Genomic DNA, 253,710 nt, shown 5'->3' on the forward strand with positions numbered 1-253,710 from the left:
TATGTAGAAGTTATTGAGCCCCTCTGAGTTAGGGAGGAGTAAAGGGGGCAGCATATATAAAACACTGGTACATAATAGGTACCTGATCAACATGAATTTCTCTCTCTTGCTCCTATTAGTGGTTTTCAACTTTGGCTGCACATTGCAATCACTTGAGGAGCTTTAAAAATATACTTGTCTGAGCTTTTCCTCCAGAGATTTGTATTTAATTGGTCCAGGGTGTGGCCTGGCCATGGGCATGGGGATTTTTAAAAGCTCCCCTGGAGAAATCAAAAGTACAGCCAAGGTTGAAAACCATTTGTCTTAATTGAATCATCCAGTATCACATAGGGAGTTAATGGGTGATGTGGTAATAGTGTTCTTAATCCCATTGGGCCAAGTTATCAGAACTGGGAATTCTGGGAACTGCAGACACTCCTCCCATCTGCCATTAAGAGAAAGGGCACAGAAATTGTGAGCTCCCTCAGCCGAGTGTTTTCCAGATGAAGCAAAGGCCAGACTAGTGGTTTTATCTTGAAGAAGGATACCGTTTGGGGAAAACCAATTCTTTAGAGAACTATATAAATTAAAAAGCCTGTGGGCGTAGTTCTCCAACTAAATGCATGCTCTGGAACCAAGATAATAATCAGTCCTGCTGTCTTAATGGAGGACTGAGATTCTGGATCCAGGATTGTTGTCACCTGGTTTAGGGCAAGTTGCTTAAACTGGCCGAGCTTCAATTTCCCAGTCTGTTAGGCACATACACCATTTAAAGGAGAACCATCTGAAAGCTTGCCTTTCTCAGGTAAAAGAATAAAGCCATATCCACCAGACCTGTAATTTCACATGTATTTTACATTTAGGGAAGTTCATGGACCACATTACATTTTTCTTTATTAGATACGTCCTAAATCCCCTTCAAATTTATAAAATTATTTTGTTGCAAAATACTGTTTAGGGATTATGGTATATGGGTGGGCTCTTCTGGGAGGCTGCTGAAGGGAGAGAGACTTCTGAGAGGCAGGGTATCTGAACAGGAGATAATGGTGCCCAGTCTCTGGATAGAGAGTCATTTCAAAGTTCTTGGATCTAGATAGCCCAGTCAGCTATCTAAAAAATCTCCTCAGGAGAAATAATCAAGCCAAAGAATTACAATTCAAACTATGCCTCTGGAATTAATGCCTTTAAAACGATCTTCAAAGTCCAGTATAGAAAAGCCACATGTCATTATCATGTTCAAAGCCACACAGCACTATGGACGAGTGGAGCAGGCTGGGAAGGTGGAACCTGTGCACTCAAATCCCACCTCTTCCAGCAGCTCATTGTGTGATCCCAGCCCAGTAGAGTTGCTTCACCTCTCAGTGCCCTTGCCTGTAAAATGCAGATAACAGCGCTAACCTCACAGCGCTGGTATGAGGAATAGCTAATAAAATGTGATAGTGACACGCCCAATTTAAATGCAAACGGCTGCAAAACAACAAAAAGCATATTTAAAGATTTCTACTGTTGGGAGATTAAGTGGGAGGGTGGAGGAAGAGGAGAGACAATAGGCCTTTGAGAGGAGGTTCTTTAAGTTTCTCTGCAGTGTACACTACAGTTAATCAATGAAAATCTATTACTCTATGTGCCGGATGCTGTGCGAGACCGGGAATTACAGAGTAGTCTTGGCTGTCACGCTATTTGTAGTCAGCCATTCCAGGAAAGACATGTAAAAACCATTTGAAAATATTCTAAAACACAATTCTCTCTTTCTATGATATTTACCAAACACTGTCTGTCTGTCTGCATGTATGAGATAGTGCTAGGAGCTTTGGGAAATGCAAAGGCTTATAAGACACATCACGAACCTTGAAGAGTTGAATTCTCACCTTAAAGAGGAGACATATGGAAAGGGGGAATTGTCCAAGGCAGTGTAAGCACCAATGCCAAGTGAACAGTCAACTTCTTTCATTTGTGTTTCTTTTCCACTTGAGTGGCTCCCTTCTCCACTCCCTCCTTCCCCTCTAAGGATCTCTTTCACACCCCTCTCCCTGATTTCTAGGTCTCTCTCAAGACTAGTGTAAACCAACTAACATATTTGCAACACTATAAATAGCCAGGACCTAGAAAGTACATGCCCTGTCTAAAGTATTCAAATTCATTTTTATATGGTTATTTACATGCAATAAATTGCTCAGTTTCTAAATGTCCAGTTAAATGAGTTTTTGACAAATGTATGCACCCTTATTAATTCAGAGAAGTTTTCTATTCCCCAGGAAGTTTTCTCCAATTCCCTTCCCTCAATTACTCCTCATCCAGAGGCAATTGCTCTTCTGATTTTATCACTGTAGCTTAGTTTTGCCTGTGGATCTTCAATATAAATGGAATGATACTGTATGTACTCTTTTGTGTCTAGCTTCTTGATGCAACATAAAGTTTTTAAGATTCATCCATTTTGTTGTATGTATCAGTAGTGTGTTTCTCTTTACTGCTGAGAAAATTACAGTATATTTGGATGAATATACTGTAATTTGTTTATCCATTCAATTGTTGAGGGACATTTGGTTTGTTACCAGGTTTTTGGCATAATGATAAAGTTGTTATAAACATTCTTGTACAAGTCTTTTTGTGGACATATGTGGTTTCTTACCCCCACATTTTTTGAGCTATAATTGACATAATATTATGTAAGTTTAAGCTGTACAACGTGATAATTTGATACATATATATTTTTAAATGATTACCACAGTCAGGTTAGTTAATACTTCCATCACCTCACATAATTACCAATTCATTTTTGTGGTGAGAACATTTAAGATCTACTCTCTTAACAACTTTCAAGTATATAATACAGTGTTGTTCGCTATGACACCCATGCTGTGCATTAGCGCCCAGAACTTTGTCATCTTACAGCTGACAGTTTATACCCTTTGGCCAACAGCTCCCCATTTCCCAGTCCCTGGTAACCACTCTTCTACTCTGTTTCTATAAATTTGGCTTTTAAAAATCCCATATATAAATGACATCGTACAGTGTTTGTTTTTCTCTGTCTGACTTTCGTATCTCACTTAGCATAATGCCTCAAGATTCACTTACGTTGTCACAAATGACAGAATTTCCTTCTTTCTCATAGCCAAATAATATACCATAGTGTGTGTGTGTGTATCTTCCTTATCCAGTCATCCATCATCCTGTCTAAGAAATCTTTGCCTACCCCTAGATGTTCTCTATGTTCAACCTTGAAGTACTTTTGGTGGTTTGTATGACATAGGGTCTTCTAGCATCAATTTTTGGAAAGATTATCATCTTTGAATTATATCAGTGCATTTGTCAAAAAACAATTGACCATATATACGAGGGGTGTTAAAAATAATGTATACACATAACTTGTATTCATCTTTTGTTATCAGTATATATTGATTTTAAAACAGTTTTTTCCTTTCTTAAAATGTGTATACTTTTTTTTTGGCAACTTCTGTGTATGTGTGGGTCTATTTCTGGATCGTATTGTGTTCCATTGATCTATTTGTCAATGCTTACATCAACATTACTCTATCTTAATTATTATAAGTTAAAAGTAAGTCTTTATATTCATTATCTATTCTGCATATCAAATCATCCCAAAATTTAGCAATGTAAAACAATAAACACTTCTTGTTTCCACACTGCTTTTGAAAGTTGGAAATCTAAGAGCTACTAAGCTGGGTGGTTATTTCTCAGGATCTCTCATGAGGTTGCAGTCAAGCTATTGGTCAGGGTTGCAGTCATCTGAAGGCTGGACTGGGGCTGGAGAGTCTACTCCCAAGTTCACCAAGGTAACTGTTGACAGAGACCTGACTATTTGTCACGGGCTTCAGTTTCTCACCATGTGGTCCTCTCCTTAGGACTGTTCATGATGGAGTGACTGGGTTTCCTCAGAACAAGTGATGAGAGAGAGAGAGAGAGAGAGAGAATGTCTTTTATAGCTTAATCTTAGATTAGACTTCCGTCATATTCTTTTGGCCACATAGACTAACCCTGATACCACGTGGAAAGGGACTACACAAGAAACTAATACTAGGAAGTGGGGTTAAATGGGGCCATCTTGTAGGCTGGTTACAATCTTAAAATCACAATCTTGAAATCATGTGGTATAAGTTCATCTTACTTGGTTTTCTTTTTCAAGATAGTTTCGGCTACTTGCGTTTGCATATAAATTTTAGAATAAGCTTGTTGATTTCCGAAAGTAACTTGCTGGGTTTTTCACTGGGATGGCATTGAATCTATAATCAGTTTGGGGAGTGTTAACATTTTATCAATTTTGAGACTTCCGGTATGTGAACACAGTATTTTTCTTTATTTATTTAGATCTTCTTTAATTTCAGCAATATTTTTTTTTTCATTTTCAATGTAGAGCAACTGTACATCTTTCATTCATTTATTTCTAAGTATTTTATGTTTTCTGATGCTATCTTAGTGGTATTTTAAAAACATCATTTCCTAATGTTTGTTGTTAGTAAACAGAAACAAAATTGATTTTTTTATATTGACCTTATATCTTAACCCTCAGTGATCTTATTTAGAAATAGGGTCATTGCAGATGTAATTAGTTAAGATGAGGTCATACTGGAGTAAGATGGACTCCTAATCCAATATGACTGGTGCCCTTATAAGAAGATGCCATGTGAAGACACAAAGACACACAGGGAGAACGGCACACGATGACAAAGGGAGAGATTGGAGTAATTCAGCTGCTCTGCTCTTTTCCTCCTGCCTTCTCTCCCAACTTTTGCTAAAATAATAGTAATAATAACAACAACAACGATTCAATAAGTATGTATCGAGGCCCTACAAGGTGACAGGCACTGCTCTAGAGGCTGGAGCTATGGTAACATCTGTAATGCCTTTTTTTCTCTTAGAGATCATGCAAAGTTTTGGCTGCTTTTCTTAGTGCACCTCCTAAATTGTTAATAAATTTCAAGGGACTGTTTCCTATTTCTATCATATTTCTACCCTCTTTTTAAAACTCTAAAAAATCTCTACCTCCACTTTTATTTAGTCCAGGTTTAAACTTTCACACATAAAATGGCACTTTTAATTTCATAGCTGTATTTCATCAGATGGGAATTACAGCATGTTAGGAATTATGGAAATAAGATTTATTATAACTCACATTTTTTTTTCTCAAACATGAGGTGCTATGATTTTGTGCATGCTTTGATTAGTATTCATAGAAACTAGCTGTGAATGTTTTGTAAAATAGACATTATTATTTATTTCCCTCATTATCTTCCTTGCTAGCTACTAATTAAAGGTCAGAGGGTCGCTTGCTCCCAGATTTAGCCTATAGGACAGAAATATCACTGCCTGATGAAGCAGTAGTGAAGACAGTGAAGCAACAGTGAAGACACTGGACAGGGTTGGGGATGGGAAGTGCAGGGATAGCTTGAGATGAGCGGATGTGGGTGGTCTACTTTTCCTGCTGTTTCTCTTGAATAGCTTGAGTTCCCTCTGAAATCACAGAGAAATATTTGAGCAGAAGGACAAGATACCCAACCTGAAAACTGAACTTACTGAAGAAATATTGAAAAGTGAAATTATTAAGAAGGAATAGACTTTCTATAGACTGAAAGTTTGTGTCCCCCCAAAATTCATATGTTGAGATCTAATCCCTAATGTGATAGTATTTGGAGGTGCAGCCTTTGGGAGGTGACTAGGTCATAAGGACAGAGTCCTCATCAGTGGGATTAGTCCCCTTATAAAAGAGACCACAGAGAGCTCCCCTGCCCCTTCTGCCTTGTGAAGACACAGTGAAAAGATGGTCATCTGTGAACCCGGAAGTAGGTCCTACCAGACACTGAATTGGCCAGCTCCTTGCTCTGGGACTTTCTAGTCTCCTAAACTATGAGAAACAAATGTATGCCGTTATATAAGCTTCCCAGTCTGTGGTATTTTGTTCTAGCAGCCTAACTGACTAAGACAGAAGTCTTTGGAACAGTTCTGGGGCACATTCAGAACTCTACCTGAGACACTAGGCCAAATCACCTGGGAAGAAATAAGAACTATTTCTAGAATTATGTTCAATGAAAGCTCTTGTCAAAAGTTTTATCAACACGTGGTTGAATCAGTAATTTCATAATGACTACTTTCAATAGGTCAAGACAGCTCCAAGTTAAAATATTCTGCAAACTACATCTAACGACTAATGATTGCTTTAAAAAAAGGAAGGAAGGAAGAATAGAAGTGAGGAAAGGAGGAGGGAGGGAGGGAAGGAAGAAAAGATATGTAAAATTTCTATACTTCAATACTTAAAGTACAGCTGCAAAGCAAACATTGTTTATCCCTGTAGCTAACAGGAGATCTCCCCCTCCATGGTTTCTGATAAACAAAAGCATTACTGAGGCTACATATTCTGGAACATATTTGGGTAACAGCAACTTTCCTTGAGACACAAATAATTTATTCTAGAATAAAGATAGAGTCAGAATTGTAATATTTTCCAGTCACTTTGCTAAGCAGAGTTAATCACTCAGCCACACTTCTGTCAAAGCAAGGATGCAAAGGAAGAGGAGATTTAGACCCAGTATTGTCCCTAAAGTGTCTAAGGCCTGAGTAAGGCAGAGAGATTCACACTTGGGGAGACCTGAACTTGAAAGCAGAACCTAGGAATGCCTAGATCTGCTCCTTTGCATGTCTCCTGCCCCCCAGGCTCACTGGGGTAAGTCACTCAACCTGGCTGAGGCTTTCTTTCCTCCCTCATAAAAGGAAGATTATAATTCCTGCCCATGAGGGTCATATGTGCCTAACACAAAGTAGGAACCTGCTCTGTATTCATTTCCTTACCCTGTCCTTACTGTCACATCCACTGCTCATCATTTCCATTTGGGAATGAGTGAACCCCTTCCTTCAACTGAGAGTGTCACGTCCAGTGCAACACAGGCAGTGAGAATGAGAAGGGGCGGTGAAGGGTTAAGAAAGGAACAGAAATCAAGAAAGTTTTGAAACAGGGGCCGAGGGTCTCACAGCCTCAAATTACTGAGAGCCCCGAACTGGGCCACCTTGTGGCTTTTATTGATGCACATACAATGAAGTAGCATTGTTTTTTCTAGGGTCTGTGAGTCTCATACACCACACCAGAAAACTGTTCAAACCAATCACCCTTGCCTGCTGAAAGTCCTGTGATGTATTAGTAATTGTTATTTGTACCTCCCCAGGGGACAAAACCTTTATGCTGAAACTTGCTGAGATGGAGAACTGATGTTATTACATCTAGCATCACTTCCCAAGCAGGTTGTGGGAAGGAGTACAGCCACATAGGTAGACGCTCTCCTTAGACGGGGGAAGGTGGGGACTGTGCCTACTTCTATCGAGCCCGTGAGTTCTTCTGGCGGTCCCCAAGTGACTGTGCCCATCTTAGGTCGTTCCTCTCTTGAGGAATCTTGCTCGTCATTGACTAACCAGCCATATTTTGGGGCCAAATAGAGAGACATGAGGTGCAAGCACAAAGGTGAAGCAAAGTCCCTGAAAGGATCCGTCTCAAAGACTCTTCATTCTTTAGGGGCAGGTACGAGGGGATAGACGGGCAGGCAGCTGCATGACAACATCAGAGCAGATGTGGGCATGGACAGCAGGGAATAGATCATGGATTTAGGGGTCACAGAGGAAGGTAATCCCGCTTGACCACTTATTGTGTGACCTTGGGCAAAAGACTCAGCTTATCCAAGCTCAGTTTTAGCTATAATGTGATAATAATAAAGTACCTGTCTTAGGCTTTGCAAGGCTTAAATGAAGTAATACATTTAAAATTCTTGGCACATATATGCCATAAAGAGTGCATGGCATTATGTACTTGGCACACAGTAAATGCTCAAAAATGTGGGCCATTATGATGATTTAGTCATAAAAAATGAATTCTCAGGATAAAAATCATCTCCATCTATTACATATAGGGTCACAGTGTCATTTTTAAATACGCTGTGTCAACCAGTAAACACTTTATTTGTATCAATTGGCAGGTATCCCCAGGGAATAACCAATCAGCGCTGTCACTCTGACCTCGTATGGGAATTCCCTCACTGCTGTTAGAACTGGGGTAGGAGGTGAGGAGAAAGGATGAATGGAGCAAGCGAGACTTTCTGCCTACAACAGGGAAATGCAATACTAGACTAAGAAAATTACTAGCCATGCTTTGTCATTCTCTCATTCATTTATTGAATATGTATTGAGTAGCTACAAGCATTTTTTTGAGATTCTGGGTGGAGCATAGAACAGACATGGATTAGTCCCCATTGAGTTTATAATCTAGTTGGACAGACAGGTAATAAAAAAGAAGGGACCCCAGTTAACCTATAATTACCAATTGTGATGTGCTATGATGAAAAAGAATGGTTTGTTCTGGGAGAAACCTAGGAGTGGGCAAATTTAGTTCAGGGGCAAGGAAGACCTCTCTGAGGAAGTGTCCTTTTAGCCTGAAGGAAGAGAATGAGTTGGGCAGGGGGCAACTGGACCAGCCGTTTCCTGCCCTACAGCCTGCGTGTTGCCCCCACCTTGACCTTTCCTCAGCCTTCATTAGGCACTGGGTTTGGTGCTAGGAACACAGAAAAAGAAGCCATAATTTCTTCTCTGGGTGGTTGGATGGGCAGACAGGTCTGCAGGTATTGACAGTAGAGTTTGGAATGTGACCATAGAGGAGTGGCAGCAGAGGGACCACTAATTATTTGCTACCAAAAGAAAGCTTGACATAGCCTTCTTGGATGTGACAAGAAAGCATTTGGAGGGACTCAGTTCACAAAGCACATGAGCAACACTGAATGCCCTACTGTGCGCTGCAGGTGCTAAGGGGTGTGATGCTGAGCAAGACAGATGTGATTGCGGCACATCTTGAAACTTAGAGCTAAAGTCAGGATTTCTCAAAACATCCCCTCGACACTGACTCACCTGGTGTGATTGTTAATGCGGGTTTCCAGCACCACCCGCAACCTGCTCTACAATCTCTTGAGGAAAAGACCCCAGAATCTGCATTTCAAATATGCCTCCAGATGATTCTTCTCTTCACTACAATTTGAGAAGTGCCAGTGGAGAGCTCTTTAGTAAACTGAACTCCTACTAGGTGGGCAATGTGAACGTTTTTTGTTTTATTCACCAAAGCAAAACATTGATCTTAATTCTATTGATGCTTTCGGGTAAAGATTGGTTTTGCAGTGACCATGATATAGATCCAATAAGGAGGACTTGAGATTTTTATATTTATCAAAAGGGAGACTGATCCACTTGAAACCCTCCATTCACCTGAGTAAACAGGGACTCATAGATGCTAAAAGACTTTCCCAAGGTCACACATTGGTGGCAAGAAAGTAGCCGCCCTAACCCTGTGCTGGGCTCTTCCTACTGTTCACACACACACACCCCCCCTTCCTGGGCAACCCTGCAAAAGGCACTGGGGTGGGAGCATTTGGTCTTGGCTATCGGAAGGCTGATAGAGCTATCTATGCCTGGAGATTTTGCTCCTCTGTTTGTGAGTCAATTCTCTCAGCTCTTAGGGAAAGACATTTGTATTTCCCCTATTAGGTGGGACACAGTCTCTATTTCTAGGATGCCAGCACAAGTTCCAAGAGATAATGAGACAGGAAAGCACAGAATACCCCCAGGCCAGGGCCCCTGCCCAGCTGTCTCCTAGGCTGGGCTGACCCTCTCAAGGGTGCTGGATCCTTTGAAGCCAAACTGATTTTTAAAACTGGACTTCCTGAAGTGAGGAATAATTATTTTCATATGTGATCCTGGAAAGACGTAGGTAGTAACAACATGCACAAGTGCAGGTTGAAAAACAAAATTTTCTGGCTGCCAAAAAAATTCTTTCAGGATCCTCTCATATTTTCCATGCATTACCACAGCAAAAGAATTTAAGGCAAAGTAAGTTAACCAAGACAGAAGAAATAACACTTAAAATTTGCTAAAATACAACATGAATCCCAAATTTGTTAACATGTAATAGCTCTAAGAGCACTATGCTTCCCTTTTAGGTTCCTGGGAATTGCATTATGATCTTGGAAATTAAAGGGGTGCGTGTGTGTGTACACATATAATGTTTTACTGAGCTCAAAGATAAATATTTAATGACAGTGCCTGCACAAATGATATGGATATCTATGATTATATGATTAATTTAGAATTGTAAGACAATTCAAGCCAAATGATTCTCTCAAATGTGATTTGCCTCAACTGGCTTCCTACATTGATCAAATAAACCCAATCACTGTCAGTTCTCCTTTGTATTCTGTGATGTATGGGCAGATCCAGAAGTTATCTGATCTACATGTATCCTAACAGGATATTAACTTTTCTCCAGATGGAAAAGTTATTCCTTGCTTTATTGTTAGTTACTCTCATCGGATTTGGTCCTTTTGGTTCTGTCCCACCCACCTTATTGGGTATCTGTATTTATAGACAACAGGAAATAAAGTTTATTTTTCTATAGTTTCCCCTGTAGTGAAGAACTCTAACTGAAACTCTTCTTCTATTCTAATAACTGTATAAGACACCATACACACACACACACACACACACACACACACACACACACACAGTCTCTAATTCTTATGTCACTCCTTATTTTGCAAAGAAAACACATGCATGCACACAAGTTCAAGATACTTCAGGGAGTCTATGGTCCATTGCTATAGGTTTTGTTTTCCAAGATTAAGTCACAGAGATTTTCAGCCAACCTAACATAAGTATTGTGTTATGGGAGTTGCAAATAGAAATGCCCAATGAGTGAGTCAGGTAACAAAAAGGAGTGGGCTGGCCCAGGGTGAGAAAGCAGTGACTAGTGGGAATACAGGGTCTGAAAGGAAGGCTATCTAATAGAACTTTCTGTGGTGATGAAAATGCTCTATACCTGTCCAATATGGTAAATACTAGCTACATGTAGCTATTGAACACTTGAAATGTGGCTACTATAACTGAGAAACTAAACTTTCACTTTAGTTTTAAGTTAAAGAGTCAAATGTGTTGGCGGCTGTCCCATGGAACAGCACAGGAGGGAGTCCCTGCTCGCTGCTCACTCCTGCCGGTTGTTTCCATGCAGGAGAGCAGACTCAGAGGTGCCTGGCCTTCTGATTTTCCTAGAGAAAGTGAAAATCCTCTTCAGATTTTTGTGTTTTGTTTTTTGTTTTTTTCCGCAGTTAGCATAAACAGGTGCTAATGTAGGTCTTTCGTAAAAGCAAAGTGGCGTACTGTGAACTTTTGGAAAGCAGTGCATAGCTGTACCTCTTCCTTCACTCTTACCAGGAGAACATTTTCACAATTTACGTTCACCAGCCATTTACAACTTGGGTCTTATCCTCCTAGCCCATGAGTTTGGAACAACCACCGCCTCATGTTTCCTTAGATTCTGACGTCTCTCTCTTGAGAATTCTTCTTTGACTTCACCTCAGAAACACACTGCCATTCACAAGAAGAGTAGAGTCACTTACTCCTATTGCAACTGGTCCCTCTTACACTCCCTGTAGAATCATCGGTATAAAGTTCCCCTCATATTTTTAGAACGTTAAAAATTGTCATTTTTGGCCTGTGGTGTACATTCTCAGAAAATGCTGCAGTTGGTTCTATTCTATAGACCACAGTTTTTCAAACTTTTTTTTTGAACAGAATACATAGTAAGAGGTATAGTTTACATTGCAACTTAGTGTACACATTCTGTAGACATGTATATGTAGTAAAGTTTCACAGAACACTGTCTATCCTTATTCTGCGTCATGTATTCTGACGTTTTCTATTCTCCTTCACCTTTTTATTTTTCTATTTCTTTCAATACTGATATCAGAGTCCATGGAGGAGTCCCAATGCCGAGTTTGAAACCATTGCTGTAGAGACTCCAGCTCATGTCTAGAACGCAGAAATATTCATTGACTGATCTAAATGCTTTTACTCATTCCTTCTGAGGCCTCAGCCTCCTTCTGTCTCCCCAATAGGCACACCCCATTAGCAGGAGTAAATCAGAGACTGGCACAAGTGGAATTATGCTCTAATACTCCGGGGGTCTTTGTAGTCTCCACTTAAACAACCTCATTAAACTCAGATTTTTCTTCATGGGAAGTGATTTATATTAAAAAAAAAAAAAAAATAGAAAAGAAGATCAAAAGACTATTTTCCCTGCACAGTATATGACTTCCTGCAATTCATCAAAATTCTTTTCATGGGTAAAGGTCACCTTTCATTTTGTACGGCATCTGTGTGTGTTTTGTTGAAAAGGGTGTGGCTCCCAGAACATAAATCAGGCCTCGCATGTTGAAAAAAACTCATGAAAAGTTACCAGAGGGAGGTGATGGGAGTCATGTGGTAAAAAGAGACACAAATGCTCTCAGACTCCCCAAAAGGATGACCACAGCCCACCTGACTTGGCCTAAAAAGGGGAAAGATGCAAATAAAATACCTGAGCAGGAGTATAGAACCTGTATTTACTATGAGTTGTAATACTTTTTATAAAGGACTTTGGGGGGGGGTGGAGCACTTGGGTCTAGTGTAAACAGACAAAATTGGTGTCAGTCCCATCAACATTGAACTGACTCATCAGACACAGTTTAAAGCAAGAAACTCATACCCCAGTTGTTTCAAATGTAGTGGTCAACAGCTGGGATACAGGACCTGATTGCCTGGATTTGAATCCCGACCCTCCTGCTTACCAGAGGTGTGACTTTGTGCAAATGACTCACCTCTTTATGCCACCATCTCCTCAACTACAAAATATGAAGAATCGTAGAACCATCCACATAAGATTGTCTAGGGGATTGAATTAATTAATATTTGGAAAACTGAGCACTAATGTCTTATATGTGGTAAGTACAATATCACTACGTGTTAAATAAATGGTCTAAGATTAAAACATACCAACTCTCTGTCCTCTAACTTGAGGGCAGCAGAAATAGAAATAAATTTTAAAAAAAGATTGAAGAAGTGCTATAACTTGCTGCCTTGTTTGCTTTTCTATGCACAGATTTGACACCCAAGGTGACAAAGCTTAACTGCCATCCTCTATGAAAAATAACAAGCCATTTAGAAGGAGGAGGAGGAGGAGAAAGAAACGAGATCTTCGTCCCTAAGCCAAGGTGGAAAAGTGAACCGTGTGAAAAACATAAAGCAGAGCTGTTCGTGAGACCACCCAGTGTCATCCGAGGAAGAAAGAACCGAGTAAGCTAAAAGCCAAACCCTGGGAATATCAACATACCAAACACACTTTGGGGAGGACAATTAGCAGCCACATGAGCAAAATTGGTTTAAAAAAAAAAATTTGTCTGGAGAAAACTTATAGAAATGAATGATTATTTGTGCAACAGTCAACCAAAAGAGGTAAAACTAAAATCCATGAGAGGGGAGCCATCTAAGTGTAGTCACAGTTAATGGTCTAGGAAGGTGTAAAATACATCTCATTGTGAGGTATGCTCTTTTAAAAAATAAAAATAGGAACGAAAGTGGGAATCTGATTATTGAAAAATACCCTGCAATGCTCTGTTCTTGGTTTCCTAGAAATGGAATATGGAAGCATTATGTGGGTATACATGAATACATATGTATGTGGTGTGCATTTACCCACAAAATGCTTCTATATTCATATATATAAAGGAAATGTCTCCCTTTTCTAATTTCTTTATGAAGTGACATTAAGAGGTGAAAAAGTCACCTGAAAGCAACTGGCTATAGGCATTAACCTAAACGATAATCTGCATCCTAGCAAACATAGAAATTATGTACAAATTTGGGTATAGAACCTATTCTCCTTAAGGTAACTGGTTTGAATACTTGCAAAAATGGCCTGACACGGCAATGGAGGCCTCTAAGCTTGGGCATGAACATCATGGGTCATAAGGAGCCACTTTGATGTCAATAGCAGCTTTGTGTAAAAGGAACATGGAAAACACAGCCTCTGACCATATGGGAGCCCCTGCATTTCTAGGCTGCATTCTGCCATGGTCCCATGTGTGCAGCTCCCACCGACCATGGCGAGCAGTACGAGTCTTGGATTGATGGCCACAGATGGCCTCGACCTGTAAGGCTCTGCTCTGTACTCAGCATCAGTTATGGAAAGAAAGGAAGTTTACTTTTAGGCCCACTACTGGCTATGCTTTTTATCTTTCTTCCTCTCCTACCTTTCCTCCTGAATCCCAGATCTATCTCTCCCTCCCTTCCTCCCTCCCTCCCTCCCTCCCTCCCTCCCTCCTTCCTTCCTTCCTTCCTTCCTTCCTTCCTTCCTTCCTTCCTTCCTTCCTTCCTTCCTCTTTTCTGTGAACATCTCTTCTCATTTTTGCAGTCTCTCTCTCTCTCTCTCTCTCTCTCTCTCTCATTCCCCTCTTTCTCCGCATCTTAGGCCTGTTCGCGTACTTGCATCTCTACTTCTCCAGTCTCTATTTCTCTTCTTATTCAGGCGCCTTCCTCAGATGCTGCTCACTTTCTTCCAAATGTAGTTTCTGCAAAGCATCAGAATCACAAACACTGGTGAAAACAAACAGGTCCAGCCAACAATTTCATTGGTGCTGAGCATTCTGGGGGAAAATGGGCTCCTAGACATTGATGGGTGACTATTTCGGAGGAGGAGGGGACACTCAGTAGTTGAGCTTGAAGTCTCTTTCACAGCCACTTTTAATCCTGTGATTCTTTGGAAGTGTGAAGAGAATTCTCTGGCTTTCTGTCTTTCCTTCACTACACATGGGTGCTGCCCACCTTCCTTAGCTCGGGGGCCCTCTGTCTTCAAAGCCACTTGAATCTTGCTCAGCTGCATCACCCTGACATTCTGTTTCTTCACATGTCCTTTGCTGACACGCCTTTGAGGACCTTCGGGATTCTACTGGGCCCACTCAGATAGTCCAGGATATTCTTCTCATCTCAAGATTCTTAAATTAATCACATGTGCAAGGTTCCTTTGGCCACATAAAGTAACATATTCACAGGTTCTGGGGATTAGGATGTGGCCATCTTTGGGGGACCATTTTGCTGCCTCATGAAAATCTTTCAATTTCTTTTAAAACCAGAAAAAAAGGACTTTTTGGTAGAAAAAATGGTTTCATATAAAATATTACTGTATTTGTCTTTAGACCAACAGAGCAAGATATTTTTAATATTATGGAAGAAGGGGGCCCCAAAGTTTAAAAAAAACAAATGGTTAGGTCCCAGTGAAGAACACAGGCACATTCTCACAATGTAGTGAAAGCAGTATCTAAGATAAGGGGGGTTGCAGTGGAGAGTACACACCTCGGATCACAAGGGCCATTAATAATTCATCTTTGCCAAGTGTTTATCAAGGAAATAATGGGCTGATGGAAAAAGAAACTGATTAGCATCCTCTAGGAGCACAAAGTGGTGAGAGTAAGGGATTTGTTATTAGACAGAACTAGGATTCACATTCAGGCTCTTTCACTCACTATGTGAGTGACCTCATAAGTTACATAACTTTCACAAGCATCAGTTTCCTAATATAGGATAATACCACCTATTTTATAGTAGGATTAATATGAATAAGTGTGATAAGGCATACAATGTATTCATCACAGTGCCAGGTACACAGTGGGCACTTAATAAACACCTGCTATTCTTGTTACTGTTTTTATTACTTTTATTATTACCATTATAATGATTAAATAATAGTTATTATAGTTTTTAATCCATATAACTCAAAATCACATAATCTGCCTCCAATAATTTTTAATTTGAAAAACCAAATATCAGTGGAGATAAGAACTTAGAGGGTCCACATTTAGAAGTTGGATCACTTGTTCCCTAGCAATAATCTGGCCCCAAAAAAGTAAACTGTGCCGGGCAGACTGGATGCTAGCTTTCCTCACTCCTTGGTGTGCAGTGCCCGAATAAAATAATTTTATCAAATCAATGGGCATTCTTGTGCAGAAAACAAGAAAGAAGCAGAGTCGTCCTTCTTTCAAGACACTAGTTCCAGAGTCTAGAGCTATGCTGTCCAATGTGGCAGCCACTACCCATATGTGATTACTTAAATTTAAATTAATTTAAATTAAAATTAAAAATCCAGGTCCTCAGTCACACCGCCTACATTTCAGATACTAAAGAGCCACATGTGAGTAGTGGTTACCATATGGAACAAGGCAGATGTAGAATTTTTTCATCATCACAGAAAGTAGTATTGGACAGTGCTGATCTAGTATAGAGTATTAGTTGCCTTAAATAGCCTATGTAAATAAATCCAATTATTATTTAATCTGATCTAACTTAAAACCATACAACTATGCAACCTGGTGGATGACAGGTCTTAGAAACCCCAAGATTTATCTCTTTTTTCATTGCCATTAGATGCTTTAATTTTTTATAACACATCTTCTACAGCATTCATAAATATCCATATTATGTTTGTGTAAATTCTGTGGTTATGCTTCTATAACAATATCCCCTCCACCCTCATCCCAACCGCCCCAGGCAATTTAAGGGAAAACAGAAAAAAAAAAACAAGAACAGTAAGCAGATATGACAAACTAACTGGTTAATTATTTAAATTTTCATTAGTCTTAGCATTGAAACATTTTTATTGCAACTCACAGGAGAAAGTATATTTTACATTGTAACTCAGGGCAAGCAGACACAAACACAATTGAAACAAAGTTTTCACAGAGTAATACTAACCCTTACCACAGGCGATGTATTCTGTTTCTATGTCCTGCTCTTCCTCTTCTTTTTCTTCCTCCTCCTTCTCCTCTTCCTTCTTTAGTGCTGGTTATCTACTACACTGATTTCATGGCTCCCAAAGGGGTCGTGATCTGGAGTTAGAAAGACATGGATTTAGACCAGGGTTGTAAATTCAAATGCTTAAAGTTGGTGGGCAAGTAACACAAATGGATGGCAAGGGCTGTGTGGGGCTACAGGAAATGGAGAGCACACGGCCCCTTGAAAACGTACAGTGGCTACTCAGCTCCAGCCAATCGTTTCCATGTAGGAACGTAGGTCTCTGTTGCTAGAACTTGTGATCGTTCAAGAGAAGGCAAATATCCAGATATTTTTGTGAAGCTTCCCAGTTTAGAAGTATGGCAGCTAATTCTTAAAATTTGAAACACTTGTCAGCCAAACAAAATAAATCTCTCATGTGATATTGTTCTGATTAAAGATGAATTTTCTAGTTCCAGGAGGAGAACTGGAAGCAGGTACTTCTTCAGTAAATGAGATTCCAAGCTCCCCAGAATGGACATAGCACACTCCTTCTGTCTTCTCATGACCTGATGGGGAAACAAGGAGGGAGCCTCAGCTGACGCAGGGGTTGAAAGCGATCATTTCTCTTGGAATGAGGCCATGTTTGGTGTCCACGGATTTCGAAGAAGGGCACAGGGGTTCAGTCATTCTAATAGCACAAGGTCCTCAAGAAACTGAGTTTAACCTTGTCCAATCAGGAGAGAGAGAGAGAGAGAGAGAGAGAGAGAGAGAGAGAGAGAGAGAGAGAGAGAGAAGCTCCGTCAGCAGGTTTCATTCAAGACTGTCCCTCAGTAATGGTCATTGGGGTCGCTCTCCATTTGAGGGTCAGCTCAGTTAGTTTTTACTCTTACCTAGACTGGCCAGGTATCCAGAGTCTGGACTGCCAAAGTACAAATATAATAGTTAATAAATCATCTATAGCTAAAACATACTTAAATTTCAAACAGAAATCCTGCTGCGGTATGAGTCAGCCTGCTTTGTATCCAATGCTTATGGGCTTTAATCTATTAGTAAAATTGCCAATATTCAAACATTTTTTAAATAAACTTTTTATTTTGGAATGATTATAGATTTATAGAGAAGTTGCAAAGATTTTATAAACTATTTCTGTGTATTTCCACCCCGCTTCCCATCATGTTAACATGTTACACGGTCATGGTACACTTGGCAAACTAAGAAATTAATATTAAATTAATACATTACTATTAACCGAACAACTTCATTTGGATTTCATCAGGTTTTTTTTTACTAATGTCCTTTTTCTGTTCCAGGATGCAATCCAGCATACTGCATTGCATTCAGTTCAACTTTTTTGACCTGTGTAAACCCAACACTCTAGGAATCAGTCTAGTAACCAAAGAAGTAAAGTCTTATTACAATGTAGCCATTAGATCCTAGGGAGGAGATTGTCTTGAGAACCCATCATCAACATGTATCTGTTGTGAAACTCATAGACACAGTCAATGGTTTGGTGGTTGCCAGAGGGTTAGGGGGTGGGGGGTGGAGGGTGGGAGATGAGGGTAAGGGGGATCAAATATATGGTGATGGAAGGAGAACTGACTCTGGGTGATGAACACACAATGGGATTTATAGATGATGTAATACAGAATTGTACACCTGAAATCTATGTAATTTTACTAACAATTGTCACCCCAATAAATTTAATAAAATAAAATAAAAAAATAGGCGAACAAAACATGTATCTGTTGCCAGTTTGAGATACGAATTTCATCTAGAACCTAGAGGCAGCCATTGACTTCCGAGTCTCTGTTTATTGGTTTAGCACGGTGACCGTCATGAAGTGGGTGCCAATGAACACGCGCTGAATATCTACTGCTTGTCAACAAACAAGAACTAAGTGCTTGGAAACCCACACAGGGACAGAATAACGACTTCCTGTCCAGAAATTGCTCTCTGATTAATTTCATTGTCCATCTAGAACTAATGTGACCTTGAAATATCAATGTTTGTATTCGTTCACTGGGGCAGCCATAACAAAGTATCACGGACTGGGTTGCTTAAAGAACAGAATTTTATTTCCTTACAGTTCTGGAAGCCAGAAGACTGAGACCAAGGTGTCGGCAGGATCCATTTCATCTGAGGCTTCTCTCCATGGATTGTGGATGCTCTCTGTACATGTCTGCATCCACATTTCCTCTTCTTATGAGGATACCAGTCACGGTGGATTAGGGACCACCCTAATCACCTCATTGTCACTTAATTACCTCTTTAAAGATCCTGTCTCCAAATATAGTCACATTCTGAAATACTGGGTCTTAGGACTTCAACATATAAATTTTGGGAGGACAGAACTTGGCCCACACAATATTAAGTACAGGAATTAGAGTAAAGGTCAATGGAAGAATGGTCCTGAATCCCAATGTCACGCATCCTCAGAGACCAGGTCTGTGCTCTTTCCTGACTATTCTGAATGCTTGACTTCACGACTACACGTTAGTTACTATCAGATAGTGTTCCCTCATTTTATGATGCACTCCCCTCAACTAACCTGGATCTCTAAAGTGCCTCCAACCAGCTGAAAAGCCTCTAGAAGTTACTCTCTCTGTCTCTATGTATTTGTTTGACTGACTGGATACCCTTCCTGACCACCTGCAATGCAGGGGAGTGAGCATTAGCAGCAGCGTTGCTGGTAAGGCCTGAAAGCAGTGCATAAAGCCCTTCATCACTGAGATTCTGTGCTTCTAAGAATGTGGGTGGGTCCAAAGCACATTTTTCTAACTTGTATGGGTGCACATGCACTAGGGAGCATTATAATTTTAAAAGAAACTTACCTACAAGGCTGCAATCTGTATTTGGAGACTTTTAAAAATGAAAACAGTCACAGTTTGCAGATGTTGCCTGACAGGCAGGCGATTGGGGGAAAAAAATTAAATAATGAATGGGCCAAGTGCACCAGGGGCAGGAGTCTGAAGTATAAGCCTCCAGAGTAGACACTTTGATAAAGAAAGGCTGCAGGGGAAAAGCAATTCATGGGAGGAGGCCAGGAAAAAATGAGCCCAGAAAAAGTTTCTGGGGGACAGGAGGAATCAGGGAGCCTACAGGATGGGAGAACGGTGACCAGTGTGCTCGCCAGACTGTCATTAGCCCCAAATTATCAGGCACCTGAAACAACAAGGTCAAGAATGTGACCTGAATGATACATGAAATATTTGTTTAGGAAACCACATGGTGGGATAAAGTCTCAAAGAGTTAAATCCGGGTGCTTACCTTTTCTGATTTCAGAATTAAACAACAAAAGTTCAAGCAAAGCCTATGAGGCTGGGAACATTTTTTTTTTTTTTTTTTTTTTTTTTTTTTATGAATATGCTGAAGAAAACTGATAGGAGACTGAGAGTGGGGAGTGGGCAGGGCCCTGACAAATCTTCTGGTGTGGGGACCAGCAGAGGGCAGGAAGAATGCAGGGGACAGGCGGGGCCTCAGTCCTTTCCCGAATGGCCAGCAGCCCCACCCCCTAAGGCATCCGGATTCCAGGCCTCCAGGCATGGAGGACAAAGGGCCCTTCCCCCCTTGTCAGCCTTCCTGTTCCCGGGGATTTTGTAGTCAGGCCCTTTGATCAAACTAAGGACATTATGTCTGCAGACAACTGCTTTAAATATTAAGATTTCAGGGCTGGCTGTCAGGTCCCCTGGTGTTCCCAGTGAAAGGGATTATGCCTGGTCTCCTTAGGATTTCTGCCCCAACACCCCGTGAAGTCACCAGTTCTCTAACGGGGCTTTCTAATGCTGTCCCAACCCTTAAAAAGAGTTGTTAGGAGATGGGGGTGGTGGATGCATTCTCAACCTAAGTCCTCCATCTTTACTGTTTCTGGTGGTAGTTGCTTAAATGTTCTTTACAAATTCCCACAACAGAATGAGAATCCACCGATGGAGGGCCAAAGTAAATCTCAGACAAAGACATACTTTAAGTCCTGGCCTGGGAGCCAGGGCTCCAGGGATTCTAGACCTGGTTTTCCAGCTTAGGTGCTGAATCAGTTTCTGTCATTCAGCCTCGCTGGTTCTGAGTTTTCTCTTTTTTAAAAAAAATTAGAAATATGAATTTGGCAAGCTCTGAAGCTAGATTTACAAATCTGTGATTCTTTCACTGTTACTCGAGAAAGAATGTTGCCCTTACAATGACGTAAGTACTATGTATTTCATTGACTTCAAAAAATAGGTACATAGCAAGCAAAAAAATGCACAACCCCCTTCAAAAACTAGTTTAGATGGTAGCACTTTCTCTATAACTCACCAATTTAACAGGGAGTTGGTGTCTAACAACAAGGAAGATTGTAATGCCTCTGGATAACTCTGTTCTGATGTTACTTAGAGAAAATAGAATGACAACTCTGTTCCAGAAGGGTCCATTTCTCTTGCGCTTGGTCCGTGGAACACTTCTCTTTCTAGTCAAGGGGAATTCCCTTCCTCACATGAGTAGCAAGAAAAGTAAGGGGGTGTAAGAGAAGAGAAATAGATCCTCTTGAGACCTACCGAGAGTTGTTCAAGATTTGCCATAAAACTGTATTTATTTAACAAAGCAACAAATTAGAATCTATATCTGGAAGCACCTTTGTTAAGTAATGATTGAATTAACCGCATCTGGAAAAGTGCTGAGAATGTTAGAAATGTCTTATTATTATTATTGGTGACACATTTCTATATCTTATATTAGCTGAACTCAATAAAATTATACTAGGCCTACACATCAGACCTCAAATAGTTCAGGAGTTCACATTCAGTGTCTTTTGTTTAGGATTATACGGAAGTAGTTTCTGGATGTCAGAATCCCAGGGTTTATCTAATTTTTTCCCTGATCTTTGCTTTTAGATTAAAAAAAAAAAAAAAATGCTGCGGGACCTTGCCAATCTCTCAGAGCTTCTATTGCCATAATATTCGGGATGAACTAGGGAGATGTTTCGGGGTTTCTAAGGAGAGCCCTGTGTCTGACTCTGTCCCTATACCAGGTTGTTATTTTGATCTTTTGGTCTCATCCAGAATCAAGATTTCATCCATTCTCATGGGCCATCACTTTATGAGGCTAATACTTCATAAATCTCCGCTTCCAGATTCCATCTCTTTCTTGAGCCCATCTTATTGTACTAATCAAGAAAACTTGGATGTTCTTCAGGTATGTAAGACTTAATTCATGATGTTCCTTCCAAAAAGTTGCCTTCCTGACATCCCTTATTCTATTGCCAGCAACACTGTTCTCTTGGCCACCGACTTAAACTTCAGCATCCTCTCTAGTCATCTTTGTTAACCGTAGTTTAGTCATCACATCTTAGCAGTTCTTCCCTCACAGTGCCTTTCTGGCCAACTAACTTCCATCACCCTGGTCTGAATCCTTATCCCCTGATCTTTTGGCTGCCACATTCTGCCCAATCACCATGCAAGTTCATTCAAATGTATTCATTCATTCAGCAAATATCTGCTGGGAGCCTTCTCTGTTCTCTTCAAAAGCCCTCTGTAGCACATTGATTGACATCTAGGGAATAAGATGTAAACTCCGGAACCTGACATTCAGCCCCGCTACCACCCCACCTAAACTTGACCTCCATTCACACCTCATATGCACCACCTCTTTTCCAGAGAAAAAGTTCCACTCCATTTTTTTCTGAAAATACTTACAGGAACCTCCCTTCTTTGGACTCCCTACCTGGAAGTTCTTTCTTCTTTCCTCACTTAACTATAAACAATTCTCCTGTGGCAGCTATTCCTTTCACTCAGTTCCTATAACTTTATGGTTTACTCTGTTTCCTTCACAATTGGCACTTGCAAAATTGTATTGCTCTCTATCTCTATATTTCCTATGTTCTGTCTCCTCAACTGGACTATGAGCCCCTCAAGAGAGATACAGTGTCTGAATGCATCTCCCTGACCCATCAGTCTAATGAAATCAGTTGCAAGAAGGAAGGACAATGAACAATGATGGAATCCATACAATATACCACAGACCCTTTATATATTGGGGTTTCCTTTTAACATTTCATTTGATGTTCTATACCAGGGTGCAGCCCATCTGTTTTTATAAACAAAGTGTTATTAGCACAGAGACACACCTTTTCATTTAAATATTGTCCATGGCTGCTTTTGTGTTACAATGGCAGAGTTGAGTTGTGACAGACACAGCGTGGTCAGCAAAAACTAAAATATTTATTATTTGTCTCTTTAAGAAAAAGTTTGCTGACTCCTGGTCTAAACAACCAGAGGAGGTAAGATCTGTTATTACATGTTTCTATAGCTGAGGAAACAGAAGTTCAGAGAGTTTGAGTAAATTGCTTAAGGTCACACAGCTAATAAGGGACCCAGCAGAAACTTGAAGCCAGGTCTATGTGATTCCAGGACCCATAGGCTTTTCATTTGACGGCAGGATATAGTCAATGATTGCTAATGTGTAATGGTAGTGAGGATATCATCTATGTAATACCCCTTGGCTTTTCTTCAGACTTTCGTAGGAAGTAATCCAGTGGCTGAAATTAACTGGGATTTTTCAGGCATACATCACATCCCTCCGACCTACTGCATTGACATTATTGTATAAGACATTTTCTGCAATTTTCCACCATAGCAGTTATCTCACGCTACTGTAATTACCTCCAGAAAGACATGATGACTTGCGGCCAGGGGCTGTGTCTTGTGCCCTGCAACATGGTCCAGGCAAAAAATAAACCCTCAACATATGTACGTTGCAGGATATCCGTTGCAGGCATGACTGTTATTTTGAGAGAGAGAGGAGGTATTTGCACAACTAGCAGATTTCAGCAGAAGTTGGTATAGGAACCCTCCCACTAAGGGGTCAGAGACCACCGTGGTTTCATTCCCTGTGCCATCACTTACTGGCTTTACCACCATGGACAAGATGCCTAATCTGTATAAACTTTTGTACTATTATCTGTAAAATGGAAATCATACAGTTATTTTGATGAGATCAAATAAGACAAGTAAAGCACTTACATCAATTCTTGGCACAGAGAAAGCAATCAACAAACACAAGTTGTTATATTAATATTGGCTAAAGTCTTTGCCTCGGTGCTCAGAAACTTGATTTCATTTTGAACAGTCCTAAAATTACACAAAGTGGGAAAGGCAACAAAAACAAACAACACGCAGGCACGGAAAGAAGGAGACAAGAGAAGGATGACAAAGAAAGCAACTAAGTCCCTCTTCTCTTTATCTCTGCAAAAGGTTTCCAGAAGATACTGTTTTTACCGATAAATGAAGATACTTGTGTTCTCAGGAATATGCCCTGCCCTACAGAGGAAAATGAGGGGAAGGAAATTTGATCGGAACAATAGTTTCAGAAGACAAGCCCCAAATATTAATACAGAGAGGGGATCAAAGAGTTTGTAAAACAGCCCACAGTCATATTAATTATTGCACATAATGGCCAGCAATGCCAAAATGGACCCCTCTCTGAGGTTTGCATCATTACCTGAAAGTAATTCAACTGCTGCCAAGATCCCACATCATGTGAATCAGTTCTACCTGGAGTAACTATTAGGGTTAGAATCATGCCCCATGAGAAGTCTTGACTTCATGAATGTGATTGAGAGCTTATTGAAGGAGGCAGGATTTGTCTCAGCCTTCACGGGAGAGAAGGAATGGCTGTGCTGCTGATGGTGCCATCAATCGCTGGGTTACAAGCTCGGGTCCTTTCTGCTGAGTTTCAGAAATCCAATACAGAATGAGTCCCTTCTGGATTCTTGGACTATTTTAGAACAGCTTTCATTACGACGTGATTCCCATTGATTTCCTGTTCCTTTTATGCTTTAAGTTCAACTAGAAGTCTGAACTATATCTAAATGCTTTTTAAAAAACAAAAAGGAAAAGGGGGATGGTGGTGGAGACAACGTCTCAGACTCTGAATGTCTTTTCCCTATAGATTTGTTTTTCCTTTAGAATATCAAATTATCCCCTTTGCACACACTTTACTCTTTAGTAATTTGGTTTTATATCTTCATTAAATGATTTCAAATGACATAAAAAAATAAAACAGAGGTCCACGTTTTATCTAGTTTTGTAAAATTTAATTCTTGGAGCTGGAAAATCCATTTGTTCTCTAAAATGAATCATGCATATCTTGGAGCAGGCTACCAGCCAGAGGAAGTGAGATTTGCCAATATGGTGGCTACTCTGCTGACATGATATATGACTTCACAATGGGCCTCTGAGAACCCTGAAAAGACCCACGAAGTCTGATACCTGCCTTTCTACACCCTCTTCTTAGGACATGGGTCACTTGGGTTCCTGCAATAAGTCACTCTTCTTGTATCATGAGATACTTCCCTAAGCATCCCAGATTGGACCCAGTATTAGTGCCTCAGCCAAAGGCAACCAGAAGTAGGTTAAATACCAGGAAGACTTGTGGTCTATGAAGACATTTTGGCTTGAAACCTCTTGCCAGTAGGGGTGTTCCACATTGGACGGTGACCAACCCAGCCAGAGTCTCTCTTGAGGTCTTATGATGTTGGGAGTGGGGGGAGGAAACCTAAAGCGCAATAAAAGGGACAGGCTAGGATCCATGGCATGAGCAGGGGCAGCCCTGTCATAGAGTAACTGAAACAAATAGGAGCCAATTTAAAGAATGCAAAAGTCACTGAAATCCAGAGCAGTGGCTGTCACATACATATATACAAACACATATACATGTACATATACATGTAATTCTTGTTTGAAGTATACTTCAAACTGCCTCCCTGCTCCCTAAGGATTTTTCTAGTAGGCTGTGTGTGCGTGCGTGCGTGCGTGTGTTTGGTGGTGGTGGTGGTGGTGGTGGTGGTGGAGATAGGGGGTGCAGTTCACAGACTAAGAATATGAAGTGATTTCTATGTGCCTGACACTTGTTCTGGTTGCTTTCCATTGGACAAAAACAAGTTCAGAGAACTTGAGTGAATTTCTTGTCTTTAATTTCTGATCAGCTTGGTTAGTCTCTTAGTATAATTCTGAAGAAATCATGCCAAACTGGCAGAAAGTTTGAGGGAGTTTGAACCAGGCAGAAAAGGTCCTGTGCATAAATCTCAATAGTGAAAGATATGAAGGGTGGCCCAGAGCAGCAGGTCGCTGACACCTGGAGTAAGATGGGATTAAGGCAGGGATTGTGTCCCTTCAAAATTCATATATTGAAGCTCTAACCCTCAGTATTTCAGAATGTGACTATACGAGGTGTGATCAAAAAATTAGGTAAATGCAATAGAAAAAAAATTTATTGCAGTAAAAGACACATTGCCATTAATCCCTCTCAACACACACTCTCTTGCTTCTAACACATTTTTCCCATCGTTTTTGCCACTTTCTGAAGCAGTTCTGGAAGTCCTCTTTCATGAGTGTCTTTAGTTGCACTGTTATGGCTGCCTCCATGTCCTGAATCGATTCAAAACATTTACTTTTCATGGTCATTTTGACTTTAGGGAAGAGCCAGAAGTTGCATGGTATCAGATCCGGTAAATAAAGTGGGTGAGGACACACTGTAATGTTTTTGTCTGACAGAAATTGCCATACCAAGAAGCAATGTGTGACACAGAGCATTGTCATGATAGAGGATGAAACCATTTACCCATTTCATGTTAATGCATTGTTCATGATCTGTAATTTACAGCACACTTTAAAACACACCTTCTCTCAACTGTAGCTCACACTTGACTGACTGCACAGAACAAGTTGAAACTTGCCACACACCGTTACTAAGCTTCTACGCACTGCTTCCTGTATTGAAGACCCCTTCCTTTCTGTTGGATGGCACTTGGCAGCAGCAGTCACTGTATGTTTTGATCACACCTCGTATTTGTAGATAGGGTCTTTTAAAGAGGTGACTAAGTTAAAATGAGGCCATTAGGGTGGGCCCTACTAATCCAATCTGATTGGTATCTTTATAAAAAGATGAAATTTGACACACAAAGAGACATCAGGGGTGTGCACCTAGAAAAGACCATGTGAGGACACTGCGAGAAGGCCACTAGGTACAAGCCAAGGAGAGAGAGGCCTCAGAAGAAACCATACCTGCTGGCGCCTTGATCTCAGACTTCCAGCCTTTAGAACTGTGAGAAATAAATTTCTATGGTTTAAGCCATCAGCCTGTGGTATCCTGTTATGACAACCCTACCAGCCTAATACAGGTGGCATGCAGAAGGACTTACTCCGTGAGGAGTCAGGAGTGTCTGCGATCCATCTGTAGTGAACTGGTGTCATTTCTGTCCATTTAAGAGCATGCTGGGAAGGGGAAGACATCTGCATTTGACTGCCTACTGTGTGCAGGCAGAGATAGATCTGCTCTATATGCTCATATTTAATCTTCAGAAGCTGGTGAAGTGGTTTACTCTCCTTTTGCAGAAGAGGAAGTTGAGGCTTAGCCAGTAAAGAATCATGCCTGGGTTTACCAGAGAGGGTCAGGCGTGTCAGGCTTCCAGGCAGACACCAGGTCGCCGCCTAGGATCACTCTGACAGGGGGGAAGTTCTGGGTCAAAGACAGATTCCAGAGGGGCTGCTGTTGAGACCTGTTCAATATCACTGACAGCCAAAAATGCCAAGGGCTGGCTAGTGTGGTAAAGCAAAGTGGCTCAGTCCACAAACTTTGGGTTATGCTCATGGCCCTGCCACCTACTCGCTGTTAGATCCTGGGCAAATCACTTTCTCTTAGTAGCCTCATTTCTTTACCTGAGAGAGAGAGAGAGAGAGAGAGAGAGAGAGAGAGAGAGAGAGAGATTTTAAAGAATTGGCTTGGCAAGTTCAAAATCCGATAGGCAGGCTGACGATTGAGGAATAGTTACAGTTTGGGTCCACAGGCAGTCTAATATAGAGCGACGTTGCAGATGAAGTCCAAAGGTGGTCTGCTGGAGAACCCTTCTTGCTGGGAGGAGGTCTGCTTTTAGTCTACTCAGACCCTCAACTGATTGATGAGGCCCACTCACATTATGGAGTGCAATCTGCTTCACTCAAAGTCTACCAATTTAAATGTAAATTTCAGCCCAAAACATCCAGAAACATCCAGAATAACGTTTGACCAAATATCCAGGTACCTAGCCAAGCTGACACACAAAAATTAACCATCATGCAGTGCTTGGCACTTAGTAAGTGCTCAGTAAATGCTCACTATGCTTACTTTTTATCATTCTTATTAATATGAAAAAAAGAACATCTTTTCTCTTATTGACTCAATTGTTGTCATGCTCAACTGCCATGTTCAGGGTTAAAGGAAGAAAAAAAATGCATGGTCTAAAGAGAAACAGAACTGGCCAAACTGTTGTGAAACCAAACCCTTTCTTTCTCAGAAAGTAAAGAGGAAAAAGTTTTGGCACATCTGGATAAATAATAGCTGTATTATACTTTCTCTGGATAAAAAGATTATCAATATTATAATTATAGGATCTGTTTGAAAGGAATATAACTACCTTTTTATTATTACAATATAGTTGAAATATAATATTATGTTAGTTTCAGGTGTGCAGCATAGTGAATTGACATTTATATACCTTACAATGTGATCAAAACGATGTCTAGTAACTATCTGTCACTGTATGAAGTTATTACAATATTATTGACTGTATTCCCTATGCTTTACATTATATCCCTGGACCTTATTTATTTTATAACTTAAAGTTTCTACCTCCTTTTCTATTACAAATGGGTCTGCTTTTTCTCAGATGACTAAGTTGTAGTCAGACCTTCACCTCAAACCTCTGCTCTAACTGGGCTAGTTTGGGCAAAAACTTCTCATTCACAGCTGTCAATTACTCCCACAGCAATTAAACATTTATAGAATTTCAGAGTTAGAACAAACACAAAACAGAGTTAGAACAAACATAAAGGAGATATTGAAGGGCCATAACAATAGGTAAAAGATAGGGCCAAGTAGGCAGGACTCTGAGTCCCAACTTTTTTCAAAGAAATAACTCATTGTCTTCTCTAAATATTTGTCTTCCACTTAAGATTTCAATCATGTGTAGAAAGAGTTTTATAGTTGAAACAAACCAAAACACTGATTTGGCCCAACGCTCCATATGATGCGAGTATATCCCTGTCAAGTGTTCAGTTAGTCTATGCCAAATGGAGACCTCCATATTTTATTAAACAGTTTAATGCACTGCATCTTTAGAGAGCAGAAATTGCTTAGTAATCTGCTGAAGTCAAACCAATCAATATCACTATTTGGGCTTTCAATGAAAAACCAAAGGACAAAATTCTATTCTCTCTTACAAAGCTTCAGTTTATGTCCTACATTTTGTGTTACAGAAAGGAAGTTGGACACTGAATTGAATAAACTTTGATATTCACACCCCACAAGGATGACCAGTACCCAATAATGACAGGAAAACTTTTCCTCACTCTTCCTGCCAATGTCCAGGCAGGGTTCACTGTCTTCCAAAGGCATTCTAACGCCTTCAAAAGCAATTCTTAAGGTAATAGTTCTTAATCATTGACCTTACTTCTATGGTAACAAGGAGTGCAAGCACAAATGGCCTGTGGGGCCAGGTAGAAAACAATCCACATCACAAAGTTATGTGCATTTGACATGCATGTTAGTGTTATTGATAAAAGAGGGTGTTGGGTCTGAGGAGACATAGAGAAGGTACGACCTGTCTAAAGAGCATATCCTGAGGGACAGCTGATTGTGATATGAGTGTTGCGAAGTCTTTCAATTTAGATTTGAAAATCTGGAAATCTAGATTTTCTTTCATGAGAAATTTTCTGATATTAAAGTGGAAAAAAAAGAAAAGAATGAAGAATCCAATAGCATATATCACTGGACTGTACCATATACCACTATTTGACAAACTTTGGGCAAACTTTTACCCAGGAGAGTCTGTGTTTGCAACTTTTCTGCCATTGTTGTATAAAGTTGATCCCATTTTATCAATAGGGCAGGGTTGTGGGGGGATCAACAGAGCGAGAGGTGGGAGGAATCAGATTATCTCCTGTTATTTTAGGTTGAATAGTATTAAAGTTCAGCTTTTGTTGGTCAAAAAGGGTCAAATATCTGCAGTTTCAAAAAGTTCAGCCTAGTAGAGCTGTTAATAAATACAGCAACTGCACATAGTCCTGTGATCAAGTTAGAAAATTCTTGATATTTAGTGGATGAAGATCAAGAGTATTAGAGAAGGTAGTCTAACTGTTGTTACCAATAGACTCTAAACTATCAAATAGCTTAAACACAGTAAAAGTTTATGCCTCCCTCACTTACATAACCCAAGCAGTTTTGCGTTGTCAGCGGCTGTCCAAGACCAAGCCTGGAGGAGACGTTCTGCCATCTTCATAAGTCAACATTCAACGTCACACTCCATGTGTCAATAGCCAGCTGCAGCAGCAGAAGAAAGTATATGGGAGGTTTCTATGGGCCAGATCTGACAGTGATCCACATCATTTTTGCTCACATTCTACTGCAAGGGAAGCTGGAAATTGTATTCTCATTGTTTGTCAAGAAAGAAGAGAAAATGGATTAGTGATCAGCTGGCAATACCTGACACATAAAGAAAGGCTCAAAATAAGTTTGTTGTTGGGATAAAACTTAGGAGATTAGGCACACCAACCTTTAGGAGATGGCTCTGGCTCTGATGCCTCAGAATTCAAGCAAAGATTTGGGAAAGACAGTTTTCCAGGGAACTCATGGAATTCCAGATTGGGAAAAATCTTTTAAGTCATTTTGTAAATCAACTGCAATGATGGTTGGTAGAAAGAACAGGGACTCTCCTACTAACTAGCTCTGTAACATTTGGCAAGTTTTAACTTGTGTGAAACTTACCACATAGCCCCCAAAATAAGACCTATCCCGAACATAAGGCCAACTTAAGATCGTCAGCCAGACGGACACATTTAGTACATTATGACAGTGTTCCAGAAGAAGATGACATGACTGTATTTGAATAAATGTAGATTGTTGTACATGAAAAAATAAGACATCCCCTGAAAATATGCCTTAATGTGTCTTTTGGAGCAAAAATTAATATAAGACCCAGTCTTATTTTGGGGGAAACACAGTAAATTCCCTTTCTATCAAGTGGAGATAAAAGTATATAAGTTTTAGTTTTGGTCTAAGAATGTGGGACAATTTATACATGTAATAATAATGCAATGTGACATACATGGATGAAACACAGTCATTATGAAATCCAGCCAAATGGTTGTCCAGGCTCTGTTCAGCCATCTCCATGGGCAGGGACCTCAATGCTTCCGTAGTAGTCTTTTCTATTTCTTTGCAGAGTAGACAGCCAGGAATGTTCCTTGTCTTAAGCAAAAATCTGTTTTCACCATGAGTCCTACTTCTGTCTACTAAAACCACACAGAATGAGGTAAATCATTCTTCTGCATGCCAGCTTTTCAGACATTTGAAAATAACACTCCTACTTTAAGACTGCTCTTCCAGTTTCTTGGACTTTGAATTTCTCACCATTCTTGTTGCTCTCATCTGCTTTATGTCTTGTAAAATGTGATTCACAGATAGGAATACTACACTTCAAATAAGATCTGACTAGCATAGAATACACTAGTAACTTCCTTTCTTCTGTTTAAGAAATGTATTTGTCAGGGTTAGGGTATTAGTTATGCTGCTGTAACAAAAAGACTTCAAAACATAATTGTTCAAAAAAGAGAGAAATTGGTTTTTCTCTCATGTAACAGTCTAAAGATAGGCAAGTGGTTCAGGGCAGTTGTGTAGTTTGTGCTGAGATTTCTTTTACTTTAAAGCTCTTTCTGTCCCCTAGGATGTTGCCTGCATCTGTATGATTACAGCTGGCTTAGCAATGCCACATCCAAGTTCCAGTCTACAGAGAAGTAGATGGAGAGGAAGTGGAGGGTGAGCAATGTTTTTATATGGAAGTGCACACAAATTGTGCTCATCACTTCCGTTCCATTCCATTTGTGAGAATTTAGTCACATGGTCACCAGGTCTGAGGAAGACTGGGAAATGTAAATTCTACTTTGCGGGTGTGGGGAAGAGAGGGGTACACTATACTTCGCTAAAACTGGAAATGGGTTCTATTACTAGGAACAAGGGAAAATGGACTCAGAAAGAAAACTAAGAGTCACTTCCATGAGAAACTATGAAAAACTGAAAGTCTCAACACTTAAAAGGAATTAGGAATAACTAGTAAGAATAAGTACAAATTGCAAGAGGAAATGGGGGAAAATAATAAATAGGATATCTATAGTTTGGCTATGTGGCAAGCTAAATGGCTAAATAAATTGAATTATTGTCATTGCATGGAAAATGAATGACTAAACTTGGTAGATATTTTAACCAGAAAGTTAAGTTAAAAGTTTTAAGTCCTATATAGTACAGTTATGAAACAATCTAGTAGAAATCATCTTTCCTAGAAATAAAAAGTGAGAAACCAATATGAAATGAGAAAAAATATTTTTTCCCATTCTCTGCGGAAGAGTGAGCTCAACTGAACTAAACAGGACTTTCCAAACTCCATTTTCAGTTATCCTTCCCTCAGTAGAATGGGCAATTTAATCTGGAAATTCCCAAAATGTCAATAAATGAAAAGGCAAACAAATTGGGGAAAACAAACATTTTCATTTTGGAGTGGGGTGGGAATAATTACTGTAAAATATGCTAATGTCTAGCTTGGTTTCTGGTGGTTTCTTGAGGTTTCAAGATTTCATTTTCATGATTCATTGGCCACAAATCACTGAAAATACCAAGCAGTAAAATATGCTTCAGGCTAAATGCATAAATCCCCCTTCAGCTTTTAGTAGGACTCAAATATTGACATTTAGAAGGAGGGATTTTTTTCCCATATGGTAATGACAATCAAGCCCCAAAGTCACAGTTGAAAAATACAACTCCAAGTGTATACCCTATCGAACATTAGTCAAATGGCAGCAGCATCTCATAAAAAAAAAAGGATACTATGCTCATTAATTTAATTGCTTTTATAGATGAGAAACAAATTCTAAAGTGACTACATTTTATGTTCTCCATTATGAAATCCAGCCAAACGGTTGTCCAGGCTCTGTTCAGCCATCTCCATGGGCAGGGACCTCAATGCTTCCGTAGTAGTCTTTTCTATTTCTTTGCAGAGTAGACAGCCAGGAATGTTCCTTGTCTTAAGCAAAAATCTGTTTTCACCATGAGTCCTACTTTTGTCTACTAAAACCACACAGAATGAGGTAAATCATTCTTCTGCATGCCAGCTTTTCAGACATTTGAAAATAACACTCCTACTTTAAGACTGCTCTTCCAGTTTCTTGGACTTTGAATTTCTCACCATTCTTGTTGCTCTCATCTGCTTTATGTCTTGTAAAATGTGATTCACAGATAGGAATACTACACTTCAAATAAGATCTGACTAGCATAGAATACACTAGTAACTTCCTTTCTTCTGTTTAAGAAATGTATTTGTCAGGGTTAGGGTATTAGTTATGCTGCTGTAACAAAAAGACTTCAAAACATAATTGTTCAAAAAAGAGAGAAATTGGTTTTTCTCTCATGTAACAGTCTAAAGATAGGCAAGTGGTTCAGGGCAGTTGTGTAGTTTGTGCTGAGATTTCTTTTACTTTAAAGCTCTTTCTGTCCCCTAGGATGTTGCCTGCATCTGTATGATTACAGCTGGCTTAGCAATGCCACATCCAAGTTCCAGTCTACAGAGAAGTAGATGGAGAGGAAGTGGAGGGTGAGCAATGTTTTTATATGGAAGTGCACACAAATTGTGCTCATCACTTCCGTTCCATTCCATTTGTGAGAATTTAGTCACATGGTCACCAGGTCTGAGGAAGACTGGGAAATGTAAATTCTACTTATGGTGTGGGGAAGAGAGGGTACACTATACTCGCTAAAACTGGAAATGGGTTCTATTACTAGGAACAAGGGAAAATGGACTCAGAAAGAAAACTAAGAGTCACTTCCATGAGAAACTATGAAAAACTGAAAGTCTCAACACTTAAAAGGAATTAGGAATAACTAGTAAGAATAAGTACAAATTGCAAGAGGAAATGGGGGAAAATAATAAATAGGATATCTATAGTTTGGCTATGTGGCAAGCTAAATGGCTAAATAAATTGAATTATTGTCATTGCATGGAAAATGAATGACTAAACTTGGTAGATATTTTAACCAGAAAGTTAAGTTAAAAGTTTTAAGTCCTATATAGTACAGTTATGAAACAATCTAGTAGAAATCATCTTTCCTAGAAATAAAAAGTGAGAAACCAATATGAAATGAGAAAAAATATTTTTTCCCATTCTCTGCGGAAGAGTGAGCTCAACTGAACTAAACAGGACTTTCCAAACTCCATTTTCAGTTATCCTTCCCTCAGTAGAATGGGCAATTTAATCTGGAAATTCCCAAAATGTCAATAAATGAAAAGGCAAACAAATTGGGGAAAACAAACATTTTCATTTTGGAGTGGGGTGGGAATAATTACTGTAAAATATGCTAATGTCTAGCTTGGTTTCTGGTGGTTTCTTGAGGTTTCAAGATTTCATTTTCATGATTCATTGGCCACAAATCACTGAAAATACCAAGCAGTAAAATATGCTTCAGGCTAAATGCATAAATCCCCCTTCAGCTTTTAGTAGGACTCAAATATTGACATTTAGAAGGAGGGATTTTTTTTCCCATATGGTAATGACAATCAAGCCCCAAAGTCACAGTTGAAAAATACAACTCCAAGTGTATACCCTATCGAACATTAGTCAAATAGGCAGCAGCAGCATCTCATAAAAAAAAAAAGGATACTATGCTCATTAATTTAATTGCTTTTATAGATGAGAAACAAATTCTAAAGTGACTACATTTTATGTTCTCCATTATGAAATTATAGTTGACAGTACAATAGCAAGAAGTACCGTAGTATCTGAGAACATATAGAGGGCTAGGCTGGGAGACAAAGCTACCAAAGTTTCCCTGGGTAGACTTCCTATTAGAGTCACTTTCAGAAAAGAATAGAGGTTATCAAATCTGAACTCATTCACTGGAATGGGAAAGTCCCCATTCTTTAGCAAGAGCACAAGAGAAATATTTCAGAATTTTAAAATTAATTTTAAGGCAATTGCTCAAGGAGGGTTTAGTTTACTTCTCTCAGCATCTGTTCTGTGGGATTGCTTTCTTTCTTTTTTTTCCCTGCCAGAGGTAATTCTCAATAACCTCCTTCTAGAACTAGCTTTGAAGTCCTCTGCACACCTGTGTAGATTATAAAGAAGGTAAGCAGAGCTTCCACACCCAAACTCTAAATTCACAATGCAACATGACAGTTAAGACATGCCCTCTAGCATCCTCTTTAAAAGGTAAACCCAAGCTTGATATAATCTCCTGAAATGGTTAACCCTTGCCCGGATTTAGCACTTATTCCCTGTATTGGAGAGAGAGAAAAGACTGTACTTAGATAAATTATAACTCTTTCTTCAGAACTTACTTGATCTGGGTAGACCAGATTTTATGATCCATCCTCTCAGAACATTATAGAGACTTTATGACTGTCCCTTATTCTTTGCTCAGTGACAAAATGTGTCCTCCTGATAGGCTTTTCCACCGTTTTGGCTTCTTGGATTTTGAATTCACCTGTTAGTGACACTAGTGGAGAATAAAGAAAGGAGAATTTCTTACATTACCTGAGTCACATCCTTCATCCTGTTCTCTTTCACCTTTGGTACCCTTTTTCCCCCTTATCCTGAGTGAAAGCACTGGGGACTGGCCATGTCTCTGGATGTAAGTGATAGGATGGAATTGAAGGATCAGAGGAAGGTGCAAGAGCCTGGGCCTGGAAACGCCACGACAAAGTGCGCGCGTTAGGGGTTGGGTTGGGTTGGGGGAATTCTGTCACTGGCCAGGAGTTAAGAGTCTGAGCAGCAAAGGGTCAAAGAGCTGGTCGTGCTGGCTACGCATGATAGACAAGGGAAAACAGCAAGGAGACTGTGATTCAGAGCCAGACGTTTGCCCTAGGCAAAAAGCTTCCTTCCATCTTTCAACTGGGATGGGACCGAACCCTGGGCCCAGCCAGCCTAGGTCTTGAAGGTGTCAGTAGGGAAGTGGCTGCACCTGGCTCAAGGGGGTGTGTAGGTGGAAACTACAGACAGGCACCTGGGTTTTGGCTACAGATCTGGTTCTGATCCAACGCCACTTCCTGACCCCATCCATGAACAACGAGCTCTCTGGCTTTTTCCTGGGAGTCAAAGGAGCACTCTCTCCAGCACTCTCTGGCCTTTTCCTTGTGATTTTGGCTTAGCCATAGTTCCTGGACTGGTCCTAATGTCACCCTCTGTGTCTAAGATCAATCCTATTCCTGTTCTTGATAGGGCTGATAATGACCCTAGTGAAAGTCTTTCCTCTCTGGGTCCTAGACCTAGCCTATTTTCAAACTCTAGTTAAGATGAAGCACTAGGCAGTAGGTACTATCTTATTACCAAGGATCCTATATTTAAAACAATTATCTTCCTCCCAGTTCATCCTGATTCTGGCCTTTATGCATAGGGAGCAATAATATGAAGGAGATTTGGCCAGGATCCCAAATCTCAGAATCCTCAATCAGCTCATATCATAACAAAAGATCCCTAGGGGACAACTTTCTCTTTTTCTCCCTGCCCTTCTCTGGCCTCCTCTTTGGTGAGTTGTGAGCCTGTTGACCCTCAAATGGAGGAAGCCTGAGAGGCTGCTGTAAGCTGCCTTCCTTCTGACCTCCAGCACCACACACACCCCCCCCATACCCTCCCTGCCTCCAGCCTGTCTTACTGCAATGGCTTCATGACACGGACTCAAACAAGAGACAGTAAAGACAGAACCAAGATTATTCCACATAACATTTTTGCTTACAAATTGTATTTCCTCCTACCATTGTGTATTCTACTCCCTAGAGTGCACAGAATCTATTCTCTATCATGTCCATTTCAGAGTTTCCCATCTTTGTGAGTGGAATTTCTCTTCCCAGGGAAAAACACACACACACACACACACACACACACACACACACACACACACACACCCTATGCATACAATTTCAGGGTGTTCATGGAGCCCTGAGGCCCCTCCATGAACCCTGGATGAAGACCTTGACCCTTGAGTTAGTCTGTGCGTTCTGATCTTCATAAATTGTCTTTTCGATACTTTCTCCACACCATTTCTTTCATTTTTCATTCAAAACAATTTTCCATCAAGTTCTCTGGGCTGTTGGCAGCTCTTCTTTCTAATCTCTCTGTGCAATCATACATTGTCATCATGAACATCATTCTCATCAATGTCACTCCAGCCTGGCTCCATCTTACACCCTAGGCCTTTTCTAGCTGACATGTTGTTAGTAAGGGAAATCCAAATTTTGTTGACTTGAAGTTTAAAGGAGCCCTCTTTAAGAACCAGCATATTAAATATCTTACCATTGGAGATTTTTGAAATATATATTTATATTTAATATCATATCATATCATACATATCAAATATATGAGGGCATGATCAAAAGATACAGTGAATGTTTAAATTAAAAAAATTATTACAGTAAAAGACACATTGCCATTAATCCCCCTCAAAATACTCCCCCTCGCTTCTAACACACTTACCCCATCATTCTTGACACTTTCTGAAGCAGTTCTGGAAGTCCTCTGTCATGAGTGACTTTACTTTATCCTCCATCATGACATGCTTTGTGTCACACATTGCTTCTGGTACAGAAATTTCTGTCAAATAAAACATTATGGTGTGTCCTCATCTACCTTGTTCACTGGATCTGGCACAATGCTACTTCTGGCTCTTCCCCAAAGTCAAAATGATTCAGGACATGAAGGCAGCCATGACAGCTCACATAAAAACACTCACAAAAGAGGACTTCCAGAACTGCTTAGAAAGTGGCAAGAATGACAGGATAAGTGTATTTGAAGCGAGGGGTAGTATTTTGAGGGGGATTAATGGCAGTGTGTCTTTTACTGTAACAATTTTTAAAATTTAAACATTCACTGTATTTTTTATCACACCACATATAATAAAATAGTATATTTTATAATAAATAAGAATAAAATATATAGCTGAATACACTATTATATATGTCATAATATATAATAAAATTATATCATGTATAATATATATGTATTTCTAAACACTGAGGTCCCTACCATTCCTTGACAGGGCCTATGCAAGTGAGGGGCCCACAGTGTCTGCTGCCTTAGCTCCATGCTGAGTCCGTCTCTGTGTATCACCCTGTAGTGGGTGGGCAATCCTAAACAGGCCCAGCAGGAGGATGCCCTGCTCAGCTTCAGCGTCTGGTTGGAGGGTTGGGGGACATTTTTGTTACATGCAGCTCAGGGCTCCTGCAGCTTCATGTTCTCAGAAATCCTGCACCTTACTGCCAAGAGCAACAGCAACAGCTTATTATGATTAATTACCTTTTTAATTAATGCCTCACCAGTTAATTAAGAAGGATCCCTTGGAGTAAAACCCCAACTAAATATTCTTTCTTTTATTAATCCTCTCTGCCTGATATCAGAGAAAAAGATGAGACAAGGAGTGTGTGTGTGTTGGTTTTTCTTTTCCAAAGAGGTCGTAAACAGAATATCAGAACAGCTGAACAGGTTCTAATTTCTTCCCATAAAATTTTCTCATTCTCTGGACTGTTTGGTGTCCTTTCTCTGGGATTCATTTTCATTATTTAACTCACTTTAATCCAGCAACATTTACTGAGCAGTTACTAGGTACTGGGCATTGTTGTAGGTGCTCTGGAGATTCAAAGGGGGTAACTGAGGCGCCTGCCCTCCAGGGAACCCCAGTCTCAGAGAGGCAGCAAGGTCCACCAGGGTGAAAAGATAATTAGCACAAGCAAAGTTAGGGCAGAATAATAAAGAAATGACTGTCAATGGAGTTTGAAACTGACTCTGATGACGGTTCCCCAGGAAGAATCCCAAAACTAGTTTGAGTAGTCACGGTACCATCATGGACCAAGCATGGTGCTAGATTCTTTACATACATTATCTCTAATTCTCACAATTTACAGTAGAGGACAACGAGGAAATGAGGCCCTTGTCCGCGATCCCTCACTCTGGTTGAATCCCCTTGCTATGTCTCCATGCCAGCACTGGGTTGGTTGCCTGTCATTACACTCAGCTCCCTCATAATAATTGTTCAATGCCTTCTGCACTGTGGGTTCCTTCAGAAGGGATTGTGTGTCTGTTCTGTTTACCACTGTATCTCCAGCACTTAGCACAGATCAGCATACAGTAGGAATTCAATAAATACTTGATCAGTGAATTGACAGAATGAGGGGAGGAAGGAGGAAGGGTTAAAGGAAGAGAGCGAAAAGGAGAGGAAGGATGGAAGAAGGGAAAGATGATGGAAACAATGAAGGAATGGGGTGGGTGGGGCTATGAGGAAAGGCTCTGTAAAGGGGGACAGGTGAGTCGAGCTCTGTCCAGACAGAGTTGAGCTAGCATATAGGATCTGGCCCCTGTAGTTGAGTTCATCTTTATAGTTTACATTTTCTTTCTGCTCTAGACAGTTGGAAAGAGGTTAGAATTTTTACCTTCGGTTGCTTAGTAAATTCTCTTTTGATGGATTTTTACAGGGGCTAGGGATTTGCCTTCTCCTGGACCAAGATGGCTTGGAGGTCAGAGTGAGCACAGAGGTTAGAAAAACTGGTGGCAGATATTATGATCCTTTCCCCTACCACCGCTACCAACCACCTCCTCCTCTGTGGCTGGAGGGAGAGAGGGACAGGCTAGCCGGAAAGACTGATTCAGTCAACTCCTGAGATCTTCTCTGAAGGGATAAACTTATTTCACTCTACTGTGAAGAAAAAAAAAAAAGAAAAAAAGAAAAAAAATATATATATATACACACATACATATATATATACACATACATATATATACATATATATGTGTGTGTGTGTGTGTGTGTATATATATATATATATATATATATATATATATATATATATATAATTATATTTAAAATCTATTAATTCTCCCTCATTGTAGGTCTTAAGGTTTGACATGCTCTCAGTCTCATTCTCTTTACCAGTGAAAAGTCTTAGGCCAAATTCAGAGGCCATCTTGGAGGATGCTTATGTGGGTCCCTCCCAGGAAGTTACCTGAGGAGTCAGGCTGATGAAGCTCCCTGATGTGCCAGGAGGCCACACATAATGCTTGTTAATCACTTTATTCACGGTGAGACTCTAAAGATATTCATGTGGATGACATACTTAATGCTGATACAATCTTGAATGATTTGGTGAGAACATTTTTAAAGACACGGTAAGGCTTTTTAGACATAAATATAGCCAGTTTCTTATAGCACCTAAATGGCTAACTACTACCTTGATGATGCTAAAACAGAAGAGGTTCCAAAGATTCCCAAATTAAAACATCCAAGTGAACATTTAATTGGTGTTAAAGGGAAAACAACCAGTTAACACCCTGATGCTGACAGTTGGAAATTTTGGTGATGTAGCTTCCCTGTTCCCGGGCACCCAGGTCACTATCTACAGAAGATACATGACTCAGAGCCTGCCCAGCCAAATCCTGATTCATGACACTCTTCCCCCTCCAACTCCATGCCCCTGTCCCCAAAAGAAAACAAAACAAAACAGAATTTCCCTGAGCCACCCAACCCTAACTACTCCACATGCCACTAGATCACTTAACATTTTGGTGCATCTCTTCCTTCTCCACATGTTATTCAATCAAGTTGGATCATGTATATTGGGTACCTTGAAAGCCAGAGGAGTGGCCATTCTTGACACCCATATTCACAGCATTTTTCTTAAAGACACTTTCTAACTTGGCATTTGAGGACATTGGGAATAGCTCAAGTTCCATGAGACCAACTCAGATTTGTCTACCCCTCTCTCCCTTTTCAACCTAGAGTGATTTCTATTTTTGCTCATTTTCAGTGGCGACCTGTTTAATGGGAGCCTAATGACTGTGTCGTATCATCAAGAGTCATAGCAGACAGACTCCATTCAGAAAGAAATGGCACAAAGAAACCCTGTTTAACACCAACATGCAAGTGCAGGAGGGTACTCCCTGACCCTCTCTCCCCTCCCCCTGGTCTTGTTAAACTGTTTACTCACATCTCCATCTGATTCCCACATTCCCTACTTTGCCCCAGCTCCTTAACTACATTAAAATGAGGTTTACATTTACCAAGAGGTTATAAAATGATCAACTTTTCATTTTTATTTTGGGGATTTGTTTGGCATGGGATCACCTCAAATCTTGTTTTTCCACAAACACCTGGTGGAACTACTCATTAATCATCCCACTGAGGCAAGAACAATGTGAGGAAGATGTACTGAGATCCAGCAGATAATCAAATGGCTGGATTACATTTAATTCTGCCTGGAATTCTTCTCATACAGCACTTAAGAGGCTGATTCTGGCTTCAAGGCATGCCATAAAACAGGTCATTTAAACAAATTGTAAAAAACACTAAGATATTACACACCATTTGTGTGACATGATATGAGTAGTAAAATGTTGATCAAATTTCAGGCAGACTAGGGCCATGATTTTCAGCAAAATCAAACATTACCACGCTTGGTCTGCTACGGAAGAGCTGCAGTCACCATCGCTGCTGTCTCTGATAGTGAGCCAGTTGGCCTCACCTGTAAAATGCTGCTTGGTGACCCTAAAGACCCACTCTTGTAAAATGGCAGCTAATTGTCAGTTGCCTTCTTTGTGGTTCCCAGTACTGCCTCACTTCGCTTAAAGTCGAGTCACCTAGCCAGAGTAATTGAGTGGGGTGTAGCCAAGCCAATGAACGCTCTGCACCACCCACACTGCCACCACCCAGCCCAGCCCTGCCCCAGCCCTGCCCCAAGGCTGGCTTGGCCCCAGCCCCACCTAATCAAGCTACTGATCATTTTTTAGGGAGGGACCTAACTCTTGCCAAGTTATCCTTGTTAGGACCTGTCACTCCCTGGGACTAAGTTGGCCACTACTGCTGGGGCTTGTCTCTTGGGGCTATAAAGGTACAATTAATTGCAACAGCTGCGGCTTAATTTGTCCCTAAGCACCTTGCTGATCTTGATGGTAATGACAACAATGGGAAAAATAATATCAATATATCTGAAATGTTCAAGGATATTTCCCCAAGGTTGAGCTGGGTGTGGTTTTGAATCACGCCGGGATCACGTGAAAACCATGCTGGTTAATTTTTAAACATTAACAGTGATAGGTGCATAGTGAATTCTTTCTCAAGAATTGTGTTTCTGAGCATGTATTTACTTAATCTTTTTAAAATTAAGTTTATAATTTTTCAACTCATAACATTAAATACAAGTTACTGGCTTTCAACTTCACATAATACATTAAAGTGTTTCTAAGAGTTGTATGCATTTCTGAGGTTTTATTTAATGGATCAAATAATGTGTATTGCTGAATGTTTGTCCACTTATTGCGAAATTTAAAAGTTTGAAGATGCATTAAAGTAGCTGATCCATATGTAAAAACTTTAAGAAACCCAGAAAAATTTCTACTAAAGCATGAGAGGAGAGATCAAATGGTATCTGACTGAAATGCAAGTCTGCAAAATGGAAGGAAGAGCACTTTGAAGAAAGAATGGAATAACTGGAAATAAATAACAAGAGCAAAACTGAGAGGATTCTGACTAATTAGAAACATGAAATACTAATATGCCCAAGCTGTATTCAGTGAGAAAGAATATAGCCTAAGAAAAGTCTCTTATAAACGGGAACAGGAATTTGGAGAAAAACAGCAAACATACCAAATGAGAACATTAAATTTTAACATGATGGAAATGTTTCACTCAATTCAATGTATGCCAGAGACTTGCCAGATGCTCACCAAACCCATTATTCTCTTCTTCCTGGACACACAGCTAGACCACAATTCCCAGACTTCCTTGCAAGAAGCTTTTACCATGTGAGTTCTGGTTAATGGAATGTGGGTGAAAAGCGATGTCTACCACCCCAAGTCTTGGCCCATAAAGCTTCCCATGCAATCCTTCATGTTCTTTCTAGCTTCTCTCATCAGCTAGTCAAATGCTTAGGATTCAGTGGAGGACGTCAGGACTCAAGGGCATGGTGGAGCTGCTAGATGAAAGAAACCAACCCCTGCCAACCCATGTTAGACTGCAATGTAAACAAAAAATAAACTTCTATTGGATTAAGCCACTTAGCTATGGGGCTTGTTAGATGAGCCCAGCCAACACACACTGAAGACTCATCTCTTCAGATTGCTGAGTATGAGACACAACGAAAGCAAAGTTGGGAGACTGTATGTACCAGAGCACAACTGTTCCCATCACGAGGGTGAGATTACTTCACCCTTTGTATTTAGCCAGGGACAATTTTAGGTTGTTCTTGCAAAGGTTTGATTATTGGACCGTTCAACATCTTGGACTGGTGAAGAAAAAGATTCTTCTGGATGTTTGGCATAAATTAAACAAACAAACAAACAAACAAACAAATTGAATGAATGAATGAATGAATGAATGAATGGCTTTTTAAAAAATGACAGTTAAGTATACTAGATACAGTTTACAGTGTTTTAAAAATCAAAAGAAAACTTTTTGCCTAATAACATGGAAGATGGAAACACTAAATTTTATTATAGACCAGCTTCTCTCAAATCGCTATAACTCTCTCCGTGAGAATTCTCAAGATTTGAACCATATATGCATCCTGGAAATGTTCACATGTGTGCCCAACATAACAGGCATTCAAATGAATGAGTCATTGAGCCACAGAGAAGTAACAGAAATTACCTTTACTGGGACTATTAGTTTTCTTCTCCGCACCAACCCCCATCCACCCCATTTTCTTTCCAAAGAGAACCCAGGTTTGGTTCATGCATCTACACTTTCCCACACAGCAATATACTTGGGGGGGGGGGGGGAAGCTGACCCCTCCCAACGGCAGGGGTGGTCTGTTTGAGCTAAGCGTAATCTAATTGGTTCAGCAGTGGGCATATGCCAATGAGATGTCAAAAGTTGTCTGTTGGGAAGATTCTGGGAAACGATTTCTTACTCCTTAGAAAGAACTACAAGAAAACACAAGAAAGAAAAAAAAGTCACAAGGAAAAGCAGATACAGAGGAGAAATCAGAGATTAAGTGTATATATTCTTGTGACTGACTGAATTTGAATCAATCAGTTACTAATTACATAACATTCTACAAATTACCTAGTTTTTCAGTGCTTCAGTTTTCTCAACTGCAAAAGGAGTTATGAGAACCAAAAAATGAGTTAATGTATGGAAAACACTGGCACATAGCCAGCCCTATATAAATGTTACTTATTATTATTTTGTTCTGGATGTTGTTTGCTTAAAACTGCTGGCACCATTTTAGGGTTAAACAAACTCCAAGGACGCAAAGAGAATTTGAAGTAAGTTTCTTTAAAATTTGTTGAAGTGGACAAATAGTAAGAATCTGGGTCCTCAGTGACATGGCTGAACTCTGCAATCAATCAACCCTGTACTTTGCTGGGCATCCTGTTATATGGGGTAATAAACTCCTTTATTGTTCAAGTCTCCTTGTTCAGACTAGGTTTGCTGGTATTTTGCATCCAAAGTTTATCCAACTTGAACATCAACTAGTACAGGGCTTTTGGAACATTGTGAAATCATGGAATCTCTTTTTAAAAAATGTAATAATATGAGTCATAAAAATTAATCTTCCTAATTAAAAAATGAAAGCATTTTAGGCAAAGTTTAAAGTCCTTTCTGATTAAGTGCCCTCGCCCTTTTCCCCTCTCCAGAGGTAACTATAGTTATGTCTTTTGTATGTGTTCTTTCCTTATTTTTTCTTATTTACTTATATAGACTGTATCCAAAGAAAATATGTGGAGTCGTTTTTTTGTGTGTGTTAACATAAGTGGTTTTAGCGGTTTTATACTGTTGTACACATTTTTCTGCAAGGGTGCTTTTTCAGTCATTATATAGGTTGACCTCATTCTGTGTAACTGTTATAAAATATTTCAAAGTGTCAATATTCCACTGTTTATTCAGCCAATCACCAGTTGATGGGCTTTCAGTTTCTTTTCAATTTTGTTTTCATTTATGTTTTGTAACCATAGACAAAGCTACAACATATGTTTGCAAACCTGTCTGCTTGTCAGAGCAACATCATCAGGTGCCTATATGCTCATAATGCCGTATTATTTTTAGCGAACTCTTAGTTTTGTCACTATAAAAGACTCTCTTTAATCCTTCAATTCTTTTTTGTCTGACATTGTCCTTTTCACCTTGAGTATATTTTTTCTGATATTGCTATCATCTCTTTTTTTGTTAGCATTTGCTTAGTAAGTGTTCCCCATCCCTGTATTTCCAACTTTTCTGTGTGATTTTGCTTTAAGATATTTCTTGTAAAAACCATAGCTGGATTTTCCAAAATCTAATCTGACTGTCCTCGATTTTCAGTGCAGTTGTGTATTTTCTTTTTTAATATATGTTCTACCAATTATATGGGCTTGGTATGAGAGGGAGAGAGGCAGCAGGTTCTCAACTCACCATCTTGTAATGAGAAGGTTTTGTTGTTGCTGTTTTTTTTTCTGCGTGATCTCTAGGGTAAAACACTCTCCTGGTTTCTCTTCTACTGCATCAACCACTCATTCCCAGTTTCCTTTGCTGGTTTCTCCTCATCTTCTCATGCTTTTCACATGAGATGCCCCAGAAATGAGAGTATGGCTACCTGCAAAAACCATTTTGATGAAGGAAACATCAAAGTTCTTCTAGATTCTCATGAGAAAGATTATGTGAAAGGCTGCAGTGAACAGGAGTTAGAGAGCTGAAGGTTCAGAGGGGTAAGGAGAAGCACACCCCAACACACAGATTGTAGAATTGAGACGGCACTGAAAACATCCTTTTCCAATGTGAGAGTTTTTTCCAGGCCTGGGAACATGGTCCATTCAGTAATAATAATGATAACCATTTGTAGGGTGTGAGGGTGGAGAGGGTTATTACTTTCCAGGCAAAACTAGAAGTTTTGTCAACCATACAATCCTTACATGTTTAAATTTTTCTGTAACCTTTATCAAGTGTTAAAGTTATAACAATATGTGTGCATTAAAATTGTGCTAGAATACATTTTACCCTTTCGTGTAGGAAGAATTCCAAAGTAAATGGATTATTAAAAAAACTATTAGGATAGTAACATGGGGATGACAGCCTTGTTGATTTTAAGATTTTTTTTGCGGGGGGGGTGACAAAGATTATATTTGAGAGTGAGCAAAGTAAACCCTTCATTTCATTGACAATTAATGAAGCGAAACTTTTGATTTCACTTATTGGAATTTCATTCAGACAAATGAAATATATTTACCAAAAGATGACAAATTTCAACCATTGCTTTCCTTATACTTTGGTACACTTAGTAACAAATGTGCTACTAAAGAGTGAATGTAAGAGTGCCATTTGACAATACACACACAAAAAAACCAGAACCTGAGTTCAGAAATAACATCATCTCACAAATTTAAGCCATGAAAAGAATTCAGCAACTTCACAACACTCTCAGGGCCTAACTTCCATTTGAAAAACTTTTCCAAGCACCCACAACTTTTACCAAACAGTTAGGAAACTCTTACCGATTATACTTATTTTCAGACTATCTTTAGCAGGGTCCTTGTGTTTCATACAGTGACCATCGAGGCCACCTGGGGAGATTAGGGATGGGAGGAGAGCAAGTATGGCCTTGACCACGCCCTCACTTCAACACAAAAAATATCACTTTTTATCTGTTGTATGTAAAGTTTCACATAAAACAATGATTCTGCTACCAAAACAAGAGATATCTGGTCTACCATTTCCAATTTGTAATCCTAAATTCCTTACAGGCATAGAAAGTGAGTTCTCTTTCAAACATCTTCAGGAAAGGTAATTTTTTTCAGGTTCCAGAGATGCCCATTTCTTGGTGGGAAACTCTTCAGTGTTTCCAGCCCAGTCCCTTTATGCTCAGTTTTTGATGGTCATCCATCTTTTCATAATTATCCACTAGTAATTGAAGATAATTATTCAGCTACTCCTCACCCTTCCCTGCCTCAGGCCAAATCAATCCTACTTCTTTTAATCCTTTTGTACAGATCTGACTTCCCACCATTTAAAATAATCTCTGTAGGGTTTTTTTTTTTTCTCTCTTTGAAACATTTCCAAATTTCTCATGTCCCTCTCCAATTACTGAAGTAAGAACTACATACCCTGAAACTAAGCACAGTAGAAAGGAAAAGCCATTCTCTACTAGCTCCTTCAGCTTTTAATTTGGTTCTTCTTTCACCCTTCAAGACCACTTTCTTTCATCCTTTAAGATGACCTTCTTCCACCCTTCAAGATCATATGGATTAAAGACGGTAACAAATTTTTTGACACTCTTCCCATCAAGGTATGATAATTTCCCCTCTGCTTAGATCTGGGCTGGCCTGTGACTAGTCAGTGATCCACACAGAATGGCAGAAGCAATACTATGCCAGGTTGGGATGTAACCTTTAACATGACTGGCAACTTCCACCTTCACCTCTGGAATGCTTGCTCTGGCCGAAGCCAGACACCATGCAAACAAACCAGGCTACCCTGAGATTGCCATGTTGCAAGGAAGCCCGAGCTGTCATGTGAAAAACACATGAACAGTGATGTCCCATTATCATGCCTAGCCCTTCTAGCCGTTTCAGCCTGTCATCGTGAGAGACAATAATGTATTGTGTTAAGCCACTAACTTTGAAAAGTTTCAGGTATTTTATGCAAACAAGATGACCAGAATGATGGGGGTTTTTCCCTTTAATGATTGGCTCTCCTGTCCCTTTTCTAGGGACCTTCCTGGATGCTGACACTAAGGGCCTCACAACCAAAGGGGATATCCTAAGGGTTCCAACATGAATTAGCCCTACATTATCTATCAACAAGAAGTAATGATTTCCCCTGCTTGCTCTCCAGTTTCCTTGTTTTATGACTTCTAAAAATCTTTTATCATAAGTACCCAAACTGACTGTCCCCAACAGCGAGAATTTCTCTAAAAATCTAAAAAAGATGTCTACTGCCATCTTTCCTTAAAACGGTGTTTCTGTTGTCTAGTTCATAGCTTGCTTTCCAAAGCTGCTCAATTTCTGTGATGTTATGGGTGAAGTTATAAGGTTTAGCACATTCCGAAGTAAAACAATAGGCTTGTATTATTTGGTTTTGGCAGGCATTTTTAATTCTATGAGGTAGAATAGATCTATAAGTTAGAAGCTTTCCTGGGTCTCAAAGGAAATCATAGCTGGGAAATGATGTTGCCAGTTTAAAACCCAGGTGTTTTAGTTAATTCTCATAGCGTAAAAGATAGCACCAACAAAAGCAGGACATTTGGGAAACTTCTCTGAACTAAGCTCATTTAAAACATATACTTGTATAGAATCATTCATTTTTGCACGGAGCTTCCAATCCTATATGACTCGAATGGGAGATGAAGTCATCATTACACACTGGTAAGAGGTGTTTTTGTTTTATCCCAAGAAAAGCAAATAATATAAAACAAATTTATGTTTTCAAAGTTCCCCTCAATATACATTATCTGAGAGTACGGTTTGGAGGTGATGTATCATAAAATGACAATAAAAAGTTCAAAAACCCAATACTTAACTCCCCCCACAGTCTTAGAACCAGACAATTTGGGGGATTAGTTGCTGAGATGAAATAAAACAGAAGACCCACAGGCTAATTGATACTCTTGTTGCCTCACACAAGTTGTCTGAGTCTGCCTGCCTGAATAAAGTAACAAAATGCAGAAAGAAAGAAAACCAGCACATAGCATTCATGCTCAGCTACAGTTGGCAGCATTAAAAATATCTACTGCAAGTACTTTTTTTAGTTTCTCATTTGCCTTATAATTTATTTATTAACTTATAGAAGTGTTACTTTTTTTCATTTGGTCAAATATATGGATCTTTTCTTTTAGGGTTTCCATCTTTACTACCATTTAGACAGTCAGTCACCAAACACAGAGTAACCTCTCTGCCTCCATCTGTCCAAGTTGCTATAATAAAATATCATAAACTGAAGAAGTTATAAACAACAGAAATGTATTTCTCATAGACGGGAAAGTCCAAGAGCAGATTTGCTATCTGTTAGAATCTAGTCCATAGATGATGCTTTCTCCCCGTGTCCTCACATGGTGGCAGGGGTGAGGGAGCTCTCTGGAGCCACCTTTATAAGGGCACTAACCCCAATCATGAGGGCTCCACCCTATGACCTAATCACTTCCCAAAGGCCCCACCTCCAAATACCATCACATTGGGAATTAAAATTTCAATGTGTGAATATTTGGGATGTGGTGGGGAAAGAGACATAAACATTCTGCCTGTGACACCCTCCACAAAGTACCTGTGGCCACAGTCCCCCTTCTTGGAGAAAGTCCATCTACAGCGTGAATGAACGGGGCCTAGTCTTCTGAGCTGACATTATCTGGGGGCAGCAAACCCCCAGTGAGGGCCACCTTAAGATCTCAGTTATTTATAATATATGCAAGTCCAATCATTATGTCTTACACCTTAAACTATACAGAGCTGTATGTCAATTATATCTTAATAAACTGGTTTTAAAAATACCTTGTTTATTTTATTAGCCAGGGCAGATGCAACTCTCTTTTATTTTGATTGTTTTTGGCAGAGAGGCCCTCCCTGGCCTCATTTTTTCACATCTGTCGGCTTCTCACTAAAGTTACCTGTCTGGCCCCTGCAGGCATGCACTTGTGGAGCCAGTGTCCGTATAGCCTCCTCCCCAGAAAAAAAGAGGACCTAGTTAGGAGAAGCTGAGGAGAGCCTTTGACCTGGCTTGGGTAACTATGGCCCTACTTGGTAACTATGGCCCTACGGTTGGGGTCTGTTTTGAGAAGAAAGTGGGTAGAGGGGAAAAAAGCTGGGTGGACCAGCTATAGCCCCTTCCGTGACTCAGCTACCTTCTGACTGGGTCTCTATGGCTCCTGCTGACTGACTGACTCTCCAAGTATGTCACGAGTGCCCGCTCAATAAGACAGCGGACTGGGAAAGGGAGCTGCTTTATTCCAGACAGGCAGAGATGGATATAACTCCATAAGCTACCCTGTTTCCCCGAAAATAAGACCTAGCCAGACAATCAGTTCTAATGCGTCTTTTGGAGCAAAAATTAATCTAAGACCTGGTATTATATTTTTATATTATATTATATTATATTATATTATATTATACCCAGTCTTATATTATAGTAAAATAAGACTGGGTCCTATATTAATTTTTTGCTCCAAAAGAGCCAATTGTCCGGCTAGGTCTTATTTTTGGGAAAACACGGTATTAAGCAACCTAGAGAATGACTGTCCCTCGGTCCACTGCCCTCTCCAGTCCAATCTGCAGTAGCCAAGGGGACACGGCCTCGGAGTGCAGGCATGGCTGCATGGGTACCTGTCTCAGCTTTAACAATAGAATTTTACTTGGCAATATTTGCCTATTCTGGTGTAACTTATGTGACTTTAGTATTTAACAACTGCCATTGAGCTAGTATTCTTCTGCAGTTCTGTAGTGTCAGCATACCTTTTGTTGTTGAAGACGTGAATGAAGTGTGCATGTGTACTGACTGTTGAATTTATTTCTGGGCCTTTTTTGTAAATACAACAGTCTTGCCTAACCTCTCACAAATACTGTATTAATTTCACATATAGATAGTAGATGATGTACCAACCAGAAACACTAGAGTTCCTACACAAAAACTATCTCATTAGAACTTTTGTATAGAAAGAATCGTTTACAACCTTGGGCTCATAGAATACCAAACTGAAGTTTTTGTTCAGTCTGACATAGACAAGCGTTTTCACTTGTTGCTAATAAAATTAATGAAGAGGCCTTGTGCAAATATGATATGTTCTTTAAGCATATCTTTTTATATCTGTGCAGAACATTTCATTTTGACTTATATGAAAATTGCAATTCACATAATTTATATTAACTTTTTAAATGGACAGACTTTTTTACTTCCACAGTCAATTTTGGCGACACTAGAGTGAAAAGTTTCAATACTCAAAAAAAAAAAAAAAAATTTGCTTAAAAGCAAATATCAGTTAGCTCATTTAACTAAGAATATACTAATATGTTAGGTTTTCAAAAGTATAAAGAAAGCATATTTGGAAAAACTAGAGCCTTGCTCTAACCTGCTCCTCCATCTGTCCTGGGGAAACGTAGCAGAACACAGAAGACAGAATTCCCACCAAACACGGTATCAGATCAAATGTTTCAAAAGAAGAAACAGTAAAGCCCTTTTAAGTTTCTATTTTGGAATTTTTCTTTTTTGACACTTTCCAATTTTGTATTCTAAATGCCCAAAGTTTTGTACTTCTCCCTGATAAAGAAGTTTTTGGAAAATCATCTCTCAATATCACCCCCTGCCCTCAAAAAAAAGAAAAAAACACAAACAAACCAAACACCCCTGTGTTATAGTCTCAGTACTTCTCGGAAACCTAACTTTATAAGGTGTTTCACAAGGAAGAGCTCAGAAGGGGCTGTGGGTGCTGGAGGCAGCCTCTGGCTTCCGTTAAGTGAGCCGTGTAACACACAGGTACCTGCCCGGCAGGTTCAGTGCAGAACTCAGCTGCCGAACACTACACAGATCAATTCTCACACATTTCATCTAATTCTCTCCATAATTTCTGAGGTGATGTTGTTCTCATTTTTTAGGTTACAAGTACATAGAACTGTAAAATGATTACACATTAGCACAAATTGTAACTTACGCTATTAGGACAAGACATGAAAGCCTGGATGATTATCATAAGATTGCAGTGTAAGCACAGCAATCAACTCAACTCAGAAAGATAGAGAGACCTTAACTCTGCAGCAAAGCACAATGAAACACCCACCCAACCCTAAACAAGGCCATGGCATAAACATCTGGCAGATCCAGTACCAAAAGCAACATGGTGAGAATGGCTATTCAAAGAGTTCCTAAGAATTTTATCTTTTAAAACCCAAACATTTGTAGAAGGAAGTATACCTTTTATTTTTATGTGGCAGATCACTTTCATTAATTAAAAATCTGGACAAAATAATTTACTCCCGCGTCTCCCACCTTGGTCTCATTACTAAGAGTGAGAACTCATCAGTCATCTCTTCCCAGACATCTATTATAAAGACATCTACTAATACAAAGCCCACAGGCTAGCCAGCGCCGTGCCTTAGTGAAGCAAGGAGTTCATTCAGTGTGACAGTGTTATTTTCACAACTAGTTTGAAAACTACAAGACTTGGGAAAGAAATATAACTAGGAGGGGGTTCTAAGAGCTACAAAAAGTGGTAGAAATTGGTTATACCCTAAGAGAACATGGAGCCAAAAACTTTCGGCCTCTGAAAGCATCTCTTAAGCTCTCAGAGAAGCAGGGCCAGGGAGCTACACAGACTCTGAATTTGACAGAGGAAGAATTTCTATCCAGAAGAGGGCTGCTGGGACCTCTAACAAGCGCTGCAGTAAAATCTAGCCTGCCTGGACTCCGTGTCTGTCCATTAGTCAGAAGCTAGAATTACAGTCAGTTCTCCACTGTCTATTCTGGGGAAGAATTCTGCCAAGCCCAATTCTTCTTCTTCTTCTTTTATTTTTTAGTGCACTCACTTTTTTCATTGTGGAAATAATCCACATTAATATTAAAAAGTTAAGAAAACAATAATAGAGCGAAAAATAAAAGAAATCACCTATAGTCCCACTCATCAGATAACTACTGTTAACACTCTGGTATATTTCCTTCCAATCTTTCTTTTATGTGTATAAAGTTTTGTTTGGTATCCGTTTTGTTTCTTTCATCCATTGCTGTGTTTGGCCAAAACATTCACTTGGCATGCTTATTTTTTTCCTTGAAATCATATCCCAAGTGTCTCCCGTGTGGGTCTGCAAGCTTCCTAAAGGTTGTTTTCCATGGCTGCATGGATTCCTAATCTCAGAGTGGCTCCTCCTGCAACTCCTGCCTTCCCAGGCTGGTTCATCCAGAGTCAGCTGGTCTGTGCTTAGAAAAGGCAGGCTCATTTTATCATAAAACAGCCTTGGCTGGTAAAGGAAATCTGCTGTCTCCCAAATTCATAATGCATTTCATTACCTTTGGATTATCAGTGTGGAATTACTCACATCACTGCCCTTAATTATCCACCTCACTGCCTTCTTCATTAGCATGGAGGGTGGAACTGAGGCTGGACTGCTCTCTCCTCAGAGCCTCCATCACTTCTGATTAGTGAGTTGCTTAGAAAATGGCCTCAGCTCAAGCAGGCCACTGCCAGTTAGTGTTCCGTAGAGGCAAAGCAAGTCATTTATATTCTCTCTCTGGGTCAGCAAGAAGGCATGGGTTAGTGGGGTGGGGGCTGGGAGCAGTGAGGAACAGCCAGGCCTAAATGGCTGCACCAACCCTCCTGGCCTCTCCTCCCCTCTCCCCCCTTCTGCCCTGCCCCCAGAGCTCTCTCTCTCTCTCTTTATCCAGCTTCCCCTCCCCAGAAGAAAATCATTTGGTTGTGCAAGCTTGTGTGTGAGACAATAGCAACCTACAATCCTGTAATACTTGTCATTCCTCCACCTCCCTGGCCCTCCCGCTCCTGAGGATGGTCCCTAACAAAAAGCCCCAATTTGAACCCCAAGGCCAGAGCTAATTCACAGCAGGGGTCTGAATCAATTTAAACAGCAAACCAACAACCACAAACCTACCACACTCAATTTACTAACCTCTAAGTCAAATAGAAACACTAGTTTTCTTCGTCTTCTTTTTCTTTTCTTTTCTTTTTAAATAGGAGCCAAGTAAACTAGTACTATCTCCAATGTATATACAGTATTTTTAAAGGCTTGAAGCAGGATATAAACACAACCTCCAAAGTAAAACAGAACCATAACAATCCTCCACCATTATTTAGCAGCAGCCCCTGTCAAAAGCTCTTTATTTAGAAATGACACACCTTTGCAAACCACTTAAAAGGAATTCCTGGTAGATAGGCATTTTTGTTTTCTTAAACACTAGCCTTTAAACCTATTGCTGAGTGCTGCTTTTTAAAAGGCTGGCACTATCATAACCTACTCGTTTGCTTGCCTTCCATGCTCAGAAATATGTATGTGAAGTCTGCTGTCCCAGGGCTGGGGCTGTCTGTCGCTCACCAGCTGGGACAGTCAGAGGCTGTTTCCTCCCCAGTCCCAAGGCGAACAGAGGCTCCTTGTCTGGAAGGAGCCAGCCAGGAAGTGCCTGCTGCTCTAGTGTAAACGTGGACGTTCACTTAAGAAGTCAGGCTGTCTAGAGAATGAACTCTGATCACACAGGATGGAGCAATTAGGGCTGGGGGCTGCGACAGTGACAAATAGGAAATTGTAGGTAATATCTGAGCTGTAGCCTGCTTCTGGGACTATTATTTGCCCAAAGTTTCAACAGGATTGTTTCAGGGGGACTGAAAGAAGTGACTGGTTTTTATGACAGAATGTTCGATCCTCAGGAAAAATTCTCACACCTTTTCTGAGTCACCCTTTACTAATAGGAACTGCTGAAAAACTTCTCTGTGTCATTTCATAGACTACACTGCCTTCGATGCCACTGGTAAATATATTTTCCAATAGTCTAACTTACATGTTTACATACTGTGTTTTCTTTTCCTTTTTTTAATTAAACGATATTTTAGAGGCGTTTAAGATTCATAGGAAAATTGAAGGGGGAAGAGATTTCCCATACACCTCCTGTCCCCACACACCTCCTGTCCCCACACATGCACAGCCCCCCCCCCCCGCCCATTATCAGCTTCCCCACCAGAGGAGTATATTTGTCACAATTGATGAACCTACACTGACACATCATAATCACCCAAAGTCCACAGTTTACATTAGGGTTCACTCTTGGTGTTGTACATTCTGTAGTTTTGACAAATATATGATGACATGTATCCAACACTATGGTAACATACAGAGTATTTTCACTACCCTAAAAATCCTTTGTGTTCTGCCTATTTGTTCTTCCTTCTCACCCTGGCAATCATTGATCTTTTCACTGTCTTCACAGTTGTGCCTTTTCCAGAATGTCATATAGTTGGAATCATGCAGTATGTAGCCTTTTCAGATTGGTTTCTTCATTAAGTAAAATTCATTTTAGTTTCTTCTGTGTCTTTTCATGGCTTGATAGCTCATTTCTTTTTAGTGCTGAATAGTATTCCAGTGTCTGGATGCACCAAGTTTATCCATTCACCTACTGGAGGTCATCTTGGTTGCTTCCAAATTTTGGCAATTATGAATAAAGCTGCTATAAACATCCAGAGCAGGCTTTTGTGTACATGTAGGTTTCCCACTCTTTTGGGTAAATACCAAGTAGCGCAATTGCTGGATCATATAGTAAGAGTATGCTTAATTTTATAAGAAACTTATCCCTTTTTTTTTAGCAAATATTTATTAAGTATAAATTATGTGCTAGGCATTATGTTGAGTTGGAAATGGAAATGCCTTGGAGAGTACAGTGAACATAAGCACTGGTCCTGGCAAAGTGTGCTCTCTCTCTCTCTCTCTCTCTCTCTCTCTCTCACACACACACACACACACACACAAGTCCTATCACTTTATCCAGCATTTGCTAGGGCAGGCAAGCAGCCCAGTACTTTACATGCATTATATTTTTGAATCCTCATGACAACCATATGTGGTGGAAATTGTTCTTCCCATTTTCTAGATGAGGAAATTCGGTTCAAAGAAGTTATGTAATCTGACCAAGATCATTCAACTCACAAACGACAAAGTTAGGATGCAAAACAAAGTCTGAGTGTTTCCAAAGTCTGTACTTTTAGCCACTGGTGATACAGCCTGCTCACTAAACACAGGGATGACCCCACTGGTCCCAGATCAGGCGTCTGGCAATTTCACACCCACCCACAAGGTACCTTTTGAAAAAGTGAGCACCTGAGAACAATGGGAAAAGCCAAAGGTAGTGCTACAAAGCCTCTTCAGAAAAACCGTATTTTCATGCCAAATCCTAGAAGGCTCAAACTGGAAGACACCTTAAAATGTCTCTATTTTGAACAAATTTAGATTCCTCATCAGAGGGATGGTTATAAATTGTGTAACATTTAATGGGACATAGTAGAAAAATGAACCAGAGTCACAGGAATGAAAATGGATTGACTTCAAAATATGAGATTAAATTTTTAAAAAGCAAATTGAAGAAGGGTAAGAATAGTCATATCATCCATTTCAAGTATGAAAATAAGCAACATGATGTGAGACATTGTTTGTGGGCAGGTGTAGTTATAGTGCAAGAAATATACATGGGAATGGTAAACCCCATTGAGAGGTAATGATCATTTCTAGGGATGAAGAGAGGAGAATGGGGTTAGGGAGAGGATTTCGAAGAGCCTTCAAAGGTAGCTCAAAAACATAGAAAGAAGCAAATATGGCAAAGTAATAGGCGATATTGGAGGGAGTGGTAGGTACGCACATAATTATTCTGTTATCCTATATGAATTTCTGTTTAAAATATCTTAGTTTTTAAAACTATCTATTCCATCTGTCTTATTTTATAGTTAAAGAAACAGAGGTCCAGGAAAGTAAAATAACTGGCCCCAACTCCCACGGCTGATGAGAGAGACAATATTAAAACACAGGTTTCCAGTGTTGGAGGTTGTTTCGGTTCTGCCTTTCCATACCTAGTAGACCGCCTGGGGCTCTTGCGCAAACTCGACAATTTCAGAATTGTGAAGCTGCAGTGTACCGAATGGACTGGGCTACCCTCTTCTCCATGATTTATGTTTCTGGGCTCCCACTTGTCAATCCCCATAACCTAAGAACCACAGACGTTTTAATAATTGGAGACCTTGAAACTGGAAGTTCAGGAGACCAAAAAGCCACTAGCCAAATGGGTAGAATGATCACGAACCACAATTCTAACAAGTTTGGTTAGCAGCTTCCCCACATCATCTAAACATCATTAGGAGACTCAAATTAGAACACAGGACAGAAGGAGGGAGGACAAACGGCTCCTGGAGACAGGATGGTTGACAGTAACAGCAGAGAAAGAAAACATTTTAAATAGCAAAGAAAAGCATGATAAGTTCTGACTGTTCCGTGTAACTGTTGATCAGCTCATTCAAAATAAGTTAAATGTAAAATGTTTGGGGGCAGTTGTTCTCAAACCTGGACCACAGGGTTAGTTAGTATCAAAGATATTTTTCAAAATATCCCGTCTGGGACCTACCCTACCAAATTCCATTCAACTGCTGTGGGTGTGGGCCCAGGTACTGGCATTTCTAGAAAGCTCCTCAAATGATTCTTGAGTGCTGCCAAAGCTGAGAACCATCATTTTGGGGTGTTAAACAGTAAAATTCAGCTACTGAAAACCACGTATTTTTGCAGAGCTCTTTACTCCCCAATAGAATCTGATATGAAGGTGGTTTTGTGTGTGTGTGTGTGTGTGTGTGTGACTCAACTTGGCCTCTTCAGGCTAGACTCCAATAACTCTGGTCCAGGACTCACTCCTGGGCCCCTCCCATCTGGAAGTAAAGATCAGACAATGTATACTCTTTCTTACTCATTTAATTTAGCCAATGAGCATAACTTTTAACCCCAAGTTATCTCCCGTAGCAGCATTGTTAGACATTAAGAATGGCTAATTTAAGAACTGTGACATGGGATGTGCAGAATGGACTGGTCAACCATCATGTCCATGACACAGGGGTCTGGGCTCCCCATTTCAGTCCCTGGGATATAAGATCTACGTACATTTCAAAATCTGGAGGCCTGAACCTGAAGTTAACAGGCATGAGACTCACTAGCCAAATGGATAAGACAATCAAAAGCTGTAGAACTTCTGCAACTGTGGCCATGAATTCCGTACAATGTTTTTCTGAGCTTTCATTATAATAATGAAAGTTATCATTTATTGAGCCCCTCCTCTGTGTGATGGTGCTAAACTGTTAAGATTATACCCATTTTACAGATGGAAAAACTGAAGTCATCTTATTTGCCCCAAATCATTTAGTTAATAAATACTTGAGTTAGTTAGGATTTTAACATGTGCCTATCTGATTCACGGGGCCTATATGTTACCACTTATGTAGCAGCGACTCTCATTCATTTGCACACATATGCATACACACACGTCTATCTTTCTTTTTAATTACCTCTTCCAGTTCATTTGCATTTAATAAAAAAATATCAGAAAGCACGAAATTCATTAAAATGGGAACAATAAAATAGGGGTAACTTACATTAAAGGAAAATAAAATGTCTCTGATAAAACTGTAGAATTAATTTCTGCAAAACAAGTCAAATTTCCCCGGTGATTCCAGAGATACGTACTTATAAAATGTTTTGACCTCAAGAAAAAAACATATAGTTCAAAGCTGAAATGCCCTTCATCCCTGAGAAGTGTTGTTCTCTGTCAGCCAGCAAGAGACTATGCTCTGCCAGGAAGAGGACAAAGTCTGAAGTATCCTTACCATCCTAGAGCCCACCCCCCGCACTTATGCCCATGTCCTGCAGGGGACTGACCACTAAATACATTTCTTCCCCTAAAGTGATTATTTCTGGCTCTTGCTAGTTTAATATGGAATAGAAGAGTAGATCTGTCAAAGAGGGAGGACGTTTATGATGCTTTCAGTTCTCTAGGCCATTGGGGTCAATGCCAGCCCTCATCTCCTGCCAGGGTGGTGTCGTGATATCCTTCTGGGACACGCAGATCGTTCTGACAAGTGTCAGGAGCTCATCTGCAGAGAAGCTCTAATACAAACCACTTCCAGGACCTCAGGAGTTGTGAACGCGGGGACTCCTCCCACAGCAAGTGTATCAGACTCTTCTGTTCTGTTGGAACCCTTATAAGGTGTGCCTTTGTACCGTGGGAACTTTCCCTACCAAATAAAATAGGAAACCTCCAGACATGCTTTTATTTACCTAACATGAACGATTAAGAAACACTTCCTCACACAAATAAAGGATCTTAATTAGTACTATAATGTTACCTGAATAAAGCCCCCTTCTGATAAGCAAAATTTTAAGTCTTCAGTAAGTTATAAAGCTGTATTTTTAAAAAATGTTCCCTGTACTTTTGCCCTGACCTTCCACCAGCCATGGAGGCATATTGTGCCTGTCTGATCATAAGTTGTCGTGCGGGAGACCCTGCTCGCTGCGCCATTTGTCGTGCGGGGCGGCCTGCAGGGTCTCTGGTCCCGCTCCCCGCATAAGAACGCAGGATACGGTGAGGCCAACAAGGAACACCCACGGAGCCATAGATAGGGGAGCCATACCACCACGGTCTCACTGGAGGCTGGGCCCACCGGACGCCAACCTGCTGTCCGCTTTTCCGCCAACCGACCGACCGACCACTCTTCTCCACTCTCTCCTCTGTTCCTCTCTCTTGGCTCTTCTCGGCTCTCCTCTTCCGCTCTCCTCGGCTCTCCTCTTCCGTTCTCTTCGGCTCTGCTCTGCTCTGCTCAGCTCCTTGGCAATCCTCGGCAATCCTTTGTAGCCGCAGCAGTTATACCAGCGGCCAATCGGCTAACCGGACACAGCCAACGGCCAATCAGCCACAGCTGACGGCCATTCACCACCAAGCCAGCACCCTTCCACGTGAGGCCGAGAACCTGTAAACTACTTTCTGGGGCTCTGTCCCCACATAAGTACAGAGAGCAGATAGAATGTACCAAGGGCTATAGAGATCTAGAACACAACAGGTACTTCATGAGTGCTTTGTGATAGATTTATTGGTTGGTGATTTGAAATACATGCTCTGCTTTCCTTGATCCATCATCTATGTTGAGCTTATGGCAGTTAGTCTCCCACCATGGTGCCCGTCCCCCAGACACCCACTGTCTCTCTCTCCTCAATTACTGTTATCTTGCCAAGATGAGTCTGTTCTATACTGGATTAGGTAATGAAGCAGTTAAAGAAGAAAAAAAAAAAGTCTTACACAAAAACGCAAAAGCAACAATAACAAAAGACTCCAGGAAAAAGCAAGCCTTTAATAAAACAGTCTGTTAATACTTGAAAAAAATATGTAGGGTCTAACTCTACTCCCTCCCACCCCCAAATCACCACAGCTTACAACAACAGTCACTTAGAAGGACCACAAAATTACTGACGTTGAACCGTCCTGGCCTCTGGCTTCATATACCCCTGTTTCCTATAAACAACATCCTCTTTGAACCAGGGAGGTACCAGTGTGGGGTTACTTCTGAGTCATTCGAGTGGGGAAAGTGCCCCCAGTTGAGCCCTGTGGTGACCACAGGAGAATTACTGTTTCCTCTACACTGAGGTTCTGATGAAGCCTCAGGAAACGTCACCGAAACCGTTGCCAGATACCTTGAATGGCATGGCTTCTGATAACTCTGACGTGGCCAAGCTTGTTAAGAAAAAAACTACTTTTAAAAAAATCTCTTACAATTGGGTTTGTAATTATACCTCATTAAATAAAACTGGAGAAAAAAAGATAGTTACAGAACCTGAAAAAACAGCAGGCGCCGATTCAAACTTGTGCATAATTGATTTCAGCACTGGGCATTATTCATATCACCAATTCATAAAACAATAAAATATATAGGATGATGAGGTGGTGGTTAATATAATGAACGTGATGCAGTTTAAATCATCATAAATTATAATGCAGCATATTGAGAGACGGTCATACTGTCACTAAAAGTATAGTGACAAATAGAAATAATAAAAATGGACATGACTACAGAGATTGTAGAATTGAAAGGATTTCCTTTTGTCATCACGGTGAAACTGCACCAGCTGTGACTCCAATTCTCAATTCTAACCTTGACCTCTCAGACCTAGGATTTCAGTTGGAGCAGCGGAACCCAACTTGGTTCCTACCTACCAGAATAAACTTTTGTAACATGAGTTACCTGAGTCTACACATTCATTTAAAAAATTTTGAATGTCATGAAAATCACTAAAGTAAGAAAACGGGGGGGAAGATTTAATGCAGCTTTATTTTAAATTTTTTCGGAAAACATAGAGTAATAGAACAATGGTTGGTAAACATGGCCTGAAAGCCAAATCTGGCCTGCCTCGTGGTTTTATACAACACACTAGCTACAAATGGTTTTTACATTTTTAAATGGTAGGGGGAAAAGATGAAAAGCAGAATAATATTTCATAATATATGAAATTTTAATTTCAGTGTCAATAAATAAAGTTTTTTTGGACCCCAGCTATGCCCATTCATTTATGCATTGTCTATAAATGCTTTTGCACTGTAATGCAGGGTAGAGTTGGTTCCACAGAGGACTGTATGGCCCACCAAGCATAAAATATTTACTATTTGGCCCTTTACAGAAAAGTTTCTGGAAGAAAGATTGAAAGGAAGGAAGGAAGGAAGGAAGGAAGGAAGGAAGGAAGGAAGGAAGGAAGGAAAGAAGGAAGGAAGAAAGGCCTAAGTTCCACTTTCCCAAAGCAACATTTTGTTTTCCTTTTTTTTTCCGTTTCATTTCCATTGATGGAGAATTTTAATTTGTGGTTTTTTAAAATCATACTTTTCTCTCAAAAGAACATAACCGAATCACTGTAGAAATGGACAGTGGCACAAAAGAACAAAGGAAAAGGTAAATATCTCTAATAAATAATCTCAATATCCAGAGAAAACAAATGCTAATATTTCAGTATGTATTCTTTTAATCTTTTTAACATGTATTTTTCCAGTTTTCACAAAATTGGGCTCATGATATTTTACATTTTCCGTTCTTTCACTTAAAATTAAATTATGAATATTTCCTACAAAGTTTTCAATATTAAAATCAACTAAAATGAAATATTCCCCCCTTCCCTTGAATAATGCCTTATGGGCTATTCTACTACAACATAGAAAATGGTCTTCTTTTTTTCTAGAATAAAAGGGAAAAAAGCTGAAGCCAATTTCAGTGAGTTTAGAAGAGCAGTCTTGTAGTTCTTCCAAGTTACTCAGAATCTTTATGTTCTGCGTCATATTTCCTTGAAGAAATAAGACATTTTTCTTTAATAAGCAAACCATTAAAAATATAGATTGTCCTTTTCTAGGCTTTTGCTCACAAGAGAATGAGAAGCTTTCCAACTGGGGTTTTATTGATTTGTATGTTGTGAAGTATAATATTCCTGCATGTCTATAGCATCTTCCCTGTATCTATGCACAAATACTAATACGAAACATAAGTATACTAGCAGACTTATGCCAATTCCTTCTGTGAGAGTGATTGTTGAAAAGCATTACTAATTGCTAGAAGGGTCATGTTATTTTACTACCAAAGTATATATATTGGAAATAAAAACTGTTTTGAAACCACACCTAGCAACAGGTTACAGTAATGCATAACTATTACATTTAAGCCAAGTTATTTCCTTAGGTTTAAGTAGCAAAGAATCAACATAAAAAGATTAAAGGATTGTGAGAGGGAAATATTTTCTGCCTTGTGCTAGCTTTCCTTGCTATCGCAAGTGGAGATTTCCAAAACTGTTGTTGGAAAATAAACTATGTTGAAAAGGAATGGTTTCAATTCCGCATATGGTCCTTATTCTATGCAGAAACCAGAGTGGCCTTTGTTTTACATTACAGCTTCTATTATCCAGATGGAATTGAGGGACATTGAATCAATCTGAGAAACCAAAGTTTTTACTGTAAGTTATGCATATCAAGGGATAGGTCCTCGTTGTGGATAACCAGAGTATGGAGTTGAATTCATTTTGGTTCCCTTAACTGTGCAAAGGGCATAAAGTAAGTTTACTGCAGTGGACAAACTAGTGATTACCTACAATCCATAAACCTTGGTTCACTGAACCCCCAAAACCTTTAGGCTGTTTACTGCAATCATGGTGATTTATATACACCCAAAGAAAGAAGGAAAGCAAAAAAATAGTAGGGAACTGAAGGAAAGGAAGGAAGGAGAGAAAAAGGAAAAGGAAAGAAGGAAGGAAAGGAGGGAAAGAGGAAGGGAGGGAGGGAGGAAAGAAGAAGGAAAGGGAAGGGGGGTAGGAGAAAGGAAGGGAGGGATGGAGGGAGGGAAGAAGAAGGAAAGGGAAGGGGGGTAGGAGAAAGGAAGGGAGGGAGGTAAAAACAAGGGAAGGGAGGGAGGCAGGGAAGAAGGAAGGAAGGAAGGAAGGAAAGAAGGAAGGAAGGAAAGAAGGAAGGAAGGAAGGAAGGAAGGAAAGAAGGAAAGAAGGAAGGAAGGAAGGAAGGAAGGAAGGAAGGAAGGAAGGAAGGAAAGAAGGAAGGAAGGAAAAGAAAGAGAGAAGGGAATAAAGAAAGCTGACTTATAACATCTTTCATCAACATCTTTGTGTGTTACCAATGGAACCCTTGCAGCTGAGGAATTCTTTGATGATTTACAGCCAAGAAGAACTTCGAACCCCTGTCAATAAAATATATGCATGTTTTCAACTGCCTTGGGCTCTCAGTCTTTGCTGCCAGATGTAGTGATGAAGTTAAGGAGCTAATTCTTTCCGTGAGGAGGAATAGGGTAAGGAAACAATGTCCTGAAATGCAGTAAGAATCACCACAGAACTCTGAGGTTGAACTATGCCAACTGGTCAGATCGCTCATCTACAAAAGTAGGCTAATGAAAATGCCACCCCAGCAAGGTGGGAGACCCAAGGGCTATCAAAGAATTTGGCACACAATAGGCTGCAACAAATGGTTGCTGACATTTAATTGAGGATGTTCAGTAAAACTGTGGCTACCTGAAAACAAAGGATGTCTTTTAGAACACACGTATGGAAGAGCTAGTATTTTATAAGCCAGAGCACAAATTACCCCTCAGAGAGGCTCAGGTAGCTTCTCTTAACTCCAGATAGTTTATATGGTCTTTTAAAATGGATTAGACACATCATAGTGTAAATGCATTCTCAAATAAGCTTCTAAGCCATACTTCTGGAAGAAAGAAGCATCTCCCTCCCATTTGATTTAGCACCTGCATTATTACCCAGTCTTGTGAAATACAGCCAGCAAAAGGCAAACTGGGCAGTTATAAAAATTATTTCCTAATAATAATTCATTGCTAAGTTCAAGCTAAATGTGGTTGGCTCAGTGGTGGGCTGGACAGGGGCCAGGCTGTAGAGAATGGAAGCAAAACACTGTGTGGGGAGCTGGCATACTTCAGCCTGAAACTGGATCGCTGGGTTTTCGAGGTGAAAACTAAGCCTTGGGCATGACAGGGCAGCAGAAGAGGAAGCCAAACTCTGCTCCTCTCCTTCATCTCCCACCCCCAATCCATGGTCCTCCATGAACTAGTGAATGGGGGAAAGAAATCACAACCATGGCAAACTCCTTTTCTCCTAGAAATTATGTGAAAGATACTTTTTGGTTTTAATTGTTGATAGGTAAGTTTTGGTCATCTAACCCTAACCAGAAAGTTCTTAAGAGGATTCAGGTATGGCTTACACTGAAAAGGAATGGCAAGGTCAGGATCCTGGCAAGCTAGGTGGGTGGTGCCATAACTGCTTCCAGTCTCAGTAAACCAATAATAATCATCCCTATCTTTATGAGTGTTTAAACACGTTCCTCTTTAATCATCACATCAATTCTATTAAGTACTTTTCTTAATCCCATTTTACAGATGCAACAATTGAGACACAGAAATTAGTGAACCCAAAGTGAAACAGCTGGTCCCATAGTAACAGTACCTCTGATTTTCTGGGCACATAACCTTTTAGAATAAAGATATGATTTGCCAGCCTCCCTTGCAGCTAGGTACAGGCATAGACTAATGTCTCGTCAATGGGCTATGAGGGGAAATGATGCAGTATGGGTAACTTCCTGGACTTGCCTTTAAGTTTCCCCCACTTTCTCCTCTTCTACCATGTTGCTGCTTGAAGTGTTGGTGAGTAGTGAGACATCTTGGGCCTCACAGTTGAAGGCATCATCCTGTGGAGGGTGTAACAAGACTAAAGGAGTCTGGTTCCTGACAGCCTCGTAGAGTAGAGCAGCTATATCCTTCCTGGGCCACCTACCTCAGACTGTTAAGAAAGAAAAAAAATAGCCTTCTCCCTTGTTGAAACCTCTGTTATTTGGGATTTCTGTTATATATAGCCAAACTATCCCCTAACTTATTTCACAGGTGAGCTGAAATTTGAGCCCAGTTCTGCCTAATTCTAAAGCAATGCTCTTCTCTACCACATAGTTAGAGTTCTAGGTACTATGATCAGAATAACGGTATGAAACAGTATGAATGTTGTTTTTGTAAATTAAATTTTTATTACTTAGGAATTTAAGATTTTTCAAAAATTTGTTTTAAATTATAGTTGACATAGAATATTATATTAGTTTCAAACAAAACTGTATGAAATAGAACTGTATGAATTCTTAATAGAGGTATCTGTAATTCTTTTTTCAAAACATAAGACCACTCTTTGACACTTGATTGAAAGGATAATGGTTTCCCAATTAAAGGACTCTCTCAGTATGAAGCTTCTATAAGATAAAGTTTGCATGGCATTCCCAAGTATCAATAGGGCTGATAGTTTCCCTGAGCTGTTCACATGCATGGTTTCCATTAAGTGAGATATCCTAAAGAACCTCTTTCTTATTTTTCTGATACAGCTGAAAGCTAGCAGGTGAAGCCTAGAGAAAACTACATAGATGTACTTGACGTTAGCTTTCAGTGTTTGCCCACTTTCTGCACCTTTCCATCCCTTACAGAGTTGATTTCTCCCCTAGTACTGGTTCCTGGGGCCTTTCCACCTGGCTCACTCTCTATCAAAATAGGACAGGATCTGATATCTGGAATCCATCACTGTCTGCAACATCACAGCCTCCCTTTTCCTGTCTGTTTCTTTTCTAGCTCAAAAGTACCATTCTGTTCCTAGGAGGTGCCAAGGGCAGAATTTTCATCCCCTCCTGAGGCATGCAGTCAAGTGCAGGCTCTCCCACAAAACTAGCAATGGAAACTAGCTGTGTAACCACAGCAAAGTCCCTAATCTCTAGGAGAAATAATAACAAATCCAGCAGGGCTACTGGTTGAATTATGCAAGATGATAACATGATAGCATGCGAATGAACAATGCCCAATAAATGAGCATCCTCTGAACTTAATTGGCTCTCCCCTTCCTTCCTTCCCTTTTTCTTCTGAGCACAATAAAATACAGTCCCCACAGTCCAAGCCATAATTCCTCTTTATTCCACTATTTTTCAACAACTTAAACAGTTTTTAGATGATGCCTTATATTCTATAATTGTATCTTATATTTTAAGTATCCCAGCACATTAGTAATTCATAGGCCTGAAAGGAGAGGGGAAGGTAGTGGTTACAGGAAGGCAGACAGGACTGTAACTGTAGCTCTGCTACAGGCCGTCTGAGAAGAACTGGAGAGGAACTGAGCCACCGTACCTCATGGCCCGCATCAGGGCTGCCAGGGAATAAATGTCCCCATCTGTCTCTCCTCCTGCCTCTGATCTTACCAGGTGCTTCCCATTGGCTCACCCCAACCAGAAGCTGGAGGGCAAGAGGTGCCCATGGAAGTACCCACACAGTTTGCCTCCCAGGGCCAGAACAAGCTGAAAAAGAATGGAGAGCGGGTCTAGGCAAACCAAAGGCACCCAGCACCATCATCTAGGGTGCATATCACACATTTGCACACCTGGTGGGATCCAGCAGAGCCCCCATAATCAAAAGCATTAATATTTCTATAGTCAACTATATGACAATGGACACTGTGTGAAATAGAGAGAAAACAGTTCCTTATCAGGTCAGGTACTGTTGCCAAATAAAGATGAGCTCCCAAAATCCATCAGAAGTGTAGGTAAGGAACTGAGACCTGAACTGGGGAAAGAGCGGCTTTATGGAAAGTGCTGCTTCCCACGTCACTCCCTCCCCCTTGCACTCCCATGGGCAGGGTCCCCTCAGCTTTGTGTGTTCTCTCTGTCTCTCTCTGTTTTGCCAAGAACCATACTCACTGTGCTGGTGGCCAAGCCTAGAACTGAGAATGCTCCTTGGAACATAAGTCCCAGCAGAGAGGGGAGACAGAGGTGAGTCACACTTGAACTACTGGCTCTCATGGGACACAGGAGGCCAGAGTTTCTAAATTTGAAGGTTTGTCCCTTCAGAGGAATGCTACAGTGCTTTCTGCTTTGTGTGGCTACCTTGTATGGCTACGACAGTAGGCACTCAATACATATTTGCTGAAGAAGTAGATGAATTAAGTAATAAGTTGTGTCTTTTTCCTACATTGATCACCATCCCTCCTTGTGACCACAGCTAAAAAATAAGTAGCATAGTTTAGATTTTGGACTATAAAAACACATACAACTCAGATATCCTTAAATCCTCTAGTCTTTAATTCCCCCAAAATAATCTGAATTGCCATCTTGCTGGGAGTTCCAGATTCTCTTCCCCATGCCCCACCCTTGCCCACTTATTTCTGAGAATCCTTGGGAGTCCATATTCCACAAGGCTGTCCTGGTTGACATGTGTCCCTTTGATCGGATACTTCTCTCTCTCTTTCCTGATATCATTATCTCAAGAAGAAGCATGGCGTTTGGAGCTCAGACTTTGGCATCAGACAGCCTGGTTTTGAATTCTGGCTCTACTGTGTACTGGCAGTCAAGTATTTTATATCCCCATGCCTCAGTCTCCTCGTCTGTAAAATGGGGCTATCACATCAAAGAATCATTGGAGGATTAAATGACTTAACTTATGGAAGGCACTTACAAGGGCGCCTGGCAGATGGTGAACAAATGCTAGCCCTCATTATTAATTGGTATCTAGGGCTGCCAAATAGTCCCACAAAATAGCCTCTCCCCAAATCAATCTGCCCCAAAGACAGATTGCAGGCTCCATCCTACAGGCATCTGAGGTGCTCAATCTTCCAAATGGCCATTTTCCAGGTTGAAAGAAGTCAAGATCTAGTTTCCATCAGGCACCCCACTATACCCTGAGAATGAGAAAACAGTTCAAGAGGCCTACTGATTTTAGTGAATAATTAACATTTGGAGAATTATAAAAGAACAAAAGAAGAAATTGACCATCTAGCAGCACCACTCTGCTCCCTGTATGGATCAAAGACATGGTCCTTGACCCAGGTAAAAGCCCAGCAATGATTAACAAATCGCAACTCAAATCCATGGGTTTTCATCCTGTGACTTATTTATTTAACCAATGATTGCCCTTTTTCTGAGCAACTGGAAGACCATTAAAATAGCATTTGTTGATTGTGATAAAGTTTACCAACATTTGTTCTATTCTTCCCAAGTCTAATTTGCATAAATTTTAGTTTTTTATTAATAGCTTTCAGAAAAGAACGCCCTTCTTGACAGGCAACCTACTATTGCAAGCAGATATGTCAATGGGTATAATCCTTCATCATATCAATAATGAACTTGCTTTTGGCACTTTACAGTGTACATTGTGTATACCGCTCTGTCTTCACCCACCTGCAAAGAGCTGAGCATTGTACCATTACTATGGCCTAGCACACCAAAATAAAAACATTTGCTGAGTTGACAGAAAAAATAAACTTTTCTGACTAAGACAAAGATGTTGTAGAAAATTACCTGGGTTTTTATTTTTGTTTTTTTTTTTTGTTTTTTTTACAATTGTCTTGGATATTTCGTATGGAAGAACAAGCTTGGATGGAGAATCATTTGTCAAAATGCATCTGGTTTCATCCCGTTTGATTCAGAGAAGACAATATGAGATTAAATTAACACATATCCTCCACTAGCTAATGTTTTATCCTCTCAAGTGACAAGTCATTGCTAGCATTATTTATTCCTCCAAAATCTTCAAACTTCATTGTCATTTTCTCGAGGGACAGAAAAACTTTCTAACCCTGGAGCAGTCAATTGTGTGACACACATTCCAGTGGGAAGCCAGATCTAAAATAAAATCTAAGATGAAGGTGTCACATGGAGACACTTAAATCAGGCCTGACTCCTCACTCCACTGCCAGGTGTGAGGATCTCAGCACCTGTGTCTCCAAGAAATTTCAACAGCAAGAGGTTCTACCTGGAGACTCCCCAGTCACCAATGATTTCACATTTAGTCAATTTCCCTTTGCTCTCAAAACCATATCTCCTTTCTGTACTTTTTTCTTATTTTACTCAAATCAGGAAGTATTTACTTTACACCAAAACTTCCCCTCATTTCACTCATGAAAAGGATGGGGTCGTAAGGAGAAACTGAGAGTAGGGAGGGGGAAAGTTGGGGTGTGATAGTAGGGGATCTCACCTGTCCCCTGGAAGAACAGCTGCTGTTTCCATCATTTATTTACAATTTTACCTCTAGGAAGTCTCTATCTATAAATATTTCCTCTTTAACCTCCCCAAGCCCAAGATCTCTGAATAATTTCTTTCTCTCTTTCGCACTCTCTTCTTTGCTTTTAATGAATTTGTTACTTATAAAACAGAATGAATCAAAGATAGTTTCTAAAATGACCTTAAAAAAACAAAATCAATAGGTGTCAAAAAGTCAAATTGGCGGATCTTCCAAGCAGACCTGAGATGAAAGTGTAGTTTCCTTTCTCTTACTAAGATTAGGAACTGAGGTATCAAAGGGTGACAGAGGTGATGTTCCCTCTGAAAGCATCTCAGCTCTTCTGTAGACCACCTTGTCTTCAAATGCAAATTTAAACGGTCTTCATTAGGAAGTATTAGTTCCCTTTTTAACCTCAATGCATCAATGCCATTTGTTACAAGCCACTACTATAATTGGACCCTGGGCTGACAATACACAATAAAGTAGGCTGTTGTTTCATGGGTGTGGTCATGAGGGTATCCACCCCCTGAAATTCCCACTGGTCAGGTACTTTCCTTGAATGAAGACACAGTTTTTCTTTTAATATGCAAAAATATAGGTCAGAGAGCTTCATCTGCTGCTTATCCTTTAGTTCCCCTTCAGTTCCTTTTAATTAATTAAAGGATAATTAATTTTAATTAATTAAAGGATTCAATTCCCATGGCCCCAGTCAAGCCTCATCATCCCTGACTATTGCAGTAGACATCTAACTGATCTGCTAACTCTCAGATGTCACTTTTTAAAGTTAGAGTTTTTGTTCAAAATCAAAGATGTGATCTATTTCGCTGGAGGTGAAGAATGTAAAGAAAGGGCAAAAAGCTGAACCCTAACTCCCTTGACCCCAGACAATTCTTCTCCAGAGAAACAGAACAAAAATGTGTTTGCAGGATGAGGTCCACATTCCATACCTTTGCAGTCAAGGCCTTCAATCTGCCTCCTACCTTTGCAGCCTTCCCCCCACCCCTTGCGCCATACATTCAGCTTATAGAAAAGCATTTAACCTAAATTACTGTGCTCCCGTTTGTTCATGTGGTTTCCTTGACTTACAATTTCTTTCCCTACATTCTAACACTTGAGTCAATCTTCCAGCCTCAAAATCCAACTGATTCTTCAAGACCCGGTCAAAATGCCAATTCTTTTATAAGCCTTCCAAAGCCCCCTTTTCTGACCTCTCTCCATCATCCACTGATGAATCTATTTTTCTAGACATCCAATAAAAAATGATGGATTAAACCAGTGATTCTCAATAGGATGATCTCCTTCCCATCTCCCAGCAAGGGACACTTGCCAATGAGTAGAAACATTTTTGGTTGCCACAACTGGGGGTGGGAGCGACTGGCATAGCTATTGGCAACTACTGGGCAGAGGCCAGGGATGCTGCTAAACATCCTAAAATGCACAGGGCAGCTCCTTCCCTTCAACAAAGAATCATCTGGCCCCAAATGTCAAAAATGCCAAATGCCAAAGAATCATCTGGCCCCAAATGTCAAAAATGCCCCTCTAAGCCTCACTAACTTGACAAAGTATTTTAAAAGATCAAAAAATAGAAAAAGACCAAACAATAGGAAAAGATACAAAAGTGGTCCAGCGATGTCCAAATGTTTGCATATGGAGAACAGACGGTAAAGCTGATGGCTGCCTTAAAGAAACCATTTAACCTAAGTCACTTTGCTCCTCGTTTGCACATGTAGTTTCTTTGACCTAGAATTTTATTCCCTACATTCTAATACTCCAGCTAATCGTTCAACAATCAAAATCCAATTGATTCTTCAAGACCCGGTCAAAATGCCAGTTCCTTTATAAGCCTTCCAAAGCCTCCTTTTTCTCCCCCACTCCATCATCCACCAATGAATCTATTTTTCTAAAAAAGATGAAGAATGTGAAGAAAGTGAAAAAGTGGGGAAAAACTGAACCCCAGAGAATTCTTCTCCAGAGAAATAGAACTTTCAATAAAAAAGACTTAGAAATGGGCATTTATAAGTCCCCCAATTTGGGTCCTATCTAGTCACCTTTTGGTATAGCCCACAAATCAACAAATCCTGTGCAGACACACAGAGCTTTCATCAGCTTTTTCGTACCTCGCTCTTAACTATGAATAATCAGACATTGTGGAAAATTACCGCAAAAGACAGAGACCAAAAGCCAACCAAACAAACAAACAAATAAAAAATGAGCTCAGAAGAAACCGAGATAATGTGGGTAGAGGGAGCAAAAGACAACTTGAAAAGCACTCTAAGAAGACTACAGGAGATTTGAACGGCACTACCCACCAATTTGAACTTATGAACATTTATGGAACACTACATCAAACAACTACAGAAAACACATGCGAAAAAAAGTTCAGATTGGGGAGTTGGTGGGGAGACCAGGCAGCTGAGGGTTGAAGAGGTAATAAATTGATGGAGGTGTGGAAAACCAAAGTAGTTAATAGAAAGTTTTATTGAGTTGTTTGCTACATGGTACACAAGGCAAGCTCTTTTCTCCTTCTCCTCATTAAATTTTCAGTATAATCTGCATTACTTTATATTTCATTTTGGAGATAGGAAAATGTATTGACAAAATATGTGGTTGGCTAGGGGTGAAACCAAGAAGTCAACCGTACTTGGGCTGTGGTTCTCAGTCCCACCCAGGATCTTTATGGCAGGGGAGCCAGCTTCAGCTCAGCCTAAACCATCCTCCAAAAAGAGAGCCCGGTGAGCCACCTCAACCTGACTCCCAGACAGAGAGAAGGCCAGACTGCTACGATCGTGAAGACCCTCAGATCTACCACACCAGCAGAGGGGAGCTATAAAATGATCCCGGCTTTGGTGTGACTACCTTTCAAAGTCACCCACAAGTGCCATTGTATGAGAAATGCTAGTGTATGTGATTTTATGTGCACTTTCTCCAAGAAACTCCCTTGTAAAATCCCAGACGGCTGATAGATGGTGTTTAAGCCGGCCTAGAGAGAGGCACCTAAGTCTTGAGAAATTGGATTCTGCCCTGGAAGGTGAAAGGAGATCCACTGTAGAAATGAATTCTACTCCCTAGTCCCAGCCTCATCTGCTGCTGCAGGTTTCCCTGGAGTCTGGAGTCCTTTCGTGGGACTGACTCTCCAACCAGGACTGGCCAAAGCTCTGGACACCTGGGGAGAGTATCAGGCGAAGGAATGCAGAGGAGGCCTCCAGATGTGGGCTGACTATGCAGCTGAAATGCTGCAGACTTGGCCGACTTCAGGGGTGGAGAAGAACAACTTAGTGGAAAATTTGCGAGGTCCTGGTATTAGGAACTATATGAGGTCTCGAAGCCACAAAACCTCTCTGTGGTAGAATGCCTGCTGACCCTCAAATAGCATACAGTGGTGTGGTGAGCTGCTGGGATCTATATGGCAAGTTTCTGACCACACATCCACAGAAAGTCCAAACACCCCACTGTGACAGACTCAAAAGACTCTGTAGCTACTCCAACCTGTGTAAAAACAATTTTGAAAATTAGGCCTAAGGGAGTGTTTATAGCAAAGTAGCAAAAGAACCTTAGACTTCACCAGGGGACAGGGAAGCTCCCAGATTCTCCCCTAATATGAAGTTAATTCAGGAGGAAGAAGTGAGGGATGGTGGAAAGGGCTGCTTTCAGGGGACACAGCTGAGCAATACAGTTTGGAGGCACCTTCATGAGTTTGAGGACTGGAAGTGTTGAGGTATGATTCTGAGACTTGGAGGAGAGCCCTCTGTGGACCGCCCCCCTACCTGCCTCTCTAATGTCAGTGCGTCATCCCTGGCCATCTTTCTGCATTAAGCACACCTGCTTATTCCCATCCCAGGATCTTTATATTCTCTTGTCCCTCCTCAAAGTCATGGTTAACCTTCCCTCTCCTGCTCCTAGGTGGACTCTTCTTGGGATTCTACTACCTTACTCAGCCCAGTGTTCAGATTCCAGAAAGGTCACGGTCCTTCCTGTGTGAGCACCTCCCCATTGCAGCCTGGCCAGGCTGGAACCCTCTACATCTGGGTAAAGCTATATCTTGTGTCTTGTTTTTGCTTCCCATACTTCTTACTGAGAAAAGTCTGGAAGATAAGTCAAAGGAAGCAATTATTTGCGCAGTAGAAGATATAAAATACAGGAAAGATGACCGTTTCCTTAGCAGCAGAATAAGCTCCTAGGAAAGACCCACTTTGGTTGAGTCAAGGCTTTGGTAAGCCAGTGGAGAGGCTGAGCCTCCAGGGACTGTGGGTCAGTGGGCTCCATCATTGGCAAAGCTAAAGAGCTAAATTACACTACAAAAACCAAGAGGAGATCCAAGGGCTGTCTGAGGAAGGGGTTAAGAGGAACGTAGGACTCAGGAATCCTAAAGAATCAATATATAAATACTTGAAGTATGTGGCTTTTGGGGGTGGGGGGGACACATTATAGACAAATGAAAAAGAACGGACAAATGAAATGCACCAAACGCTGTCGGAAGCCAAGCTAACAGTATTCACTCACCCTCTGTATCAGTTTGCTCGAGCTGCCATAACATACGCAGACTACATGGCTGATGCACCAGAAATTCATTGTCTTAACATTCTAGAGGCTAGAAGTACAAGATAAAGGTGACATCTTGGTCAATGTCTTCTGAGATCTCCCTCCCTAGCTTGTCGATGGCCATCTTCTCCCTTCATCATTACATGGTCTTTTCTCTGTGTATGTCTATATTCTAAGCTTCTCTTACAGGGTAACAGTTGTATTGAATTAGGGCCTACCCGAATGACCTCATTTAACCTTAATTCCCTCTTTAAAGACCCTCTCTCCAAATATAGTCACATTTTCAACATATGAATTTTAGGGTGACACAATTCAGCCCACAACACCATTTATGCAGAGCAACTTCTTTCTGCCTATGTCATTGGAAAAAGCAGTTATTATTCTCCAGATCATAACACTGCATTTGTTCCTTTTCTTCTATACTTTCCAGAGATTTTGCCCCATAAAATCTCCTTTCCTAAAACAAAAGCCTAAATTTCCTATGACCACTCAGGACCATCTTTTCAGAAACAGATCTGAGAAATACATGCCTCCAATACATGCCCTGGGCTGTTTCATTTTGCTTTGAGTTGATTTAATCCTCTAGAAAAAGCCAAGAAACCTGAAACTTGTCCATCTTGGGAAACAAACGCTGCCTTTCCTGTCTTTCTCCAGGCAGTCTAATCCATTGTGACACTCTTTCAGCCCTTGCCACACCCCTAATGTTAGCCTGTCAGCAAGAGTTTGGGACTTCATCCGAGAACACCCTGGAAGAGTTAGTACACACACCATGGTTCCAGCACACTGCTTAAGAGGGATGAAAACAAGATAGCAATTCTCAGGGTCAAGGGGAGTAGCCCTAGGAAGGAGCAAGCACGGGTGAAACAATTTTTGATCTAAGCCCACTTGGGAGTCCAGAATTGAGAACACAGAGCTATGCCTATGCAGGAAAGGTTTGCCTAATGCTTCCTAGAAATATCACCTGAGTTGTAAGGATGTCACTCTTTCCACCTTATCTCCACCAGTCTCCTTACAATAAACCTATATTCTAACCAACAGTAGTTATCATTCCCCAGACTCATAGTGGTTTCTTGATTCTTTGTCTCACTAAAATCCTTCCCTCTGCCTGAGATAGTCTCCTTGTCCCAACCTCAACCTATTAAAAGTCTATCCATTCATGAAGATCAAGTTCCAGTGTTTCAAGAGGTCTTTATTCATCATCACAGATGGAAACATTCTTCCGCTCCTCTGAACGCTTGAAGCATTTCATTGATTCCTCCTTCCCCTTAAAAATTTGCCTAACAATGGAAGAGGTCACCTGCTGTCAGGGAAAGACACAGCTTTGGTATGATGGTGATGATGATAAATATTTGTTGAGTTTTTACGGTGTGTCAAGCACATGCTAAGTGCATTTTTCACTTAATCTTCGCAACCCTGAAAAGTGGTTATTTTTCTTGGTCCCATCTTGCAGAGCAGGAAGCAGCAGCTCATGGGCATTTGTCACACAGCAAGCGCCAGTGGAAATCAGGATTCAAACACAGATTTGCCGACTCCAGAGCCCATGCTCTCAGCGACTATAGCCCTAGATCCTGAGATAAATTATCACACCTAGTAGCTTTGCGACTTTGCACAACTCAGTCTCTCTGAACCTCAGTTTCCTCATCTGGAATAATAATCATAGCTTGCAGGGGTTATCACGAGGACTAAATGAGATCACATGTCTAAGGTGTCTTGCACAGTGTCAGCTCTCTGCAAAGGGTAGTGTCTTGGTAATGTGCAGTGCATATAACTGGTGAGCTCCCCTTCTAGAATGTAAGCTTCTCTAGGGTAGGAAATGAGTCTTATTTACCCAGTGTTTTCCTCAGCCTCTGGCAGAGTGATTGATGCATGATATTTATCAATGGAATACGAGTATGTCGTTTGTTTTCTTCCCTTACAAACTTTAAAAAACAGAGTCTACCTGGACCAGATTATAGACCGTCCCATGCAGCATTGAAGCATAGGCCACAAATGTCTTTTCTATCCCCAAAGTTCTAATCTAGAAACCATGCACGGGGAATTTTCTCTCTTCCAATCACTTCCTAAATCCCAAGAGAATCTCTGGCAATAGCTTCAGTATTTTGTATGGCTCAGAGCTAGAAAGTCGAGAGTGACCAACCACCTTGGTTTGCCTGGGTTTGTCTCAGTTTTAGCACTGAAAATCCTGCATCCCAGGAAAGCCCTCAGTCCTAGGCAAACTGGGACAGTTGGTCACACTAGAGTCAAATAAGATTCATCATCGTCATCATCATCATAATGATGGTGGTTTATTGCACACCTACCACATATCATGCACAATGCAAGTGCTTTATGGGTGCATTCTCACCAAATCTTGTCTGTAAGGCTAGAAGTTAATGGTTCTGCAGAAGCAGATGTAATAGTTCACAGCACAAACCTTAAAGAAATTCTTAGGACAAGATTAAGCTTCAGATAGAATCAAAATAATTTTCTATTTAGGGTTTTCTCCAAGTGGGGTTCCTCTCACATGTGGCTTTTGGAGGGGCACAGGTGTTCGTATTTGCTTTCCTCTGAAGTAGCAGAGGGAGGAGCCAAGTTTCCTGTTTATTGCATTTAATCTCACACACTCCACTACAAGCTCTCTTTCACACATCTTGGAAGTGCAAGCTTTGCGTTATAGCAATGGAACATAAAAATGACCGGGCGAGCTCAAACTATACTAACCAATCTTAATAATCAATGGATAAAGTACATTGGTTTTGTGATATTTAATATTTTTGTCAAAATATTAAAAATCTTACTGTCAACTATAAATGTATAGGGAAATGAAAAGTAGTAAAAATTAATATTTGTGTAGTAGATGATAATTTAAAACAGAGACATTGAGAATCAAAGTGTTTTAGTTCTTTGTCAAAAACTTATCAAGAGTAGTGTGAACAGTGCTTGTCTTCTGGTCATATAATTTATAACAGGAGCAAGCGTTTATTTTTATGCCTTGGCTAATTGTCAGACTCTTTCTAAGTTTAAATCGGTTTCCAACATTTTCTTCTTTGCATTTTTAGTGTTGTAAAGATACCTGAAAATTCCTTTAGTGGGAAGTTTTTTGCCAGTATCACTTCCTCTGGGTATTTTCATCCATCTTTTTCATCACAACCACTTTCTTCATTTACGTCAGTAAATTCACCTTAACTAATTTTCTCTGGCTGGATATCTAGAACCTCTCACATTCAACTATTCTACTTAAGTTCAATTACAATTCACTTCCAGCTTTTCAGCGTGTTCCTTTTTGTTTCCTTGCTTCACTTTCATTTTTGTTGGCCAATTCCTCCTTTCGCTTATCCATTTTTGTAAAATGTCACATGAGTTTATCACTGGGAAACAAGGAAGCAGCACAACTACAGGCGTTGCTGTCTGTATCTGAACTTAATAGCAGATGCTCAGTGACCAGTCACCAACAGACTCTGGAAGACGTGATGTGACCGTTTATGATCGTATTGCACCTGTCATTTATGTAGGGACTTGTCCACGGAAGCACTAGCAACCAAGCTTGTAATTTGCTGTATTTATACAATTGCTCACAGTTAATATATCATGTAACTGAAGTTTAAGCTGCGTTATTGAGATCTGGTGCTGTTTAACTAAAATGTGGTAAACTGAAATTTGTGCATATTAGAACCAGGCGCAATACAGACGGGCAACACTTACTTTACTTTCACCTAGACCCCTTTACTGTTAAGTTTCTCTTGAAAAAGAATCTATCTTCTGTCCCTATGGATCATTTCGCCTCTCTTAAAATTGTGGAATGCAAATGTGGATGGAGGACCAATATTTAAATTCTATTTAGGCCACCAAACAACTAGATAATGGATTATTTTCAGTCTTTGAAATGGAAATGTCAGGTAGCATTTGTTGAATGCTTCTACGGGCCAAAAACAGTTAGGTACTTTAACAAAATTTTCAGCAATCATCAGAACAAATATATGGGGGAGGCAACATTATGCTCAGTTTACAGATAAGAGAACTACCTCTAAAAGACGAAGTCATTTTACCGATGTTGCAGATCAAGTGGCGGTGCCAATTTACACACGGGTTTGTCTAAATTTAAGTCTTTGCTTCTGCTCTTCACTGTGCTGCCTTCTACGGCATTTTTAAGTTATTACTCCCTCTATGTCCCCTATGAAAGGGGCTTCTGTAATTCCATACTTGAATGCTCTTGTGATCCCTGAAATTGTCGCAGCAGCATGGAAATGCATCGCTCTGTGGATACATCCCAGAGGTTTGGTAATCAAATCTCTTTTGACTTACACATTTTGAAAGGCGAGAAAACCTCTATAGCGATCCCCAATTATATCTTAAAGTTTTACTGAAGCTCAGAAGGAACCTGTTCTAATATTTCCAAATTCTCAGAAATGACAATAAAAAGCTGTGTCTCAGCTTTTCTTTTTGGTCATGGCCTTGAGTGAAGAGCAGGTTCCCCTGATCTGCCTGGGAAGACCAGGTTTCAGCCCTGGAGGCCCAAATTCAGAACCTTTCTAAACATGGACTCAAATGAGAAGTCGCCAGGAAACGGGTTAGAGGAGATAGAGTCCAGACACCTCCTCAGCCTCTGGTTCCCAAACTTGGCTGCACGTTGGAACTACCTGATCATCTTTTAAAACTCCTGATGCCTGGGCCCGTCCCCAGACGTTCTGATTTCATTGGCCTGGAGGAAGCCTGTGTGAAGCCTGGGTATTACGATTTTTAAGATCTTCCCAAGTGAGCCTAATATACAGCAAAGTTTGAGAACCACCAACCTAAGCAACCTAATGAGAAACATTTGCCACAGACATTAATGGTATTAATTATAAGTACTCGGAGTGTACTTTTTACTGGATGAAGTTACATGAATCATTTAAACAAATATAAAAGATGTTTTAAAATTAAAGGCCAAAGGCTGAAAAATAAAATGGCATGCAATTTAGGTAAAAGCAAATGAGACAATGGTGTATATGTGCACCCACGTGTATATGTAATGTGTGTGTGGGGGGTACACACATACACGTGCGCAAAGTGATAAGAGTTCTGAGATTGAGTCAATAGTAATGGGACTTCGCCTTATCTGTAAAAGAATATATTGATGTGTTATTTTATAAATAAGAATAAAGTTAGGGAGCGGCTAGATGGCTCAGTTGGTTAGTACGCGAACTCTTAACAACAAGGTTGCCGGTTCCATTCCCGCATGGGATGGTGGGCTGCACTCCCTGCAACTTGACTGAAAACAGTGACTGGACTTGGAAGCTGAGCTGTGCCCTCCACAACTAGATTGAAGGACAATGACTTGATTTGGAGCTGATGGGTCCTGGAAAAACACACTGTTCCCCAATATTCCCCAATAAAATAAAATAAATAAAAAAGTTCAATGCAATCCCTATTAAAATCTCAGAAGGATTTAAATAAATAAAGGTAGTTTTTAATTTATTGTTTTGGAGGTTTGGGTTTTTTTTTTGTTTGTTTATTTGTTTTTGTTTGTTTATTTCTGAAAGGTGTTTTTATTCCTTTGAGCTCTGAGCTCTGGGTGGAGAAAGGATGCAGCACTCAGAGTGGGCAGAGTCCTCAGACAGTTGAAAACAACGTAGGAAAAAGGAAATAAACACAGAGTAATTAAATTTTATCCCAGACTTTGGCATTGGCACAAAAAAGAAGTCATTCTTTTTCCCAAAAGAAAGGGCACTGTTTGTATCTCTAGAGACTGTCTTGTTCTGTATCATTTCCCATCTGTTTCGTGGAAGAGATTTCTCCCGCCCCCCCCCCCAACCATTGTGGAGATTTTGTTTTAATTGAAGCACTATCTAAGCGACCAAATAAAGGGCAGGAAAAGCTCCTGAGGTTGCAGACGTGAGTAACAATATGGCAAAAGGGGTTTAATGTATATAGATGTAAGATCATAAATTATAGGGAAATTATAAAAAATGTTTGCCAGCCCTGGATGGCCAGCCCTGGGGAGTTAGTTCTCGTTAGTGCACTTTGAGGATACTGCAAACTACAGCACTCAAGATGGCCCAAAAGAGCATAGGGAAAATAATAGTAATAAATGTCACTTATTGCGTGGGCATAATATTGTAGTTACTATTCTAAGCAACTTGCTTCGATTATCTCAATTTTTAAATTTATAAAACAATACATTATCAGCCTAATTTTACAGACAAAGATGAGATTAAGTAACTCACCCAAAGTCACATGTATAGAAAGAGGCAGAGGGGTTCCACCTCAAGGCACTCAGCCACTGCTCTACACTGCCTCTCAGCAGTAAGCGCAGTGGTTCCTGTCATGCGGGAGACCCTGCTCGCTGCGCCATTTGTCGTGCAGGGCGGCCTGCGGGGTCTCTGCTCCCGCTCCCCATACAAGAACACAGGATATGGTGAGGCCAAAAAGGAACACCCACGGAGCCATAGGTAGGGGAGTCATACCACTATATTCTCTCTGGTGGCACTATACTCTCACTGGAGGCTGGATCCACACTGTCCGCAAACCGCCATCCACGCTTGCCAGCCCAGCCGCCATCTTCTTGCTAGTCCCCATCTTTTTCTCTCCTTCTGCTAGCATAGCCACAGCAGTTATATTAGTGGCCAATGGCTCATTGGTTACAGCTGACGGCCAACTAGCCACAGCTGATGGCCATGCAATCACAATTGATGGCCATTTACTACCTGAGCCAGCACCTGTCTATGTGAGGCTGAGAGCCTGGAAACTACTTTCTGGGGCTCTGCCCCCACAGTTCCCAAAGTGGGTACTGTGGAGTACCCAGCAGGTGGCCAGCAGTAATGGCAGAAAACAAGTCTACAGTCAGACTTTCACAGCAAAACTCGTTTCTTTACTAACAACATGTCTGTAATATGTTGATATGAATTAAGAATCTGAAAAAGATAGCAATCACATGATTTGACTTTAGAGTTGTATTTTCACAGATCATATTGTGGAATATAATGTTTGAGGAGACTGAAGTTTCCTTATGGAGAAAATGAAATGGACCTTATAGGGAGGGGTAATGATGGGGGGATCTGGTGATGATAGACCTATACTTGCCCCTAAAGAGACTCAGCTTGAGGGACGCCCAAGGTTAATTACGGGCAGTGTGAGGGACTGGAAGACAGCACAGAAATGGGGACTTAGGGAGACGGCAAAACTAGAAAGATCAAAGTACCAGCTGTGGTCAACCTCAAGGAAAGCTCCCAGTGGTCAGTAGGTGGGGTATAACTTGACACAAGAAATGAAATAAGGACAAAGGCAGAGTCAAGTTTCTAGAACCAGAACAAAGATTGGGGTATGGGCATCAGACACAAGTCAGAAGACTTTGATCAGAGCTGTTTCTTGCAGCTTCAGCCAGGACTCGGGTCCCAACTACAAGAATACAGGTTATTTCTCAGATCTTCCCTTACCAGAGTTCACATCGACTATTGCAGAGAAAATGCAGAGAACCAGCTAGGAGCACGCTGAAACCATGTAAAATGTGAAGATGTGACCCCATCTGGCTTCTCTCCAGCCTGTCCCTGAAGAGCACTCCATCTTCACTGGCTCCAGGTTCTCCTTACCCCAGACTCCAGCGTTCTGCATCTTCTGAAAGGTAGGTGCACAGCACCCATGCCTCATCATTTTTCCTACATGTCAGCACATATTTGTTCTCACCATTGGAAGTCAAGGCTGAAAAAATCTGATTCAGTTACACCTGGCTTACTGGCACTATTTACTGGCGTGCACAGCAGATCTGAATTACGATAAGTATCTCAAAAACGTCAATTTGGTGTTTTGAAGTGTGGTGGGGATAAGGGGTAAGTGCTGCATTGTGTTTTGGAGAAGAGGGTAGAACTTTTATGTATGATTTTCCGATGAGGAATAATTAAATTCACAGTTTGATTCCAGAGGAAAGACGGATAAAAATTGTGCAAACACATTTGAAAGAGCCCGAGCCTTTATCTTTTCCAGGAGCACCTCAGTTAGGGTTTTGGAAAGGAACAAAATATTTCCATGTGGGCCGTCTCTCTTCTGCCATACACTCTTCCTCTTTCCTCTCTTCCTCCTTCCCCTTCAGTTTGTACCACTCGAGGAGGGGGGGATCTTAAGCTAAAACAGCACTCTTTTACCACGTAGAAACTAGGAAAAAAGTCCTTGTAAAAAAGGTTTTACATGAACATATGCATATCCAGCCCTCTCTTCAACAAGGGCTCTAACTTCTGATAAAGGCAGAGCTCATGGGCTAGGCTGCGTAAGGAGGTTTACAAACCCTGACAGTCACCAGTCGTGTTTCATATCATGATGACACCATTGGTTGCCCTGATGTTGAGTCAGCAGTGTGCACACCACATTAAGGTCAGGTCTATCTTTGCAAAGTGAAAGTGCTGAATTATATTGAAACTAGAAAAAAAAACAAAAAACTAAACCACTCTTGCCCCAAGTCTCTAAGTGGTAGCTCTGAAGGTTTTGTTTTTATCTGGAATTACAGTAAACTCATTTCGGAATAGTTGAGGAATGTGGTATTCTGAGTCATTTATTCTTCCACTTCATGGCCAGTTACCATATTTACTATCAGGCACTTCCTTCATTCCCTGGCTTTGCGTGGCCTGGGCTAGATCTACTACTGGCTCCATCCACTTGCAAGGCCAGACATGCCTCATTTTCTGGTTGGGGCAAGAGGTCAAGTGGCCTCAGATGCACCATGGTTTAGAGACTTAATTCAGTTGTGAAATCAACCAGATTCAATTGGTGTGTGCCCTGGGTGCCTTGGAGCCCCTTGGAGGGCTGCCACTCAGCCTGTATTGGGGGAAGAGGGTCAGGCAGTTCTATGTTCAGATTTGGCCTTGGCCTTGGCAGCACTGGCTGCAATGCTCTGGGCCACAGTCTCGTGTCCTGGCTGACTCCCAATGGCTACATTCACTGATGCCAGTTGGTGCTAACAGAGGTCTAGACTTGGCCTGAGTATACCCTTTTCTTTGACTACAATGCTTTGGGCCACCCCGCCTCCTTCCCCAGCCAGGCCTCTGCAGATAGTATAGAACCCCAGGTCCCTCCCGGTTCCCGGAGGAGCTCCACATCTTGTCTCCTCTCCCAACCAAACCCTCCACGCCAGGGTATGATTTTCCATCCGCATGCCCATACCTGCTCCTATACATTGCATGCCCTCCACGGATGTCTAATTTTCAAAGAATGAAAAACAGTTATGACTTAAATATACAGAGTCTAATAATCTTCAGGATTGTTTCAAAGGCACTTTGGGATCTTAGTGAGCCTTCAACACTGCTTCCCGAGTGCCAGGGCGTTTGAAGATGATGAGTCAGGAGAATGATCTAAATCAGGGGTGTCCAAATTGCGGCCCACAAGCCAACTGCAGCCCGCGATTCATTGTTAGTTGGCCCGTAGCAAACTCCAAAAATATATTTAGTTTACTTAAATAAACCAGGTGAGGCAATACGTACTTCACCTCGAGTGAGTGGCCTGGCTGTTTGTGTGTTTTACTGCATATGGGCCTTGGTGAAAACCGTTGAAGAAAGTTTGGACACCCCTGATCTAAATGGTACTGATCCTAAGACATCCCTGAAAATGGGGTGACTTTAAGCAAATTGCTTAACTGCTCGAAGCCTCAGTTTTCTTATCTGAAGAGAATCATTTTACCTAACTCACGAGGTTTCTGTGAGGATGATGCCTATAAGATGACTTGATTAATTAAAATTTCCTAATATCAGCTTGACATTTCCCTTTCTCTAAGAGCAGGGATTTGGGCTTATTTAGTTTACATCTTGAAGAGGGAAGAAAGTTACCTAATCGCCATTCCACTATAGTGTTCTGTTCACTGTCTGGCTCTCCCAATAGACTAGGAGCTTCTTGAGGCCAGGTATTGTGTCAGGTTCCCCCGTACCTGTGCCAGTACCAGCCCAGTGTGTGCTGCATGAATGCTGAATACATTACTCCCATCAGCTACCTCATTCTTCTAGCCAACCCTGGGGATCATGTCTGTAACACTCCTGGGTATCTCTGAGGGAGGAATTATGCCAACCTGGCATGAGCTGCAGTGAGTGGGGAGAAGTATTCCCCTCGCCTACTCCCTTCTGCCAATAACATTAAGACAGGGTGAGGACATCAAGCAAATGCGGTCAAGGAGTAAAACTCAGGACCTTTCTGATGCCTCCTGTTGCTGCTCCCCATAATTGCACTGTGAACTGGGTCAACAAGGCCTAGGCCAAACAAAAGGGTCAGCTGAGTGGCAAAGGAACCCCTTTCATCCAGCAGCCCAAACCCCTACCTCTTGACCTTCCCTCATTAAGGCACTGTGTCTCCAGGAAGCACAGGTACGTGCAATACCACTTTCTAAAAGACAACCGGTTAATAATGAGGTCTACATTCTGTCTTTCATTGGTTTGCTCATTCATTCATTCTATACTAATTGAACACCTACTATGTCCCAGTGACCACACTAGATGTCGTAGAGGCAAACTCCAAGCCTCAAAGAACTCTGGGACTCCTGAGGGAAACACAAGGAAATAGACAATCATGACACCATGTGATGACAGCTAGAACAGAGAAGAGCACGGGGCTCTAGAGAACATGGGAGTCTATGAGCAGGACTGTGTTGAATGTGGAGTGGAGGGTGAAGCTCGAGAGGGCTTTGGGCCGAGTAGAATTTAACTTGAAAGATGAGTAGACATTAAATAGGTAAATCAAGTATTCAGTAGGACACAGGGACAAGGACAACAGCGTGTACAAGAAAGAATGGAGGGTCAGGAAGTGGCAAATGGGATCTGGTAAGGGTGAACCCAGAGGATGATGTCAAGATGTGAGTTCCAAACTTGAAGGGACAGGGAAAGGAATATTCATTGGTGGAGACTCAGGGTACCGGAAAGACAGATGGGAGGTGATGTGAAGCCTTTGTCCATCGCTGCCTTTGCAGACAAGGATGCTGAGGTCTGCAGATGGGAAGTCATTAAGGTTGTGACTGGCATAGCTGGACCTCGAGCTGGTCCTTTTGTCCTATAAGAATGAGAAGAAATCAGCTTCTCAAAGTCGTATAGAGGTCCAGGCCCCCCTTTGTTGGAATCCATGTTCTCCACAATTGATCAACGATAGTGAGGATGGCCAGTGTCCCCTGCTAGAGATGGTGGTGAAAGTTCAGAAAGACCCTTAATAAAAGAACTAGAGGACTCCCCAAATGCCCTCACAAAGCTTTCCAGGAGGTCCTTTGTAGGCTGTAAAAGCTCAAAGCCCAGAAATGGTCTCTCTTGCGTGGTGTCCTTGAGTTTATGAATGGAAAGTACACAGTTTGCATCATTTTTCTTTGAGATTCATTCTTTTCTACTATTGCTTTTACTACCCAAATAGATATTCCTGTTGATGTTATGCACCTTAAAGAGGTAGAAATCTAAATAGCATTCACAATTTGTAGAATTTTTCCTGCTCCTTTTTCTTTCTTTTTCAAGAAGTTGTACCCATTTTTCTAATTACAATGAATCAGGTACAAGACAAGTAAATCATTCTGGATTCAATTTTTAAAAAATGTGTAAAAGTTGTGGTTGAATAAAAAGTAATTTTAAGTGAAAATACATCTCACAGAATACAGAGTGCGTCTCTCTGAGGCGTTGCTTCTCTTTTCTCATATGAACAAATAATATGTAAAAAATAGCAAAATAGATCATAAAGATATCTGCATCATCCATTGCAATTTCTTTCTAAAGTACTTTTTCTTCTTTAAAATTAGGACTTTAGAAGACTTAATATCCTTGGTTCAACGAACCGTGAGTATTAACATATATTTATTAATTCATTTGTTCATCCATGTAAGATCAGCTTCACAATTTGTGAGGCCCAGTGCAAAATAAAAATGTGGGGCCCCTTGTTCAAAGTTATTAAGAATTTCCAAGAGGGTGACAGCAAATCATTAAACCAAGCATTAAACTTGCCTTCCTGAGAGTGAGGTCCAGTGCAGCTATCCAGGTTTCAGATCCATGAATTCCAGCCTGCATCCACCAAATTATGGGCTAGGGCCAGGAATAAAATTGTGAGCCAGACAGAAGTGGTCTGTCCCTTCCATCGGGAGCTTACAGGAAGAAGGAGTAAAGGGAATAATCATATGAACTCTGATGAGGACTAAGATAAGGGAAGTGCTGGGTCATCTAGGAACGCCCTCATCGCAGGTCAAGGAAGAACTCCCTAAGGAAACGACACGTAAGCTGAGGATAACTAACAAATCTTCGGCCATCCAAGAATAGAAGACCAAAAGAAGAGTATAAAGAAGAGACTGGAGAAAAGACTAGACAGCGTGACATGCTTGAGGAACCACAAGGCCTGTAGCATGGCTGTGACAAAAAGAACATGATGGATTGTGCTGAGGGCATGATGGAGAGGCAGATGAGGACCAGCTCTGACGAAAGGTTAGATTTTATCCTGAAGGCAGTGAAAAGCTCCTAATGGATTTCTCAGGCTACTCTTAGCTGCACAGTGGGCCAGGAAAGGAAAGGAATCAATGGTGTTGTCAGTGGAAGAAGTCCAGGCTATCCTTCCTGGTTCCTGATGACAGGGAAGGGGAGAACAGGAAGTTAGCCTGCCAAGTTGCATTGACAGGAAGTCCTGGTTTGACAAGTCCTTCAGCCTTTGCTGTGAGCCATGATCTTACCACTTTATAGCTGGTGCTTCTCCGCAGTCTGATCAGCAGGTCGGAAGAGTAGGAGAGGGAGATACTTCCTCTTCTATCACCAGAGCCCTGTCAGTGGAGAATGTGTTCCAGGCGTCCTGGTTTGTCCCTTAGCAACAGTGCTCATGTACTTGGTAGGTTGGTAATCAGTGTTCTCCATGAAGGCTTCCCAGACCTATTTGGCACCCATTGTGCCGATTGGCAGATGGGCATTTATTGGTTTGCCTTCCCTACCAGCCTATGAGCTGCTTGAGAGCAAAACATATGTCTTTCTCATCTTTGTATTCTAGTTCCTCACAAGGTAGGCAATAAATGCATTGATATATTAAATTAAATTACACTATAGTTATACCTAAGGTATACTATGCATTCAGTCATTTTGGGGAGATTGAACCTGAAAACTATTAAAAACCTATAATTTTTTTTATAAAGTAAAAGCCTTTTGGGTTCTGAGCTATTGGCTTTAAAATATACCTTTGAGACTTGATATTTTTCTAATTTGAAGGCTGTCCAGAAATGACCAGAGCATGTCAATTTGATTATTAGCTCCTTGGCAGACAGGACTATGTGTTCCCAACTTTGATCTCCCACAGGGCATGGAGCATAGTACGTGTCTCATTATCACACACACACACACACACACACGTACACACAACAACCCATGTATATATTTTTTGCACCACTAAAGGGTTTAACAGGTACAGATTCAAGTAGTTTGCTTTGTTTAATGTACAACAAAAGTATACACAGAACAACAAACCATAGTATACATGATATATATCATAATTATATGTGACTGTGTAGTTATTCTACATTAAAAATCATGAAGGTGGATGACAATATCAATTACTTAGTAGAAGCATTTTTTCATGTGATGTTTAATAGAAAAATATATAAGGAGGGAAATGGGATGAAATGCTACACATCTTCAAACTTTAAAAAGATGTGTGAAATAACTTAGATAAAATGCTATAACTGTGAAATCTATTCAGAGAGGAAATGTTCAAGAATAAGTGATTTTCAAGAAGTACAATTTTATGATCTGACATGAGGGAAATAGGACAAATGGAAGAATTGCCCTATTCGGGAGTGTTATTAATGAGCCAATGGGAGGGTGGTTGGTTGGTGAACCACTTGTGATTAGGGAGCCGGCTGGAAAAAAAGGGGTGGAGTTTCTGAGGAACCAGACAGAGCTAGGATTTTCTCAGCTGTGTTTGCAGTTTCACTTAGGTTCTGTTCAAAGTCATCTCTCACACTTAATAAACAGATGCAATTTTTCTTATAACTCTTTAGTGTCCAGAATACAATCCCCCACCTTGTCACCGACCAGCTTCTCCAGTCTAGGGAATTCTTTCTACTACTTTTCCTTTGTCTCTGGGATCCACAGTCTGCCATCACCAGACTCCACTGAGCTCCCTGACAACCTGATAACTTGCCCCTGACTCTGTATTCCTATAGCCTCCCAAGGACCAGCCTAATGTGCCCCTCGAACCCCTGCCCGCCACTGGAAGACAAACACCACCATTCCTTTAAGCTGGAAGAGACCTTAGACGTCATCTGATGCAAGAGGCTGGGAGACTTGAGGTGACTTCCATGACATCACAGAGCTGTTTGAGTCACAAAGCCAGCATCAGAACCTTACTCTCCCATCTCCTAACACCACCTCTGCAACTTCTCTATGTCTAATCCAAGGAATAGCAGATACAACGGGCTTCCCGAAGAGAGTTTTCACGTATTAGTAACTGAACTCTAGACCACTCTGAAAAGGAACTTTTAAATCCACCTGGTGCATTTATTTCCCTTGTAAAAATAATTTTAATTTTTCCTTGTCTTGATTGCTCTTTATCTATGCATGCATATGATTTTTATGTTGGTCTCATCGTGCGTGTGCTTCTCATACTACTTTTGTTTCATTTAAACAGTCATGTAAACAAACACTTTTCCACCTTTCTAAAGCAGTGCTGTCCAATAGAACTTTTTGTGCTAATAAAAATGTTCGATATTTGCATTTTGACAGCAGGCATGAGCCACACGTGGCTCTTGAAAACTTAAAGTGGGACTACTGTAACTGAGGAACTGAATAATTTTACTTAATTTTTATTCATGCAAATGAAAATTCAAACAGACACTGTGGCTCATGACTCCAGTATTGGCCAACACAATTCTGAAGAGTCATCCATCACACGTGTTTCTTACAGTGGATTTATAGTATTTCATTGTATTCATATCTTGGCTGATTTTATTGTTTCTTTATCCTTGGACATTCAAAATGCTTTTCATTTTTGCTATTATAGTAAATACAGCCTTGTGTACAATCATATATACACTGCCGTAAAACTTGGTACTCATATGGCATTTTTCTTCTTTTGATTTATTTGTTCAGTTTAACCTTCTGCAAATGAAATTACAACTGGGTAGTGTTATGCCTGAGATATTCCCCCAAACCCCCAAAGAGCCCCCATTGTCTCACTTATCTTCCCACTGTATAACCTTGGGAGCAAGAACTCTTTCAAGAATCCAGAACTTTCGTTCCTAAATCCTCTGGTAGGGCTTCATTCTCATCCCTTTTCCCTGCTCTTCATCACCCCCCACTCATGCTTTAAGGCTCCTTTCCCCCAGGCCAGCTTTCTCCTTTTTTATTATCCTTAGCAGCAAAGACACAGGTCATTTTGATGTAAGAGATTTGTTGCTAATCCAGACAAAATAGAAAATGCAGGAATGTTCTAAAAGTTCAGAGTCTGGGACAGGTCCCACAGTCCCAGTCCCAATTCCCTGTTCCTGGCTGGGGATGGAGAGGGGCTGCCAATGCAGTGTTTGAAACCAGAGGAGTCTGGTGACATTAGTTTCCCTGAGCAACCATGACTCACTGTGGTACTTGCCAGATTTTCCCAGACCCCAGCCTCACATGCCACAGTCATCTCCACAGAGAGGATAGTCCAGAAATGTTGCAGAGATAATATAAACTCACCTCCATCAATTAGAAAAGACAAACAGGTCACTCTCCAGAACACTTTGATGGTAAAAGCTGCAAACCTTGAACAATCCCTCCCAGATTCTCAGATTGGACAATGTCAACACTAACGGGACATAATATGGAATCCCAGGCACTAGGAGGAAAACACCTCAGGTAATGTTTCACCAGAAAAGGAAGGAGAGAAAAAAATAAGAAAATTCATCACTAGGTCATCTTCAGATAATTCAGGTAAATAGATACTTTTGAAAGTGTGAATAAGTACAGACATGATAAACAGAACATTAGGCAGACCGAGAACACTTTACAACTATCCCTAGAAACTAGGACCGCTTGCTACAGTATTGGTTCATACGTGGGCCAGTCAGAGCAAAGGTCAGGATTATTTCCTGATTTCAGGATTCTCATGCGTGTCTCCTCAGATAAGTACATGTGGGGAACCAGACTGAGTTAGCCCACGAAAGACAGCAGACCTCACACAATGAGAGCCCTGAAACCAAAGCTAAAGTCTGTACACCTCTAGAATTTTCAGTTGCATTATGTCCTTTTTTCTGTGACTGGAGTGTACAGCCCTGTGGCATCCCTATTGTGAAACCCCTAAGTGGGGAGCTGTCCCAAAGAAACAAGTCTTGCAGAGTTGAGCATTTGGAAGAAATTCCCTCTTTCATAATCTGTGGAAATTGAGCATTAATTAAGAACTAACAATATACTGGAAACAGGAAGGGAGGGTATTGAGTTGTAGTCTTCCACTTGATCAAGTCATTTGAACTTTGCTGGGTGTCAACTTCCTTATTTATAAAATAAGGATGTTGGAAAAGGTAAGTGGTCTTCAAACTTAATTTTGACTGAACAAGTAATTTTAAACATCATTTGACAACATGAATGAAGGGACACTCATTTGGGGGATACAACATGTAACAATTGGTATAAGGAATCCCTGCGGAGACCACAGATAAATGTAGAGGGTTCTGGTTAAACTAGGGTGGGAGCTGGAGCCCACTGACTCAGGTGCCCTATATCTCCCCAAGGTAGTCCTGGCAACACGCCCTGGGAAGTCCTGGTAACACAGTCTGAGACCTTCTGGACTAGAAGCACCCCAAATTTCCTACTAGCTTGGACATTAGGAATATTGAAGTGCTGGAGATAGAGGTCCACTCTTCCAACTGTTCTCAGTCTTCCAGCCTATGCACCCTCCACTCCCATTTAACTTGTTTATTTATTTATTTAAAAACAAATTTTTTTTTAAAGTGTAGTTTTCCAGGAACCATCAGCTCCAAGTCAAGTAGTTGTTTCAATCTAGTTGTGGAGGGCGCAGCTCACAGTGGCCCATATGGGAATCGAACTGGCAACCTTGTTGTTAAGAGGACCGTGCTCTAACCAACTGAGCTAACCGGCCGCCCCTCATTTAACTTTTAAGCTATATTAATACATACTTCAAAAAAGAACGTTAAAGAATAGTTAATTCCAAAAGCATTAATTTGCCTTAGATGTCAGAACATGTCAAGTCAAATACTTGTCTCCAAAAGAATATTTTCAAAGTTAAGTATAGCTCCTGGTACCGAAAAATTTGTGTTCCTAAGTTCTGATACACGGTGTCTTAGTACATTTGGGCTGCTATAACAAACTATTATAGGCTGAATGACTTTGAGAAATTTATTTCTCACCGCCCTGGAGGCTAGGAAGGCCAAGATTCAGTCAGGTGAGGGCAAGCTTCCTAGCCCATAGCTCACGAGAAGGAGCTGTCTTCTCCCTGTGTTTTCACATTGGGGAAGGAGCAAGGGAGTTCTCTGGGGCCTCTTTTATAAGGACACTAGTCCCATTCATGAGGGCTCCACCATCATGACCTACTCACCTTCTAAAGGTCCCACCTCCAAATACCATCAACTTGGGTGTTAGGATTTCAACATACGAATTTGGAAACTTTCAGACCAGAGCAACAGCAAGGATCACACATCATTTGGGGATCTATGAGGTAACGGGTCCTGATCTCATCAACGTACTCTACAATGTCATCAACAATCCAAGTGTTTTCCACTCTGCTCCACATTTTTAGTAGGAGGCAATTTTTCATCCTTGAATGAGTTGCCTTCTCATTGCAAGATGGCTAGTGCTCCTCTGGGCTCCATCTTTACATTCCAGGGAGGAAGATAAAAGAACAAAGGGCCAAAAAAAGGAAAAAGCTCCTTTAGAAAGGCTCTGCCTTTTAGATTGGCAATGGCACCCTCCAGGAATTTCCACCTACTCAGTATCCAAAACCCAAATTGTCATGTGTCACCTATCACTGAAAGATGGTTGGGGAGAAGAATGGTAGAAGGGGAAGGGTCACTGAACCAACAAAGACAGCCATGGAGCTGATGTACTTGTAGGCGAAAGAGGAGACTTCAGCCTCTAGGAAGGCTCTGCCTCCATCAGAGGAGCTGGAGAATGGGGAAGGGGAAAGCTGGAAAGACAGGAAACAGTTCCTCTGTAAATCATGGGGCGCATCTCCTGTGGTTCCAGGTTGATCTTTGTGGGGGCAGAGACAGATGGGGGAACCTTACTGCTCACTCCTGACATCTCCTTCATGGGGAGGCACACTCTTTGGTATAGTTTCAGCCTTCCTCTAGGAGACAGAACAAGCCTGTCTCAGTCCAGTTGATCAGCTGATTCCTTTGTCCCACAGATTTTATAGAGGCAGGCTGCATGTTGATTGCCTAAGCTTGTTAGCATTGCCTGAGGTTGGGTGTGAAGCCTGCCGAACTTAAGGGTCCAGTATTAGGAAGCCCACTGCTGCCCACACCTAAGCCAAATCCTAACACAGACTTTATCAGTAATAATGATGATGTTTTCAATTTTGTGTGCCCTACTCCTTTATTTTATCTCTGAGCTGATGCTGAACTCAGGTAGTGAAGAGAGGTGTTACTTAGTGGATCTCCTCCCTGCGTGTCTAACCAGTGCCTAGAAAAAAGTGAGCGCTTAATACCTTGTCAAATGAAAAAATGCTGGATCATTCCTCCAGGATTGATTATGTAAATTTTGTTCCCAGATATGACGATCAAAGCAGATAGCAGGCTTGTAAAATCTTTGACAAGTAACAAGAGTGTAGAATTATACTAGTATTCAGGTTACTAATGAGACACCCAGCACTGTGCCTAGAATTTTTTATCGAATAAATGAATGTTCATAGTTAAATACATTCCAGCTCAGATAACGTCACAGTATAAAGGAGAGAGACAGCAGCTAGGAAACTTGTCCTCTCGTGGCTTCCAGTTTATGGTTAAGCAGGAGAATAATTACCAAAAGAGCATAAAAGCATGCCTATTAGAATATTCCTTGGTAGCAGAACCCGCTTCTCATGTTAGTATTAAAGGCAGAGCTGACCCCTGTGTAGTTGACAAACGATAATGTCAAGCTTTTGCTTTATGTCATGTTAGATTTGAGGCTCTAGTTTGTTTTGGGAAATGTTTGAATGTACCAGGGTGCCAAAAAAATGTATACACATTTTAAGTGACGTTATCTTAAAATGTGTATACATTTTTTGGCACCCTCTGTATAATAATAAGCAACATTTGAATGGAGTTCTTCTGAGATGATTTTTTAAATGATATGATTGAATATTATTGGATGCAAAAATATAAAATTCTGGTATTCACACAAATTATGGAAAAACAGTTAATATATGACATTAGCAGAAATTATTATTTGAACCATTTCCCATGTCTATTCTCCCCCACTCCCCCTCCCTGTGTGCATGGCTGGGCAAACAGCTGCCCAGAAGTAAGGCTACATTTTCTAGCATTCCCTGAAGCCAGGTGTGATTTTGTGACTACCGTGTTTCCCCGAAAATAAGACCAGGTTTTATATTAATTTTTGCTCCAAAAGACGCATTAGGGTTTATGTTCAGGGGATGTCATCCTGAAAAATCATGCTAGGGCTTATTTTCCAGTTAGGTCTTATTTTCGGGGAAGCTTCAAACCAAAGGCATGAAATAGAACTGGTGTGTGAATTCTTACTTCCTAGAATGCAGATGTGATGACTGGTGCTCCAGCAGCCACATTGAGACATAGGTGACTTCAGATATAGAAGCCACACATTGACAGAGCAACACAATCATAGAAGCCTGAGTCCCTAACACCTGGAATGTCATACCAGCTCTGAGCTAACTTTCTCCTGGCCCCTTAAATACAGGGAAATGGATAAACTAATTCACTATCAGTTTTAGTTTTTCTGTTACTTGCATCTGATTCTAATGAGTATATAGGCACGTCTGTATAGTAAGATTTCTTCACAACAGGCTCCAGAGTCATACAAATCGAATGCTGGTTGTATTTAATTAACAGTTATAAAACTGGGTAAGCACCCCAATCTCTCCACATCTCAGGTACCTTATTTATAAAATCGGGAGAATAACTGTATATACTTCTTGTAATTCAACACAAGAATGTAAATTAAGCACTTGGTAGAGCACAAGTAAATGCTAAATAAATGTTAGCTATTAGAACTGACATTAATGACGATGAATAATAGTAACTATTGTAATTGGCCAAAGTGAATGCACTTTCAACCCTATCATTGAACATTTTATGGGGATCTTTCTGATGTATGATCATTTTTAAAAGCACTGAGTGATTTTTAATATTTGTCCTAAGATCTTAAACTTAATCTATGGGTCAGTTAAAATCCTGACAGAAAACAGCTACCATTTCTGCAACAATAACACAGTTGAGATTCCTTTTATAATATGTAATGGATTGTAAGAAGAGCCGGAAATAGGTAGAGGTTTGAATGATACCTGGTGGTCCTAATTGCTAAAGCCCATGTAACTCTGTTACTGATTCTCTTAGAAATTGCGTTTGAATCACTTGAGTAGGACATCTGCTTGCTTGGTTATTGGGAAATCGTTGAATTTAAAAACAAAAGTTTTAGTGAAAATCCCCATAATAGACTATCATCATTGATTTTCAGATTGATAAGGGCAGGAAATTAAGGTGGTTAGCAAAAGGAAGCATTGTGCCACTGCAGGAGGAAAATCTGTAACTGACAAGTGATATGCCATTGTGTCAGCTTCAAGATCTACTGGGTTTTCTCTGTAAACGACAGAGGCAACTCCAAAAACAACAGTGCTTGACCACACTCAGAGCCAGTTGAAAATATCATTAACCTAGAACAACTAAGAGAAACAAAGATACCAGTGGAAAGGTATAGATTCAGGAATCAAGTTTACAGTTACATGCAGAATATTTAAAATGTATAAAAAGAAAGCTCAATAATTTGTAATTATTCCTATTCATAGTATTTTTAGTAATAATAAATCGACTAGGCAATATTGTGAAAGTATCCACAAGGAAGAAATCCCAGACAAAATTGGGTTAAATTTCAAGCTCAACCCTAGTTCCTAGAAAATGCATTTCAGTCTTTAGGCACTCAATCCAGGATGGGGAAATACACAATTTCAAATCAATGATAGTGGTTGCCTGCAGCTCTGCATAAAGAAGAATAAGTTGCAATGGCTTCTCCTGACTCTGTAGGGAAGAATGCTATAATTGATTAGCAAAGTCTTAACAAGAACAGGACAGAAATGGTTAGTCTGTATGCTGACTATATTTTTGGGCTCCCAGTCCAGTACTGTGCTTCTCGTCCTACCAGAAACAGGATCTACCTTCTTCCTCTGGGCCTGAGTTCTTGTCTTAGAAAGCTGCCCAGTCATACCAGTCTCTCTAGAATGGATAGACAGAGTAGTCATTGTTTGCCAGTCATATAAATCAACTCAAACTAGCTGAAGCAGAAATAATAGGATGTATTGGCTCATTTAACTATAAAGTCCAGGGGTACACCTGGTGTCCATCACAAGATTCAGAAGCTTCTTCATGTTGTCAGAGATCTGTTGCTCTCTTCCTTTCTTCCTCTTTTAGACGGGCTTTCTATAGAGAAGGGAAGATGGCCACCAGCAATACCAGACTCATGTCCCCTCACCCCATCAACCACAGTGGAAGGCACACATGTTTTCTGATGGCCCTTGAAACAGAATCTGAGGCAGGATTCTGATTGTCGCTGATTCAGTGACTTGGACATACTGAAACTACTAAAGCCAGCACGGCTGTTTCAATGTCTACCCAGGTGGCTATTAATAGGAAAAGGGCTCCATGAGAGGGGATTCCTAAGTACAGGTGGTTTCTTAGGAAAAAATACCTATGGACATTGAGGATCTGGAAATTACCTTAAAACCACTCATGGTCACAGATCCCAAGGCAGTCTTTACGTAGCAAAGTACATACATCCCAGAGCTGGGCCATTTTGAAAACTCTTCAAGTGATTCCTGTTAATCAGTCAGGTTTAAAAATGCTTGTTTAAGGTGCAGAGGGAGCTCTCATTTTATAGAGAGGTTTCATAGGAAGATTTTATTCTCCTTTCAGCAAAGAAAATCTTGTTTCAGTGTGTGTGTGTGTGTGTGTCTGTGTGTGTGTGTGAGAGAGAGAGAGAGAGAGAGAGAGAGAGAGAGAGAGAGAGAGAGAGAGAGAGAGAGAGACTTCTACTTTAAGGACCAAGATCCAGGACAAAACATGAACCGGAGAAGTAAACCTTTACACTACTTTTGTGGAGGGGACTTTTGCCAATCTGAAAGAAAGGCTGAGGGAATGAGTATGTTACTGACAGCCTTTCAGGGATGAGAAGTGAAAAGGAAAAAAGAAAAATAAAATCAAAGAACAGGGTCAGCCGAGTTCTCTGATAAAATATATCCTCCACCTTACTTCAGATCAGGAGTTTGAAGGACTGCAGCCTGGGTGTAAAGATAAACTTGAAGTAAATCAGGTCTCACACAGACTGCAGTCCAGTTTTATATCATTTAGGAGGCTCAAAATTTTCACTTAATGCATATTTGGATTAAGGTGATGCCAGATTTTTAATACACTCATGTGATGCAGAAACAACGAAAACTTGTCTTATGATAAAGATAACATCATCCTAGGCCTCAAATTATTTCCTCAAGTTTTAAAAATAAGACGTTTAGGACACAATCTACAGTAACTATGTACATGAAAGTGACAAAACACCAGGAGTAAGAACCAACAGAAGTAACAGAAAACAGAAATAAACCCAGAGATACTCCAGATTTGAATAAATACAGCATACACTATAAAACAACTATTCTTACAAGGAAATAAAAGATAAGCTTTAAAATTGATCTATAAACTTTAAAAGTGACAGTGTAGATTTGAAAAAGAATCAAATAGAAATTATAGGCTCGAAAATACAGTGACCAAAATTAAGAACTGAGGGTCTTAACTCAGGTCAGATTTAACAGCAGATTAGACAAAACAGCAAAGAATTAGTGAACCACAAGATACGTAAGAAGAAAATGTCCTGAATGCAGCACAGAGAAACAAAAGGTTGAGAAAAGAAGATAAGACACATAGGGTATAGTGAAAAGTTCTAATACATATTCAATTGTACTAAAAAAAAGATGACAAATAAGTCCTGAACTTACGTAAGAACTTTTTAAAAAGGGGGGTATATCATAGTGAAACTGGAAATATTTTAAATAGAAGATGAAAATTCCCAGAGCTCGTAATAGTCACAAGTCTTCAAAGAAAAAAAGGCCCATCAATCACAATTTAAAAAAAAAAATCTATATATTCCTAAATGTTACCTCATGTTAAGCAGCCACACATCCAATCTATTGTTCTCCATTACAGCAAAACGTTCCTTTACTTCTTTTTACATTAATTACTTAGTTTTTTCATTTGTTTATAGTCTTGTCTCTCTCAATCCCCACCCTCAAATGTAATCTCCCTGCAGGCAGAGACCATGTCTATATCAAATACTGTTATTTTCTAGAGAATATACAGTGCCCAGCTCCAGGGCTGAGCCTAGGTCAGAGTGTAAGGAGACACTCAGTCTCAGAGCCATGCACTGCACCATGAAAATAAAATGTAAAGATTACAGACAGGGAAATCATTTACTTAAAAACAAAACAAAACAAATACAGGAAATTTGATTGGCAATAGCTTTCTTATCAACAACACTGGATGATGAAAGATTCAAAATTCTCAGACAAAAACAAAATTATTCTAAAATTATATATCCCATGGGGGTGACCGGTTAACTCAGTTGGTTAGAGCATGGCGCTGATAACACCAAGGTTGCCACTTTGATCCCTGCGTGGGCCACTGTAAGCTGCGCCCTCTTTAAAAAAAAAAAAAAAAAAGTTATATATCCAATCAGCCAGTATTTAAATAGGAGGACAAAGTGAAGACTTTCTTGAACATGAAAGAATTCAGAAAGTTTATCATCCTCAGCTCCTTTCTGACAGAATTACTTGAGAAATGTTTCAGAAACATAAAACTTGTAAGGAAGATGAAAAATAGTGGGGCACAGCGGCGGCCAGATGGCTCAGTTGGTTAGAGTGAAAGCTCTGATCAACAGGGTTGCCGGTTCGATTCCCACATGGGCCAGTGAGCTGCGCCCTCCACAATTAGATTGAAGGACAACGACTCAGAGCTGATGGGCCCTGAAGAAATACACTGTTCCCCAATAAAAAATTTTTTTAAAAGTGGGGCACAGAAAAACCTTGTGTAGAAAGATGAGTAATTAAGTCTAAATAATTATGATATACAACACAAAAAAGTTAATGAAAATATAGAATTAAAACCCCAGATGATTTCCTAGGGAGGAAATGGAGAGAAGGGGGAAGTAAAAACTTCGTAAGCCTTTTGTCTTATTATTTGGGAAGGTACAGCTATGGTTTAATTCTAGATATTGAGCAAATAATATGTGTAAATAAGTACTATATTCTTAAGAAGAATTGTTAGGGGAATAGAAATAGTATGTATAACTTCCAAAGCAAGAATACAAAAAAAAAACACACAAAAAAATCAATCCAACAAAAATCATATATGTCTACATATATTAATTTAATTCATAAGGATTCTTTAAGCTTGATATGATATGCACTAAAAATTTTATCTCTGGAGAAGGGAAAGCAATTGAGAGGGGAGGTAAATGAGGATAAAGGAAGACCTTAAATTTGTATCCCTTTATATATTTCTAATTTGTTTGATTTCTTAAATAATTGTGTATTCATGTATTATATATTTATTTTTTAAGCACCATAGTAGCTTTTTAACCCAATAAAAATTCTAATGGGTATTCTTTAGTTTTCGTTTTCTTTCCTTCTTCCTTTTCTCTCTCTCTCTCTCTCTCTCTCTCTCACTCGCTCTCTCTCTCTCTCTCGTAAAATTATTCTGAAGTTTATTTGGGAAAACAGTAGGAGAGAATGAGATAATAAATTTGGCAATATATATCAACAGTCATTTTAAAGTCATGTTCTTTCACTGTAATGCCATGCTTTGGAACCTATCCTAAGTGAATAAAATTAATGTGGAAACTCAATATTGAAACAGAGATATTTATCCCAGTCAATATACTTAATATCAAAAAAGTTGAAAAGGCTTTAAATGTAAATGTTCAGAAATTATAAATTACAGTATGCATTGAAGATATGGTATTATATAACCATGAGTAATTATTATTGCAAGTAGTTTTAATAAAATGGAAAATATTTAAGTTCTAATGTAGATTTTTAGGAAACCCACAAGATATAAAATTGTATATCTATTGTTTGGTTATAATGTACTGAAAAAGCTTACAGATATTGAATCAAAATTGGCCAATTAAGTGCTTATGAATATTTTTCCCTTCCAACCAACATCTCTAAAAATGACAGAAAAGTGGGTTATTGGGGTGGGAGGAGGTAGGTTCAAATCCATAATAACGCTATAAAAAGCATGCTATCATCAGATCAGAAAATTTAAGCAATACTTGAAACAGAGAAAGCAAGTCCAGAGGACTAAATTGACAAAGCAAAGCATATCCAAAATCACATTCAGGGGAGACTGGCACAGATACAGAAGTGGCTCCTGCTGTGCTCCAAACACGGAGAAAACAGATACAAGGAGAGGAAAGAGCTGTGGGGAGATTATAATAACCAGTCCTAATAACCAATCCTAATCACCAAACTGGTAGGTCCCTCCTCTCCACCAAATAGTGCCAAGAAGTGGGCCGGTAGGGTTGTTTGCCTCAGGCTAGAACAGTGAGTGAAAGCACTTAGGTGGAAAACACCTGAGGCACTTGGCAACATCCAGAAGGAACAGGGAGCCTTAAGTCTAGAGGATGAGTGACCCGCATTTCCCACTTAGCACCAAGGCTCTGACGTACCCACAACTGCTGGGGGGTAGAAAGAACGTCCATAAACAGGCAAAACCAGCTCTTTCTTTTTGTTTCACACAGGAAAATATCAAACATATGCAAACTAAAGAGAATATCACTAAAACCAGTACTTATTGTGCACCTTCAACAACCATCATCATTCTTGTTTTAGCTATACCACTGCTTTAATATTTTTCTGAAGTATTTTAAAGCAAATCCAAAAATCTCATATTATCCCACTCATACATACGAACACACAAAGGATTTTTTTTTAAACTCATGAAAATATTACCACACCTGAAAAAAAAAGACAGTAATTTATTACCATCATGTAATAGCCAGTGGTGGCAGATTGCATTTTTCAAAAATGGTTGCAGCAACATCTTCCATCTTATGCAAGGTGAGCTTCCCATGCCCCCATGAAGAGGTGAAACCTCAGTCCCCTCCTCTTGACTCTGGGCCAGCCTTAGTCACTCATGGAACAGTAGAATGTGAGAGTAAAGATGCTGCCTGACTCTGAAGGTGAAGTCAGGAAGGTCTCTTACTTCTGCCCAGTCCTCTTGTGGTGTTTACTCTTCAGAAGCTCCCTCTCAAGTGGTCCCTCTCAGAATCCAGCCACACGAGGGGCCACGTGGACGTGTCCAGTCAACATTCCCAGGTGAGTCTGAGTCTTCAAGTCTTTCCAGCTGAGGCTCCAGATGTCATGGAGCAGAGAAGACATCTCCACTGTGCCCTGTGTAAATCCCTGACCCACAGACCGGTGAACGTGAAAACATGGTGGTTGTTTCATGCCACTAAGTGGTAGGGTGATTTGTTTCATATCAGTAAACATTGGAAACACTGGTTCGTATTCAATTGTCCACCATTGTTTCAAAAATTTGCTTCATAGTTGGCCTGTGTAAATTAAGATCCAAGCAAAGATCAGACATTGCTTTTGGCTGTTAAACTCTTTTAATCCACACGAATTTCTTTCCTTTTTTCTTTTTCATTTTTATGCCATTTATCTGTGAAGAACTAAGTGTTTTGTCTTATAGAATATCCTGCATTCTGCTTTGGTCAATGTATCAATCAGCCAGACATTGATTACCATGTTCCTCGCTGAGCCATATTTCCCACAAAGTAATACTGGTTCTTCTGTGGCTCATTTGCTCACGTAACAAACAAGCGTCAAGGGCTCAGTATGTGCGGAGCATTGTGCAAGTCCTGGGGAAACAAAGTTGAAAAATACCTGATGCTTGCCCTCCAGGAGCTCTAGGTGGAGGCAGATGTGAAAGGAAAGACGCAGTCTACCATGTGCTGTTACCGTATGGTGTTTCTCCAAGAGAAAGTCTGAGAACCACCAGCTCCTAACTTTGCCAAAATTCTTATGAAATTTCAAATTTCCATCCCTGATCCTCTGGATCATAGTCTTGTGAAGATGTGGCCTGGGCATCTGTATTTTAGACAAGCTCAAGTAATTTTTAGGACCATAAAAACATGAGAACCACTGGCCTTAAAGAACTACATCCAGGTCTGAGGTCTCTGATTTGGAAGGGACTTAGGGGATGTGGGAAAGGGTGGTGGGAGAGAAGCTGGATTGGTTGTCAAGAGGAGTCGAATCCCACAATGGTCTGCCTTGCTAAGGAGTCTGGACTTTATAGGATGAGCGATAGGGAGCCAGTGATAATGTTTAAGGGAGGGAGGGGGCAGAGGCCGCATAGCATAATTTTAAGAGATGACTCCTCTAGCAGAGTGGAGAATGAATAGAGCAGGACTGGAGGCAAAGTGAGGGCGTTGAGCCTGGGGGCAGAGAGACTAGCCCAGGTGAATCATACTGGGGACCTGACACAGCTCAGTGGCAAGGCAGACAGAGAAGGGCGAGATGGGAGGTCTGGTTGGGAGGGAGAATCAACAGTGCTTGGGGACAAAGATGAAGGCTGGACTTACAGCACCTGTGCCCTGGGCTTGGTCCAGCCCCATGGGAGGATTGAGTTCTCAGTCCCACTCATCTGTCTGCCCTGACCTGCCACAAATTAGCAAGACCATAACAGGTCCTATCCTAACATATGCCAATTATTGGAAGAAAAAACATATAGAACATACTTTTTTGTACTTTTCATTGTCCTAATTGTTAGACACCTTATCTAATTAGACTTGGTAAATTAGTTACCCTTAATGTTTTGTTATTACAAAAATCTAAACACTATGTACTATTTCCCTGGGGGTTCTTAGTTTTACAGTCCTTTTAAAGGTTCACGCCTAAACTACACTCTCAGGTTACCAAACAACCTCAGGGCAGCAATTCCAAGAAAATGCAAGGGCAGAACTGACCAGCTGTTCCTTTTGGGATAGGCCCAGACTTTCACACAGCGAGGGAATGTCACACACCCACCTGCAGGGGCTGCCCCAGGTGGTAATGAAAACCTAGTGTTGTACAAGTGACTTATGAGTGGTCACAGAAAGGGTTACTCAATTCATTTCCACTTGGCTGAAAGTTTTGAGGTAAACCCTTTCAAGCTTACACAAGTCACCTGGGACTTCAAAAGTAAATTATTTAGAGCTGTAAAGAGTGAAATAATGGTTATTGCTAATTAATCCTGACGAACGTTCACAGTACAGCAATGAAGTATGTACGATAACTGTATGCTTAATAAAATAAATTCTTTATATGTAGAAGAGATATAAAACTGCATTAATAGTCGATATAAATTACACAAGTGATAAGAAGATTCAAATAACTTCTTAACTTTTACAAAGCACTTTCTCATTTATTACCTCATTTTATCCTCACAAAAATTGAGTAAGATAAAATGTCTATTTTAATAGTTCCATATTATAGATGAGGAAACTGAGGATCAGACAGATTAAGTGACTGGCTCACGGACACACAGCCAATAAAACGACATTTCTAAGTATCAGCTAGCATGCTTTTAGTTGCAAATCACAGAAAACCCAAATGAAAATATACTAAACAGTAAATGGAATAAACTCATGTAACAGAAAAAGTCCAGTGGTACAGTAGGCGTCAGGCACAGTTTGATCAGAAATCCACCTCTGTTGTATTTTGTCTTGGATTTACCCTTCTTTTGGTGTCAGCTTTATTTTCAGGCTCTTTTCCCATTCAGTAGCAAGAAACAGTTTCAGAACCCACCACATTATCTGGAAGAAAGAACTCTTCTTTCTTCAATCGTCAAACACGACTCCTAGGCTTCATGTTCATCACACCAGTGGTCAGGGAATGCCGTGTACTGATTGGCTCAGGCCTGGCATACAGACCCATGTTCAAGCCAATGACCATGTCTCAATCCAGGCTACAACCCAGAAGCTGGAGATTGGATCAGTCCCCTCTAAATCCCACAAAGGCTATGCCAATGGGATGGGGTAGAATACATGCTGCAGAGTCAATCAAAATGCCCACCACCAGCCAGGATTTGAATTCTTGACTCTAAATTCTATGGGATTTGGATTTTTTTTCTTTTTCTATGTCATATATATTGTTATCCTTCACTTGTGGAGCTGACAACCCTGGGTAAAATTGCTCTTTTTGTGTGTAAGTATGCCTCAAATGGCCCTGAAGTGACCAGAAGTCCTCTTCAACTGGTGTGCACCAAGGCTGGACAGTCCTTTGTGTGTGCTGCCATTATCTGTGGGGTCTTTTGCGTCTTAAGAAACTTCTCTAACTCACGTTCCTTTCCATTCTTTTGCCCCATTCATTTTTGTTTCAAATACATTTTTGTTTCTTTGTGTCAGGGCTCAACCAGAAAGACAGAAACCACTCTGAATATTTAAAACACAGTTCATCTAATGCAATGAGATGAAAGAAGTTTAGAAACCAAACTAGGATTGTGAGGCAATCCAGAGACTAGCCGCAGCAGGAAGTCACTGCCACTCCTAGGCTAGAGGGACAAAAGGAGGAGGTGATGCTGCAGGAGTCCAGGGCCTGGGATCACCCAGAGGAAACTGGAACTACGGCAGGCTTCCGGTGAGAGCTGGCGCCGAAGAAGAGAGGCAGCAGCTGCCAGAGATACCACCCTTGACTACTCCCTTCCTCCTGCTCTCCAAATTCCCACCAGAGCCTCCCGTTGGCAAAACCCAGTTGGAAGCTGGTTCACATGGAGCCTGAGAGTGTCATCCTGGAGGGGTGAGACCCTCCCACCCCCTGAGCACAGAGCCAGAGAAGGAAGGGTGAGGAACAGATTTCAGGTCAAACAGACCCCCAATCAGCATAGTGTCATACCTGCCGTATGACAATGTCATCGATGTTCACTGTGGAAATTTTAGAAAATACAGCTATGTAAAGAGAAAAAAGTAAAATCATGATCCTATTAGTTCTTAAGAGGTAAGGTTAAATCAGCCAGTCCCAGAGAACCACCGAGAGCCACCTATTTCTCGTTAGTCACTGACAGATCCATGTTCTGCTCCTTTCCTTGTCGATAGGTCAAGTACTCTGGCAGTGCAACATTTTCTTATAGACACTGTGAGAAATTCAGTTTTTCCCATCAAGTCAAATGTGAAAAAAAATCGATTTTTCTTGTTGTTGTTGAGAAAAACTTTACTCCTTCTAAGAGACTTTTCCCAGATAATAGGAACCATATGACTTATCATGTTTCCTCTTTTTGCCCAGTCGACCAGGAAACTCAGTTACCTCTCACGCTCAAGACCAGCCAACTTTATTTTAACCCTTATGGTGGACATGAGCTTCTTCCCTTTTCTCCATATTCCACAGTGTATTGTATCATGTCAGCACTATGATGTATGTGTATGTGTGAAAAAGAGAGGGGTAAATATAGGCACGTAAGGGAGAGGCCTCAAGTTATCCCCCTAGAGGGTTGCAAAGGCATTACTCGCCCCATCCAACTGCATCTACACTGAGCCAGCTCGCCAGCGCCGGGGGAGTCGCCTGCCACAGTGGGACAGAGTCTGTCTATCATCCTCCTCAAGAGCAGATGGCTGCTCTGCCCTGGTCCATGTCACACATCAATGCTGAGTGAGAGAACACCATCGCCCGTACAAATCACGAGTGTCTCTGCTCCAACTCAGTAGGCGTGGAATTCTGTGTGTGTGCTCCAATAGACTCTTGGTTAGATAATGTTTCAGCCAAAGATGTCCTATGGGGCACCTTGACAACAGAAATGAGAGGACGAAGTTTCCACCACTGGGCTTATGGTTAGATTTTTAATTAGAACGGGCCTTGTAAATAGGTTTGGCACAGTTTTTTCAAAGCACGGGAAGCATTGTCTCCTCAAGCAACCACCTCTCTGGCCTGTTTAGCTTCTTTGATTTACAAGTTGGTTCCTCCTGAAATGTTTCTCTTGTACTTTATTTGAGGCTGATAGTCTGGGCATCAGACCTAGTTTAATATAAGTTTTGCCCTTGCTCTCATATCCCCATTCTACCGAGAAGGTTATTATCATGTCCTCTTAAGACACCTTACCATGACAATTACCAGGCCAGGTGTACACACCCATACTCACCTCACCATACCCACCCTTTCCCACCCCTTTCTACTTCAAATTTCAGTAGGGAAATGAAATGCTCCTCCCATTTCATTGAGACAACAAGAGTGTGAGATTCTCTAGCATAGCAAAGTAGATGGTTGGCAAGTGTCTAGATAATTTGATTGGGATAGGCAAACAGTTCATATAATTGAGGTCGTAGAGTATATCTGTGGGTCTAAAGAACATGGAAAACACCCCAATTGCTTATAATTGCTTCTGAGTTCTATAAACACATAGGCTGTTTTTACAGCAAATTTGTTTCCCTAATTATGTTTTACATAATCTAATGCATTCATAGTAGTTTGTATGCTCTAAACATATACCAACCCAAAGGTATGTTGCCTGGTAGCCTGGAGAGGAAAACTGACCACAGGAGATCATCAGGGTAGAGCTGAAAGTTGGCAATCATAATAAAGATGCAGCGCTGATAAAAGAAAAGGAACTTTGCAGCATTTGGTTTGGAAGTGTGTGTGTGTGTGTGTGTGTGTGTGTGTGTGTGTGTGTATAAGTTACATTCCTGGTTTCAATGCAGAGTTGGGTCAGACCCTTAGCCCAACTGTAGAACGTGGGCGTTGAAGGTGAGTGATTGTAATAATAACCCACTTCAGGGGTGTGGACCTTAGCCAACAGACATGCACATCTGGCTTCATGCCAAGCCTGAGGTAGAGCCCGGGCCTGGACTTGTCCAGGAGGTTCATGCCTTCAACAGATAGAGTCTTGCTGCAGAATTGTATCACACGAACAATGAGACTTACTGGAAAAACAAATAAAATGCTTTAAATGTTTAAATGCATTTCCAAGCATTCATCTTCCAAATATTTAGACTCTGAGCCTACTCGGCCAAGAGCCCAAGCTTCCTGTGCACGCTAGATGGTTCCAACAATCTCCCCAAGATCAGCAAATATATAACAACTTAAAATATCATCCTCTTGGAGCCAAAAAAAATAATTCCCCAGGTATTGCTCCAGGAAATCATCTAGGTATCTCTATCCAAAGTTTTCCTTCGTAATGTCTACAAGAGTTGATTAATTTTTAATGTGCAATGAATTCTTACAAAGGCATCCATGAGACCATGGTCTGTGTCCATGGACTGTGAGGCTGCAACATAAACAAGAGTGGGAATGGAGATTTAGCAGCAGAAATGGGTAGGAGGAAAAGAAAGGGAGAAGGAGAGAGATGTGGAAAGAGGAACACACACCCTATTGAGGAAACTGGTAGCCATGGAAGGCTTTGATGCCTGAACCAAGTCTTAAAGAGGAAGTTTGAGTAAACCAGGGATTTTATTTTTGTTTTTTAAGGAAGGGGGAGAGGAGGGCAGCAGTGGCAGAGACCGATTTCCTTTTGCATTTAAATTTCTCTAGGTTCAATAGTCATACAATTCATTCTGCTTTTCCAAGGCATATCTATACCAAAACTTCCTCTTTCTTATGCTTTCACAACAAAAAATATTCATAGCACTGACAGCAAATTTATCTAATTCTGGAGTTTAGAGTTTAGCCATCTCATCTTTATCTAAGAGGCTCCACAAAATAAAGTAAACAAATATGGATTTTGATTCTAGAATACTTTATCAGTACTTAATTCAGTCTTCCCTATGGAGTTGGGAAACAGTGAAATCAAATCTTACATGCATTTAACTTTTGTTAAGTTTTGTTTTGTGAGAGAGAGAGAGAGAGAGAGAGAGAGAGAGAGAGAGAGAGAGAGAGAGAGAGAGAGAATGGATATAGGTCTTAAAAAGCACATGCCCCAGAATGAGCATGAGGTATGAGCAATGAATTTATTCTGTCTTGGGTTTGTCTCCAGGCTTGCTGTGCAGTCTTTTGCTTAAAACACACATTCATTCATACATATGACTCCAAAATTCAAGCTAGCTGCTTCACTGATATTCCAACAAGAAAACAGCCATGTACTCCAATGACAGAGGGCAAATGGCTGAGAAACAGTATGCCAGTTTCTGTTAGGCATGCCACCTCCCTAAGAGAATTGCAAGGGCAATTTTGATTATCTGCAATCTTCATCTTGCAGCTTACTTTAGAATCTAGCCTTCTCATCAGACACATCTCTGTTGAATGACTGTCCTTTGGCAAATGGAAACATAAAAAAAGAAGTGGGGTCATTTTCCTGATGTCTCTGAATTTGTGCCCAAACTAGAGACCTTGCTTTCTCAATCTCAGTGCCCACCTACAAAGCACACTACAATCTCTTTGGTCTTTTTCTTAATAGGAGGTGCAAAAATGGCCCACAAACAAAAGGTATGAGAGACGGAGCCACTCAATCATTTATGCATTCTTTCATTCATCAAACATTTGCAGAGTGTCAAGGATGTCCCAGGTACAGGATTCCAGAGCGAGCTAATGCTGAATCAAAAAGGGAGTCAAAAGACCTAGTCTTGACTTGGTTATGCTTAACTTGCCTTGTGATATTGGAGGAATTGCTGAAACGTATGGGTCTCAGTTGCTTATTGGATCCCAAAAGGAAGTGAAAAAGTTGTGCAAATAAATTATAAAGTTCCTCAGTAATAATATTCTATGAAATCAAGTTACTAATAGAAATATTTTCTAAAAACTTAAAAGAAAAATAACAAAGTTTTTTTATAGACACCTTAGCTATTCCTTACCCGACGCAGCTCTTGTCCTTCATTTTTGCCCTTCTAAGCTATCGTCAATTTCACCTTCCCATCTCTCTCCCACAATATATGCCATCATCTCCTCCTCCTCTCCAGTTCCTGGAGCTTCCAAGTAGACACATCAACACAATGAAGGCATTTCTTCTTAGATGTTGTTGCTGTTGTTCAGGCCTTGTCAAGATGATTCAGGCTTCGGTGTTTTGATTAAAAGTAATGATAGCCATGTTGTGGACAAAAAATATGGAAATAGATCTCTTGTAAGATTAATCATACTTTCGGATTGTGCAAATGCTTCGTTTTCAATGACTACATCATTTGTCATGGTGGCTTTTGTGTTATATCATCCTGCACGTTTACGTGTGGAATTTGGCATAATAATGGTTCAAGCACTGGTTGTTTTTATTCAGTGTAACCTTAAAAATAATACGAAATCACTTGGTTACTCTAAAAGGAAAAAATACTCCTATAAAATGCTTGAATGTTTATATCAGGAAATATTGACAAACTATTACTTTATGCAATATCCAACTTCTTGTTCTGTTCAATCAATAAATACATATTTGCAGAAGGCTATTCAGTCAATAGTTGTGCTTAATTCACTCCCTTAGCATTAAGGAGAAGACTCAAAGTGTAAAATTTTCTGCAATTAGGGGAGATGTGATGGAAAACCTGAACCCTTGAATTTGAATCCCATTTTTGTAGTTTACTACATATTTGAACCCAGTAAAGGTCCTCTGTCCTCCTGAACTTTATATTCCCCAAAAGAACATTAATAACCTTTATCTTCCTCACAAAATTTGTGTGAGGATAAACTGATGGTATGTAAGAAAAGGAAGAATGAATTACACTCATATAATGCTTAATTACCAAGCACTTCACATATATTGACTCATTTAATCCTCACAATAACCCCGTTTTACATGAAAGGAAATCACTGAGAGATTAAGGGATTTGCTAATAGAAGATGGAGCTGCCACTGAAACCAAGGCAGAAGCCATGCATTTACCCCTATCCTGTAATCAATCACACAAAGGTAGTTACTAAAAGTTTTTAATGCCTAAAGGGGGTAAATTTTTCAATTAAGCATTCCTCTGCAAAGGAAAGTACAGATGGGGGAAGGGGGAGATAACTATCTGCAATATTTTTAGTGCACATTACATGATTCAGATGGCTTTGCTAGGTTAATGACATTCAAATGTTTCCCACTTTGTGGCTTTCTCACAAAATCATAATGCTGTTGACTTACTAGGCTTAAAAATATCATGTATTTATGCAACAATTCCACACTTTCCTTTCGAATATGCATTCCAACACTAAAATAATTTTTTAATATCATGATACTACAAAATTGCTGGACTCAAGGGAAGCTAGGACCTCTTGCTTTCTGCCTGCTTCACAGAAGCAGGCAAAAACTTGAAAACCAGAGATACCAGCAACCTACCAGCAAACAAAGGCAGGCATTATATTTTCTGCCCTTAGGAGCTTTTACTCTGCCAGGCAGATACAGAGAGCACTCATCTCCTTCCAACTCCCAAATCTCTTGACTTCCTCTTTCTCCTTCTCTGTCTGGGGCCTTTTGAGCGAGATGGCCAATAAGCCCCTTGTTTCAAATCTCTGCAGGAACAAATAGATGTTACTCTCAGTGTCCACTAAATCCCAAGTCCTTTGAGGATACAGGAAGAAATCCACTAATCTCCAGATCAAAATGCAACACGAGGAAGTCTGCAAGCAAAGAAGGGGCCGCCTACCATTGTTTTCTCTTAGGAAAATGGCAGAATCTCTGGGGATTTTACTCGTGCATGGTATGTACACTTACAAAAGGTTCAAGAATAATACTCTTTACTTAAGTAAACTTTTTAAATGTTCCTATTGCACAATAAACTACACTATTAGGAATCGGGTATTTTGATACATAGTCTCTCTCTGAACCTAATAATAATTCTTTTATCCACATTAGTAGTAGCCAGTGGTAGGATTTGAAGCCATGTCCAGCAGACTCCAATGCTCCTGTCTTTCCTTAACAACAGACCGCCCCTGAATGGATTCCAAAGAATACAGAGAAGCCATTTTCTTTCTTTCTTTCTTTCTTTTTTAAGTGTGTTTTTCCAGGACCCATCAGCTTGAAGTCAAGTAGTTGTTTCAATCTAGTTGTGGAGGGCACAGCTCATAGTGGCCCATGTGGGGATCGAACCAGCAACCTTGTTGTTAACAGCACCGCGCTTTAACCTACTGAGCTAACCAGCCATGCCTATGATTATATTTTCTTATTTATTTTATTCTACATTCTAAAATATGTATAATTCTGCATTTTCAGAAAAAGAACACAAAAAGATCTGCAAAGAATGGGAGGGAAATTTATTTTCTGAATTTTTCAGGTTTTAATCATGAAAAGTAACACACCCACTCTAAGAACCACTCTCCCTCTTTGATTTTATGACTCCTGCAGTATTTCCCTGGTCCCTACTGCTAGGAAAGGGCAATTGAGTAAACCCAGAGAGAGCTATCAACAGATAACCAAATCAACAGGAAAGATCAATTAAAAAAAAATGGTTTGAGATGAGATTAACTGCTGGAAAATCAGAGTAGCCATCTCTTTTTAACATGTTAGCACATGTCCCAAATAGTGTTCTCAAGACTATAATTTGCCTGCATCGTCCAACAAAGTAGGAATGCCCAGGGAATTGGATCTCGTCACCTCTCTTGCTGACCCCCCACTTACTCCCACTGATAACCCAACAGAATTCAGTCTCCGAGATAGGACTAAAGCCCTGGGCCATCCCAATCACCCGAGCATTGCTTCAGCACTCCCATCCACATGGCTCTGTTCGCAAAGTAAATATTCCTAATCATTCAGTAGGAACTGGGTCATCACAACTAATGACCCACCAGTTGAAAGCATGGACTCGGCTAGACAAGCATTCCCTTCCCACTGTGAGGAAGGCTTGACTCTGATACAGGGTGAAGCGTCCACAGTAATATTCTTCCTCGACATAGAGGTAGTGGGGTGGGGTTCTTGATCCCCAAGAAAGTCCATCAGGAAAAGGAGAAGACCAGTTTAAAGAGCATTAAAGAGCATTTAATGCTGTCCAACAAGTCCAACTTAAACCGGGAGTGGTGAATACTTACAGGTATAATATCTATCATTAGTTATTCAGGAAAGCAACATGGAAAGTCACTACCAGGTCAGATGACCCAAAGCACGCAAGTCAATTAAGCAGACTGATGAAGGTGACATGAGGCATGAGTGATGCCCCAAGAAGGTGACAGACCCAGTATGGCTGGATCCAAAGCCTCCTGATAGTTGGACATGTTTTGAAATGTTTGTAAACTCCTTGGGTAAACATCTCCCATGCTTGTGATAAATGGAAACTACCAAGGAAAAATATACTAAACCCTAAGCCAAAACACAAATTGATGAAGAATGGTAACATCTATAGTGCTGAATGGCCTTGGAGGCTCTTTGATCTGTGCATTTCGATATTTGGCTCAAGGCTCCATCTAACCCAAGGAGTTTATGTTTGGGCCAATAAATAGAGCTAATAAAAGTCACTCTTAGAGTGGGATTCTTTGAACAGGTGGAACATGGGTCATTTATGGTGTTTGATGACAATGAATGCTGACAGTTCTACTACTAAGTATACACAGCCCCCTTTACACCCTAGATCAGAAAGGCCTGTAGCACCTAGAAGAATAAACAAGAGCAAAAGCTACCCTAAGCCCTGGCATTGAAATTTCATTTGACAGATATGCATTGAGCATCTACCAGGTGCCAGGGTTTAAGCAGGAAATATATACAGAAGAGACTCCAGTGTAGAAAGAAGGCAGGTATGTACCCCCAGCAATGACACAGGCCAGACTGTGATGAGAGCTACGCAGATGGAAGAGCAATTAATTCTATAGCGGGAGATACTGGAAGGCTTTACAGAGGAAGTGCTATTTAGCTGAACCAAAAGAAACCAGTGAGAAAACCAACAGCTAGAAAAGAGTGGTGTTCTGAGCAGAGGATACAAGCTAAGCAACACTCAGAAAAGGTGAGGGTCAGAGGCCGCTGGATTCTGGCATGAAGGAGTGCAAGGCCTGAGGCTGGAAAAGTAGGTCGGGACAGAGAGCAAATGGTCTGTGATGACTTGCTATGCATGCCCTTGACCTTATTTATAGGCCATGGGACTTAAAGCTTTTTATATTTTATATTTATTTTTTAACTTTTATATTTCAACAGAGCTTTTTTCAAGTCATTCTTACAGGGAACTTGGATGTACATAACAAAGAGAAGTGATACTTGACCGCTAAAAACTTACTTTTATAATCTCACCTTAATCACGTTTGCTTGTTCTTAAATCAACCAATAAGAGACAATATAATCGTCTGCACAGTAGTCAAGATTTTTTTTCAAATACAAGTGACAGAAAGCCCAATTCAAACTAACTCAGAAAAGAGAAAAGGAGGAAGGTAGAGGAAAACGATTTATTAATTTACGTAAGCTGGGAAGTGGTTCTGGGATTCAGGAATTAGTTGACTGAGGGGCTGAAAGAATGTCATCAAAGTATTCTGCCCATGTCTCAGCCCTGTGACCGTCTCTGTTCACTACTCCATTCTCAAGATGGGTTTCCTCCCTGTGGAGGTCCCTGGCAGCTCTGGGCTTATAACCTTTACAAGTTATAGCCCAACACAGTCCCACAATGAAGCCTCAGTGGCCTGGCCTGGCTCACACGCCCATCCCTGGACCTGTCACTGGTCTGGACAGTGGTACAGACTGAATGTCATGGCGGATCCTGTTTACCCTCAGAGTCTCCATGGACCAAGGGTGGAGGAAGATGATGTCTCAGGAAAACCGAGGTGCTAGTATCAAAAGAAAAAGGAAAGAAAGATGCTGGGCAGGTAAAAACAACACTCTATTTTGCAAATATAATGCAGAAATTTTATATTTGGGATAAAGAATGGCAATTGGAGGCTTATGTCAGTCTGACATCCAGTTTGTTTCTGTATTTTATTTTATTCACACAGTATTGAGAAAATCTTGATTCACATAGGTGAGCAATTACAAACAGTAACTGTTTTTTCAACAGCGGACCTGGAACACTCAGGATACAGTTCAATTAAATGTGTGCCAAAGTTTGAAAGTAGGCTGAAAGTTTTGAGTAATAGGAAATTCTATTTCAAAGTTTAAGTACATAAACCCTAAAGAGGCCCCTCTGCTAACTCAAGTGTTCACTGGGAGACCACTTTTCATATATATCTGTAATATATGAGAAGTTCAACAATATCATTTTTTTATACAACTCAGATATCGCAGCGACCGTGGCTCAAAGTTTGAATACTATAAAATAAATGTTGTTTTGTAATTTGACTCACAATTTTAAGTTTCAACTTAACTGCTGATATGTTATCAGCCAGTGTAAGCATGTGATATTGCAACCCTGCATTGCCAAATTGAACTCATCCAGCTTATTAAAAAAACATCAGCCACTGATGCAACTCTTGTTATATCAGAGGACTATTTTGCTAAGTATCCTTTTGCAAAAAATAATTAGTGATTTCTTGTCTCAATTGAAATAGTAATAACAACACCTTGCCTTATGGCAGTGGATAAACGTTACCAGGAAAAAAAGCAAATTCTGGAGCTCACAAACTATTAAAGTTGAGGAACTTTGAAAAGTCTGGAGTTTGAAGATCGTGCCCTATTAAACTGACAATGTAGAAAGTATTTAAAACCACTGTTTTAAAAGATGCTGCTCTCTCCTTAATAGCTAGTGTTTTTCTATGCAATTTGCTAGTGTCTTTTCTAAAATGACATCTCAGCAACGAAGTTCCTCAGCATTTTGCAGCACTGTTGACATTCTACGCTGTTTTCATTTTCTTGGTATGGATGACATGCTTCCTTTCCGAGCCTCAAAGCCCCATAAAGACTGGGACTCTGCCTTTCTCCCCTTACAGTTTAGTATAATGTATACCAAGAGCTTCCTGTAATGTTTGATATGAGGCAAGACTCAATAAATGTTTGGTGAATAAATACATATTTTTAAAATGTATTTTATTTATAACAAAATTAAAGGGGAATTTTCACCTAGCCATTGTTTCAAATAAAATGCATGAAATTAAAAGGTTTTATTCCCTTAGTAAAAGCAAACAAACAAAAAAGTTACCTCCTTTAGAGAAATGCTCTCCAATTGAGCTCCCTGTGTTTTGATGTCTGTTTCGGCCACATGTACACTCATGCTGCTCACCAGTCATTCATTCATCAAACAATTAGTAAGCTCCTAGTATATGTGACTGCACTGTCCTGGTCGTTGAGAGTGTTTTAAAAAGTCTTCAAAACAGTCCTTGACCTCAAGGAGTCTAGTCAGGGCGAATCATAAAAACAAGTCATCATAATGCCACCTGATACATGTCAGAATAGAGAGATGAATATTACATGGTGTTGACTAGGCTCGCTGGGGTTGCCAGAAAAAGAGATGTGCTCTGGTGACTTGGGGTTCATTGTAAGGATACCCGAGGAAGTGAGGAAGAGCAGGAGGCAGTTTCAGCAGCTGCCCGGCAGGGCTGGGAATGTCATTCAGGACACAGGATACCTCTAGCCACCTGTTTTTCTTGACACTGCTTCAGCAGAAGGCATCTGTTGCTCCCTCTCTAGTGCTCTGCCAGTATGGTGACTCAGCTGCACTCTGCCTCTGCTTTCTCTGCTTGTGCTGCCAAATTGTCTGCATTTCTTTTCTCAGCTCCATTGCTCCTGCTTTTTCGTGGCCATTTAGACAGGGCTTTCTGACTTCTCTCACCGGTATCTATGCATTTCTGCCCAACCTTTTGACTTAGACCTTGACAGGTCTCAAATTCAAATTATGTGAAAGAGGCTTTGTTTGATTGGCCAGTCATCGTCTAGGACACAGTGACCACAGTTGGGAGAAGCTCTTGCATCAGCCCTTCTCATTGGCTACTGAACATCCCATGTATGGGCTGCCTTTGGGTCAGGCATCAATTTTCAGTTCAGTTTGCTGTAGCCAAGGAAGCAGGGCTCTGGTTTCCACCATGCAAACCCATGCATACGAATAGAGCACTGTCTGCACCCGCGTGCATCACAGAGGGATGTAGTTTGGGCTGTCAGTCATGTCAACTGACTTTTCTCCAGTCCAATGTCCCACTGTAGTGTTTGCCATTTTGAGTGTGATTGTGTCAACTGTTTGCCTTTTTACAAGTAATGTCAGGGTTATGACAGATTTTTAAAACATACATTTTCAAAAGTTATTTTAAATGAATAAAAATTAAAAACAACTTGAATATCCCTATAAGAGGAAAATAGTTGCATAAATTATATTTATAAGAAGGAATATTATACAGTCTCCCAAAGGATTAAGGTTTGGAGAATAGATCATGACAAGGGGAAATGCTCACTGATATAATGTTCAATAAAAATAAGGCACAAATTATAGTCTTATTAGTAAATGAATTATACACTCACCTACGGAATTGAGAGAGAGAATAAACTGTAAAGATAAGTTGACAGGGACTCTGGACAGTAGCGTGATTTGTGAGTTTTATGTTTTTTGTTATACATTTTTTGTATTTCTCAACCTTCCAAAGTTAAAAAAAAAAAAGATCAATTGTAACAGGTAGAAAGTGGTATAAAAGACCACCCTTTCTTAGTAGACAAAGACCATTAATTGGTTGGACAAAAAATACAAGATACTTTGGGTCTCACTTCCAGTAAAAAAAAAAAAAAAAAAGAAGATTTCCTTTCTCATTCATGACCCATAACAGCAAAGGAATCAAAGATGACAATAAAATCAAAAGCATGAGAGAACAACAGCAGGCATGGTCACTGATCATACGTCCTGCACTGTGATCTTAGGAGGGTGTCTGGGTTGTCAAAATGTAGCTCCTGCTTGTCCCAATCATGTATGCATCGACCAAATGGAATGGGGTTCAGGGGACACAAAATGGGAGACAGCCTGTGAACAACTGTAATCCCCCAAAAAAGTACTAACAGAAGATAACAGGAAAGAGTGTGGTGGCCTAGAAGAGATGGCTGATTCTGCCTATGAGAGGGAGGGAAGAATTTAGAAAGTTGCTGACATGTGACCTGAGCCTTAAGTAACACTAATTACATTTTCAAGGGAGCTGGGAAAAGGGCACCTTTGTTCTATTCCCGAATTTTAAACTAATTGAGAAATGAGATAGAAGAATAGTGCAGACGTGAGAACAAACTGTCACCTTTATTTGATAAGCCTGATATTGAAGAATAAGGCTTTATGGCTGCAAGTAAGTTGGTTTCCATTTCTGAACCCAGAATTAGACAGATTAATCCATGTGGTCACGAGCATTGCATGGTTGTGGCAGGGTTTCTGATGGAGGGCAAGACTCCTATAAAACCTACGACAGGAGACTCAGAGCAGAATACATATGCTTAGCAGGCAGGCTCACCCCAAGAAGACAAGGAGAGGAAGAGGTTAGAATACACACACTTGGTGCAGTGAGTTGAATGCTGCCCCCCCCCCCCCAAAAGATATGTGGACCCAAAATTTGTCACTGTGACCTTATTTGGAAAAAAGCTTCTTGGCAGATGTAATTAAGTTAAAGATCTCTAGATGAGAACATCCCGGGTTAGGGTGGTCCAAAATCAAATGGCAAATGTTGTTAGAAGAAAAGGGCAAAAGACAGAGAGGGAGAAGACCATATCAAGATGCAGGCAGAGATTGAGAGATTGGAGTGATGCACCTACAAGCCAAGGGACACCAACAATTACAGGCAACCACCAGAAGCTAGGAGAGAGGCATGGGACAGATTCTTCCTCAGAGACTCCAAAAGGAACCGACCCTGTCCAAACCTTGATTTTTAGGCTTCTGGGCTCCAGAACAGCCAAAGAGTAATTTGTATTATTTTAGGCACTCAATTTGTGCTTATTTGTTACAGCATCGCTAAGAGACTAATACACTCTGTTTCTTCTAAACTCAGCCATTTACAAATAGAGAGAGGAGGGCAAGGCCAGATTACTCCCTGCGTGGAGCTTCCCCTGCATAAAAAGAAACATGAAAACACATCTCCTAAAATAATAAAAGCTGCTAACATTTTTTGAGTGCTTGCCATACCGGCTTTTGTTTTGAGTGGTTTCATAAAGAATAGAGTAAGGGACTATGCATGGAAAGGGAATTCCAGGCCCAGGGGAAAGCTTTGTGGGGTTTTCCCAACCCACACACTTCTTCCTCTATTCCTATACAGCTTTCACTCATTTCATGGACATTTGGTCTAGGGCTACTGTGTTTTACAACTTTGGGTCTTTAGGTTTCCCACATCCTCTAGTCACAAAGATAGGATTTTTTTTTTAATTATAAAATTACGAAAAACATAAGCATATTAGTCAGGGTTCTCCAAAGAAATAAAACCAAAGTCAACTAATTTACATGTTAATTGGATCCAAAAAAATACCTTCACAGCAACAGCTACACTGATGTTTGACCAAAGAATTGGTACCATAGTCTAGTCAAGTTGACACATAAAATTAACCCTCACAATGGGCTTTTTTCTTTTTTAAATTATGGTTTTAAAAATTGTGGGGAAATATACGTGACATAAAATTTACCATTTTAACCATTTTTAAGTGTATAACTCAGTGACATCAAGTACATTCATACTGTTGTGCAGAGCTTTTTTCATCTTGCAAAACTGAAACTCTGTACCCATTGAACAATAACTCCCAATTTCCACTTCTCTCTAGCCCCTGGTAACCACCATGTAATGTTCTATACCCCGTCTACTTCCTACCTTCTGTTTCTGTGATTTGTAAGACTCTAAATACCTCATATGAGTGTAATTATACAGGATTTGTCTTTTTGTGACTGACTAACTTCACTTCAAGGTGTCTACAAGGTTCATCCATGTTTTAGCATATATCAGAATTTCCTTCTTTTTAAAGCTGAATAAACCGCTTCTTGTTTCTCCATTTATCTGTTGATGAACATTTGGATTGCTTCTACCTTTTGGCACTTGCAAACAATGCTACTATGAATATGAGTGTGCAGATATTTGTTCAAATCCCTGCTTCCAGTTCTCTGGGTATATACCTAGAAGTGGAATACTTGGATCATATAATAATTCTATTTAATTTTTTTGAGGACCCACCATACTATTTTCCACAGGGGCTATACAGTTTTGCTGTGTTACAGTTAGCATTTTAAAACTGGTACCAGAAAGATAGGATTAACAGTTGCCTAAGAAAACACGTTATATACATTAATACTCAGACTGTAGCCACACACACAAAAGTGAATAAAAGCACTCGACAAGCAAACATTATAAATTATCAATACTGCAAGCTGACTATCCAGCCTCCATTCTACCTTTCTTCTTTCCGAAGAGAATCCCAATTTAATTAATATACTCTCTTCTCCCCTATAGTATCATGTACCTCAGGGGAAACTGACCTCAGCTCTAGGAATGGGTGTGATTGTTCTAAGGAAAATATTGCCATTGTCAGGCGTAGGCCATGCTTAGGCATGTGACCCGATAGTGACCAATAAAATGAGAGTGAAATATGTAGTGGGGTTCCTGGAAAATTCTTCCTCATTCTTAAGAAAGGATCACAGGAGGAGACCCTTTTCTCTTTTTCCTCTAGATATTGTTATTTCTACATGTAACTCTTGGAATTGCTATAGCCACGCTGCCACTAACCTGAGAATAAACATCAACCACGGAACTGTGGAGCGAGGGAAAGAATCTAGGTCCTTGATGTTAGTGTCACTGAATTACTGAATTAACTCAGTCTGGAGCCCACCCTCCAAACTTTGGTCTACTTGATGACAAAACCAGTTGATAAAAATATTTGGCCTTCCACGAAAACATAACCTTCTTATAAATATGTGAAAAAATGAAAAACACAGAAAAGGATAAAGGAGAACAAAATACAAATTGCTCACAATCCCACTGTTTTACAGAGTGGGCTTCTGTAAAACCCAACAGAGTGGATTTCTGTTGCTTACAACCAAGTCAGGGTTCTTGGTTGTAAGCAACAGAAACCCACTCTGGTTTACTTACACAGAAAAGGAATGTATTGGAAGGATTATCAAGGATATGACAAAAACCAAAGGCAAGAGAACCAGGAGGGTTTCCATCAGAACAAAAGCCAAGCTCATGCCAATGTACAAGATGGCACCACTGAAATCAGCAAAACCACAGCCACTGCCACCATCACCACTGTTTTTGCTGTCATTAGCAGAAATTTTTACTATCCTTCCATTGTCATCAGCTCCACCCCTACTCTGATGATCTGCTTCTTGAGTGTTCAAGTGTCATACCATGGCTGGAATGTGGGGAGATAAGTCAGGCGTCTAGGGCACAAAATTTAAGTAGGCACTTACTCTCAGGGTTATACAAATGCAGATCGGCACTGGCATGACTCTGAGAATGAGTGCTTCCTTAAATTTTACACCCTAGCACTCTAGATGCCTCACCTCATTCCAGGTCCTGTGTCACACACCCAAGGTTTGAAGTTCCTGGTGGCATCCTCTGTGTCTAAGCCTACTGCATATGACCACATCCTAGTTGCTAGGGTGAGCAAGGAAGGGGCTCCCCTTTCAGTTTCCAAAGACAACTAGAGCAAGGCACACTACCAAAACTAAACACAATGGGAAATTGCCCCCAAATAGGAACTGCCTCAGACCTAATCAGTTAACACAGTATGGGGCAGTTCCTTCAGGCCTTCTGCCATGCATATGTATTGGGGGTGGGTGCAAAATATGATTTTATGTTTCCGGGTGCAGTTCTTTTGTTGTTGTTCTTCTTCTTAGAAAACATCCAATATTCTAAGGTGAAATTTACCCCCAATTTATTACTAACTCCATCATATCCTGAGGTCTGAACTACATCACCTCTGCAATATGTGACTCCAGAAAATAATATATTTTAAGTTCTTACTTTTATTACCAACATTTGACGCAAAACCAATTACGCCAATTACTCCAATTATTCATTGTTTATTTTTTTTCTAAAATCGTAGTTTGCCTTTGGAAGTCCTGTTATAGACATTTAAGTTGTTGGCAAGGGGATTAACAACCAAAGCCCCACATACCCACGTAGCATGCTAATGACAAAATCCTACCAAAGATCAAGGATACTATAAAAGAAACCCAGAGTATGGAATTCACTAAAAGCACTGGCTGATTTCACTTTAACAGTGATACTCATAGAAAGAGGAAAAGCTTTTGAAGTGTAAGCAGTTTAACAAGGAGAGAAAACAGATAATTCAAACAAATCTAGTTTCTCTGGGGAGAAACTAGAACAACGCAATTTTCAAGCTTGGCTTTCAGGGTAACTTCTTCTTTTTAAAATTTAAACGGTGTTTACTTTAAAGTCACGTAGTTTAATCTCTCTCAAGGCATGGTCAGAAGTCACTTTTTAAAATAATTTCACTTTTTTCAATGGTAAAAACGTTATTCAGGCCCTATTTGCAGATTTACTCGTGGTTTTACTTTGTCTTCATAAAGCTGATTCAGTTGACAGTTGCAAAGGTAATGACCTTTTTACAAGACATTTTATTTATAGAGAATAGTTAAAGGAGAGGCATATTTTATTTGAGACTTTCTAAAAAAATAATATTTGCATTTGCCATATATGTCACTCCAGGTTAAATTTTAAAGACAGGAGAACTAATAGATGCTGTGAGACTAAATTGAATTAAGGACAAATGTACTCTGAAAACAAAAGCTTTAAAATTTCCTCGCTAGTGGCTGTTTTTTCATCCCTTTACTCTTTATTTGACTGTTTAAGACTGTGAAACTCAGACCTCTTACTGGTGGCCTCTAAGATTTGAAGAAATATACCTTCTATTACATGGCTCAAGAAGCAAACATGAGTAGTGAATAAGAATCACATAACAGAGATTTTTAATAATTATTTGTTCTAATTTACTTGAAATTCCTGACCCAAAGACATCACCTCCTACTTGTTGAATTAGTTTTATATTTGCATAGATGTTTACCATCTATTGCTATTGTTTAAAAAAAGGAAAAAAATCACTGCAAATGGTAGGAATATCCAGAAGGACACACCCAAAGAAACTTTTTGGGTAGAATCACTTGCCCTACTGTCAACATTCCTAAACCGCTATATTTCTTGAGGGAAATGTGTGCATAGCTTACCACCTCTAATTCCCATCTTCCTACCTCAAAAGCTAGCAGTAGCATGAAGTTGGCAAGCAGAGCATTTAAACCATTTATCCTCAAGCACAGGCATATGATCTAATGAGACCCAATGGGAAAACTTCAAGGGCTTCTGGGTAGATTTCCCTCATTTCTAAAAGAAGACGCAAGACAGAGACATTGCATTTTTCTCCTTTGGACTTTGTCATCTATAAATAAAACCTGAAACTGTCATGGACATCTTGTTAAAAATGTGAACAGAAAGGAACATGCTGGGAATGACAGGGTGGAAAGTTGAATAAGAGAACACGTAGGACCATGATGACGTTGCTTAGGAGTTGAAATAACCCTGTAATCACTTTTTCTCCAAACCTCTTATTTTGTGAGATAATGTGTCTTTATTATTTAAGAAACTTATAATTGAATTTTCTGGTACTTTAGTGAATGACAGATTGCAAAAATGGCCACAATTTTTCACCCCTCCCTCTATATACAGCTTATGCAATGCAGCTTAGCCTCTCTTTCCATCAAGAGGCAATTTCTCCACCTCTTGAATATAAGCTGACCTTGTAAATTGCTTTGGGCAATAAAATATGGAGGAACCAATTTTTCAGACTTCAGAGCCTGGGCCTCAAGAGGCTTTGCGTAATTCCTTTCTCACTTGTGGAATCCTGCTGCGACCATATAAAGAAGCCCAAGCTAGCCTTTGGAGGAGGACAGACTGGGGAGAGTGACACAATCACCCAGTCACCTCTACTGAGCCATCAAACCTTCTAGCCCCAACCAATCCACCAGCTGATCACAGATACATAAGTGAACTCACCTAAGGTTAGCAAGCCAGTTCAGACCAGACCTTCCCAGCGATCCCAGCCCAAATTGCCAAACTACAGAACTAAGAGTTAAATTAGTGATTGTTATTTTAAGCCATTATATGTTGTAGGATTATTTGCCATGTAGCAGAAGCTGATACATGGTTAAAAGTAAAAATACAGGTTGTTGCTAACAAAAAAAACTTCCCTTAACTGCATGTTTCATGAACTTTGCACCATAAATTTATCTGTCTTGGCATTGGAAACAGAGATAAATAGATAGATAGATAGATAGATAGATAGATAGATAGATAGATAGATAGATAGATAGATAGATAGATACTACCAAAATTAAATCATTAAATAAATAGTACATGTGAGACTCTTGCATAGCTGTGGAGATGGAATAAATGAAGACAATACTGGCATATTGGCATTTTATCATCATTACCCGTTACTGACCTATTGTAAGGTTGTCCCTATTAAATGGCGGGGGGAGGGGGTAGGAAAAAAGGCTGGGTAGTACAAAACTTCACACAATCTGCAACCATTTATATTTGGCATCAGAAAACCATCTTTGTATATATTTACAAACCCAAAATTCCCTTCCTAATTAAAGTGTTCTTTGAGCTGGTGATGAAGGTAGATTGCACTCTCCATACATTCCCTAATCAAGTGCAGATTAGAAATTTTAGAAATCTTCTGAGTGGTGGAGACAACCAACTGCAGTCAAATAAATCATGAAATCTTAGAACAGAAACTAGCCTTAGAGAATTCCTACTTCAGCTGCCCCACTCAATGCAATCTTCTCTGTAACATTTAATTCCACTCAGCAACCATTTACTGGGCACCTCCTATGTGCAAGTCACTATGAAGCAGAGAACTCAAAGAAAGGAATGCACATCCCTGCCTTCAAGGAGATTACCACCAGGGAGGGAAGATAAAGCGCGTGCTTAAATGAGGTCCAAAAGCAAACTGTTAAAGAGACTTAAATACTAGTCTCCGTGGAGTCAAAGGGAAGAGCGATCTCTCCTACAGAATTAAAAAAGAGGTGGCATTGGAGATGGAGAAGGATTGATATGAACTGAAACCTTGACAACAGCGTGGGAGGAGGAAGTCCCAGATGGAGGTTAGATCATGAGTGTAGCTATGGAAGCAGAAAATAACAATGGACCAATGACCAACGTGTCAGGAGCATCAGATACTGATAACAACCAGATACTGATATTAAGCATTTATTAGGTGAAAATTCTGGATTATTACCTTCCAAACCTGTGCTTCTCCTATTTTTTTCCTGTAAGTAAATGTCCATTCCCCCAGCTGCTCCATCCCAAACCTAAGAGAGATGCTTGATTTAATTCCTTCCCTCATACCCCATATCGAAACCATCGTAAAGTCCATCAGCTCTAACCACCAAGATGTGTCTAGAATCCAACTCCTTGTCACCACCTCTATCACCACCAGCTAAGTCGAATCCATCTTTTCTACAGTATTCTCTTGTTACCTCCACTCTATTGCCTTCCAGTTAATTCCTTACCCAGTGGCCTAAGTAAGCTTTGTAAAATGTAAATCGGTTCATATCACCCCTCTTCCAGTTGTTCCTCTCCAGTGGCTTCCTATCACACTGGGAATAAAACCCAAACTTATTACCATAACATCCAAACTCCAAGGCTTGTAGGATCTGACCTCTGCCATGTCTGATCTCATCTCCTACTACTTTCTCACTTGCCTAGTATGCCTTAGCCACACTGACCCTTCTTCAACTCTTCAAGGTCTTTCTCTCCTTAAGGCCTTTATAGGCTTTATTCCCCCTGCCTAGAATGAAGATATATGGCTTGTCTTCTCATTGCATTCAAGCCGCTTCTCAAATGTCATCTCCCCAGAGATGGCTTCCCTGACCATATGAAAGGGCCCCCAGCTCCATCATTCTCTATCCCTTTATTCTGTTTCATTTTCTTCTTCATACTTATTATTACCTAAATTATATGCTATACTCATTTGTTGACTTATTTCTTATCTATGTTAGTATTGGTTTCCTCTTTTTTGCTGTAACAAATTATCACAAACTTGGTGGCTTAAGCAACACCAATTTATTATCTTACAGTTCTGGAGGTCATAAGTCTAAATCGGATCTCACTGGGCTAAATCAACATATCAATAAGGCTGTGTTCCTTTTGGAGGTGCTAGTGGGGAATTCATTTCCTTGCCTTTTCCATTTTGTAGAGGCCACCTACATTCCTTGGCACATGTCGCCCTTCCATCTTCAAAGTCAACAATAGCAGGTCAAGTCCTTCTTAAGTGTTTACCACTTTGACATTCACTCTTGCACCTCCCTCTTCCATCTTTTAAGGATCCTTATGATTACCTTGGGCCCACTTGGATAATCCAGGATATTCTCCCTATTTTAAAGTCAGTAGATTAGCAACTGTAATTCCATCTTCAACCTTAATTCTCCCTTGGCATGTAACCTAACATATTTACTGGTTCTAAGGATTAGAACATGGCCAACTTTGGGGGGAGAGCATTATTCTGCCTACCACCCCAAACACATACTGGAATGTCGGTTTCATGGGGGTGCCAGAACCAGGTCTTCTTCACCATTTTCTTGCATCTGACATATAGCAATACATATTGCTCCACATGTGCTACTTAAAAATGAATTCTCAAATGCAACATACTGTTCTAAGAGCTTTACATATATTAGCTCAATTTCATTATACAACTACTCCATGAAATAAGAACAATTATTATCCTCATTTTACATTTGAGAAAATGGAGGCACAAAGAAGTTAAGTAATTTGCCTAAGATCACATAGTAAGTGTCAGAGCCAAAGGCACAAACTAAAGCAAATTCTAAGGCCTATGCTCTTAACCACTGTGCTATGGCCCCTCATAAGGCCTCCATGGAAAAGGAAAGGTGGGGCCCTACCTGAATCAAATTTAACTTAACTGGTAAGCACAAGGAGACTGCCATTCTCTTTGACACATGGCTATTCAGTGTCTGCCTAGATACTGTTAGTAAAGACAAACTCACTAATTGAATGGGGAATTTTATTTCAATCTTTCAGCCAGGTCTAGCTTGGGTCTAACCAACCACAGCTACCCACAGGTTCCTGAGGATAATTTCAAGCTAAATGCAAACCCTTTCATTTTTCTTGAGTAGGCCTCCTGTGTAGAATCTCTGTTTTCTGCTTTCCTACTGTGGAGAATTGGATTGGGCCTTGAAGAAACTTAGAGACCACCACCACCTTTGCTTCAGGGCTAGATCTGAGCCAGCCTCTGCAGCCAACTTCTGTAGCCTTTCCCCTGGATCTCACCCTGGTCTCACTCAGAGACTAAAGACCCATCCACATAGATAACACCTCTTCCCCCAAAACTCAGCACCTAGAATGCATCAGAAGAGGGAAAGGAAGTGAGGGCCTTTTATAACCATTTCTCTCCATCCCTCCCCCAAATTTCCATCTCCCAGGCCGAGAGAGGGTGTGGGTGAGGCATTGTTCTAAGAGAACTCCATTGTATGTTTGATGAATACCAGGGCCCCTCCACTCAGGAGCCTGGGAAGAAGAATGGAGAGTGGGTGGCCAACAGACAGTACTTTTCTTTTACTGGCAAATAATCCAGAAAACAGATAATTCCCAGAAATATAATCAAGTTAGCAATCCATGTGTAATTTGGCAATGTGCTTGCTAGTCAAATAATGACTTAAATTACTTGTGGGATTTTTAAAGGAAAATTTACTTAATCATTTTAATCAGGATGTTCCTTGGAGACAAATTTTTCAAAGAATTTTGAGACAAATAGGACTGAGGTCAAAGTATTATTTCTAGGTCTGTGTCATAACAGCTGTTCAGAGTACATGATCTCGCCTTTAATGAGCTAGCTACCATACCTACACATTCTCTCTCTCTCTCTCTCTCTCTCTCTCTCTCTCTCCCATCTCAACCATACACGCACACATCCATTCATATAGACACTTTCATACTTCCTCCTAGTATTTCCCAATTATCCAGGATCCTCCCAGCACTTCTCCTGCATGCTGCCCTGCTCACCACTTAAGATGTATAATCCCACTTGCATATTGGCAGCCCTGGAATCACTGAATGCTACCATATAGTTGGTTGGTATCAGACCATATGCATAAGGTGATACCCCACCTAGAATTTACTATCTGTGTGACTTATGGCAAATTATTTCTCTTCTCTGAGCCGCTGTTTCTGCATATGAGACTGGCATAATAATAGTACCTAACACATGCTCAATATTGAGCATCAACTATACACCTGGCATTGTTCTAGGCACTGAGGATACAGCAATAAAAAAAAGAAAAGAAATCCTTATTCTCAGGAAGATCACATTCTTGTGGGGAGGATGTGGGTCTCAGGCAAATAAATAAGATAATTTTAGATAAGTGCTATAAAAGTAAAACACTGTTAGTCATATGATAGAAATCTAGGGGGAAGATGTGATAGCCAGCCTCAAAGATAGCCACTGATGACCCTTGCCTCTTGGCATTCCTGCACATGTTTCAGTCCTCACCAACCGAAGAGAGCTGACCAAGGTAACCAACAGGATATGATGGTGTATGACTTCAAAGAACAGATCATGAAAGACACTGCACCTCCCACCTCACTCTCTCGGATCACTCTCTGTGGGGAAGCCAGCTGTCTTGTGGACAGTCCCATGGTGAAGTGGTAATAAAAGAAGTCTCTTGTCAATAGCCAGCACCAGCTTTGTCAATAGCCTATGCTGACCTGCCATGTTGGAAGTGATGATGACAGCCCCAGCATATTCATAAAAACCTCAAGCCATACACAGTCAGCCAAGGTGCTCTGGAATTCCTGACCCACAGAAATTATGAGACTATATATTTTTATTATTGTGTTTGCAGTAATTTGTTAAACAGCAATGGATAGCTGATACAGGGAGCTGTAAATAGGATGATCAGGAAAGGCTTCAATGAGTGTCACTGAGCTTGGGTTATTGTGAAGATTAAATAAATAAAGTGCACAAGCTACTTAACATAGAGTCAGGCTTTTAGTGCATGCTCAGTAAATATTAGCTATGGCTATTTTTGTTATTTGTGGTGAAATTAGTCTTCATCTAACACCCTCATATTACAGATGAGGGCTTTGGATCTAGAGAATTTCAGACATTTGCCCATATCACACAAAGCAAGGGTTAGCCAACCTAAGGCTAGGAGCTAGATCTTGTAGCTTCTACTAGAATTTAAGCCAGACCTTTCTTCTTATACATTCTGTCTCTTCCCTCCCTGCACACAATCTATGGGAGTGAGGATGTGACAAGTCTGCCCACAGATTAAGACTTTATTGAATTTGCTCTACTGCCCTTGATAGATAGAGCAGGGGACAGAAAGTGGGTATGGGGTGTTCAGAATTATTCCATGGCTTTCCCATGAGGGCCCCTTCCAAAAGCAATGGCCATGGCCAGATGAGAATTTCTGAATGTACATGAAATGCTCCCTTCTTGGCTAATTACTGCTGGGAACCAAACAGCTGTTTTTAATATTTTGATGCTAATCATCTGAAAAGCTGTGGGGAGGAGGAAAGAGAGAAAGGCAGATTGTATACAAGGCCCACGAGCCATTCTGTGCCTCAGCCTCAGAGATCTTCTTAGAACAGGCTGGCTCCCATCTGCTGCTGTTCTCATCCTTCTGCGGGGTCAAGGATGCAGCCCACTTTCCTCTCTTGGTGGCCACCACATCCATTCTCTCCCTGGGCGTTCTGTTCTTACCTCCACCCCCATGACCAGCTGTGGAGCAGCACATGTCCCCCATACCTCCCTCTTTCCACGTATCCTTCAAAGGTAAGCTCAGAGGCTCTGCTTGTTACAAAGAATTCACTGCTAGTCGCTATAGAGAAAGAAATAAAAGGCAAAGAAAATAATGAAAGTCAAGGAAATGACAAAGACTATAGAAGCTTTCGATGTGACCCTGTCACTCCCTTAATTAAAACTTTTGGGTCTTTTCACATCACCTACAGAATAAATCCCAAGCTCTTTAAGGAGGTACACAAAGTTCTCCAAGCTCTTGCCTGGGTTCAAGTCCCTACTCTGTATTTGTCAGTTATGGGCTAGTCAACAAGTTCCTTGTCTCTTTGTGCCTCATTTTCTTCTAATTTAAAAAGGGAATAATAATATAAAGTTGTAGTGAGAATGAAACAAGTGAATACATATAAAACCTTAGATCAATATCTGGAACATAGTAAGTACTCCATAAAGCTTATCTACTACTAGTGTTAGTCTTATAATCATCATCATTATTATTATGAACACTTCTGCAACATTATCCATTACTCCCTGCCTTATACTTGCTGGAAGATCCCTCACATATGTACCACATGGTTAATCACTTTCACACTATTTTGCTCTATATCCCCTTTACCTAGATAACTTTCACCTTTCCCCAAGCCTGGCTCACATCTAGGTCTTTAGAGAGGATTCTACTCAAGCAAACCTCCTTTGGGAAGCATTCTATGACCATCCTTTCATCACCAAAGGCTGGCTCAGGTCCCTCTTCTACGTTCCTACAGCATCTTATGCATATTTCCATCATTAAGAATATATGTGTATGTTTCAATAACCTATGACTGCATAACAACCTACCCCAAAACTTAATGGGTTAAAATAACAGCCATTTTATTCGCTCACAATTTTGAGTCAAGAATTTAGGAAAGGCTTGATGGGGGGTCTCCCTGCTCCATGTGGCATCAGCTGAGGTTATTCACTCAGCTGCATTCAGGTAGACACTGGGCTAGGTAAAGGTCCATGAAGGTTGCACTCACATATATTGCTCCAGTGCTTCTCTCACACTCTCATTCCAGGTCACAGGCTCGGGCTTCCTCACAGCACGGTGGTCTTAGGGTAGTCAGGCTCCTTACATGGTGGCTGGCTTCCAAGAAGAAGCATTTGGCAAAAGCCAAAGCTGTAGATCTCTTAAGGCCTAACCTCAGAAATTACACAACATTGCTTCCACACCACATCCTATTGGTCAAAGCTAGTGACAGGGCAAGACCAAATTCAAGGGAAGGAGGAAGAATAATGTATAGCCATCTGGAAATCACCACCACAGGTCCCTCTCCCAATAAGATTCTGACATCCTTGAAGGCAAGAAGAGAATTCTATTATTCTTGGTATCCCCAGCACCTAATTGGGAAGAGTGCCTGGTATAGAGTAGGTGCTTAACAAGTTGTTGTGAGCTGAACTCCCACACAAACACAGGAAATCTCTAGAGGAGGATGAGCCAGCCTCACAAAACCCTCAAGGCAGCTCCTCTGGGAGCTGCCAAAGCCTCCCACCCACAACCTCTGCTTTTTGTCAAATTCATCTTTAGTTTGTTCCTGGCACAACAAGGTGCTCAAGCAATGCCAAAGTCACTAACAAGTACAGTGCCTGTGACTGTAACGTGGATAGAGAGCAGAAGTGAAAGAAACTAGTGTAGTTGGAATGTTCTGCATGCCTATCTAAAGGATGGATAAAATATGAAGAGTATCTGCATAAACATTTCCAACCCTAGTTCTGTGGGGATCCAGAACATCCCCACCCAAGAGGACTCTCAAATCTCCTTATTTGGGAAAAACCCTTTCCCCAAACCTCATGCTAATGGCAGTAAAAGCCAGTGGCTAGACCATGAGGCTCACTCCTGAATTTCCTAGAAAAAGCCCTGTTATTTTTGTCCAGGGCTCATGGCAGCAGCCTTGGATTATTACAAGAATGCCAACTTCTCCAATCAGGCACCAGGGGTGGAGCCACTGAGATGCAAGTGTATGAGTGGGGGTGAGTCAGCTCAGACCACCAGCAATTGTCTGTGGAGAGAATGTCCAGGTCTTGTCTGCAGCCAGAACTGGCAAAAGCACTCAATTTTTAATGAGCAAACCATTGGGGGGGAAAACAAATACAACTTTTAAAAGTTTAAGTAAGCAGGTTTGCTTCTTTGTTCCTCTTTTTCAAGATATTAAGTAGAATATTTTTTTTAAGTCAGTATCTAAAACCTCTAATATCTGAGTCTCTGTATTCTATGGCTGCATTTTCTTGGTTTTCATTCATATGGTCTTATCTCCCTGGTGTGTGTGTGTGTGTGTGTGTGTGTGTGTGTGTGTTCAGATATTTGCAGTATGGAGGAAAGGGGTTTGCACTCTCCTGCACAACTGAGGTGTTTTCTAGACCTCTGGTTGCCTCATAAGAAGAAAATGTATGAGGTAATAAATATAAGCTGTTTTAAGCTGCTTAATTTGGAGTTATTTGTTACTCAGCAATTCTGGTATTCAAACCCAAGTGTTTCCATTATCTATTGCTGAGTAACAAATAACTCCAAATTAAGCAGCTTAAAACAACATATATTTATTACCTCATACATTTTCTTCTTATGAGGCAACCAGAGGTCTAGAAAACAACTCAGTGAGCAGGAGAGTGCAAACCCCTTTCCTCCATACTGCAAATATCTGAACACACACACACACACACACACACACATACACACACCAAGGAGATAAGACCATATGAATGAAAACCAAGAAAATGTAGCCATAGAGTACAGAGACTCAGATATTAGAGGTTTTAGATACTGACTTAAAAAAATATTATACTTAATTTCTTGAAAAAGATGAAAGTCAACCTTGAAAATTTTGACAGAGAAGTGAAAACTATTTTTTAAAAAGAGCCAATGAAAATGTTAGAAAAAATAATAATAAAACTAATAATAACCAATTAAGACACAACATGACATATTTTAAATACACATAAATGGATTTAACAGTCAATTACACATAGCTGAAGAGAGAATTTTTCATATGGAAGAAAATACCTAGAATAAAGTATGGAGATAGAAAGTAAAAGAAAAAATTAAAAGAATATAAGACATAGAAAAGCACTTAATGAATTTTTAAATATTTAAATTTCACAAACTGAAACTTTTGTCAAATTGCATTTAAATAAATTAAAACGGTGAAATAAGAAAAAGACATACCAAATGTAAGCCCAAATTCTTATTAGATTCATAAGACATAAAATTACTCTGCCAATTGCTATAGGGCTTTGAAATGTTTGCTCTCTGTACTTACCTTTTTCCAGACCATGACACCGACATAAAAGATCCATAAAAAGATTTAATGTGCACTTAACTGGAGTCCTAGAAGGTGAGGACAGAGATAATGAAACCAAAATGTAAGTTGAAGAGCTAATACCTAAGACTTTTCCAAAAATAATTAAATACATCAATCAACAGATTCAAGAAACCTAAAACAGGTTAAATAAAGGAAAACTTAGGAACTTTATATTAAATCTGCTAAAGATAATAAACGAGAAAATATCTTAAAAGCAGCTAGAGGAAAATACACAGATTGCAACCAAAGGACTAATCATTAGACTGACAGCTAATTTCTCAATAGCAACAATGGAAGTCAAAAGATGATGGAACATTAGCTTCAAAATGCTGAAACACAATAACTGTCCATTTTGAATTCTATTCCTAAGATATATACATGACACATTCCGACATACCAAAACAGGGAGAATTCATATGAACTAGTATGTTATAGACTTTAGGCAAAAGAAAATGATTCTAGGTAGAAGGCCAGAAATGCAGGAAGGAATGATAAATATAAATGAATATTAACTATATAAAGAACCAATTAATACCGTGTTTCCCCGAAAATATGACCTAGCCAGACAATCAGCTCTAACACATCTTTTGGAGCAAAAATTAATATAAGGCCCAGTCTTATATATTATATTATACTATACTATACTATACTATACTATACTATACTATACTATACTATACTATACTATACTATATTATATTAGACCCGGTCTTATATTATAGTTAAATAAGACTGGGTCTTATATTAATTTTTGCTCCGAAAGACGCATTAGAGCTGATTGTCCGCCTAAGTCTTATTTTCGAGGAAATACGGTGCTGTATTTTTTTATAAATCAAGTATGCGTGTTGCAATATTCAATGTAACCACTACAAGAATCTATAGGCTTGGGGGGCAGCCAGTTAGCTTAGTTGGTTAGAGCGCGGTGCTCTTAACAACAAGGTTGCTGTTTCGATCCCCACATGGGCCACTGGGAGCTGCGCCCTCCACAACTAGATTGAAACAACTACTTGACTTGGAGTTGATGGGTCCTGGAAAATCACACTTAAAATAAATTAAAATTTTTTTTTAAAGTCTATAGGATTGGAATTTTTTTTTTTAATTCTCAATCAATGCAAATGAAAGAAAGAAAGGAAAAGAGGGGGTGGCCGGATGGCTCAGTTGGTTAGAGCGCAAGCTCCGAGCAACAGGGTTGCCTGTACAATTCCCACATGGGCCAGTGAGCTGCACCCTCCACAACTAGATTGAAGACAATGAGCTGCCTCTGAGCTTCCGGAGGGGTGGCCAGTTGGCTCAGTTGGTTAGAGACCGAGTTCTCAACAAGGTTGCTGTTTCAATTCCTACATGGGATGGTAGGCTGAGACCCCTGCAACTAAAGATTGAAAATGGAGACTGGACTTGGAGCTGAGCTGTGCCCTCCACAACTACATTAAAGGACAACTACTTGGAGCTGATGGGCCCTGGAGAAACACACTGTCCCCCAATATTCCCCAATAAAATTTAAACAAGAAAAGGAAAAGAAATGAAATATAGAACAAGCAGCAAACATTGAAAAGCTGAGAAAGATGGTAGATTTAAACCCCAAAATATCAAAAATTAGATTACATGTAAATATTTAAATTCCTTGATTAAATTCAGTAATACTGAATTATATTAAATTGCATATGCTATTTACAAAAGACAAATCTAAAACATAAGAATTCCCAAATATTCAGCAATATCAGTATCACCCCCATACTTTGCCACTACCAACTCCTTCCCAATCCTGCACAAAGAAGCGTGGAGCCTGAGGATACATTCTTTGGCTTCTCTCCTTCCAAAATATTCCATCAGTTGACTGAAAGCGACCTGAATATGTTGCTTCTGTTTCCTTCTCCAGATCTGGATGAAACCAGATTCTTGATAGTGACTGTGACAGTTATGTTGTTCTTTTCAAGATCTGTCTCTGCCTCCATTCATTGCTTATGGACCAATAACAGGTTAGGTCTCGAAGTAGCTCAAGTGGAGAAATACAGTACCTGATCCAGAAGAAAACATCTTATCCTCAGAAAGAGCTGCAGGACTTGGCTAAGATGTATCAGCATTAATGATGGGGACACGTGTGAGAGTGATTTAAAGGATGATAAACAGGAGTGGGATGAGGGAAGCAGAACACAAAGGTGAGGGAGGGGTTACTGACTTGGGACCTTCCCCTTAGAGTTAGTATTAATGTGTTTCTAAATCATTCCTTGAAGCTTGGACATGATGACTTACAAGAAATTACAGGGAGAGGCTGCACTACAATGGCAGAAAATCGAGGAAGGGGTCAAAATGCTCATGGAGACAGAAATGTTAGAACAAATTTATCATATGAGACTTATGCTTCCTAGGAGGATTCAGAGGACATTCCCTTCACCAGGCAATAAGGAATATGTCAGTAAGGGGCAGCACCTTTGAGAAGCTTAATGATAACTGTCCCCTGTAGGCCAGGCTGAGAATATGTGACTCTGCCATCTCACTCGGCTCCCTACTCTCTATGGGAATGATAATGGGAATAGCAAAGGCCAGATGTTGGTACATGACCATCAGAGTCAAAATGAACATAAACTACAACAGGCAACAAGGCCAGAGGGACAACCAGAGTGCCTCCACCCACAGAGGTTTTGATGATGGCTAGTATACCATAGTGGTCCTAGGAATGAGATAGATAAGTAGGTAAGAAGGGTACTACATGACTTGCATAACAAGAACAAAAAAATCAAGAGCTACCAAGAAGGCTGAGGAGCCCACAATTTCCAGATCCGAGCCAGTTCTCAGACCCAAAGTGTGGGTCCTCTTGGGAAGGGATCCTGCAATGCTTCCCACACTAGTGAAGTGTTTAGGGGTTCAGCGATCTAAGGTAGGTCAGAACTGTAAGGTAAAGAACAAGTTATTACACCTTGGGCTTAGTACTGCTAAGAAAAAATCCAACACTTGTTGAGCCTCATTGGGTTTTGAAGAAACATAACCTATGATGGGGAATATAGCTCAAACCTGTGTATGGGGGAGATTTCAGACATTCATAGTTTTGAGTGAGACCCAGAGCAAGAGAGGGCTTTGCAGTAGCTTGAGGCTGCCAGGCAAGGTGCCTCGACTCCTCTGAACTGGCAGATCCAATGATGCCAGAGGTATCTGTGACAGATGGGGATGCTGTGTAGTCTTTGGCAAGCCCCAATAGGAGTCGTAGGACAGTGTCCTAAGGTTCTTCTGGAGCTGCCTCATTCAGAAAAGAATGACCTGCCGTTTGACAAGCAGTGGCTGGTAGGCAACTGAGCCATATTAGATACTGATATTTCTCCCAACAGTAACTGTCTCAAGTTTTTTTCTTTTTCTTTTTTGCTTCCTTTTATAACAAAATTTCTTGAAAGAACTGTCTATATATACACTATCTCTACTTTTTTTTTTTCATTCTCTTTTAGAACTACTCCCATCAGACTTTCATCCCCACAATTCCACTAAAACTACTTTTGTGAGACTCACCAGTAACTTCCATGTTCCAAATCCAATGGCTAATTTTAAGTCCTCTTTGTACTTGACCTATCAGCAGCATCTGACCCAATTGGACACTCCCTTCTTGAAACAGCTTCTCCTCTTATTCGCTGGGACATCACTCTCTCTTCTCGTCTCACTGGTTCCTCTCCTCACCTTGGCTGGTTCTTCTCATATTCCCTAACCACTAATGATGGAGTCTGCAAGCCTCAGGCCCAGATTGCTTCTCCTCTCCACCTCTACTCTCTCTTCCTAGCTGCCCTTGTCCCATCTACAGTTAATTTTTTGAGCTTCCCACTCCCAAATTTACACCTATAGCCCGATCCTCTCCTCTGAACTTCAGGTTCATGTATCCAACAGCCTATGGACCTCTCTACTAGTTGTCTGTCTCAGACTTAACAATTCCAAAAACAAATTCTGGATCCCCTATGTCCAAAGTTGTTCTGCCACCAGTCTTCCCAACCTTGCAAACAACTTTATTCCTCTGGCTGCTCAGACTCAAGACCTTGACTCATCTTTGCTTCTTTTTCTCCAAGCTCACATTCCATTCATCAGAAAAATCTTGCCAGCTATTCCTTCAAAGTACTTAGAATCTGGTAAATCCTTAGTCCAATCCACCATCACTTCTTGCTTAGATTATTGTATCTTGTTTCCATGCTTCCATCTTTGCCCTTTTCAACTGATTTTCAAATCAGCAGCCAGAATGATCCTGGCTCACTTCTGCTGAAAACCTTCCACAAGCTTCCTGTTAAAATTCAGAGTTCTGGGGCAGCCAGTTAGCTCAGTTGGTTAGAGCATGGTGCTCTTAACAACAAGGTTGCCAGATTGATCCCCGCATGGGCCCCTGGGAGCTGTGCCTTCCACAACTAGATTGAAACAACTACTTGACTTGGGTCTGATGGGCCCTGGAAAAACACACTCAAAATAAATAAAAGTTTAAAAAAAAAAATTCAAAGTTCTCGCAGTGACCTACAATATCCCATGTGGTCTGCGCATCCTCTGAGACTCCCGCTGCCCTCACCTCCCACCACATTCCCTCCACCCTCTCTGCAACACCCCTTCTGTCTTGGGCAAGCTCCCTTCAGTTAGCCTCAGGGCTCACTCCCTAACTTCTGCTCCAAACTCCACTTCCCCAGCGATACTACCCCCTCTCTATCACCTGCACCCCTCTTTATTTTTCTTCATAGCATGTCTCACCATTTGATATATTATATATTAACTTTATTGTCTGCCCCAACCCAGTAAATTGTAAGTTCTGAGAGAGCAAGAACTAGTTTAATTTCTACATCCCCAGCCTTTACAACAGTGGCTGGAATAATTAAATGCTCAATAGATTTTTGTTGCATGCATGCATAAACATCAGGTCCTTTGCTAAACCTAGAGTAGAGGAGAGGAAGTGTAGATCAAATACGGTTCAGACCTTTAGAAGTTCCCAGCTTGCTACTCTTCCCACAGCATAGGATATATACTTTCATAGGCTGCAAGAAATAGCTATAACCTGAGAAGTGTAATCAAGCATACCAAATAGCTCATTTTATTGCTTTTGCTCCCTCTGAAGTTAGGATATTACCCTATTTTGGAGATTTAACACAGATCAATTGCTACAGTAAATTCAAATGCTAACACCGAAACCCACCTATATATTCTGCTCTCTGTGAAATGGGAGAATTCCATGTGGCCAGGTCTGGTGTTTTACAGATAGAGAGCAAGAGTCTCTAGATGCCTGAGTGACACATCCACTCCTCTCCCACCAACTCCCTCAAAAGCCTCCCCTACCCTGGTGTAGCAGAACCTGAAATTACACAATTCAGAATTCATTGACCTCTGGAAAAAGCAAGTCACGCCCCAAGGACAGCTGCAAACAAAAGCGTTCCTAAGCCAGATTCCTTGTTGACACTGGTCTCTCGTTACACCCCAAGCATAAAAAAGGAGGAAATTCAGTCTTCAAAGCCAGTGCTTCCCCACTTTTGTCTGTCCCCAGAAGAATCCCTTCCCCCACTCCATCCTCCACACAAGGCACACACTGTGAGGTCAAAAACACAAATGCTGCTGCTGGGGGAGGCATTTTCAGGTTACACATTATATATAGCTAAAGTAACTTACAGGTTTGGTCTCAAGTTAGTCGCCTTGGGGATGGTTTAAAGCCTTAAAAAATTTCTCCCAAGTGTGCCCTGCTGTGAATTCCCTTTCCTGTCTAAAGCCCTTTCTTGGCTCAGACCCCAGGAGTCACCTTTCCTAAGAATCTGCCTACTCCCAGCTCTCCCTCTTTCAGCTTCCTCACAGACTTTTGCAAGGACCCAAGTCTGCCCCAAAGAGGCAACGCCTAAGCATCTCACAGGCCATTGCCTTGCCCCAGAATTCCAGAGAGGCTTTTCCTTGGATTCTTCATTGTTTCCCAGAATGTGAGTCTCCTGTTTTTCCCAGCCAGGGTCAGAGGGGACAAATGCCAGGCCTGGATGAAGCACCTCCCCACCACACACCATCAGCAGATTTCACTTATCCACCCTGATACCTGTCCTCTTAGCCTCACAACCCTTCTCAACACAACATTCCACGTAGTCCTAGACCTGGGCGAAGATTAACAATGAACTCGTCCTTCCCAGCTTGGCCTGTTGGGTTCATCTATGCCAACCAACAGCATCATTTTTACAAAGGAGAAGACTGAGGTCCAGAGAGTGGAGGCTGGGTGCTCAGGGCCAACGAACCCGTGAAGCTCAGCGGGGGCAAGGATTTCTGACTTACAGACCCACACCACCCTCCTCACCTACATTCCTCACAGGTCTTCTCTGCCTGTTTCTCTCTCTTGCCCTATCTTTTGAATCTTTCTTACGGAGGTATTTCTTTCAGGGTTTCCATCTGGGCCTAACCCACAGGTGCATCACAGTAACTTCCCCCTTATCCCACTTAAAAAGCTCGCAACTCTGTTTCCTCAGCCCCCTTTCTGGGTTCAGAGCCCTCTACTATCCTGTCTTCATTCTATTGTAAAGAATTTGGGAGTTCTTAAAGCGTATTTATGTACACCACCTCTCTGACGATCACAAAAAGCCTTGTGAAGTCGTCTGGGAAGGGGGGTTGTTTTTTACATTTTCACAGATGCAGAGGCTGAGAAGCCAGGTGAGGGGCTTGCCCACAGTACCCAGTGGATAAATCACAGAGCCCAGGGATAGGGTCTTCATTCCCCACCTTTGCTTCTAAACATCTTTCATTCTCAGTGTCCCCTCTCTCCATGGAGCGGTCCCCAGATGCCATCCTCACCTATCTTTTTCCTCCACATATTCATTCCCTCGGCCTGATGTCATCGGTCAACTTCCAAGTTTCTAAATATATGTATTTCTTTTTTTCCCTGGATGTGTCCATATTTGGATGACCTTCAGGAGCCCGGTGCCTTCCTGAGTGTGCCTACCTTACTTACTACAGCATGCTGTCAGAGCTGAAGGGCTAAGAGTCTAACATCAGGCAGACCTGTATCTCTATCCCGACTCTGCTTCTTACATGCAATGCGACCTTGCACAAGTCATTTAACCTCTGAGAGCCTCAGACTCTTCTTCATTTGTAAGTTGAGAGTATGACTATCTATCTCAGGGGACCACTGGGAGGAGGAAGTAAGGTTACGGTGGCACATAGGAAATGCTCCATTCAAAAGTAACTACCATCATCAACAACATCAGCAGTACGTCTTACCTGGATGGCAGTGGTCTCCTAACCATCCCCTGCCCCAAGCATGCCCCTCCCCACTGTTCAGACCATCTACAAGTTGCCTTTCACATATACACATGCCTAGAAAAAAATTATGAAAAATTATGAAAAAATTAGGGAAAATGCCGCTTCCATACAAACATAAGCAAAGAAATTTTTAAAAAGAAATAAAAAACACTGAAATTCCACCTACACACCCCCAACCTTTACCCTTCGTCCTCAAGAGAAAAACCCGGTTGCGAATTCTGACCGGATTTGTCACTAGGAAACTTATCACTCTCCAGACAAAAATCCAGCGATCACCTGCCATGCCTTCAGGAAGCAGACTGGGCTCTAACTCTATCAAGATACTCGATAGTCCCCAAACACAGCAGATCCTTTCTGCAACGAGGTGAAGAACCTGGACTCTGGGGTTCAAATCCTGGCTCTACCACTCACTAGCTGTTCAACTGTGTGCCAGTAACAAAATCTTGTTGTACCTCCATTTTCTCTTGATTAAAAAAAGGAAGAAAATCTGCCCCAAAGGTTTTATGTGAGAATTAAATGATAATGCATATAAAATAGTTAGCAGGTAGCTGCACATAATAAACTCTCAACAAGTGCTAGGTACTCTTGTTAGTGCTCATATGTGTTTTCCTTTGCCTGAACTAGTTCCACAGCATCTCACCACCACTCCCTCCTCGCTTCCTGTCAGTCTCGTCATCTATAGGATACCTCCTCCATGAAGCCTTCCTGGATTGATGCTTCCAAATTCCCTTTGTGGCTAGTACATATCCCTTCTATAGCCCTTTCCTTCTGAGCTATCTGCACTTGTTTGCCTGGAGGCCTCCTTTACTCCATCAGGAACCTCTTGAAGACACAAGTCTCCTGCCCCATTGCAAGAGAGAAGAGAGGAAGAGAAAGGTGGAAGGAAATGTTGGTGCCCAAGCTGTAAACTCTCCAAACCTTAACCCCTAACCTAAACAAACCTTAATGTTAAAAGGTATTATATTAACCTACAGAATCTTGGTACTATCTTCCCAAGAAATGTTTTTAAATATTTAAGAAACCTCATTTACATCATTTCACATCTGCCTTCAATTCCACCCCTCAATCCAGGATCCATTTGAGGAAGCATGCTGTTTTAGCCCCACCCTTTCCTGACATTCTCCTTTTGAATTTTTTTTTTTTTTTAAGACATTAAATTGTTAGCTTCCATGAATTTGTTTATCAGATCTAGTCTTCTTTACCCAAAGATCCTGGTCAGTCAGCAAGTGTGTTTCCCTTGGAAGAGTATACCGTGTGGGGTGGAAAACCACAGAAGCCAACTCAGAGTCATATATGCGTTCGCCTGTGCCTAGCAGCTGCAAGACTTAGAACACGCACACATACAACACAAATTCCTGGCCTCAAAACCGGGACATTTTATTTGCCATGATATACATTCTTTCCAGGAAGGAAACGCCTCGTGGCAAACGAGAAAGAAGTCTTTTTCCCACATCACCACCTCCCCCTCCCACCAGCTCCACCAAATTCATACTTTCTACACATCTACTAAAAATAGGGACTACATACACAACTCAAAGTAAATGAGGAAAACTCAACATTTCCTAGAATTGACACTTCTGCATTTTACCAAAGAAGACATACATCTCATATATTTTTTTGTTTGGGAAGTCACACACACACACACACACACACACACACACACACACACACACACACAAAAGGAAAAAACAAATCTAGATTCTGTTTGTTTCAATCTGGAACGCAAAGGACAGGTACCAGCCTTCCCATCTCACAGTGAGTGCTGTGGAGAAATGGTGTGGTGCCAGGGGTGGGGGAAAGAGCTGCCTTTACAGAACCAAAACAAAATTGCAGAAACTGGAAGTCTGAAATGTTTGCAGTGTCTAAACTGGCCGAGAAACGGTGGCGTGAAAGCCTCCATCCCACTCTTAGAGGGACCTGAGTGGCCCAGAAGTAGAGCGCGCTCTGGGTTGAATCCTGTGAACAGCAGGTGCAGGTTACAGGTGGGAGGTGTGGTTGTAGGAACATGCCAAGGACGTAACAAAACTCAATTGAAAGGAGCCAAGTTTAAGATCATAGCTCGAACTTGAATACAGGAGGCAGCAAATTCCGTAGGATTTAGGTATAAAAGGAGAATTGCCACATTTTTTCCTTATGAGGTTAAATACTGAATAGGAGAAAGTAGCATCATATTTACTTTTTCACTGAATACATTTTCATTATAGAGTCAGCTCTTCAGAAACAAAATTCTTGTGTATAACATTTACTTTCCCAAACACATCAGTTCTACCTTCATCAAAATAAAAACAGATTAATTTTGTTTAAAGAATGTTTATAGGAAAGTGTACATTTAAAGTCCAAGTAGAAAATGAAGCAGTCAGAAATATCCTAACATTAAAAGAACCCAATCCTAACTTAAATCTCAGTTTTGCATATTTGAATCTGCAGATTGACTTCTGCTTGTGGAATGGATTGGGGAAGATGAGAAAGGAACTAATACATATATATATATATATATATATATATATATATATTTTTTTTTTTTTTTTTAAAATACTGTATATTTTTTGGGGGGGAATATTGGGGAACAGTGTGTTTCTCAGCTCCAAGTCAAGTCATTGTTTTCAGTCTAGTTGTGGAGAGCGCAGCTCACTGGACGATGTGGGAATCAAACGGGCAACCTTGGTGTTACGAGCACTGCACTCTAACCAACTGAGGCAACCAGCCGCCCAGAACTAAATTTTTTTTTAAGCCTTTATAATGTGTGAGGTACTGTTGAGATTCCTTACAGACATGTCTAGTCCTCACAGCAGCCCTGGGAGTTAAGTATTATTACTATTTTACAAATGAGGACACAGAAGCTCAGAGAAGTTGAGTAACTTCCCCCAAATCACACAGCTGGTGAATGGCAGAGACAAGATTCAAATTCTTATAATTAGGATTTTTCCTTGACATATTTAGAGAGAGCGCTTATATATCACTGGTATTACAGAGAATGAGATTATGAGATTAGGGTGAGAACTTGGTACTAAGGGAAACATTGTTAAAGTGAGGTGGTTTAGGATCAGATTTTACTATTCATTAGAGAATAATCTCTGGGGAGACTTTATGTATTTTGTGTATTTTTTACGTGTCAAAATTTGAACTTGGAATTTATAATCAAATTTGCAACACTTTTAAAAATATTATCTTTCCTTTTTTATTTTTTATGGCACAGCTCTGGAATTGAAAATGAAAAAACAAATTCTATTTTAGCATGTTCTCTGCACCTCCAAAGTTTCTTAGCTATTACTACTAGTAGCTTCTGTAAAAACAAACATGTGAGAAATCTCTTAAGTGAAAATTCAGCTTTGAAAAACAGCTAATCACATCAAAGAAAAGTAGGCACAGGAAGATACTTTCTAAAGGACAAAATTAATGTAAAATTACTTTAGGAAAAACTATGGATCTGTTTAAAGCAAAAAAACTTAAATAACAAATCAGATCACTTAAAGAAATAAGCACTTTTCTCTGCCCTTCCCTAAGATCATATTGCTATATAACCTGCTTTTAAACAAACAATAATTTTTAAACATTTTTCTATCCTTTAAGCAAATGTTCTTTGCTTGGCTAAATGACAATGTTCAAGAAATGCCTACCACAGAAGCATAAAAAAAAACCTTGGCAACGTTCCAGAAGAAATTCACCCTGCATAATGTGTTCCAGCAAGTGCTCAATAGCTTTCTGGTGAACCTGCTGGCTCAGTGTGCACTGGAACAGGATCTGGAAAGAACAAAAGAAAAACTGATAGACATTTTCCTTTTTGTTAGTCTGGTGAAGTAGCCCTCAGCTCATTTTAGCAAACTTTCCACGCTTGGAAAAATGAACATGTATGTGGCTAACTTACAAACCCTGCCCCAGGCTCTGGTGTAAACTTTGTTTTACTACCTTTGAGTCCCTGAAATTGAAGTATAATTATATTGTTTGTCTCTTCATCCAATAAAATGTGCATTAGCATTTGGTTAACTTTTGGAGTGTGTTTGTTTAGATGAATGTATTCTTTCAAATGACTAGTAGAGCCGTCATAATGGGAATGCTTTAGATGATACATGAACTCTTAATATCATATGAAAAAGAGGGACAAACCTCTCCAAAACATTTCAAAAGTGTTCATAATTGGTGAAAGCTTTTAACTTCAGAAGTGTATGCAAGAATTTCACCCAGCGCAAAAGTGAAGGCTTTAAAATGAAATCCATTTCGCTTTTATAACGTGAAAATAGATACACATTTTCATATTTTATGCAACTTTTTCTCAGGATGAACACTTTCTACCAGGAAAAGAAAATGGCTGGACATTTTACAGGTCTAAGAAACTGTAGTGGTACATTTGGCCCCAGTTCTCTCCCTGGGCATGGGAGGAGGCAGGGTTGGGCTGGGCTGGCACAGGGTGTGTACTGAGAGCCTGTTTGACCTTAAATGCCCTGAATGGAGGAAGGGGAAGATGGTTGAAAAGGTAAAATTTTCTCCATTTGATGTTCTAGGGCAACTGCATAGTGCTAAAACCAAACCCACTTTGAAGAAGAGACACTATAGACCCAAATGCCACGCCTGGGAGAGAAACCCTGGGGAAGGACCCAAGTCACTAGAACTTGCCTGCACAGGCCCTTCTCCCATCATCAGTCCCTCAGCCTGTTTTGTGCAGGGCTTTTGCTGGTTCCCTGGGCCATTTAGAAAAGTGCAACAGAAGGACCACTGTCTCAAGACTTAAGATGTAGGCCTTTGATGGTATCACCGAGATGCACAGACAGAATTAAAGAGAAAGGACTCATCACACAACTTTAATGGCTAAATGTAAACATTTAAAATGTACTGTGCTGGTTATAACATTCTTTTGGCATTTCTTCATTCATTACTGTGCTGGAAGCCTCAAAAAATGGAAGAGACCCAGCTCTCGGGACCTCTGAGAGGCCCTGGCTACCAGGAAGTCATGTGGTATATTAGGAGAAGACAAGCTATTTACAAAAAAAAAAAAAAAAAAAAAAAACCTCTACTGTTTTCTGCAGCAGAAAGCTGGGCCTTGAGATTCCCAGCCACCAGAGCAAATCACCAAAAGCAAAACCAGCACAAAATAGATGAAACTAAAGATATCTTTGATTAGCAACCTTATCCTGATCTCCTTTCCCACCCCAAAGGTAACCCTGATTATGAGTTCAGTCTGTTTCCTTCCAGATCTTTAAAAAGAAACACACACACACACACACACACACTCTCACACACACACACAGACACACACACACACACACACACACAATAAATGATGTAATTTTGTGTTTTTAACATATTTGATGTAATGTTTATACATATCCTAAACATTCTTTATTCATTCAACAATATTTCGAGACTTATCTATGTGGCGACCTATAGATTTATTTCATTACTTTTGGCTGCTGAATAGTACTCCATCATTTGAAACCACCTCTTTCATTTAACAATTCCCCTATTGAAGGACAGTCACTATTTGTCTGTTGATGGTCTTGTGCATTCTTCCAGCCCACTTGATCTTTGAAGTCTGACTACACTTTATTTTCCTTAGTTGTTTGGTGTATGTGAGGTCTGCCTCCCAGCTAAAATGTAAGCTTCTGGAAAGCAACCTCTACGTCCAGCATCTAACATGTGTTCTATAATAATTTGGTAAGTGAATAAACTGGGCTTTTGACTTCCTCAGAAAACTTAATAGCAGCTTGGAATTCACAAAGGCTCAACAAATTCTATTTATTTATTTCCTTCCCTTTCTTAGAAGAGAACTTTTCTATTTTCAAAGGTTCAACTAAAATTCACTTCCTTTCCCATCCTAGATTTAAGGTGGTCAACATTTCCTCAAGATATTTTAAATCCACACCGGTGATATATTAAAGGTTGAACCTTTTAAAGATGAGTGGGGGGGGGCAGGGCGGGGAGGAAGCAAAGGAGGAAGAGAAGGGGGTGGGGAGAGGAGGAGAAGGAAGGGGAGGAGGAGGAAGAGAGTGAATGGAGCCAAAACCCACCTTGGGGTGTGGCCCTCTGGCCCCTGCTGGCTTGGAGGCAAAGCCAAACACAAAGGACTGATTCTCTTTGCAAATGAAATGTGGAAAACAAGCACTTTTCCTTTTCTTTTAAAAATCTCATTCTGCTACTTTTACTTTACACTTTTAGGTAGCTGGAATCAAAATCAGTTTTAATTTCTTTCCCTAAAAACCTTATTTTTTACACTTTAGCCTTCCTAAAAAACAACAACAACAACAACAACAAAACAATTTTAGGGAGACAATAAAGAAAGTGCAAAGTTTTCCCATCCACTCACCAGAGATTCTCCAGACCATTCTACCAGACCCTGGATTATGTCACAGAGCTAGTCTGAAACTATGAAAACTTTGCTAAAGAGACTCAGCCATTACATTGGAGAAGCTGTGGAAGTATTAAAGCTGCAAAAACAAATAGGTATCAGCCAACCTCTCTGTGTTTGTGTTGTGCCATTTTTTCATCTTGTGAAGTCATTTTAATTCTTTCCTAGTCCAAGATACCTTCAGCAGCAGTATTCGGCTTTTTTAAGTCTCATTCCTTTGCTGTGAGTCCCCTTGAAATGCACATATGCTCATATACATGCAATTCTGCAAAGAATTCCACACTTTAAAATCCTCTGAGACCTAGAGGAGACCAGGGTAAGAAGATCTAAACCAAGGTGGATTGCCAAGAATCCAGATGTTTGCAGAGACAGTAAAAGTGACAGGCACTGTAAGCATTGAGAGTAGCTGCAAAATAAAGCCAGTCTCCATATTTGGGTATCAGAGAAAGAACTGCTGATACTAAGTTGGTCTTTTCAGACACACCCATATCTATTACGGATAACAAGAGTAACAATATGTCATCAATATAACATCGTCTTTGAATACAAAGAATGACTGTGTCTGGAAGATAAAATGCTGGACAAGACACAAGACTATGCTGAGGAGATTTTATCATTGAAAATACCTATACCTGTAACAAGTGCTAGAAATAAGTGATTAAATGCTCTTGCCCCTTAGAGCCCTTCACCTCAATGTCTTATCACATTCGTTGCATCATTTCTTTCAGTAGGCACTCTTATCTTCAAAGTCATTCTTAGTCCTTCTTCGGGTTCAAAGACTTCTTCATATATTATCTCCCTTAGATGTAATCTATGCCCGGCCCTTGGCTATTCCAAAAACCATATACAGCAGATCCTCAAATAATGTCATTTTGTTCAACGTCATTTCGTTATAACGTTGATGAGATGCTGTAGGAACTTATTTCTTGTTAGTATCAATTAGCCTGTGGTAAAATTGGTTTTGTTATACCTTGTTTCAGTAAAATTTTTGTTATACATTGTTTCGCTTAAAGTCACAAGAACCGATAGAAGATGTTAAGTGAGGACTTAATTGTAATTCATAAGATTACTGTCATCATAGTAACTTTCACTATTTACAGAGTGACCGCTGTGTCAGCTATGCATGTAGCACTTAAAATATACTATGCATCTGTATTAAATTCTTACAACAACCCTGCTATGTAGCTAGTAGTATTTCCATTTTAAAGATGGGAAAACTAAGGCTCAGAGAGAACTAGTTTACTAAAGGTAACAGAGCAAGGAATTGGCAGAACTGGGTTCAACCTTAACTCCATTGACTTCAAGCTCTGTCTCAGTCCTGTTGGCTGGTGCCAGAGTCCTGATTTTCCAGATGATTCTTAAAGTTACAGAGTTTACAGTTTATATGTGTTCTTAGCCTTCTTTGCATTATAGCATATTCAAACAGAAAAAGATGGTAGATGCAAACTTGTCTGATCCTCACACCTTACAAATAAGGAAACTGATACTGAATGAAGATGGGTTACTGGGCCAACCATTTTCTGGTTCTGAGGGGGCAAGAACCACATCCTTTGGGAAATAATTTCATGCGTCCCCTGGCATAGTGCTAAGTGCATCAAAAGTCTTTGTGTGAACATTTGATGACCATTCCAAAAGGAGCAGAAACTTAAGTCCAGAACACCTGAATGACCAGAGCAAAGGAGAGCCAAACTCAGATGGCATCTACTTCAAAGGAACTAGAACTTTCCAAGGAGTGCCCCTTCCCACTTCCCCACAGGAAGTCAAGGATGCTCCCTGGTCAGCAAAGCTAATGTAACAATGAAAACAAGTCATGTAAAATCACAGCAGAGGAGGCCCAAGAACCATCACCTGCATCCTAGAGCCACTTCTACAGACAGCAGTGACATGCAGCCCAATAAAGCAGATAATTTCAAAGCCCTTCCCTTAAAGACTGTAGTAGCTGGAACGATGAGGGAAAGGACAAGTCAGTGCTTGAAACCTTGCCTTTAGGTTTTTTAATCGAGCAAGAATAACAAGTGATAGCCATATTTCCAATGTGTTTTAAAAGCCCTAAATCAGATAACTATTATGCCTTGCATTGTACTTGAAAATGCAAAAATAGAAAAGGAAAAAATTATCTAAGGGCAATAAACCAGATAAACAGAGACTAGGCAGGGGTGTGGCCTGTGGATAATTAGTACAGATGCTTATAAACACTTACTGTATGACAATAGTTGACATGCCCTGTTAAGAACAGAGAAGTAAACATGGTTCCAGTCTCTCTCCAGGAGAGAGAAATAATAATAGATCAAGAGAATAAAGAATGTAACTGTTTAATTGGCATTTTATTTTCTAAAGAAGGCAGTTTAGGTGACCCTAATGCACTTAACATTAATTTTTGTCACTTCATTATGTTGTTAGGGACCATCCAAAACACAAAGTACTATATTTAGTAGATCATGTGCAAAAAAAAGAGAACACATTGGTTGGGTCAATGACCTAGGCTGGCCTGAATTAGCTCCACTTGATTCATTTAACATGTCCAAGCCTACCTGGGCTATTTTGTAAATAAATATGATTAAATACAAGATGCTACATAAATGTTCAATATAAGTATGCATACATACATAGGGAGAGAATATGTACATACTTATATGTAGTACATGTATGCAGAATATGTACAAACACATATATATTGAATATATTGTGACCACTTGATACATCCAGGTACTGAACCAGCTGTCCAGCCAAATAAGTTAGTTCACTGGGCTCTCAAAGTATAAAACCTGAGCCCTCTCAGGACACATGTACTGTTTGCTCAATCTGTAAACACGTAATTATTGAACTTGCCTTCTAAAGTAACACCACACCCTGGATATGATGCAAAACCCAGCATTACAAGATAAGCTCTGTCTCAAGTTTCTGCTCGTTATAGTGCCTGAAGTATTTGCTCATATGCTCAGAGACTAGAGCAGAAGTAAACAGTCAGGCCAGCATTGTAGGGACACCTGTGTTACAAAATCCACTTTCTTGCATTGTGAAAGCAATGAATGAAGTTCAGCGGGACGCGTGTAAGAATGCCGAGTCGTCCCACATCACATTGGTCAAACAGGACTCCGACCTTCTCGCATCCCTCCCTAACCCACCCAGGTCAGTCTACTTTCCGCAGGTATCAGATCTAAGTTCCAAGTCGTGGTTCTCAGCTGCCACGCCTTACCTCCTGCCTGTCTTCTGTCCCGCCCTCATGCAGCTGAGGTGGCCTCACCGGCTGTCCATTTGCACAGCTCTCAGATCTCCAAAAGGGTCTTCGCACAGGGCATATAACATGCCTGGACGAATGACTCTCTTTATCTTTAAAACCCTACAAAGCCACTTCTTTTGTGAACTCTTCCAAATTAGACAGACTACAATGCCCTGGCTAAGAGGCCGTGGCACAACCTTGCACTGTGGTTAGGTATAAGTTTTGATATCCTCCTCTCCCCACCAAGATGCGACATAGCTAAGTGATTAAGAGCAAGAATTTGGAAGCCAGATGGTCAGGGGTTTGAATCCTGGGTCCACCACACACTAACTGTGCTTCAATTTCCTTACCTGTAATAGATGATAGATGATAGATAGATAGATAGATAGATAGATAGATAGATAGATAGATAATCAAAGAGCTTGGATAATGCCTGTTGTGCCATGAATGCTACATAAGTGCACGCATAATGAATGTGGTAATATGTGGCAGCTCCTATCTGCCTTGCTGTCCAGGTGACAACAGGGGGTGATGGGGGGCTGTCTCTATGGTGAACCGTGGAGGGCATGCCTGAAATTGCTGCAGCTGCATGTTATCCCAGTGGAGGAACCTGGTCTGATGTGACCAGCTGTGCACAATTTCCAGAGAAGGCAAATCCACATCTCTGGATTTTTAATTATTGGTTTACACTTAAAAAATTAATGTTTGAGTCAAAGAAAGCATGCTCGAGGTAGTCTTATCCCTTAAGTCACTATTTTATGATCTCTGACATTTATGAATCTATAATGGTGTGTGTGTGCTTCCATTTTTCTGTGTTTATTTTCTCTGCTTCTTCCTCAATTGAATATCCTCGGGGCAGTACAAAGCATGAAGACAGTACTCAGTTAAGACCAGTGACCGATGAAGGTTTGTTAATGAACAGACACCAGTGGAACTTTTCTGAAGACAACAATGAGAAACTTAGTGTCACCCCCATTTCATGCCCTCTGCATCTGTCTTCACTCCAGGTCAACAAACCAGGCCCTGGAGACACAAATATGAACAAGATGTAGCTCCTGATCTTGAGGAATATAAAGACTTATGGGGGACACAGAAATATAAAAAGCGGTAATGTTTATGAAACACATTGCGGGGACAGAATCCCAGAGAGCAGTTTCCAGACTCTTGGCCTTGCATGGGGATGTGCTTGCTCAGGTAGTGAATGACTGTCGGCTGTGATTGGTTGGCCATCAGCTGTAACCGGTTAACCAATTGGCTACTGATGTAACTGCAGGTCTGCATTGATTGGTTGGTTGGTTGAGAGAAGTGAATTGTGGACTGCGGATCATGTGGCTACTACTGCGTGTGTCTCGCCCAGCCACCAGAGAGAATATAGCGGTATGACTCCCCTATCTATGGCTCCGTGGGTGTTCCTTTTTGGCCTCGCCATGTCCTGCGTTCTTATGTGGGGAGCGGGACCAGAGGCTCCGCAGGCCGCCCCGCACGACACACATGGACATGTATTATTACATGATTTTATACCCAATGTATAGAAGAGGAATTGAAGCACAGACAGGTTAAGTGCCTTGTCAAGATCACTCCATTAGTAAGTGAAGTTGTAACAGGAACTCAGTTCTGCTAATTCCAAACCCAGGCTCTTTCTGTGGCACGCTAATGTTCTAGCATAACATGCATATTTTCCAGTACCTGTGATACTGGAGTCACGCTCATTAAAAGGATTGATATCCAGTGAGTTAGAATGAGGCATTGATAGAATCGTGGAATTCAGCCTTTGAAAACCACTGTGAATGGTTAGGGAAATATTTTTCTTCTAATTATAATTTTCCATCTACCAAAGAAAATTTGATACCACTTTCAACAAAGCATAATGCCATATTTTTAGAAAAGGTTAAAGGAGCAAGGCAATGAAGGGAAACAGAGATGAAAACCCTGTTCCAGAAAATTGAGGGTAAGAATAGGTAGCACGAATGGGCACAAATCTTAGCTGAGAGACAAGGCAATCCAGGAAGTGACAAAGTTCTTGTTTATAAAAGGAGGCATACAGATCTTAAGTTTGGCATATATTATTATTTGTTCTCTAATTTCTGAATCACATAAATCGATATCCTTATGGAAAAAATTGATTTGAAAGTATAGTATTTTATAAAAATGAAAGCTGATTTGTTATATTTGTAAAGTCTGTGGTTGATCAGAAGACTTGGAAATTTATAACAACACACTAATGAAAATAATAAACAGAAATCCCACTTAAAACGGAGTCATGGAGTCCGGGAAGCTAGAAAAAAAGAACTCTCACACACAGTCACTCAACACACACTACTGACACACACAACAGGAAGAGATATACCTTGCATCTCCCACAGGAAGTGATATATTAATATTTTACTACCCCAGCAGGAAAAAGATTCTGCCCTGCCCAGTAACAGCTCAGCCAATGGGAGACTGCCATAGCTGAGCCAATGAAAAGTCACTGTACTACTTTGAACTTCCAGTTTCCTCCAATGGACTCTTCATTTACAACAGCCCCTTCCCCATCCATAAAAGAGTATTCCCCATCTTTGTTTCTCTGGACTTGCATGTGGTTCACCATTGAATGTGCAGTATGTCCAGAATTGCAATTCCTTGTTTTTTCCGAATGAACCCATTTTGCTGGAGCAATACCTGGCTGTTTATTAGAGGTCAACAATACTAACTAGCAGATGGTTACAATAGGAAAGGTTTGGCATATAAAGGAAAACAGGAGAATTAGCATCCAGTTTAGAAGGATTGTGTAACCGAGTATTGGAACCATAATTTTGAGGAAAGGGTTAACCAAGAGTTGCCCTCTTCATAAACAGCACACATTTCAAGTTCTTAACTGGGTGAACTATAGCCGAAATGGCACATCGAACACAAGATGACATTCAATAGCTATGAGGATATTTCTCCATTCATTCATTCAGTTCAACAAATTGTTACTGAGCATTCACAGAGTAGGCATTCATGCACTGTCATTAGTGATGGAGACAGAGCAGCGAACATAACAGACAAGTATCTCTGACTTCACCAAGCTCTTGAGGCAAAACACAGTATGTTGCACACATTAAAGATGGATGTATACATTCTTTATGAGAGAGCTGGAGTTCTTACAGTGATACTTCAAATAAGTCCTAAAAAAGGCTTCAGCCCTGTGCTACTGCAGAAACAGATGCTTGGCTTTTGTCACAAAACTATCTAGAGAACAGGTGCAGCTAAGAAAGGAAGGAGCAAACACCAATCCTAAGGGCCAAAGCATGGGGCTGAAGCCTGAGTCTCACTTTGCTAAGTTCACAACCAACGGATGGAGAGTGAGTGGACCTACCGCCTGTTGCAAAAGTAGCCAACAAACGCCTCCTTCAGCTTAATGAAATGGTCCTCTTCTGTGCTAGAATGGCTTTAAGAAGCACCTGGAAGAAGAAGAAAAAATCTATCGTAGCCATAAAAGAAGCAGTTAGACAAATTTAAAAATAGATATTAAGTAAGAGTTTTAAGATCCATACAGGCAATACTTATTAAATCCTCACTACCTATGCAAAAAGACTGTGCTAGGTACTCGGGAAATTGGGTGAGTGGGGGCTGCCATTTGTCTCCCTCTTTCAAAGAGACAACTTTGGAACTTGAAATGCTAAGGATACTCTTCCTCCTGGTTTTTAGGCCAACAGGCTGCAACCCTGGTAAGTCCCATCGCCAACAGCCCTACTCTTAGCTCAGATGCAGTCTGGTCCAGAGGAAGGATGAATACCTAGATCAATTACATCTTCAAATATCTTCTAGATCTTTGAGTTTATGGTTGTGCTTGTCCCTATTGATACTGAATTAGAATGTACAAGTCTCAAATGTGAACTTGCCAGAGAGCACAGTGTTCAAAATGAAAATGACAGCTTTCCATTGGAGCGTGTGCTGATCTATGTAACAGTTCAGTGTTAGGTATATAGTTAAGTTAAACTATATAACAACAGAAGATGTAAAAGCTAAAATTGCAAAATTAAAACTTAGAGTATGCCTGTGGTGAACTATGATTGGCTATCAAATTATATTAATCAATAATGTCAAATTGGGAAAAAAAGCATGAAAAAACAAGGAACATTTTTTTGGAGAAAGCATTGAGCTAGATTTGAAAACTTTTTAGTTATGTAAGTGCATTATTATAGTAGATAAAAGTTAAAAATTACAGACAAGTAGATAGAATAAGATGAAAATACAGCCATTTTTAATAACCAAAGCACCTTCCATGGATTGACTACAATAAAATTATTTAGCCAATTCTCTATTATTGGGCATTTATGTTTTTTCTAATCTTTATTAGCACATTTTATTTATTTATTTGTTTTTTTTTTGTTTGTTTGTTTTTCTTTATGGTGTGCACTTTATTGAACTGGTCTCAAGTCAGTGTACAGATAAGCCCTGGCTGCCTCCACACCTCAACCCACTCCCAGGGAGACCAAAAGCCTTCACACATCTCAAGTTGAGGGACAAAAAGGGGGGCCATAATGCCTGACCATTGAAATAAAACAAAACAAAAAGGATAAGTATTAAGGCGAAGATTTTAAAAATCTGGATTACATAATTTACACAAAAGCAATGTTATATCACCCAGGACTTGGGCAAGGACTGGCCCTTCTTAAGGAGAAGTGGGGCAGCTTTGGGGCAGGCAAGGGACTTCCTGTAACAGTGTATCTCATGATACTTGGAATGTCTATTTTTAAAAAAGAACGATGTACAATCAAAGTCCTCAGCCACATTGTGGAACTTTGGGGGTGCTTGCTCCAACCGACTGCTGTCACCTTCACCGTTCCAGTTTTCAAATCCCGAGTCAAGCGCCAAAAACAAATAAAAGTAAACAAATAAAGCCATGCACATCTCATCTCGTTTTCTGCGCAAGTTGTCAAGAAGTGGTGTAACCAACTAAGTAATAGTCCGCCTAGAAGCATTTGCAGTGGACGATGGAGGGGTCGGACTCATCTTACTCCTGCTTGCCGACCCACAAGTGCTGGAAGGTGGATGGCGAGGCAGCTGCCGATCCACACGGAGTACTTGTGCTCAAGGGACGCAACGGTCTTGATCTTCGCGGTGCTGGGAGCCAGGGCGGTGATCTCTTTCTGCATCCTGTCGGCGATGCCTGGGAACATGGTCCCAGCAGACAGCACCGTGTGGGCGTTGAGGTCCTTGGGGATGTTGACATCACACTTCATGATGGAGTTGAAGGTAGTTTTGTGGATGCCACAGGATCCCATGCTCAGGAAGGAAGGCTGGAAGAGCGCCTCGGGTCAGCGGAACTGCTCATTGCCCATGGTGCTGACCTGAGCATCAGGCAGCTCGTAGCTCTTCTCCAGGGAAGAGCTGGAGGCCGCAGTGGCCATCTCCTGCTCGAAGGCCAGGGTGACATAGCACAGCTTCTCCTTGATGTCACGCACAATTTCCCACTCCGCCGTGGTGGTGAAGCTGTAGCCACGCTCCGTGAGGATCTTCATGAGGTAGTCCGTCAGGACCCTGCCAGCCAGGTCCAGATGCAGGATGGCGTGGGAGCACAGTGTGGGTGACCCCATCACCGGAGTCCATCACGATGCCAGTGGTGTGCCCAGAGGCGTACAGAGACAGCTCGGCCTGGAAGGCCACGTACATGGTTGGGGTGTTGAAGGTCTTAAACATGATCTGGGTCATTGTCTCATGGTTGGACTTGGGGTTCAGAGAGGCCTCGGTCAGCAGAACTGGGTGCTCCTCGGGGTGCACACGCAGCTCATTGCAGAAGGTGTGGTGCCAGATCTCGTCCATGTCGTCCCAGTTAGTGACGATGCCGTGCTCGACGGGGTACTTCAGGGTCAAGATGGCACTCTTGCTCTGGGCCTCATCGCCCACGTTAGGAGTCCTCCTGGTCCATGCCCATCATCACACCCTGGTGCCAAGGGTGCCCCACGATGGAGCAGAAGACAGCCCCGGGGGCATTGTCGCCAGGGAGCGGGCCTTGAACATGCGGGAGCCACTGTGGATGACCAGGGCAGTGGCATCAGCCAAGGCGAGCTGGAGGCTACGCAGACTGGCCGCGGCGGCTGAGCCGCGAAGGCGAGAGGCCCACTGGCCAGGTGGACGCGATCTCGGCACTGGCACAGACATTTTAATCAACATCTTTATACATACATCTCTGCACACATCTCTCATTGTTTTCTAATGAAAAACTCTTAGAATTGGAATTTCTTAGTTGGACAATATTAAAATGTTTAAAATCAGAATTAAAGCAATAGCCAAATTCAAAGTCACTTTAAATTATTTTTTAAAGGTGCTTACAACACCTTCGATCTTAGGAAGCATGCAAAAATTGAAAGAAAATAGTATTTCCGTATGAAAGTCAATAATAGTATTACACATAGGTAATTTCTAACATGGCTTAAAACCTCACCCAATACTGACAGCAATACCATATGTTTACAGACACTGCTCAGAGAGCAAGCCTGTTTCTGATTGTAATACAGCAAATATGGTAACTGATTGGTTCATTTCTGAATTAAAAATGCTGAACAGAAAACCAGTAGCACCAAACATATCTAATATTTTTATATGTACACAATTGCAATGCACCCAACAGAAGGACACTGGATTGAAATACGTTTTCTTTGGCCATGGGCAAAGCCATAAGCTTTCTGGGTCTTAGTTCTGAGGGGAAGGAAAAAAGAGCTGGGGTTTACAGATTTTTAAAATTTTTATTTAATAGACCAATTAAACAAAAAACCTACTAGCACACCATTCATAAATAATCTTAAAATGGGAAGGAAATAATCTCTGAATAAAAAAGCATCATTTAAACCAAATGCATCTAACCTGATTTTTTTTTTTTTTAAATCTGCTCCATTGCTCATATTTTTCTTATTTTGCACGGGGGTGTAAAAACTTGCAGTTAAGTCACAGCCTCTTGATTGAAAACAACTCCTCTTGATAACTTCTAAGTTCTTTACAGATCAAAAGTGCTATAATTTTGTGATTCTAAACATTAATTTACATTCTATGTGAAAAAGTGATTTGTAAGGAATTTTAAAATTCGGCCTCTCTTATTTCTTTCAGGTTGCCAACAAGTGGGTCCCAGAAAGGGGGTGTGGGCATTTTACCATCCAACAGCCACTGGTGAAGGCCTCCTATGGCCAGCACTGGACTGTGCAGTGGGAACACAGACAAAAGGCATAGCTTCTGCCTTTGGGGGTTCTCATCCAGAGAGAAACAGGATACTAAAATAGGGGTACAAAAGTGACACAATACAGGAGGTGTGCTTGGAGACATGGGGCCCTTAGGAGCAGCACCTTACCCAGACTGGGGTGGAGATGCTAGTGGGCCAGATCTTCTGGAGAAGGTGATCCTTAAACTGAGTCTTGAAGGACAGGACGAGTGTTAAGCAGCTAAGGATGTGAGCAAATGAGCAACCTGTGTAAAGCTAACGTGCATCAGAAATCATAGATAATCCTAGGAACTCCACACGTCCTAGCAAGTTCCAGCAAGGCGAGAGTCTGTGAGTTGGAGGATTGTTGAAAACACTGTAGAGGCCGGCAAGTGGCCAAACCAAGGAGAATCTACAGTGCTAAGTTAGGGACTTAGGACTTGATCCCCAACACATTGGGATGTCACTGAAATATTTTAATCAGGGGAAGAGACTGAGGCAGTCTTACTGTTTGCCTCTTCCCCCACTTCAAATTCAAAATAGAGCTGTAAGTTGAAAAGAACCTCAAGGTGAGAAATTCCTATGTTGCCTTTATTTTTTAAGAATGAAGATAATGGAGCACAGGCTTGTTAAAAACGAATTGTAACAGTGTAGAAGTGCATAAAATCAAAAAGGGAAATTTCAAACCTCCCCCACCCCATCCCCTCAACTAAATCCTACTCCCCAAATAAACTCATCATTATGAGTTTCATGTAAATCCATGAATATATTTTCTAAATATATACAAAAGCATTTATATATAACAGATATTTTTATGAGTTCTCTTACAATGTATTGTGCTACCTATGTCGGTCTTCAACTTGCCTATTTCTCTTAATATACTCGTATTGTTAGTATAGATTGATCTTATCCTTTTGGGCTTCATAGTATTCCACTGCATGGTATGGGTATGTTTCAAACGTATTTAACCACTTCCCTGTTGATGGTCATTTAGACAGTTCCAAATGTTCTAGTCGTTGGTGCAATGAACATCCTTGACTCTGCACACCTGTTTGTTATCCTAAAGGATAGTTTCTTAGGATTGGGATTACTAGGTTAAAAGATCTAGGCATTTAATTTTGAAAGCTACTGCCTAGTTGCTCCCTAAAAAGTTGTTCCATTTGATGCTCCTCGAGATTATACGACAGTGCTCATTTTCCCTCATGATGGCCAAGCTGGGCATTATCAAGCGTTTGAATCTTTGCCAATCTGATAGATGAAAGATGTTATCGCATGGTTGCCTCAGTTGGTTGTTAGAGCTTGACCATTTTTTATATACTTATTGGGTAAATATATTTATTTTTGTCTACGAATTGCCTTTTTACAAACTCTATAGCTCAGAGATTCTTAATCTGAGATCCCAGAGCTCCAGATATATGATATGAAAATTTCTGTGTGTATTGGATGTGCATTATTCTCAGGATAAGACCCAAGGGACATTAAGAAACACTGAATTTAAGCTCTGTAGCTGAGAGAAAAGTATGGAAAGAAAGAAGTAGGGCTAGAAGGATGTAAAACGAGTGAGGGCAGAGTTCTGTAACTGGTTATGTGTATGTACACACACACACACACACACACACACACAACCTTTTATATTATCTTACCCTTGTCTATACTGGGTTTTCCCAAAAGCACTCCTGTAATGCAGGAGACCCTGCTCGCTGCGCCATTTGTCATGCAGGGTGGCCTGTGGGGTCTCTGCTCCCGCTCCCCATACAAGAATGCAGGATATGGCGAGGCCAAAAAGGAACACCCACGGAGCCATAGGTAGGGGAGTCATACCACTATATTCTCTCTGGCGGCACTATACTCTCAATGGGGGCTGGATCCACACTGTCCGCAAACCGCCATCCACGCTTGCCAGCCCAGCCACCATCTTCTTGCTAGCCCCCATTCTTTCTTTCTCTCTGCTAGCATAGCCACAGCAGTTATATTAGTGGCCAATGGCTCACTGGTTACAGCTGACGGCCAACTAGCCACAGCTTATGGCCATCCAATCACAGTTGATGGCCATTTACTACCTGAGTGAGCCCCTGTCTATGTGAAGCCGAGAGCCTGGAAACTGCTTTCTGGGGCTCTGCCCCCACAACTCCCTCTCTAGAAGGCCCCTCAACCACACAGAAGCTACTAGATCATTATAGACTGGGCTCACTTCTTACTAATATTTGTAAATATGTATCGCAGAGAATGCTGATAAACAACTCAAGACACTTCTTTCTTTATAGTTTGGTTCATAGAAACATTCGAAAACCTTTTACAAACAAGCTGTAACCTATTTACTTGAAATCACAGAAAAGCCATTAACCTCAATTTTATCTCCTAAATATTTCTCTAACTTACCCACATCTCTTCACCTTCACTCCATCTTGCTTTGACCACTGCAGCACTCGCCTAACTTACCTCCCATGTCCTCTCTGCCATACTCCCTAATCCACCTGAGCTGTCTTTTCATTTCAACATCCCCCAGTTTACAACCCTCTCATGGCTCCCCTTTGCTCTTGGGCTATAGAGCCAAACTCTTAACATGGGAGCCCACCCGGAGCTACCTGGTCTGCTCCACCTACCTCCTCTCCACCTTCTCTTCTGTGATACTAAGTCCCTGCCCGCTCCTCCTGACTCCAGCCACCCCTGCTGGAGCACTCAGGCCTTCTCCTTCCCCTTCCTGACCTTTGTTATTCTTTTTCTTCTGCTTGAATGCTCTTTCTCCCACCCCTCTCTTTCACTGTCTTAACTTCTACTCAGCTTAAAAATAACTTCCCTAACCTCCCAGGCCAAGTCCTGTGCTGCTGGCTCATGCTTTCCTAGCACTCTCCTTTTTTTTTCTTAGCAGTTATCCCAAATTTGCAATTACATAGTTCATTAACATCTGCATCCACTCTGGCAGTTGAGCTCCATGAAGACAGAAATAAGATCTGTTCTTTTCTTCGAAATCCCAATGCTCAGAGCAGAGCTGACACAGAGCAGGTAATCAATGAGTGCTGTTGAAGGGAGGGAGAAAAAGATGCTACTATAAATGGTCCCTTGTAGGCCTTTATTTTTCTCTATACTTTCCTTCAAATATGAGCACATACTAATTATGTCCTGGATACAGAAATTTGCTAACTTATTCAGGTCATTCCAATTATTTATCAGGAATCTATTGTGTAGTACTAAGCACTTTTCCAAGAGCTGGAAGAGAGATACTACACTGAAAAAAAAAACAGACCAATCCTCTTCTCCTTGAGCTTACATTCTAGGAGGAGGAGGAAACAGATAGTAAACACAATAGATAAGTACATTATATAGTATATTTAGAAGGTGAAAAGTGCTGTGGAGAACAGCAAAGCAGGGTAAGTTGAATGGGGAGAGCAAAGAAGAGGGAGTTAGCCTCCATTCACTGTATGTTAAAAAAATTAGGTTGGGGGGCGGCCGGATGGCTCAGTTGGTTAGAGCTGGAGCTCTTAACAACAAGGTTGTGGGTTCAATTCCCACACGGGATGGTGGGTTGCGCCCCCCCCCCCAACTAAAGATTGAGAATGGCAACTGGACTTGGAACTGAGCTGCGCCCTCCACAACTAGATTGAAGGACAATGACTTGGAGCTGATGGGCTCTGGAGAAACACACTGTTCCCCAATATTCCCCACCCAGAATTTTTTTTTAATTAGGTTGGATAGACTGACGTAGAGGGGGTATAAGTACTCTTATGAAATTTATAGTAATAAATTTGAGAAATACATATATACTGCTCCATATTAACCTTGGTACTGTGTACACCCGTGAGTGAGCTGCATGGGGCAGAGCGGTGGCGGGTTTGCAGGAGCTCCTCCCACTTCAACATCTTCTTCAAAAACTTCATCTATTTAAATGTTCCTCTTTTCCTCTGAACCCTCTCCTCCTCCCTGGCAAATTTAGTGGGTCTTTCTTCCATGTTCCTATAACTTGTTGGTCATCTCTGTACCATGTCATTCTTCTCCTTGTCCTGTAACAATTTATCTTCGTATGCATCAGCTCCACTAGAACACAGGAACTCCTCAAAGACAGGGACCATGTCCCAGCATCCAAAATCTGATCATTTCCAGCAGTCGGTAATATAGAAAGTGCTCAAAGTATTTGCTAAATGAGTGAACATAGGAATGGATAATGAATGAACAGAGATAGTTATAATGAGTGTAGCTATGGCAATCAGAACGCATCTTATCTTGGCAGCCTGAGTTCTCCAGAAAATTCTCCACATTTGTGTATGATAATCTTCAGCACTTCCGGCTCCCAAGAATATTGGATAAGTCACAGTATATCTTTTTTGCATTCTTTTTGTTTTAATCTATCTGGTCTCTATATTTAAAGTGGTTTTCTTGTACACAGCATGTAATGGAATCTTACATTTTTATCTAGTCTGACAATCTTTTGAGTTTTAATTGAAGTCTTTAGACCATTTACATTTCATATAATTTTCAATATGATTGAGTTTAAATTTACCACTTACTATTGGTGTTCTATTTGTCTCATCCTTTCTCTTCTTTTTTTTTGTTACCTTTCTCTTCTTTTCCTACTTCTTTTGAATTGTTACTTCTTAATATTTCATTTTATCTTCACTGTTGGTGAGATATATCTATCTATATATACACACATATATATCCTTTATTTTTTTTTTATTTTTTAGTGATTGCTCTATACACTATGCATTTTTAACTCATAATATATGTTCAAATAATATTATGCTACTTCATGTATAGCATACAACCCTTACAACTGTAGACTGCCATTTTCCCCATCCTGTCCTTTCAGCTACTATCATACACTTTACTTCTACCTATTTGATAAATCTCAAAGATACATTATTATTTTTTCTTTATATGGTCAAATTAACTTTAAAATTTTTTTTAAAGAAGCAAAATATTTTCTATTTGCCCATATATTTATCATTTCTGGCACATTGTATTTCAAGCTTTCAGTTTGTATCATTTTGCTTTGGTTGAATAATTTCCTTTAACATTTCTTGCAGTATATATCTGCTGGCAACACATTCCTCAAGTTTGGTTTGTCTGATAAACTTTTTATTTCACCATTGTTTTTGCAGGATTTTTTCATTGGATATAAAATTATAAGTAGACTTTTTTTCTTTTAGTATTCTAAAGATGTTATTTTATTGTCTTTTGACTAGCAAAATTTCTGAGGTAAAATCTGTTGTCATTCTTATATCTGTTTCTCCATAGGTAATATTTATTTTTCTCTGACTGCCTTTTTTGTTTTAATGGAATACGGTCACACCAATTCTCTTATGTATTGTCTACAGCTGCCTACACACTATAAAGGCAGAACTGAGAAGTGTGATGGAGACCATATGACCCACAAGCCAAAAACATTTGCTATCTGTAAATTTAAGGAAAAGTTTCCAACCGTTGCTCGAGTATCTTTTACTCCAAGGGTAGTTCAAACCTATTACTAAGGTATGAGTACTTTAAGGTCTCCACTGAATGTTCTAAGGATGAATGAGGACTCACCCCTTTAGCTAGTTAGACCCCAAACATTTTCCCACTTGGTGTGGGATTTATTCAGCTTACAACTCCTCAGTCTTTTCTGCCCAGCCTCGTGGTGTATCATTTTATACTTGTGTCCTAGTATTCAGCAAAAATACAAGAGATTCCTATAGCTATTTCTGGGGCTCTTTTTCTACATAACATCCTCTTTCCCAGAACTCCGCCCCACTACTTATTCCTAGCCACCTTAGCCTCCCCAAACTCCGACCTCCATCTCATCAACTCAGCAAGGTTGCCAGGATCTATTTGGTTCCCCTCTTTCTGGGTCTACAGTCTAGAAATTGCTTCCAGGCAGAAAGCCAGTGTAATTATTGAACTCATTTTGTTTCTCTTCTCTCAAGGATCACAGTCCTATGCAGACTGTTGTCCAGTGTCTAAAAGCTATTGTTTTTTATTTTATCCAGCTTTCTAATTATTTGTGGTAGGTGGTAAGTCTGGTCCTTGTTACTCCATCATACCTTGAAGGGGAAATCCCCTTCACTTATCTTTTGATAGGTGGAATTTTCTAGATAGTACACACTGGTTCTTTAGACTTTCCAAAGGAGATTTGTTGAATTTGACTGGCTTGTGTGGAGATAGAGAATTAAGTGAAAAACTTTTCCTGGTGGGTTTGCCTAAGTAGTTGATGATATACTATATTATTGCTGACCTGGATTTCTCATGTCCAGGTTATGACAGGAAGAACAGGCTACGCCAGAAAGGACAGAAATTACTTTATAGGAGAATCTGAAAGCAGATTAATCTTGAGCTGTGCATTTCTAAACTCATTTGTGCATTTATATCAGGGGTACAACAAACCTATTAGTAGGCCTAGAGAGGATGTGCCTCTTTTAAAAACATGTGAAAAGTGTACAAAGTGATCACCATCAGCTCCAGATGCTATGCTGAGTTAAACAGATAAAATTGTCCAACTCTAGGAGTTTATAGTTAAAAGAAAGAACTGATCCAAAATATACATAGGAGATAGATAGGTAAGATAGATAGATAGATAGATAGATAGATAGATAGATAGATAGATAGATAGATAGATAGATGTTTATATTAGTGGCATTTCTTTATTAAGGGATGAAACTCCAATTAGCTGGCAAAAAACTCATTAATTTTCTTGTACCTCATTAGAAAAATGTGGGGAAATAATTCATTTGTTCAAAATAGGATGAGAAATGATTGTTTAGACAAAGGTGAAGGTAGTTACAGAAAGGCATAACATTGAAGATGTGAGTAAAAGACATGAGATTCAAGAATCAGATAAAGGGGCAGAAAGTTAAAGCAGTCAAAAAAGAAAAAAGAAGAGTAGAGAGAAGATGGAAAAGTAAAGGAGTCAGGGCACAATAGCGCCAGGTTCATAGTAGATGCTCAATGAAGGTTGGATGGATGGATGGATGGATGGATGGATGGATGGATGGATGGATGGATGGACAGTCAGAAGAATATAATAGAAAAAGATAAATGTGATGACAGAGGGTGATAATTCAATCTTATTATAGACAAAGAAGAAATAATGGAGATAGAGGGAATTGTAGTGATGGGTTTTGTAGCATGGCAATTTGTAACTATTTTAAGTGCAAATAAGTTTTCCTAGCTAACTCATATTTAAGATCTCAGATCAAAACTCACTTCCTTAAAGATGTCTTTTCTGACTATTAATGTAAATTAATTCACCTGTTTTTTCTTCTCATGATTCTCTATATTCTTCCTTTATAAGACTTATCACAGTCTGTAAACAAATATTTTTTGGTGACGATTTGTTTAATATCTGTTCTCCCACTAGATTATAGGTTCCATGAGGGGAAGAACTATGCCCTATTTTTTACTAACAACTGTGTCCTCGGGGTCCGGCATAAAGCCTGGCACATATTAAGCTCCCAAAAATATTTGTTGATTGAATGCACAAATAAGCACATAAATGAATGAGGTTGGGACTTGTGGAGATGCAGAGCTGTGAAGCCTATCCAGTCTTTTGATGATTAAAGTATATTCATGTGTACAGGTAAAGTACACATGTGTAAAGTAAAGTACAGGAGTGGCTGTACTGAAATATAAAATGCCCTGGAATTGGAGTCAGAAAGTCTGAGTTTAACACCAGCTTCTGCTATTTACTTGTTGTGTTCACAAGGGCAACTTAATATATCCAAGCTTTTGTCTTCTGATCTCTTAAATGAGGAAAATATACCTCACATGGTTATGAAGCTTGAATAAAAAAAAGTGTTCAGAACTTCTCAAAGGTTTTCTCCCAAAAACCCCTCAGGAAGGAGGGGGGTGTGGTTCACATCTCTTGAACTGGAGGCACACTGAAAACAAAAGCAAGTTCTTTGAAATAGGTTTCATCTTGAAAGTTCATGCAAATTTTGTATTTTATACCATATAATGTTTCAATGTTTAAATTATTTTAAATTATTCACTGATAATTTACTTAATTTTTTCCCATAAAATAATTGAATACAATTGATGCTCATAAACATGCACCACAGTATCCTTTGGTTTTCCATACTTATGAGAAGCAGAGATTTATGTGAAATGGTCTGCCACGTAACAGAAGATTCTCCATAATGTTCGCTGAAGCTGAATCTGTCCACCAGAGGAGCAGCATGGTTGAATCAACAGGCAAAACAAATAATATGAGGGGGATTCCCTTCATAGAGCAGGGCGAGGTGGGCTTGCTAGTCTGGAGAGAGATCAAGGACATAGGTCAGAAGCAACCTGCAACTTCATTTGAATGTAGCTAATCAAAAGGAAATTATCATTGCTCTATAAAATGTAGGATTTACATAATAGATAATTATATGTTTATTATAAATAATTATGGTTATTTATAATAATGCATTATATATAATGTTATTACATAATATAATGTATTAAACTATCTACAGAGAGAAAAACATACTTAATCATCAAACATTACTCCTATCTTTGGTTTTATTCTTAGAACCTATTATTAAAAAACAAACAAACAAACAAACAAAAAACCTTGCACTCTCTATATTAACATCCAGAAATTGATTGGGTCTGAATCTGAATTATCCATAGATATATGCCCTACACATTTCCATTTCCAAGGTTTCAACCCAATGAAAACATTAAACACAGTACCATTAAAGAAAACTCCTCTATGAACCAATGTGGTCTGTCCTCAGTTTCCTCATTGTGAACAGGGAATACCAATACTTACCTCAGCCTGGTTGAACATTAAATGCAATGATGCACATGAACGTGTCTGGTACAGTGCCTGGCACACTGCAACCAGGCCCACCCAAGTTCTAGGCTTTATTCACTGCTTTACCATTAATGCCCACTTGTTGTAGGTAGAATCATGCACCCCCACCCCACCACAAAATTCATCTGTTGAAGTCCTAACCTCCAGTACCTCAGAATATGACCATATTTGGAGATAGGGGTTTTATCAAAGTAATTAAGTTAAAATGAGGATTACAGTGAGCCTAAATCCAATATGACTGATGTGCTCATAGGAAAAGGAAATTGGGACACAGACAAGTACAGAGAAGACAATGTAAAGACATAAGGAGCAATGGCCATCTTTAAGCCAAGGACAGAAGCCTGGAACAGATCATTAGCTCACAACCCTCATAAGGAACCAACTCTGCTGACCACTTGATCTCAGACTTCCAGCCTCCAGATCTATGAGAAAATAAATTTCTGTTGTTTAAGACACTTAGTCCGTAGCAGTCTTAGAAAACAATATATCACTAGAATAAAAGGTCCATGAGGGCAGAGATTTTTCTTTTTGTTCAGTGATGAACAATGAGATATTAGAATAGAGCCTGACAAATAGTAAGCACCTAATAAATAATTGTTCAACTATCACAGAATTGTCTAGTCCTGTACTTGGCACAAAATATTTAGGAAATATTTGAAGATTTAATAAATGATTCTATTTCCTAAAAACCAATTAGAACATAGTCTGAAAAAAAAAAAGTTATGTAAATGTATTCATAGAAGCATTGTAAAACTTTAAATATTAAATCACACTTAATAAATCACCTTGGTTGAAAAGGGCAAAAATGTCATGAAATTCAAGCAAAAATGTCATGAACTTCCCCACTCCTTGGCCTAAATTTAAGCACTGTAGCACATAGCTCTCATTTGCTTTTGCAACCTCTTTGCCCAAGTCCTCCACACAGGACCCCTTTACTGGAATCACAGTCGTCTCTGCATCACTTCCAGACACACCAACCTTCTAGGCTCAGCTCAAATCCCTCCTCCCACATGAAGCCTTTCCTGACCCTCTAAAGCCAAAGTGATACCACTCTTTATTTGGACTACTTAAGGTAAATAAATATATATACCACTTACTTTCTCATACCATTAATTCTTTTTCTGCAAAGATATCTCTCTGGTTTCCATTTTAGATTTGAAAGATCTCTGAGGACAGGGACTTCTAAAATTACTTAATTCTACCCCCATCTAAGTAGGGGGTCCAGCAAATATTGTAGATTTTTAATTAAGTCATTGGAAAACAGCCTAGTCAGCATTCACACTCAACCCCAGGCCTGACAGTACCAAGAGTCCGAAAGGTACTGGCAAATCCAAGTCTCTTTAACAACTTGGGCACAAGTCCTACTAAGAGTGGGTAATGGAGAGTTGCGATTAACATAGTTAGCAGTGGTGCTGGGACATCCAAAAGCATCACCAATAATATCAGTCTAATAAACCTATATCATGCCTTATTTTTAAATAATGCCTATTTGATCAATGCTGGACGTTTCCTTTCTAAGGATTGTTACTAATCTTTGCTCGAGCTGTTTTATTGATCAAATAGCCACTTAACCACAGATAACCAAATCAGCAGCAAGATTCAGAAGTACATTTGATCTCTGCCTCCTTGGGCTTTGGCAAAAAGCTAGTGTGTTTATGCAATCATAGGTTTAAAAAAAAAACTGTATAGAATTAATTACCTTTTTTTTTTTTTTTTTTTTTTTTACTGTCAGTGATTTTTCTAATTCCCTTGATATGAAACATGAGCCATTATAAGGAAAAGTCTCTTCTCTTGATTTAATGCAAAACATTTAGGGGAAATGAATATATTCCTCAAGTTGCTTTCTGACCACTTGATCTTGTCTTCATATGACCTTTAAAAAAATCCTATTGTAATGTTTCTTTTCATTTAATTGGATCCAAGCGATATGATAAAGATAATTGGAGGAGGGTCCTAACCTGATGTACAAGCATGGATTTCACCGTCTTTGACTATTTTAGTAAGTATTTCTCATTTAATCCCCAGTCTAACATTCTCCCCATTTTTATGTGGTATAAGAAGACCTTTTGAATAGACCTTTAAATTATAATATTTTAAATATAATATTTAATCATAATCCTTTCCTTGGGCAATTCAGCTCTACTAACACTATTTTGAGTAAAGCTCATATTTTCAGAAATATAACTCAGAGATACTAAAGCAAGTAAGTGATATGCAATAAGACATAAAATATAAAAATACAAATGAATACTATATGAATCAGAGTACAGGCATCCTTTTATAGATAAATAAAATCAAATGAAAAAGTCATTAAATGGTCAAGGAAATTAGTCATTGGGATAATATAGAACTGTCTATTAAGTATAAAGAGTTGTATCAGGAATTATAAAAAGATAAAGCCTTTATCCTCATTAGCTTACAACTAGTGGAGTTCAAGCTAACTGGAAATATAAACCACATGGGCGGCTGAAAGGGGAGTTAATTCTGGCGTATAAAAAACAGTTTATAAAAAATTTTGGAAGATTTCTCTGTTAGATTCAAAAAACTTTGAATTATACTCATTTTGTTTAAAAAAAAAACAATGATATAGGAAAAGACTTTCAAATAAACCAAACAAACTTTGCCGTCCTTCCCTAGTTTTCAAAGACTGAAATAGAAAGATCGTTGTCTGGAATTGAAATAACACAATCAACGGTGTTATTGGGGAGGGCATCTGACATAGCAGCAATCACTGTGTCTGAAATGAGACAATGCATCTTTGTCAGATCATCTGTACAAAATGATCTAGATTAAATTAACTGAGTTTTTTTTAAAGGCTCTAAATGTACTTTTGCTTCAAGTACAGAAGAGAGTAAAGGAAAATGTATTAAGGAATGTATCAAATTATGTCATCCAAATAGTACTACTCATTGGGTAGCACTACCATGTAATCAAAACGGCAAAGTTCCAAGGGCTGGACTTCGGAAAGGTACTTCCCAACACAACAGAACTGGGAACACCTTGAGGTATTTGATATTTTGTGAGGGAAAGCAAACTAAGATTCTAGTATCTCTCCCAGGGTACGGTAATAAATCCTTGTCAAGACTTTTCCTGTCTCCTCCTGAACCTTGGGAATGTCTTTAAGATGCCAGCACCTACCTTCTCAGCACCAAGTGAAAGTGAATTGTATTTGAAAATTTTGCCAAATAAAAAGCATAGGCAAAAGGAGAGACACTTGTATGAACCTGGGGAAAATCTTCATGTTTCAGACATCCACGGAGTATGAAAAGAAACCAGTTTAGGATTTCACCATCATCAATGTCTGCTTCTGTTTGAATCTTCATTTTTCTTATCTTCAGCACAGAAAAGGAAACTGATCAGATAAATTACTGTGTAGCAAAAGTTGTGTATTCAATGAGTCCTGAAAGTGTTTCCCTTCTTTTTTTAAGAAAATGAATACTGTGAATACTAGGCAGAATTACATATTCAGTGGTACTGATGACTTATTTTATTATGGTGTTATAAAATTTTTAAAAATATTTCTCATAAAACCTGTAAAACTTAAGAGGTGTTAGATTCCATAATGTTTAATAACTACCATATCCATTTGCAACAATAATGAATAAAATATAAATACAAGTCAAAACAGTTCATATAAAATTATTGATGGGTTAAAATAGTCTTTAAAATTGAATAAAGATTATACTGATGTGAGCATAAACACAGTATACATTGTAGATTTTGTTCCTATCAAAACAGAGTAATGTTAAACAGGCAAAAATCACCCCAAAAGTCCTGTATATAGTCCAAAGTTACCCATATTTCCTTTTATCCCTTTCTGGAAATACAGTGTCTTCAAGAAAAGGGAAGGGGGATGGGTGGGACAAACACTGGAATATACGTTGAGACATAATTGAGAGGTATGCACAATAGAAGAAAGCACAAATCAATACATAAAAAATTGAATATATGACATGCCTCCTTTGGTGTGAGAACTCTTATAAAAACAGAAAGTTAAAATTACCTAACTGAGGAAAGAAAAACATGGCTAAAAGAACTGGTAGCTCAGTGGGGGTGGGGATGGGGCGGGGGACAGAGTCAGGGAGACAAACAGGATGCTGGGAGGTGAGAAATAAGGGTGGGGAGTAGTGGGCAATCTCAAGAGGAACTAACAAGGTCTGTTGCTTATAGTTACCCAGAAAACCTTAAGAACAATAACAGACAAACAAATGTAGCATAGAAAGAAACCTGAGAGAAGCTGGAACCCCACTAGTGGGACATCCCGGTCACCCTTGTATTATTGGTGCTGTTTGGAGGCTGAAGGTAATCTCCCATTGTATTCATATCCAGCACAACTGCTGACACTTCTGTTTCCCGGTGAATCAACAGATCCTGGCGAAAGACCATGGGGAGAGGGTGAGTGGACCTTGTGCTCCAGGAAGTATATTTCTATCTCTTGAGAAATAGGAACTTCGGTTCAATTCAGTCCAGTTTGCTGGTTTTTCTTTTGGTCTTTTTTGTTTTGTTTTTAACCTTTTCTTCCTTAGAGTGGTTTTTAGAGTAAATACATATTATTTTGAGGAAGAATTCCAGTTCCAAAGACCTGCACAGGTCCAGCTACTCAAGCAGCAGTTAAAAAGCCAAAGAGTCAATAAAGGGGATGTTCCCCCTCTCTCACCTCCTAGAGCCCCTCCTTCCCCCCCACCACCACCCTTCTCACCCACCTCCCCTTAAAAACTCACAAACAGAGAACCACACCTCTAAGTCCAGGGTGCTTTTAAACAGAGCCACTTTGCAAAACTGTGCTTGAGGTCCCACATTTAATTATACACAATGTTTACATTCCTTTCTTAGTTATTTTTAAAAGCACACTTCTTTCTTCTTTCAAATGTAATACATGCTCATCAAAGGAAAAAAACACAAGAGTATTGAAAGGCCAAGAAAAAAAAATATCATCCTCACTTGATACAACCATTATCATGATGCTAAAATTATCTGCTGTTAGCAAATCTTTTTGAATAACAAGGACGATGAAGAACTCTCTTTACTGATCGTTTGATCCAATGATATGCCTTTTTTTTTTTCTACAACATATTAGCAAAACTTCTGAAGCATTTGTGAGTGTGAACTGGCTTGCTGGGCTGGGAAGCTAAGGACTTAAAGGTAGAAGTTCTCTCCCTAGGGAAACCTGTGCAAATGCACTTTGACACAGACGGAAGTGCTTCAGACTTCAGGGTTTGGGGTGCAGCCATGCAACACACTTGGAATGAGCAGGAAAAGGAAGGTGCCAAGGCCACTTCCCTAGAGCATAAGTCACACACTGTCTCTTTGCTGGCTTTCTGAGAAGGGTGAAATGTGTACATGAAGCGTGTGGGGGGGGGGGGGGGAGAGAGAGAGAATGTATATACACATCTAAATATGTATTTCTTCCTTTGGTACATGTACCATAGTTGCTGCCTCCTGCACTGCACTGTTGAAATTTTACATTGGAGTTCTATTTAATGTCATTTTATATACTGTCACGCAATTCACATATTCAGGAACCTTCCATGGTTTCCCAATGTCTGCAGAACAAAAGTTGCAACTCATCAGCATTCTGTTTCCTCCACAGCAGGGACTCAGCTGACCTTTTTTACCTCCTTCACACCACTGCTGAGAGGTTCATGGCCCCACCGAACCTTTGCTCTGTGCCTTTTCTGGATGCAAAAATGTGGTCTAGAACCCCGTCTCTCTCTCTAACGGTGAAATTCTAGCACTAATATCACCTCCTCCAAGAAGATTTTTGGGTGTTTCCTGACCTGATGTAATTTATTTTGCAAGACTGTAAGCTCCTTGAAGACAAGGACCAAACCACACAAGAATAGTCATAGTTTTCGAATGAATCAATTTACCTTTTAATCCTTTTAACTCCCATCTTATGGTCCTTTTCTAAATTTTACTGATTATATTCTGCATTAATAATTAATTATATATATAGTCTCTCAAATTCCTTGAATGCAGGGACCATATTATATATAGTTCTTGCACTCCTACACCCACCCCAGACCTATGGTAAATGTTTAACCAACACTTACTGAACTAACTTAAATCCAGGATTGAAATACCAATGCTTTTTCCATAACACAGAGGAGAGGGTTGGAAACAGAAAGAGTTAGCCTTATTCTGAAACAAACTGAAAAACGGGTAGTAGTTTATCTGACTTTGTGAGTCTCCTATTCTCTATTCTGCCTCCCAGCACAGGAGAAATCTAGGTAAGTCCTCGACTTAGAAATAAGTTGCATTCCACGTCTTTATATGCATAGGTCATTGATTTAGGAATTACAATTCATTTTCCTTTGAAATAATATTATAAATAATGTTTAAGATCCCTGATAAGTCTCCAAAAGCTGACTTGAACTCTCAATTAAGCAGAAATAGCACATTTGCAATAAAAGTAGAAAATAAAACAACTGACATATGTTACTAGTAAAACAACCAAGAAACAACTAAATATGAGTGATTATTTTTAACTTGAATAATCATCATTTGAGGAAAGCAGATTTAACTATAGAAAAAGGAGGATATATCTAACCATTCTTTCCCAGTTGCTATCATTCACCAGTTTCTTGGAGACTCTTTCGGGAAAGAGGTGGCCTAACGGCCAAATCTGGCCACAATTCTGAGTCATCTCAGAATCCACATGGAACCATGTTCAATACTCTTGGCATTCTTTTCCTTCATCTCCTTATCTTCCAGGATCTTCTCCACCCCGCTCTAGTCTTGCATTCCCACAGGCACACCCTGCACCCTGCTATCCCAGGACTGTGTCTCCTGTAAATGTTGTATCCCCACTTTCTGACTATTCACCTCCTAATGTTCCATGTCACTTACTACATTATCCCCAACATGCCTGCTCTTCAACCTATTCGAAACGTCCGGTTCCCTGATCCTTTGGCTAGATCTCTAGAGTCGCCTCCTCTTTCAGCTCTCCAACTTACATTCCAAGATCCAACATTACAATGATTTTTGTACCACTGTCCTTTAATTGCCTTGTTCTGCCAGACATAATCCAGGACAATTCCAATCATTCCCTTGCACAAGTAATGCTGAGAGTTCCTCGTGGGGGTGGGAGGGATCATAATCCAGTTTGACCTTTATTAGAACTCTTGGTCACCTAACTCAACCTCAATAATTCCTGGCAATCTTAAATTGGATGGATGGACAGATGATGGATAATATAAGTGGAAACATGTAGAAATGCTAATGAGAATCTCTGGACCCTTTGTAATGCTTTTGAGATGGATGGCATTTAGTCTACCATTTCTAACTTTACTTCAAAACATATGGCTTTGCAATTCTGAGAAAGAACAAAGTTAGAGGCATCACAATTCCTGATTTCAAACTATATTACAAAGCTATAGCAATCAAAACTGTATGGTACTGGCATTAAAAACAGACAAATAGATGAATGGAACAGAATCGAAAGCCCAGAAATAAATCCACACATATATGGTCAACTAATATTTGATAAGATAGCCAAGAATACTCAGTGGGGAGTGGCCGGATAGCTCAGCTGGTTAGAGCGTGAGCTGTCAACAGCAAGGTTGCCAGTTCAATTACCGCATGGGATGGTGGGCTGCGCCCCCTGCAATTAAAGATTGAAAACGGCAACTGGACTTGGAGCTGAGCTGTGCCCTCCACAACTAGATTGAAGGACAACGACTTGGAGCTGATGGGCCCTGGAGAAACACACTGTTCCCCAATAAAAATTAAAGAAAAAGAAAGGAAGGAAGGAAGGAAGAAAGGACGGACGAAAGGAAGGAAGGAAGGAAGGAAGGAAGGAAGGAAGGAAGGAAGGAAGGAAGGAAGGAAGGAAGAGAAAAAAAGAATGAAACAAAGAGGGCCATCCTGGTGGCTCAGGTTGGAGCTCCTAACACCCTCTACAGCTAAGATTGTGAACAATGGCTCTCCCTGCAGCTGGGCTTCTGTGAGCAGCTGGAGGTCGGCGTGAGCTGCCGTGAGCTGCCGTGGGCTGCCATGGGCTGCCGTGGGCTGCTGTGTGCTGCCAGGAATGGCCGGCAGCCAGCGTGAGCAGCCGGCAGCTGGAGAGAGCTGCCGTGAGCGGCCAACTGATAACAGGCAACTGACTGCCTCAGCCTGGGGGAGCACAAGGCTCATAATACCAGCATGGGCCAGGGAGCTGTTTCCTGCACAACTAGACTGAGAGACAACAGCTTGAACCAGAGTGGGAGGAGGGGAGGCAGAAGAAGGTGGGGGGAAAGAATACTCAGTGGGGAAAGGATAGTCTCTTTGATAAAAATGTTGTTAGGAAAACTGGACATTCACATACAAAAGAATGAAATTGGGCACCTATCTTACACAACTCACAAAAATTAACTTGAAATGGGTTAAAGACTTAAATGTAAGACCTGAATCTGTAAAAGTTCCAGAAGAAAACATAGAGGTAAAACTCCTTGACATTGAGCTTGGCAAAAATTTTTGGATATGATACCCAAAGCGTAAGCAACAGAAGCAAAAATCAACCAGTGGGATTACATCAAACTAAAAAGCTTCTGCACAGTAAAAGAAACAACCAGCAAAATGAAAAGGCAACCTATGGAATGGGAGAAAATATTTGCAAACCATCTATCCAATAGGGGTTAAGATCCAAAATATACAAGGAACTATATAACTCAATAGCAAAAACAAAACAAAACAAAACAAACAAACAAAAATCCAATTTAAAAGTGGGCAAAGGACTTGAATAAACATTCTTCTAAAGAAGACATCCAAACAGCCAACAGGTACATGAGAAAATGCTCAACATCACTAACCATCAGGGAAATGCAAATCAAAACCACATGAGATATCACTTCATACCTGTTAGAATGGCTATTATTTAAAAAGGGAAAAGACAACAAGTGTTGGTGAGGATGTAGAGAAAAGGGGACCCTTGTGCACTATTGGTGGGAATATAAATCGGTGCAGCCACTATAGAAAACAGTATGGAAGTTCCTCAAAAAATTAATAGAACTACCATATGATCCGACAATCCCACTCTGGGTATTTATATTCAAAGGAAATGAAATCACTATCTCAAAGAGATATCTGCACTCCAATGTTCATCGCAGCATTATTTATAATAGCCAAGATATGGAAACAACCTAACTGCCAATCAATGGATGAAGGGGTAAAGAAAATGTGATATATATGAATATTATTCAGCCATTACAAAAGGAAATTCTGCCTTGTGTAACATGTATGGATTTTGGGGTCATTGTGTTAAGTCAGACAAGGCATACAGAGAAAAACAAATACTATGTGATGTCATTTACATGTGGAATCTAAAAAATCCAAACTCAGAAACAGAGATTAGAATGGTGGTTGCCAGGGGTTGGGGAGTGAGGGAAATAGGAACATGTTGGTCAGAATACAAACTTACAGGTGTAAGATGAATAAGGTCTGGGTATCTAGTGTACGTGTGGTGGGTATAATTAATAATACTGTATTATATACTTGAAAGTTGTTAAGAGAGTAGATCATAAACGTGACAACCACAAAAAATGGTAATTATATAAGGAGATGGAGGTATTAACTGTACCCTTATCGCAATATAGATGTGTACAAAATCATCATGTTGTACACCTTACACTAGCATATGTTATAGGTCAATAATATATCGATATCTCAAAACTGGAAGAAAAAAACCATATAGCTTTCTTTCTTTCTTAAGGTAGATGTATCTATGTTGCTTATAATTTCACAAGCACATGACACTTTTCTGCCTTCATAACTTTGTCCATCATCAAGTGAGGAGGAGAAACTTTCCTGGGGAAGGAATGGAAAAGCTCTGACAGGATGAAGAAGGAAGAAGGAATCTCAAGAATATATGTTTGTGTATCAGAAAGAGATTGCCTGAAACAGAATTGACATAAAAAGGGGAAATGGAGGTTTGTAGTAGCTTGTGTCCACTAGGCCCTGAATCACTCTCAACATAAGTGTTACTGTTTCGTTGTCATCTGTTAATCAACAATCCTATTAGAACACCTTGTATTTACCAGACACTGTTCTAGGAGCTTGGGAAACAGTGAAGAAGACACTCCTGCTATCATGGAGCCCAGGTTCTAATAGAGACAAAAGGTCACAAAAAAATGAACACGGATGATTAGACAGTGAATGGGGAAGGGAGGGATATTTTAGCTTGTGTGGCCAAGGAAGTCATCCCTGCAGGGATAATAGTTGAGCTGAAAACTAATGATGGAAAAAGAGTTCTCTGTATGGAAACCTGAAACCTTGCTTTCCTCTCCTGATTACAAGATGGCTACGATAGTGTCAAGCGTGACATCCTCACGTAACTTCCAGAGCAGGTCTGGGGGTTGATCTTTGCAAGTTTCCTTTTGTCAGGAAAAAAAGTATTTCCCATGAGTCCCATCGCACTTCCCTTCATATCCGACTGGCCAGAACGAGGTCACATATCTACTCTCCAACCAGTCATGGCAAGAGACCGGGACTGCAATGATTGGCTGGGAGCAGTGATGCTGGGGCTGGGAAGGGGTAGCATCCTTCCTTGAGCATCAGCTGCCCCAAACCTAAACCAGACTAGCCTCCTCTCCTCAAAGAACAAGAGTAAAACAGCCACAAGGACCAAGTTAGAGATATTTCATTTATCCAGGATTTACTGAAAACCTAGCATGTGCCAGGCACTGTCCTAGTGTCACGGATGAAAAGAAGACCTAGACTCTGCTTTCACCAACTCATTCTACTGCTTAAAAACACTCAGTGAGAACTCCCTCTTCCTTCCTCTTCACTATTTCAAAGGTACGGTTCATGGCCACCTGCCACCATTAAGCCTCCTCTCATCTCTTTAGCTGTGAATGACTTCTTCTCAATTCGAAGCTCACATTTATTCATTTTACAAGTATTCATTGAACATCTGGGACACGAGAATACAATGTTGCTAAACAGACAAGGTCTGTGCCCTCAGAGAGTGCCATAGAGAGATTTATAGCCAATTACAAGAATAAAAAAATGTTGAAAGAGGTGAAGCATGGGAGCTATCAGACGAGTACTAAGAAGGAGTGTCTCCACTTGTCCAAAGGTGGGAGGAGGGATAGCAATAAGAGAAGATGTGTTTTGTTGAAAATGCCATTTAAGATAATATTTAAAGGATGATTAGAATTTAGGTAAATGAGAATGGAAGTCAGAAATTGGAGGAGAAGGCAAGGAGCCTAGTCCACCTAGAAAAATGAGTATGTGCAAAAGGCCAAAGGCAGGGAGAATGAGTGGGAAGGGAAGGGGAGGGGAGGGGAGAGGAGGGGAGGGGAGGAAAAGATTTCAGTGTTGCTGGAGAAGAGCTGGAGGGGAACACAGGGAGAGATGCATGTATAATGACAGGTGGAAGCCAGGTCAGCAAGGTAGCAAACTCTTGGACTTCATCTGGAGGGAAGTCATTGAAGGGATTGACAAGTTTAAGTTTGCATTTTAGAAAAAGCATTTTTATTCCTTTGCTCCCTTTCCCACACACCCTCAGCAACACTACAAACAGGACGACCAACAAGACACCGTGGCAACAGGCTGGACCAGGATAGTGGCCAAGGAGTGGGTAGTGACTGAGTTGGTCCAAGATTCAGTGAATTACAGGGCTGTGACTGGCTAGGGAGGAGGAATCAACGATGACTTCAGGCAGTTCTGGTTTGGTCACCTGGGGGATGGGGGTGTCCTTCACTGGATGGATTCATTTTTTGTACAAGTTGTGTTTGAGCTGTGTCCCACAGGGCACTGAACACAGTAGTATTCAATAATTAACTTTTTGGATGACTTTTCTCCTCCATCCCTCACCTTCCCTACCAAAGCCACCCCCACTTTTCTCAGATAAGACCTATTTCTCCTTTGGGTCCACACCCACATGAGCGTGTAAAAAACATGGTTTTGCACTTCAGGTTTTCATCGCTCGGTGTCCCTTGAGTGAAACCAGTATTTTTTTGAGCCCCTACTACGAGCCAGGTACAGAAATGCAAAACAATTCCATCAGTCATCACTAAGCAAGTTTTTCAGCTAATAGTTAATACAAATCTAAGGCCTCCAATCAGACATTTAATGATATCGGCGATCAATAAACTGCAATTAGTAATTGACACAAATCCAACTTTTTTCTTGCATTTGACTTTTATTCTGATTTTTTTAAAACCCTCATCCCTTTGCATTTTACAGATAATCTTATGGGACAACATGATGGCACCTAAACTTGTCAGTTCTGGGTGTTTTCCATGTGGTCTTTTCTGTCTGTGCATTTTTTACAATATACAATTTCACTACTTGAGGTTTCGGGTACTAATTCTACGTTACTGTATAGCCAGCTACATGATGAGTCTGGGAATATATTAGATCTCTACGTTTTAAGTAATACCATGCCTGGATGAAGTATCAAAGTGAGAATGGTGAACTTAAAGGGCCTTTCAAACATCTTGAAGCAATAACAAGCCATAGACTGAAGCAGTGTCGTTCTTAAACATTACACAGGACTAAAACAATTGAACCAATTTGTCCTTTGTTCTTTTTTTATTGCATTCTTTATTATATTAATACTGTTTCAAAAGAAAACTCAAAAAACATTGAACTCCGGTATCATGCTATACAAAGTCCTCCACGGAGCCTGGCTTGGACCGAACGCACGTTTCCGCCGCCCGGCTCGCAGCACTGTGCAGGCCACTGAACACGCTCGTGCTCCGTCCCAGAGAAGCGACGTGAAAGGAAAGGTCGCTGGGCCGAGCCCTCAGCTCGCCCTGAGTTCTGCCTCCCGGCGGGAGCATCCGGACCGAAGTTTGCCAAGTTTTCTAGCAGGCCCGGCTAAGCAAATGCCGCTGCTATGGCTGGCCTTTTCGCTCCGGCGGCAGGCCGGGCCCGTGGGAAGTTTGCTTTGGGGGGGTCTCCAGGCCTTTAAAGAAAAGTCCTAGGAGGGAAGGGGCGCCACTTGGGCCGCCCCTGCGCCGGGCAGGAGAAGAGGGGGACCCGTTGCCCCGAGGCACAAAGAAAGAGTGCGCTAACAGGATGTGGAATGACCTTGGAAACTCCGGACCACTTTAGGGTTTCAGTCACCCCAACTGCCCTCCGTTTTCCCGGCGCTTTTTCTTTCCCGAATCCGCCCCTGCCCACCCGCTCCTTCACCACCCGTGCCTTTTTCTGCTTTTTCTTTAAGAGAGTTGAATGCACTCGGCCCAGGAGGGGCCGCGCTGGCTGCAGGGCCCAGCCCTTCCCGCCGCGCCCGGGGCCGCCCTTCCCGCCGGTGTCGGCTGATTGATGGCCCCGGCCAGCCCGGGTCCCCCGCCTCGGCTCGCCCGCGAGCCCAGCTGTGTGTTTTGGAAGCGGCGCAGCGGGCTACAGCCCTGTGACGCCCGGAGCGGGCAGCGCCGCCCTTCCTTCCCCCCAGGCTCGGGCGGCGGCGCAGCGCCGGGTCCCGGGCGGGCGGGGCGCGGACTCCCGGGCGGAGGGCGGAGGGCGCAGGGAGGGGACGCGGGCGGGGACTCCGGGGCGGGGGCGCGGGGCCTAGCACGCCCGGCCGGGCAGGGGCCGGAGGGCGGGAGCTCCCGGGCGGGGGCCGCGCCGCGCACGCCCAGCCCCACGGCCGCACCGCGCCTCGCGGGACAGGTTCAGCCGGCGGGGCGGCGCCCGGCTCCGGGGAATAATGAGTGTCTGTCAGGCCGTCCCCGGGTGACTGGGCGGGGCGGGGCGGAGGCGGCGCGGGAGGCGGGGGTGGCGGGGGAAGGGCGCAGGGCGGGGTGCGTGTTTGCGCGAGTGACTCGGTCGACCCCTCCGGCGGCTGCCTCCACCCAAGTGGGTGGGGACCCGCCCAGCCCGGGCGGCCACGGCGGCTACGGCGGCTCCCTCTTCCCTCCCTGACCCTCCCACCCCGGGTCCCAGCCTCTACTTACCCCGCCAGCCCCGGGAGGCTCGCAGAGCAAGCGGCGCCGGCGTCATGTGACTGCCCGGAGTTGGTGCCAGGAGCCAGAGGGGAGCCAGGAGCCGAGCCGCGCGGAGCCGGGGCCCGAGCCGGAGCGCAGCGCGAGCGCCTGCCGTGCTGAGCCGCGCCCGCCGCACGCGCGCCCGTCCCCGTCCCCTGCGGCCGCAGCCGCTACCGCCGCCCGGACTAGAGCGCTGACATTACTGCATTCTCGGGGTTCAAGGCAGCCCGGATCCGGGCCTTTATTTCTCTTCTGCAGCGCTCAGCACCGCGCCTCGAAAAGTAAGTCCCCTCTCCTTCACCTTTCCTTCTCGCCCGACTCCTGCAGCCCTCCCTTTTAGCTTATCTGGTTTCATTTTTTTCTTCATGGGGGGTGCTCAGTGAATGGGTGGGGGTGCTCAGTGAGTAGGTTGGGGTGCAGCGCGGGGGTGGTGGGGGCGCCTGTGGGCTTGGGAAAGTGCAACAGCTTCTCGCAGCCCGGGGTGGGGGCGGAGAGGGAGACTAAGGAGAGGAGGCCCCCAGGTTCAGCGGTTGAAAGTATGAGATTGGGGGGAGCCACCGTATTGATCTGAAGTTGCGAGGGAACGAGGCCCGGCAGCTCCCACCGCTGCCCCGGCGAGGGCGCGGGTGGGGGCTCACCTGTGTGGTCCCCCAGCCGCCGCCCGCCCGCTCGCTCGCGATTCCCTCCAAAGCCCCAGAAATCTCAGTACTCTCCGCATGTGGCAACGTTGTGTGGAGAAAGGTAGCGCCCTGGCCGCGCGCTCCTGCTCCTCCCCCTCCGGGTCCCCCACCCCCCTCTCCCGCGCCCTCCTCCTCCCCGCCCTCTGCCTGCGCCCCCCGCCTCCCCCCTTCTCGGACGGGGCGCGCGGCCGCTCGCCCGCCGGAGCAAACTTGGAACAGTTTCCCGGTCCCTCTGGGAAGAAACTTGGGGCAATTGAGACTGGAGGCAGCATCCCATTCTCGGTCCTGGAGCCCAGGACCGTCCTGGGCGTCTGGATCCCCTGGGGCAGGAATAAAGAGCTGGCCCGATTTGGAGCGTCCTCCTCGGGGGCACGGAGAGAACCTGCCGCAGTGCCTGGAGCAAAGATTGCAGCGTGGCTGGTGGCGGAGAACGCCTTAGGCAACTGCCTGCAGTTAGGGACCCGATCCGGGCCGGGACCCAGAGATTGATCCCTGGACCTGGACCCTTGGGACCTACCTAAGATTTCAGAATGGCTTTCTTGGAGATGGCAAATAATACCTGGAATTGTTATTGCCAATTCTTTGGCAGATAACAGGGAGATTCGTGTTTTAAATTTTCCGGCGACATTCAAAAATAATAGCTGAAAAACAGTGAATGAGACGTATTTTTAATATAGGATAAACGGAAATTGGAAATTGCTCACCGTTTTGTATTTCACTAAAATAAATATTTTACACTGAATTTTTAAACTCGGCATGGTATTTTTCCATTAATATCACCCAAGACACTTTAGATATATTGATTATATCCCCACAAGAGTCTGATATATGGGAAAAGTATGAAGTGGTATTCTGACTTCATTTACATTTAGTATCTGTAATTATAAGCAAACTCAAGTGAGGAATAGGGCACTTGATCATTATAGGTTTTTCCACAGAGCAATTTTGTGATGTCCTTTTCTGATGCTTTATGTGTGAATTTGAGGCACATTTTTATAAGAGAAATCCATCAGGATGATAATCTGCCTAACTCCAGGCAAGGCTTGCTTTCAGGGGAAAAACAATCTGATAGCATTAATATCTCATTAAAATTTGGGGAGTAAGTATTTTTTAAAGAAAGAGGAGAGGAATGAGTTTCTTTTGGCTTGAAACATGGAGTAGTATGTTAGTTGACCTTAGGCTGTTAACAGAAATCTGAAAAGAGATGTTTGATTCGACTCTAGAGAAACATCTCAATTTCTAGTCAGTGGGGTTTGCTGCAGACCAATTAGAAGAATAAAGCCTAGTGTACTATTAGTAAGTTCAGCGAAGATACACTGTAAGGAACATTGGGCTTGCATAAAGGAGAATGCAACTGTAACAATTCTAATATGAGAATAACTAGGAAAAGTAGCTACTTAGACCACAAAACCTTGTTAGATATACAATATAGTAATAGCGTTAGAGTAAGGTATTGTTTTTTTTTCATTGCATAGTTTCTAAATTAAAACCCAGTCTTCTGGTTGCTATGAGCACAGTGATGCTTTTCTTCCCTTTTTAAAAAAAATTTTTTATCTGTAATTATGTCCACACAGATTCTTAAATGTCTGATAATAGAAACCTGAGTTAAACAGTCCTGGCTGACAATATAAAGAGAAATAATAGGGGAAAGGACTATGATTAGATTTTACTACTTTAAAAATACCTAAAGGAAAATAAACATTTTAGGATATCTTATGAAAATTGGTATTCTATTCTACAGATTGTATAACACTTTTGGATTAAATGTCGGGAACAGAATCATATTCTCAAAAGGTAAATTTCTATAGATGTGTGTACATGTAGAACAGATGTGCAGCTGTGTGCAAATATATTTATAATCATGCAATTGAAAAGGACAGTGAAAATTTGGGGTAACTAGCTGTCCCACACTGTCTTGGAATTTAGTTCTGCGGCTAAGGGACACTTAAAATTGGTCCAATTTTCAGTTGTGTGGGATAATCCAATTGTCATCTGAATTCTTAACAGCAGTGCTCTATCTTCATTTTCCTCCTGATGCTCTGAGGCTGAACGATAATTATTACCCTAACCCAGAATTTGATCGTGGCTAGAGACCAGCCATTGGGATGGGGGATAAAGAGACAAAAGAAATCGGTAGGGAGGCTGGTGTTAATTAGGAAGGGCTCCGCTGCTTTAATATGATAAAATCCCATGTTCACTTATGATGTTTACTGTATGTGGAAGCACCTATTTGTAAATAGGGCAGGTCCCTTGTATAAAGCTGGTGTTATTATTCACACCCATAGAACAAACACCTCCACCCCCCTGTTGTTGTCTTAAAAAACTCCAGCTGCTCATGAATATAGGGTCAGGGAGGGCCGGCTAAATGTTTCTCTGTGCTTTCTCTCCAGCACAGCCAGCAGAGCTGTTTCCTGTTCTTTGTTTCAAGGCTGGGGTTTGCGTCATACATTCCAAGTGGCATATGTGTGCTCTTTCCTGTTTCAGGCTGTTTTCTGGTAGATCAGTAGCCCAGACCAGGCCTTGGTCCCTGCCCCTCGACTCCCTGTCCCCACCCAGGGAGTTATCATGTCTCTACACACTTGCTATTGCTTAAGATGCCTGTGTTATGTCATAATGAAAAGTCAGTTAACCTTTTTACATACACCCTTTGCTCCAGTGTGTTTATATGGGTAAATAAATACTTTTACCTTTTTTAATTTGCCATTGCCAAATTGTGATTTTGAGAATTTGTGTGCATATTGGTTAGAAGTCTAAAGGAGGGTGTGTGTGTGTTGTTTTTTTATTTATTTATTCTTGTTTTGTGGTGGGTGGTAGGGTGTTTATTTTGAGATAGGCATTTTGCCCTGAAGCTGTCAGTTTGGGATCAGGATTACCACCTTACAGTTTAGAAAACTAGCATTCATTATCTGAAAGATGTCACCCATCCTTTTTCTCATTTAACATGGACTGCTGTAGGCACAGGAGGCTTCATTGGATGGAGAACTTAAGCAGTTTTGGCAGCTTGGGCTGACTTGAAAGTCTTGCTTATGTTTTCAGGAAGAAATCTTCACAAAAAGTATTGAAGCAAAACATAAAATATATTGAGAAAAAAATCCCAGATTTATTTCTTTTTAAAGACAAAGAGACTTGTCTTTGGATAATTTTTTTTTTAAGGACAAAAATTTTACTGTATTCGACATCTGATTTCCAAACTGTTTTAAGGATAAAAAGCTCAAAGAAAAGGAGAACTGGAAATAAATTCATTTAATGATACTTTGGAAAATTTTAATCTTATATATTGAAAACAGAAGGAGAATACTCATATTTATTGTTTTACAATAACAACTTTTTTCATAATCCCAATTTTGTTGTTGTTATATTCTGTCAGTTGTGGGTTAACAAATTTCTGGGTTAACTATTTAAAACCTACTTTAACAATTTATTTTTCTCTTGGTTCTCTAGAAACCAAGTTTTAAAGAAATAGTTGGAAAACTGTTGTCAAGTTTCTTTCTTAAACTTTTATTTTTGGATTTTCTTTAAAATCTAAGGGAATGATTTATAATGTTCTCTAAAGGAATTAATTGAAAGTTGCTGAGGCAGCAAGTCAGGCCCTATACTTCCAAAAACTGATGATAATAGTACCTTCTTTTAATGTCTTGTTCTACCACATTCTTTCTTTATGGATAAATATACAATATAATAATAAGAAAGCTACTAGGATCAAACAGTAGGCTACTGATAACCTTCCTTGGGAAAAAAAATGGGAGTTTTGGAAAGTTGCAATAAAATTTTTTTTTTTTTTCTTCTTTGGAGGAAGCAAACTTGAAATATTAAGCTGACTTTTAGGACAAGAGGCCTTTAAAATTTATAAGTAACCCAAACTGAAGCAAGTTTTGGGTTGTTTTTTTTAGTTCCAAAGTTGTTAACAACCCAAGTAGATTTGGTAGACTGAGTTTTTTCATTTGCCTTATCCCAAATCATTCTTCCCTCCCTCATCTGTGGAGAGAGGGAGGTGTTAGTAGAGATGAGTTAGGATCTAATACATTCTATCAGGAAAAAAAAAATCAATTCCGTTCCATTTTATCTCTATCCCCTTTTAGATACTTGCCATCTTAATATTTACAAATCAACGTTTTTGCTGTAAAATGAACAGTTTTCTTAAGTGGTATTTCTTATTCTGTTTTCACACCCAGTTGTGTTTACGGGAAAATAAACAAATACAACCTCATCCTTTAAATACTAGGAATTACGACGTTATTTTGGAAATTGGGTTTCTTTTTGAAGTGCTTCATTTATCATTGGTTCTAGCTTAAAAACAAACAAGCAACAAACAAACCCTAGAGTCATAAGACTTGATATCTGCTTTGCTAATAGTCCAGTCAGAATTCCTCTTGGAGTGAGGTGGAAGGGGAAGAATTATGATGTTTTTTTAGCATTCTCGTTTTCAAGCCTGATGTGTCCCTTTCTTAGACCCAGTTTGTCATCTGAAGCAGTAATGTCAGAGAGCCCAGAGAGAGGAAACCAAACAGCAGTCTGCTCTGATAGGGGAGCGCATTGTCCAAAAGAGGTAGCCCTGCTTCCCTGCCTCCCGCCCCCAACTCTCCTTCCTTGAAATTTAGCAGTAATGAAAGAAAAACAATGATAGAGACACTGTTTCTAAGCCAGAACTAGGACTGTTTTCTCCCAAAGCAAAATGCATCCTCCTAACTGGCTCTGTGCTTTTTCTGGAATGTCACCGTAGTTTATTGGAATTTTTTTTTTCTGAATTTATCAGTATTATTTCATATCCCTTGATGAGAGTGTTTAATAGTAAACTTCCTTCTCTAGCAAAACAGGTTCCTGGAGCTTTTTGAAACTCACTCCATTGTGTTGGCAGGCCGAAGACATGATCATGTCCCCCATCTAATTATTAGGGGAGCTGGAGACCAAATGTAGCAGGTTAAGTGGCCCTTCAGCCCATGCCTTCCATGTAACCCTGGGTCTAGCTCTTACCCTGATTTCCATGAAGGAAGTGCTTCCTGAGGCAGCCCCCTTCCAGGAGGACTCTGAGAGCCCAGCTTAGCCTGGGACACACTCAAGATAGTTGTCAATCTCTGGCAGGCCCAGGAATCTCCAGGGATGGCCTGGAGCTAGTCTCAACTCAGATCAGTGGAGTTTGGCCAAATCGAGACACACAAGATCAAGTGGACATCGAGGTCAGTGCATCTACCCTGGAGAGCGACCTGTGACTTAGGTGTGGGTTTTTTCTCCTTTGGCCTATATGTTCTTTCTTCTAATTACTGTCCTTTGAGTGTAATCACTGAAATCCACTCCTTTATCTGTACTTGCACTTTACACCCTGATACCTTCCAAAGTGTTGCACCCCAAAATTACTTTCATTAGTTCAAGTTCCTGTTCCACTTAGTTCTCCAAACAAGGGAGTTTTTCTCTCCTCTCTGGGGAACCTCCCAAAGTTTTCACCTTGTTTTTGTGTTTCAGGTTTTAGAAGATGATTTTTCAGGCTAGGTTCCCTCGTCTGCCAGGCACATTTTCTCTGTGTGACCCGTGGTAGATGGTCATGCTGAGGTCCCTGCCCTTCATTTTATCCTAGCATGTGAGAAGTGTAGTTTGACATCCATTCCTTTATGCATCTCACAGGTATTTTTTGAGCACCTATTTATTAGAGCTAATGTCAGATTATGTGCAGTCATTCTTCTTAGTTATGCCACAGGATGGAGTCGGTCTAGCGAGCTCTGCCCCGAAATGGTGTTTTGAAATCTTAATTGCCCTCTGGAACCTCCCCATGGCCTTGCCTGGCACGGGCCAATGTGGCACTGCACACATCCCACACCCTCCGCCCAGGGGAGTGACCCCAGTGTGAGATGATTTTACTTAAAAGTCAGTCCCACAGCACAGACTGAAGCAAAACAGAAAGCCCTGGGTCTGCAGGCAGACACACTTCTGTTCTTGGCTGCAGCTCCAACCAGCTCTGAATTTGGGCAAGTCATTTCACCTCTGTTCCTCCATTTCCTCATTTCTAAAATGGGGATGAGGACCTGACCCTTCCACCTTTGTACAGTTATTATGAGGATTTCCGTATTTACTTGGGTAAAGCTGCCAATTTTTCTCAGCAGTTTTATGGACCAGTGCAGGTGCATTGGCCAGGAAGGATAATAGCCTAATTTGGGGCCTTCAGAATGTGTCTTTTGATCTTGCGTCCAAGCCTGCACTTGCAGAGAGAGGGTAGGCATCAGGGGCCAGGTGGGAGGGGTTGAAATCGCCACTACTGTAAATATACTGTCCCCACTTTCCATATCCCTCTTGGACAGATCTGTTTGCACAAATCGCTATGCCACTATTGCTGTTTGTGTTGTGATGTTGTTCTCTGCCTGGGGAGGCAGAAGAGTGGGGTGCCAAATCTACTTGAAGTCAGACTACTGTGGGTTCAAATCCTGGCTCTGCAATTTAGCAGCTGTGTGATTTGAGGCAGATTACTTTACCTCTCTGTTCCAGTGTTCTCGTCAGTAAAATGGGAAGGTAATACACATTTTACGGGCATTAAATCACATGGTCCATGTAAAGAACAACACCTGGAGATTGCCAGTCATGAAGGTGGTGAGAATCAGCAGGAAACGTGTGGCATTACTTAGCATCTGGCTTTCCTTGGTTGAGGGAAGTATCCTTTTTTTTAAAAAAAAAACACCTAGTGTTCTGTTTTGTTTGTTTTTTTGGGCTCCCTTCCTCTCCCTTTTCATGTAATCTCTCTCTCTCTCTCTCTCTCTCTCTCTCTCTCTCTCTCTCTCTCTCTTTCCTATTTTAGGCTCTAAAACAGTAGAGACCTTGACACTAGGCTTGTTTAGAAGATCTTTCTGGGTGGGTAATAAAAAATTCTTTGAGGATGATACTGCCAAGGTCTCGTAACAGGCAAGCGATAACTTTTCAAAAATAAGTTTGGTTTCCATTAGTGTTAGGACCCCCTCACCCCCACTACTTATTTAAGGGAGATTTCAAGTGCATTCAGTGGGTAAATGACTGTGACTCCTCCTCTGGGCTAAGTGCTCTTATATTCACTCCTTATGAGTGACTTGTCATTTAGTGAACAAGCCTGATGGCCTTTGGGGGAGCTGGCAGGGTGCCCTCTCAGGAAGAATAAGCCACTCCTGTCCTTTAGGTGCTCTGGTGGTGGTCTGAGACTTACCATTTGGCAAGTTAAAAGGCTCAGCCTATCTAGGTAAGAAGGTGGCCTCAGATCTACTGGAGTGCGGTCAGCTGGCTGCACAGAATGGGGAGCGCCTTGAGCTGGTCTTTGAAGAATTAGGAGGATTTAGATAAGCCGGAAAGGAAGGGGATGGGGCATTCCACACTGGTTGCCCAGCATCAGGGCCAAAAATGAACAAAGGCATGGGGTGGGGGCAGGGCAGCCAGCAACCAGCACGAAGGGCGCTTGTTGAAGCAGGGGGCAGCTGGTTAGTTAAGGGGTGCCCAGCATGGGTGCTGGAACCCACTCCACAAGCCATGGGGATCCTGTTGGAAAGAGGAAGGTTTGTGAACTTGGGAAAGGCTTGAGGAGAAGACGGTTTTGAGAAATGTAGGTGGCGAAAGGGGTCAGGATGGATTGGAGGGGCCAAAGGACTAGGTGGGAAGACAGTGAAGGAAAAAGCCCCAGGAACACTGTCTTAAGGCACTGAGGACCTGGCCTGCAATGACAATAGTAGAAATGGAAAGAAAAGTTGATGAGGAAGGCTTAAAAGATGACCTCTAGGTTTCCATGGTGATTGACCAGAAAATAAGTGCGGAGGAGGGGAGAATTTGGATTTGGGACATGTTGAGTTAATTCTCTTACATAGCCATGGTTCCGAATGATTTGCTTTTGAAGGGAGAGGGCAGTATTAGCTCATGGTTCATATCCAAAGCTTCTGGGGTTCTATGAGATAAACTCTTAATGGCAAATCCTCAGGAGCCCAGGAAATTGCCACCACCCTGACGATTCTTTCTGGTTATTTTTAAGGTTCCAGCCATCACTGCTGAGGCCAGAGTTTCCAGGAACTGGCTCCTCACTGGAGCCAATTGGTCCCTCCCAACCTCCCACTCCCTCTAGGGTGGGGCCCCATGGGTGGAGGCTCCTAGGGTGGAGTGGGGTGGGTCTTCAGTGATAGGGCACCGAGCAGAGAGGCAGCCTGGCCTCACGCAGGCTTCTGGATTTGATTATATAATACTTCACAGAAGAGAATTGCCAGGGCTTAGGCCTTGTAAGATAATGCACACAGTGGGATTACACATCGTGGGTACTTTTCATAGGATCTTGGGTTGCTTGCCCTTAAAACTAAAGTTCAAAATTGTCAGCCTAAAGAGGGAAAACCAGTGTGTAAATTCAGTAGGGAAAATGATTAGCATTTGCTAAAATTTCTTTAAGAAAGGTGTGGAATGCTACTAGCCAGGTGCCGGCAAGCTTGAGAGACTTGAGAGTTTACTTACAAGGTATGGGTTGGGTTTCCCCACCCCCACCCGTGCTTTGCTGGGCCTCAGTCTGCAAATGTGTAGGGACTGCTTGGCTGTTACCTTTGCACCTGTCCTTATTTACATGCAAAATCAATTGCTTCACTCGGTCTTTCCGAAGTACAGGGTGTGGGCAGAATCTTATCTGAAGCCATGTCCTGTTTGGACAAGTTGGACTTGCCTTGGCAACTCTCCATAGGGTGGAGCAGATGGGTGGAGGCAGGAAAGTAAAATTGGGTGGCTTGTTAGTTGAGAGAGAAGAGAGGGCGGATTGTTTGCTCATTGGATCATTATATTTAATTTGAAACTAAATAATTAACTTCTTTCCCATTTACAAAACATTTTGATGCAAAATATCTAATTTATGAGGGGCAAAGATTTAGACATACTCCATGGGATTTTTTTTTTTTTTCCTTTCAAACCAACTAGAGAAGACTGAGGTAGGTGAAAATCGTCAAGTGATATGAAAACAGGACGCATTTCCAGGTAGGTGCCAGTATTTGGCTGTTCTGAAAGGAGACTGCCTCCTTACATCTGTTGCCTGGCCCTTTGTATTTCTGGCCAGAGCAACTGCCATTAAATATTCAGCTCCTCAGGAGCTTGAAGAGTTTGGGTGCAGAAGTAAAGAAAGAAAAGTTTCTTTGGAAAGGAAGTTTAGCTTCAGGGATGTTGCCCGCCCCCTCTGGTCCTCCTCCTGACCAAGAATTACACATACACACAGAGATGGGGGGGCTTATTTTCTTTTTCCCCCTGAAGTTCCTTTGGGGATTAAAGGGTGGGGGAAGGTAACATGCTTCCTCCTTTACTATCCAAACACTTGGGAGAGTTGGGGGGGGGGGCACTTACAGATGGTGTGTTGGTTTGATCCTACTGTTTTTCTCCTTACACCTGGTTTAGGTCAGCTAGGAAACAGATTAGGGTTAAGGAAGGCAGGTCATTTGGAACCATGGGATCAGGCTGGGTTGGGGAAGGATACTGCAGGAACCCTTTGAGGACCCGAGGAACGCAAGATATGGAAAGGGCATAAAAAGGGAGATGATGGGAAAGGAGAAGGTCAGAGGCAAATCCTGCTTGTCACCAAGAAACCAAGCTTTCTCTCTCCACATTTATATTCATTCTCTCTCTCTCTCTCTCTCTCTCTCTCTCTCTCTCTTCTAAGGAAGGGGGGGAGGAGGGCAGTCATTTATAAAGTTGTTTCTGAAATAAACATGCTCTAGCTTCATAACCTCCTTCATTAGGGGCTGTGTGTGTTTCTAAGCTCTGTAGTGTATTTGTATCCTCATAAAACATATGGGACTGAATAGGATTGTGAGATGCAACTATATTACTTACGAAACTTCATGTAAATGATTCACCGCAGCTATTTAATACGTAATCATGCAGTTTTCCATTTGGGCAAAAACCTGACCCTGAAAAGTCAGAAGTATAAGTGCAGAGAGTGTGAAGGGAAATCTGTTTCTTTCTTTTGGAGGAAAATTCAGCTGTATTGGCCCCTCCCAGCAAAATAACATAGTTGGGGAAGATGACATTTGCTCCAGTTACAGAAAATTACTTTGGCAATGATGTTTCTGTATTTTTAGCACCCGATAACTTAGAAGTTTTTAGAACCAGTTTTGCCCTTTTTGTTTTTTGAATGCAAGTTTTGTTATTCTGGGATTGCTTGGTTTAGAATATAACAACTAAGATGTAAGTGTGCTTGTGATCGGAAAATAGTTGTTAAGAAACAACAGAACCACATTTGGGGCCTCATCATGTCTGTGATACCCACATAAAATGGTTAACAGAATTCCTGAGCCTGCTTTAAACCCACTAAATTTAACTGAATTAAATCCACTGAATTGGCAGACTCAATTTGCTGCCAGTGTCCTAATCTCTAATACCTGTTTTAGCACGCCACCTACTGGTTCTGCGTAAGATTGCTGTCAGTGTTGTGTGATAGGTTTTCTATAGCATTTGTAGTTTTTTTTTACATTCTTTTAAAATCATGGTAATATCCCAGAGCGCTGAGCTGCCCATGTGGAACTAAAACCACTAAACTTAGGGACCCTAATTCTTTCAGTGCTTCAGTTGCTTCTCAGTTACATGGAAGGCACTTTGCAGACATTGCAGTCCCATAAAGTTAATACCAGTGGCAAAAGTGGTCTATTCAAAGATAGGCACAGTGGGTAGGTACAGAGTATATATATGAGTTTTTTGCAAATAAGTAAAAGCTTGATTTGTGTTAATGTGTTTGATTCTCTTCCTAAATTTGGTTCCTTTCTAGCTGAGCTTCCCTCACCTGTTTTTGTTAAAAGTTTTACAGAATTAAAAAAATTTTAAATTGGCACTCAGATGTGTATAAAGCTGTCCCATCTCCACCCCACTCCCAAGAAGCTCTTGTTATCAGATTAGGGCACACCGTTTTCTTCATACGTCCTGTATCTTGTTCCATGTCCTGTGACTATCACTGAAAGTATAATCAGCTATTTTAGAACTGATAGCTTCTAAATTGGGAACAAAGTGCTGTTAGACATGTGAATGGACAGTGAATTTGATTCTGTTCATAGTGACAGTTGAATTTCGCACAGACTTTTTTATTTTATTGTCTAGTGCTGCATTATTTAATTTGGAGTTTCAAAATGAGGTATTCTTACCCTATCATTCCTTCTTCATTTATTAGCTGAAATACTTCTATAATGAGAACTATCCCTTTATCATGACCGAGTTACTCTAAGATACAGTTCTGAACAAATAAACATACCTTTACAATTCTTTTTTTTTAAATGAAAATGAGTCAGGTTTTATTAGAACAAGTCCTTTAGACTTTTTTTGACCTTATGATTACAAGTCTTGCGAAGCACTAATTTCCTTAAATTTTGATAACACATAAAAATTAAAGAATGAAAGTGATTTCAGTAATGTCTTAAAATGGTACAAGGTATAGCAGGTTAATGTGTAATTCCTTTCTAAATGAAGTCAGTAGTTATTGCTACAGGCCTTAAAAAAAGTCATTAAAGGCTTTATGAGCAAAATGGTGGAGTTAGGATTTGACCCAAAATGAACCCCAGAGCCCATCATCTTAATTCCATTGTGCTGCTCTTACTGGTAGTAGAGAGCTTGAGGTGAGATGTGGGGATGCTAGGAGGCTATTGCAGGGGTGCAGTTGTGAAGGGCCAAGGCCCTATATGAGATCTCATACGGGATATGGGCAGCTATTCACGTTTAAACTGACTGGGGTAGAGGGGTTGTCCTCTAAGGCTAGGTGTGTTGGCCTAGAGGCAAACCCCTGACATCGCTCCCGAATCACTGCCAACAAATTTAGTGCTGTGTGTGCTGTGTGTATATACAAAAATTGTGTGCATATTTGTGTATATAAACGATTTAGAGGACAAATGAGCTTTATTTTGCATTTTCGTTTTTGAGGTTGTATTTTTTTGTTTTGTTTTTTTTTAATTCTAATTCGATCTTCTTAAAACAGTGCCAGCAAATATTTTAGGAAGTAGATAAAAGAGGCATCTCATTTTACATGTGCAAAGAGTTGCAGGGCTAGGATGCAACTCATGAGTCCTAAGACCAGGGCTTTCCTTATACAACTGAAAATATGAGTGCTTTTATTTCGATCGATTTGCGTCAAGATACTGTGGAGTAGCAAGGATGAATCCATAAGAGTAAAGTCAATTTCGGGGCTTGGGGGAGGGGTGGCCAGCCGTGGGTCAGGGCTGCTGAATTATCTGACCTCACTGATGCAAGCAGGAGAATTCACATCTTTTATTTAAGGTCCTCTTTGGGGCACTGGACAGCAGTTCTTAGAACTGAATCCATCTGTATATTTGCTAGGCTGGGAACTGGTTAATAATAGATCTCAAGGCATAAAAGGGGTTTTCATCCTCCATTATGAAATCATCCATTTTTTACTGGCTTTTGGGTTGTCTTTGCTGGCATACAGAAGAGGGTAGTAAGACCATTGACTTGAACTGCCTGGTATCAGATTGTGTTCGCAGATTATAATACATCCTCTGATGTAGGAAAATAGAATTTTGAAGTCAGGGCTTTATGTTGAGTTAATGACAGTCACGTGTTGTCATGAGACCAAGAACAGGCTTTCTCCAACAAGGCAATGCAGCACAAGAACGACACAGTATTATTTTATAATTGTATGTGAAGATATCGTACTATAACCCATAGAGCATGGACACAAAAAATAGAGGATGGCTCTCATGGAGGTGGGGAGTTCTTAATCCTGAAATACAGAAAGTAATCTAGAACCAGGGACTTGTACAGATTTTTCAGGTAGAGCTCAATCTAAAACTTCACTTTTCCATGCAAACTGAAGTGATCTATAAAGACCTCACCTCTAACCAAAGTACAGAACACTGAAACCAAATTTTGAATAGTAAGTGCCTGGAGCAGGTTGTTGAAGGTCTGGGTAGTCGCTGGGCAGTGATTCTATAACCTGAAATGCAGGTGAATATCCAGCAGACTGATGTTTTGCCCTGTGAGGAAGCAGTTGGCTTTATGTAGACTAGTGCTAGCCGTGGACTAGTATAGAACACAGAAGAAAATGCATGGATAACGCACAAGCAGAACAATAGAAGCAAAGAAGAGAAAGACCCAACAGGATCAAGATGCAAATTTCCTTTGCTTTAGGCTAAAGATTGGCTGATTTCCTAATGGGAAATTTGCAAGAAGGGGCGTGAATACAACCTAATATTCTCCATGTATAAAAAAAATGCTTGAAAACAATAAGAGGTGTGGAGGGGAGCTCAAGACCTATAGGCATTTCTTAAAAGAAGAAATGTAAATGGTAAATAGAAATGAAAAATTTAACGTCAGTAATTAAATCGATTTAGAATAAAAATAATTTGTCAATTTGATACTAACAAATTGGCAAAGTTTATTCTTTTAAGTGATAATACAGGTTGCTGGTAGAAATGTTGGGACACAGCTTCTATTTTATTGATAGAAATAACAGAGCATCTTTGCTGGGTGATACATCAGATGCTTTGAAAAATGTACATGCTTATCACCCAAGAATTCCCCTTCATAAAACTTATCCTAAAAATTAATTAAGGATGTATAGGAAGGTGTAAGTATCAAGATGCTCACTGCTGTCTAATGGTGAAAATTTAGAAGCAACCTAAGTGCCCTATAAAAAGGGATAATTTACATAAACTGATCTGTTCACACAGTGGCACGCTGAATTTGATGGTATGGAACCATACTGACTGAAAAAGAAACATTTCACAATATGTTGTCAAGTGAAATTATGGGTACTAAATTGTATGCATACAGTAATCCAATTTTAAAGAGAGTTTGCAAGGATAAAAACAAAGATATTAATGATGGTGGGTTGTAGGTTTCCTTTTGGTTTGTCTTTTTTTTTCCTGATTTTTCTGTAACGAATATAAGGAAAAGAAAAGGTGTTTGACATTTGTATATAATGGGAACTTTTGTTGAGTTGCAGGGCAATCTTAAGCAAGCTTTGCTGCTCAGAAGGGGCTGGACATATTGTTTCAGAAATGTCAGGGTTTATGTATTTGAGTTAGGAATGCAAGTTGGCTCTCATCTGGTTATAACCATGGAGTCTGGTTTTAATTATACAAAATGGCATCTTTCATAGGTAAGGGGAACAAATTCCAGCCATTCTGGGGGCGGGGGAGAGGAAGGAGCAGGGAAAGGGGAGTGAGGAATATTTTTATTAGTTTATATTTAAAGTAACCTTGGAATTTAGACAGACACCTTGTTTTGTTTTCTAGGCCAAGTACCCGAGCACCCTAGAAGGCTTAACTAAAAGAATGCTCATGTTTGACCCAGTCCCTGTCAAGCAAGAGGCCATGGACCCTGTCTCGGTGGTAAGTTTTCCAAAACTGAACATTTTCTTACTTATTCCAAGTGGTAATAACATAATGTATTGTATTATTCCTTAAAGTTACTCATTACTTAACAGGCATTTGATAGGCAAACTTTTCAAAGCGCCCGGTAGTAAATGAGGTTAATACCCTACTAACAATTGTGCATCCTTGAAGAAATGGGATCCGTGTTCCCTTAAGTCCTGTACCCCCCCACCCACCGAGATATGATCAGCACAGAACTTGGGCCAACAGGCGAATCTCGTCGCGACAGAAGCAGGTTTATTTAGAAAAACTCAGCTACTAGTGTTTTAGTTTAGGCTCTCAGGATTATTGGTTTTGGCAAAATAAAGTTTGGCCAGACTGAACTGATTTTTTTTTTTTTTTTTAAACGAATATACTTCTGGGGTTTTTGTAAAAAACCTGTACGCAGTGTCCATCACGGTTGGGAAGCAATTTCTGAATGTACCTACAAGAAATCTGTGTTAAGAACGTGGTGACTTAGAGGTGTTGTTTACTCAGGGCCACCTCCCTGATTATATAGGAGAGTTTCGCAAAAATGTTTGAGAGTGTCCGTTTTTTTTGTTTGTTTTCATACTGGAAGAAGATACTCCATTGGGTCTCAATACAGTGTTTGGGGTGTGTCTCACAATGATTAAAAAGATGAAACCCAGAAAGAAAATAGAACAACTCCTTAGCCCTTTTGCATGTGCAGATCCATTAAGGATAAAGTGGCTTGCTTAAAACCTGATGACAGCAGCCCTGGGGCTGTCACTGAGGAGAAGCTAGCGGGAGAACTTGGTGGCCAGGAGGAATTTCGTTTCACTTGGGAGCGTCTGTGGTTGGGAGAGAATTTATGTTCATTGTCTTTTTCAACACCTTAGTGCTAAGCTGGCCCGCTTGTGAGTCAGGCTCCTCTAGATACTTTTCGGCCACCAGGAGACAGACTGGTAATCAGTCCAAGTGTCTGTATAGGTATAACACTAGTGCCATGGCGATGGGACTTGGGTGACAACAGAAAGGTGTGTCCCACTTCAAAGCAAGGAGGGATTAGACTTGAGGGAATCTGGTTTAGTAAATCTGAAATAACAGGGCAACACTCTCACTCTGTCTTGCTCTTTTCTTCCATGGGCTTGGAAAATATTCACAACGGGAAAAACTTGGCCTGAGTTGTATATGTGAAGGTTGGTAATGACACACTTGCAAAATTAGATCATACTTATGCATTGGCTGTGGAGGTTCCTGCCAAAAATGTTTATACAGGACACGGGGGTCACCCTGAGGCCCTTGGAACCGAGTTGCCATGGATATTACTAAGCCAGTGAAGTGTTTACCACTGTGTGCAATGAAAAGTTAAGTCAGAGTGGCTTTAAGGAAAAGATGTTTACACGCCAGCATAAGTGGATAACCGAGTGTCTGAATACGATAACTGAGCAATAACAATTTTATTGATCAAAAAACTAAATTGACTTCTCATGTTATTTGGTGCTCTCATATTCATCAACCCCTTTCCCCTAACTATTGCATGATCACATTGGAGGAAAATTAAGCTATAGTATTTCTCCATTAATTATACCCTTGAAATACGAATAGGTTTTTAGTACTGGAGAATATGATTAATTATTTTTGTAAATTATGCAGAACCATCAATGATGCATTTTACTATTATATAGCTCTAGTGCTTTTAATCAAGCATGAAAATAGGGCTCAATAAGGCCTAATTTAAAGCTAAACAGAAGATCCGTGTTGCTAAGTTAGTATGACATAATTAAATGCAAGGAAATGCACTTAACTGAAAAAAATGGAAGTAAAATGCATTTGAAGTAACCGTTATATACACGAAGTTAGAATATGTAGAAGTATTTTTGCAATTGTTTTTTTTTTCTTCTTCATGCTGTAGTTTTCAACTTCAGCTAACACTTACAGAAATAGATCATTTTATCAAAAGTTAAGTGTCAGTCCTTACAATGAAGTTTCTTTTTCTTAATTCAGTGAAACCTCAGTTAACTGAAACACTTGGGGAGTAGGGTATTGTGATTATTTTCTTAACAGAATTAAATAAGCTTTTGTTTTCATTCTTAAATCTTCAAATTTCATCTCTCCTGCTTTCATAGGTAGAGTGTAGGAAACCTAATTTATTATTCCGTTTTGTCTTTTTAATTCCATCTTTGACCTGAAGGTTCAAGTCTTTGGTTATTTGAGTCAATGTTCTAAACATTAAGGAAGTACAGGACAATTTGTAAGATTTTTTTGGTTTGTTTTAATTCCACATATGAATAAAAATATTTCATGGTGGCTTATCTTCCCTCCCCACCCCACCCCTCCTTTTTCTTAAAATGAGAGCACAGCAGAAGCCATTTGGTATTTGGTATTTTGCTGTAATTTAGAGAGAAAGTGAGGAAATATCATTTCTCTCTTGTTTAAATAGAAGCCTTCATACCACCACCCTGGGCTTTGAGGCAAATGGTGAGGCTCTGGATTATCTTGTTAAAATTTACAAGAATAAGGAGCAGAGTAAATACTGCCTGCCCAGGTGTGTGCATGGATCTCTGCTACTTATCCTCAGTGCAGTGTTGGCGAAACCACCAGCAGCTCCTTGAGTCTATTTTATTATGTTTATTTTCCTTTCAATTTGTAAAATTTGAGATTATCATTTGTGAAGTATAGACAACACATGAATATAAAATGCACATGGAAAGGAATTATTTTTACCAATACATTTCCAAAGAAGATTGAAAATTTAAAAACCGAACTCGGTAAGTAAGAAAGAAAGCAAAATTTTAAAAAGTATTCTTTCTTACTCTATTCCTATAGGAAGATTACTTTTGAAGAAAGTACATTCCTTTTTTTTTTTTTTCTTTTAATGAAAATTGTTGTCTAACAGACTCCTTACAGATTGAAAAGTGCTTAAAATTAGTAGTTCCTCTCTTCTGTTCTAACAAACTTTTCATGGTTCTTCTGAGCCTGGAGAAAGAGCGCTTTCTACTTCTGTTTGCACAGAGGGGCATGACATGAGCTGTTTCCAGAGTGTTTGTTTATGAATGTACCACACCTTTCTGCCCTGGGAACCCCACCCTTGGTATGAAGATTCCTTTGACTTGCCACCACCCTGTCACGGATGTTCACTTTTTTTTTTTAATATTAATGAATAGTGAAAAAGACTTCGTCCATATTTCAGGCATTCACTCCATCCACTTCATCTGTCCTGTAATGGAACACTCACTAAACCTATTCCCAGTAAAATAAGAAACTACTGAAATTTGCACTTGAGTATAAAGTGATAACTTAGGAAAATTACCCAAACCTTTAACCCCTTTCCCCATCACAATTAAAAAATATTTTTTTGGCGAATCAAAAGAAGTGGAATTATTCTTAGCCTTGTCAGTTGTAAAAACTGCGCAGAGAATGTGCTGATTCACTTCATTCATTTCTCCAGTATTGGTTGAGCACCTATGCGGGGGGCCTCATTTCCCATTCTGGTGAAAGGAAGCAGTCAGCAAATAAATTATGCACAATGTGCAGGTGTGAACACACAAATACATGTTACAACAGAGGGAAAGAACCTTTCTTAATAATAAATCTTTTTGACTAGTACACCCATTACCACCCCTAGTAGGGGTTGGTTGGGGGGAACCTTGCTGGAGTCTTGTCTTCAGGCTCTGTTCCAGCACATGGGGCCTCCTCCGGTAAGCAGTGTGTGTGTGTGTGTGTGGGGGGGGGGTGTCACTGGATGTCCATTAGTGGCCAGAGGTGCCTTTTCTGCTTCATCAACACTTGCCTCTGATTTGGATTTGGGGCCATTGCTGTTAGGCTTATTTGCAAGGCTTTGTTAGAAGATAGGAATGGTCTGGAACAGAGAAGAAGCAGCTATTAGCAGGGTGTTACCCACCCAAGGCACACACCCCGAGCAAACCCTGTATCAGTCCTTACACTGTGGAGAACCAGATTGTTGCAGGCTGATTGCAGTAGCTCTTGTGCGCCACCCAAATAATTAAACCGTAGACGGTTCTGATAAACATTGCTGTGAAATTTCCTAGTGAGACAATTTGAGGAACCACCACATTTCTTCACCTTTTTGTGGCACAGTCGGACTAGAAATAGTTAAGTGGGTACTCATTTGTGTGCCCAAATGTGTCTCCTTACTTTTAGTCCATGGTCTAACAAACACCATACATCAATACAGGGGGCAGGGAGCATTCGCTGGAGAGCAAACTCTCAGCAAAACTGTGCTTCGTGTTTAGAAAACTTGTCTTTCTGTGTGGTTTTCTCTTTCTTTATAACTTGAGAAACTTGAAAATGTTATTACATTTGCCAGTCTCCCAGGTTCTAAATTCCGACTTTCCTTAGACTCACCCACGGATAGAAAAATCCAGCAATGACAGCAGTAAAAGTGTGTCCTCATTTTGCTTCCTACTGAGCTGCCAATAATTTGGCATTCAAATCTAGGTCATAGGAAGGTCTTTGAAGAATAGGGCTGAAAATAAGGGCAAAGCTACATTTTGGTGAGTAGAAACAATTATGCCTTCCATTTCCTGAAGTTTTTGTTTCTAGTACCAGAACTTTTGCCCTTTAGAGAATTACATAAAGCAGGTTAAACTTTAGGACTCGGAAACATTTTTTTTTTCACCTGTATTTATTACTTCTTTAAACCCTCATTGTGCATCACTTATTTATAAACAAATACATTTTAGTTAGTGAGCCTTGTGCCTCTTTTAATATTTAAATATATTTAATATTAATATTGCTGTATGTTTGGGGCCTTCTCACCTTGTGGTGTATCTATGTGTGCCTGGTTGTAAAGAAAGATAAAAATTGTCTTTTCTTCATTTGATTCTTGATGTATAAAGTAGTTTTTAAAAGCAACAGTTTATATATTTGAGCTTATATCCTTCATGTCCTTGTTTTTAAGCAGTATTACTAATGAAAATTCTTCCCTCCTCTCTTCAAATTGTTTTTAAACGATTTACCAGATTGTAATGATAAAAGTTAGCATTTTTATTCTATATTTCTATTATTGAGAGCTGTGCTATTCAAAAGGCTGCAAGAGGCCATCTATGCAGCTTGGGCCACTCCCCAGTAATTCAGAATCTACAGTTTAACAAAACCCCCTGGTGAATTCGTGCACAGTCAAGTTTGAGAAGCCCTGAGCAGAAGGATCAGAGCCCTTTACTGTGCACACCTCTTGTATAAGAAGAGAAGGAACTCCGAGGGCAATAGTGTGTATGAAGCTCATTACATAGGTTATCTCACTGAATCCAATTTTAATTTAAACCTCAGAGGCTCCTAGAAGTGGGTTTGCAGTACCGCCTTGACAAGTCTTGTCATATCCTGATGGCATCTGCTCTTGTAATATTTAGTTAGTAATTTTTCTTGCTCTTTTATGCAACTGTTTTTTTAACATAATACATTTATTTTAATGGAATATTATATCACTATGTAAAAAAATTATTTTCTTACACATTTAAGTAAAAACCCAATTATGTTAAAGCACTGTATGTTCATCGTGTACCATCTGTAAGTATCTTCAGTACCCCCAGAGAGAGGTGCTCCAGACCGCAGGTGTCACTTTTCTAAGAGACCATACAGATTCTGATGACGTGGATAAAGAAGGAAAGGACAGAAGAACAAAATACAGAATGATGAGAAATCAACATCAAAACCAGATGTAGATAAATGCTGCCTGGACCCCTGCTCCCCGATACTCTTATTCTCAGTGGGCGTGGAGTAGAGATCAGGCATCAGCATAAGTGAATCTGATGCACAGCCAGGTAGAGAGCTGCCCAGAGAGGAAAGGGTGTGATCTCAGTCGTCATCCCCGTCAAAACCACTGCTACCCCACAGTTGTTTGTAACTTGCGGTAGTGGCCACTGGAGGGGCGGGGAAACTGAGAAATTCACGGCGCATTTAAGCCATTTAATCATAAGGCCCCACTGGTGGGTTTTCCTGGTTACATCATGAGCTAGTATTGCCTGAGAATCATAAACACATAGAATTTAAGAGGTGGAAGAGAGGCACAGTATGTTGCTTATCACTTTCACTATAATGCATTCAAATATAAGTAATTTTCTGCAGGAACAATTGACATGTTATCACTGAATATTTCAGTTTCCCTAAAATGCCTACATGTAAAGAAAAAGACTTTCATTTTTTTAAAAGGCATTGTACAACAAATATATATATAGATATATGTCTATATATTTTTTTTAATTTTAGTTAAAGAACAGAGTAATTTTAGTGAATTCCATGGCCAAGGACATTAGCCAGAGTGCAATTATTATGATTGATTTATATTTAAAGCTGGTAACTATGAGTTAGGTTATCCTGATATTAGAAGAGAGAAGGGTATTTGAAGGTAAATGAGGTCAGCTGTAGAACAGATCTTAGATTTGGGAAGAAACAAACCATTTGGTCCCTCCTCCAGCCTCTTGATGGAGGGGGTAGCAGGTTGTAAAGGAGAGAACACTGGGCCTCAGCCTGTGTGCCAGTGTCTTCAAGCATCGCTTGTCCTGACCTGAGTCATATTCTATTAGCAGTTTCTTACAGTTCTGTGGCATCCACAAATTTGGAAATCAAGTCATCTTCCACAGCTTCATTCAAATTGTGCATAAGACCATTAAAGAAGTTGGGGCCAAGGACATAATTACCATAGTGTGGTGGCCTTCAGGGGGCAGGAGTGTAGGCTGACAGGCCATCCCGGTTTGCCTGAGACTGAGGTGTTTCCTAGGTTGTAGGACTTCAGTGCTAAAACCAAGACAGTCCCAGGCACATGAGGACTGTGGGATTCATCACGGCTCAAGCCCACCCCTCGGGTACTGCCCTGCAGCTCCGATTCTCCGTATTACGCACAAGTGTATTGTGAGAGATATCCCGTGTCCTACTGCTGAGGTGAAGCACTAAAGCTGGAAGCATTTCCTGCTAATTAAGAAATCCCATCAGAAAAGCAATGAGATTCGTTGGCTTGGCTGGTTCTCGGTGAACCCCAACTCTGACTCCAAATGATAAAGGCCCACAAGATTCTGTTTTATAACCTGTTGGAGAAGTTTGGCAGTCATCAGCCTCACACTTCACATTACACGTGGGTATCATCTGAGAATTAAGTCTGAGACTTTTCGTGTGATACAGGGTTACCACGTTAACCTTAGTTCTTATGTTTATTCGACCAGTTCTCTTATAGCATTTTTGTAGGGTTAAGCATATATCTGAATCCAAACCACTTATTAAAGTCCATGGAATTGACAGTGCCTTGTATATTTTCATCTTATTTCATGTTTCAAGCAAATGTACTTACTTGGCTGTTTCCATGTTTCTGTTTTGCCTTTCCAATAGTCATATCCGTCTAATTACATGGAGTCGATAAAGCCCAACAAGTATGGAGTCATCTACTCCACTCCATTACCCGATAAGTTCTTTCAGACCCCAGAAGGCCTGTCACCCGGGATGCAAATGGAGCCAGTGGACCTCACCGTGAACAAGAGGAGTTCACCGCCCTCTGCTGGGAATTCTCCTTCCTCATTGAAGTTCCAGTCCTCCCACCGGAGAGCCTCGCCTGGGTTGAGCATGCCATCTTCCAGCCCGCCGATGAAAAAGTACTCGCCCCCACCCCCGGGAGTCCAGCCCTTCAGCATGCCTCTGTCCATGCCGCCGGTGATGGCCGCCGCCCTCTCCCGGCACGGAATTCGGAGCCCAGGCATACTGCCGGTCATACAGCCCGTCGTGGTGCAGCCAGTCCCCTTCATGTACACCAGCCACCTCCAGCAGCCGCTCATGGTGTCCTTGTCCGAGGAGATGGAGAATTCAAATAGTAGCATGCAAGGTAAATTCCACCAATGATCCACTCTGCTGCTCCCACTTAGTATTACGTATCCCGGGTCTTCACCAGGCAGCCTGGGTGAGAGAGCGAAGGAACAAAGCTGGTTGAACTCTTAAGAGAAAATTTTCCACTTGGAGTCTGCCTAAGGCATTTCGTGTGTGTGTGTTTGTGTGTGTGTGTGTGTGTGTTGATACTGGAAGAGGTCCCAAGAACGAGGCTGTCTATTTAATGCCATGAAATGATTACTTCCACTATGTAATTGTGAACTTTGGGCTATTAAGAATTTTGATTACTTTTAAAAATTTTGCTTTACGGAATGCTGACATGGTTCTAGGTGCAAAAGGCATTTAATACCTTTAGATCATGGTGATAATTAGTGGCTGTTAAAAGCTACCTTGTTTACTGGCTGGTCATGGGCAGAAAACGGGGGTTAAAAGGTGATAACCAGAAATCATAAGGAAGAATCATTTTGGAACTGATGTCTTAAAAGTCCAACTTCCTGTTTATGCTGCTTACTGACAAAATAGTGGTCTAGAGAAACAAGTATCCCCTGCAGATTCATTGCTACTGGAATTTTGCCAAAGGCAAATAAATCCTCGCACATCAGTGTTGTAGATGAGCAGTACAATCTGCTTTTAAAAGTAGAAATTGGTAAATTATACAGAGAGTGACTTTGCTATTTTTATTTCTTAGTACCTGTAATTGAATCATATGAGAAGCCTATATTACAGAAGAAAATTAAAATAGAACCTGGGATCGAACCACAGAGGACGGATTATTATCCTGAAGAAATGTCGCCCCCTGTAATGAACTCAGTGTCCCCCCCTCAAGCATTGTTGCAAGAGTAAGTATATTTAGGTCTACCCGGCATTTGTGTAGCAGCATGCATCTTGGGACCTGGAATGGAAGCACAAGCTTCCAACGCATGATGTGTGGATTGCCAGGAACACTTTGTAGTATGTGGCAGCCACTGGGCAAGATGGGAGAATCTCCAAAAACAGTGTGCTTTGTTACATGGACAGCATTCTGACAATGGCCTCAAGTTACCAGTGAATTAGTCGCCCATGATTTTTCCAACTTACCACATAGTATCATTTTTACCATGTTTCTTTTTTTTCATTCTTCCAGACTATGCACACCTACTTTTAATCCCAACGTGGATTGAATTTGGTGTTCTAAATATTCCACGTAAGGTTGGATCATGAAAACTTTTTACATAGACACACACTGTCCTTCCAGTTGTCACTTCTAATAGAGTGTACTGTTTCCATGATGGGGAATGTCTTTAATCAAAATCTTCAGGCCAACCACAAGCCCAAGAAAGATACTCCAAAACAAGTCCTGTAAATAAGTGATGGCAACAGAAATTGACCATGTAGCTCAGAAAAGCTCTACGTTGAAAGAACTCTTTAAAAAAAAAAAAAAAAAGAAAAAAAAGAAAGAACTCTTTATTATCTGGTCTTTTTAATCACTTTTATCCCTAGAATGTTCAGGCTGCTTTAGAACTGCTGTGCAGTAGATGTTTACGCAGAATCCAAGCACCTGAATGGTGGTTTGGTTTAAGTCTAACTTGCCACACACAGGTTAAATAACATCATTAATGGGATTTGCCGCTAGCTATCCTTGACTTCTACCTGTAATTACACTGGAGGCTGTTTTTGAAGTAGTTAAGAAAGTGACCTTTGGATCTGACGTCTTGGATCCCAGCTCTGCTCTCCACCATATGTATGACCTTGTACTAAACACTTAATCTTGCTGCCTCTGTTTCCTCTTTATTTTCATTATTGGTCGTAATTATTTTTCTTGTTGTAATGGTTTTGTGTTATGGTGCTTGCGACATTGGATTTAGTGGCCAGCTTCCTAGTACAGAGACAACAATTACATCTCCTCAGAGTTCCTTCCATCATCTTCCATATCCCATTTAGTCCAGCTTGAACAAATGTTCCACCCACCTTTCTACTTTATCTTCTCCATCTCTCTCCCTCACAGTTAATTCTGCAATAGAATGTGAATTCTCTGGTTTTAGCTATTTCCTGGAACTTCAAATACATTCTAGTTGTATCCACATTCAGCCCAAGTAGATGCCTTTATGGTGCTCAGGTATTAATCGCCCATCACACCAAAGCATAGTCAGTTTTCTGTTGTCTTTGCTTTGGTGCAATGGGCAATTAATACATGAGCTACCATAAAGATGAAGCTAGATGAAGAAGAAAATGAATTTTCTTACCTGGACATATCAGCTGGGAGAATATCTGTGGACATGTACATTATTGCCCTTCACAATTGCATAGCACCCCCTCCCCCCCAAAAAAAGAAACTTTCCAAGTGTTTTCAAAAGAGTTACTTTATTCTCCCACAACAAGCATGTGGGTGTCAGAGCAAATAGGAAACTGAGGAGCCGAGACATTAGATAACTCACCTGTAATCCCACTGTTAACAGCAGCGGGGGCCTGAGCTTGATCTGCTTCCCATTGAGTGCTCTTGCTGCCATTTTTAACCCATATCTCGCCAATTGCATCTGCTCATGCACTCAACTAAAAGGAAAAACAGGAAGATGAACCAGAATGGACATGTCTTGTAGGCTGAATTACCTCCTTTTATGATGACAGGTGTCTGGCAAGGTCAGTGGCAACACAACTTGCACATGTAATTGTTCCTGCACAGGTGATGAAAAAGACTCTAAAGCTAGCTGCCCACATAGGGAGGGAGCCATTGACTGAAAGGTTATTCCACAGTCTAGGTTCTTATGAATTACAATGTAAAACATTATGGAAGAAGAATATTTGAAGACAGTACTCTGAGCTCTGAATGCAGCTGAAGAGAAAGTACTTTTTCTTATTTTAAGTAATGTGCTCCTGATACGCTCAAGCTCCACGGCTTTTAATGATTAATGAGCAATATTAGTCTAAAGGTGTTTTTTTTTTAATTAAAGTTTACTGGGGTGACAGCTATTAGTAAAGTTACATAGATTTCAGCAATATTAGTCTAATGCTGACCTAAGAATTCATTTTCCCTCAAAAAATTCAACAGATTAGCCAGAACCAGGACATGTGCTCTACAAGTAATTTTCTCACAGATGCAATTAAGTAATACCTTGGAGTGTGCCCAGTGGCAGCCCACATAGGAAACAAGCTAGCCAGGAAAGAATCACTTGAAACCAACCAAGTACCTAGTACCATTATGATGAGGCAGCCCCGAGAATATTTGTCTTAGAAAACTTTCCTTTAGAGGCAGACTTTAAAATACAGCTTTGAAATCCATTTGCTTGATTGCATAGAGCTACACCTTTAGAATTATTTGTAAAGGCACTCAAATGTATATCAAATTCCTTTGGTTACATATTTACATGTGTGAAATGCATTTAGAGCACAAAGGTTGAGGATCAGATTTCTCTATTTAGCTGTGTATGTGAAAGGCAGCAAACATTAACAGAGGGGCCAGCTTAACTCAAAACAATGGCCAGGTCTCTGATATTTAATCGCTGTTCTAACTTCTTCATTGTAATGATCCAAACAACCTCTTTAAAAATGAGCAGGGAGGAGATCAAGAGGCGGGGATCTCAAGAGCCTGATCGCTAGCATCAGCCTGTACAAACATCTGGTTCTTGAGCATGGAGCTGATAACCACCCTCAGAATGATGCCACCTTTGTACGTGGATGTAAGCCCTAGCAGAGACTATGTAATCTGCTGTGGGGGCATCCCCAAAGCTCATGAAATTACACAACTGTAGGGGCAGAGTTTGCAGATGGGTTTCTGAACCTTGAAATAGTAACAGCTGCCACTGAGTAGATTTTTACACCTGAAACAGATACTCTATTTTTTTTTCCCCAATAAATTTTATTTGGGAACAGTGTGTTTCTCCAGGGCCCATCAGCTCCAAGTTGTTGTCTTTCAATCTAGTGGAGGGCACAGCTCAGCTCCAAGTCCAGTTGGCCGTTTTCAATCTTTAGTTGCAAGGGCCGCAGCGCACCATCCCATATGGGAATTGAACCAGCAACCTTGTTGAGAGCTGGTGCTCTAACCAACTGAGCCATCTGGCCACCTCCAGAAGCTCAGCGGCAGCTTGTTGTCTTCAATCTAGTTGTGGACGGTGCAGCTCACTGGCCCATGTGGGAATCCAATCAGCAACCCTGCTGTTCAGTGCTCGTGCTCTAACCAACTGAGCCATCCGGCCGCCTCTGAAATAGATACTCTGAAGTGCTTTGTGTACAGTACTCAGAATGACAGACTTCTGTGATCATATTATTTATCATCATCCCCATTTCACAGGATAAACACCTTGTCGAGGGGTCACAGGGACTATCAGCTACAGAGCTGGGATTTAAAACTAGAGCACACAGCTCTTGAGCGAACCTTTATATACAAAATGAGCAACTGGAAAAAACGATCGTAACTACTACACAGAAACTATTGGACAGATTCCCAACCTATAAAATCTAATAATTGCGAGAAACTTCTCAAGTCACCTGGGATACTTTTCCAGTATTCCAGAGGCATATGAAATATATTTAACCATTGCACCCCCCAGCATTTTATTTCCTGAAGTTCTCTTAATAAAGATGAAACACTTTAATGGATGGCATAAAAATTGAAAGTTAAAAATGAACTTTTTTCTTTTTATTGAAGAATTTTAAATTGTTGACAATTCAGCTTTTAAAAAACTTGATTTGTCCATAAACCTCTCTCTATTTTCTCTGCTATGTTTGTACATTTATAAAATTGAAGTGCTTGGTTTTTTTTGTTTGTTTGTTTTTTTTGTTTTTCCCTCACTAGTTCATGTTCATTTTCCCATGTATCTAAACTTAGCTATTTAATCTTTCTGTATTGCCTCTCTAAGCATCAGGGTAGGAAGGTAAAGTGATACCCAAAACTGACAGGTTTTTTTTTGCTAATAATAAACTGAGAAATAAGTAACATCACTTAAACATACCTTTTTATTCTCTTTCTAGTCACTTCCTGGCATGCCTGAAAAAATTACTGATAAAAGGCCTGTATTTAAATTTCTACCAAGATTCATTTCAAGGAGTCCCTTTTGATTTTTTATGGCTAAATTTTATTACCCTTTATCTCACAAGCTTGAGTGTTTACCCTCATTAAATTCTTTTTTTCCTTTTCACCAGTGTTTTTTCTCCCCGTATACACTTGTGTAAAACAATTCATATGTTATTTGGAACATCTTAAGAAATTTAGATTCAAATTTAAAAGAAAAAGAAGTCTTTCTTTACAATTGGAATCCAACCACATAAGCTTATAGCAAGTAATTAGTCATTAGGAAAGCGAATGAATGGATTACAATTAATGAATGGATTAGAAATGTTAATTACATTAATTAGCAGAAGTCTGAGAAAACTACAGACTTTAACCCAACTCTTCCCCATCTGCCTTTTCTGTCCACCAGCTGGCTTTCTGGAAAAGAGAAAGTCCACAGTAATGATGTGTAACATGATTGATTTGTGCAAATAAAGCGAATCTGGGTGTGAGTCATCAGGAAGGTAGGGAGAATACCTGGCGCTCCTTGAGGGAACAGATGCTGCTTTGGAGCTAGTGTCCTGGGCAAGGGTCTTCCTGGCCCAACTGCTGGCGCTGCCCTGACCTTCTCCCTCTCACAGGAATGATAGCAAAAGTAAAGGTTTTAGTTGTGAAGACTGCAGTGCCAACTTTTGTTTTTGAAGAGTTAGCATTTGAAAATCAAATGTAAATTGGCAGTCTTTAAGAGACTCCAACTAAATGCCAGTTATGTAAAGGATAAAATGTAGATAGATGCGTTCTACAGTGTGGTTTGCCTGAGACGTAGGAATTTGATCTTTCCCATTTTCCCCTAAAGAATGACAAATGAAAATCAGGGCAACCTATGAAAACATAGGAGAGTGTTCAGCATTACCTAGTACCACAGAATCCTATAAATAGGCCAATTTTTACTGAGGGAAAGAGACTCCGCGAGTGCTTTTTGCCTCCCTCTAGAGTACCTCCTAACCCTTCTTACTGTCATTACTTATCTACATGTCTGTCTCCCCCTAGAGTGTGAGCTCCTCGAGGGCAGGAACCCTGTTTTTATTCATCTTTGTGTCCTGGTGCCAAGCACAGTGCCTGGCTCATGGTAGGTGCTCACTCAATGTTTGTTGAATGAATATAAGCAGTGCTTCTTGGGTTGATCAGCTAATTTCTTTTTGTTTATTTTGTTGGGCTTTCTTGTTTTTGCCTGGTGTCATGAGTGCTTTTGGTAGAGTGAGGAAAAGGAAGCGCCTTTCACTCAATATTCTGCATTTAACATTGGCTTTCACAGGAATCACCCGTCAGTCATAGTACAGCCTGGGAAGAGACCTTTACCTGTGGAATCTCCAGACACCCAAAGGAAGCGGAGGATACACAGATGTGATTATGACGGATGCAACAAAGTGTACACTAAAAGCTCTCACTTGAAAGCACACAGAAGAACACATACAGGTATCAGAAATGTAAAATAAGACAGCACCTTCTTAAGTATTAGACTGGAATGTTAAGTCAAATGTTCTAACTCTAGAGGTTATAATGAAATTTTTTCAGGTGTATTGAAAGTTACCATAGTCATCTAGAGATGTATCTGTCATGAAAAATGAACATTTTGATAATGTTTTACTTCTGTAATAAGTTAAAATAGATTCCAGGTTATCTCTAGGACAAGATCCCTCCCAATCCCTTGCAGTTTTGTACTCTCTGTACTGAAGGTGGGAGAAAGGAATGGAACCTTCATTGGAATAGAGGGGAAAGTGCTCTTAACCATGGGACTATTTCATCAGAGATGTGGTCTTCATATGGACTTTCATTTAGTAAATGGTATACATTATCAAATTCACAATAGCAAAAGAACAGTTTTTTTTTTTTTGCAGGACAAATAAATGTAGCCATTTATAGAAATGGAATATGGGTAATCACCCTATTTTGAAACGGGGGGAACTTTTATGCGATTGCGTGCCATATCTGTTTACATTAGATTGGTGCAAAAGTTTAATTGCGATTTTTGCAATTTTTTTAACCTTTTAAACCGCAATTGGCTTTTGCACCAAACCTAATAGAATTTTTCCATCTTGCCCAGTATTGAATATAGAGTGTACAGCCAGAGCTTATGAAGATTGTTCCATGGGCTCTTGAACATTTCGTAGCAAAACAAGGAATTCATATAAAAATGTTTTAAATAACCTGATTACTTGCAGTCAGTATTGGTGATTAATGTTCACTGTAGGCCTCATCTGACCTAACCTCAGACACTTCGATATGAAATTCTGATGTAACAGCAGTTTGCCTCTACGTACATTGTTCTTAACTTAGAATGTAGACTTTTTTTTTTTTTTTTTTTTTTGAGTTTTATTAGGCATGTTTAAAAAGAGAAGAATCTGGGGTTTGGAAGAGAAAAGGGCAGGAAAGTTTCTGGCAGAGTGGAAATGGAGTTTTTCAGTGACTCCTAGTGAGAAAGCCGAGAGAAAATCAAAATCAGCCCACGTACAGCTAGCTGTTCTTTCTCTTTGTCATTATGTTACCAGGGAGAGTGCTGAGGGTGACAGCCTTGTATTTAGAGAAACACCCAATCACCCAGATCTATGCCAAATAGATTCATAAAAGCATCCCCAGGGCATTAATGGGACCTGAGAGGTGGGTGTTACCAGTCTAGCCTAAGATTAAAAAGATATTGGATATTTGCATAACAATTCAGATGTAGGAAAAATACCTCATAGCATTTATATTCTGTGCCCCAAAGCAGGTAATACAAATTCTGAGTATCTCATTGAAATGCCAAGGAATGGCAGTCCTGTAAGGTTTCTAGAGAACAAGGGATGGTAAATGGGAATTACTTTGTGATGCCCATTACCCAATGTTACTCATTTAAACATGGAAGATAGCCATTAACACCCTTTTCCTTGTAAAGGCCTTCAAACTGGCTCTCCCTGTGATTTTCCCACAAGGGTCTTCTGTTTCTCACCTGCCAATTACCATTATCCCACCAGAGGGGGTGGGAGAAACCTGGCTTCTGACAAGACGGGGAGATAGTACTATATTTTTAGTACTTCTGAATTAAAGCATTATACTTAGACATGGTTGTTATTGACTAAACAAAAGATAAGCTGTTGAAATCCCTGACATATTTCAGTTGATAGAGACTTCAGATTTTTAGAAAACGACTGAAATAATAAGAAAATCCCACAAACTTTCAATTTGGACTTCTCAATGAATGGATGCTCTGCATATAACTAAGCTCCTAAGTAGGTTTAAGACTTGGAGATACACAAGTACAGATCACCAGGTGTTTCCTACGTTATTAATCCCTACTACTGAGGACAAAAGCAAAACTATTTAGCCCCTCAGAATGAATTTCAGTGCCTTTCTGCTTTAAGAACTCTTAAAGTGACGTTGCTTTTTGTGGGTGGGGTAGTGAGCCAGTTAATAGTTACGAGAATTCATTCATTTTTTCTTGCTTGTCTTAAAAGACACTGTGTTACTGAGAGACAAATGGATGAACATACCTTGGAAATAATATTTGTCAACAACTTTAGCTCAAAAATTTTAATTTTACTGTCTTGATTCATCAGTAGCCTTTTGCTGTCAGGAAAAATAAGCTCTTTTCATTTGTCCCTTTTGCAGGAGAAAAACCCTACAAATGTACATGGGAAGGATGCACATGGAAGTTTGCTCGGTCTGATGAACTAACAAGACATTTCCGAAAACATACTGGAATCAAACCTTTCCAGTGTCCGGACTGTGACCGCAGCTTCTCCCGTTCTGACCACCTTGCCCTGCATAGGAAACGCCACATGCTAGTTTGAATGCGTCCACCTCCTGCCTCCCGCGGCTCCCCACTCGCCTGGCTCTCTCTCTCTCTCCTCCCGTTATCTAACTCATTTTTTACATGTACATTTTAATTTTGATTCAGCTGGTCTGAATCTCGGAATTTATATCATTCAAACTTCCATATGGTCAGTAGTCAAGATTCTCTAATCCTCCCTCTCCTTACCACGGGTCAGACCTAAAGAATGTGAACACTTTTTTTTTTTTTTTTTTTTTTTTCCGGGGATGCTAAGCAAACCCTTCTTACAGAAACGTTTAATGTAATGAGAACAAGGGAACACATAAACTAACATAACCAATTGTCGGTTTCTCCATGTATTCCTCAAAAGAATATCGAAGTAAATGTATTAGAAATACAGTATCAAGCCTGCTAGTCCTTGCCAGAGACGTTCATACCTCTGTGCCCTGTGATCGCATGTCGTGCTGTACAGCAAAAAGAAGGGTGACCCCGTTCCCAGGTGAGCTAGAAGGGCAGAAAGATTTCAGGCTAGTCCTGTCAGCTCTCCCATTGTCCTTCACCAATCTTGCTTGTCAATGTGGCTTTATCACTTCGTCGAAATTAAGTCCTTTACCCTCCTTTGGGCCTGCAGCTAATAAGGAGTTCTTTACCTCCGCTGGAAGATGAGTCAGAGCTGCTGATGTAGGTGGACGATGTCGGTCAGTTCAAGGGATGGATGCCGTGTTTGCATCCCATGGCGTTGGAGCAAAGGGGCTTTGAGCAGGGGGGCAAAGGAGGAAGCTGGCCATTCTTCCTGGGCTAGGGGTTTTCGGTGAGATTTTATCACTTGGTTATCTGTGCAGTGCGTTCCCAGAGCTTGTCACTATGCATACTTAGCTGTGCACAACCGTACGCAAAGCCAAATAATGATGGGGTTACCTACATGCACCTATCTCCATTCCTACAGTGTCCTTAATGGGGGTCATAGGTATTGATAGGAGGGACGCCACAAAAGACATTTGCCCAGTAATGGTAAAAAATCTTTTGGGAAGGGTCTGAATGGCCTTCTTTTACCTAACTTACAGCTTTTTTTGCAAGCAGGGAAACATTGAATGGTAATTATATTTCTGTATCAAATTAACCATATAGCTTTCATACAGAAACTCTTCTGTGTGAACTATAAAGTGCCAAATTGGCTGTCATTTGTGTTCAAGACCTGTATCATAAGTAAGCATCTGCTAATGCTTTAGATTTATTCATTAAGACTTGAGTGACACTATTGGTAAATATAAATAGTTGTGAAGCACACGTACCTTTATTTGGGGAGCAGATTTCTGAAAAAGAGAAAACCACATTGCAGGGATTCAGATACCATGTTTCCCCGAAAATAAGACCTAGCCAGACAATCAGCTCTAACGCATCTTTTGGAGCAAAAATTAATATAAGACCCCGTCTTATTGTATTATAATATAAGACCGGGTCTTATATTTTTGCTCCAAAAGACGCGGTTAGAGCTGATGTCTGGCTAGGCCTTATTTTCCAGGAAACAGGGTATGTAGCTCAAAAATTCCCAAATGTTTACTGTTGGAGCTGGCAATCTTTTTTCACTATCAACTATCCTGTCAGAAAACAAACAGAAAATGACTCATGTTTATGTTGAAGATAAATAGCATCATTTGGGGGAAGTTTTTCAAAAGCAGGCTTTTGAGCATCATAGTCTAAATGCCAATAAAATAATTCATGCATACAAATGTCATTGTTCCTAAATTTGAAAGAAGTGGTCAAATGCGGGTGCATATAATCAAATGCACCTTCATAAAGGACGGAGAAGAGAGAAGAATGGAATCTTGAAGATTCATCCCAGCCACAACTCAGGATCCTACACAACCTTAACTGGGAGGAATACACTGTTGAATTGTTTTTAGAACATCAGTGAATAAGTGATTCTGGAGGCCTGAGAATTGTGTGGGGAGCTTACTTTGGCGCTATGTTAATAACAGTTAAGCTGTAAGGACTATGCACCGAAAGAGAGGCCACCCATCAGTCCTCTGAACCGACTGAAAGGAAACGTAGTTGAGAAATGCAAAATAATTTGTTATCTTGGCACTTGGTTTTTATTTTATTTTTTTAAACACTGCAAAATTTGTTTAAAATATTAAAACATCCCAATTGGGCTTTATTCTTTTCTTTTTGTTTGCAACTAAGATACGAATTGAGGGATAAAAATGGCTCTTGGAAAAGTAGGTATGGTCTGTATTGTAAATGCCTAGTCACGTTCATGCCAAAGTGTTTATTTCTTGAAATGGTTCTTCCACGACCCACCGAAGATGGAGCTACTGGCTTATGTGTGATCCAACCCATAAAAGGTGGGGAAAGGGGCAGGAAAAGGTAGAATTGATCTTTGAATAATTAGCTTTGAGTCCATGTCCAGTTAATAGAAAACTTCAGGGGTTCTCATGAAATTTAACGTTCGCTATGGCATATTCAAATTTTGTTCAAAAGTACAAGTGAGACCCTGCTGAGACTTACATTACTATTTAGCCTGCCTAGATTATGTTAACAGTTCATTAACAAAGAAAGACCCATTTGAACACTGAAAGGAAAGCAACCCAAAGAAACCATTCTCAGTTCCCATGCTGGCCCGTATACTTTACCAATTGGCTCTTTCCAAATTTTCCTTTTTTATATATTTGTATCTTAACTATGATAGCTGAGAAATTTAGTCTTAGTCATTTTTAGCTGTTATTGTGGGAGGCCTCAAATAAAAGATAAAATGCCCTTGAGCATGTGGTTTTAACGGTGTGCCCTGTTACTATCAATGGTAATTTTAATTGCAATATTTAAGCTGATGAGAATGATTTGTAAACATGGAGTTGGTGTTGTATAAATTGTTATAGAATTTCTTCAGTTATTTTCCAAGTGTCATCTTGGGGAAGAAATCAAAAGTTAGATCTGAATCCATCACATTTTCGAATTTTACAATGTGAATCTACATCGTAAATGGGCATTAACATTCTGAGTCGCCTGGTTTGGAGAATGTGTTAGCATAGGTGTGTTCCAAAAAGGAAATGCTAAATATGCAGAAGTTTCAAGAGCCTTGGAACAGATTTACAGGGGAACTATATACGTATATGTATACTTTGTTAAACACCCATCTGCACTATCAGTGTTGCACTAATGTGGAATTTGAAAGACTATATTGCTGATACTGTATATCTGCACATCATTCCTGGTTAGATTGTTTTAAAGACAATCTGAAAGATCTCAACTTTTAAAATAATTCAATTGGTTTGAAAATACAGTCATCTTGAAAGAATTGCTGTCACACATGAAGTTACTCAAACTTGTCTGTTCTCTTCCTGGTCAAAGTTAACAATTTCTAAATGATTGCAAATTGACTTAAGAAATAATACATTTACAAAGCCATTTTCCATGCATTAAACGAGGGCTACAACAATGTTTTACAAATACTAGCACTTTTTTGTTTTGCTGTTATGTACTTAGTGTTAGAGGGTCAAAATAATCTTTCTGCTTAGCATCTCTTAAACCATACCTGCAAGTATAGCAGGATTATTACATTTACAGTACTTTAATACTTGTATAAACTATGCAGAAATTTTTAATAAAGTGTAATATATTTTATAAGCTAATAAGACTGAATGGGTAAAGGTTTTTAGCATGCATTAGTATACTTGCAAATACTGAAACATTTTGGTAATCTTTCTTACTAAAGATGTGAATGTTTAATGTACCTTCTCTGTTTCTACTCGGTAGTCCAATGGGAATTCAGTAATGACATTTTGTCATGTCAAACTGTGAACATAAATTTGTACTGTACAGTCCTCATATACTATATACAGTATGCAATATATGTATTATATACTTGTTAATAAAACCATCAGAATATAAAGTGTGATTGTGTGATTAGTATATATGCAGCAATCACTAGGAACAAAACTTAGAGAGCAATGTAACTTGTACGATAAGTAGTAACTTGTACGAGAGACTACTTAGATATGTTAAAGCAAATCACTGATAGGCATCTTTGTTGAGGGAGGGAAAGAAAAACATTTAACTGGAATATGCACTTAAGGAGTTAACTCAGCCCTAAAGCTATATCCCTGATTTTCTAGCAGCAACAGGAAAGCTAAGTACAAACCATAAACGTGCAGACAACCCAGCGTAAATCTACAAACACACCTAATGCATGCTTGGAATGTTTGTTGTTTATGACCCTTACCTGCTTCCAAAAACAATTTTCAGTGCCTTGTAATGAAAGACAAGTATAAAAGACTTCACATTTTTAAATAACAGATCAGGAATCATAACTTGGGGAGTTGGAGAATCAGGAATGAGACTAACTACATTAAAGTGAATTCTGGATAAACATTTTCCCATAAGCCATGTCCATGGACGTTGCTGAGACTGCAGAACCACAGAAACAGGTCGTTTCTGATGAGGATTTCGAGTTCTTTTGTTTCAGGCAAAATACAACTCAGTACCCCCTAAATGTAATTAAGATACTGGCTTGCTAGATCCCAAGCAGCTTCCTCCAGCCCAGAGTTCATCTTAGCAAAACATGAAATAATGTCTGGCTGGCACTTACCTCATGACTCACCTTCACAGGTGGGAAACTGGAAGGGGGTCAGGAGAAGGTTGAATTTATGAAGCACTCGGGAAACTTCTCTGCTTTTATACTGAGATGGCTGACAGCAAGCACAAAGGGTATTGTACATGACTTACTCCTGATGGAATATTGGCTTGGATTATTCCAGATGATTGGCTGTTACCCTCCCATAATCCTTCATATAACGAGTGAGATGACACTTGATTAGTTCAGAATGAGACCCAGCCTTCTAGGAGATAGCATGTTAAAGTTGGATTCTACCCAGGTGAGTGATCAAGATGGTGACAAATGTAGATTTTATGACAAATTCTTTGAGGAATGGCTGAACAAAGTAAGGATGTTCCACGTGTGCACACACAAATCCATCATCATCACCCAATATTTTAATGCTGTCAGGTTGAAGAAAAGGGGGTTAGGAGCCTTGCTGGGGGCAAGTTATCAATTCTAGTGCTCATTAAAGGAAAGAAGTGGCTCTGTTCAGGGGAGGACAAGTTGAGATGGCAGTAAAATCATGTAGATGTATAAGTTAAACTATTAAAGACTAGAGTGCCCTGTGTGTGTGCAGAAAATTTGGTGAATTGTCCCTCAAGGGTACATTGATTTTAAAGTGTAAACTGAACCCGTTAATCATTTCCTATTACCTGAGGTAACCGAGATCATGATGGTTGGTAGTGGTGCTGTATATATAAAAAGTGACCCCTAAATTAGAATGATACGTGTTGTAAATTAGAATTCTTTTTAAATGTATTACTTGGAGGTGGGGGAGGGGGGTGAGGTTGTCACCAAGTTAAGATAGACATGTTTATTGTTTTCAGTGCTTCTGCTCATTACGTCCCTGGGATTGCGTTCCCTGTGGTCATCCTGAGTGGTCTAGGTTTCGGACTGAAGACAGAATCTGGATCTTCAGGCTCTTAGACCATATGTCTTTCACACGGAACACGTTTGATGTTTCTTTCTTCTCTCAATACTCAGTGTATTAGCATTCTCCAGAGAAACAGAACCAATATTCCCCTGCCCCAGCCCGGACCTCTGGGGCTACGATAGCGAGGGGACAATCATCCTGCACACCAGCTGCCAGCGCCAACCTTCCAAAACAAAAATCTGCTCATGTTGCTGCCCCATCTTTTAAAGTCCTTCCATGGCACTGGCTGGCACCTGAAATCGTTCTTCTTAATTTGCCCCTACCGCCTTTAAAGCATCACCTCGTATTATTATTTACTGTATGCTCAGCACTACTCTAAGCACTTTGAGGGTATTAATTACTTTAATTCTCAACTGTAAGGCGTGCAAATATTACCATTCTCTTTGTACAGCTGGAAATTGAGGCACAGACACGTTAAGTAACACCCAAGATCACAAAGCTAGGAAGTAGAAGAGTCGGGTTCAAATTCAGGCTAACTTCCAAGCCTGCTCTCTTATCTCTTACACCGGTTTCCAGTCTGAGTGACCTCCAGGTTATTTTGGTGCCTCCTCTTAGAATTCAACCCACATGTACTTGCCTTTGCTTCTATTGGGCCATCTTCTGGGATGCCCTCCCCCACTTAGTCACCCCTTACCTAGAAAAATACTACTAATTCTTCAATAATTACATGGCCAGAACTCTCCTGGGGCAGGGGTGTGGGAAGGCATTTGCTGATTTCCATAAATGAAGCTTGATATATTTTTTTAAATGTCAGATATATTGAGGTGCGATTTCCATAAAGTAAAATCATTCTTCTTAGTATACTTTACAATGAGGTTTGACAAACACATTCAGTCGTGTAGTCACGACAATCAAGACCTAGAACAATTCCATCCTCCCTAAAATGGTCCTCATGCCTCCTTGTAGTCAATCCCCACCTCCAGTCCTATTTTATTGGCCTGTACTTTTGCCTTTTTCAGAACGGATGTAGCCTTTTGAGTCTGGCTTCTATTGCTTGGCGTTATGTATTTGTGTATCAATCAGTAGTTTGTTGCTTTTGATTATTTAATATGGATGTACCATAATATCCTCACATGTTCATCAGTTGAAGGATATTTGGATTGCTTCCAGTTTGAAGTAATTGTAAATAAGCTGCTACAAATATTCACAGACAACTTTTTGTGTTAACATAAGTTTTTATTTCTCTCGGGCAAACGCTTAAGAGTCTAATTGCTAGATGGTGTGATAAATGTATGTTTAATTCTATAACAAACCACCAAGCTGTTTTTCAGAGTCACTATACCATTTTGCATTTCTACCAGCAGCAATATATGAATTCCAAGGTACTCCACAATCTCACCAACACTTGGTATTGTCAAGTGTTTCATTTTATCCATCCTAACAAGTGGAGCAGTATCTCATTGTAGTTTTAATTTGTATTTTCCTCATGACTTAAGCATCTTTTCATGTGCTTATTTACTATCCATATATCTTCTTTGATGGAGTGTCTGGTCAAGTGTTTTGCCCATTTTTATTAGGCTGTTTGTTTTCCAATCAATTGAGTTTTGAGAATTTGTATATATTCTGGATGTAAGTCCTGTTTTGCTAATATTTTCTCCCAGACTGCAGCTTGTCTTTTCATTCTCTTAACAGTATATTTTGAATACCAGATGTTTTTAATTTTGATGAATTTCAATTTATCAATTTTTTTTATGGCTCATACTTTTTGTGTTCTATCTAAAAAATCTTTACCTAATCCAAGATTACATATTTTCTCCCGTTTTCTTTTTCTAGAGGTTTAATAGTTCTAGGTTTTACATTTAGACCTAGTGGCTATCTTTGTTCCACGTTAAATAAATGTAAGCAGAGGCAGTGCTTCTCCTTACCACCCAGCACAGAGGTGAGAGACTGTTGGGTGGAGCCCTGCTGATGTTGCCCACCCAGCATTAAGCACAAAGAGGCAGCATCCTCTTCCTCCTCCAACTGGAGAGTTGGGAGATGATGTATAAGAGGGAGCAGAAGAAAGAGAACTTTTAAATGTAAGTCTGAAGTCCCAGGCTCATCTCTCAGTGGCCCAAGCATTAAACTGACCAGAATCAACACAGCAGAAGTTTTGAGAATTGAACTACAGTGTGGAATAGCACCCAGGTTTCAGACTGGCCTCTCAGTTGTTAACAGTGGGGCAGACCAGGACAGTACTGCAAACATTCAAAAGGTAAATTAACATTCAAACCACAGCCCACAAAAGTGGGCCAGGATGTGTGTTCTAAATCTAAATGGGTTGACTGCCTGCTAAAATAGAAGATTTAAAGAGGAACCAAAGTCTTCTAACGTAACACAGACTTTCTAATATATAATCCAAAATTACTCAGCATAGCAAGAATCAGGGGGAAAAAATCTCATCTTGCACAAGAAAATAAATCAACAGGTATTAATGCCTAAAGTTAGAAGTGTTCAAATTGTCTGATAAAGATTTTTAAAGAACTATCATAAAAATTCTAAAAGGAATTATGAATAGTCTTGAAACAAATGGGAAACTAGAATATCTCAGCAAAGAAATAGAAGATATAAAAAAGGAATCAAATGGAGATTTAGAAAAAAATTTGTATTGAAAAATACAATATCCAAAATGAAAATATTCACTGAATGGACTCAGTCACAGACTGGAGATTACAGAAGAAAGAGTCAGAACTTGAAGATAGTCAATGCAAATTATCCAATCTGAGTGGCAGAGAGAAAATAGATTGAAAAAAAATGAACATAGCCTTGGGAACTTGTGGGAAAACAACAAATGATTTAACACTCATGTCAATAAAGTCCCAAAAGAGAGAAGAAAGTACAGAGCTTAACAAATATTTGAAGAAGTAATATTTGAAAACTCTCCTAATTTGTTGAAAGACAAAACACAAAGGAACAAAAAACGTACAGATTCAAGTAGCTGACTGAATTCCCAAAATGATAACCTGAAAGAAATCCCCACCCAGAAACATTATAATCAAACTGCTAAAAGTGAAAGACAAAGACAAAAAACCATAAGGTTAGATATAACATGCATGAAGCATGATAATTGAATTTTTACATTGGCAACTCAGTGGATATTGAATACTAGAATTGTAAATGGCTTTATTTTTATAAAAACATTTAATAATATTTCATGATTTTTCCCAAAAATTAAAAAAAACCTCAGCTTCTCCCTCTGCCCAATCCTATTTCTCTCACCCATGCAAGACTCAGTATACATTACAGGTATTGCTCCCCATTAAACCATCTGCATGCAAATCTCTGTCTTGGAGTCCATTTCCAGTGAGTCTGACCTAGACACGTGCCAACTGGCAAAGTGGCAAAAAAGAAACGTTGGCCCTGTGTCTCCTCTTTCAGATGGTGGTGTGGTGAGGCAAGCAAATGGTGAGCTTCCTGGTAGATACTGTTAAAGGTACTCCAAGCTTAATTTAAATAGCTTTGATTTTTAATTGTAGATATTTAAATATATGATGTAGTCTTCATTCGTATTCTTGCCCCAGATGCCACAAATATTAGGAGAGGACCTGCGATTCCCTCTTTATTTTCATTATATTCTCTAGTTTCTGTGATAGAGAAACACTGTTGGTTTTGTAAGACGATCTTACGATCATATATTTGGCAAACAGGCAGAACTATCTTATTAATCCTATTATTTTGCCTGATGATGCTGTTGAGTTGTTTTTTTCCTAATGAGGATAATTTAATTCCTGCAAGAAAAACTATTTAATTTTCCCTTCAATCCCCATGTCTCTTATGCTTTTCTCCTGTCTTATGGTGTTGGCTAAATTCTGCAGTACCGTGTTAAGTATTAGTGGCATCTTTGCCTTATAATCTTCATGGAAATGTATCCAAAATTTTTCCAGTAAGCATGATTTCTGTCATGGGATTTTTGGTATACTAGCCTTTTTCTGGGTAAAAGAGTTTCTTTTTCTAGGTTTGAGTGTTATTATTGCAGGTGTTAAACTTTAACAAATGTTCTCTTTTTATCTATCTAGACACTTTTATAGTTTTTCTCCTTTAAACCATTAATATGATAAATTACAGTGATAGATTTTTTTAATGTAGAACCATCCTTGCATTTCTTATTAAAGTCTGCACGTGCACAGGATATATATGTATGTATATTTCAATGAAATGTAAAATTTGTTTAGCTGATGTTTTACTTAGGCTTTTGAATCTATGAGTTTATAATTGCCTGATCAAGTTTTCACTAGCTTCCCACACTGTGTGAAAATCAATAAACACCAACCAAATGAGAACAGGCAAGGGCTATTTATTGAGAGCTTGCTAGAGCAAGAGAGTCAGGCACTATCACTTATGTTTTAGCAGAGACCCAAAGGCAGGCAGAGAAGTGGGAAAGCTTTATAAGTGGGGAAAAAAAGAAAAGCTTCAAGTATGCTCTGACTGGAGACTATTGGCATCGGCAAGCTGTCGGTGGACTCACTAGAAGCAGAGCTTCTGTGTGGTTGGTTTGGCTTGGTCTTAAGTTGGACCTACATTGCTCCTAGGCTGGACCTGAGGACTGATTGGTCCAAATTGAAAGTGGGGACAAAAATTAGGGAAGTTGTGAATTATTAACCAAGTCCTGGCTACTTGGGCCCAATTGTTATGGAAGTTATTGTTTGGCTTCATGGACTGTTTGCTAGAGACAGTGGTCTGACTTCCTACAAGTTTGACTTATAAATTGTGGGTTAGCTTCCTGGGCTGGTTATTGTAGATAATGCATTAGTATCCTGGGATGATTACTGCATATTGCGGGTCAGAGTTCAATTTTTACATATGATCTGTTTGTATATCTGTATATGTAGTCTCTCAACTGAGTTGGGCAACTTTCCCTCTTTTTCAGTTTTCTGGAACAACTTATAAAAGATATAGATTCTTGAAAGTTTGGCAAAATTCCTCTGATAAACTAGTTGGGCCAAATCCTGGACAGTGAAGCTCTTTAAATAATCAAGTTTCTCGGTAATCATCTCTATTTAAATTTACAATTCATTTTTCCAACTTTTGCCTTTCATATTTCCCCAGAAATGTATCTGGTTCATCTAAGTTATCATATTTATTAGAAAACAGTCATAATAGCATTTCACAATTCTTTTAATCTCCATGTTTATAGCAATTTTCTTTTTTTTATTATACGGTTGACCTTCAACAACATGAGTTTGAACTGCACAGGTCCACTTATACATGGATTTTTTTCAGTAAATGTGTTTTTTCTTCCTTATGCTTTTATTAATAACATTTGCTTTTCTCTAGCTTACTTTATTGTACAAATACAATATATAATACTTATAACACACGAAATATGTGTTAATCGACTGTGTTATCAGTAAGGATTCTGGTCAACAGTAGACTATTAGTAGTTAAGTTTTGGGGGGGTCAAAAGTTATACTCAGATTTTTGAGTGTGCAGAAGTTGGCACCCATTACCCCCATGTTGTTCAAGAGTCAACTGTATATTTTGTGTGCTTCTGTCTTGTTTTTTCTTTTCTTAATTAGTTTTGCCAGAAGTCTATCCTCCCCATTTTTTCAATCAGCCAAATATGTTTTGTTAATTAATCTTCTGGAGTGTTTTATGTTAGTTTTGTTAGTGTCTGATCCCATTCATTTTTTTATCTTTATTATTTCCTTACTTGTTGGGTTTGCACTGGCTATTTTTTAACTTCTTGAGATAATTGCCCAATGCATTCGTTTTCAATCTCCTTTGTTTGTTTGTTTTCAAATGTATTTAAAGTGACTTTGTTTTTCTTTCTAAGTTCTACTTTAATTGGGTCCCCTAAATTTTGGCACACAGGCAGATTAGCCACATAGAGTAATACATTCTGCTCAGTGCACCATCAGACCAGGATGAAGGGTGAGTGGAGGCTCTCACCCTTCATGAGGGAATGAGGGAATGAGGGAATGCTGTTTCTTTGCACAAAGGGACCTTTAGCCATTCCTCATAGCCTTCAGAATTGGCATCACTCGGGGCCTCTTTCTGACTCAAATAGAGATGCCGTACAGTTTAGTGGAAGTCCCGAAGTGGGATTGTTGCTCTGCCCTAAATATTTTGTTATTTGTCTTCTGATTCCCCCCCCCCCCCCCAAATATCACTTTTTTATTCATTAATTATTTATGGGAAAAGTTGGGGAAAAAACAGGGATTTAAAATTATTTGTGGAAAAAGTGCATGGTCTCAAAAATGCTTCAGAGAGAATTCATTTGAGTTCACTAGTGATCTTTTGGGGAGTGGCTCAATGAGTAATTGTTGCATGAGTGAATTAAGGCAAAACTAAACACAGAGGAATATAAATGTAGTTCCTAAAACCTTAAATCCTTTTCTCTCTCTTTCTTCCCACACTTGTTCCAAAGTCCCACTTATTTTTCTATACTCTGCCACTTAGGAACTTTAATTGTTTGTAAATGGAAAAAGACTGACAGCTGACTGTATCTTTCTTTTAGAAAATATGGAAGCACACCTACGTATTATTAGTAGGTGTAAACCCAAAGAATTGGGAGACTTTGCTTACAATTCTTGGTGCTGTCTTCTATTTTCCACGGTGGAAAGTCTCCTTTAAAGAGAGGGACAAACCTTATGTTGCTGAAGGGTTCCATCCTGTAACCAAGGCTGCTTGGTACCCGTTAGAGTGCATCATTGCTCCCACACACCTGCATGCACTTGCTGGCAGTTCATGTGATTTTTATTTTTTAATGTGACTTACTTAGTAGTATTTTATTCAGTTTTATTCACTATTTGGAGGGGAAGCAAGCTGAATTTTCTACCTTATAGATGGATGTACGATGTGAAAGAAAAAAACGAAATGCTAACTGAAGAAAATGTAGAAGACCGTCATTGTGAGTTCTGGGTAAGGAAAGCCTCCTTCAGCTGAAGATGTATAAACAATATGGCAAAATTTTGATGGATTTGACTGCATGTGGGGACAGAGTCCCAGAGAGCAGTTTTGTCGTGTGGGGCGGCCTGCAGGGTCTCTGCTCCCGCTCCCCACGTGAGAACGCAGGACATGGTGAGGCCCAAAAAGGAACACCCATGGAGCCATAGGTAGGGGAGTTGTGGGGACAGAGCCCCAGAAAGCAGTTTCCAGGCTCTCAGCCTCACATAGACAGGTGCTGGCTCAGATAGTAAATGGCCATCAACTGTGATTGCATGGCCATCAGCTGTGGCTAGTTGGCTGTCAGCTATAACCAGTGAGCCATTGGCCACTAATATGACTGCTGTGGCTATGCTAGCAGGAAATGGGGGCTAGCAAGAAGATGGTGGCTGAGCTAACAAGAGCGGATTGCAGAGAGGCGGATGCCGCCAGAGAGAATATAGTGATATGACTCCCCTACCTATGGCTCCATGGGTGTTCCTTTTTGGCCTCACCATATCCTGTGTTCTTATGTGGGGAGCGGGACCAGAGACCCCGCAGACCTCCCTGCGTGACAGGAGTCATACTACTATATTCTCGCTGGCGACTGTGTTGGAGAAACAGGAAGTAGGAGCCATACTGTTCGCAACCCTCACTGCACTGCTTACAGGCTCAGCCATCATCTTCTTGCTAGCACCCCATTTTCTGCTAGCATAGCCACAGCAGTTATATTAGTGGCCAATGGCTCACTGGTTATAGCTGACGGCCAACTAGCCACATCTGATGGTCATCCAATCACAGTTGATGGCCATTTACTACCTGAGCCAGCACGTTTCCATGTGAGGCTGAGAGCCTGGAAACTGCTCTCTGCGGCTCTGTCCCCACAAGTTTCCAGGCTCTCGGCCTCACGTGGAAAGGTGCTGACTCGGTTATTAGATGACCACCAGCTGTAATCAGATGGCCATCCACTGTGGCTGGGCTGTTACCGGTTAGCCATTAGCCACTAATATAACTGCCATGGCTGTGCTGGCAAGGGGGTTGGTTAGTTGGCAGAGAAGTGAAGCGGGTTACGGCTAGCAAGTAGGATTAGCAAGCGTGGATGGCAGATTGTTGTTAGCAAGGGGTTGGTTGGTTGGCAGAGAATCGGTTGGCCCATAGCGGATCATGTTGATCCTACTTCCTGTGTCTCACGCAGCCGCCAGCGAGACCGGGATGCAGGAAAACCCCTTGTTGGGGTACTGGTGGATGTTTGTTTTTGTGTCTCGGCCAGCTGCCATTGAGAATATAGTGGTATGACTCCCCTGTCTGTGGCTCCATTGTTGTTCCTTTTTGGCCTCACCATGTCCTGCGTTCTTGTGTGGGGAGCGGGAGCTGAGGCCCCGCATTACACTGCACCAAAATGAATTTCTTTCAGCAGACAAACTTAGCAGTAGTTAACAGAATGGGAGGAGATATTTCCAATATCCATATGAGGACTGTACAGAGAACACATGTCAATCAACATGGATAGATCTCAAAACCAGCACTGAGAATAGCAGGAGACAGTACTAATTTGGTACACCATTTACATAAATGAGATGCACATAACATACAAAACAAAGCTACATGTTTTAAAAGAATACACATCTAGAGACACAACCTGAAATGTATATTAATAGAGGTAGGAGAAAGAGAAGACTTATACCTCAGCTCAGAGTATAAGAGCATTATCAGCAACTCAATTGCATGCAGAAAAAATTGGACTAGAAAATATTTACAAAACGTCTAGTCTAGTCACACGTATACTAACTATACAGTTGTTTGTCACCTTCCCCCACCACTACCTTAAAACCTCGTAAAAACTCAGCCTAGGTTTGTTGCACACATTTTTTTTTTCAATAAGCAGAAACTTTCAACCTTACTAATCAGAACTTTCTTGTTATTAAAAATAAAATGGTAAGCAAGCAACTGAACTCAATATTTGCGATGAGAAAAGTCATCTGGCTAGTTTTTTTTCAAGGCCTCTCTTCCCTAATTAAGAATAGAATGAAACAATTGGTTTCATTTGAGCTTTTAATTACATCAAATTTAATACACCTACAAGTATTTTGCTTGCCAAGTATTGCAAATCTGCTGCTGATTTTACAAGAATTGAATACATGGGAAGACAAGTTGGCTGGGATTAACTAGGAGATTATCTTGGTACGAATGACAGAAAAATCAAGGATAAATACAACCGTATTGGAAAGTGTGGGAGGGAAAGAGGGATGGACAAGCAGTCGTATGAGAAATGAATCTCAGAAAGTAAATACAGGTTTAGAGGGAACTGAAGCTTACCTATTTGGGGAGTAGGGAGGGGTTCTTAAGGAAAAGAATATAAAAACATTAATACAGATCAATATCTATCTCAAATGAGAAAAGAAATCCCAATAAACTATAAAATTTAAAAGCTGATAGATATGTTAAACATTACCAAATTTATAAAAATATTATATCTCTTAACAAATTGCCTGACCATCTCCATGATTCTTGCTTTCTGCATTTTTTGGCTGTGTAGTCTTTGATAGCCTCTTTCTATGACAACAATTTCATAATTTTTTAATAGAAGGAGAATAGAGAGGTCAGCCTTTCCGCTAGTATGGTTGATTAAATTGTGTTTTCATTACTAATAATAGTTGGATGTATAAAACATGTGACTTCACACACATACTCACTTTTGTAGAACTACTATAGGTTTGTGCCCTATAAATACAGAAATTCTGAAAAAAATCTAGTTCATGTGATTCCATCAAATAGGAAAGACCTATATGCTTCACTTAGAATTTTATATTTGTTGTATTAGTGCATAGATTCTTGACAGGAAAGAACTTCTGTTTGGAGCAACTGTTGGTGAGAACTGAGTCCCCTGCTTATGATTTTACATGCCTGACAACTGGAAGAATTTTCTATGGATTAACTTCTGACCCTGTACATTTCAAACCTTGCTTCTCTTCCACTGGCACATCTGGGCCAAAGGCCACAGGATTCTTATTGCAATACAACCTCTGACCCTGCAGCTTCATGTTTCCAGGCAGGTTGAGCGAACGTCGTGGGTGATAAAAGTTTTCCTGGGTAATGTTCCCACACTGGAGTGAACTGACAATAACTCAGCACAGAAGTTAGGTGAAAACGTGAATATATCCTACTAAGCCCAAACAAAAGGAAATTTCCCAATTAATATTCCTTTAACTGAATCTCGAAAGCGTCCAAAATTGCTCTAGTCACAGTAACACAAATGAAAGTCAGAAAGGAATGTGGCGACAGCAGTCTTGACAATTGCAGTTAAAATATTGTACTTCTGCAAATGTCATGAAAACAAATGGCGAGGGAGCATGACACTGGTGTCCTCCCAGAACTTGAAAGGACCCATGCAAATGAGGTCCTTGGATCTTCATTAGCTTCCCCTTCAATCCACCTCTGACCCTCTTGGGCTGCAAACCTAGGTGACATCCGACTCATCTGCAGACCCTGTTAGCACAGACTCCAAGTTCTCACCTCTGAACCTGATGACTCAATAGTGGAAAGGGAAGCTAGGTGGGATGGGGTGAGGTGGAGGTGGAGATGGGAGGGAGGAGAGAACAGAGGGTACCTACTGAGCCCTCATTATCTTATCTTAAATAAAGGAAGAAATCATTATCTCCAGGGCTTGTCCTGGCAACCCATGAACTGCTGGTCATCTTTTAATGTCTTCTGGTGTTGCAAGAGAGGATGGCTGGGCCAGCTTCTCCAGATTGCTACCACTGCCCTTCTGCCACAGACACACATCCTACACTCCCTTTCTGCTCGACTTCTGATCCTTTTTAAATAAGACATGTACACACACACACACACACACACACACACACACACTTCTTGCATAAGTTACCACCACGAGGGCAAACATTAATTAAGTCATTAAGTCAGAGCTGAATCTATCGACTGGGATCCTAGACTGGCCCTTTGGAAACTGGAAATCTTTGGTTTTTCTCTCTGTTCTAAAATGGAGGCAATTATACTTCCGCTCATCTCCCATACAGACAGTTCAGGTAAGTGATCAAATCAATGAGATCCACGTAGGAAGCTCCTAAAATTTTAAGGATAATTTTGCTTCTTAGAAAGGAAGTTTTATTTCTGCACTGCTGGAGGGGGTGGGGGGGTAACAGACTTGATCGTCATTACTATAACCTGGAGATACCATTTGAATGATCAAATACCAACTAAATACTATTTTTAAAACAATAACAACCTCTGTCATGAAATCTCTCTCTCTCTCTCTCTCTCTCCCTCCCTCCCTCCCTCCCTCCCTCTCTCCCTCCCTCCCTCCCTCCCTCCCTCCTTAACATTTCTGCTCCTAAGTGTGTAGGTTTTGGAACAAATTGCCTTTGTGCCTGTCCCTGCTTTGTCCCTTACCATTCTGAACCTCTGGCAAACTTTTAAAATCTCTGCACTTGGGTTTCCTGGCCTGTAAAACAGGGGCCATTCATATCTATCTCATGGGGTTGTCAAAATGAAAGGAAATAGTGTTTGTAAAGTGTTTAGTGCAATGGAGTACTTTGTTCAATAAATCATAGTTATTGTTTTCACCATATCACTATTTGTGCTTTCAGAATGAATAAGACGGACATGCAAATGAAAAGAAGAAAGAGGCCCCCGAGTTGCTGAGGTTACAGGAAAAGGCCATTTTCCACCACTGTTAATAGGGGGATTGATAAAGACCTTTGAGAAAGTATTTTGATGGTGTTCATGAAAATTTAAATGTACACGTCTAATTTCTAGGAATGTGTTGCAAACTTATCTAAACTAATTTGACGAGGCCACAGTTGTTAGACTGTCCTGGTAAAATTTTGATGACTCCAGTGATGACGGGAATATATACAACTTTAATACTAAGAGCCACATACCTCAACTCTGGGTTTCTGATTAGGGTATTTCAAAGGCTAACTACCCCTATGTAGGTACGTGTACGTAGATGAAGGATAAGCTATGAAATATACTACTAATACTCACGATAGATACAGTGACTTGGCCCTCAGCATTCCATGCTACCTTTTGCTAACAGGCCGCTATGTACCACCGAGCCTGGAGAACTGAAAAGCACCCTTCCTATACTCTCTTGCAGCTGAGATTTGGGATGAGACATAGGTTCCACCAAAGGCATGTCGGATGAGGTTCAAAATTTTCATATTCCCCCTTTTACTGATAGAGGCTAAGCTGGAGGGCATGCTTAGTGTGAGGTGCAGATAGGCTGCTAATCGAAGCGCAGGATCGGACAGGCTCACCACCCCATCAGGGCAACAAGACCAGTGGTGGCCTTCCCACCCTGGGGAAGGGGGAGGAAATGGGGACGTCCTGGTAACACTTAGGGCAGAGGAGAATTTCTGTTTCTTGCAATCAGCACTCCCAGGAGGAAGAAAAGGAGAACCTGAACTGAGCATGCCCCTTGTTATTCCCCACCTCCTTCTCCTAGCTACTGCAGAAAGTGAGAGGAAGAGAGACCCAGGAGTGTCACACCTTCACATGAAAGTGTGACATCAAGAAGGTAAGAAGGGTTCATCTCACCCTTACCAGTTACCTGCTGGCAGAATGTCATGAAAAGGGGGTAAAGAGAACTGTCTCCCTTTACTCTAACAGTTATTGTTTTAAATTGATTTTTATAAAGGTACTGTATTTGTGCACTACTTGTATAGTTAAAAAAGGAAGGAAAAAATGCATGAAAATAAAAGTCATGGGACTTCCAATTCTATGTGGAATGAAAGAGCCTACAGCAGGCCAGAGCTTCTGCCACGAAAAACTGGAAAATCTAGACGCGATAATTTTTAAAAATGTATTTTAGAAGTATCAGAGGGCTGGATGAAGCAATGAGGGTTAGAAGGGACCTGAATCTGGAGAACGGAGAACTGCAGAGAGCTGAGCTCCTAATTAGCAGCCACGTTTGCCCTGGGGCTTGTCTTCCTGAATGCTGCAGAGGAACAGTCATTTCCTCAGCGAACCCTACCTAAAGCAGCTCTCTCCCTTTATTCTCTGCCACAACAGTCTCATAGCGTACACTGCAGTTTGTAATTAAGTGTTGATTTAATTGTGCTTTTATCTGTTTCTACCTTTAGACTATAAATATCTTGCAGGCAGGAAAAGTTTTTTTTTAATCTAGTTCATTGTTGCATTCCTAACTTCTATCACAATGCCTGGTACACACTACTGTTGAGTTGAATTGAATTGAACTGAACTGAACTGCACTGAATTGAAATAGTGACTGCTTTCTGGTTCTTTCAGACTTCCTGGATTCCAGAGGCACCTCCCCTGTCCTCCCCCCTCTCCCTTAGGCTCTATTCTGGTAAGACTTTGACAATAGAGTGAAACCCAAGCTCCTTTCTGACTAAAACTGCATTCTCGGCATCCCACTCTAATACCTCTAGGGTTCGCAGTGGGTAGTGTTGGGAGGCTTATCTTCCACCCTCTAAACTCCCAGGCCACACCCAAGCCAACACCCATAGGGCCCTAAGCCCTCTGTCCCTAACCACAGAAAGTCCTGAGGCTCTAACAGAAAAAGTCTAAGAACTTCTACTCTGAGACCCTATCAGACCTCCAGTTTCTGTTTAACTCAACCCATTGCACAATCTCTCCCAAGCCCTGTAGGCTCCTCAAGTCCACCTGCTCTCGAACACCCACCTGAAGATTCTAAAACCAGGCTCATCCACCTTTAGTTCCATTGCCTGGCCTTGGACCCTCACCTCCGCCGTTCTCCCTGGGCCCTGCCTGGACTTCCTCATCGTGTAGGGGTTCCACAAAGTCCCCACCCTGAGGAAGCCTATGCCCATGAGTGAAGGAAACAAAAACTACATGGCATCTTTTGCATTCTCAATTCCGGGGTACTTTAAAAGTATATTTGTGCGTGTGGCTTGGCGTTCTCAAAATTTTACTCCTGTTCATTTCAAGTCATCCTTTCTTTTCCTTTCCAAGTATAAAGAACCATGACTGAAGCCAAGGAAACAGTCCTAGACCTAGTCCTGCCGTGTGACCTTGGGCCGTCTGTTTGCTGATGGGACCCTCACTCATGCACTTTGGGGTTTGGGCCTTGAATGTTCCTAGTAAGGAATGTTATTTTCCTTGAGCACCTGAGGCATCAGGCTCAGGGAAACTGATACACGGAGGCCCACACTTATATGAGACTAGGGTATAAAGTCCATGCCACATAATTACATTGCAGTGAGAGGCTTGCCTGAATTGGGTCCTACCCACCCAGGATCAAATGACCAAGGAACGCCCATGAGAAGGCTATTTTGGTACCTGTAGAACTGCTAGTGCTGTGGGTAAGAGCAGGGGTTCCAGCCCAGCCACTGCCCTTCTCTGCCACTTAACTAGCTATATGAGGTACTTACCTTGAATAAATCACTTAACCTCTCAAGGCCTCAAATTTGGGAGTGGTTGAGGGGACAGTACATCTACTGCATAGGTTTACTGTGAGGATTAAATGGGCCATCAGGTGTCAAGTGCTTAGACCAGCTTGGGAGAGGAAGCCTCTGTAAGCACTAATGAGACAGAATTACCCAGCTGTAGAGAATCTGAGAAAGCTTTCTCTGGCCCAGGCAGCTCACACTTCTGATCAGAACTGGGCCCTCCTGCGGCCTGGATAAACACTAAGGGAGTGGGCTCCAGTGTTCCCTTTCTAGGAGTTCACGCTAGCCACACATTCTCATTGTCATAGCAAGGATTTAAACACTTAGATTAATTCAGTTAATTAGGCAACACCTTTCTTTGTTGACATTTAGTCCCAGATTATACTCTGAGGCAACTGGGGGCAGGGGCCGGGGTTTGATTTATCTTTAAATCCACCTTTTCTCATAGTGCCTGTAGGGTATTCCGTAAATACCTGTTTCCTAAATGCATGGATTTCATTTTGGTGTTCCAAGTTTCCCGGGACAGCAATCTACAGCACATGATGGGGGTAGGTTACATCTACAGATAGCCCATCTCATCAGCTACTTCCTAATTTCTCAGTAAGTGTCCTTTTCCCGACCTCTTTTCCAGACCTAGAAGCAATTTTCCAAAGTCCACTATTTAGAGAAGGCCTTTGCCCACAGGGGTGTATACCCTATGGGGGTCTTTCCTTTCCTCAAATCCTTATCAAATCTTTCTAGCCTTTCAAAGATAAACTGGTAATAAATGTCCCTTTCTTCCTCCCTTCTTCCTCCTCTTCTCTCTCTCTCTCTCTCTTTCTCTCTCTCTCTCTCTCTCTCCCTTCTTTCTCTTTCTATTTAACTTTAAACTTCAGCCTAGACCTGGGAATTTCCAAGCAACACAGGGTAGATGTTTTTTAGTTAAGATCCTCAAAAGAGGTAAGGACGTTTAAGAAATGGTCCCAGTGGAGCTGCAAGCAGAGAGAATCGTTAGACTTGTGAAGGTGCTTGATCCCAGCACAGGGGCTTTTCTCTGTTGGCCGACTGGCCTGTAAGCCTGTGAGCTCCTTGTGGGCGAGACCAACTTCCTACTCAATGAATCCAGGCCCCAGCCCAGTGCCCCGATAGAAGAGCTCTATAAGTGTTTATGAACTGAGTTGAACTGGAAATTCCAACAAATTCAATAAGGTCACAACACCTTGGCTCCTAGTAAGGTGCTCAATCAATGTTTCTTCCAGGTAAATGAAAGGCAATAAGGCACAGTGATTTAGGGCCCAGTGTTTGAGATTCAGAGTCAGATAATCCTGGGATCAAATCCCAGTTTTGCTTACTTCTTTCAATGTGCCTGAAGCCTCTCCTTTGTAGAGGACTATTTCACAGGATTGTTATGAGAATGGCAAGAAAGCATGCACGTAACATTTATATTAGAAATTGCTAATTGTGGGGACAGAGCCAGGGGTGCAGTTTCCAGGCTCTTGGCCTCATGTGGAAAGGTGCTGGCTCAGGTAGTAAATGGCCATCAACTGTGATTGGATGGCCATCACCGGTGAGCCATTGGCCACTAATATAACTGCTGTGGCTACGCTAGCAGAAAATGGGGGCTAGCAAGAAGATGGTGGCTGAGCTAGTAAGTGTGGATTGCAGTTAGCAGAGTGGATTGCTGCTAGAAAGTGGGAGACGGTTGGTTGGCAGAAAAGTGGACAGCAGGTCACACGTCGGGTGACTCCAGCCGTCAGTGAGACTATAGTGGTATGACTCCCCTACCTATGGCCCCGTGGGTGTTCCTTTTTGGCCTAGCCACACCCTGCATTCTTATGTGGGGAGCGGGAGAAGAGACCCCGCAGGCTGCCCCGCACGACACTAATATATACTCATTACCTTGGGCCAGAAACTATTCTAGGGCTTTCTCAATGAATCTTCCTACAACTAGAAAAAGGTGCGTTTTCTTTTTTGTTTGTTTTACAATTTTTACCCACACAATATTTTATGTACTTGATCGAAAGCCTTCTTATGGTGCATACAATGTTTTATGTAGTTGATCTTGGCGTTTCACATTGACTTCAGTGAGCCACGTTTTGGTTTTCTGTGCTCAAGGCTGCTGGGTTACGGCTGTTGCCAATTGGTTCCTTTTCTTTCAGGATCAAGGTGAGTACTTTCATATAAGATCTAATTTTAAATTTCTTCTCTGGTAATTCTTTCCCGGATTCTTAGTTCTGCACACTTATACCTACATGAAATCACCGAGATAAATGTAGTCTGACATCACATGGTCTACCTTCCCGTTCCCGAGCTCACCAGGCTGCAGGATCTTGGCTGTGGGGTGAAGCGGACACCTCCAGCGCTGCCCTCAGAAAGGTGCTTTTAACCACGCCACTTACAGGTGAAGATGTTGAGAAATAGAAAGGCAAAGCGCCCCACAGCTAGTGGTGCACAAGAAGCACATGGCCTTGACAATTAAAGGAGAGCATGGGAGTGCCCCGTGGGGCTCGTAAGTACTCAGTAAAGGTACACTGTTATTACTGCTGTTGGTGTTATCCTGTTCGAGGAGCAGGGAACCTGAGTTCCCACAGCTGTTCCCCAACGGAGCAGGAAACGCAGGTGGCCTCCGCATTCAGACCTCGGCCATGTGGCTTGTTTCTGGGCTGTGTTCTCCAGGCCTGTCCTGGGCAGCCACACCCAGTGTTCTCACCACACCCTGGTGCTCTTACCACCCCAGAAGTTCTGGCCACACCCTGCCTGCTCCCGGAAGGTAAACAGGGCCACTGGAGAAGGGCCGCATTGTTGCCCTGCGGTCTTGGCCCTGGAGGCCGAGGGCTTTGGCTGATGAATGCCACAAATCAATAAACAGTAAAAGTCAGAACTGAGGTCCTCTTGAACTTCAACTGACCTCAACTCCAAGCCAGTTAGTCACAGGATAAATGTCTGGGGAGCTGATCACAGGAGAGAAAACTTCCGCATGGCATCTAGTTCACTACCTTGAAGGAGGGAGTTTTTGTTTTGAGGGGGCGAGTTGTGGGGGGCTTCCTGTTCTCTGGGGGAAGACAGAAGTTGGCCAGTGTCGTCCAGAGCAGAAAAAACTGCCCTGGTACCAATAGGGATCACCGCAGTGAGAGAGGGCAGGATTCCTTTTCCAGAGTACTGGCTTGTGTGAATAGGTTTAATTAAACAGCCAAGTTTTATTGAATGCTTCCTGAAGGCCAAAGACTGTGCTTAAGGCTCTACATGCTTTAATTCATTGGATATGCTCCACGACCCGATGAGGTGTATTTTACTATCTTCCTTTTACACACGAGAAAACCATGTGCACCCCAGGGGATGCTCAACCCGTTTGGGGAAGAACTAGAATCTGAACCCAGGCAATCTTCCATAGCCCCTCCCTGGAGGCTGGCTTTGGGGTATTTCCTCTCTGTTTCCCTCCTCATTTAATTTTGAACCAGATTTCTTACACCAAAGTATACACAGAAAAGGGACCATTTGGAAGGGCTGATGAGGGTCCCCCGAAACCTGTTAAGGCTGCTTAGGGCATCTGGGGAATGGATAGGATGTTGGAGAAACTTGTGTTACTAGGTCAATCAGTGGAGTTACTGCTCCTTGTGTGAGAGGCCGCTCACCCAATCTTTATTGCTGAATATTACAAGGGTGGGCAGGGCCTTAGAGACCCCTCACCGAGCCATTCTTCTCTTCCCTCTACCGTGAGAGGTATAAATTCTGCCAAACATGGTCTCCTGCATTTTTGTGTGGGTTGAAGTTTGGCCTTCTGGGGTTGCTCCTCTGAGCTAATTTCCTGCAAAGAATGTGACAAAGGTCACTAGCAAGAATACCTCAACGTAAGTTCCAAAGGGGCAATGCAGTGGGTACAAGTTGGGTCCCCTAACCTTGTAAACCAAGTGGGAGGACTGATGTGTTCGAGACCGCCCTGAGAGCTGGAGCGAGTCTGAATAGCATGCTTTCTGAGTGTGGTAAGAAAAGATCCCTGCCTCTGCTGTCTTTGTGGTTTACCTGGAGTCAGGAGGTGCTGCTATAAGCTTCGGGCCTATGCAGGTTTATTGGGTTATCAGTGCGATTGCCGGTCCTCCAAGAAATGTACTAGATGGTTCCCTTGATTATTTCCATGTGCTGGCTCATTCCTTTGATTAGCACATTATAAATACTTCAAGAATGATAGGGTTTTAAGATTAGGGCTTTTGCCGATAAAAGTCAGGAGTTCTGGTTGTCAGTAGCAGGGGCATCTGTGGGTAAGAGGGAACCCAGGAAATGCGGACTATGGGTGCCCCCTGCTGGAGAGGGGGACACAGAAACTTGGAGCCTTGAATTCAGAGCCAGAAGGCTTCTGGGGGTTCTTGGAACACCTCCTGCTCCTCTCAGATGGCTCTTCCAGGAATGGACTGCAAAGGAAAAGCAAAAATGCATTGTAGGGGAAAGCAAAAAGGATTAGTGGTAACAAGAATGGACTCTGAGCCACATTGCCTGAGTTCACATCCTGTCTCTGCCACTGCGGTGTGGCTTTGGATAGGTCATTAAACCTCTCTGTGCCTCACCTGCCTCATCTGTAATATTAGGATGATATTAGAACCTATCTCACAGAGCAGTTATGAGACAAATGAAGCAATATGTCAAGCACTGAGATAAAAATGAGGTAATGTGTGTAAATGAGTATAATTGTTAAATATATATTACATAATTATATATGTGTTGATTACTACTATTATTAATGCTGTCATCATTATTCTCATTGTTATTAATAAAATCTAAGAGAAAGCTTTCTTCCTGTCTCTCAATCTTAAGAGTCATTTTCATGGCCATCACAAATCCAAAAAACAATTTGGAAGTTATTAGCAGGCAGGTATCACCAGGAGAGGATAGGGTAGAGATAACTACGTATATAAAATATGTTCCCCATCCCACCCCTTAGTCAGTTGTTAGTTAGGCACCAAAGGAAAGGAAAAAATCATTAACACCATTCCAATAGTAAAGCTTTCTCAACGGAAAAAGGTAGAATCATTTTGTATCAGCCAGTTATCTTGAAAGTTTGTTGGGCTTGTTGACTTTTTTTTGGTGTGGGGGGGATATTGGGGAACAGTGTGTTTCTCCAGGGCCCATCAGCTCCAAGTCGTTGTCCTTCAATCTAGTTGTGGAGGACGCAGCTCACTGGCCTGTGTGGGAATCGAACTGGCAAGCCTGTTGTTCAGAGCTCGGCCTCTAACAAACTGAGCCATCCGGCCGCCCTTGTTGACTTTCTATATAGCAAAGTAAACTGTAGGTGCCTTTTATTTCCAAATTTGGGGAAATTTAATAAAGTTTGGCATCTGAGATAGCAATAAGTAACCCCAACTGAACAATTTGTTTTCTTAGAAATTTGGAAATTACACACATGTATAACTATATATGCTTTGTGTGTATGTGTATATATGCAAACATGTATACCAATATATTACATGTTAAGGAGTTTGCATATACACATACACAGTGAACATTTTTAAGACTGCATACATACATATGTATACATACATACATATATACATAATGCCTTAAAGATGTTTATGTCCCTTTGAGTGCAACTTTGGTGGTCGTGGGAAGGAGGCTAAACATGAAAGAGATTTTGGTTGTTATGGGGCTGTACAGGGCACTATTTTCTTTAAAAGTTTGGAAATCGGGCAGGGCAGGGTTCAGAAAGAGAGGTGCTGCTGGTGGGGTTGCTGGTGTATCTAAATGATGCAGCCAACAAGTGGAAGACCCCAATAGCTTGATTTTAGGGGTAGCTGGTAGTTGTGTTAGAAAGAGCTTTGCAGTCCTTTGGCCTGGAAAAACTTGTGCTTGGTGTCACCACTTGTGGAACACCTTTCCCGAGACTCCACAGCATCCTGTACCGGCCCCTGCCTGGCCACGTATCACTCTCTTCTCTGACCTCTCCTAGAGCAGGAGCTCCATGGGAATGAGGATATGACTCTCCTTTTCACCTCTGTATCTCCAGCGCAGAGTTGGCATGCAATATGTGTCTGTCGTATGGATGAATGGATAAACAGATGGACACGTGTATTAATAGATGAATGAATGAATGAATGAATGAATGAGCAAATGAATAAGAGAAGTAGAGGGCTGTGAGCCTGGAACTGAGAATTATTCCTACCTGAGGAGGTCCAGAGAGGCTGAGCAAGAGCCGGGTCTAATATCTGCGGGAGTTTGCCTCCTTGTAGAAAGAGGGATCAATGGCAACAGCAGGTTACCACAGTCCAAGGACATAACTTAGTGTTCTGAGTCAGGAAGGCTTTTTCCTGAGACTGAAGAATCTCGTAGATGACAAGATATTTTCCAAGGCAGCCAGAGCCCGGTGGGAAGTCATTTTGGATGATACTACCCTGTGGCAGTTAAAAAAAACAATATTATCAACACCTAGAATCTGTAGTTAGAGCATTTTAAGACCCTGTATAGTTCCATTTTCATGTGAGCTTTGCAAAGTAGGCACGATTATTCTACAGATAAGAAAAATGCATCTCCAAAAGGTTGGGTGACCTGCCTGAAGTCACACTGCTGCTAAGTAGCAGAGCCAGGATTCAATCCTAGCTCTGTTGGCTCCAGTATTTGTCTGCCGCTATTTGGGAAAATGAGAATGATGGAGCCAACGACGAAGAAAGAGAGGAAAGTCTATCTGTTGGTTAAGGTAACACTTGCTGCTATAACAAACCCTGAAATTTATAATTGCTCTGACAATAGCAGTTCATTTCTCCCTCACATAAAGTCTAAAACAGATTTTCTGATGAACAGGTGGCTTTTTTCCAAGCAGGGATTCCGGAGCCTATGCTCCTTCCATCTTGTGGTTCCACCACCACCTTCAATATGCAACCTCCTGCAGCATCAAGCTGGCAGTAAGGGAATGAGCATGGAGAATGGGAAGTCTTATGGGTCAGACTTGGAAGTGGGACACATCCCTTCCAATCATGTTCCTTTGGCTAGAACTCAGTTACTTCATCAATACTGCAAGGGACGTTGCAAAATGTAGTTTAGCTCTGTGCCCAGGAAAAAATGGAAATGAGTTAGGTAGAGCTGGGCAGTCCCTGCCAAAACCCATTTTCAACAACTAGGAACATGAGATTCCAGGAGAGAGCAAAAGTTCATGTCAGACCTCCACTGAAGACATTAGCCCCCAGGAAAGCTTGCAGAAAGCCAAACTTCCAGCTGTACCTCAAGGTGCAAAAGTGCCCAAAGTCCTTCTGTGATTAGCCTTGTTTTATCCTCTTTGGAGGAAATATTCCTCTCCAGTTTCAACCTTGCCAGTGTCAGTACCCGCAGACCCATTGTCTAGAGTTGGGCACATGCCCCAGGTGGGCCCAATCATATTTTCTTTTCCCCTTAGAATCAGGGGTTGGATATGGGAAGGTTATGTGATCCAAACGGAGCCTATTGACATCTTTCTCTAGCCAACTAAGAAAGCTTCAGTTATAAGGCTGTAAGGATGGGAGTGTGGAGTGTTCTAGAATTAAGCCTACAACCTCATGGGGATAACTGGAGTAATGAAGGTGGCATACAGAAAAGAGCAGAGGAAGAGAAAGAGATTTGACAGTTTATAAGTCCCTGGATCTTTAAGGCTATTCCTCCCCTGCCATTTCAGTAATTTGATTATATAAGCCAATACATTCTCTTTTTGCCTAATCTAGTTCAAATGTGCAATACAAAACGTTCACAAGGTCTCATTTTGTGATGAGACATCATGCAAGTCCTCAAAAATTAAAAAAAGAAATCAAGAATCACTCAATTCCAAAACTGCTCAGACAAGTGAATTGCAAACTGTGCCACTTTGGTTCTAAAACAGAAATACTCTTTTTTTTGGTCAGTGTCTCGTGAACTATACTGCTATTCAAATGGCTCAGAACTTCATTAAGTGATTTTGGTGACTACTGTGCAGTTATTATAATTTAAAATACTTTTTAAATATCCTATGACCATGTCATTTGAGCACGGATAACGTGGTGGTACAGAAAAACACCAAAAGCAATGCATTTACTCCTGTCTTTAAGTATCATTAAAAAGGCTCTGAAGAAGACCTAACAGCTATTATGATATGACATGCTTGCAATTTAGCAGATTGTTTTGTAAAATATCAAAGATCATGCTGAAGAAATGAAAAGCATTAAAGGAAGTTGCACTCCAATAGGTGTAGATTTATGTACTCTGGGAACATACTCCACGTACTTTAAATTTATTAATGTGGGAAAATTTGCTTTGAATTACATGATTCTTGAATAATGTAAAGTGTTCAGAAATGCATCCATTGCTTTCCAATGAACCCACACTAAAGAAATCATCACTTACTCACAGGAGCTCAAATATCTAATGTACTCAGTAGCTGTATTTTTCATTATGATTTATAAATTGGAATTTTGTTTCATACATCAATATTTATTGAGCTTGATTAACATGAGTCACCTCTGAAAATACTGAGGAAATCAATTCCCCTGTTTGTAAGCTGAGGGTCTGCCATTTTACTGTGACAATCCAGTCTCTGATGTATGATAGCATTTAGTATACCTAGGTGGATCTCAGTTCCATCTCTCCATTTTTACCTCAACGTGGATAAAGAGCCAGGGCTTTCTGAGAGGTAAGTGGAAGATGTGCAGTGGCATATAGTTTACGGCTTATAATAGTAGCTTCTATTGTTTTTTTTTAATGTCAGGCACAATCCTAAGTACTTTACATACATTATTTCATTTTATTGACTTAACAATCCATGTGTGTAGACAAATAAGGAAATTAAGGCATGGAAATGTTGAATAATTTGTTCAGGTCATTAATTAGAATGTAACAGAAATGGTTATTTCAATGTCTATACTATTAAGTACTTCCATATATACAGTGTGATCTCATATGTGTTACTTTGGTTCAGAAACAATTCTGGTGGTCTATTTTAATGAAGCATTCACAGTCTGGTGTGTGCATACATACACACACCACAGCTTCCAATCAGTTTTTTAGTTCCTCACTCTTAATATGAGATGGTTGCTAAGGACAAGCAAACATCCGAGAAAACATTCTAATGAAAAAACTAAAATCAAAACAAATAATGCTTTTTTTTTTAAGAGCTTGGTAGAAACAAATACTTCAAGGAGCAGAAGAAAACTTCAAAAAGCTATAATTAATATGTTCATGTGTGGAAAAAAGGAAATTATAAGGTTATGTAAAAACTCACTCAAAGACCAAAAATTGAGCTCTTGGAAATTAAAACTATGACAGAAAACATGTAAAATACAATAGAAAGGTTGGAGGATAAAGTTTGGGAAATATCCCAGAAAGAAGAAATATCAAAGGTGAAAAATACATAAATAAGACAATTTGGAGACCAGACCAAGAATTAGAACATACAAATAAAATAGGAGTTCCAGAAAGAGAACCGAAAATATGAAGGAATTGAAATTATTCAAAAAATAATTTAAGATCACAAAATATTCTCAGGGATATGAAATACAGTTTGGGGAATATAATCAATAATGTTGTAAAGATTATGTAGGGTGCCAGATGGACACTGGATTTATTAGAGGGATCACTTCATAGACTGTGTAGATGCCTGACCACTGTGCTACACACCTGAAGCTGAAGTAGAATAATATTGAATGTCAACTATAATTAAATATATATATAATATATAGTCATGGGATGTAAAGTACAGCATAGGGAATATAGTCAAAGGTATTGTCATAGCTATGTACGATGTCAGAGGGGTAGTAGATTGGGGGGTGGTTATCACTTTGTGAGGGATGTAAATGTCGAATTATTACATTGTTTGTACACCTGAAACTAATTTTTAAAAAGTAAGAAAAAAAAACAATTTAAGAAAATTCCTCAAAACTGAAGGATATAAGTTTTTATATTGAGAGGTCTTACTGAGTCCTCTACAAAATGGGTTCAAAAGTCCCACATGAAGACACATTGTCATAAAATTTTAGATTACCAAGGACAAATAGACAATTCTAAACACATCCAGAGAGGAAAGAATAAGCCTCATCTCAAAAGATAAAATACCAGACTCCAGCTGCACTGGAAACTAGAAGAGAAACGCCTTCAAATTTCTAGGAGGAAAATATTTTCAACTTACAATGTTATACCTGGCCCAACCATCAATCATGTACGAACGAAAGAATTTTCCAGACATTCAGAATCTGGAAGCTACTGAAGGATGTGCTAACTCAAAATGAAAATGTAAAGCAAAAAAGATTTTGTGGGAGATAAAAGAAGATTCAATATAAAAGAGAACATTACAGAATTTTGACGTTGATAGTAAAAGGAAATCCGTGGGTGACAGCTTTGCAGCAGGGCAGCCAGTCCAGATTGCAGAAGGAGGGGAGAGCTCCGGCAAGGCTGTCTTCTCCCTAAACATTTAGGGGGCTAGACCATATCAATGGAAATTTACGTTTTCAAGTGGAGGTGTTTGGATTGATTTGAGTAGTGGTACACAGAGAGTTACGTGAATATTGTGATTTGTAGTAAGAAATATATATTTGGTCTTCATCCCCTTCCTTGGAACTTCCTAATGATGAAAGTGACAAAAGTGGCTTCTTTATGTTAATGAGGTAACTTTTGGTCACCTCTAGGTCACCTAAGGATGGGTGGGAGCCAGTTGCCAGGGGGACCAACCAGGTGATTAGAGGGTTGGAACTTTCAGTACCAGCCCAACCTATGCGGAGGGGAGAAGGGCTAGAGATTGAATCAACAGCCAGTGACCAGTGATTTAATCAATCATGACTATGTAATGAAACCTCCATAAACACCGGAAAGGATGGGGTCCAGAGAGCTTCTAAGTTGGTAGACACATGGAGATTTGGGGAGAGGTGGCCCCAATCAAGAGAGGATGGAAGCTCTGCACCCCTTCCCCATACCTTGCCCTGTGCACGTCTTCCATCTGGCTGTTCCCGAGTTATATCCTTTAATGACAGACCAGTAATCTAGTAAGTAAAATATTTCTGAGTTCTGTGAGCTGCTCTAGCAAGTTAATTGAACTCAAGGAAGGGTCATGGGAACCTCTAGTTTATAGCTAATTTGTCAGAAGGACAGGTGATCATGTGGTCTTGCAACTGGAGTCTGAAGTAGGTGGGAAGGGAGGCAGTCTTGTGGGGCTGAGCCCTGTGGAATCTGACACTATCTCCAGATATAATAGATAGTGTCAGAATTGAGTTAAATTGCAGGACACCCAGCTGGAGCCAAAGAGTTGCTTGGTGGAAAAAACACACACTGGAATTGGTGTCAGAATTGTACTAAGCAAGCAAACAAACAAACGAAAGAGATAAAGATTAACTCAGAAAGAGACTGTCGTATTTCATGTGGCTCAACCATAGATATTCCAAGTTACAATATAAACACTAAATATTGATCTTAAAAATTTGTGATTAAAAAATTTGGCCAGATGGCAGGAAGGCAAGTGTGTGTGTGTGTGTGTGTGTGCGCGTGTGTAACGGGGGTATTGTAATATACTCGTAGTATTTTAATAGTAGGAAGATGATAGATAATTAAAACTGAAAAGTTAATGTAATAACAACAGTGCCAGCCACTGTTAAAAGTGCTCTTTCTGAATTAATTCCTTTTGTTCACACCAACCTTATGAGGTTTCAAACCTACTGTACAGGCAAGGATATGAAAAATAGCAGTATAAGCATATAACTTAGAAACATGGGCACAAACTCCAGAAGAAACAGCTTTAAGAAAGAGAAATTTTCGCCTGTGTGGAGAGTAAAGCAGGGATGGGAAAAATGTGTAGGGGACTGCTGGTTTTCAATAAAAGCCTTATAAAACCATTTGATGTGTTAACCTTTGGACATACTGAACGTTGATAAAACTGAAAAACCAGTTAATAAATGCGTATTCATAGGATTTTTAACTCATAAAAAGAATCTACGTGTTATAATAATTTCAATGTGAAGAAAATTCATAGAAAGCAGCTCTCAGACTTTCCTCTAGCCAGCCTAAGCTTTTGGTGATGGATTTCCCCGTCCTGCAGATTTCCAGCCTAACAAAACTGCCATCACATCCCCCCTTCGTGGAGGTTGTAAGGTTCTGTGGCATAGATTGACAGCCACTCTTCTTCCAAGATATTTAGCAAGTGTGTGCACATACCCACATGCATATAAATCAGATTAAAGACAGCTTAAACTAAATAATCATCATTACAAAAAAAAAAAAAAATATATATATATATATATATATATATATATATATATATATATACATACATATTAATTATAAAAGTCCTGTGCAATCACTTTCTATCCAAACAATCACTCTGGGAACTATGTGGTCACTTGCTGTATTTTCTGAGAAGAAATCTATTAAACAAGTAGACATAACAATAAAACCCAATTATAACATCTAGTTTTAATTAAAACACAAAATTAAACATCACATTTATTTTGGTCAGTTTTAAGAATGATGATCCTACTGATATTTTCATGGAAAACAGTTGCTAATTAATAAATGCTAGAGAGAGAACCAGAGAATAATGAATACTTAATTCATTATTCAAACTGCCCTGGAGTCCTTGTTTTAATCTCATCCTAAGCTATTCATTTAATTCTGCACCTTTTAAGGCTAAAGTTTTTTCCCTGTCACTCAAGGCAAAAACAGAAGACTCCTTAAATTAGGTTAGAAACAGACCAGCTCCCAGATAACAGGCATTCCACCAAAGAAAGAAAGGAAGGAAAAGCAAGTCCCGAGCTAAATTAACCCCTGATGTACATGGTCAAACTTTACTCTCAAGCTCCAACTTAGTGATGCAAACATTAAAAATTCCACCAATGATTACATAGCTTATTTGTGAGAAGGCTGGTGAGAGGGAAGGAGAAATACCTAGGCTCTTAAACAAATATGACCATACTTAAATGACCTTTTTTTAAAATAGCCTTTATTTATTTATTTATTTATCTATCTATTTATTTATTTATTTAAAATAGCCTTTAGTTTTTAGAGCCATTTCAGTTTCACGGCAAAACTGAGTGAAAAGAAAACATGATTGAATAGAAAGATCAGCGATTTCCCATATACCCTCTGTCCCCACACAAGTACAGGTTCCCCAGGATCATTACCAAAGTGAACCAACATTGCCACGTCCTTATCACTCAAAGCACATAGCTTACATTAGGGTTCACTCCTAGTGTTGTACATTCTATGGGTTTGGACAAACATATTAATACCTTGTATCTATCATTATAGTGTTATATAGAATAGTCTTCAGTGCCCTAAAAATCCCCTGTGTTCTGCCTAGTCGTTCCTTTCCCTAACCCTTGGCAACCACTGATCTATTTTACTGTTTCCATAGTTTTATTTTTTTCAGAATGTCATATTAGTTGTAATCACACAATCTGTAAGCTTTTCAGATTGGCTTCGTTCATTTAGTAATATGCATTTAAGTTTCCTCCACGTCTTTTCATGGCTTGATAGAAACGTGATTTTTAAAAGAATCTTTTCTATTGTAGCATAGTAGGTATTTATAGATATTTGTGCCTTAAAACTTTAGAGAAACACAATACACTTCTGCCCACTTCCTAGAATAGCTCTTCTATTTTCCACCTTCTAGGAGGATCCAGGGATCTAACAGAAGCCATGGACAACCATTCAGTGATGTATTTAGTGTCTATCATTGGCCGCTGTTTGAAATTGCTATGGCTGCATAACAAAGAACCCCAATACCTAGTGGTGCAGTACAAACATTTATTGATTATGCTCACAGATTCTGTGGGTCAAGAATTTGGGATACCTTGTCTCTGCCCTACATTGTCTGTGTCCTCAGCTGGAGGACTTGACGGCTGGAGGATAGAATTATCTGAAGGCTCCTTCACTCATTTGTCAGGTGGTTGAGCTGGCTGTTAGTTGGGGACATCTAACAGCTCTCCACATGGTTTCGTTTAGGCTTCCTCACAACCTGGTGGCTGGTGTTAAGGGTGAATGCCCTGTGAAAATCAATAAACAGAAACCTCATTTAAAATGGAGTCAGGAGGCTAGAGGAGAGAACTCCCACACACAAGTCACTCAATGTACACTACTGATCCCAACAGGAAGTACTACTACGTGTTAGAGGAAGAAAAGATTCCTCCTTGCCCAGTAACAGCTCACCACTGGGAGACTGCCATAATTTGGCCAATGAAAAGTCACTGCACTTGGAACTTTCAGTTTTCTCCAATGGACTCTTTATGTACTACCGCCCCTCCTAAGTTCACAAAAGAGCTTTCACCTTCTTTATTGCTTTGGACTTGCACATGGTTCACTATTAGACCACATATCCCAAATTATAATTGTTTGTTTCTTCCGAATAAATCCTGGAAAAATATTGTTGCTGGAAAAATATCTAGCTGTCTATTTGTCTAAGATTAACAGTCTCAAGGGAGAGACCAACAGGGCAGAAGCCTTGTTGCTTTTTATAATCTAGCCTTAGAAGTCAAGCATTTTGCAGCATTCTATTTATTGAAGCAGTCATGAAGTCTGCCCTCTCCCCACCCTGGGTCTCAGGGGTGGGGAAATAGATTCTGCCTCCTGATGGGGAGTGGAAAGTTAGTGGGAGAACATATGAAACTGGAAATATTGCTGTTGCTATTTTTGGAAAATGCAATCACCTTTGTATGGTACAGACTTTTCTAGGTCTTGGGGATTCCTAGTGAAAAGCCCTGGTTTCTGACCTCAAGACCAGAGAAAGGATACATGCAGATTGGGTGAACATGCAATAATACTAACAATTTTAAGTTCTAGGGTAGTGAATAACCAGGGTGTTTTGAAAAACGTAGAAGAGGCACCATCACCAAACTCTGGAGCTCAAGAAAGGTTTCACTGGGAAGTTGTTGCAGAATCTTCATGCAAAATCTCATCTACATTTGTGAAAATAGAGACTCAGATCTGTGGGCTTCCATCGCAGCACAAGCCACAAAGCTACCTCCTGAAGCCATCAGTACAGAACCTGTGGGTACTCGTTTCCCACATGGGTTGTCACAGGTCTTCTTCAGTCTCCTTGAGAAAGACGTGATGATGGCAAAAACCTTTCACACCTCCTACAAGGTGGCAGTTTGGGCCAGACCAGTGCAGGGGCAGTGGCTCTGACCTCGGGAGTCAGCTGGAATTGTTGACAGAGTTAGCATGTCACAGAAATAGGCTTGTTAGAATTAACTGCTCAACCACGTTGTTTAAAATGGCCTAAAGTCAAAGATGACAGAAGCAAACATGGACTAAATTGCTCAATGAATATTTCCATTTCCCTTCCTTCTGTCGCCTCTAGACTTCAGAGAGGACTCAGGAGAACACGACTGGGAAAAACTGATTATGTTTGCACCTTCATTTTACAAAGAGGGAACAGAGCCAAAGAGATTTAAGTGACTCAGTCAAGATGACCCAAACCCAAGGTTGGTTTGTTATTGCTATTTTTTTTTTTTTTAAGCTATGCAAAGCACTAGAGAACATTCCTTTGAAATGTGTGAACAAATGTTTAATTGTAGTGGGGTTTTGGAAGATCATCACTCAGCCCATTCCCCATTTCATGAATTAGCATTTAGGATGCCACAGAGAGAAACATAGATGGGTGTCCCTACTTCTTAATGGTTAACACCCCACTCAGGGAGAGGCAACCCTTCCCCCCCACTCCCCCCAAGTATATTCAGTTCTGTCAGGGCTGAGAGAGGTGATTGAGGCTAAATGAAATAGCCTTTTGATTTGGTTTTAATTATTGTGGCCTGGTAACCCTTCCAAAGACCCTTCACAGAGAGTAGTTTTCTTTTTCCACTTATTAACCTCATTCACTAGGCTGGAAAAAGAATTCCCATCCCTCAAGACCTCACAGTTTCATTCTTCTAATTCTTCTTCTTCTTCTTTCTTCTTTTTTTTTTTTTAAAGCACCAGGAAAGTAATGTGTGTAAAATGGGAGCCAAGTATATTGTTGTTTCAAACACAAGGCCTGTTTGGAGCAGAAGCCTATGGGATCCTAGCATTTCAGCCTCAGGGGATGGCCCCAGTGGCCTCAGTCTGTGAAAGGGAGGGGCCTCAATGGCCCTTTGATTCCACCCAAATCTGAGGGTGGAGGGTGGGGAAGGGGCAGGCCTGTCATTTGACACTCTCTATTGGGCTTGGCACTGGGCCTCTTTCCCCATTCAGGCCTCCTTGGAGCCTTTAGGCCTCTCCAAGGATTCCTGGACTTGGCTAATGCTGTAATGCCTGAAATTCCTTGCTGCTGGGGAAGTATTAGAACAATCCCAAGGGTATGGTGAACTCCATTCACTTTGAGAATTCTGCTCCTTATAAAGTCCTCCTTCCAACACACACACACACACACACACACACACACACACACACACACACACACACACGGCCCTGCTTTAATAGGATCGTACCCATGGGTTCACTAATTGATTTTTAAAGTATTTATTGTTTTTGTTGATTGCATGGGAAACCTAAGAGCATAGACAGGTAAATCATTAGAATTAATGCAAGATGTTAACAAGGGTTAAAAAGGCAAATATAGTGTGGTTGTACTCTGGATATTAGACAGTGAGTTTGAATCCTGGCTCCACCTCTTATGATCTTGGACAATTTACTTCACCTCTCTGAACTTCTCTGTTCGGTTCCCTCATCTATAAACAGTTATAATAACAATACTTCCTTCATAGAGTCATTGTGAGAATGAATGCATTCCATACATATAAAATGCTTAGAACAGTGCCTGGCACATACTGAGGATTCTATCAACGTTAGCTAATAGAATACAGGTTGCTGGCTTTGAGATCAATATACAAAATTGATTATATTCTAACTGTATGCCAAAGATAGTTAAAAGATATAATTATTTTAAAGATCACATTTATATCTCTTATAATAGCATAAAAATAAGAGATCTAGGAATAAATCTAACAAATGATTTGTATAACCTTTAAAAAGACAATTATAGCATTTTATTGAATGTAATTAAAGATGAACCAAATAAATGGAGAGATAGTCCATCTTCACGGAGAGGAAGATTTATATTTTGAAGATTTTTTTCTTCCCATATTAATCTTTATTCCAAAGAAATTCCAAACAAAATATTAATCGATATGTTTAGTGTGTATATGTGGAACATGACAAATTGGTTCTAAATGAAGATTAAAGAGCAAATACTTGAGAAGCGCAGTATCAGCACAGAGGTTAATGAATAGAATAATGAAACAGAATGGAGTCTAGGAAGACACTTCTGCACCATGGAAACTTGATCTGTGACAAAGGTGGCATTACAGATCAGTGGGAATGGGATGAATTATGCAAAAAACAATGCTGGGGCACTTGGTCTGCCATTAGCAAAACCTCGAAATTGGATTCTTGCCTCATCCAGACCCTGTACTAAAGACTTAAGTGTGAAAAGCAGAATAAAGAAAAATACCTTTATGACGTTCCTGGGTCAGAGAAGAATTCCTTAAGAATTGGAAAGTACAGACCATAAAGGCAAAGACTGATAAAGTTGATTATGTTAAAATTAATTTCTGTTACATGTTATTATTTTCTGGTTAACCAAGGTAGGTTAATGGTCCCACTTTCCACTCTTACAATAGAATAATACAAATTATTAATACAATGCCCTTTCTTTGGTAACTTTGCAGTGCCTGCTAGTAGAGTAGGCAGAATCCGTATCTCCACACAATGGAGTTTGACCATGTGGCTTGCTTTGGCCAATGGAATGTGGAATAACATTTATGATGCTCAAACAGAGATTTTAAATGTGCTTTTGTGATTTACCTTGCTTTTACCATCTACCATGAGAAGAGCATGCCGTGAGTAGCCACTGCTGTCTTCAAATGAGAACTTCCTAAAGCAGACCTACCCACACCTAAAGTCTGAACAGAACCATTCTGGCTGACCAACAGATCTGTGAGTTAGGAAAATAAATTTTTTTTTGGTATAAGCCCCTGCTATTTTGAGGGTTTTTTTTTTTTAATACAACCTATTCTAGCAATAGTTGACTAGCATAATAACTTAATGAAAATAATTCTTTTTTTAAGGATGTTGAGGTCTCACAGAATCAGTAAAAGTTGGAGGCTTGGAAACAGGCAGGAATTAGGATATTTCTGGAGATAGGGTTCAAAGACCACCAAGAAGTCTACAAGCAGGCTGCGGAAGGCTAGGGCACTCCGGCTGGCATGAACTAGAATCTTCTATTTCTTTCATCCTCTAGTCAAGATTCCAATACTAGGAAAAGACATGCAACCACCTACCATTGTAAGAGCTTGGGCCACCTCTCCACGAACGAGAGAGTGCCAGAATCTTTTCTCCCAGACTATGTCCAGTGGGAAGAAACAATGCCTCAAAAGAAAGTGATGTACTTTTAGGAAGAGGACATGGTTACCGTGTAGCCAGAAACAGGAAATGGCCAAGACTCATAGTGACCAAGCAAGCTTGTGATTATGATATTTCTTCCAACAAGAGCCTTTAGAAGTGACTGCCCACCAGCATGTGCACTTACCTGGTCAACTCAGGAACTGTATTTTTCATGAAGCTTGTGTTTGGTCTTGAGAGAAGGCCGTCTGTTACTTGTCAGAACTGTTTTCCTGTGTCCGTGTAGGACCTAACTCTACATTCTAAGTGACACAGAAAACAACCAAGGCAATGCTTCCCAGGGAAGGGCACCTTAGTCACTTACTAGCCTCCTAGAGGTCTCCTTTGAGGCCATCATTGTTCACCGGCAACACAGTGGACAAAAGGAATAGTCTAGACAACATAGGGGACATGAAGGGAGTAGCAACAGGGAGGTTGGTTGGTGGGTGTTCAGATTTGCTTGGAAAATCTAGGTAATCAGAATAGGCTTTATCTCACATAACCAGCTGGACATAATTAGAGGTCATTTTGCGTTGGGGAGTAACCCAAACAGAACTGTGTTTCAGGAGAATTATTCTTCCCAGAGTGTATAGGTTGTAGAACAGAAGAAAGAGACCGGCCAGGGAGTCTGTTGGTCTTTATAGTGAAGCTTCTCAAGCTGGAAGTATAACCATAGGCAATTTCTTTGAAGTCAGTTTCCTTCTCCCCAAAAGTCTCCATCCAAGGACAAGGCAGACCTGATCCTGCTAATCATCAGCGACCAGATGAAATCAAGTGTGTCCAGGATTGCACAGTATGGTGTTAATAAAGCATTCGGGGTGTGCTTCTATATTGAGGGGCTCCAGGCTGTGGGCTATGACTATTTTGGAGAGACTTGGAGCTATTGCAAGGGGCCCTTAGTCTATATATGCTCCAACCACACTCTGAAGCTGGGTAGATAACATATTTTATACGCCTGCACTACTCTTCCCTAAATATATATAGACGTGATTGGGTTTAATTCAATACAAATTCATTTTCGGGAGTTACTAGATTCATAACAATAGTTTCTTGTTAGTATAGATGTTTCTTAACCAACAAACATTACAAGCAAAATTACTGTCAGATGGGGACTAAAAAATAGAAATAATACAGCACCTGCCTCACTAAGTTGTTGTGAGGTTTAAGTGACTAAATGCATACAGGTGCTTAAAACAGGGCTTGCAACAAGGTAACTGTTCAGTAAATATCAACCATTAATATAAAGCGATCTTCATCCTTGAAAGGTCGGGACCACTCATCTATATGATCTCTAAAATCATCCTTGTGCCTCTGAGTGTTAGTGGCTTTATGAATTTTATGAAAAATCTTGCGAAGGGGAAATAAATTCTTTGGGATCTGACGATCCTGTTGTTTCTAATGCAGAAAATAGCTCAGCCTATCTGCCATCTTAAGCTCGGGTAGAAGGCATCCTTGGAAGAGGGCTCATATCTCTTCAACTGACAGCGTAGTGCAGAGAAACCCAACTCCAGACCTCTGGACAGTAGTCATGAGTTTTCCTCCAGCGATGAATGAACTAACCAGATGCCCCTTGTTCCCGGAAATCTCAACAGCAACTACTAAAGTAACCACAAGGTGGCGCTGCGACCCAAAATTTCACAGAAGTGTCCGCCCTTGGAGGCAAGACCTCAGTTCTTTTTTAATGCGTTCTTTCCCGGTGCCTCTTAAAGCTAACTCTGCACACGAGTCAGCTGGTTAAAATGCGGATGCTAATTCAGTAGGCCTGGGATGGAGCCTAATTCTGCATTTCTAACAAGCTCTCAGGTGCTGCCCAGGCTGCAGCAAAGTTCTAGCTTTCAGCAATTTTCCATTATTTCCAACTGGTTTTCCAGTTGTTTCTGACTTGGGACATTGAGTAGGAATTAAGTAGACCCGCAAAGCGGCCTCATTCCACGCCTTTCGGAGCTAGTGAAAGAAAGAAAAATGAGAAACAACAAAATGAAAACCAGCGCAGCTTTCTTTTAACATTGCAATCCCACGAGTCTCTTGCAGTACCGCCCTCGGAAGAATGACTGTGATGTAGCGGGTGCCCCCCCCCCAGTGGAGGTGAGCTGCGGAGAAGGTCAGAACGGTTCTGCCCTGCGCGTTCTTTCTCTGACACGAGGGTTCATTCCGGAATTTATTGCAGAATTGACAAAACACTCAGTGGCCAAGTGCTTCAGCAAACATTCCATGGCTTCGTCCAGAAGCCAAGTCAGGGTTTCTGGTTACATTTATATGTAATAAATCGGTTGGAAAGGGCCACCACCCTGAGAATTGAAGAAGTGGATTCACAGGAAGAGAGGTTTTGCTGATGGTGTACTCTTGCATGCACAATGGGCTCTATTTTAGTATCATGAACTTCTGCTTTCCACAGCAGAAGGGCCGGTGGGGAGCAACCAACCAAGTGAAACTGCTTCTAACCCCAGTGCTGGGCGTTTGATGTCTGTGGGGCCTTTGCTTAAGGCTGGATGCATACTGCGAAATGAGAAGTTGCAGTATAGCTGCCCCCGCCCCGCTGTGCTTTGTTGTTGTTGTTTGGTTTTTCCATATATTATTTTTGCTCTTTTTATTCTTGCGCCTGAAGCTGAATTTTAAGACAGAGAGATTTTATGATTAAAAACAAAATAGATATGTTTTTATCTATTGTGTCAGTTTAATGTAAAGCTTATCCAACTTCCTGCTTGTAAAGGCTAAGGAAGATACTGGCTGGAACTTTTCTCCAAGGTGTGACAGTGAAGTGAATTTCCCACTTCTGTCCTCTCCGGGGGCCCCCTTAGGGGGAAAACTCCCCATCCAATTTGCATAAAATATGTAGCAGGATATCCTAGCTGAACCCAAACTGAGAATAAAAGTTTGGCTGTTTGGGTGAACTTCCCCATTTATGTGCAAAGGTAGGAGGGGGAAGTATTTTCTGGGTTGCAAAGGAGAAGTGGGAAGGAAGCGGGACAAGGTAAGGCATTAGGTGCTGTTTCCTAATCTTGCCCCCTGGACTGGGTTAGAGCTCCCAAGAAGGGTAGGGATGATTCCGTGAAATGCTTGGTGAGACTGGGTTTCTGCATTGCAGCTTTGTAATGCTGAGATGTTGACACCCAGTTTTGAGGACAGAAATTGTTTTATTTTTTGGTAAAGTTTGTTTTAAATCTTGTGTAGCACATGCAGTTCAACTATTTGTTTTGATAATATCAACCACATACTTGTCTTGGGGGAGCTGATTTTTTTGAACTTTTTAAGAAATACAGTGTTTTGACATTTTAATTCAAATTTGCTATATAAATTGTAAAGGCTACGAAATATGACCCAACTCTATGGTGACTATAGTTAATAGTTTTGTATAATTTTGAATCCTGGAATGAGAATGTACAAAAACTGGAATGGGAAACAGCAAAGGACCAAAATTTATTTTTGACTAATTGGCTGATTATTCACAATTTCACCCTCATAAATTTATTATCTAGCATCAAAAGATTTAGTGATTTTCTTCACTTTTACTTTTCACACACACACAAAAATATTACAGAAAAGAGCCTAAATGAGTATTTGATAATGTCTTAAAAATGAACAGAATTTTTAATTTTCATGTTATAATAGTGATAGTAAAATTTCATCAGCTCATTAAGTTGATTATGCATATTTATGGTACTATTTTTATTAGAATGAATATGCAGTGTTTTCATTTTTGGTGCCTCTAATTATGAAGGTTTCTAAGATTGCATATATAACCACAGTCACTTTTTATTAAAAAAAGTTAATTGACCATTATTTTATAGATTTGGTGGTTTATAATGTATATTTATGTGCATCCAATTGAATAATAACTTGCAGTTTTATTTTTGAAGGTCTAATCATCTATTTTCTAACAGTCATTTAATATAAAATTAGATTTCAAATTATTAGTCATTTAAAAATAATCTCTAAGCACTGGTAGGATTGTCTTATTTTTGCCTCCAATTTTTAAAAATTGAGGCCTTATTGACATATAACATTATATTAGTTTCAGGTGTACAACATAATGATTCAATATATGTATTATATATATTGGGAAATGATCACCATAATAAGTTTACTTAACACCTGTCGCCATACATAGTTACAAGGTTTTCTTTCTTGTGATGAGAATTTTTAAGATTTAGTCTTTTTTTCAACTTTCAAATATGCTATACAATATTATTAACTATAGTCACCATGCTGTACATTACATTCCCATGACTTAATTTATTTTATAACTAGAAGTTTGTACCTTTTGACCCCCTTCACCAAGTTCACCTCCCCACCCCCCATTCCCCACCATTTCCTGCTTCTGGCAACCACCAATAAGTTCTCTGCACTATATCTATGAACTTGGTTTGAAGGGAGATTATTTTTTGTTTTAGATTCCACATATAAGTAAAATCATATGGAATTTGTCTTCCTCTGTCTGACTTGTTTCACTTAGTATAATGCCCTCAAGGTCCATATTGGTGCAAATGGCAAGATTTCCTTCTTTTTTATGGCTGAGTAATATTCAATTGTATGTATGTACCACCACTTCTTAATCCAATCATCCGTTAATGGGCACTTAAGTTATTTCCATACCTTGACTGTTGTAAATAATGCTGTGATGACATGTCGTTTTGAATTAGTGCTTTTTGTTTTCTTTGGGTAAATATTCAGAAGTGGCATTGCTGAATCATATGGTAGTTCTACTTTTAATTTTGTTGAGGAATCTCCCCACTGTTTTCTATAGTGGCTGCACCAATTGCCATTCCCACCAGCAGTGTATGAGAGTTCCCTTTTCTCCACATCCTCACCAACACTTGTTATTGTCTGTCTTTTTGATACTACCCATTCTAACAGGTGTGAGGCGGTATATAGTTGTGGTTTGGGTCTGCATTTCCCTGGTGATTAGGGACATTGGGCATGTAGACTACCTGGGAGTATGGATCCTAGCATTGTGATGAAACACTGAAATATTGACACCCAGTTTTGAAAAAAGAGATATCAAACCTACCACTACTTGGAACTTAGCATGGCTCCTCACCTCAAGGATAAATGGATTTGGGATTATTGAGAACAAATACTGTTAGTGTGGACCTTAGCATCATGTAGAAGGCTCCTTCTTTCAGCAATGTCAACATGCAAGGCTCTTTCAAGGACCTGGAAAGGATCCAGGTCTTGCCACCTGAGGTAACTAAAGTGGAATAGACTGTGGTGGCACCAGAAGGTGAGTGTAGCTGACACTGGTGTGTGAGTAACAGCAAGTCTCTTTCAGATTTCATGGAAACATTCATGAGGACCTTTGCAGGAAGGGCATGTTCTACTTAAGCCGGTGGGGGCAAGAGCAAGAATTTGGGGTCATTGATGTTGATATGCTTTTTCTGAAGCCACAGGCTGGGAAGGACTGGCAGTATTTGGGTGACACTCTAAATGATGAGAAGGGTTCTTAAAGCAACAAGGTAACTTCCTTCCAAGAATAGGGTTTAGCAGAAACAAGTGTTTCTGGGTGACGTGAAATATGAAAAAAAACCAATAATTCGTTATGAAGCTCTTGGGAAGCAGCATAGCAAAGTAGATACGAAAGCAGGCTCTCATCAGGCTGCTTTGGATTTCTGTCATTTATTAGCCCTGGTACCTTAACTTTTTGGTACCTTAGGTACTTTATCTGTTACATGAGAATAATAATAAAATTCACAGTCTATGAGAATTAACAAGTATAACTCGTGTCAGCCTTAGAATGTTGACTGACACACTTAAACTGCAAGAAGGGTTAGCAATCTATATTGTGACACACAACGCCAGTACACTACAAACACCATGGAGGCTGATTCAACTTTTTCCCAGAAATAAAAGAACCAAGAGGAGATTGAGGGACTCAGGGCTAGTGAGTCTCGGAATGGAAAGAAGACCTTGTTCCGAATGGAACTTTTTGTTCCGAATAGCTTGTTAAAGCTAACCTGCTACAGCTTCTTCCAGCATCTTTCTCTGGTCTGTTTTTTTCCCAGGGCCAAAGGTACTGCTGCCAGGAGGTCAAACACTTCAGGTCTTTAGGTTTAGAAACTTTCCAGGCACAACTAAGGATCTAACTTCTTCAGTGCGGAGAACTGAACTTAATAATGTGGTACTTTAACCCATCGTGACATAAAATAAGAAATGCCTCTTCTCCTTTCAATTTTTTAAATATTAAAACCATAGGAGGCATTTCCAATAACCTTAATATTATGGTGCTAGATTTTGCCTGTTCCAATCTGTCAGACCCATCAATCGTATCATTGAATTTCCCTGCATCACTTGTGAATTAGCACTCGTGACCAAAACCATCCTACTGCCAATGACTTACTCTGAAACTGAAGCAAGTCCTTGTGCCACCAAGAAATAAGCTATATGTATTCTAGGTGGCCAAGCCAGGATATTCTCCTCAGAGCTGTCTCTAGGGTGTGCAGGACCCCAGAAAAAAATTTTGTTTTGCAAGACAGTGTTTCTGTCTGTATAAATAAGTTGATTTTAAAATGTTTTCAAATGTATAGGAACTGTGTGAGGTATCATAACTTATTAATGGAGATGGGTAGAGAAGAGTGACTTATGCATTGTTTATTGTCCAGTCGGTGCATTGAAAGATTCTTTGTAGGGTCCAAGCACCATCTCTCCCTGTTCAAATCTGGGAACCATCTCTTCAGACATTGTCCAATGCACTCTTCCTGGTTAATTTTATATCTCCCACAGGAGAAAATGGCAGCAGTGCTGTAATTAACCACAAGGACAAGGCTCTTCAGAACCTGTTTACAGGAAACAGTATTAATCTCCTTGCTTCTGTTGTTCCCTAATATCATGTCGGTAATGCTGGTTACATTGTTTATCATGGCGTTGCATCATCCCTCCACACTGCCTTGCAATGACTGTCCCTCAAAGGTTAGTACTGGGCTTCGCTGATGCAAGCCTCCCCCAAGTATGCAGGAAAATGGGAACTGATACTTGTGTCCTGGTCCTATTAAGTTTACCATTCAGAATTTTATGGAGTAAGCATAGAACAAGACACATTCCAGCTGTGTCTTCTCTTGGACTTAAGGTGGTAATCACTGCATTCCTAGAATGGGAACTTTTGATGCTGACTGAACCCTTGCCTTCCACACGGGACCACCAGCAGGGAGAGTAGGTGAGGGGCCCGTGTGTGAAGAGAGAGGCCCAGTCCCACTCCCACAGGTATGTCCTTCCCTCATCAGCATGACTTCAGACAGGGAGAGCACAATGTTAGCACGTCAATGGGAGGCAAGACAGGACATTGGCTAACAGGCCCATTAGTGTTCAGTCTTGAAAGTCATCCTTGAAGGAAAACCTAATACATGGCACAGAGCCTGCAGCAATGGCAGTTATCACCT

The 253,710-nt window shown here is 40.6% G+C and overlaps 1 protein-coding gene, 1 long non-coding RNA gene and 1 pseudogene across 6 annotated transcripts; 1 reads left to right on the forward strand and 2 right to left on the reverse strand.

Moving 5' to 3' along the window:
• Window positions 1-14,315: 14,315 nt before the first annotated feature.
• Window positions 14,316-176,833, reverse strand: LOC109452776 (uncharacterized). Of its 3 annotated transcripts, none has more exons than XR_012492934.1 (7): window positions 176,707-176,833; window positions 150,232-150,316; window positions 140,949-141,072; window positions 130,063-130,130; window positions 16,846-17,317; window positions 16,579-16,706; window positions 14,316-14,396 (listed from the first exon to the last, which is right to left on the reverse strand). It is a non-coding gene; the product is annotated as an uncharacterized LOC109452776 (long non-coding RNA). The 3 variants fall into 3 exon arrangements; XR_012492933.1 differs by having other exon boundaries at window positions 16,573-16,706; XR_012492932.1 differs by lacking the exon at window positions 14,316-14,396 and having other exon boundaries at window positions 16,442-16,706.
• LOC109452721 (actin, cytoplasmic 1) lies at window positions 151,258-153,249 on the reverse strand (annotated as a pseudogene).
• KLF3 (KLF transcription factor 3) lies at window positions 175,945-212,173 on the forward strand. 3 transcript variants are annotated; one of them, XM_019741972.2, is made up of 6 exons: window positions 176,526-177,017; window positions 191,606-191,701; window positions 199,025-199,511; window positions 200,202-200,352; window positions 205,792-205,952; window positions 208,122-212,173. In XM_019741972.2, exons 2-6 carry the CDS (start codon window positions 191,645-191,647, stop codon window positions 208,301-208,303), a joined length of 1,038 nt encoding a protein of 345 aa, XP_019597531.1. In that variant the 5' UTR covers window positions 176,526-177,017; window positions 191,606-191,644; the 3' UTR covers window positions 208,304-212,173. The 3 variants fall into 3 exon arrangements, with proteins under 3 accessions (XP_074178406.1, XP_019597531.1, XP_019597532.1); XM_019741973.2 differs by lacking the exon at window positions 176,526-177,017 and adding an exon at window positions 186,111-186,356; XM_074322305.1 differs by lacking the exons at window positions 191,606-191,701; window positions 199,025-199,511; window positions 200,202-200,352; window positions 205,792-205,952; window positions 208,122-212,173 and adding exons at window positions 175,945-176,465; window positions 177,391-178,158 and having other exon boundaries at window positions 176,715-177,017.
• Window positions 212,174-253,710: the final 41,537 nt, after the last annotated feature.

This window comes from Rhinolophus sinicus, linkage group LG02 (genome assembly GCF_036562045.2).
Source record: "Rhinolophus sinicus isolate RSC01 linkage group LG02, ASM3656204v1, whole genome shotgun sequence".
In the NCBI taxonomy this organism is placed as follows: Eukaryota; Metazoa; Chordata; class Mammalia; order Chiroptera; family Rhinolophidae; genus Rhinolophus; species Rhinolophus sinicus.

Coding starts and splice junctions, on each gene's coding strand:
- KLF3 (XM_074322305.1), top strand. CDS start 176,075: ATGGCCCCGGCCAGCCCGGGTCCCCCGCCTCGGCTCGCCCGCGAGCCC. Junction 176,466..176,714: donor GGCTCCGGGGAATAATGAGT/GTCTGTCAGGCC, acceptor TTACCCCGCCAG/CCCCGGGAGGCTCGCAGAGC. Junction 177,018..177,390: donor TCAGCACCGCGCCTCGAAAA/GTAAGTCCCCTC, acceptor GTGGTCCCCCAG/CCGCCGCCCGCCCGCTCGCT.